Source organism: Heteronotia binoei, chromosome 21 (genome assembly GCF_032191835.1).
Source record: "Heteronotia binoei isolate CCM8104 ecotype False Entrance Well chromosome 21, APGP_CSIRO_Hbin_v1, whole genome shotgun sequence".
In the NCBI taxonomy this organism is placed as follows: domain Eukaryota; kingdom Metazoa; phylum Chordata; class Lepidosauria; order Squamata; family Gekkonidae; genus Heteronotia; species Heteronotia binoei.
This window is the reverse complement of record NC_083243.1, coordinates 31895218-32183575: the sequence shown is the minus strand read 5'-3', so window position 1 is coordinate 32183575 and position 288358 is coordinate 31895218. Positions and strand designations below refer to the sequence as shown.

Here is a 288358-nt window from a genome sequence, read left to right as displayed (position 1 = left end):
GCCACAGCAGCTCAGTTAGATGAATTAATTCTCCTGACCACAACACAAATGTTCCATCGCTGGCCATTGTGAAGCCTGTCAATATTTTTCTGTTGAGATGTCTGATTCCAGGGCACAAATCCATCATTAGAACAGAACCATCATTAAAAATAATGACAAGAAAAACAGTGATAACGAAAGGACAACTTTTTTGGCTAGGATGCGTAGACAACTGGACTGCTGGAATTCCGACTCTGTGGTCCAAGTTGGTGCAAGCCATTCTCCAGGAAACATTGGATACAACCTTCCTATAAATTAATGCAGTTTTGCAGGGTCTGTAAGACAGGGATGTTCTGCCAGGCCTATAATTGAGCAAGGCAAATAAATATAGAACACTCTGTGAGGGTTTTTATTAATGCATATAATACCAAAGCATTTTTATACTAAACAATATTCAATAGTATTCCCAAAAATTCTCTTTTACAAAAAATTGTACAATGTTCTCTCTTTGTTTGCAGAACTACACAAAGTCCAAGAAATTCCAAAATAGATATCATTGCTTCCCAAAACAGGTGTGGCTGCAAATGGACTGCGCTTCTGTCCTCTTTTCGGAGTTTCCTTCTTCAGGAACCTCACCAAAAGGGTAAATTATTTCAATTGGCTGTGCTCTTGTCTCCAATGGATCTGGCTCAATGCTCTTATTTGCCCTGGGCTTCTCTTGAAAGGGCTGACACCAAGCCTGGCCTCCTTTCTCTTTTATTCTCTATCCTTCATCTCTCCATCCCTCCAGGGGCAGGATACTCAGGGGTGGAATTCTAGCAGGAGCTCCTTTGCATATTAGGCCACACACCCCTGATGTAGTCAATCCTCCAAGAACTTGCAAGGCTCTTTTTTGTAAGCTCTTGGAGGATTGGCTACATCAGGGGTGTGTGGCCTAATATGCAAAGGAGCTCCTGCTAGAATTCCACCCCTGGGGATACTAATATTTTAGTTCCATTGCAATAGTCTAATCTAGATGAGTCCAGGGCAAGCACCACAGTAGTAAGATCTTTTTTGCCCAAGAAAGGCTGCAGCTGACTCACCAGCCAAAGCTTATGAGAAGTGTGGGGCCATCACTGCCTCCAGTTTATCCCACAGGATGTCCATGTTCCTAAGTGAGAAAACCTGCTCCTTTGGGGGGGGGGGGGGGTGTAACTCCATGCAGATGAGGTGACATCACAGTTCCTTCTACCCTCTAGTAACATCTCTCTCTTTTTTTGCCATCTTCTGGCCATGGAACAGGTGTCGCTGGGAGTGTGGAGGGAGGTATTTGTAATTTCCTGCATTGTGCAGGGAGTTAGACTAGATGACCATGGAGTTTCCTTCAGACTCTGTGATTCTATTATTCTGGGGGTGGTTTTTCAAGATTGAATTTTACCTTATTAGCCCTCATCCATTCCAAAACTGCTTCCAGACACCACTTCACAGATTCCAGTACACAAGGTCCTTGAGATGCAGCTGAGGATCATCTACATATTGGTGACAACCCAGCCCAAATCTCCAGAAGAGATGTTCTCTACGCAGATGTTAAAAAAGCATTTACTTCATTTGTACCCTGCCTTTCTCCTCAAAGAGGAGACAATTGACTTGGGGACCCATAGTGGGGACTTACAGTGTTTCCCCTCTCCTTCATTTTATCTACACAACAACTCTTTGCAGTAGCTTAGACTAAAAATGTATGACTAGCCCAAGGTCACCCAGCAAGCTTCAATGGCAGAGTGGTGATTCAAACCTTAGTTTCTGAGGGTGGGATCATACGAGAGATTTGGTGCACCAGTATCCCTACTCTGAATAAGCCATTTCTCTTTTATCCAGACAGCAGCATTCACACAGCCCTTGCCTTGGTGCCAGGAGAAGCACCGACTGTGTACCCACAAGGGGAGCATTCAGACTACTCATGCGGGTGCCAGGCGGGTGCACCGCACACCTGGTCATTCAGACAGCTGGGAAACCCACCCTACATATACTTCAGAGGTTTGCTACTGGGAAGTTTCCTGTAGCTATTGAATCCAGTCCCAGCCAATCCTAAAACAAGGTAGGTATGGATGGGACTCTGGGGGCAGATGTGCATGTGTGATTGTGCACATTAAATCTGTATGGGAGGCATGGCTAGGTTGGGCCAAATCTTTCGTGTGATCACACCCCTAGTCTAACCTTCTAGCTGTTACATAGCGCTGGCTTCTGGGGTAGGACTGCAACTCAAGACACCCTATCCGTTCTTCAGTCCCTAGTCCACTGCTATCTTGGATACCTTTTCTTAGATGCTTAGAGACTTCTGGGCTATAAAAGTGTAGGATATAATATAATACAAACTTGATGTTTATATTGGAATTAGAAGACCACTCCATGGTTCAACAGGTCCAAGCCTTCCTAACAGGTGCCCATCTTTGTCAAGAGATAAAAAATTATAAAGTGTAGAAACACACCTAAGACTAATGTGAATTTTGCTTTTCATACAGGCTTTTATCAGTAAATGTCACCTCAAGCCTCAACCTGGAAGATCTTAATTATCAAGTAAGAGATACAAGTATCTAACACTCCCTTAATGATTCTCTATTTATGGGTTTCTTCCTTAACAGCCTTTCAAATCTAGTTATCTCAAAGGTTCCCCACAGCCACTTGTAACCAGCTGGCATGAGGACGAGTGATCATCAGGAACCCTTGCCTCCATCTCTGCAATCGTCAACATCAAGCTTCACTCATAAATTGAGGCCTTCCAGCATATCCTCCTCGCAATATCCCACAGAGAGCAGGATCCTTCACCAGGCACCAGTAAGGGTTCTTCAGATGCACATTTAGTCAATGGCACTTTACATTGTGTCACTCAGGTAACTCGTTAGATAATAAAACCATGTCTGTTTCTGTGGCAGGGGATTTGATCATCAGTGTGCTGTTTACTTATTTCTAGTCAGGGGGCCATTTTGGTTTATCCAGTGACAGAGATCACCTGCTTGAGTTGGGAGGAGGCGGGAGAAAGAAGCAAATCTTCACATTCAGGCTTAATCATTATGATTCTTACTTTAAGAAGTAGGTGATGGATTAATCAAAAGATGAGTGGAGAGGCAGCTGTCTCTTAAAAGAAAAAAAAATGGTGTTGACAAATTTCCGTTTTAGCCTGTTTAGTGTTTTGTGTCAGCCTAAAAGCCTGATCATAAAAGCCATGGTGATATCTGTATTTTTTTAACCTCAGGACCAGGGCGCAAGCATAATTTCTCTCAGCCTAGTACAGATTTCTTAACATGGGCCCCCTTCCTGCCCTATGATCCCATCTCATAATAGGGTTGCCCTCTTCAAGCCCCGGCGGGGAACATTCACGCGCGTGCAGTGCACACACAACAAAATTACATCACTCAGAAGTGACATCATCAAAATGGTAGCATGCACACGGGCTGCTCTAGGCGTTTCCAGGAAAACTCTATGGTTTGCCAAGACACTCTAGCCATTTGGGAGGTTAAAACTCTATGGTACCTTTTGTACCATAGAGTTTTATCCCCCAAATGGCTAGAGTGTCCAGGAAAACCACAGAGTTTTCCCGAAAATGCCTAGAGCAGCCCCACATGCGCACCGCCATTTTGATGACATCACTTCCAGCATTGCAGGGGGAGGTTCCCCCCACCAGCCCAATGTGGGCCAGCGGGTTGGGAACCTCCAGGGCAGGGGATTCCACGCCTGGATCGGGGGCTTGGCAGCCCTATCTCATAAACACGAATCATCAGACCCAAGTCAATTGTACTCATTCTTCCTCTCCATGTTTGGGATTTCTACAGACACAGAATTTTTTTTTTTTGCTTTATTTACTTATTTATTTGATTTATATCATACTTTTCTTGCTAAAATACAGGGCAGATTATAGAATAGGCAAAAAAATGCAGTCTTACAGCAGAAGACATCAAGTGAACAATGCAACTGGAGTAGCATTAGAAGACAATCCAAACAACAAATTACCAGGCAGGTATAGTAGAATTACAAAGGCAGAAATAAATGCAATAAAACCAAGCTGATATCTAGAACAATCACCACAGTGGTCTACAATTCTATTCCATTGTCGGGATGGCCCCCTGGACTGTTCCAGTCTATGACTGTTCTAATCCCCTTAGAAAAATGCCATCCTGAACATTTCCATTTTTTACATTCTGTGGAATGACTGACACGTGGGAACCTTCCTGACCCCCTCAAGAAGAAGAGGAGCAGGCGGAGGAGGAGGAGTTGGATTTTATACCCCACCTTTCACTACCTGAAGGACTGTCAAAGCAGCTCATGATCTCCTTCCCTTCCTCTCCCCACATTAGACATCCTGTGAGGTAAGTGGGGCTGAGAGACCTCTGAGAGAAGTGTGACTGGCCCAAGATCACCTATCTAGTTTCATGTGGAGGAGAAGGGAATCAAAGCCAGTTCTCCAGATTAGAGTCCACTGCTCTTAACCACTACACTACACTGACTACATGTGAACCACCACAGGGAACATACTTTTAAGCAGTTGCTGATCTTACACACTTGCAGAGTGGTGTCTGTCTTCTGAAGGCTTTGCACAGATGAGCATAGCTTTCATGGAGGAACATAGCAAGAGAGGCAGTCCAAGGCCATTAAGAAGAAGACTGCAAATTTATACCCCACCTTTCTCTCTAAATCAGAGACTCAGAGCAGTTTACAATCTCCTATATCTTCTTCCCCCACAACAGACACCTTGTGAGGAAGGTGGGGCTGAGAGGGCTCTCACAGCAGCTGCCCTTTCAAGGACAATTCCTACAAGAGCTATGGCTGATCCAAGGCCATTCCAACAGGTGCAAATGGAGGAGTGGGGAATCAAACCCGGTTCTCCCAGATAAGAGTCTGCACACTTAACCACTACACCAAACTGGCTCTTAAGGGCTTAGTAGGTAGTGACTGGGACCTTAAATTGGACCTGGCAACCTCTAGGTAACCAATGCAATGCCTGCAGAATGGAGTGGGATACAGAGCCAGTATCTGCATACCCTAAGGTGGGGCAGCTGCCAGGGCCCAAGGTTCTGGCAGGGCCCACAGGGCCCATCCCTGCCCACATTCCTTCCCTGTCGCCCACCCAGGCACCCTCTTCCCACAAGCGCTACCCCATTGCCACCTCTGCCCTTGGCTGGCCATGCCACCCAGTGCTGTCAGGAAAGGGCCTGCAGGTCGTTACAGTAGTGGCCGCACTCCTGACTAGGGTTGCCAATCCCCAGGTGGGGGCAGGGGATTCCCCAGTTTGGAGGCCCTCCCCCCGCTTCAGGGTCGTCAGAAAGCGGGGGGAGGGGAGGGAAATGTCTGCTGGGAACTCTGTTATTCCCTATGGAGATTTATTCCCATAGAAAATAATGGAGAATTGATCTGCAGGTATCTGGAGCTCTGGGGGGGGGCTGTTTTTTGGGGTTGAGGCACCAAATTTTTAGTACAGCATCTAGTGCCTCTCCCCAAAATACCCTCCAAGTTTCAAAACAATTGGACCAGGGGATCCAATTCTATGAACCCCAAAAGAAGGTGCCCCTATCCTTCATTATTTCCTATGGAAGGAAGGCATTGAAAAGGTGTGCCGTCCCTTTAAATGTGATGGCCAGAACTCCCTTTGTAGTTCAATTATGCTTGTCACAGCCTTGATCTTGGCTCCACCCCTAATGTCTCCTGGCTCTACCCCCAAAGTCCCCAGATATTTCTTGAATTGGACTTGGCAACCCTACTCCTGACAGTCACACAGGTGGCGCTCCTAGCTGCCCGCACCAACCAGGGCTGTCACAGAACGGGCTTTGGCTGGTGCAGGTGGCTGTGACCAGTGTGGGAGGCTTGTGAGCAGGCAGGGCCCATGGGCATTTGGGCATGCAGATGATGAGTCAGGAAGGGAAGTTCAAGCAGAGGGTGATGGTGGGCAGAAGGGAGACGGTGGCCCCTGGGCACATTCCATGCATGGCCCTTCGAAACCTGGAACCAGCCATGGTTTGATATGCACATGCATTATGCTATATTCACCGCATACATCCAAAGCCAGGATCAAGGGTTGCTATACACAAATCTAGACACAGGAGATATGTGTCCAGCTCAGGGTTCCTCAGGTCTTCAGCAGGATGATACTGTTCTTCGGAAATACAGTCCAGGCTATTCATGTTTACACTTGACCTAGGGCTGCCAACCTCTGAATGGTGCAACCTGGAGAGGTCCATGGAATTAGAGACTTGCCAAAGAGATATAACTGTGGACGAATTATGAACACTGCAATAAGAATTAGTTCAATGTCTATTTAAAATCCAACATCAAATATATCTTTCTCAAAGTCCAATAACACAGTAAGGAATTGATTCATCAATATCTCAGTCCATATGGTCTTAGGGATACTTCAAAGATACTTCAAATTGGTGCTAATTTATTCTCTATTTAATTTCAATGAAGGCATGATTTAAAGTGCCGATTTAAAGTGTTTGTGCTTGTCCTATGAAATCCAATAAAGGTGCTCAAATAAGTCTTGTGTACATGTCCTTATTCCATCTTCAAATTAAAGCATGGAAATGTGGTATAGCCTCTAACAGGTACATCGACATGTATAGCTGTTTCCCATTCCTGCTTTTTCAAAGAGGCAGATTACAATCCAGTTCAGCCTCAACATGGACAGCATTTATCAACACAATTTTCTGGAGAAACTCCAGGTGCCTGGAAAGATAGGATTTCAACTGATCTCCAGGTGACAGAGATCAGTTCCCCCAGAGGAAATGGCTGCTTTGGAAGGTGGAGTCTATGGCATAATACCCCACTAAAGCCCCTCCCCCCTGCAAACCCCACCCTCCCCAGACTCCATCCCCCACACACATCTCCAGGAATTTCCCAGCCCAGAACTGGCAACCCTACACCAGTCTAAACACCAACACTCAGAGCTTTTTTTTTTTTAGCAGGAACTCCTTTGCATATTAGGCCACACCTCCCTGATGTAGCCAATCCTCCTGGAGCTTACAGTAGGCCCTGTACTAAGAGCCCTGTAAGCTCTTTGAGGATTGGCTACATCAGGGGCATGTGGCCTAATATGCAAAGGAGTTCCTACTACAAAAAAGCTTTGCCGACACTGCTGTCCTGCTCAGCTATACAGATTTCCACCTGTTAAGTTGTGGTTGAAAGTGAATTTTCCAGCACAGCAATGCCAGAGATAACAGCCACTAGTTCAACGTAAGAGTTAGGTGGCAAAAACTTAAAAACTTAGCTGAGAATAAATGCTAAAAGGAAATAAATTTGTGCACATGCACTCTCAGTCTGGTTGTCCTTTTCGGAGTTATTTATAATTCCCCCTCCTCTGCCTAACCCCACTTCTTATTTTTCCATCTGACACACAAATCCGTGCTTTAGAAAAACGACTTCAGATTGTTACAGGGCTTGGAGCTATGAGAACTGGGATGCAAAGTGTTCTATAAATGGCAGGAATACTGATTGCTGATATCATGTGTTAATTGGCAATATCTGTGTTCAGTAGGTTCCAGCAATATGTGTTATATCACATTAGCTAGCCACATGCCCATGATATCTGATATTAACTATTGGGGGGGGGGGGAGATCAGTGTGCCTAAGAAGGTAGCATTTGGACCTGGGAGATTTGTTTAATTAGCCTTTATAGACTGTCAAAATGTGGAGTATGAAACAGCCTCCATCCAATGTGACAGACTGTCAAAAACAGGCAAAGCAAAAATCTTCTCTCTTTCTCTCTCCCTCTTTTCCTTCAATAATATCCCCAGGAATCATTCTCTTTCAACAAAGCTTTAGATTCAACATCAGTCTCAAAGTTCTGATTTCAGGTTTGGCCCAGACCTGATGGAACACTCTAGAACCCTTATCAAAGCCTACCAATCACATTATCACTTCCTCCATATCTTCCCAATACATTCAGTTACCACTTTGTGTGAGTGTGTGCTTTGTATGCATGAACTGAAACTTTGATCAATCATGTAGTCAGGTTGTATGTACCTAGGGCAGGGGTGGGGAACGTCCATCCCAAGGGCCGTTTACAGCTCTTAAGACCACTTGATGTGGCCCTCAGGGATTGCTGGGCCAAGCTGAACCACATGGTGGCCTCCCTGGGGCCCAGCTGGCTGGTGAGGATCGTGAGGCACAGCCACATGGTGCAGCAACCTCCCCAGGGGCCAGCAGGCCAGCAGGGACCATGGGGCTCAGCCACACTGTGCAGCAACCTCCCTGGGGCCTGGCTGCCTGGCCAGGATTGCTGCGGGATCTGGAAAAGTCACTGTCACAGTTCAGGTAAGTTTCCCCCTCTTTTCTTTATTTCCCTTTCTTTCTATTTCTTCTCCCCATGTCTTTGTTTCCCTTAATTCCCCTTTCTATATTTCCATTTATTCCCATTTTATCCCATTTCTTTATTTCCCTTTATTCTCCTTTCTTCCCCCCCTTCCCCCTACAACCAGTTCAATTTGCACTTGATTATCCCAGATTGTGTGGCCTAATGTGCTAATAAGTGTCTGACCTAATCTGCTAATATTAGGGGATGTGGTTAATGCTAATGAGTTCCTGCTGGGCTTTTTCTACCAAAAAAAGCCCTGGATCTAGGCATTTGCCATGGGCAGTTGGTCAGGTGTGTTTGTGTGTGTGCCAAATTAGGCTCTCACCACATGACTTCAAATAGAAAAACAATTATTTGCATTAATTCTGCCGACGTGAATTGTTCTCCCTCAACGGAGCACTGTTTTTTAAGATGATAATTTTGTATGGCCCGCAAGTGATGTTATAAATATCCAAATGACCCTTGGAAGAAAAAAAGGCTCCCCACCCCTGACCTAGGGCTTTTTTATATAGAAAAAGCCCAGCAGAACTCATTTACATATTAGGCCACACCCCTGATGTCACCAGAAGTGGTGTCACCCATTCAGTAGGTTACTTTCTGCATATTGACCCAAACTGCACAGTGCCATCAGGTGCATTTCATGGATGTGTGTCCTCATGCAGCCCAATGAGAGACCTTGTTTCACCCCCACCCACCCATCCAAACACAGCCAGAGAGAGAGCCATGTGTGGCAGAGTGGGCAGCAGCAGGCCCAGCTTCTCCTGGGAGGGGGCTTTTGTGGGCTGCTCTGCGTCTCTCGCTCTCTTTGCAAGCCCGCTGGAGGCAGCAGAGAGGACGGAGCATGTGATGTGGGAGGGTGTGGCTGCCTAGTGCTTTTCCTCTACCGGATACTTTGGTTTTTTTGCCGGCACTCTGGCCAAGCCAGCCAAAATGGCATTCCTGTGAGTTCCTTTTAAAAAAATAAAGTCCTGTGTTCACCAGAGCTGTACATGGATGGTAAAATACATACCTTGCACCTGTTCATACAGCAATGAATTGGGAAGATCTGTGTCCACTTGGTAGACTCCATGTTTGTATGATTGTCACATCTGCACAGGCTTGGGTGGATCTTAATTGGAATCAGGTTCAGAACCAGATTGCTTTTTCTACTAATACAAGTAGTGCTTATAGTAATAGGGTTGCCAAGTCCAATTCAAGAAATATCTGGGGACTTTGGGGGTGGAGCCAGGAGACTTTGGGGGTGGAGCCAGGAGACATTGGGGGTGGGGCCAGGAGCAAGTTGTGACAAGCACAATTGAACTCCAAAGGGAGTTCTGGCCATCACGTTTCAAGGGACTGAACACCTTTTAAATGCCTTCCTTCCATAGGAAATAATGAAGGATAGGGGCACCTTCTTTTGGGGCATATAGAATTGGACCCCCTGGTCCAATCTTTTTGAAACTTGGAGGGTATTTTAAGGAGAGGCACCAGATGCTGCGCTGCAAATTTGGGGCCTCTACCTCAAAAAACAGCACCCGCAAAGCCCCAGATACTTGTGGATCCATTCTCCATTATTTCCTATGGGAATAGCTCTCCATAGGGAATAATAAAGTTCCCAGCAGATATTTCCCTCCCCTCCCCCCGCTTTCTGATGATCCTGAAGTGGGGGGAGGGCCTCCAAACCAGGGGATCCCCTGCCCCCACCTGGGGATTGGCAACCCTATTCATATCTATAACTTGTGAAGAGACAAACCAGCAGAAGTACAGCTGAGCATGCATTCCCAGCACAATCAGACCCTACAGAAGGAAAAAGGGCTCTCAGCAGCGGTCTCCAACAGACACATGCAGCTAGGAATCTGCATCCGAAGCACCCCACTTTCCCCGGTGCCCCTATCCTAGAAGCCTTCCAGGGTCAGCAGCCACTCACCCCCTCTCTGGAACGCAGGCAGCCTCTTCCGCACAAAGACAACCGCCAATAGCGGGCAACGACTCAAGCTCGCTCCACCGCCCTACGCCAAGTATTCCTCTGCTTGCTAAGCATTTTGGGAAATGTAGTTCGTAGTGGACTTCAAGCGTTCAGTGATCTGTTTGCTGTTCTCCACCTCCCCTCCCCCCGCTTTCCCTTTTATGGCCAGCGGGGGGAGGAGGCTCCAAATCGGGGGTCTCCAGGCCTAGCAGGGGATTTGGGAACCCTATATAGTAATAGGGTAGTATTACTCACTAATAAGAGCAGATAGGACTTGTAGTGTCATCTGAAGTAAACTCTTCTAATCTTATTAATTTTGATTCAATGGACTGAGAAGGGCATATCTGTGGTTAGGATGGCACTGCCAATGAAGTAACAGTATGCACTTCTTTCAGCCATTTGCCTGGTACCAAGCCTTTGCACTGAAGGCACCAGCTGAAAACATATTTCTTTGCCCAGTCTTACTGTTCCTGTTTGTGAATTCATATTCTCATTCTGCAGTCTGACATTTCATACCTTTGTTTTATACATGTTTTCTGTTTTTTCTCTCAATGTTTTATTAAACTGGTATAAGCTATATTAATATGCATTATCACTTATTGCTGGGTTTTATTGGTTCAGTTGACTATTGGGATGTCAATATTGGTTCAGATGGTTATTGAGAGCCAGTTTGGTGTAGTGCTTAAAGGTGCAGACTTTAATCTGAGACTGATTCTCCACTAGGCTTGTTTCAGTTCGGAGCTTTTTCCTCCGACGCTTCTGTACGATTTCACGCAAGCTGCCATGGGACTGCGACTTGCCCTGCCTCTTTCCTGTGGCAAGCAAGATCCTCTGAAAACCAGTTTCTTCTTGCCATGGGAAAGAGGAGAGGCAAGTCTCAGCCCTGCGGCAGCTTGTGCAAAATCGGACAGAAGCATCAGGGAGGAAAGAGCTCAGAGGCCGGAACAAACTTAGTGGGGAATCGGTCTGAGAGATCTTAATTCTCTGCTCTTCCACATGCAGCAGTTGGTGTGACCTTGGGTCAGTCACAAATGCTGTCAAAGCTTTCAGCCCCACCCACCGCACAGGGTGTCTATTGTGGGGAGAGGAAGGGAAAGATTGTAAGCCACTTTGGGACTCCAAGTGAAGGGCGGGGTATAAATCCAATCTCCTCTCCTTTTCTCCTTCTTCAATACATTTGTATTTTTCTACTCTACAGTTGTTTAAAAAATTGATTTGCTTTGTAAGCTGCCCCAAGAACCAGTTTTGGTTGAAGAGTTAATGGAGCAGCCTGATAACTGTTCTATTAATATCATTTTAGGCTGCTGAATGTTGTTTTCTCCTGTTTGTATGTCCTGCCTTGTTTTCATGCTGTTGGTTTTATGATTTTATTGTTTTTACCCTTGTGAGCAGCTTCAAGGTCTCCTGAGAGGTGAACTATAAATTTTCTCAACCAACAGAATACTTAAATAAATTATTTAAAAAAAAAAACATAAAGAAGTGGCTAGAGGCAGGAAACAATGAAATGGCATTCCCGTTGGATCCAGCAAACAAATTCACAAAAAAGTGTATAAATTCTCCAGCTGGATTTGGGAGGAGAAAGAATAGCGCACAACGCTACCTTATACAAAAGCAGACCCTTTTCCTTTTCTTCTCAAAGCATCAGTCCCCCCCCCCCACACACACACACACACACCATGAGTCTTAGGCTGTAACTGAGTGTCTCAACATTTGCTTGGCGAGCAGAAGGCCCCTGGTTCAATCCTTTCTATCTCCAGTGAAAAGGATCAGGTGATAGGTCAAGGCTTTTTTTGTAGCAGGAACTCCTTTGCATATTAGGCCACACACCCCTGATGTACCCAGTCCTCCTGGAGCTTACAGTAGGCCCTGTACTAAGAGCCCTGTAAGCTCTTGGAGGATTGGCTACATCAGGGGTGTGTGGCCTAATATGCAAAGGAGTTCCTGCTACAAAAAAAGCTCTGTCATAGGTAATATGAAAAGACCTCTAATTGGGACCCTGGATAGATGGTTTGATTCAGTACAAAGTAGATTCATGTGTTCATGTGTGTGACTTGGGGTGGCCATTTTTTCTTGGGAGATTCTCATCTAAGTGAGCTGTAAACACACACCCACACATATATGAAGCTCCTTTACACAGAGTGAGACTCTTGGTCTGTCAAGATCATTTTTGACTGACAATGGCTCTTCAGTACCTCAGGTAGAGATTGTACCATCATCGACCCAAGCCCTTTAATTGAAGATGCCAGGGTATGAACCTGGGAGCTTCTTCATGCAAAGCCACTGGCTCAGCCACTGAACCGCTTCCCCACCCTGAAAAGCCATGGTTGAATCATATTCCTCTAGCGGACGAACCATGACTGAGGCAAGAATTTGTTGCCAGCTTACACTTTCCTGTGTGAACTGATTGTAGAAAAGGAACATCCTTGAGGCATGTTATTTGCTGCCCTCCATACGCAGATGAAAACGAGAGTTGGGGCTGGGATATGTTAAATACTGTGCTGCCCTTGAGCCTAGCCCGCCGCATTTTGTACACAGCGATCTCTTCTCTGCATCCACAATTTACTCAAGCGCTTTCCTGGGTGTCAGGCAAGGAGACCTAGCCGGTGAAAACTGCTTAGTACCTGCTGAACATCCTCCAATTTTCCACTGTCTTTCAAATGTCTTTTGGTGTCAAAAGCAGACGCGTGAGGTTAAACCCTATCAAGCTCCGTGAGGGTATTAACATTTCATATAGCAGCTGTTTATTATGGGACTACAAAGGTGGGAGGGAAGAAAAGCAGCCAGAACCTTGTGCCTCGCCAGCAAGAGTTAAGGTTTTACTCTGCGCATAAGCCTTATTTGCATAAGGACATGCTGTAGAGAAAGAACTCATATAACTCCTCTTGTCACTCATCTTTCTATGGTTCAGCCCTCGCAGGTCTCTTTCTTTTCTTCCCTCCCAATGTTGTTCTCCACCTTCCATTCAGGGTTCTTCCAACCAACGCTAAGAGACGGTCCCCCCTGACTCAAGTGAAACTATAACTTCCGTGTCCCTCATCTCCGTTGTGATGCATGTTGCTTCCTTTGATTGTTGTCACATGAATTACCCTGTAAATCGTGTCGCTCTATAACCATTTCCAATTACACATCACTAATTCAGTTTTCCCCTCGCTTTCCCTTTATTTTAAACTGCGCCAAATTAATTGTGTCTATTATCACTTAAAAAGATATTCACTTCCGTCTGCCAAGCTCACCAAATGCCTTTTTGAAAGAAAAATAAAAAAGTTAGCTGGATAATGTCATCAACATCTTAAAGTGTATTTAATACTTTGGAAGGGGGGGCCGAGGGAGAGACAACAAAAGTCAAAATAATTAATTGCATGGCACAAATCTGTCTAATAAGGAGTTTGACTTTTCTAATAAGCTGATTTATTTGCTGCCTGATGGCTGCTGCACATCAGGGTCTATTGTACAACAACAGTATTAGAAAACATTATTAATAGTGGAACTGAAATCAAAGTTAGGATTGCTTAAATGCCGTTAAATGCCATTAACATCAGTAATACTAATAATACCAATACTAATAATAGAGCTATCCTAATCAGAGTCACAGCCCTTCTAAGCTCACTGACTTCAGTGAATTTCAAAACGTATAACTCTCCTCAGGATAGGCTTTTATATTTCAGAAAGCTCAAATCATCATATAGGTTGGTGTAATGGTTAACAACACAGACTCTAATCTGAGAGGACCGGATTTGATTCCCCATTTCTCCACATGCAACTGCTGGTGTGACCTTGGATCAGTCACAAGTTCACTCAAAGCTGTTCTCCCAAGAGCAGTTCCATCTCTGCCCAAAATGATGCCCTCTCTGGGTTCCACCACCCAATTCTTTAGGAATTTTCCAGCCCAGAACAGACTACGCTATCCAGCGTGTAGGTGTAAGGGTGCTGATTGGCTAGCAGTGTCTGGGTGAACCTTTAATGCTAGGTACACCTAGATGCTCAGCAACCACCTGCCTCCTTGGTGTTGTCAGAAGGTTGCTGATTGGTTACCAGTGGCTGGGTAGGTCTTTGAAGCAACATATCACTAGATATTCAGCAAACCCACAAGTACATGGTATTGTTGCAAGGCTGATTGGCTAGCAGTGGTTTTGTGGACCTTTGATGCTAAGGTACCCCAGTAGTATTGTATGGCTGTGAGAGTTGGACCATAAGGAAGGCCGAGCACAGAAGAATAGATGCTTTTGAGCTGTGGTGCTGGAGAAGAATCTTGAGAGTCCCTTGGACTGCAGGAAGATCAAATCAGACAGTCCTAAGGGAAATCAACCCTGACTGTTCCATGGAAGGTCAGATGCTGAAGCTGAAGCTCAAATACTTTGTCCACCAAATGAGAAGGGAGCACTCACTGGAGAAGATTCTGATGCTGGGAAGGCAGAAGGCAAAAGAAGAAGGGGACAGCAAAAGATAAAATGGCTGGACAGTGTTACTGGTGTAACTAACATGGATTTGAGCAGACGTTGGAGGATGGTGGAAGACAGGAGGGCCTGGCGTGACTTGGTCCATGGAGTCATTGAGTCGGACTTGACTGTGCGACTGAACAACAACAACCAGTAGGTACTCAGAAACCACATGCCTCCACCATATAGCTGATTGGCTAGAAGTGGCTGGGTGGGCCTTTGATGCAAAGTATCACTAGACATTCAGCTATCACTTGCCTCCATGGTGTTGATGAAAGGCAGTTGATTGGCCAGGAGTGGCCGTGTGGATCTTTGCTATTAGGTGCTGCTAGACACTCAGCAACCACATGCTTTCATAGAGTTGACACAACACAGCTGATTGGCTAACTGCAGCTGTAAGGAGCTTTGGCATCTGCTAGACACTCAGCAACCACATGCTTTCATAGAGTTGACACAACACAGCTGATTGGCTAGCAGCAGCTGTAAGGAGCTTTGGCATCACTAGACATTTGTCAATCAGGGAAAAAAAACTACAACCACCATGCAAACCATGTACAAATTAATACATTTTCATCATTATTCATATAATAGTCCATATAATAGTTCATCATTATTCAATAAATAGTCCATAAAATTAACCAAATTCTCATACAATTTACTGTGGGCATTTTCACCAGCTCTTTCCAGCACTCTTTGTCACAACTTCTGGGCAACTAAAGGGAACTGTAGATGTGTTATCGATGCAAGTGTCATGACATTTCAGTCCTCCCCACTTTCAGTTGGTGAGTGAAAAATGTTTGTCATAAGTTTGCAATGGTTTTAAGTGTATAACTGTCATACGATTCGTGACAAAGTGCTAGAAACAGCTGGTGAACAGCTGGTTGACTTGTGTATTTTAGATCATGCCCCTCCTCCTTTCTCTTTTTGGTTTATTACTAGACACAGCTCCCGTGATGTTGAGCTCCATGAGTGACCACCATGGAATCCTTTAGGCAGGACTTTTTTTTGTAGCAGGAACTCCTTTGCATATTAGGCCGCACACCCCTGATGTAGCCAATCTTCCAAGAGTTTACAGGGCTCTCAGTACAGGGCCTACCGTAAGCTCCAGGAGGACTGGCTACATCAGGAGCGTGTGGCCTAATATGCAAAGGAGTTCCTGCTACAAAAAAATACCCTGCTTTTAGGGTAGGCTTACCTCTTGAGCAGTATCTAGCATATCAGCACAACCTGATTGAAACTGGATTTGTAACAAATGGTCGTCCCTTTCCTTTTCAGATTATTATACTGCCAAAAGCTGAGATGAACAGAAGCAAAACCAAGCAGTTGTATCTGGACCACTTGATTTCGTCTCATGCTGCTCTGTAATCTCAGAACTGTAATGCATTAGGGACATGTTGGACCAGGCAATAATATATTGTTCGGCGCTTAACATTTATGAACAAAACAGTTACACTCAGAGTAGATGCACAGCTATGCTGTGAACAATAATAATATATTATTTCTCATTTTGTTTTTAATTAGGAAATGTATTTGTTGCGTTTATTTTTATGCGTTTGTGTATTTTTTTTATGGTCTAGCCTTTCACCAGGGGAAATCAAGCTCTCAAACAAAGACTGATCCTGCAGACTTCCTTATCGCGGACTGGGGATTGAGTTGTGGAAGCAAAGCTGTATCAGCCATGGGGTTGCATGTACATGTTTCTCATGCCACCAACTTTCTTGAGAACTAATATCTGTTCCCAGTCTATAAAGTACCACTGAGCTTGTGGAAAGTATTGTCAAGTTGCAGCTGATCTATGGAGACCCCATAGAGTTTTCAAGGCAAGAGATCGGCAGAGGTGGTTTGCCATTGCCTGCCTCTGCATAGCAATCCTGGACTTCCTTGGAGGCCTCTCATTCAAGGACTAACCAGGGCCAGCCCTGCTTAGCTTCTGTGGCCTGGCGGAGACTGACCAAGAGGGAGATCTTGGGGTCGTGGTAGATAACTCACTGAAAATGTCGAGACAGTGTGTGGTTGCAATAAAAAAGGCCAACGCCATGCTGGGAGTTATTAGGAAGGGAATTGAAAACAAATCACCCAGTATCATAATGCCCCTGTATAAATCGATGGTGCAGCCTCATTTGGAGTACTGTGTACAATTCTGGTCCCCGCACCTCAAAAAAGATATTATAACATTGGAAAAAGTGCAGAAAAGGGCAACTAGAATGATTAAAGGGTTGGAACACTTTCCCTATGAAGAAAGGTTAACATACTTGGGGCTCTTAAGCTTGGAGAAATGTCGACAGAAGGGTGACATGATAGAGGTTTACAAGATTATGCATGGGATAGAAACGGTAGAGAAAGAAGTACTTTTCTCGCAATACGAGAACTTGTGGACATTCAATGAAATTGCTGAACAGTTGGGTTACAATGGATAAAAGGAAGCACTTCTGCACCCAAAAGGTGATTAATACATGGAATTCACTGCCACAGGTGGCTGCAAGCATAGACAGCTTCAAGAGGGGATTGGACATATGGAGAAGAGGTCCATCAGTGGCTATTAGCCACAGGGTATAGATGGAACTCTCTGTCCAGGTCAGTGATGCTCTACATGCTTGGTGGGCACAGTGGGAGGGCTTCTAGTGTCCTGGCCCCACTGATGGACCTCCTGATGGCACCTGGGTTTTTTGGCCACTGTATGAAACAGGATGTTGGACTGGATCTGATCCAACATGACTTCTCTTATGTTCTTATCCAGGTCAAAAGAAGACACCTGTGCAATATCTGAATGTTGGTAATCGTATGGCTTAGGTTGCTTCAAGATGGAGTTCTTGCTTCATGTCCACATCCCTGTACCCTGTAAACAGCAGTAGCTGTGTTTTGGGCCTCTTCATGACCACCCACCAGGTTTCCTACAGCTTTGCTCTGGTAGTTTCCCAGGTCTGCTTTAGACCCTTCCTGAAAGATCATGGGGGTTCAGAAGAAGGATGGATGGGAAGGTGCAGAACTTCTCAGCTCCCCACCCACATCTGGTGCCACATTGCCCATTTCTCCATGAACCTGCCACCCCTGCTCCTGTGTCAGTCACCAGCTAGATTTTTGCCTTTTTCAAATGGTTAGTAATTATCAAGGATCATTTTGTAGAAAAATAGATGGCAGAGATCATTAGCATAACTCATTACCATATGCCGCTGCCCCCCCAGTCAAAAGCAACCCAATGCAAGAAAGGAGATCCCTGGGCAAGCAAGGCCTGCTTCGGCTTAGGGCTGCCAAGCCCCCAGGCCAAGCGGGGTTTCCCCCGCCCTGGAGGTTCCGAACCTGCCAGCTCACATTGGCCAGCAGGAGGAACCTCCCTTGACATCACCAGTGGCAACGCCACACGCCAGCCACTCTAGGCATTTCCGGGGAAACTCTATGGTTTTCCCAGACTCTCTAGCAATTTGGGAGGGACAACTCTATGGTACAATAGGAGGCTATGGGGGATTTGGCAACCCTACTTGGGCTGGCTAGAGATCCAGCCAGCCCAAGCAAGCCTCGCTTGCCTGAGTCTCTCCTGGGCCACCCCCCCCCCAAGTCAAAGGCCAGCAAGCAAGCCACCTGCCACCCAAAATCACATAAAAAGTGGAGAAAGGGTGGTGTGGACTTCTCCAGGGGTTAATGAGGGCTGCTGGGGGTGTGGCAAAGCTCCTGGTGGCTGGCTGGCTGCCCGCTCTCCTAATCCAGGGGTAGTCATGCAGCTGCACCTACTCTTCAATGGACAAGGTAAGTGGGGAGGAAGAGGGGGAACCGTCAGAAAGGTTCAGGAGCTGTGCTCCTATGAGCTCCTGCTGAATCTGAGGCCTGTTATTTATTTATTTATTTATTTATTTATTTATTTATTTATTTATTTATTTATTTATTTATTTATTTATTTTATTGTATGATTTATATCCCGCCCTTCCCAGCAAGTGGCTCAGGGCGGCTCACAACATAAAATCCCACATAAATAGGGTTTAAGCATTTAAACAGTTAAAATAATTAAAACATTAAGGACAGCAGAAGTCTAGTAAAACCACACTTATGCTATTATAGCATCCTAACACTATAACAATGTACTTATTATCTGTTTTTTAAATGGCAGCAAGCCTGTATTAACTCCATACAACCCAGAACCAAAACAGAACAGAACTTTATTAGAACATAACCAAGGCCCACTTTGGGACCTGCTGGGTCCTAACTAATCACAGACAGCAACCAACATCACCAGTGAAAAGCTGGCGATGCAAAGGTTTTTTACCTTAAGGGCTCATGTTGAAATTACTACACCATACAATAAGGGAATGTCAACAAATTCACAGCTGCCCACAATATAACAAAGCCTGTTAAAGGAAGGAGCAGGGATGGCACTTGCAAAGGGAAAGCATGGGGGAAAATTCCCATGTGGAGGTTCCACTACACCTATGAATGCCTTTGTATTCCCAGAACTGAGAGCAAAGTGGGGGATCTCCCACTGCAGAAGCCACTTCCGTCTTTATATAGCAGTTCAGAGTGTTCAAAACATAAAGTTTGTCTTCCTCATAATAATCCTTTCTGGAGTCGAGCACCTCTTATAATAATCGTTTCTGGAGTCGAGCACCACATTCATAATTTAAAATGAGAACTGTTGTGAGATGCATTTTTGTATTTACACAGTTTGTAGGACTCAGCAGGGCAACCAGCCAGGAAGACGCTGCCCAGGCAAGCTCGCAATTTGCTGGGTTGCTGGATTAACTGTGCCCTTGAGTTATCTCTGGAAGGTCACACATCATGTAAAATCAGCTACATTTTAAGTGTACATTCTGCCAGTTGACAGTCCACTAATGCACAGTCAGAATTTACTGGATTGAACTACAGCTCCCAGAAGGCAGCAGAAGAACACACAATATATTTACAATACAATTTAGAACACTTGCAACACAATCCTATGGAGGGGTATTCCAGTATAAGTCCTAGACTGATTCCTCACCAGCAGTTGCTTCTGCTTAGAATGATAGAATCATAGAGTTGGAAGGAACCTCCAGGTCATATAGTGCAACCCCCTGCACAATGCAGGAAACTCACAAATACCTCCCCCGAAATTCACAGGATCTTCATTGCTGTCAGATGGCCATCTAGCCTCTGTTTTAAAAGCCCACCACCTCCTGAGGAAGCCTGTTCCACTGAGGAACCACTCTAACAGTCAGGAAATTCTTCCTAATGTTGAGCCGGAAACTCTTGATTTAATTTCAACCCACTGGTTCTGGTCCTACTTTCTGGGGCCACAGAAAACAATTCCACACCATGCTTCATATGACAGCCCTTCAAGTACTTGAAGATGGTGATCATATCACCTGTCAGCCGCGTCCTCTCCAGGCTAAACAGCCCCTTCAACCTTTCCTCATAGGACTTGGTCTCCAGACCCCTCACCATCTTCGTCACCCTCCTCTGGACCCATTCCAGCTCAAGCGATTGATTCCCCAACAGCTACTGCTTGGGAACGTTCTGATCTGTGTCTATCTCCCATTCCCCTCTCAGCCACCTGATCTGGTCATCACATGGGGAATGGGAGGTAGATACGGATCAAAAGGCGCCCGCACAGCAACTGGTGGGGAATCAATCGCTTGAGCTGGCTCAAGCAGAAGCCCAGGGGTGGAGCAATGGCTGGTGAGGAATCAGTCGGTTTAGACTGGAGTCATTCCGCATAGGACTGCACTATTAATGGGCAGGAACATTTTCAGTGCTGGAAATCTGTCAGGCAAAACGAACACAGTTGGACTACTAAGGGGATGAAGAAGGAGGAGGAGAGATTGGATTTATACCCTGACCTTCACTACCCAAAGAAGTATCAGAGCAGCTTACAATATCCTTTCCCTTCCCCTCCCCACAACAGACGCCCTTTGAGGTAGGTGGGGCTGAAAGAGCTCAGAAAGAAACTGCTCTTGAGAGGAACATTTCTGTGAGAACTTGTGGCTGACCCAAGGCCACATCAGCAGGTGCATGTGGAGGAATGGGGAATCAAACCCGGTTCTCCCAGATAAGATTCTGCACACTTAACCTCTACATCGAACTGGCTCTCGTACAACTTCCCAACAAACCATACAGCTTCCCAGCAAACCACACAGCTTTCCAACAAACAGTATCCCAGGAAGAATGAAACCCTGTATAGCTGACTCACACCCTGAGCACTGATTAAATGCTTGAAGAGGGGGAGTGGGCATGAATGTCTCTCCCCTCACCACACATATTCATGCGTAATGCTGAACTGGAGTATCGGACCAACAAGGTTAGTATTGCCTACCCAGAAGACCACAAAAGAATTCAATACAACTTAGAACAATTCCGAGTGCTTGGTGAAAAGATTTTTTTGAGTGCTCCAGATACTGTTGCAGTCAAAGGGCTAAGTTACATGTTCTGATTTTTAAGAAGTTGGGTCCAGGTTCTCCAGGTTCCCAAGTTCGGCTGGGTTGCCTGGACCTAGCTAATGTTCCACATAGCCATTTTCTCTCATGAAAACTACCCTGGGGTAGAGTCAGGATGGAATTCTAGCAGGAGCTCCTTTGTATATTAAGCCACATACCCCTGATGTAGCCAATCCTCCAAGAGCTTACAAAAAAGAGCCTTGTAAGCTCTTGGAGGATTGGCTACATCAGGACTGTGTGGCCTAATATGCAAAAGAGCTCCTGCTAGAATTTCACCCCTGGTAAGAGTTATTTCCCTGTTTTTGCTGCTCCATGTGCACAGAATATTCCATGTGGAGCAGCAAAAATGGGGAAATAACTCCCCACCCAGTGTTGTTCCCATGCAGAAAAACTGCTTCAGGGGAGATGCAGGAGTCTTTCCTCCTACCACTGTGGCACTCTGTTTTGTTTTTTAAAAGCTATTCCTCAAAGCTGCTGTGCCGCCGTGGGGAACCCAAGCTGTGTCTGGAGAACAAAGCCCCAACTGGTTAAAACCCCAAATATCTAGTTTCCCCCCAAAGTTCAATTTGAACAGAAGAGTGTCTGCATATCACTTCTGCCAATGCATTTATCTCAGTAAGCCCTAATAACATTTTTATAAGGCAAGTCAGTATTAGGATCTCTATATTGTAGATGGGAAACTCAGCCTGGGAGAACAATAGCTTATCTAAAGGTGAGTTTACAGAAGAGATGATATTAAAACTGGGAGCTTCTGGGTTCATGGCTCAGATGTGCAGCCATACTTTCATTTAAGACCAAACGTAAAGTGTTGAGGTGAAATCTAACATGTGCAAGAGTACAGCTAACTTTTGCACTATAGACCAATGGAGCACACAATTGTTTAAGCCTCCTGTAGTGAATATATACAAAATGTATATGCATAATACCAAGCAATTAGACACCCCGGGTGAACTGGGCTGCCCCCTGCCTTTTCCAACAATGCCAGCGTTCAGATTGTTCCTGAAAGAACTCCGGGGAGCTGAATGCCAGTGCATATTGTTTTGCTGCTATAGATGAACAGCAAAGTGAATGGCAGTTCAAAAGCTTAAAGACACAGAGGGCCTTTTATCCCGGCAGATCCAAGGTCAGAGTTGGGCTTTGCAACCACTCTTGGAGTGACAAAAAGCCCACCCATGGCCTTTACACATTTGCATATGTAAATGCATGTTAACATGCATATAGAGGTTTCAGAGCTGTTCACTGCTTGCCATTGAAGCTAAGCTCAAAAGAAAAAAAAAATACACATTGCAAAAACAAATATGTATCTTTCTAGCAGACAGACTGGCGACTTAACTATCCAGGGCCAGCACCAGCATACTCTGAGGTGGGGCATCTGCTAGGGTTGCCAATCCCCATGTGGGGGCAGGGGATCCCCCGGTTTGGAGACCCTCCTCCCGCTTCAGGGTCGTCAGAAAGGAGAGGAGGGAAATGTTTGGTGTAGGGAGAGCCAGTTTGGTGTAGTGGTTAAGTGTGAGGACTCTTATCTGGGAGAACCAGGTTTGATTTCCCACTCCTCCACTTGCACCTGCTAGCATGGCCTTGGGTCAGCCATAGCTCTGGCAGAGGTTGTCCTTGAAAGGGCAGCTGCTGTGAGAGCCCTCTCCAGCCCCACCCACCTCACAGGGTGTCTGTTGTGGGGGAGGAAGGTAAAGGAGATTGTGAGCCACTCTGAGACTCTTCAGAGTGGAGGGCGAGATATAAATCCAATATCTTCTTCTGGGAACACTATTATTCCCTATGGAGATTTATTCCCATAGAAAATCATGGAGAATTGATCCGTGGGTATCTGGGGCTCTGCAGGGGCTGTTTTTTGGAATAGAGGCACCAAACTTTCTGTATAGCATCTAGTGCTTCTCCCCAAAATACCCCCCAAGTTTCAAAAAGATTGGACCGGGGGTCCACTTCTATGAGCCCCAAAAGGTGCCCCTATCCTTCATTATTTCCTATGGAAGGAAGGCATTTTAAAAGGTGTGCTGTCCCTTTAAATGTGATGGCCAGAACTCCCTTGGAGTTCAATTATGCTTGTCACAGCCTTGATCTTGGCTCTACCGCAAAGTCTCCTGGCTCCACCCCCAAAGTCCCCAGATATTTCTTGAATTGGACTTGGCAACCCTAGCATCTGCCAAGGCCCAGAGCTTCTTGCAGGGCTCATTGCCACCCTCTCCTGCCTGTGTGCTTGTCCACTTCCCTCCTGCACACTTGCAAACGCTCCCCCTCCCATGCTCCTGGTGACCCAGGCTGCCCAGCACTATCAGAGAAGAGTGGTGCTCCTGTCCTGATGGTCACAGCAGTGGTGCTCCCAGCCACACACACCGCCCTGTGCTGTTCAGGTGGCTGAGGCTGAGAGTGTGGGTGGTGGTGGGAGGGATCATGAGAAAGGAGGGGAAGGACATGCAGGCAGGCACAGGGCCCATGGTGAAAGCAGGAAGAAAATGATGATTAGGGGACCTAACCTGGTTGCAGTCAGAGGAGGGAAAACAGTGAACACCCTCTGAACAGTGGGCACCCTCTACCCTGGGCCCCTTAAAACCTGGAACTGACCCAATGAGAGATAGGGATAGATTGATTAGATTAGATTAGATTAGATTAGATTAGATTAGGACAGACAGACAGACAGATGATGATAGATAGATAGATAGATAGATAGATAGATAGATAGATAGATAGATAGATAGATAGATGATAGATAGATAGATAGATAGATAGATAGATAGATAGATAGATAGATAGATAGATAGATAGATAGATAGATAGATAGATAGATAGATAGATAGATAGATAGATAGATAGATAGATAATCAATATTAAAGGCAGGTCATTTTAAAAAACCATGGGAATAAAAACAGCCGGCTAAAAAATTCAGAAAACAGACTACAGGCTAGAAGCAGGTCACAAAATGCTAAAATTATAAGAACCTCCCTCCACTGTTAGTTAAACAGTCTGTGTAAAAAGAAATGTTTTGTCTTGGTGCCTAATAGTATTGTAAGACATCAGACAAGCTTCAGTGAAAGGGACATTCCAAAGATGGGATGCCACCACTAAAAATGCCCCGTTTCTTGTCATCAACCAGCTCATTTCTTCAGGCAGGGACACAGATAGCAAAGTGTTGTAGGCAGATCTGAATGGTGGGCTAGTTAGTTTTAGAGGATGCTACTGTGCACAGGGTCTTCAAGAAGAAAAAGAAGAAGATATTGGATTTATATCCCGCCCTCCACTCCGAAGAGTCTCAGAGCGGCTCACAATCTCCTTTACCTTCCTCCCCCACAACAAACACCCTGTGAGGTGGGTGGGGCTGGAGAGGGCTCTCACAGCAGCTGCCCTTTCAAGGACAACCTCTGCCAGAGCTATGGCTGACCCAAGGCCATGCTAGCAGGCGCAAGTGGAGGAGTGGGGAATCAAACCCGGTTCTCCCAGATAAGAGTCCTCACACTTAACCACTACACCAAACTGGCTCTTCAAGAGGCTATCCCAGAAAGCCTAAAGCGCAAGCAGGAGAGTAGGAGAGAAACAGCAGTGTTTTGCTTTCTGTTAACCTGAAGGAGTGATGGTTCTGTTCAAAACCGTTCAAATGAGGCCAGGACAATCCTGGGCTTCTGGAAAAGAAACAGGAAAACTTTCAGTTAAATATTGTTATTTTCTTTTCAAGCCAGGTTGTCTGCCCTGAAGTTTTCAGTGTTGTTAAAAATAAACCATTGTGCTAAGAAAGCTTGTTACTCCACTGTGAGATAGAAACAATGCCTCCTCTTCTCTATTTTAAGATGGGTACATTGCCAACTTCCAGGGGACAGGGAGTGTAGGCATTAATTCCCTCTGCCCAGCTGAGCAGTGGCAAACAACAGAGCTAGAGTATGATTGCCAGCTTCAGGTTAGGAAACACCTTGAGAACTGGGGAGGGGGGTTGGATCACGGAATTTGGGGAGGGGAGAGGCTTAAATCCTCCAAAGCAGGAAAACTGAGATCTCCAGCCCCTACCTGGAGGTTGGCAAACCTAAGAGAACCCCTGCCCCACCTGACACCACACCACCCCCTAACAGAAAACTGAAAACCTTAAAGGCAGGACATGCCCAAATAGCATCCCACAATGAAAATTTCCAGTTGTGGAAACAGAAGTGATATCATTACATCGTGATGGATTCTCTAGAAGATATTGGATTTGTATCCCGCCCTCCACTCCAAACAGTCTCAGAGCGGCTCACAATCTCCTTTACCTTCCTCCCCCACAACAGACACCCTGTGAGGTGGGTGGGGCTGGAGAGGGCTCTCCCAGCAGCTGCCCTTTCCAGGACAACCTCTGCCAGAGCTATGGCTGACCCAAGGCCATGCTAGCAGGTGCAAATGGAGGAGTGGGGAATCAAACCCGGTTCTCCCAGATAAGAGTCCGTACATTTAACCACTACACCAAACTGGCTCTCTAGGACTCACTGGAAACTCTAAGGTTTTTAACATCCACACCCTGGCCCAAAGAGGAGTTTCCCAATGACACTAGCCACACTCCATATTCTCCTCCCTTCCCGCTTCCAGAAATCTGTTTTGTTGGGAGTTTTTGGCCCTTAATGTCATTATTTGTCTTGCATTATTGTTATTAACTTTCTGTAGATCGTACAACTCTCTGCCTTTCAATTGCACTATTTCAGCTAAGCCTAGATCACTTGAAATTTAATAGTTCAACCTTGCTGTTTATATTTCTTTTAGAAAATGGCTGAACCCATTTAAAAGTTTATGACTCTCTTTACCGATCATAAACATTTCTAATGCCGCTCCCGCACTTCACATTTGGTTTAAACCACTTCAGTTTCAAAGTGATTAGAGGCTTGAAATGTGTAGTTTAAAATTTAAATTAACCAGCTTAAAATTACTAGAGCACTTCACACATCTTAAGCAAATAATTATAATTTTTTTTTAACAAACATCTCAGAAATCTCTGTATATATACATGTTTATTAACCATCTACTGGATAAAATACCCAGGAATGATATTCCAGTGCAGTGAAGGGTATTATCTGGTAGGAAAAAAGTTCCTGAAGTTCTATTAGGGCAAAGATCCCCCCCCCCAAAAAAAAAAATGCCAGTAGATATGCAAAGATGAGATGTTACAGTTGCATAATTACCATGCATGGTTTAAGCTTCCATATTAAGATATTAATTTAACCTTCAGACTGTCAGCCCCTTTCCTTTAAAGATGTGTGAAGATTAAAGCAACATGCATAAAGTTGCAAAAGGCCTGTGCATATGTTATGGTAAATGCATAGAGGGGAGACCAATGCCCATGGGCACTAACGGTAGCTCTACTCGTTCAGTTGAATGTTAGTCTATTCAGGCTTTAGCTATATACGTGCAGGGCTTTTCTTGCAACAGGAACTCCTTTGCATATTAGGCCACACACCCCTGATGTAACCAATCCTCCTGGAGCTTACAGGAGGCCCTGTACTAAGAGCCCTGTAAGCCCTTGGAGGATTGGCTACATCAGGGGGTGTGGCTTAATATGCAAAGGAGTTCCTGCTACAAAAAAAGCCCTGTCATAGGTAATATGAAAAGACCTCTAATTGGGACCCTGGATAGATGGTTTGATTCAGTACAAAGTAGATTCATGTGTTCATGTGTGTGACTTGGGGTGGCCATTTTTTCTTGGGAGATTCTCATCTATATCCTGCCCTCCACTCCAAATCTCAGAGTCTCAGAGCAGCTCACAATCTCCTTTATCTTCCTCCCCCACAACAGACACCCTGTGTGGTGAGTAGGGCTGAGAAAGCTCTCACAGCAGCTACCCTTTCAAGGACAACCTCTGCCAGACCTAAGGCTGACCCAAGGCCATTCCAGCAGGTGCATGTGGAGGAGTGGGGAATCAGATAAGAGGACTGGGTTCTCCCAGATAAGAGTCTGCACACTTAACCACCACACACCAAACTGGACCTCAGTTTGGTGTAGATAGATAGATAGGGCTCAGGGAGCTCTTTCGAGAACTGCTCTCGAGAGGAACAGCTCTGAGAGAACGTGTAACTGATCCAAGGTCACTCCAGCAGGTACCTGCGTAGGAGTGGGAAATCAAACCCAGTTCTCCCAGATTAGTGTCTGGGATCTAAACCACTACACCAAACTGGCCCTCAGTTTGAAACCCTACAAGGCTGCTATAAGCCTGCTGGGACTTGACAGCAATTTGTACCACCAGTGCTCAAAAATAGGCATAATATATTTCAAACAATCAGAAAAGAGCTAACTCTGAGGATAAGAAACATGCATTCAGAAATAAGCCTAGTGAGTCTCAAGGTTAATGGCATATCACTTGGCATTTTAATTTGTATAATTGCAGTTACAGCAATGGTTCATAATGCCATTGAAGAAATTATCCATTGCCCTGTTTTGTTTTGTTTTGTCTTTTTTTGCGGGGGGGAGGGGATGGAATTTCTACTGAGTCCTCATTCATACAGGGACATTAACATCACACTTTAACTGAGTGCCCTTCTAGGAAACCCAGTTCACCTGGGCTGGGTCACAGTGCTAAGGGCAACCTTGTCTTATATCATTCTGTGTTATGCCAGCATCACTCCTTTTTCTGAAACATTATTGCTACCCTGTTATCATTGCCTAGCAGAGAGATGTACCCTTCCTTGTTCCTAAATCACAGCTGAGGAACTTATCGACATGGACATTACAAATGGCACATATACCTCTGGGGTGCTTAATGTTCTTTTTCTACCAAGAAAAATAGCATATATACCTTTGGGATATTTAACTTTTTTTTTCTTTGCCACAAATAGTTATCTACACAGAGACATACAAACTGAAATCTGTGTATCCATTGAACCTAATGGTGCCCATTTTTCAGTTACAGCTCTCTGTTTTCTGCAGAGAAATGCAGGTTGTTGGGATGTACAAAGTTAGTATCTGATAGAGCAGTTTTCACAGCATGCCAGTCATATGCATGGGGCTGTCATACTGCCATCATTATTGGAAACACAATCTGACTAAGAGAGCACTGACAGATGAAAACCAATGCTGGAAGAAATGCAGTTACTCTTTAAGGTGCCATTGGACTCCTGTTGTATTTTGCTGCAATGGATGGCTACCTCTCTGGAATCTGAAGCCCACAAACTTGCTCCTTTATTTCTTTTGTATTTATTTACATTTTGCATCCTCAACCTCCAATCTGAAGAGTCGGAGAGCAGCATATTCAAAAACAGATATTCTGTAAATAATTTAATATATATAAATCCAACTAAATATAACCAAAAATTGGGGAGGGGGCAGAAATCATACATCCCTGGTCCTCTAATGGCTTCACCTGAGCTTGTCGGACCAAATCTGAACAATGCTTCTGAAAGACAAGGAGACATAGACTTCGATGACTGGATGTAATGTAATGAAATTCTGAATATTTTAGTGCATGGAGAGTGCGGTGTCACGTGACAACAGAAGTGTGCACATCGATGACAGCTCTTTTTTGCCATAAGGAAACGTGCGCGTTGAAAGCCTTTGACAGGGTGTCATCAGACCACATGGAGGAATGTCTGGTTCATGTGACCTGATCTTTCTCATACCAGAGACCCTCGCACACAGTACATACCTATGTCTGCCCATCAAAATCCCCGAGGTATTAACCTTATTGAACCATTGCCAGCTCTCTGACAGGAGCACTGTCTTAATGCCACTCTCCGTTCTGTTGACATTAATCTCGGTAGGGTTGAAATGCGGCTAATACTCACTTCCTAAGCGAGGTAACCCCTTCAAAGGCTGACACACACCACCTCACCATGTTCATCAAATATATAATCTTACTAAATGCTGTAATCTTAAATCCCAACCTAGAGTCACTACTAGCACTGCTTATATTATCTTCCTTTTAAAAAAAAATGAAGTTCATCTAAAAGTCTGCAGTGAGCCTCCTTAATAGTTCCAGACTTTAAAGATAACCCAACCTCAACTGAGGAAGGCCTTCAAGCTTTATAAGACTCCCCTGAATAAATTGCTCAGTTGGTACCATCTCCCGAATGCTGTGTGGTTAATTAATATTCATGTGTGTTCCACTACAAAGGTCAACCACATCTGAATTAGACCCTAGCATGACTTTCAGCTCTTATATGCCTGTCTTTCCAAGAGCCCCATTGAAACCTAGATGGAGTCCTTGCAGTTGTTAAAATCTCCAAGTTTTCCAAATAAAATAAAACGATAAGCAGTGCCAGGGGGAAGCAATATATGCTCAAGGGGGGGAATATATGTGTGCTATAGAGGGAATTTAGAGGCGATCTATCCAGTATAGGGAATTTATGAAAATGGCCTCTCACAGCTAGCGCGCTTCAATGACAACTCATTTTCTAGTGCCAATTAGAGGAACAGGATTAGAAGTGACTGTCAGTGTAATCCTAAAGAGTTACGCCCTTCTAAATCCATTGAGGTTGGTGTGTTTAGAAGGGTAAAACGCTGTTTAGGATTGCACTAGGCAATGCTTGCCCAGACTTCAGGCCAGCAAAAGCCAAGCTAAAGAAGTAATACTGTTAGTCTTTGAAGGACGAGAATACCAGTCACTCATGCCTTTCCTAACACATGCTGACATAGGGTAAAACTAATTATTGTCAATGTTTTCTCCCACTGATGCATTTGGTACATGAACTCATGAGCATATAAAGGCAACTGAAAATACATTTTTACAGTGCAGAAAATAATGGGCCTCCTTTGAATCAACATTTTATTAATAAAATCACAGCAGGAGCAGTTTCTTAATAGAGTATCATTCATGGGTGTGTGTGTTTTTTTTAGTATTAACTTGTTTCTGAAATCAACGGGTTAAAATGATCTACTTGTTCTTGGACTGCACCATGTCTGGCTGCCAGTGTGGTTGTGTGAACGCTTTCCCTGCCTAAAGAAAACAAAAGAAAATGTTCAGGTCATACAAACTGGGATGGCAGGAAGAAATCTCAAGTCCTCTTCAGACATGCAATTTTTTTTTCTAAATGCAAACAGATTTTTTAAAAACAAATAAAGCATTAGGTACACTCCCCCTCACCCACGTGCGTGCACACCCTTGCGGCCTGCAGAACTGCAGACTAGGGGAAAATGTATGAGAAGTTTTTAACTCTCTATTTTCTGCAGTAACAAGAGAAAAACCAAGTGATGTGTGTAGAATCATAGAGTTGGAAGGGACCTCTAGGGTCATCTAGTCCAGCCCCCTGCGCAATGCAGGAAACTCACAAATACCTCCCCCCCACACACACACACAGTGACACCTGCTCCATGTCCAAAAACCCTCCAGGATCCCTGGCCAAACTGGCCTGGAGAAAAATTGTTGCCTGATCCCAAACTGGCAAACATTTCCCTGGGCGCGTAAGAAGGGCCCATGAGAACTAAACACTGATGCAACCCTTCCTGCCCTCATGATCTGCCTAAGTTTACAGAATCAGCATTGCTGTTAGATGGCCATTTAGCCTCTGTTTAAAAACCTCCAAAGAAGGACAGCCCCTGCCCTTCTCAGAAAGCCTGTTCTACTGAGGAACCACTCTGTCAGGAAGTTTAACGTTTAGCCAAAAACTCTTCAGATTTAATTTCAACCTCTTGGTTCTGGTATGACCTTCTGAGGCCATAGAAAATAAATCTGCATTTATTTATCTATTTATTCAATCATTCTTGGTCCGCCTGTCTATGAAACAACCAGGACCCAGGGCAGATAACAAAATAAAACCATCTAAAGCCATGCCAGCATGTGGAGTGCTTATCCCCTGTAAATTTCCATCAATGTCATTCTAATCCAGTCAGTTTCTCCAGTCAGAAGGACACATCTTTTTCTTGTAATTTATCATTTCCATTCAGCACAGAATGGGGAGGGGGGCATGAAATCAGAATTAAAATGGATAACTAATCTGAGATCATGACTTTACCCAAATGATCCTGTGCTGACTGCAAAGTCACATGCCTACCAACATCCAGGGAAAGGGGAAGGATCACATTTCAGAGAGGTATTTGAGCTGATGCTTGTGCTAGCCCAGAAGAATTTTGAACTGTTTTTCTTGTTACACAGATCCTTCTTTGCAGGGCTTTTTTGTAGCAGGAACTCCTTTGCATATTAGGCCACACACCCCTGATGTAGCCAATCCTCCTGGAGCTTAGAGTAGGCCCTGTACACTCTTGGAGGATTGGCTGCATCAGGGATGTGTGGCTTAATATGCAAAGGATTCCTGCTACAAAAAAGCCCTGCTTCCTAGCCACTTACTGTATAACAAGACTTCTTGGAACTCCTGTTAGTTTCAAATAAATACAACCTGCTATGTGAGGATAGGGCCTGGTGTTATAGAGGGGGAAATCCAAAATAAATGTTGTGATTCTTTGGGTCCTCAGCTTGTTCTGTCACAGTGATCGCCTGTAATCTCATGTTGCAATTAAATTCCCAACTTTTGTCACCTGTATCTAGAGTTGCCAGCTCTGGCCTAAGAAATTCCTAGAGATTTGGAGATGGAATCTGAGAAGGGCAGAGTTTGAGGAGGTGAGGAAACTTAGTTGGGATATGATGCTGTAGAGTCTACTCTGCCATGTCCTCCAGGGGAATTGATCTCTGTAGCCCAGAGGCCAGTAGTTATTCCAGGAGAACACCAGGCCCTACAAGGCTGATGCCAACCCTAACTGTATCTGATGTCGAAAAGACTCCACAATGTGATTTTTGACTGGACATTTTCACAAAACTGGAGATCCTGTCCTCTGTACAGTAAATTCCCATCCCTGGGCAAGTTCTAACATAGTAAGTGATCAATTCTCCCACTGGTTTCCCATACACACAAACCCTTAGATTAGAATGAGATTGGTGGAAATTTATGGAGAAGCACTCCACAGATTTGCTGGCATGGGCCCAGAATTATGTCCCCTATGCAGGAACAACTTTAAATACCAAGTTCCCTTATTCTGTATTTCCATACGTGCCATAAAAAGGCAGGCTGTGAGGTAAAGAAAGCTGACACAAAGGGCTGCGTAGAAGGGGAGGTTATTTCCGCTGTGGATGCCTCCAAGATGTTTCATACAATCACATAATCAAGCAATAACTGTAATCATCACATAAAAGCCCTTACTTAAAGTAACATGGGAGGGGGGATTGCCACTCTTTGCCTCTATTAAAGCTGGCTCATTACAGATTACCTAATTCATATTAAGTATCTGGGGTCTATTAACATGAACACACATTTTGAATCCTAATTTCTAAATCAATTGGTTTCCAGTAAGGTTTAAGGGTTCTCCTTTGTGAGTTTCAGTTGATAGTTTGTCACTTGGGGTCCAGAACGAGGGAATGCCTCACCACTATTGCAGTAGGAGCTGTGTACCTATGTCCTATCTGAGACAATTCTTGTTACATTGACCTTGTCTTTTGACCCACCCGCACAAGCACACATAGTTTTGACTGGGATGTGTTCGTTTAACCAGCACTCTCAAAGGCTGTTACTGGGCCTCCCTAGTCGGGACCATATACAGCCGGGGCTGAGGAGACTGCACTGGCTGCCAATAGTATTCCGGATTCTCTACAAGGTGCTGTTTATTACCTTTAAAGCCTTATATGGCCAAGGACCTGCCTACCTTAGGGACCGTCTCTCCCCATATATTCCCCAGAGGGTACTTAGATCTGGATCGCACAACCTATTAGTAATCCCCAGACCAAGGGAGGTGAGATTGAAGGCTACTAGAGAAAGAGCTTTCTCTATTGTGGCCCCCCACTGGTGGAACCAACTCCCAGACGACGTAAGAGCCTTGAGGGACGTTGTCCAGTTCCGCAAGGCCTGCAAAACAACATTATTTCGAATGGCCTTCAACCAAAGTGTGTAGATGCCCGACATCACTGAAGAATGGCATGATGTTAGCACCAAACTGTTGTTTTAAAACTGTACTAATAATTTTAAATTGTAACCTGTTCTAACTTTTTAATTTGTGATTGTGATTTTTTTATTGTTTTACTGTTGACATTATGATGTTGTTAGCCGCCCTGAGCCTGCTTCGGTGGGGAGGGCGGGATATAAATGTGAAAAATAAATAAATAAAGTCTGGTCAGGCAAACAGTTGGAGGTACGTCACATTATTTAGAGGGTTCAAGATGGTTAAGAAATGTCTTGTCCTTGGACAACAAGGAAGTGTGGTGTGAGAACATTACATGTTTTAGCAGTTGGTATTCACAGCTGCAAGTTGTTCTGTGCTAAAATAGATGAGAAATTGTGTGCAACCAACCCATCCCTTTGTAAGGGAGCTTTTCTCTTACACCAATGCACCTTTTCCATCATTAGCTCAACTCTAAACCTTAGACTGTATTCCTGCTCATTGTATTTCTACATATGTTCCCTCTTTTATTTCATGTTGCTTATCGTTATTATTAATTTCTCGGTTGCTTTTTTTGTGCCAGTCACCCCTCTCTTGTTAGCATCAAATGTCTTTGCTAGTCAAATAATTTTATCTCACTCATTTTCTAATACCTCAGTATAGGGTTTAAGTGGGGAGGGGGGGACAACAAGAAGAAGCTGGATCTTCAGATAGCTTTTTTTATAATGGAGCATGAATGGCAAGTGTCATTTGAAGGGGAGGGGGAAATAAAGTTACCGGCACCTTTAATAAATTTAATCCACTTCTGATTACAGAGGAAGAAAGCTCTCTCTCTCTCTTTTTAATCTTGCAGGGATGGAATATTGCAATAACTGTTCCATCAGATTTTTTAAAATAAGATTTGCTAAAGGTCAGCGTATCTCTTGGTCACATATGCAGCAACATTGAAATTTCTTTGGCCAGGGAATAAAAAAGATTCTAATCATTAAAAATAAAAAGTGCGAGGGCATCTCAGAAGCCCACAGGTTCCCCCCCCCCCCTCAGAAAGAGGAGACATTTCGTTATCAGCTAGCAATCATAAGATTTTTAAGCAATATCTCTAATCTGCTTCTCCCCCCCCTTTCCCTCCCCTTTCCTTTTCACATCAAGGTCTTTTTATCTTTCAATTTTGCATCTAAAGATGAGGTGAATGCCATTAGCTCAATTCAACCTCAAGTGTAGTCAGATGTGCCTGTGATTTCTGAAAAGCACTGTCTAAGGTCACATTAAAATGTATAAGAGCTTTTTCTGTTCCTGAGATGGGGGCTTATTATCCATCCGTGGTGTAAGGAAGCAGTGGCAGTGGCTACAGACATGGGGGAAACAAAAGGTATGTCAGCGCCTGGGTAGGGGGGATTGTTAGGGAACTTCTGAGGTCTCCTTTCACTGTTCTCAGAAGCCCTGCTCAGAACAGTAAACTTTGGCATTCTTTAGGAGGGGGGGGGGGAGAGATCAGGTTAAGCCCTTCATTAAGCCACAGGTTTATTTATGCTTCCATTAAAAAATGTAAATGGAAGCAAGCATTGCTGCATTTTTAAACCAATCACGATTTGGGTAAACACCCTGAATTTTGGGAAAGAGTTTTGTACACATTAAGACAAACCAAAGCCTTCCCTTCTTTTTTCCTGTGTAGCTGTTTGACTGTCATGTCATAGGCAATCTGGAGAGTCACACTGGGGGATCAGCCAAAATATGTACTAACAAGAACACACTGATGTGATCATAATTTTGCCATCAGCAAACAATGAAACAGAGTTATGCTTAAGAATGTTCTTGCTTAGCTACAGGAGGACTAGATATAATGGAAAACATGAGGTTACAACCAAAACTCTCCCCTACTCCCTTGTAACATCCAGTAAAATTCACCCCATTAGATGGTATCACACTGTCATTTCCCCCCCTGCCCTCAACGATTGGCTGGATGAGAGAAACTATGACCAATACTCCCTTCTAAGCTGTGGAGCCATGTGAGTAAAAATTCTACTTTGTGAGCTACTGGCACTACAGTTGTGAGCGACTGTATAAATTAGTTTGCTCTGGAGCCATTTTTCCTGAGCTAAGACAAAAATCTGTGAGCCAGAGGCTAAAAAACTGTGAGCTAGCTCACACTAACTCAACTTAGAGGGAACATTGACTGACATGATGCTATCATATCATGCTCTGAATTTCCCTTGATATTCGAGGGGATCAGGATGGAACTGAATACAGAGCTTTCATTTTCAGTGGCAGCCCTGCATCTTCCATAACATGAATCCTATCTGAAGAGACAGGGCTGGTTCAAATACTCAGTGGACTGGCTAGGTTTGGGTCCAGCAGCAGCTCAGAGATGAATGAAATTTGAGGAGTGGGGTAGATGCTTCCAAGAGTCAAAATTAACCAAGAATCTGATATGCGCACCATAGAGTGCCAAGTCCCCCGCTTCCCATAGCGAGGGACTTTCGCTGGCACAATGACATCACCCAAAAGTGACATCATCAAAATGGTGGCACCCGTGTGGGGCCGCTCTAGGCGTTTCCAGGAAAACTCTATGGTTTTCCCAGATACTCTAGCCATTTGGGAGGTAAAAACACTATGGTACTATTGTACCATAGAGTTTTCCCTCCCAAATGGCTAGAGCATCCAGGAAAACCATAGAGTTTTCCTGGAAACGCCTAGAGCAGCCCCTCACAGGCGCCACCATTTTGATGACATCACTTCTGGGTGACATCACGCCAGCAATATAGGGGAAGGTTCCTCCTGCTGGTCCAATGTGGGCCGGCAGGTTGGGAACCTTACAGGCGGGGGATTCCCGGACTGGACCGGGGGCTTGGCAGCCCTAGCGCACTGCATCATGGAACACTTGTGACATAATACATTATATGAAGCATCTCTTTCCTGCTATCACCCTCCTTTTTTAAAAAAAGAAAGGATTGCACAACAGAGTTATGTGTATGGTGCCCACATCACACAATGTGTGCAGGAAATGTTCCAATATGCATACAGGATTCCCAGTTCAGTAACTTTGCAAGGGAGGCCACTATTTCCACCCTTGCTACCAGTTAAAGCTGGATACATATAGGCACATCTGAGAGTTATGATAGCCATGGTCAGAAAGAACTATTAAACCTGCATTCTTTGGATGTGTGTCCTTAAAAGTTTAAGATAGGCCTCACACTACCCAATTATTTTGCCACACATGGACCGACAACAGACAGCCAGTTGGGGTGGCTTGAAGCGAGAAATAGAGCACCCTGGAGCTTCCAAATGGCGCTTGGAAAAGGGGTGAGCTGTGGGTGCCCAGGGAGCATCTGGTTCACGCATCCAATCTGCAATTCCCTGGGTGCTCTCTGGGCACTTCCTGGCCTTCCAGACAGCCGGGCAGGCACCTCAGAGGTTCCCCAGCAAAAAAGCAGCACTTTCAAAGTGGTGCCTTTTCGAGCCAGCTCCCAGCAAGCCGGAGTGCCTTGGGTGCAGGATGGGGATGTGAGGCAGATTTGTGCGTGTGGATGTGCTTTTTTGGTCCACCTGCCTCCCTCTCCCTGGGTGGCTTTAAAAGCCCATCTGTTATCAGCCATGGTATCTGGAATAGTGTTGCCAAGTCCAATTCAAGAAATATCTGGGGACATTGGGGGTGGAGCCAGGAGACACTGGGGGGGGGGGAGCCAGGAGCAAAGTTGTAAAAAGCATAATTGAACTCCAAAGGAAGTTCTAGCCATCACATTTAAAGGGGCTGCACATGTTTTAAATGCTTCCTTCCATTGGAAATAATGACAGATAGGGACACGTTCTTTGGGGGCTCATGGAATTGGACCCCCTGTTCCAATCTTTTTGAAACTTGGTGGGTATTTTTGGGAGAGGCTATGCTGAAATTTTGGTGTCTCTACCTCAAAAAACAGCTCACTCAGATACCCGTGGATCAATTCTCCATTATACGCTATGGGAATCGGTCTCCATAGGGCAGGGGTGGCCAACCGTGGCTCTCCAGATGTTTTTTGCCTACAACTCCCATCAGCCCCAGCCAGCATGGCCAATGGCTGGGGCTGATGGGAGTTGTAGGCAATAAACATCTGGAGAGCTACCGTTGGCCACCCCTGCCATAGGGAATAATGGAGTGCCCAGCAGACATTCCCCCCACACACACACACATATGCTTTCTAATAACCCTGAAGTGAGGAGAAGGCCTCCAAACCAGGGGATCCCCTGCCCCCACCTGGGGATTGGCAGCCCTAATCTGGAATCCCTTATGATCAACCTGACCTGGCACGAGCACACGTTTATATGTTATAGTGAGCATGTATATACAAAATTTGATCTCTGTGAGAAATGCCATGAAGGCTGAAATACCTTTGGACCTGTTTTAACATGGTTCAGGGTTTCCAACCTAGATATATTGAAATATTGATCCTGTTTTATTGGTTTTTAACCTAGAGATATCAGAATGTATCAGAAGAAGAAGAAGAGATTGGATTTATATTTCGCCCTTTACTCCCCAAAGGAGTCTCAAAGTGGCTTACAATCTCATTTCCCTTTCCATTCCCACAGCAAACACCCTGTGAGGTAGGTGGGGCTGAGAGAGCTCTGACAGAAACTGCCCTTGAGCAGAACAGCTCTGAAAGAACTTGTATCTGGCCCAAGGTCACATCAGCAAGTACATATGGAGGAATGGGGAATCAAACCCAGATAAGAGTCCATACACTTAACCACTGCACTAAATTGGCTCTCAGATTACATAGATTCAGGAATTCTTAGATCAAATATTCACCACTTCAAGGGCAGATTGTGCCAATTTTTTAAAATTACAGTTTTAGTGAACTTTGTCATAAATACATATATTTTGGTTTAATTTATGTCCCTATTGTAGAAGAGGCAACAAAAATGCACTGCTTCCCTTTCAGAGCGTCAATGAACCTGCAACATGCTCTTTTAGAAAACACTGCAATAAGCCATGTTTGGGAAACTGTGTGCTCACATCAGGAAGAACCTACACAGTTAGAGTTGCCAGGTCTATGTTGGAAAATACCTGGAGACTTTAGGGATGGATCTGGGAGAGGGTGGGGTTTGGGGAGGGGAGGGGCCTCAGCATGGTACAATGCCATAGAGTCCACCCTTCCAAGCAGCCATTTTCTCCTGGGGAGCCGATTTCTGCCAGCTGGAGATCAGCTGTAAAAGCGGAAGATCTCCAGAACCCACCTGGAGCCTAGCAACCCTAAGACAATGTTCTGTGGGAGGAATTGTGGCTCAGTGGTAGAACATCTACTTTGCACGCAGAAGGTCCCTGGTTCAATTCCCAGCATCTTGGATCCAGGGCCAGCATGACCAAGTCGGCAAGGTAGGTGACCGCCTATAGCGCCATCTGGCAGCAGGGGCAGCTCCTGCATGCCTACCTTGCCTAGCAGGTGCGGCACATGTGTGCCTGACAAAAGGGGGAGACAAGTGCAGCAAGAAGCGGATGCAGTTTGCCAACTTGCTGGGGTTCTGCCTGGCCAGCATGAAGCACTTCACCATGGCCGAAGAGCCACAGGTGCCAGCAGCTGTGCTCTCCCATCTGCAAAGCTTCCCCATGCACCAGAGGGATCTGGAAGAGTTTAGTGCTGCCCTGGCAGGTCTGGGTGGCTGTGCAACGCCTCCCTTTGCGCAAACACTGCAGCTGCCTCTGGCCCGCCTTTTGGTGCTGCTTCGAGGCTGCTGGGAAGTGGCTGGATGCTGAATGGCTGTGGCAGGAGCACATGTGCCTAGAAGAGTTGGTGGGGATGGTGCTGGCTAGGGCACCCAAAGACGTGTGTGGTGTGATGAGGATGCTGGGCTGCCCCAGCATCATGCTATGGAGAGCCAAGCACACCTCCTTGGGGAGGTTGTTCCATAATTGTGGGCAGGACTCTTTTTGTAGCAGAAGCTCCTTTGCATGTTAGGCCACACACCCCTGATGTAGTCAATCCTGCAAGAGCTTACAGGGCTCTTAGTACAGAACCTACTGTAAGCTCCCAGAGCATTGGCTACAGCAGGGGGCGTGGCCTAATATGCAGAGGAGGTCCTGCTAGAAAAAGAGCCCTGATTGTGGGGCTACCACAGGAAAGGCCCTCTCTCGTGTACCCACCAAATGAACCTCTTTAATTGGTGGGACTTTGGCTTTATAGAAATGGGAAGGAAATACATTTTTGGTCAAGTGCAGGATAAGGCATTACAAAGTCAAATAATTAGAGAGATCTGTCTGCTGCCTACCCGACTGCAGTGAAGAATCTATCAGCTTACTATTCCAGCAACTCTTAAATGTGATGAAAAGCCATCGCAAAGAATATAAGTGATCAAACCATTGTTGTTTTTCACTTTAAAAATTTTTAACAATAAAGATTAAAGCTAATGCTGACCTTCAGACTGAAATGGTTTCCAAATAAGTCAGGGTGTTTTTTTTTTAAAGCACTTCAAATATTGGCTGGCTAACTTTAGTCTTGATTTCCCCTCCCCACCCCACTCCGAGAGAGCGCTGGGCAGAGGGATGTAACAGCTTTCAATCGGCTGTAGATTTCCCTTCAGGGCCAAGGGCATTGTTGAATTACAGAAGTCTGATGTCTTTAAGAGACTGCAGGCGTGCTCTTTCTACTATACAACTCTCAGCTGAACTCCCATGACCTAGCACAGAAGCTACACTCTCTTGGTGATCACACAGCCAAAGTTAGCAGCAGGCCTTTACTGCATAAAACAAAGGCACATTTTCTTAACTTTAACAGTTCTTTCCCTCACTCTAAAGAATGAATAAACCAAAAGATAGAAAGAGTGAGGTTTCCCCCTCCCCTCAGACAGGGCTATGATATATAAATTTTTAAAAGCAGTTCTGCTTTGGCAGTGCAGTTGAGGCGGCAGCTTTGGGTTATGGAGCATGCCCGGCTTCCACAGAAAGCAACAGTTCTTGCTGTATCCAGTAGCTTTTCAGTGTGGCACAGTGAAGTGGAGGCCCCAGACAGGGCAGGACCTGCCATTAGGCAAACTAGGCTATTGCCTAGGGTGCCAGCCTTTTGGGGGTTACAAATCAGACACCCCATGTGGCTCGGTGATGTTATCAGTGGGGGGGGGGTGCCAGAAGTTGGCCTTGCCTAGGGTGCCAGACTGTTCGGTGTCAGATAGTCTAGTGCTGGCCCTGGCCTCAGGCAGCAGATTTAGGGAAGTCTCGCCTCTGCCTTGCCTTGCTTCCACAACTGCTGTTGCCACATAAGAGAAGCCATGTTGGATCAGGCCAATTGCCCATCCAGTCCAACACTCTGTGTCACACAGTGGCCACTAGGCTTCCCAAACCCCCCGCCCTGCCAGGGGACCCCCGAATTGGCAGCCTCCTCCCCCGCTCTCCAAAAATCTGGAAGCGGGGGGGGGACACGGCACTGTGTCTCTTTCCCTGCCTGCCTGTTTCCCTCTCAGGCTTCAGGCTCCTCCCTTCCTCCGGGTCACAAAGACCCGCCCACCACCGGCCTGCTATTCGCTCCAGTACGGTCTCCCTTTGCGAGATGCGTGCTGGGACTCATAGTCCTTGCGTCCTCTCCGGCTGCCAGGTGGCGTCTCCTCGGGGAGTCTGGCCGGCGGGGGGGGGGGGGGGGGAAGCTCCACCCCCAGAGGATCATGTGCGTTTCTACCTCCGGAGGCTTCAGTCGCTGATTGAAAGGCTTCCTTTTGGGATGGTGTGTCTGTGTTACTTTGAAGAAGTTGGCAGCAACTCATGAGTAGAGAGGCCAATCCCCCTTCAGAGTCGCCAGAAATGGGGGGGGAGTCTGCTGAGCACTTCATTATTTTCTATGTGAACATTGATTCTCATAGGGTATAATGGGGAATTGATCTGGAGGTTTCGGGGGCTCTGAGGGAGCTGTTTTTTGAGGTAGAGGCACCAAATTTTCAGTATAGTATCCAGTGACTCTCCCCAAAGTATCCCCCAAGTTTCAAAACGCTTGGACCATGGGGTCCAATTCTATGAGCCCCAAAAGAAGGTGCCCCTATCCTTCGTTATTTCCTATGGAAGGAAGACATTTAAAAAGGTGTGCGGTCCCTTTAAATGTGATGGCCAGAACTCCCTTGGAGTTCAATTATGCTTGTCACACCCATGTTCCTCGCTCTGCCCCCAATGTCTCCTGGCTCCACCCCCAAAGTCCCCAGATATTTCTTGAATTGGACTTGGCAACCCTAGTGGCCACCAGTTATAGAGTTGCCAGTTCCAGGTTGGGAAATACCTGGAGAATTGGGGGTAGAGTCTGAGAAGCGTGGGATTTGGTGGAAGGGAGGAGCTTCAATGGGATATAACGCCCTAGACTATGGAGGTGGGAATAAATAAATGGCATATGAGTGAGAATTTGCAACATCAACAGAAATGACAAGTAGAGTATTAAACCCTGCTCCTTCCTTCTCCTTCCTTCCCTGTACTCAGCTTCTTGCAGCATTTTCCCTCCCAGCTCATCCAACCTTCAATACTCGCATCTGTTTCACAAAGCAGACAATAATACACATCCATACCTGCTGTCTCATCAGTTGGCAGTCCTAAAACAGCCCCTGGAACTGAGGCTGCTATGTGTAGTCTCTTCTAGAGCAAGTTTGGTGTATGTGCGCAGACTCTTATCTGGGAGAAGCGGGTTTGATTCCTCACTCCTCTACATACACCTGCTGGAGTGACCATGGGTCAGCCACAAGTTCTCTCAGAGTTGTTCTCTCAAGAGCAGGTCCTGTCAAAATTCTCTCAGCCCCACCTACCTCATAGGGTGTCTGTTGTGGGGAAAGGAAGGGAAAGGAGATTGTAAGCCACTCTGAGAATCCAAGTGAAGGACAGGGTATAAATCCAATCTCCTCCTCCCCCTCCTCCTGCTCTTCTCCGCCTTCTCCCTCTGCTTCACTCCAGACTAGGCTGTCAATAGCGATCCATTCTGGCCTTCATCTTTGTGTTCCTACTTGCGCTTGGCTCAGATGCGAAAGAGCGCGCTAAGGAGGTGGTCAAAGGTTTTAGAGCCAGGAGACCACTTAGTTAGCGTGAGCAGCCGGCATGCCAAATACATGATCTAAACACCTTTCCTGTTTGTCATTTATGTGCTTTTGAAGTATAATGAATTGTTCTGACTAGGCCTGCCAAATTCCTATATTCATAGAAAGCTGGCATTTCACAAATATCAAAGAGTATTGCGAGGCGAGCCAGGCTTCCAGAAATCCGGTTAGCATCCCTAGAGCTCACTGTTAAGTTGCGAGAAGAGCTAAATACCATTTTGATGTTGTAGGTGTGGGAAGAAGACCCATCCTGTTATCGTTTTTCAATAATGTTGCACTGCGCCGAGTCCACTCTTCCTTTCGTAGTCTACGTGTGCTGGCGGTTGGACTAAGTCCCACTTTCAGTCCCAAAGCAAGCGATGTTGGATTGTAAAAGCAGAGGGCCCTATCCTGAACCCAAACATGCTAGCATTAAAGTCCTCTGGGTAGCAAAGAACAGTTGCAAACTTTGTGCCCATTTTATATATTTACATTAGCTTGGATCCAAAGTTACTGGGAACACAGCAGAGTTCCTGGAAAAGATATTTGCTGCAACTTTCTCCCTGCAGCTCTCTGGTTCTTATATATAATGATCACTGTAGGTTCCACGTATGACCTGCTTGGGGTGGGGGGGGGGCCTTTGAGGAATAGTATGGGATAGTCCATAGGAGACTCCTACACCTGAACAGAAACCTGGCACACACAACTTTAGTAACTATAATATAGTGGGTTCCATGCAATGATGAGGCGAGGTGGTAGTGATCATAGCTCTTTTATTGAATACACCATAGTATAGGGTTGCCACTGAAGACTGGGCCAACAGGGTCAACTATATATACACACAAAGTTCCCGTGCTAGCGTGCTATTGGACCATTCAAACCAGCAGGGGGGCCGTGATTGGAGCAGGGCAGCAGGGATTTGGATCCTACTGCCCATTGTTCCTGAGCCCCCAAGCTCAGTCCTACAGGCTGCAATGAGTCAGGCAACAACTTCATATAATAGATACAATTCCAACCACATATACAACAGTAACCAACCCTTTTCTCATCATTTATCTCCAAGCCGGGAAACAAAACAACCCTCATGCTAAATTTCTGTTTCTCTCCTTGCTTGTAATGGTGGCGGTGGAAAGTGCTATCCAATCACAGCTGACTGACGTTGACCTTGTAGGGTTTTCAGGGCAAGAGACGATCAGAGGTGGTCTGCCATTATTTGCCTCTGGTGTTCCTTGGAGGTCTCCCATCCAAATTCTACCCAGGGCCAACTCTGCTTAGCTTCTGAAATCTAATGAGAGAAGGCTACCCTGGACTGTCCAGGTCAGGGCAGCTGCTAGTAACAGGTACTAGTAATACAGCTTGCTGTTCCCCACTTGTGTAATTTACAGATGACACCTTGGAATCAAGATTGTAGAAATACCATTTAATGGTGCAGTCCTAAACAGAATTAGGATCTTCTAAACCCTTTGAAGCCAGTGGGTTTAGAGGGAGCCAATTCTGCTAGGACTGTACTGTTAGATCTTCGAATGAAGTAAAAGGCATGTAGCCAAGGCGTTTTTTGTAGCAGGAGTTCCTTTGCATCTGAGGCCACACACCCCTGATGTAGCCAATCCTCCAAGAGCTTACAGCAGGCCCTGAACAAAGAACCCTGTAAGCTCTTCGAGGATTGGCTACATCAGGGGGTGTGGCCTAATATGCAAAGGTGTTCCTTCTACAAAAAAAGCCCTGCGTATAGCCATCACTCCTTCTGTCCAGTGCTGTTGTCCTTTTCCCACACTTCCTACACAGCATATATTGACTCCTCCTGCTCAAAGAACATGGGAGAAAGAGTCAGTGGAGGCATGGTTTCACTGGCAGGGCATCTGCGTTGCATGCAGAAGCTCCCAGGTTATTTCACTGGCATCTCCAACTAAAAGGACTAGGTAGGTGGTGATTTGAAAGAGCTCTTCCTGAGACCCTAAACAGTCCTTGCCTAGTCAGAGCAGACACTACTAATCTGGTTAGGCTAATGGTCAGACTCAGTACGAGGCAGTTTCATTCATGTATGGATGGCAGGATTAGGGCTTTTTTTCTTTGTAGCAGGAGCTCCTTTGCATTTTAGGCCATACACCCCTGATGTAGCCAATCTTCCAAGAGCTTGCGGGGCTCTTAGTACAGAACCTACGGTCAGCTCCAGGAGGATTGGCTACGTCAGAGGGGTGTGGCCTAATATGCGAATGAGTTCCTGCTACAAAAAAAGCCCTGGGCAGGATTAAGGAGAAAAGAGTCAACAGGAGTCGTCGCCACTGGCCGCTCTCTGCCTTCACCAGCAGATGTCAAGGTCTCTTGTCTCCATTTGGTAAGACGTCAAGCCTTGGCATTGCCTCTGATTCAGTGCCCTCATTCTCTTCTCTCCCACTGGATCTAAGTAGCTCCTTTAGGATTATTACTAATTTAGGGGGGAAATTCATGATTTTAAAATTCATGTATTTAGTTCAGTTTACATTATTAACCATCTGCCTTTCTGACCTAGACTCGGGGCAGATTACACAGAACAAGTCAATGCAATCAACATGGTGGGACAGCTAAAAGACAGTGCATTAGGATTCAAACTGTAGAAATCTGGAACCAACCAAAGGTTAAGCACAAAGATTATGTTGTAGGAACCAACTTACTGCAACAAATAATGCAAACTGTATGGTACAGCAGTATGGTCTACGGCCCCCAACCTTTTACTTCCAGCTTCTTTCAGAACCATTTGTTAGCAGTGCAGCCCTGTTTCCTCTGCAAATGCCCTCTTAAATCATTTAGGTTTGCGTAGTTTGCTGAGGAGCCCTGTGGCACAGAGTGGTAAAGCTGCGGTACTGCAGTCCAAGCCCTCTGCTCACGACCTGAGTTCAATCCCAGCAGAAGCTGGGTTCAGGTAGCCAGCTCAAGGTTGACTCAGGCTTCCATCCTTCCAAGGCTGATAAAATGAGCACCCAGCTCATTTTAGGGTAGGGTAGATGACTGGAGAAGGCAATGGCAAACCACCCTGTAAATAGTCTGCCATGAAAACGTCGTGATGCGACGTCACCCCAGAGTCGGAAACGACTAGTGCTTGCACAGGAGACTACCTTTACCTTTAGTTTGCTGAGAGCCAGGAGGGTGGAAGTCTTCCTGACCTCACATGCAGTCCACAACAGAGAATGCTCACAGACAGTTGTTGCTTTTGCTCATTGGCAGAGTGTCATCTTCAAAAGGCCCTGCTTCAACAAGCAAAGCTGTCATGGTGGCACATAAAGGGAAAAGCGGTTTTCATTTTTAAAATATCAGGATTCCCCAAGTGCTGAGTATTACTGTTCCCCACAGTTGCATCAAATAAGTGAATATTAGCCTGTTCAGTTTACTTTGTCCTGTTGGTCAATCATATAGCATCACTAAGCATTCAGTCACTCTGAGACTGAGTGAAAGGTGGGGTATAAATCCAGTTGCCTCCTGCTTTTCCTCCGTCTCCTCCTTCTCTTGAAAATAAAAGGCCTTCACTTTCGCCATGGTTTAGGCCTCTTTGCATTTGGGTGGTTCTCTTGCCTTGCAGTTGTCATTTAGCCTGCAGCACACACAGACACACAAAAAAGGAGAAAACAGAGGAGGCAGTTTGATGTAGTGGTTAAGTGTGTGAACTCTTTTCTGGGAGAACCGGGTTTGATTCCCCACTCCTCCACTTGCATCTGCTGGAATGGCCTTGGGTCAGCCATAGCTCTCACAGGAGTTGTCCTTGAAAGGGCGACTGCTGTGAGAGTCCTCTCAGCCCCACCCACCTCACAGGGTGTCTGTTGTGGGGGAGGAAGATAAAGGAGATTGTGAGCTGCTCTGAGACTCTGAGATTTGGAGTAGAGGGCAGGATATAAATCCAATATCTTCTTCTTCTTCTTCTATGACAGAGGTGATGTGGTTGTTCTGACCACTGCAGTGCTGTGGGGCAGCAACATGTTTTGCATCAGACAGCGTGGCACATCCAGCTGAAATCTGCTGATAATGATCCATGCGGCAACCGCAGAGTTCAACTGTACTGTTTTGTTTGCATTTTTCTATCATCTACTAATTAAATGATTTGACTTCACAGGTCAAGCGGATAGTCATTTTGGGTTGTAAATAAAAGGCCTTCACTTTCACCATCGTTTAGGTCTCTTTGCATTTGGGTGGTCCTCTTGCCTCGCGTTTGTCATATAGCCTGCAGCACACACAGACACACAAAAAAGGAGAAAACAGTTTTGTTATTGCTAGAGCAAACAAAAGACGCTAACCAACAAGGAGTGAGAATAATTGCAGAGTGGCAATTTGTATTCTATGGAACGAATTCCAGGATGATCCAGAAAACAGCCACATGTGAACAGGAGCGAGGGAGAGGAAAAGGCAGAAGGAAAGAGAGGGACACAGCTAACCCCATGGAATCTAGGAGGACAAAAAATTCCATTCTGGGCAGATAGCAGAATGATAGGTTCAGAGGAGGAGGAAGAGGAAGAAGGAGGAGGAGGAGGAGATTGGTGCCCCACCCTTTACTACCTGAAGGAGTGTCAGAGCAGCTTACAACCTCTTTTCATTCCCCTTCTCATAACAGACACCCTGTGAGGTAGGTGGAGGCTGAGAGAGCTCTTTTAAGAACTGCTCTTGAGAAGAACAGCTCTGAGAGAACTTGTGACTGACTCAAGGGCACATCAGCAGGTGCATGTGAAGAGTGGGGGATCAAACCAATTTCACCCAGATGAGAGTCCATGCACCTAACCTCTACACGACTAGATGGTGACAAGATAGAATGGCTATTCAGGGACATTGAATGCTTGGCAACCAGACTAAAGCAACCCCTCCTCCCCCTTCAGCCCATTCCAAGGAGAATGAATAGCCTTGCACATAATTGTCACAGAAATTGGGGAAGAAGAAAAAGAAAAATGTCTTTTATACACTATTTTTTTCAATCTTTAAGAGTCTGAAAGAGGTTAATAATCCCCTTTCCTTGCTCTCCCCACAACAGGCACCTTGTGAGATAGAGGAGCTGAGAGTGTTCTGAGAGAACAGTGACTCACCTAAGGTCACCCAGCAGGCTTCATGTGGAGGAGTAGTGAAGAATCTAATCCATTTCTCCAGATCCACTGCTCTTAAGAGTCCACTGCTCTTAAGCCAGTTTGGTGCAGTGGTTAAGTGTGTAGACTCTTATCTGGGAGGACCGGGTTTGATTCCCCACTCCTGTACCTGCTTATGTGACCTTGAGTCAGTCACAAGTTCTCACAGAGCTGTTCTGCTCAAGAGCAGTTCTGGGAGAGCTCTCTCAGCTCCACCTATCTCACAGGGTGTCTGTTGTGGGGAGGGGAAGGGAAAGGAGATTGTAAGCCACTCTGAGACTTCCTCAGGTAGTGAAGAGCAGGATAGAAATCTAATCTCCTTCTCCACCTCCTCCTCTTCTTCTTCTTCACCAGTACACCATAGATCTGGTAAGAAAGTTCCTTACAAGCTAATACATGGAGAGTATTTCACCCAGAATGCACTTCACAGTCACCCCAGTTCTCTGATGTTTCTCACTATCTGTTATCATCAGCTGAAGACCTGAATAACAGCTCCAGTAAAGCCCATTCTTCAAAATGTTCCCTTTGTGTTCTATTTTTCACTCTTGGGAGTCACATCCTCCCTTCAACTATGTACTCAATACATTCGGAGGAAGCTAAGTCATGCACAGTTTCCAAAACACATGTTCAAAATGGCGGAAGTGAGACTGTCTCTCACAACTATGTGTTCAGGAGAATAGATTATTTTCAGTGATCAAAATAAGTAAATCTATTGTTAGATCTTTCAATTCACATATCACATTTTATAGCCGAAGCCATATGTGTATAGCATCATTTGTTGCTGGCCTTCAGATAGATCAACCCTGTTTTGATTTTAGAATTCACGTAGCCAAACCTTTGCCTCTTCCTTACTCACTGCTTAGAGGTATTTTATAGACAGAAGCTGAGATTCACACACAGATAATATGAATGGGATTTTTTGACACTGGCAACTGTTCCTATGCACATGATGCAACTTATGGTTTTTCCTTCAGTATCTTAGTACTGCACTTTTTAATATCCAAAGCCAAACAACTATTAACCCAATAAAATTAACTTCTTGTTCCTGTGTTGTCTACACATATCTTAGATATCTTCATCATGTGACATACTAATTTGCCATTCAGCCTCTGTCTATAAATTTGAACGGTTATCTTCCATTTCTATTTATCTGAGGAAATGTGTGTGCACACAAAAACTCATACCTTGAATAAAACTTTGTTGGTCTTAAAGGTGCCACTGGACTCAAACTTTGTTCTTTTGCTTCAGACCAACATGGCTACCCAAATGAATCTTTAAAAAAAAACCTGAGGCATTATGGTTGAGGAAACATGAGAGTCATTCTACACCCAAGGGTCAAAGTTCATTCCTGTCACAACACCATCAACCTTACAATGAACTCATTCAAGTGGCAAAACGGGCTTTTTCAGCCCCATCATCTACCCATGCCTATTGCATCATACATTTACAATTTACTGGCAGTCCATAATTGTGTGCGTTTGTGTGTGTGTGTGTGTGAAACAGAGAGATTTGCCAACTCCATTTACAGTAGAGAATGACATACTGTTTTCCAAAGGTTTCCCCTAAAGGAGGACCATCAAGTTGCGAGAGACTCGAGAGACTTACAAATTAAAGCCAACTAGAGTGCTGCTTCCAAAAAGCTGAAATGATTAACACAGACCCTTCATAATATATTTATCATGAAGCTTTGTTCTGCCAACTCCAGCCATGGATTTGGAGCAACAGAACGTACACACATATCCATACCCCCTTTTCCTTCTTCGTTGTCATCCTCTCTACAAATTCTTGGACGTCCAGGATTTTTTTTTTAGCAGGAACGCAGTCCCGGCTGGCTTGGCATCAGGGGGGTGGTTTAATATGCAAATGAATTCCTGCTGGGCGTTTTCTAACAAAAAAGCCCTGTGCAAAACAATGGGGATGTCAGGGGGTGCAGTCTAATATGCAAATGAGTTCCGGCTGGGCTTTGTGGACATCTATGAAAAAAAGAGGTTGTACCACTTCTAACAAGACGGAAAGTTTTAAAAAACAATGGAAAGGATATGTGGGCCAGCGCATACAGGAAGGCCTTTTTTTTAGCTATTCAAATGACTCCTCTGCAAAAGTTGCAGTTTTTAGGAACTTGGAAAGACAGACCCGCGGTCCCCGTTGCTGTGACCTAAATAAATGCCTTTTAGTAATTATCATCTACAGGGTTTTGCCAGCCATCAACATTCTCAAATACTTCCAGAGGCAGAATACAGAAAGAATGAGAGCTGGAGGGGCGGGGAAGGAATGAAATGAAGAGGGCATTTCCTCTGCCTGCTCCATTCGAAATGCACAAATGAGGCTAAGCATATAGCCACAGATTTCAAAAAGTCAAAGCTCCATCATCAAGCTTGACATTCTGAAGTCACAGTTTGTGCCTGGCTGACTCATAGGCTGGCTACACATTCCATCCAACTTGTCAAAATTCGCCATGTGCAAACCAGGCTTTCTTTCTCCAGTCCTTGTTTAGAATGATGCCATCAATGTTTGCAATTACCATGCTGGAAACATGAACTTCAGCAGCTGATCATACTTGCCTGTAATCTGGGGTAAACATTACGGACTTGTGAGTTCTTGTCTGGCTCAGATCAGAAGGGAAGCCAAAGAACCCTTATCATGCAGTCTTTCCCCACTTACACTAGGGCAGGGTTTCCCAGACTTCCCCCCCCATACCCGTTTTTTTCCCTGTGGTCCGAGAGGAGGTCTGGGCGGAGGTTTTTCCCCCATAGTCCAAACATCAGAGAGGGACGCTGGAGGGCTTCTAGTCAGCGCACAGTCTCTGTATCACTCCCTGAGCGTCCTCTGGGTGGAGGATGCTCAGGGAACGATACAGAGACTGCGCACTGGCCAGAAGCTTTCCCAGGTCATTCTGATAAATAGATAGAGAGGGGAGGGGGCAGCCTGGCCGCCCATGGCAACCCGGCATAGAGGCTTGCATGCCCGGTACCGGGTTGCAACCCTGCAAATAGGAAACGCTGCACTAGGGTGATGGCAAGGTCTGCCCCTGGAGGTCTTAGCTCCCTTCCCTCTCTCTGGTATCTAGAATTTACAAAAGCAGCACCCCAAGAAAGTCCTTGAAATTCTCTTGGAATTATAACTGATCCCCAGGCAATAGGGTTGCCAAGTCTTTCTTGGCAATCAGTGGGGGTGGTGTGGGGACTTACCAGGAGAAAGTAAAAGGCCCAGGCCACATTGCTGACATCACATAGGAAGTGTTGTCATCATGCCAGTGACTTCTGGGTGATGCTCTGGTATTTGGGCAAAAACTGTGGTAAACTGACCAGTGTTACATGTATGATGATGTCACTTCCTGAGCAATGCCAGCAACGTAGCCTGGGCTTTCCTCTTTCTACTGGTAGGTCTCCCTGCTGGCAAGTGATCAGCAGCTGGGGGGCAGAGCCTGGAAGCAGGGGGACCGCAACCTCCACCAGGGAAACTGGCAACCCTATCAGGTAACAATTATCAGTCCCCCTGGAGGGACCATAGAGTCTGGAAGAAATTAGGGTTGCCAAGTCCAATTTAAGAAATATCTGGGGACTTTGGGGGTGGAGCCAGGAGACTTTGGGGGTGGAGCCAGGAGACATTGGGGCGGAGCCAAGAGCAAGGATGTGACAAGCATAATTGAACTTCAAGGGAGTTCTGGCCATCACATTTAAAGGGACTGCACAAATTTTTAAATGCCTTCCTTCCATAGGAAATAATGAAGGATAGGGGCACCTTCTTTTGGGGCTCATAGAATTGGACCCCCTAGTCCAATCTTTTTGAAACTTGGGAGGTACTTTGGGAAGAGGCACTAGATGCTATACTGAAAATTTGGTGCCTCTATCTCAAAAAACAGCCCCCCCAGAGCCCCCGATACCTGCGGATCAATTTCCCATCATTCCCTATGGAAATCGTTTGTGGAGGTGCATGATGGCTCTGGGGGTGGGGCTTCCCCCGCTGGCCAGCTGGCTGGGGGAGGGGGGAAGCCTATAAAACCGGGGGATCCCCCTGTGGGACCTGGGGATTGGGAAGCCTAGAAGAAATGGAAGCCCAAGACTGTCTGCACAGGGTAGACTTTACTGTATACCGTAGATACAAGGAGAATATGAGCCAAATGTAAAAACACTAAAAGCCAGAGACCATTTGGGGTGACATGCATGGCTCACTTTGCAGCAGGAGCTCTTTTGAATATTAGGCCACACACCTGTGATGTAGCCAATCCTCTAAGAGCTTACAAGGCTCTTCTTACAGGGCCTACTGTAAGCTCTTGGAGGATTGGCTACATCAGGGATGTGTGGCCTAATATGCAAAGGAGCTCCAGCTACAAAGTGAGCCCTGGTGACACGAAACAACTGTTGGCTGGGGTCCCTCCTATGGGTCTTATGATTGGATTTTGATCCTTGCTGCTGAGAAAACCCTAAAGGCAATTTTGAGAATTTTTTTTAGGTTGCTTGATACATGACAAGAAATTTAAATGGAGTTTTGGTGGAAGGAGGTGACTGTACAGAAAGGGAAGGAGTTGGAAGAACAGACCTTTAAACTGGATGTAGAATTTCAGAAGTGACAAAACCACAAACTCTGCCCTCCCTAGGCACTAAATCCACAAATCTCAAACAATTAAGCCAGACATGGCAACCCTTGGAATAAGGTAACCTAGAAGTCCTGGGGTCCCTGGGTCTACACTATAGAATACATCAGCAGCATCCAAGGTGCGAGGAATCCAGCATTCAGTTTGACCAGGGATCCTGGAGGTTTTTTGTCATCTTCTCGGCATGGAGCTAGAGGACACTGGGTGTGCAGGGGGAAGGTATTTGTGAATTTCCTGCATTGTGCAGGGGATTGGTCTAGATGACACTGGAGGTCCCTTCCAACTCTATGATTCTATGACCCTAAGACACTGAGCAAGAATCCCATGCAATGTACCTTTTAGAAAATGATCCGTTCAAAAAGCCAATATTATTTGGAAAAGAATAATAGCATTCCTAATTATTTCGGTGCTTCTTGGATATTCTATAGTACAAGTTGAGAATGAATATCCTCATTCACCACTGCCTTCTTCTTGAATTAGATCCACTGTTATAGTATGCCGAGACATCTGTATTAACTAGGATTTCATTGGTTCTTTTTTGCTACACTGTCAATACCATAGATCTTGACGATTTGCTGTCCTTTCCACAACCATTGCCAGGTGGTGTATGCTACACAATGCAGCACCTTGTACGTGTCAAAATGCAACCAGTTGATTCAGTGCAAACTTCTGGAATTTTCAAATAATGCATTTTAAATGCGTTGAATAATAGGTATCTATTTGCATACACCACAAAAACAAGACTTTGGGAGGAAGCAAAGCATGCTTTCTTTTGTTAGATTATGCTTGTGTATGTCACAGCAGGTGCCTTCTTAGAAAAGGCGTCACTTACATCATTGGGAAACAAAACAGACTTTTGGATCAAAGGACAGGGGCACCATTCAAGTCATTTGAGAAATAGGATTGCAATATTTATTTATTTTTTAAAAAAATGTTAATTGTTCCTGCTGTTACCAAGCAAGCACTCATGTAGACAAACATGAAGAATGACCATTGAGATTTTATGCTGAAAATATGGAAAGATGTTATGGTCTTTTGTATGGTCAATGACGTATGGCCGCGCAGAATGGACTACTTTTCTACCTATGTACTATTTCTTTTCAATACCCTTTTATCCCCTTTGGCCCTTATTTCTGCTTATATGAAAACGTAATAAAATTTAAAACTTAAAAAGAATGACCAAGGGAGCTGGTATGGTGTTGGCAGTGGTGGAAAATGCCATTAGGTTGCAACCAAACCGTGGATACCCTGTAGCTTTTACAATGAAAGAGATAAATAGAGGTGTTTTGCTATTGCCTGGCTCTGCACAGCCCTGTGCCTCATTACTGGTCTCCCATCCATGTACTACCCAGGAATGATTCCGCTTAGGCTTTCAAGATCTGGTGACATCAGGCTAGCCTAGGTCATCCAGATCAGGGCATATCTAGACTGATCACACACTAAATAATGCACTCTCAATCCACTTTCAGTGCACTTTCCAGCTGGATTTTGCCAGTTCACACAGTAAAATCTATCTGGAAAGTGCATTGAAAATGGATTGAAAGTGCATTGTTTCGTATGTGTGATCGCAGCCCTAGTGTGGATGAATATAAAGGATGAACAGACAACTAGGAATAGGGGGATACAAACGTTTTGACTGATTTATGGTTGTTCCAGATTAGTTGGGGAAGTGCCTTTTAAAAACATTTCTTAAAAAGGTTAATTATGTTTAGCTCAGCTTACAAAAATCACAGGCTGTAAGAGGCCATCTTAGAAAAATAATTTCCTCTTCACTCACAAATATGGACATCCAGGGCTTTTTTGTTTTTTGTAGCAGGACCTCCTTTGCATATTAGGCCACACAACCCTGATGTAGCAGCCAATCCTCCTGGAGCTTACAGTAGGCCCTGTACTAAGAGCTCTGTAAGCTCCAGGAGGATTGGCTACATCAGGGGTGTGTGGCCTAATATGCAAAGGAGTTCCTGCTACAAAAAAAAAAGTCCTGTGGATATGCCTTTTCTAAGATGACACCGGTTGGGAAATGTACATGCATCCTCTAATAAAACATGACACAAACACCCTCCCCTTCCAGAGTATCTTTTTGTATGTATAAATGTGCACATCATTAAAACCCAGATAAGTAACCTGCTACATCAGGGGTGTCGAACTCAATTGTTATGAGGACCAGATCTGACATAAATGAGAACTTGTTGGGACGGGCCATCTCGGGACGAGCCATGTGTGTACCTGTTTAAGATTAGGTAGCAGAGATATAAACTTTTTAAAGGATACAGACAAAACGACTAAAAATTTTTTTTAAAGCACTTAAAAATAAAACCTGCTTAAAACATTAGCACTTGTTGGTCTTAAAGATGCTTTCTTTGTATCTCTCCCATGGGATCCAGGGAACTGGGCAAAGGAAGCTCTGGCTCTTTCCTTCTCTCCCCAGGGGACCAGGAGGGGGAGGAGCTTCAGCCAATGGAGAAAACGGAGGTTTTGCTCTGTAGCTGCTGTGCGATTGAGCAAGCCTGGCAAAGCAAGCTGAGATGCAGAAGGAAGCAAGAGAGAGGAAGAAGGAAGCAGACAAGAGCCAGTTGCTCGGGGGCCTGATAGGAGCCTTCGGGGGCCTGATTCAACCCCTGTGCCGCATGTTTGACACCCCTGTGCTACAGCTTCTTTAAATGGGTAATAATCCTAAACAACAGTCTTTCCAATGACATTTCCCCCTCTTGGGAATGTTTCCAGTTTTCCTCACTGCTGCCATCGCCATCATTGGGTGAGTTATTCTTCCAATGGCTGATCTATGCAATGACTCTGATGGCTCAGAAGCAAAAAAAATCTGGTGTTGTTATAAATCTGTCTAAGGAAAAAAAAAACTGGGACAAGAAGAGGGATAAACATTTTTAATTATCCGATTAAATCCTATGTGACATTCCGCAGATAGTGAGTAAGAAAGCTTGCAATTAAGACAATGAAAGTGGTGTTAGGCCACAGTGCCCCGAGAGCGAATCATATTTGTAGGACAGGAATATCAAGGTTTCTAATGTCATCAAGCTCTATGAAGAAGCTTGGCACATCCTGATTCGTTCATGCCTAAATATTCCTTTAGAAATGTTAATTGGCATACTGAAGATTGAGACCAGGAACGCTTTGTAGATCAGGCATCAAAAGGGGGCAATTTGATTGTGGCCATTTAAATGTGGCGTCCTCTTCCACATCTATGTTTCACATTTTCTCAAAGGCTACCCGTACATCAAGTTTTTTTTTCTTTTCCTCCCCCCTTAATACTTCACGCAAGTTAAACCTGCATAAAACTTCCTCCTTATATTATTCTTCACGAAGTTACTCGCACAGAAGGGTTAATTGGAAGCTAACCAGTTGTATATTACAAACAAAATGTTGACAATAAAACAAGAGACAGAAGATCAATATGATGTCAGACAAATTAATTATCAATGGTGTACAGAGTTAAAAATAATGGAATGAGATCATCCACTTAGTACTTTTTGATGGACTGCATTTCTATGAGCCTGTCTTCAGTTTATGGCTTCCACGGCCTCTCTCTGAAACAAGAATACCAAGCTAGGGGATTTGACAACATCTCTCTCACAACTTTAGGTACAGAATGTTTCTTTTCAACATATGCATTCAGGTACGTCTTTCCCACGCAGCCAACCATTCCATATTTCTATAACCCCGGGTGGGGGGAGAAGTGCTCTTATTATTTTCTCTTCTCTCTCAAACACATGTAGCACTGGACTACTCTGCTCAGACACCAATGAAAAAGCATGAGATGAAGGAGGAGGGGTTGTGGCTCAGTGGTAGGGCATCTGATTGGCATGCAGAAAGTCCCAAGTTCAGTTCCCACCATCTCCAGTTCAAAGAATCAGGGAAAGCACTCCGCCTGAGACCCTGGAAAGCCGCTGCTACTCTGAGTAGACAATACTGCCCTTGATGGTCCAATGGTCTGATTCAGTATAAAGCAGTTTCATGGGTTCATTTGCAATATCAGGTGATTCATAGTGTACATTTTTAAATTTCTTCCAAGGATCTCAAGATGGCATGTGCAAATCTCCAGTAGTCTCAGGAAAGGCAGCATATACGTTTTCTAAACAAATCAGTCTCTCTTCCCAGCTTTATCCTCACAATAATCTTGTGATGAAGATCAGGATAAGAGGGTGCAGGGGTCGTTTTGTAGAAAAATAGGTGGTGGAGCTCATTAGCATAACTTATTAGCATATGCTGCCCACCCCCCCAGTCAAAAGGCCAGCAAAACACCTACTACCCAAAATCACATAAGAAGTGGAGAAAAGGTGGTGCGGGCTTCTCCAGGGATTAATGAGGGTTGCTGGATGTGTGGCAAAGCTCCTGGTGGCTGGCTGGCTCCCCACTCTCCTAATCCAGGGATTGTTATGCAGCTGCACCTACTATTCAATGGACAAGGTAAGTGGGGAGGAAGAAGAGGAAGCCTCAGAAAGGTTCAGGAGCTCTGCTCCTGTGAGCTCCTGCTGAATCTGAGGCTTGAGAGGGTGTGACTGATCCACAGTCATCCAGAGCTTTAGGGCAATGTGGAGATATTGACTTATTTCTATCGCCCATCTTTCTTGCTGAAACTCAAGGTGGATTACAGAATATAAAACAATGCAATCAGGCAGCATTTTAAAAAATGAACAATGCAACAGACTAGGATTACAGAACCCCAGATCCTAGCTAAGCCTCTAACCACTACACTGGCACAGCCTACTGAACTGGACTATCATTCTAGGTAGCTTCCTATCATCTGCTCAGACTGGTAGTGGCTCTCCAGAACCAAAAACTAAGGTTTCAGAGGCCTGCGAAATGAGAACATTAAACTGGAGATGGCAGGAACTGAACTTGAGGCCTTCTACATGAAGAACTTAGACTTTACCACTACCCTATGGCCCCTGTAAATTAGACTCCCCAGTGAGGCTTAATAATAACAACAGCAACAGATTGGATTTACACCCTGCTCTTCACTTGGAGTCGTAGAGTGGCTTACAATCTCCATTCCCTTCCTGTCCCCACAACAGACACTCTGTGAGGTAGCTGGGGCTGAGAGCTCTGATAGAAACTACTGTTGAAAGAACAGCTCTGACAGAGTTATGACTGACCCAAGATTACTCCAGCAGTTGCAAGTGGATGAGTGGGGAATCAAATCCAGTTCTCCCAGATAAGAGTGCATAGGACCCACTGCTGCTGACCTCTCCCCACCCTCCCACCCAACATGCCCTGTCCCTCCCTGTTTACTTTTGAGTGGTCTGCCACCCATGTGTCTAGCTGCACACACTGTCCAGTGCCATCAGGGAATGGGCTGTGAGCTTGGCAGATGGTTGTGGGCAGGGCAGCAGAAGGATGCACACACAGGAGGTGAGACACGTAGCTGTGTGGGTGGGAAGGGGATTCCTGAGAACTCTCTGCCCAGGGCCTTGCAAAATCTGAAACTGGTGCTGGTTGCCGGATTCTGAAGAATGACATGTTATGGCTAATTCCAATTTCAAAAAGAGAGCCAGTTTGGTGTAGTGGTTAAATGCGGACCCTTATCTGGGAGCACTGGGTTTGATTCCCCACTCCCCCACTAGCAGCTGCTGGAATAGCCTTGGGTCAGCCATAGCTCTTGCAGGAGTTGTCCTTGAAAGGGAGGCTTCTGTGATAATTCTCTCAGACCCAGCCACCTCACAGGGTGTCTGTTGTGGGGGAGGAAGGTAAAGGAAATTGTGAGTCACTCTGAGATTCTGGAGTGGAGGGCGGAATATAAATCCAATGTCGTCTTCTTCTGTCTTCTTCAAATCTGTGAATGAAGAACTCAAATACTGATAGAAACAGGAAAGAAGATTGATCAGGGGGTATATATATGAACACAAGATATGATAGAGCAAGATAAGAATGAAGATGTAAACCATATTCTTAAACCCAAGAAAGTGAGGCAGATTTCCATAGATCTATAGAAGGCTAAGAAAACAGACATCAGAAAAACAGCTTAAAATTAGTGGTCTTTTCATGGCAACGATCAAAAAACATTGATTTTTAAAAATAGACTACCAAGAAGAAATGAACACATCAGTTACCAACAGGATCCAGAGTTACGGGTCCAGAGGAGGGCAACGAAGATGGTGAGGAGTCTGGAGACCGAATCCTATAGGAAAGGTTGAAGGAGCTAGGGATGGGGATGTTTAGCCTGGAGAGGACGTGGTTGAGAGGTGATATAATCACCATCTTCAAGTACTTGAAGGGCTGTCATATAGAGGATGGTGTGGAATTGTTTTCTGTGGCCCCAGAAGGTAGAACCAGAACCAGTGGGTTGAAATTAAATCAAAAGAGTTTCCGGCTCAACATTAGGAAGAACTTCCTGACCATTAGAGCGATTCCTCTGTGGAACAGGCTTTCTCCAGAGGTGGTGGGCTCTCCTTCTTTGGAGGTTTTTAAACAGAGGCTAGATGGCCATCTGACAGCAATGAAGATCCTGTGAATTTAGGGAGAGGTGTTTGTGAGTTTCCTGCATTGTGCAGGGGGTTGCACTAGATGACCCTAGAGGTACCTTCCAACTCTATGATTCTAGGACAGCGCAAATGGTGAAGATTCGAAGTTCTATGGACTCTGAGCTCAGCAGGACAGACATGCACACCCCAGAAACTAGTACATAAAGCAACCCTGGTTATCAGTCACACCCCACCACCTAGTAGAAAAGTATTGTGACCTTCTGAAACTTCCTTTGTGACCTAAGAACTTTCTGACAGAGTGGTTTCTCAGTAGTACAGGCTTCCTCAGGAGGTGGTGGGCTCTGCTTCTTTGGAGGTTTTTAAAATAGAGACTGAATGGCCATCTGACAGCTATGCTGACTCTGTGAATTAGACAAATCAGGAGAAGGAAGGCAGGAAGGGTTGCATCAGTGCTTAGTCCTTGTGGTCCTTTCTTATGCACCCAGGGAAATGCTGTTTGCCACTTTGGTGTCAGGTAGCAATTTTTCTCCAGGCCAGGGATCCTGGAGGGTGGTGGGTTTTGTTTTTTGTGCCATCTTCTAGACATGGAGCAGGTGTCACTGGGTGTGTGTGTGGGGGGGGAGGTATTTGTGAGTTTCCTGCATTGTGCAAGGAAAAGGACTAGATGATCCTGGAGGTCCTTTCCAACTCTATGATTCTGTGACCTTGGACCTGTCACTTATTTTAACCTAACAAAGGTTAAAATGGAGGAGAGCAGTGTGAGCTACTTTGGTTCCCCACTGGGTAGAAGGGCAGGGTATGTGGTCTAGCCCTGTTGAAAACAGGATGCAGGACTAGATGGGTCTTTAGTCTGATCCAGCATGGCCAATCTCATGCACAGTTCTTGTTTGCTTTGTCTCTGCTATGTGCAATCTCGCACCCATTTGTCCGGCATTTGAAGACTGCTGTACAAACACTTCTCAGGGGTGAGCAGTTATTAAGAGATTTATGGGAGCACGCTACAGGAAACGTTGAAACGAGATGTAACTGACAAGCTTTTCTTCCCCCACTCTTTTGGGTTGGATATAAATGCATCCGATCATTAAGGTTGCGCCAGCGTCTCTGTGTTCCCTGGGTGCATGTTGGCACTCCAACGCTCAATCTGGGAACAAACATGCTTACATAATATGCATTAAAAACAAATAGTTTTGCCTCTTGAAAAAGAATAAATGAGATGGGGAAGAGGAGAGAGAATGTAATAATTTTGAAGTAGCTTCTTCTTGTTGTTGTTTGGCCATAAAAGAAAATCTGGTTATCTACCCAGGGCTGGCCAAAAGTCTGGCCGGAAGTGCCAGCTGGTGCAGAATGTTGCAACTCATCTTTCAACAGGACTTGGACATAGGAGCTTGGCTGAGCAAACACAATTCCATTCATGAAATCTGGCTTTCTTGCCTCCCCCTTCCCACTGCAAACCCATGTTCTGCTTCAGAAAGGCATAAGACCCTCCAGACTGGATTAGGAAACAGCAGGGAAAGAAGTGGGGAGCTGAGTGAGTAAAGGTGGAATTCACTACCTGAGGATGCAGCGATGGCCACAGGTTTGGACAGCTCTAAAAGGGGATTCCCTCTTAGAAATTCACACTTGACCCCTGCTTCAATCCCAGAAGATGTCCGGGGGGTGGGGTCCAGGATTCCTGGCAAATTGGCCTGGAGAAAAATTGCTGCCTGATCCCAAAGTGGAGAACAGCATTTTCCTAGGTGTGTAAGGAGGGCCTATGAGGATTGGGCACTGATACAACCCCTCTTGCCTTCCTTCCCATGATCTGCCTAAGTTTACAAAGTCAGCATTGCTGTCAGATGGCCATTTAGCTTTTGTTTAAAAACCTCCAATGAAGGAGAGCCCACCACCTCCTGAGAAAGCCTGTTCCACTAAGGAACCTCTCTAATTGTCAGGAAGTTCTTCCTAAAGTTTAGCCAAAAACTGTCCTGATTTCAACCTGTTGGTTCTGGTCCGACCTTTTGGAGCCACAGAAAACAACTCCACACCATCCTCTATATGACAGCCCTTCAGCTAGCTGAAGATGGTGATCATATCACCTCTCAGTTGTCTCTTCTCCAGGCAAAACATACCCAGTTTTCCGCATCGGACTTGGTTTCCAAACCCCTCACCATCTTAATTGCCCTCCTCCAGACATGTTCCAGCTTGTCTACGTCCTTTTTATATTGTGGTGGCCCAAACTGAACACAATACTCTAGGTGAGGTCTACCCAGAACAGAGTAAAGGGATACTATCACTTCACATGATGATCTGGACACTATACTTCTGTTGCTACAGCCCAAAACTCCAAAACAACGACGACAACCCCAGCAGCTTCCATAACTGAGTGGGGATTTGAACCTGGGTTTCCCAGATCCCAGTCTGAAATGCTAATAACTACACCACAGTGCCTTCCAATGCATCTGAAGTTGAATGCTCTAACAATGTCTTTAAAGATGACCCTTGTGGATGGGATTGATGGGTGAATGACACAATTCCTTCCCATGGAAACCTTATAGTTGCCCATGGAGCAGCAATATTAGCATGGGAAACACTCATTCATTTTCCAGGTCATGAAGATATTGCAGATATTACTGACATATGGGCTCAAGTCACATGAAAATCACATACTGCAATGCTACCAAGGAAATTCACACAATGGTCACTAAAGTCTTGTTTCGGAAGGTAGCCATATGTTTATGTTTAGATTCCCAGGCAACATACAGATTCTTTGGATGTGCACAAATTTAGGAGGACCATAAAGCTGGAAGGGGGCCTGTTTTATCTGGTCCTCTTTAAGCCAAGAGGGCAAGATGAAAGGTGAGGTATCATCATTTAAATAAATACATAAATAGATAACTTGTACATTTGCTCCCTGCCCCAGAATCATTCACCCAGATTATTTATCATGGTCTTTCACTGAGATAAGACAGGCAAACCAGCTCTGAAATATTTCTTGCCTTGAAAAGTCTAGCTCACCACATAGTGGTGTGGTGCATAACACTAACAGCTAGAACTTCTGCCTGCCAGACAATCTGAAGAACTCCTGGCTATATTGCACACACTGCCAGATGAGGACAACGACTATGAGCTAGGATGGGATATTCTCACATGAATACCTAAGTGCATGTATTCGAAAGCAAAACCACCTGTTAGAACATAATGTATTTTAAGTTGGCAGCATTATTCCATTACAAAATTAACCACTTAAGAATGTGTAAAAGCCTTATAACAATTATGTTAAACAAGTGAGGAATATGTACTGATATAAGGAGTAACAAAATACTCTTTATAAAATAGAATATATGGGCTAATAAAGTAACTACCAGACTTTTTTGGGGGGGGGGGGATCACTCCCTCCAAAAATATGGTCTAAAAGCTAGATGTGTTGCCTTTTTATACCCCCACCCAAAAAAGAAAAAAATAACATTCTGAATTAGATAAATGGACTTGATATTTGTTTCTTATATGTATTTTGGTACTTATTAAAAGCAGAGCCTGACCCTTTGCTGGTTTCAGTCAAGCAAAACGTCAAAAGTAACCCCCCCACCACCAAAAAAAATAGGCATTGGCGAGGTGAGAGGGGGGAAAGGAAGCTGCATTGAAGTGAAATGCTATGATCTAGCTCTGCCAATTCATGGCTTTGCGGCTTACTGCTTATCAGAGACAAAGGCAAAAAAACCCCAAAACAATGTTCATCCACTACTTCTGAGCATTTGAGCAAACATTTTTTTTTTTTTTTAATATTAGAAGCCGGATCCTCATGCAGTTGTTTCGGAAAGAGAAACATTCCTTGATGCCCTCTGATATACGGCAGATAGCTCTGGGATGTTTTGTGCATTCGAGTCGAGCTGTTTACCGGGGTCTGGAGTCCACAGGAACATGACATTGTAATCTTGGTCATGTTTTATTTATACGGAGCGGCACAGCCGATAGGGTGTGTTAACAAACAAAGATGATTGCTTTGGGGGCAGTCTCTCGTCCTGAGGTAATTAAGACAAAGTAGCTTCTCTGGCTGGGGGATACCCGCTGCAGACAACCTTATTCTTCCCTCCCTTGCCTCCTTTGCAAAATGATCCGCCTCAACCAGGCCAGGAGGGCTAAATCAAAACATGGTGGTATTTTATCCCTTTTTTGTTGCTGTTGTTAAAAAGTGCATCATTGAAGAGCAGAAGCATAAATTACACTTTCACAAATCCACATCGCCTTAAAAAGCCACTGGGTTGATAATGTCAGGCTCCAAGGTAGGGCTACATTTTCAGGGAGGAAAATAATTGAGTAAATGTAAATAAGAGTGTGAGAGGTGCAGTAGCCACAAATCCCCTCAATTAAAAACATTAACTAAAATCACAAACATCTCCACTGGGTAACAAACTAAAGTATTTGGGTTCTCTGAAGCCCATTTGCAAGCTTTCTGGTTAAGAAAGTTTCACAGAGAATGAGAGAGAACTTTAACTGCTTTGGGCAGAGTTGGTGTCAGCATACCTTGTGGTGGGGCAGCTGCATGCATGCTTCCTGCTGTGTGCACTGTCCAGTGTCACTGGGGAAAGGGCTGCAGGCAGCTGTAAGCAGGGACACTGGGCTCCTTGTTAGTAGGCAAGGGAAGGCCACACAAGCAGGAGGGATATAAGCAGGTGGGTGAGAGGGAAGGAGGGAGGGAGTGCCTGGTGATAGACCAAAGAGGGTTTGGGACCCTGAGAACTGTGTGGTGCCCTAAAAACTTGGAACCAGTCCTGGATTCCGGACTTGTAGGCAGATGATTATTTGTGCATATATTATTTGTGCATATATTGTATTGTATTCACCAGGCTTTCAACTGAGGCAGTGGGCGTCACTTGTTACCGGCCTCCCCTCCTCATTCCAGCCCAGTGCTACAAGACCTGCTGGACCTGGACAATAGGCCATGTCTGTGAGGCAGAATCTGACATCTTAGTCTTTGTAATTTTAGATTTTATACATTTTAAATTGGTCTTTTACTGTTTTTACTGTTGACTGTTTTTATGATGTAAGCCGCCCTGAGCCTGTTCTACGGGAAGGGCGGGCTAAAAAAAAATCTAAAAAAATAAATAAAATATTATGGATGAAGCTTTTGATGCTTCCCCCAAGTGGCTTCTAGGGAACCTGTCAGCCTCAGGACTGGACTATGTATTATGGGAGCTCTCAGTGACCTGCCTCTCCTCCAGGAGTGAGCTGGGAAATGAAAACAGCCCTAGAGGAAGTTGAGCTAAAGGGTTCCTGTTGTGCTACAAGTGAACACTGCAGGGACACTCAGTTCTGTGGGGCCAACAATGGGCATTAGCTCACTCAATTCATTCTTCCCCTAAACCGGATGCAGTGCAGGAAGCAGTTTGTGAACTACTGTAAGAATGGGCATGAATCGAACCATAAAGCAAAATTCATCACGAATTTTGCCCTGTTCATGGTTCATGAACCAAAGTTTGTCAAAGTATTGTCATGAACCTTGATGAACTTTTAAAGCAGTTGAAAGGCTGCACCCTGCCACTCAGCTGTTTTTCAGGCTTCCTGCAAATCCCATTGAAAGTGACTGTGGTCCCTTTCAACAGGATCTGCATGGTCACAAGCCACAAACCAGTTCAATTTGCGAACAAACCTCCATGAACTGACACAAACTGCATTTTTCCAGTTCATGTCTGTTCCTAGAGCTGACACTGCCTGTCCAGAGATGGCCCCAAATCTGGACTGCTCCCTGGATGATCCCTGCCCCCCCCCCCAGGATTTCCCTCTACTATTTGTAAAGATAAGTCCTGGGAGACCCCAGGACTCATCTTTATCAATGTAATTGGCCAATGATGGAAAGCAATGGGGGAGGATTGGCTGGAGGGCAGCTGGAACAAGGATGGTGGAAGGGGCTGAAATGGCCAGGATGCAGTTTGGGAGAGCAAGTCAGCACCTGAGAGGAAAAGGGTGGCAAGTATGGCAAGTGGAAGGTGGGAGGATACTAAGGAGGCCTACCACAGGACTGCTGGAGGCTGTGCTGTGCGGCAGGGAGAACCCACAGAGACAGAGGATTATAAAAGGAGGGGCTCTTTGACTGGCCAGGAAGGAATCCCAAAGAAGATACTCCAACCCTTTGGTCATTTCTGCTATCTTTTCTGATAGCTTCTGAGTGTGCAGTAGTGGTTTGAGGATTGGACCAGGCTCTGTAAGACCAAGGTTTAAATCTTCACTCAGCCATCAGCCTAGCAAAATTACCATGGGCCAGTACCTCTTTCTCATAAACATGGGGCAGGTGCCACACTGGGGAATGGTGCTCAAGAGAGCCATTGGTGGCATATCAGAGAACTGCATGTGACTCCTGAGCCACTGAACATCTCTGGAGTAAGGGAACTGATGCATGCCATAATGGCTGGAAGCAGAGGGATAACAGCCCCTCTATGGTATTTATCTTCAAGAAGAGTAAACAGTGGGATAACCCAGTTCTGACCCCTCATCTATGTCATTACTTGATCCATTCTGAAAAGCAGCACAGTGCAGTACTTGTACTGGGAGGAAAGGAAGGAAAGGTCCCTTGTGCAAGCACCAGTCGTTGCAGACTCTGGGGTGACATTGCTTTCACAACTTTTTCATGGCAGACTTTTTACGGGGTGGTTTGTCATTGTCTTCCCCAGTCATCTACACTTTCCCCCCAGCAAGCTAGGTACTCGTTTTACTGACCTCGGAAGGATGGAAGGCTGAGTCAACCTCGAGTTGGCTACCTGAAAACCCAGCTGCTGCCGGTGATTGAACTCAGGTCGTGAGCAGAGCTTAGGACTGCAGTACTGCAGCTTTAACACTCTGCACCACAGGACTCTCCTGTACTGGGAGACTCTGTTTTAAATCCCCACTCAGTCATGAATCTCACTGGATGATCTTGGACCAGTCACCCACTCTTAGCATAACCTATTCACCATGCTGCTGAAAGGATAACATCAGCAGAGAAGAGTTGTGTGACACCCTGGGCTTGTTGGAAGAAAGATGGGATTAAAATGTATTGATACATGGAATGTCTATGTGAGCCCAAGGCCAGGGGAAATGAATCCATATGTAATCCAGTTACTATGTCTTCAGTGCCAGGTACCAGGCAGATGTATTAGAATCTCAGCAGAACAATGACCTTTATTCCAATTACAACACATAAAACATAGCTGAAAGAAAGAGTTCCATACTTTCCCTAGTATGAACCATCAATAAGCTTTGGCTATTCAGATGTTAATTGGGTGTGCAATGGAAAAAGAGGGGTAATGCTGGAATTAATTCCCCCTTCACCCATGACAGCAGAGATGGGATTGCTATCCTCAAGAACAAGATGATAAAGAATCTTAAAGCATATCATTTTTCTTCCCACCAACTGGGGCTGAGATAATGGATTTGGAATTATTACCACAAATAGCTTGCAAAAAAAATCAGTATGGGGGGGGGGGGAGGTGTGAAAACGTAAGAGGTAGCAGGGTGAAAGTGATGGCTATTGCTTCCCGTAAAAGTCCTATAGGTCCACCAACAGCTACCGGGCCAAAGAACTAAAAGGAATATCTGCATCTACATGGGACTCACCATCAAGATGTTTTGGCTTCTGTGCTCTGTTTGTTGACTCCTGAGAGCAACTACTTGGCTACCAATTTGACTTTGTCCATATGCCAATTTCTGTTTCGGAAACAGCCAGATTGAGTAACAAGGCATGCATATGTGAGAGGGCGTGTTATGAGATTTGCTTGTGCATGATGGTTTAGAAATAGGTACCGAGATCTGCTTTTTAAAAGAACAGTGCAAATTCACATTTGAGCCTGATTTTCAAACTCACCCCATCATGAGGACATGAAACTTACTCAGAGTTCCTTGAAGAGATACATGCAATTACAGCCTAGTATTTGGGAATAGTTTCTGAAATGGGCAGTACAGCCCCTTCCAGGCAAGGCATCATCAGCACTCAATGGAACAAACTTACTAGGTGCAAGTTATCTTCTGTTGAGTCGGTTGATCTGTGGCAACCGATTGCACACGTAGTGGCAGCTGCACGTGATCTGCAAGTACAAGGTCTTACATTCAATCCCTGGCAGTTCCACTTAAAGGATCAAGTAGCACATGATGTGAAAGACCTCTCTCTGAGGTCCTGGAGAGACACTGTCCATCCATATAGTGAATACTGAGCTAGATAGATCTGTGGTCTGTGTCAGTACAGGGCAGCTTCATGTGTGTATTAATTATTTAAAATGGTCACTACACACGTGTGGGTTGATTGACTTAAAAAAAAAGTTTACAGCTACTGAAACCAAACTTAATTTGTTTTGCTGGTCTCTTGACAAATACACGGTGCTAGCATGTACAAAGTGGGACAATGGCTACATGATATTGATCTCTGCTTGGAATATAACATCAGCACATGAAGGTATTTCACTTGCAGCATTAAGACTGATGAATACAAGGTGCGGTGGTTCAGTGGCAATCTACCACTGTCTCCATTCATAACTCAACCCTGACCCAGATAGCCCAGGCAAACTCAATCTTGTCAAATCTAAGAAACGAAGCAGGGCCACCCCTGGCAAGTGCTTGGATGGGAGATCTCTGTGGAATACCAGGACTGGGAGGCAGAGGCAGATGTATTGTCACTTCTCTGTACATCCACCACGCCCCATTAGAGGTTGCCAGAAGTCACCATGACTTCCAGGCACACACACTCACATGCACGTGCACACAAAAAATACCCCTCATAAAGAAATAGCAAATCATATGAACTTGCACATTTCTGAAGTGAAAGAGCAATGACTGAGTTAGCATACCAAGCATATTGGCCCAAGGGTAGAAAGCAAGAGTTGGCCTAACAGATGACTTGAGCCAACTGCCAAGAAGCAAAAATGAATTTTCACTCCTGAATTGACTTAAGATTTTTAACTGTAGTTTAACATGCAGCAGGTCACTTTCAGCTTCACTTTCTACAAAACTTTGCTTGCTGTTTTCTACTTATCAAACTCATTAGGAGGCCAAGTGTTGTTTCTAGACAAAAGAGCCATCCGTGGTGAGAAAAAAAAAATCCATTGTGGGTTCCAAGCTTCTCTGAAATATCAAGCCCTGGTTTTCAAGCAATCTAACTCTGTAATGGTAGACCACATATTTTTAAGTCTTCCCCAGCTATGGGACAATGTGGTCTCAGACCCTTAGTTCACCCATACTGTCTCTCAACCTGACCAACACTAGTAAATCTTTTCCCCAGAATTTATTTCCACATCTGCTATAGGCAGCCCCCCGCCTTCCCTGACCCAACTTTCACCCTCCACAATTCACAGGGTTGCACCATTCAAGTTCCACTAGGTTGCTACTGGTCACTTACCATTGCTGAAACCAGTCAAGTGCATCTTGGGCCTTCTTGTGGTTGTTTTTATCCCACCTCTCTCTTCCTGAAACATGTTCACTATGAAAACACCTACTGTAGAGTGCTTCCCACATAATGGATGATTTTGTGTAACTGGTACCCCCAACTTTATTATATTCAAGGCAAGATAACTATTGGTGGCAGGAATGTGATGCATCAAGAACAGATTCCTCCATTATGATCCCCCTGCAGTGTCTTTGTGTTGCGCACCTGGACTTTTGGTTATGCCTGGCCCTCAGTCCACCATTTTGTGGCCTTGAATGCTCTGTCTGAGGAGATTCATGCCCCACAGGACTTGTTTGAATTCTGTATGGCAAGAAAGACTGAGTTATTCCACCAGGCATTCCACTAATGTTTTGGTGGACTCTTCCATTGATGCTGTTGGTTTTTTATACCAAAAGCATCAATTTGCTGGGTGCTCAGTTTTTAAATTGGATTTTATTTAAATTATGGTCTTATTATAGCTACTGTTACTGTCCTTATAGCTACAGCCCAGAAGGCAAAAAGCCTGGGAGTGATCCTGGATGGCTCACTTTCCATGGAGGCCCAGGTCACTGCAGTTGCCAAGTCAGCCTTTTATTACCGTCGGAAGATTAGGCAGCTGGCAACTTATCTTTCCCCTCGGGACTTAGCTACAGTGACCCATACAATGGTCACTTCCAGACTGGACTACTCTAACTTGCCCAACGTGGGCTTGCCCTTGGGGCTAATCCGGAAACTTCAGCTGGTGCAAAATGTAGCTGTGTGCCTGCTGATGGCATTGCCTGAATGGGTGTGTATTCAGCTGGAGTGTCACCATTTGCCCTGGCTACCCATTGAGTACTGAAATTTACTAAATAAACAAATACCGTAACTGTTATGTTGTTACCTACCCTGAGGCCATTTCTGGGAGAAGAGTAGGATAAAAATCTAACAAACAAATAAATAAAATACTAAATTCTATCCAGGATGCTCCAAGCAGTTATTGGGATAAAACAGGAGATCCCCATTGATGGTAAGCCTACATTTTATTCCATGGATGCATCATTGGATAGCTCATAATCATTATGCTATAGAAATCATTTTATCTGGATTGAGTTTGTCCACAAAGGGAATCCACGTGTGAATGCTTGCTGTAGAGGCATGATAGCATAATATCCAGTAAAGTGTGGGTGCAGCCCTTGTATGTAAAAGTAATGGTTGAGCAAGTTGGTTATGAGTCTAAAAGCCATGTGAAAGTTTGTCTAATGTTTAGTTTAATCAACCCTTGCTGTCTGTGAGCTCTGGTTCTACTTTTTGAACAGAAGTTTTCAAACATCCATGTGGGAATAGTGTCTGGTTTTAAACAGCCCTTAGCGCTTGTATGGAACAAGAAATTATTTCCCTAACTAGATTACCTAACTAGAGGCCTAACAGGGGCCAAACTAGAGGGACTTCTTTTTTCAATAAACAAAATGTCAGTCTTAAAATAATTCAAACTCCTCCTGGTTCCAAATAAGCAGTAAAAGACAAATCTTTGGAGATCAAGTCAAATGTCCAATTTATTAGTTTTTTAATATAACTTGAAACTGGAACAAACGTTGTTCTGAACGAGTGTACAAATGAAATGGTAGACACATGCTGAACTCAACAATGTGACAGTAAAGGGGGGGGGGGAAGAGGCCAAAAGTCTTGTACAGAGAATTAAAAGGAACAATAAATATCTCACTATGTGATATTGAAATGACCTCCCGCCATCTCAACATTTTTAATCCATAATAATAAAAAAGTGCTCCCTTTCCCTTTTTTTTTTAAAGTGGAGCACAAATACCAAGCAATAATAAATAGTTCCAAACTTGTAGTAAAAGACAAAACCTCCAAGTAAACAACGAAAGCTCGTACAATAAGTAATAGAAAAAGGTAATAAAAATAGTTTGCCTTGCCAGTACAAATGCAAACAACCAAAATCAATGTTACTTTTGCTTTGCAGTTCTAAAATACAAAGAGCACCATAAAATGAGTTTGCCTGTGAAAAACAGAACCTTGGACTGTATTGAGTCAGGACTAGGATGAAATGCTGAAGTGTGCAACTAGGTTTTATTTATTTTTTTTAAAATCTTACAACTTAAACAAAAGCGGAGGGAGAGGAATTAGAGTATCACTCCAGTAATGTTCCAAACATTTATTTTAACTACTGCAGGACGAGGATCTCTGGAATAACTGACTCAACACCATTCTATTTGCTGATCCTAGCACTGTAACAATCATCATGGCAGCAGAAATAACTATGGTACCTCTGCCATATTGTGCTTATGGCCTTGCAAAGCAGGATTCCTAAAAAGCAAGAAGAAAGGGAGGGTCATCACGGCTTCACTAAACACAGTGTTTGTACTTCAGAGTGACTTGTGTTGGTTTCTCGGCAATTAAAGTCAAGCCATGAGGCAGCGGCTGGTGGGCCAAACCAAAGTTTGCCGAGCACAGAAAGCGGCTCTGAGGCCTTCTTAAGCCAATTCACTGCGATATAAAATGTGAATCATTTTGTTGATTTGGTTTTGAATAAATGGGTAGCTAAAGAGGATCACAATCCTACAAATGAATTTACTCCAGGAATCTTCAGGATTTATGCCAGAATAAGGGAAAGCAGAATTTGCATGACATTGTGGAACACGCCAGAAGAAGGTGCTAACTTAGGTCTGCTGATGAGTACACACATCTGGATGCTAACATAACCTTATCCCAAATTGTGACATGCTCCTAGCACTGGGATGGTTCCATGGATTTGGCATAAACTGCCATTTGTCCACACAATGCATGATCACGCCTCATAGTTTCCCGCTTCTTTAAAATAATCAATAGTGCTTCACCACCACATTCCTGACTTTTCTCCTGCCTTGACCCTCTCCACCCCTCCCACCCCAAACAAACAAAAAACAAAGGGAGTACGGAAGGGTTAATTAGCTAAAAGGCACAGAATTTCATCCCAGTCCTTCAAATATTCAGAAATTTATGGAATGTACAATTCGGAGTCAACAGCAGCAAAGCAGACAGAAGAACACGGACTGGCAAAACCTGTACATGGTCCCATTCTGATGGGGGGGCGGGAATCATGGGATGCGCCTGGACCAATTTTTACTTCAAATCAATTTGCAGTCATACCAATAGTACCCTGCAGTTTCTCTCCCCCCCCCCCCACCACCACCAATGTTTTAAACTGCTTCATCTGAAGGGGAGCAGGGGGGAAAGTAGCAATGAATTCCAGCTAGAGCTCCAACCCTGCTTAAGCAAAGGAGTGTGATATGCTGTTCAACACCTTGCAGGACTCGGTACCCACAAGTGGTTGGCGCAGTGAAGGATGACAGTGTGAGTCACCAGTTTGGCGATGGTGGAAAGACTGAATTCACAAACTTCCACCCCTCAGTAGGTGGCCAGAGCTTTCAAAAGCAGTAGCACTGTGAATTTTGGGCACAAGGTGCGCAGCTTTCTGGATCAGGGCTAGGAAGCTTACATTTGCCGAGAAAAACCACCTCCCTGTCTCTATAAAGGGGCATTTGCGGAATGTCTAATGTCTTCACACACAACAAAAATTAATTTCATTGAACAATAACAGGCAACAGCCATCCATCCTAGTTCTACTACACCTGGGTAGGCCTTGATACAAGGGGTCCAGGCAGCTTCTAAGTCATTACTGCCCTGCAGGAACAGCACGTTTTTGTTTTGTAGGCCATTTCTGACAGAAAAAAAATATACACACACACAACTAAAATTGTGAACAAGAACCTCAAAACAAAAACAAAACCTGACAACCCCCCAAATAATAATTAAAAATCAATTATTGTTTTGTTTCTTTTACTCAAAGGTCGTCAAACAACCCATTTATTTTTTTTTTCGTCTTCTGTACAATAAGGTCTTGACATACAAATTATTTTTTTGCACTATTTTATCCTGCCAAATTAAAAAAATATATTATGGCAGCCTGTTTGTTTGTTTTTATTTTTATTTCCAAATTCACTAACAAAAAAGTACATTAAATCCCTTTAAAAGGACAAGCGTACAGTTAAAAAATTACAAGTTCCAGTAAAAATACAGCAAGTGCCTACATTATATGAATCAACCAATATCAATATCCATTCCAGAAGGAGGAGGGGGGGAGGGGGAGAGAGAGATAAAAATAGGTACAGGTCAGAAATGTGATTTTTTTTTTTAAATTCTGCAAAGCAATAACAATATTAAGCACTTTTTTTCTACATACTTTTTCTACATGGTGTAGCAGTCACCTTTGAATCCCCAAATACAAGTTTCTATACATTTTTTCTTGAAATAAAAATTCAACACCCAAGGCAGAAAAAAATTTACTAAAACTCAGACTTTACAGTTACAGTGACAAGAACAAATTTATAGACCCACCATTTAAATTTTACTGCAACATTTTCAAGGAAAAAAGAGAAAAAAGTTTTTTTTCTGGTTTTGTAAAATGCCCAGGCATTCTCCATTATTACAAATACTGGTCCACTTTTACAGTAATCAAGAAATTTTAATATATATAATATATACTAAAACCCCGTCACCAAAAGAAAACAATATACACATGGCCATTATGGCATTTTTAATAACCTATTAAGCAAACTTTGAGGGGGGGAAAAAAAGAGAAATTGCTCAAACACACAATACACACAATGTTTTACCCTTGTATGTATTCAATACTGTAAACGTATTTTAAGACAGAGTGCACTAAATTTAACTTTTAAAAAAATTAACCGTTGTTCCTGAATTTTTTTTCATTCAATGATAACCACTTGCAATTTTGTGTCATTTGAGTTTTAATTCAGCAGTAAATCATTTCCATTCCATTTCCTAAGCAGCGTTGTCCTGAAAAGAAAAAGAGAGGCTGAAAACAATTCAGCAAATGGACGTCCGAAGTTGTGCTGGATATACATCTTCATCTGATTGGGTCTTATGTCATTTTCATGTCCGCTATCTTCAACCAGGATTTTTTTAAAAAGTAAATGTGGCTCTTTTGTTTGTTTTTACTCTACAGAACATACTTTTCTTGTTCTACTTTTTAAAAGTCTTTTCATTTCACAAAAGTGTTTGCATTTGTCTCAAGAGACTCAAATAGGAAGATCAGTTTTCAAGGCACTCACATCAAATTGAATGGCAGTAGAAAAACTGTCCAATAAATTATTTTTTTTTCTTTATAGTGCCAGTATTGTGAATGCCACGCTTAGCAACACTGACACTTAATCTCAGATGTCCTCCTTAACCATTTTACCCACCTCTGGGCCAAGCAAAGACAACAAATGCTATAATTTCTTGTTCAGAAGCCACTAGTCTTAAATGCAAACAAAAACATTTTTTTTTAAAGTGCGGGTCAACAGAATCAAAATGTATCATTCTTAAATTGTCCTGACTTGATAGACTAAACTGGCAGTTCTCAAACCATGGCCTAGTAAAGATTTATCTAGAGGTCATGAAAAATACATATATTTGGGCTTCCCTAAGATCAACAAAGTTGCAAGAAAAGATGGGCAATTCAGACAGAGGGCACCTATTCTGCTCTGGCAGATTTAAAAAATGAAAAGGATCAGAGTCATATAGGCCCACAATCTGCTCTAAGTGCATGAGAGCTAAAGCCTTTAAAGAGCAAGGGTCCCATTGGTCCACAGCACTATCAAACACGCTGCAACAGAAATACTGAATTCAGAAGGCCCACTTGATTAATATACTCAGAAGTGGAAGAGAAGGTTCAGAGAGAGTTTGTGCCCGATTTTTGAATTACTGCCAGGAAGGGGAATAAGAGTTTCCAATGAAATCCACAAATCAAAATGTTCAACCGCTGAATCCCAAATTGGCCCCCGCTTTCACTTTCTAGAAACAGACCAAGATAGATAGCCGTGTTGGTCTGTTTGCAGCAGTGGAAAACAGTTAACAGCCCAGTAACGCCTCAAAGACTAACAAAATTTGTGGCAGGGTATGAGCTTTTGAGTCACTGCTCATTTCTTCAGGTATCTGAAGAAGTGAGCAGTGACTCACGAAAGCTTATAGCCTGCCACAAATCTTGTTAGTCTTTGAGGTGTTACTGGGCTGTTACTCTTTTCTATTTCTAGAAACAGCAGGAACGGAGGACATCACAAAAAGAGAAGGTCTAAGTGGCGAGGCAGCTGACACTAGAAAAATATTCATGTCCTTTCTAAGAACTGTCCATTCCTCTTTAGGGATGGCCACTTCACACTTTGAGGCATATGATTACCAGAGTGAGTTATCAGGATGAAATGACTTATTTGTTGTGAGAAGGTTCAGAATGCAGAAGGCTGCCAGGTAATTTTTAATAGAAGAAGCATGGGTGCTCTGGATTATTTTTTCATAAAATTCAAAAAGACTTTGAACATTCCCTGTGAAGGATGGTCTATTATGCTCTATGGGATGCAAGCCACTGTTGTATTTGATTCCATTTAACGTTAAGTAAGAGACATTCAGGAACCCTGAACAACAGTGGCTGGTGTTTAATTAGAACTGAGAATAAACATTTAAAAATAAAAATATGATTCCCAAAATACTAAATTCATAAACATGCAGGAGAAATTCAAAATTTCAGAATCTTTTCACTGTTTTTAATTAATGAAATCAATTTTACAGCCTGAATCTTTAGTAAGTTTTTGCAAAGAAGAAAAAAGAACGGGATATTCTCAGCCCCTCCCCTCCCCCAATGTCAGTTTTGAAACTCTGTTATAGGACTCAAATTCAGGAATTTCGAAAGCAGAGAGAATGTGCGCCTTATACAAAAGGAAAATTTTTATTTCACCGTGAAAATGCCTGAAAATATCTAGTCTAGCACACAGCCTAAGTATAACAGCTGTGAGCATCACTGTTTCTTTTTCTGGAGTACTATTTAAGTTATTGGTATGCATGGAAGTCTTAGCCTAAGGCCAGGTTCACAATTGTGAAGTAAGGAAACTGTACATTGGCTGCATTCAGACATCAGGCTAAACTATGGTTTGATCAAACACCAGTTTGATGCGATGTCTGGAAGCAGACAGTACGATAAACCAGGATTTGTTGGATGGTACCGAACTGAAATTTCAGTATAGGGTCTGTAGTTTTCCTAAATACAGGTTAACCTAACTGGTTTGCTGTGATGTCTGAATTCACTAACCAGTTTTAATGCAGAGATGGCGGTGTGAGGACAATATTCTTCTGGGATAGACAAACCTGGGTTGAGACACAAGCTAAGATTTGTACTTCTGTCTGATGAACTAACTCGAATTTGTTTCAGAAACCCCGATTTATTGTAATGCCTGAATACACCAGCACTGGTATCACCTATGTGACCTAATATGCAATCACACAGGAACACATGTTTTATCCTGTTCACATCCCTCAATTATAGAGCTAATATTCCTTGTAAGAATACTCTGAATGTTCAAGCTATGGTAGTCTCCTACCATCATGGTTGGACATGGATATTAAACCTTACCACAGCTGTGGCCAACCAGCTCAAGACAAATCACCAGCCATGGTTTCACAACACTCATGTTGTAGCCCCATTAAAGTGGTATAAACAGGTCTGCTTAGCCCTTGATAAACCATCATGTGTGGTTTCTGGACCGTGATCCATTTGTCGGTAGTAAGGCAACCATAGGTATGATATGTGTCCAGCGTCTCTTGTGCAGTGTTAAATAGAATGATAGCAACTACATGCTTGCACTAATACCTCTCTGTGACTGACTATTTCAAGACAAATGTAATTAACTCAGTGAGTAAAAATGTACAAGTGGATCACAAAACGGTACCTGTGGCTGGCTAATTGGTACCAAGAACAATGAAAGATAAGATTTCTCCTAGGCAGAGCTTTTTTTGTTGCAAGAACTCATTTGCATATTCGGCCCCACACCGCTGATGTAGCCAATTCTCCTGGAGATTACAGGGCTTTTCTTACAGGGCCTACTGTAAGCTCCAGGAGGATTGGCTACATCAGGGGTGTGTGGCCTAATATGCAAAGGAGTTCCTGCTTCAAAAAAAGCCCTGCTCCTAGGACTGCATTTGAAAGAATCTCACACAATAACAATATTTGGGAAGGGCAATATGAGCCTTAGGAAATACACAGTTGGCTCAGCTGACTTAGTCATCTGGGCCCATCTGTTCAGCAGATACTGCTGCAACTTATTTACTATCCATTTACAGCACACTATGGTGTGGATTGTGTGAGTCTACTGGGATGGCCTGGCACTGTATTGGGAATTGGCCTTGATAGCATTGTTCCCTTCCAGCCATGTTCTATAGTTCTGAACCACAATAACAATGTGCTGATGCAAAAACAGCCCAGGAAGTTTGATACCTTAAAAACCATCAAGGTTTTTATAAATTACTTGCCTGTTATTGCTGCAACACAACTATACCTGAGGGGTTCAGCTTGATAAAAATTTATGAATTATTATACTAGCTAACCACTTAGAATCCAACAAGGACACATGAAGTCATCTAAGGCCTTAGAATTTTGCAAAATGGCCATTCACAGGAATATTGGGAGTTTTAGGGCAGGGCTGCCAGTCCTCCTGCTATGGTGGGTGTCTTCCCATTTGTAGCCCCAAGTTGCCCATCATTAGTGGCAGTGGGAGAATTTAAAGAATGAAGCAAAAGAAAAACCCATCAGTGTCATCTGCACCATTGTATCACTTTTGAGAAAAACCTGGAAGTGTTACTGGGTATCGCTAGGAATCACTGAAAATTCTATGGTTTTACCACAGAGTTCCGAGTGATTCCTAAAGGTATCCTATATCACTTCTGGGCTTCACCAAAGAGTAATGATATGGTGCAGATTACATTAAGCCTCCCCCCCATGTTCCTGCCCCCCACCCTCCTCCATTCATCTTGTTGATTAACATAGGAAATACTTAGGTACATTTTGCCCAGTTTAATATGTGACCAGAGAGTCAACTTGTGACAGAATTAACATTTCTTACTATTGCCTAATCAGCTGATATGATATGAGGAAACCAATCTGGGATAACTAAACTGTCAAAATAATCCTTAAACCCTATTAAGCCCACAGAACAACAAAACTGTATGTATGTGTGCGTATAAACAGCCTTTTTACAGATAAGCTAACATCTAATTTATAACATCAGTTACTCTGATAAAGGGCATTGCTGCTCTTGCTCTGGGGTAGTCATAACAATTTCACATATCCAGGTAATCAACAGGTAACTGTAGTTTTGTATGCACTATGTTTTATGTGAACAAGTCCTCAAATAAGTTGATGAATGTGTGAAAAACATCAAGCAAAGCTTCATTTTAGTCATGTTTTCCAAAATTTGTGCATGCAGCTGTCAGGGCTCTCAAATAGTCTTAAGGATTTTTTTTTTTTTAAATGGCAGAAAGGTGAAAATACGCCACTAGTAACTGGAGCAACTTTCCTTACTAATCATGCACAACTTTTGCTATTGCTTTCATGGATGTAGCTGCCATCAGAAAATACCTGTGCCCAAGTCTTTTTAGCTCTCATAATATTGATTCTGAAAGTTTGCAACAACAACAAAAATCTCTTTAAAGGCCTCTGTTTTTAGTGGCAGCCTCAGTGCTACATATTAGATCCAAATTCAAAAGAAAGTGCTACGATGTTTAAGATTGTTATCCGCCATACTACTTCATCTTCTCTAATGTCCAAATGTTTCTCTCTCTCTCTTTTAAAAAAGGGACACCCCAAAAGGTTTATAATAAAAAAAAAAAACCAGAAAAAGTGAACAAAATCATTAATTAAAATGTTGGCTTCTTCACAAGAAATTACAGATGCTTAGCGTAAGATTCACCAAAGCAGCGGCCTTTTAAAATTATAATTTAAATTGATATGCATCTCCCCCTGTAATGCAAATAATCTCAGGTTACTACTGGGGAAAATTAGAATGGGATACGTAACAAAAATGTAAAAGGAAATCTAAAACAGAAAAAAAAATGTTTTTTAAAAAAATACCTGCACATGCCAAAAAAAAAATAATACAAAATAACCCAATAAATACAGAAATTATTGCACAGTTAAAAGGCTTCACAATTTTTACTGCCTTAACCAATCCTCGGGTTTACTAGAAGTTTGTAGACACAGGTTATATTTAAGTGCCAAATTCTGGCACCTGCCATATTTTATCCTAAGTTACGTTTATGGAGGCAAGTTAGGTCGGCTTTTCTCAGTTGGCAATAGTTAAACTGTACAACTTAAATGTTACCTAGACCCCTGATTTTTAACCCGGTGGGGGGCCTTAGCTTCTTTCTGCCTGCTCAATTTTGACATCATTTGTCAGCAAATGTTCGCCATGCCACTTTTTCATGTGTTTCTCCAGGGTGCTGTAAACACTGAAGGGCATCTGGCAAATGTCGCAGCGGTAGACCTCCTTCCCTATCTGGCCATGTGTTTTCATATGACGCGTCAGCTTACTGCTCTGGGCACATGCATAGTTGCAGAGCTCACATTTGTAAGGCCGCTCTCCCGTGTGGCTCCGGCGATGCACCGTTAAGTTGCTGCAATTCTTAAACACCTTGCCACAGTACTCGCACGTATCGCTCCGCCGCCCTTCCTTTGAACTGGGTCGACCGGGGCCAGGTCCGCTGATATGGGGCGTACTGCCACCGCTTGCCGTCCCGCTGCGCCCTGAGAGACCGCCATCCAGCATATCACCTGGTGGAGTGGAGAAACGCAGGCTTCCGTTTTCTGAGGAGTGCTCAGAAGAAGTAGCGAAGGGGGATTGTCGGGAGTCTGTGAATCCTAGAAACGGATCCTTCATGAAGTGCCTTGATGCTGCATATCCGACCAGCCACTGAGAGTAAACATTTTCAGAAGGTATTATTGTTGCTGGTGGTAAGTCCAAATCTTTTTCTATCTTTATTCTTTTTGATGAGTTGTTTAAACTGGGGCTTGTGATAGGGGTTGGCTTACGAGGGAACAGGCCTGGAAAGGGTTCACCAGGACCAAAGTTTCTTCCATTAACTGTCCCTTCCTCATTGCGGTCAAGTTCCCCCACTACTGAATCTTCATCACCAGTGTCTCTCTGACAAAGGTCTCGAGGGCAGAGGTCTCGTTGATCAGAAGACCTTTTCATGAAGCCACTTCTTTTCTGCTTTTCGGCCAGCATGTCATTGTATTGCTGGATGGTACCAAGGCTTACATTCTCTATCACTTTTCCCAGGACAAGGGACTTTTCATCTGGCAGTGATTTGGAGCCATTTTCTCGGTTACGACTTAGTTCTGAATCCATGCTGAAGCTTGACTCAGGCCTACTTTCGTTTTCCAGCTCCTCTTCCTCCTCCTCCTCCTCCTCCTCTTCTTCATTGTCATGCCCTAGGGAAGGATCACTCTCATTCCTGAAATCTGCCTCACTAGACTTTAGTCCTTCTCCAGTGAGCTCACTTGTGCCAGGCTCAGGGGAGCTTGTCGCAGAAAGTCCATCATCTGACCTCCCTGTCATAGACCCAGCTTTGTGCATATGTGTTTTCATATGGCGTTTTAACTTGCTGGCTTGGGAACAAGCATGGTCACAGAGCTGGCATTTATAGGGCTTCTCTCCTGTGTGACTGCGTCGGTGAACAATGAGATTGCTCTGGAACTTGAACGTTTTCCCACAAAATTCACAGGACTTACTTTTAGCCTGAGGCTGGGGAGGCGTAGTGCTGCTTGGGGGCATCGGTGGCAATGGTGGAGTGCTCAAAAAAGGTGATTTAGGGCTTGGCTGGAAAGGATTCAACAAGCGATGCATAGGGTTGTTGCGATTGGGAGAGACTGGTGGAGGGGTGGAGTTGTTCCCCGCCAGTTCTCGAAGCCTTCTAGAGAAATCCATCGCTGGCGACTCGATTGCCATGGGGTTTAAACGCATGACTCTGTCAAAGGCACTGGGATGCTGGGCAACTAACCCCATTTCTTCGGCACTAAGGCGATGTGGATCCAGATGATGACGAGGTGGAGGGCTAAAGAGGGGAGGTGTGTTGGGGAGCCGACCTTCACCAAAGCCAGGGTGTTCACGCAGGATGGGACCTGTCATTCGCAAGAGACTAAAAGGGTTGTTGTCGCCAAGGAAATTCATCAACGGGGACTGTGCAACAGTCTCGGGTCCCAGAGGAGGAGGGATGGTGATGCGTGGAGTAAGGGAGCTATTTGAAGGGCTTGTTTCCAAGTAGATGCGGAATCCATGTGTGTTCTGGGCATGCTGAAGCAAAAACCAAGCACTATTAAAAGGCTGCTTGCATGTTGTGCAAATATAGCTTGAAGGCTCATCTTTACCTAGAGGAAAAAATAACAGAAAGAGAAAAAGAGAGAACAGACTATCAGAAAAAAAAGTCACACATGAGAGTTTCTAAACACCATTTTTTGTTCCTACATGGTATTTCTGTGCTGTTTTTTAAAGTAATACAAACATAAAAAATCTTTTCCACCTATGCATAATCTGTTTGTGATACAGCAATCCAATCAATTATAGTTCACTGGAATCCAGCAAATCTACATTTACAGTTCTAACTTAGTTTCAAAATTATTTCTTCCAATCCCCACACAGCCATCAAACTTGGTCAGTCACTCTAATGTACATCATTGAGATGTTGTGAGGATAAAAGAAACAAGGAAAGAGGATCACTTTGGGGAAGGGTACGCAAAAATGTAACATCGAGACAGCTGAAAAAAACTGAAGACAATATTGAAGAAAATATGGAAACCACCACCAGCCTTTCTTGCAATAAATTATTTATTATTAAATAAAATTAACTTGAAGAGCATGGGCAAATTTAACCCAGCATTTCACTTTACTCTACTGGTCATCAACTGGTGAAAGCGAAGCATTAGAAATCCTACCTAAATAGGGGAAATGAAACCTAAAAAGAATTTGTTCTTCAGTTCTTTATCAGAAGCCCTGAATAAATTAGAAGATAGGTCTGTCCACGAAGCCATTAAAATAGATGAATTTTAACTTTGGTGTGTGTGTGTGGGGGGGGAACTATAGTGACTATCTATTAAGTGCCTGACACCCTTTAATAGAGAAATGTAAGTAAAGTTAGAACTTCTATTCTCTTTTTGTACTTCTCTGTTTCTCAATTTCTCTTCTCAGTTCTCTTTCAGATTTCTACAACAGCCAGGCACAGGCAAGGTGCAGCTACATTCATGATCTTACTAACTTTAAAAATTGACACAATGCAAACTTATTTAATCATCTTCTTTAATATGCATATAGTGTCACTATGAGCTTCAACACTGAAAAATCCCTAGGGGTTTGGGGAGGGGAGGGATTTCAGTGGGAGTCCACCCTCCAAAGCAGCTATTTTCTCCAGGAAATGATCTCTATAGTCTGGAAATTAGTTGTAATTCCAGGAGATTTCCAGGCCCCACCAGGAAGCTGGCAACATGTAGGTTAGCCCCCCCCCCACCAAAAAAGGTACAGTGATGAGCCACTTAGGTATCCATAATTATCAATGGACTATCACCGACTTAAGAGAAATATTCTCACAACATTAATGCATGTTGTGCAAGAATTCTCTCTCTTTGTGGAAGGGTAATCTTTATTTGTTCAATGATAATTATGGATATTTATTCCAAACCTATTGGAATATTACCCAGAGGAAAAGATGTAAGTAAAAATTTCCAGCAGCAATGGCTACCCCATTTATAGCCAGGTTCTACACATAAGGATCTGATTAGGACTGAGGCATCGGAGAGGAGAAGAATTCCTGTCAGTACGTGTGTATGTGTAATATTTTGAGGACAAATCAACAGCCAGTGATTCTGTTATTATTTTTAATAGTTAATATTTTTATTTCTTGAGAGTAAACATGACCAAAAAAAGTCTGGACCTTTAATAAAGTGACAGGTCACTGAGGCAAGCTAAAATATAGGGCATATTCTGTCAAAAAAATTTTAACAGTATGTTTTACCTCAGCTCACCCTCAAATGAACTTTCATAAAGTTCCTTCTGAAGTATGAACTAATAGCAAACTAGGAGCAAAATCTTACAAGGTCATACAGCTTAAAATTTAAGAGTACTCAGTACCCTTTACCACCTTTTTATCCAAACTTAATTTTTACAGTCATAGTTTGAATGTTGTATTTATGTTTTCCTTTATCATTCTCAAAAATTAGCTCACCTAATGAATGGATTTCCTACCCCACACCCCCACAAAACAACTTTTATATTTAAAAGGCTGCATCACACGTAAGTGTGAGAGTGTTACGGCTAGACTAAGACCATTGGAGGAAAATATTTCCTTTAAATGGTAGTTAGCTACCCATTAGCATTTGCATCATACAGCAGAGACATTTTATTTTTATTCTTTACTCCCCCAGAATTTCACCTCTGTGAAAGAATAAATCTTTTTCTCTCCTGCTTTCTGATTCCCTTTCAAAACCAGCTTATTAGGGTGTATTACTGGCACAAGATACTGATATGACAAGTTATCGGTCATAACAGTAGCGATTCTTTTCTCTTTTTGTTTTACTTCGCTTTCATGCCCCCAAACTCTTCTGTTTGGCAGCCCCCTGTTCACAATGGCAAAATTGTCTGCAGGCTACTCGGCTACGAAGGCTCTGACAGAATTGCTTATTTTTTCTTTTTCTTCTTTTTTCCCCCTCACTTCACTTTCACAGCCCTCAAAGGCTCTCCCTAGACTCTCCTTTATTTTTTTTAACTTTTAAATAAAAAATAAAATAAAATGTTCATTTCCATATTATCACTTCATGGTTATCTTGCCGTGAAGTTGCCCTGAGCAGTGTAGATGCTCACTTTTAAGAACAGAACAATGTCAAAAAGTCTTTGAAATTACACTCTGAACATTTTTTATATTCTAAAACTTGCTAGGTATTTTCAACATACCCAGGAATGGTCAGATGCTGCTATAAAGTTATCCCCATAGCTAATAATGCAAACCACCCATGCTCATAGTACCATCCTAAATGAAGTTACAACATCCTTTGAAGCCCACTGACTTCAATGGTCTTAGAAGGGTATAACACTGCTTCAGATGACACTGACAGTGTGGTACATGTGAATAAGAAAAATAAAGCATTCCTATTGTTACACTTCCTATGTTAAGTAAGCGAGAACTCCGAAATACAACAAAGTTCAAGAATCTAATCCTGTGGAAGATGAAGATCTGTTCACATCTAAGGGAACAGATCCTACAACACGCATTTGAGTCCCTTCCATTTTAGTGAACCTCCAACCAAATTTAACTACTCATATCTCCAACTCTGAGGACCTAGCTTTTTCACTGGAAGGGAGATATTTACCAAAAACTCCATCATGGTTTTCAGTGTGCGGCTATTTGTGTACACACACATTCCTTTCACAAATATCCATGTACTCAGCCGTTCAACTTATGGAGTATACAGGAGTACATTTCACAGCAGGCTCCAGAAATCCAACACAGCAGCAGCCATTTTTTTTCACATAAAGTACAAATATTTTAAAATCTTCTTTTTCAGGTCTGTGTTGGAAAATACCTGGAGACTTTGGCAGCAGATCTGGGAGAGGGCAGGGTTTGGGGAGGGGAGGGGCCTCAGCATGGTACAATGCCAAAGTCCACCCTTCAAAGCAGCCATTTTCTCCAGGGGAGCTGATCTCTGCCAGCTGGAGATAATTGTAAAAGTGGGAGATCTCCAGACCCCACCTGGAGGCTGGAAACCCTATGAGCAAGATTTGAGTCTTGTGGAAACCTTACGAACTAGCAAGATTTCCAGGTAATATATGAGTCCAGTAATACCCTAAAGACCAAGAAGATCTGCAGTATATAAGCTTTCCAGAGTCCAAGCTCCTTGACTAAAATGGCCACCCTGAAACAATTTTGCTATATGTTTTCACCCCTTGGCTCAATTTTTTTAAAAAATCTTTCTCCCAGTATTAAAAAGGTCCCCTGCAATTCAATGAATTGTCCCTAAATATTTTCCATTATCTGTAGCCCTGTTCCCATTTATTGCACCAGAATGGAAGCATTCAAAAAGGAAAGGTAAGTCTCTCCTCCGTTTCTGTAATGTGCAAACCTCCCTTTGCCTATAGTGGTAACCCTCTGTCTAAAATTACTTCTCTCCAATAATTAATTTTGCAGGTGCATTATCTTCTTTTATTAAATGTTTTATGGTTTATATGTTATTATTCTTATTCAGTTCTGGAACAGTAACCGTTGTTCTCAACCATATTACAGAATAAGCATAACCCAAATCTACTATATCCGCACAATCTGTAGATGCTGTGAACCATAGGAGAGAAGCATCAAATAGTGTTCCAAAGATTCAAAGAGACAGAAACATGCATAAGCACAGTGAGATTGGTCAAGGACTCTGCAATGGTCTTTTCTTCTAGGTGCTTAATTTATTACACCTCATAATATAATCATCATTATAATTAAGTGTTGTCAAATCACATCTGACTCATGGCAACCCCATGAAATTCCACCTCGTGGGGTTTTCTAGGCAAGACATGAGCAGTGGTGGTTTTCTTTATAGCAACCCTGGTCTTTCCTTGGTGGTTCCCATCCAAGTACTAACTATGGACACTCACTATGAAGGGAAGGAAAGTGATGAGCCAGGTCCCGCCCACACCCCCAAAGGACTCATCTGAAAACCCACATCAATAAAATGAGTATGTCCTCTACATACTCATCTTGCATTTAGACTGGCATACAGAGAGGGCCCTCATGAGTTGGGACTGTCACAGGGGACACAGTTGTTTATCCATAGTCTATTAGCAGGATCAGTCACTCCTACAGATTACCCTGCCCCAAGGCCTTTCCCACCCAACTTTTAGAACAGAACAGGCACTGGCAGCACTTAGAGTTCTATCAAATGGATATTGCTAGATTAAATAATGAGCCCTTGAGTATCCCACAGCTTAAACCAATGCAAGGAATTATAGGCTGTGCATTTGCTGAACCCAGCTGATTATTTGTAACCCCCCCCCCCCCAGAAATAAATTGTTCTCTCTCTTTCCCCTAAATGATGGACTACAGTGTGTTCAGAATGGGAATGTGTGTGTTTTAAAGTACAAAGCAAAGCATAGTTGAAGTTGGTACTCCCCTCCCCCACCATAACAGTTTCTCATTGAGACTTTGTCCTGGGTACAACACAGGACTCATTGTAGAAGGCAGGATACAATTCTACTCATCAGAGTTCCCACTCCAGTTAAATGTTGTCTTTCTTTTACTGAGGGGCTGATTCCTACTTTAGGCCCAGTTCTGTCTCTATGCTTCTCTCTGTGTACACCAAGTCCAGTCTATTTTATACAAATAAATACTTAATATAACACACATACATAAAACACTTTGAAACAACCAAATAAACCCCAAATACTTTTTGTGTGAACAGGTGATTTTCCTCATGCATACAGTTTCAGAACATACAGATATCATGGGCAGCACATGTTTCTGATACACTTGGTTGTAACTTCTTCAAAGGATTCAAATAATGTGCAATCACTAAGTGATATACAGAAGATTCCTTTTTCACTTTGGTATTAGAACAAGCCCTACTGAGCTTAGTCATATAAAACAAAGTGTTTTTCATTTTACCACAGCTAATTTCTTATATTTCCTAAAATTATTATTTTTTCCTCTTTCAAAGGAAGGATAGGGACTAACAGCCCCCACTGTCCTCAGAGCTATTAAAGGGATTACAAAAGCTTGTTTTTTAATGGCTTGTTTTTATACTGTGGTTTTTAATTGTAAGCCGCTTTGAGCAGGACTCCGATGAGGCAGCATAGACAGGGCTTTTTTGTAGCAGGAACTCCTTTGCATACTAGGCCACCACCCCCCCCCCCCCCGATGTAGCCAATCCTCCTGGAGCATACTTCAGGCCCTGTACTAAGAGCCCTGTAAACTCTTGGACAATTAACTAAATCAGGGGTGTGTGGTCTAATATGCAAAGGAGTTCCTGCTACAAAAAAAGCCCTGGCCATATAAATATTCCAAATAAATAGCACATGCACAATTAATTCTAATATGCATCAGCAATAAGAATTTCTCTTGAGATGAGGAGGAACCAGTAGCAACCTAGTTACAGGTATACATCTATTTGGGAATGGACCATCTTATCTTCCCCTCTTTCGTTCACCGGAGGCCACAGTAGGAGGCATATAACAAGAAACCATTATTTAGCTCTTTTACAAAACATTTGAGCTTCACTTTACAAAACTTCAACAAAGCCCAATAAAAACATTTGGAATTTTAATGCTGTTTCAGAGCCACTTTAGAAATTCAAGGAAATTGCATCTTGCAACATTGTAAAACGGGGGGGGGGGGGGGGGTTATGGTTATTATTAACATTCAGAAGCGGACATGTATTGGCTTCCTCCATAACCATCTCCAGTGCTTTTAAAAAAAAAATAATGAGCATTTAAATAATTGCTCCCACTTTTAAAAAATTGTAATACCTCCATTAATGGTAATATGGGTGATCAGTAAAACACACACACTCACACGTTTAATTGAATTATTATTGAATTAGAGTGCTTTAATATAATTGAAAGAATTGGTTTAACAAGTCTTTTGTAAGATTTAATCATAAGATCCATAGATGTTAAGAGAAAGGAATTAAAACATGAAGAGGTGAGGAACAACTAAGATAAATGGAGCATTGAACCAGAAATCCCTATAAAGTTTCTGGAAACTTCTGTTTAGTGAGAGACTGCAAAGTGGATGCTGCATATGCCCATATCAGACATTTTACAAACAGAAAGCACAATCCACAAACCAATCATCTTCTAAAATGGCAGAATCCAAATCTAATCAAGACTGAATGACACAACCATATTTATTTTCCAATAATTTAACTATGCCTTGATAACTAGATATTGCAGAATAATCACCAGGTTGCAACTTGGACATTTTATTCATTATTTAAAATCCACCACTGAAGTGGGAGGCAAAGAAGGCATGGCTTTTCTGCAGCATTCTTGTCTGTCCCTACTCTCTCCTATAGTAGCCACAAGATCCTCTATTATCAAACAGGTTTACCATTCCATACCTCACCAGGGAAATACCACTCATTTATGTTAATTTAACTTCGATCCCATGTCAAGCAACTCTTGCACATATTAAAAGCTGGGAGAAGGGTGGCTATTGGCTCATGATCCTAATAAAAATGGTAGCGTCAGAGTGGTGTTACAGTTACAGTAACTATCAGACTAGGCCTCAGTCTTGATCCAAGCTGAAATTCTGACTCAGCCATGAAGTTCACTGGGTGACACTTAGGGTTGCCAGGTCTAACTCAGAAAAAATTTGAGGAGGGCACTTTGAGAATGGAGCCAGACTTTCCCATTTCCTAAAATAAATAAATAAAAACACAGCAGTGCAGTTCCCCTGAATACAATTTTCATTTTCTTATCCCCCATCAGCTGCACTTCCACTAAATGAAAGTGAACACACACACAATCAAAGCAGCCAAAATAAACAGTTTGCAACTACACACTTTTGTGATCTCACTGGGGGCAATTTACTCATAGGAGTTGCTGGATGTAAACAACCATCAACAGAGGGACTGAACTGGCTTTGCTTCCTTTCTCACATGGTTCACACACTCACCAGAAGAGCCACATGGCTCTACTTGCTCATCCCGCCCGTCAGCTCTCTCCCATCTGAGATTTAAAGGCACACACACAATCCAAAACACAAGTAGTCTACAAGGTTCTTTTAAGCCTGCTGAGGTTTAAAGGGACATGGTGGCTGTTGAGGCAGGGCTTCCCACTCCACACCAGCCAACTGGTTGGTGGTGAGGAGGAACCTGTAAAACCTAGTGACACTGAGTCAGTCACTTTTTCTCAGTATAATCTTCTTTTCAACAACAATAGATAAGAGTCCAGTAGCACCCTAAAGACTAATAAATTTTGTGGCAGGTCAAGTACTTTCATGAGCCCCTGCTCACTTCTTCAGAAGATTATCTGAAGAGGTGAGCAGTGACTCATGAAAGCACATTATCACAAATTTTGTTAGACTTTAAGATGCTACTGGACTTTTTATTCTCTTCTACTGCTACAGTCAGACAAATGTGGCTACCCATCTTGATCTATTTGTAATGTTACTGTGAGGATAAACTGAGCAAATAGACATCATTTCCCACAAACGTGGTGCAATGTGGATTTCTAGGTCCCCCAAAACAGTAATGTGACATGTACAATAAAACAAGAGTACAAGAAATGAAATTTTTACTAATAGCCTAATCTTAGATGCTAGTCACACCAGCAAAAACTAGCTTACACAACCCATTCTGAGCTATTTGTATAACAAATACAGAGCATGCTGTGGTGTGCTTTTTTATACTCCTGAACATGGATTGTGGTGCACCGTTGTTTGGATGATATGGATTTGGGTGGAAGACTCAGGTGTGTAGGAACAGGTCAGACCAGATGATTTTCTGGCCCACTGCAGTCCTATGATTCAATGTATTTGGAACCGTTTCATAATGCACATAAACAAGCTATAACAAATATCTAGAAACAGATTGCTAGTAAAGCACTGGAACAAGCTTGTGCAACTTGTGACCCAGACCCACCATGCCAAAAGTAGCCCACTGATAATTTAGAGTGACACACAAACAAATTCAATAAACCTGAAGCAGCTAGGTCTGTAAGACTGAAGAACAGAACAAATGAAAAATGGGAGCAGGGGAAATGCTTAGGAGGAGCCAGGGCTTTTTTTTTTAGCAGGAACACACAGGAACGCAGCTCTGGCTGACTTGGCATTGGGGGTGTGGCCTACAAAAAAGCTCTGTGTGAAACAATTGTGATGTCAGGGGGTGTGGCCTAATATACAAATAAGTTCCTACTGGGCTTTTTCTACCCACCCACCCACCCCCCCAAAAAAACCCCTGAAAGAAGCCATGAGGTGTAACAGTGGTATAAATTCAGGGTAACTGAAAAATGGAGATCCTGAGACAGAAGAAACAATGAAAAGTGTGAGACTTTGGCTGGTCAGACACTGATGGAAACCATGCTAGACTACATGCATGTTTAGTTTGATCCATCAGGGATCTTCTAATATTTACACAGATTTGGAAGGCATGTGGGAAATGAAAGAATGCAGTAGGTATAAGTAAAAGAGAAGAATTCCACACAATGTCATGATTCAGTTACAATCGAAGCTTTGTGCGTTTGTACAACAGCACATGCAGCTTTCAAATAAAAGAAACAACACTGTCTACTTCGTTCTGGTGGAAAGCAACCCCATCAGTGGTTTTGTGGCTCTTCACTCACAATGATTGGTGGTTTTTTTTAATTTGTGTACCTAGGCAAATCATGGCTTGAACAGAACCGGTGCACTTTGGTATGACAGTCTCCAAAGTCCATTAATATCTTTCTTTTAGCTGACTTCAGTGGGAATTAATTCAACCAGCAACAGATATCCAGCCACATTACTGTCTTCTTCTCTGTTTTTCTTTTATGATTGCCAACTCCAGCTTGAGAAATTCTTGAAGATTTGGGGTAGAAATCTGAGGAGGGTGGTGTTTCGGAAAGGGTTGTCATGCCATAAAACTAGGCTTCCCAATCCCCAGGTCCCAGAGGGGGATCCCCCGGTTTTACAGGCTTCCCCCCTCCCCCAGCCAGCTGGCCAGAGGGGGAAGCCCCGCCCCCACAACCATCATGCACCTCCATGAACAATTCCCATAGGGAATGATGGGGAATTGATCCGCAGTTATCGGGGGCTCTGGGGGGGCTGTTTTTTGAGATAGAGGCACCAAATTTTCAGTATAGCATCTAGTGCCTTTCCCCAAAATACCTCCCAAGTTTCAAAAAGATTGGACCAGGGGGTCCAATTCTAGGAACCCCAAAAGAAGGTGCCCCTATCCTTCATTATTTCCTAAGGAAGGAAGGCATTTAAAAAGATGTGTAGTCCCTTTAAATGTGATGGCCAGAACTCCCTTGGAGTTCAATTATGCTTGTCACACCCTTGCTTTTAGCTCTGCCCCAATGTCTCCTGGCTCCACCCCCAAAGTCTCCTGGCTCCACCCCCAAAGTCCCCAGATATTTCTTGAATTGGACTTGGCAACCCTACATAAAACCTACCTTTCAAAGCTCAGCAGAAATGTTATGCCATAAAACCTACCTTACAAAACAAACATTTCCTCCAGAGAAATTGATCTCTGTTGTCTGAAAATCAACTATAATTCCCAGAGAACTCCAGGCCACACCTGGAAGTTGGAAACTGTACAACTTCCTTTCTTAGTGAACATTATAATCAAATTATTTACTCTACTCTGTTGAAACTGTTCAGATAAGCAACTTCCATACAGATGGGAGACATCTGCAGGTAACCATAATCAGGACAGTGAATGAGAATAAGGACACGAAAAGCTGGCTAATCATACCAAGTTATTGTCTCTGTCCTTGTCACCACTCATGTACCCTACAGGTGAACTCTGGAGGCAGAGGAGGTCCTAGTAAGGTTAAATTTCAAAGCCTGCAATTTTAGTTGCCCCATTTACAAAACTGTAAAAACAGGGCTTGGCTTTTCAGAGCCCTGAATACTGAGACACCTAAGATTGTTAAGCAAGTTTGGAAATGCACTTGCATTCTCATATCCTTTGAAGAGGAGGAAACTATGAATTCCATTTCATCTTCATAAATGCCTCTAATCCATATTAATCGCTAAAATCAACACCAGTTGTTCCATCAGAGAGAGAGGAGAAGGAAGAGGAGGAGGATGAGAGGAGGAACTGGATTTATACCCCGACTTTCACTCAGTCTCAGAGTGACTGAATGCTTTGTCATGCTATATGACTGACCAACAGGGCAAAGTAAACTGAACATGCTAATATCCACTTATTTGATGCAACTGCAGGGAACAGTAATACTCAGCACTAGAATAGTAATACTCAGCACTTGGGAAATCCTGATTTTTTTTTTTAAAGAAGTAGAAAGTTTCAGAGGAGCAAGGAAGGTCAAAATGTAATAAAACAATGAGTTAACTTTCCAGTTATCCTTTTGTTATCTAATAATTGTGACCAAATCCAGATAATTACTTCCCACCTAGATGGTTGTTGGTGATGGAAGGTGCCATCAAGTTGCAACTGACTTATAGTGACTTTGTAGGGTTTTCAAGGCAAGAGTTACTCAGAGGTGGTTTGTTGCCATGGCCTGACTCCATATCACAACCCTTGGTGGTAAAACGTAAAGGTAGTCCCCTGTGTAAGTACCAGTCGTTTTCGACTCTGGGGTGATGTTGCTTTCACAACGTCCTTGGTGGTCCCCCATCTAAATACTAACCAGGGCTAATCCTGCTTAGCTTCTAAGATCTGGCAAGACAGGGCTAGCATTCTAGGTATGAAAGCTATATTTTCAACCAACAGAAGACAGCTGGATAGATGAGCACTATAGAGCAGGAAGAATCATCAGGTCAGTTTAAAAAAAAATAGGCACATTAATATGAAGAGGGAAAAGATGTGCCCATTAGAGAAATGAAACGACCATAGGATGTACCTGCGGTATGGTGGCTTTATATACAGAACCACATTTATACCTTTGAGAAGGAACCCCATACTTCTCAAGGACATTTCAGGCTTCTTCTTTGCATAAGTCATTCAAATGCATTCAAAATAATGTCAGTCTTTGCTACAATATATGAAATAAGCCAGCAGCTTGCCTTTAAAATCTAGCTCCTATACAGTAGTTCGTTTGAAAGCTGCAAAAAGGTCCCCCCCCCCCAAAAAAAATCTTTCTTCTCTTCCCCCTACCCTTTTCTTTCCAGGCAGTTTTTTCTGAGATTCTGATCTTCCAGAAATGAACCACAATTCCAGGTTTCTATAGTTAGAGGAGAAAATGAAGGGGGGAATATTAAGAGAAATGTTTTGAATCATTGAATGGAGGAAAAATTCAGTGCCCATTTAATTTAAAAAAAAACTTATAAAAGGCATCTTATAGCAGGTTTTTCTCCTTGGCTTTTGTGCGCATGTGTTTATTTTAACAGAACATACTCCAGGGGATATTAGGTATCTATTCCCAGTTAGTAAAATGAGAATGGTTTTTGTTTATTTTAATTCATTACTTCTTTTAACAAGCACGAACTCACCACAACTGTTTCTTGAAATCCATGAAATCTCTATGTTGAAGCTGAAGTATTGTAAAGGCTGTAAATCTTGTTTTAATGGAATGTACATTTAGCTATGAGAAGATAATTGACATTATGGAGAGCCTGGATGCTGAATTATATAGGTTATCTAATACAAAGGGGACTCATTACAGAAGCACTACAAACAAGCAGTAATATATGTATATTGTTCAGAGTGGCGTTATAGCAAAAGTGTTCAGGTCCACAGGGATTTATAAAACACAGGAAAACAGCAGACATGCACTTGTAAATTTGTCTCATTTGTTTCTGAAGTTAAAGGTTATTCCCTTGATCTGAATTTGTAATAAAAACATGCTAGGCTAAGGTTTGTCGGGAATGTTTGAATATGTAAATGGTGTGCAATGATAGGAGATTATAGGTTAAAAAACTGGATCTTGAGAATCTGTCCAGGATTGCAGAGATCAGACTTTTCCCTCCCCCTCCCTTTAAAATAAATGCCCATTAAAAAAATATATGCTATCAGCAAGATTGCAATCAACTTTATTTGTAGGGAAGTTAGTCCTACCATTAAAACATACTAACCGAGTGTATTCTTTAAATGCTGTAGTGTTTTAGGTACTTATAAAATAAATCTCTTGAACATGCAGTTTACGGGGGTGGATTCTTAAGAACGCTGATTGTGACCATGCCGCCAATGAATTCTAGGCAGAATATTATTCATAAACATGATATAAATTTAATGACCTGAAAGAACTTTCATTTTAATGAACTAATCTATTTTACTTTAAACGAAGTATGCTCTGCTGCTGGTTTTCACTGAAAAAAATCTTTCCTATCACTTCCCCCTCCCAAATACAGAAATACAGCACTGAGAAGATGTTGTACTTTATGTGGCCGAAGATAAGGTTTTTCCTCTTTCTCTGAGCACCACAGTCTGCTCAGGTTAACCAACTGCAGTGTTAGAATAACTCCAGCCGACTTGTCACAGAGTACAAAAGTCATCGGCGACTGAATGTTCTTTTCTGCACCGCAATTAAGACGAATCAATACGACGTGCCACAAATGGTATTTTACTCTCAATAAGAACTTGGGCTGAGTTTATTCAGAATATTTTAGCGCTTCCCCGGGGGATTTTGGTCCGACGCAGATGGCAAATAAAGTACTCAGCCTAGGGCTAGAGCACATTATGCTAATTCTAATGTCAGATGTACTTTAATATACAGCTCTATTTAATCACCCCATTATTTCACATTTCCATATGAAAAAACCTGCGGCACTTCTGCAGAGCTTTCACTCTGCCACAAAGCCAAGCTTCCTTCAACTAGCTCTCTGTGAAATGGGGGGAGAGGGGGGGATGGAGAGAGGGGGAGAGGGAGGAGGAGAGAGAGAGAGAGAAAGAGAGAGAGACAGAAGCCTGGTCATTCTTGCCAGTCAAAACGTTACAGTTTCAAAGTTGCAGCGGTTCCTGCATTTAAAGTGGATCCCCTGATATAATTAGCAAAATCATTCCGCTTAGGATGCCGATGATACACACAACGTGAAGGAGGTACCGGAATTGAAATGCAAGCTAGCCCTCCCCCCTTTCTGTTCCATATGTGCATGTGCACACACACACACACATCAAAAACATATGCAAAGAAGGGGGAGGGAAAAATGCTGTCACAGTGCAGCGTAACCAATATTCACAACACTGTCACTAACAAAAACACCGAGGTTCTTGGCTTTGCAGATTCTGTTATCTGACATGACTGCCACAGTTGCCAACCTACAGATGCCTCAGAATAAAAACCTTCCTGCCCCCCCTCCCCTTTCCCTGGCTATATCAAACTGCTGTAATTAAAGTCAAAGCCTTCAGTAAAGATTATTAGTCTTTCTTCTTCCTACATCGCAGAATACTCTGAGAACCCTGTTGGTTTAAATGGGTTTATCCACGGCCTCGGTCAATTGGGAGCAGTGTAAAACGCCAAGTGATTCTCCATGTGCCCCCCCCCCCCTCCAGCCCTATATAATAACTATATAACTTGTTTGCATGCTAACCTAAGATGGCATATTCAAGATCACTTAATACGATTAACTGTTCCTTAACTACTCTGACATAATCATCACAAACAAGGTTGTTAGATGAGCCCCTCCCCCCCTTGAATGCACATGAATATTCTAATCTGCATTACTGATCTCAAATAGCGAACCACAAGATGCTACAAATTAGCACAGAACACAAGTGTGAATTTGTGCGTGTGACAAAACAATACATACACAGTGAAGTTCATCATGCTTAGGCTTGTATAAAAGAATGATGAGCTCTGTTACTCCACAGTCCTGCATGTACCCAATTTACTGTATTACATTTACAATGCAGAAAAACAATCAAGTATGGAGGAGATCTGGCCACAATTGGTATGTCTTCTACTTTCAACAATTCTGGCAGGTTACTGGCACTTCAATTATACTCAAGTAACCAGTACAGATTTCATTGGAACTTGCATCCAAGCCAGTATGCTTAGGCCTGCAGCCAGCGTGGGCTACATGACAGATTTGGGTTTGAATCAATACCACGTTGAAGTCCAGCTTCTGTCATGGTGTCATATCATTGCCTTAGGCAAGCCACTGGTCCCATTCAAACGCTGTACAAATCTTCCACACCAAGTGACCTGGCGCACACAGACGGCTGTAGGAACTAATATATGAACAGGTGCAACTGCACTAACAAGAGCGAGGCACATGTTTATCTTATAGACAATGGTTTAGATGACTTTATTTGGGCTGGGAAATAGTAAATGGCAGCACCGCCACCCTGCCTCTCTACCAATTGCCTGCTTCTGAGGACACTTTTTATAAGAGAAGCAGGCATCAGGCTAACTTTTCACAAAGGTGGCCTGTAATGTGCCGTTTGGGCCATACCTACCTACAGGGGTTTTTTCTAGAAAAAGCCCAGCAGGAATGCATTTACATATTAGGACACACACCCTGAAGAAGAAGAAGAAGATATTGGATTTATATCCTGCCCTCCACTCCGAAGAGTCTCAGAGCGGCTCACAATCTCCTTTACCTTCCTCCCCCACAACAGACACCCTGTGAGGTGGGTGGGGCTGGAGAGGGCTCTCCCAGCAGCTGCCCTTTCAAGGACAACCTCTGCCAGAGCTATGGCTGACCCAAGGCCATGCTAGCAGGTGCAAGCGGAGGAGTGGGGAATCAAACCCGGTTCTCCCAGATAAGAGTCCGTACACTTAACCACTACACCAAACTGGCTCTGATACCAAGCCAGCTGGAACTGCATTCCTTTTAAAAAAACCAAAACCCTGCCTACCTTACATTGTTGTTCTGAAGAACAATACAATAAAGTCTATAACTTTAAAGATACCATATAAACACTAAGTAGTAGTGGTACCTTTTGTAGAGTGGTACCAGTTGGCAGTTTCCCTTCTGAGTTTTGTAAAAAAGTCTAGCATATTCCTTGCAATAAATATTTCATAAAATAAAAACTGATGTATGAATTCTGAACAATTAGAGCCTTTCTTTCTTTCTCTGGTGATAGCTGGCTCCCAGAAGATAAAGGAGATTTGGGTCATGGAATGCAATTCACTGATGTGGACACATTTGACGTCCCATTGAGTCTCTCCGTATTTAGTTGTTGACATTAAAATCCACCCAAATACATGAATAAAAAAAGGAAAGGCCTATTTTCCCCTCTCTTCTCTCTGTCCTTCAACCTAACCTAATATTCATACCTTAAAATTGCTCAGTAATGCATGCAGCAGCCAGCACCTGGGGCCAGACCTCACCTGGTTCCATTGCCATGCATCAGTGTTTAAAGATGCAGATCTCTATTGCTGTGACACGACATGGCATATGTCACACAAATTTAATGGTCTAATATGAACATATTGGGTTGCAGTCCTCACATTTGAAGCAGAAGAGGTTATTCATCAAAGCAACCTCATGTTTTTTTTTAAAAAAAAAAAATTAAAAGACCAGGTTGCAAAGAGCTAAATTAGGCACACCCATGGGTTTGAGCATGCCTAGTGGGACCCATCATTTCTTGAAAGCAGTTGGCTGTGTAACATGGAGGGATGTTGTTTGAGAAAAGCAAAGCCAAAGCCCCCTGGGCCACATGGCATTAGTGGTGAGGTTTGCTGCATCCCAGCCAATCTATATTTTGCCTACTGCAACCTGGCTGAAATAGTATGGAACAGATCAAGAATTTCCTGCCAACTGCAAAGGACTATAAACCTTTTACGTTTAGCTTCCGTGCACCCAGTGCTTCATCCTGCAATGCTTTTCCTGCTGGTAATGTCACTTAAAAACCAATTTATGTGGCCATGGACACTACCGGAAATGTCTTTAAAGCCTTGTTTACTCAGCTTTTACTGATGTGTGCAAAAAAGCCTGGTTCTACACATGGCAGTAGTTGCACTCGGACAGCTGGACACAGATGGAGAGTTGAGGTATGTAGGAATTTCAAGGGTCTACCAAGGATCACAAATATGCACTGGTTAGCGGAAAGCTAACAAAAATACTTCTAACATTTTTTTCCCCCTTTACATATCTTTTTCCCTTCTCCTTTTGCAGTTCTGTATAATCTAAGAGTCTGCAAACTCCTTTACTGACGTGGTGGTGGTGGGAAGCACTGGCAGGTCGCAGTCAACTTAGGGCAACCCCCAGAGCTTTTAGGGTAGAAAAAGCCCAGCAGGGGACTCATTTGCATATTAGGCCACACCCCCTGATGCCAAGTCAACCAGAACTGCGTTCCTATGCATTCCTGCTAAAAAAAAAGCCCTGGTGACCCCATAGAGTTTTCAAGACAAGAGATGTTCAGAAATGGTTTGCCACTGACTGCCTCTGCGTAGCAACCCTGACTTCTTTGGTGGTCTCCCATCCAAATACCAGCCTGGACCGAACTCACTTAGCTTCCAAGATAAGGCCAGGCAGGGTCATTAAGGTCAAAGCTCACACACTGACCTGTTCACCAGTTCAATCTCTTGCTGTTCTTTAGGAACAAAACGGAAACAGCTGCTTGCACCAGTGTTTCCCCCCCCACTCCCAATTACTTTATCCAACAATGCACTGAGTTCTTAGCTTTATTTATTTTTTGAACATTCCCCTTCTGTACCTATTAAATAATGCCTTGTATAGTACATATTCTTCTCTTTGTGCTTACAGGTAGCCCCTGTGGATTGTTCTCAATGCAGATTACTGCTTATTGCCTCCTGTACCAATTTTAAATTGCATAATACATTTTTGACTATCTCTTTACTTCATTTGTACCCCATTTTTTGTCCCAGTGGGTACTCAGAGTAGTTTATAACATTCTCCCTTTCTCAGTTTTATCAACACAGCAACACTCTCAGGTTATACTATGTAACTGGCCTAACATCACCTAGACTTCCATGCCAAAATGGGGTCTCTTGCCTGGATACACCAGATCATACTCCAACACTCTAAATGCTAAACCATGCTGGCTCTTACATGACTAAAACAGTCCAGTGGGACTAGATATGACAACTTTACCAGTCTGCACTCAGTTTTTAAGTTCTAATAAATTTTAGACTTTCAGGAACAAGTTTCAACAGCAATTATGCCAATTTAGAACATCTCCAGATTAAAACATGATTCCAGGACTGTAAAAAATACTATATTGCCCAGGTGCAGGGTATGTTAGAAAACAGGGTTGCACTTACCTGTAACTGCTGTTTATCAATTGGTCTTCTGTGCAGGCACACGTGGGACTGTATGATTGCAGGCCAGCTGCTGAGAGGAGTTTCCAAGCTTTTCTGAAGAAGTTTCTAGGCTCTGGAATGCTCCCCCCCTCCACTCTGTCCAAATAGATCTCTTTTCCCGCCCAAAGGGACATGTGAGCACTCTTTCTCTCAATTCCTTTCACCACCATGAAGATCCTTCTGCACCTTGGCAGCCCACAGTGGGGAAATGAAGGAGGAATGTGTGCCTGCACAGAAGATGCCTAAAACCCTGTTGGAGGGAATTGCTAGCTATAGCCCTGTGCCTGGTAAGGCCTAAATAGACTGTCTGAAAAGATATTCTAACCACTAACACTCTAACTATTTGAAAAATCACATCACAGATACATCTGAGGGCAGTATTATATCTCAAGGTGGGAGGGATTTGAACGGATAAACCAGCCTGCAGGAGAGGATGCTGAATTGTTGTCTCACCTGCCCTGCCCCCTTTCTCCAGCTGTTTTTCTCTCATCCATGTTCTCACCAGAAAACAAGCTCTTCTGTGAAAATGTTTGAAGGGAGAGGTTGCAGGGAATTACATCATGAGAGGGAGACAGATTCAGCACCGTCAGTTCCTCAGTCAGTTCCTCAGTCACCAGTCTGCAGCTCCCAATCACTCCCTGTCATAATATGTATGGAGGAGGCCTCTTTGGAAAGATAGGAGTCTGCCCCAGTTACCTATAGCTCTCTTCCGAAACCCTTCTGTTAAGTATTTGGGCATAACTTCACTAAACATGTTGACTGAGAGAGAGAGAGAGAGAGAGAGAGAGAGAGATCTGCTGAAATTAGGCTTGGGGGATTTTGCTGTCTTCTCCAACTACGTTATTATATTCAGAGGAAAAAATAATACTCTCAGCAACTCTTTTCTTTCCCTTCATTTTAGATAAATGGACAGTGTTCCTAAGCCTCTCTTATTAAGTCGTCCTTGTATGAATAGTAGCTGAAACTAGCAAAACAGTGTATTTGTGTGTTTTTTAAAAAACCATACATTATTTATTCTGGAGAACAGAGGGAGAAAAAGTGGAATTCCAGACATTCTCCATCATTATGGAAATTATTCGAAAGCCAGAATGCCAACAGTTGCCTCTTAGAGTTAACGCAGATTTTATCAGACACTGAATCCTGTGAAAGAATATCCATACAGCAAAGAGGAAAAAACAGTCTGAGTAAGTATTGCCCCCCCCCTAAAAACCCCCATTAAAGTTGCAATACTGCCAACAATTGTTGAACAGGACTAAAACCACACTGAGTTCTAAGGGTCTGACCATTCTCTCTCTCTCTCTTTCACTCTGTATTGCACTCAAAGCAGAATTACGTATAATCTGAAATGGAAAATATTTTAAGAAAATGAGGGAGGAGGGGGAAAAAACTTATATGCCCCAGTGTTCCCTGGATGAAAAAGTAGGATAAAAATGAGATATGCAAATAGGTACATTTCATTGCAAATTACGTATCTCAAAATAGATGTTACCCATCAATAGATTTCCCAAAGATGAAAAGAGAGAAAGAAGGGAATCCCTTGCTCCTGAAGTGAAGCATTTTAAAATCGCCACACTATAGCAGGTGATAAAATGTATGTTGAGCAGGCTCCTTTATTTTAAAAGAAAAAAATTCTAAACTTTACTTCAGTATTACACAGATTAATCACCCCAAGTGAAGCATGATGAAAGAAAACAGTAAGCATCCCAAACCCTTGAAGAATGCACCTCCTGAAATTATTTTTAGAACAATTCCTGTAGTATTGCTTCAGAGTTGTAGAAACACTCCAAATCAGAAAGTCAATTTTTCCTCTATTTGCAGAAGTGTGCTGGTTTTCACTGGAAAGGCGCCTGTATTTTGTTTGGCTGTGGTTCACATACTGCCTAGGCAGGCTTCCCTTGGAGAGCTTACAGTGGATATTTGCTCTTGCATACAGTAGCACTCCCAGCCACTCATTTTCTAACAACATGAGAGAGAGACAGAGAGAGAGAGACAGAGAGAGAGAGACAGACAGACAGACAGACAGACAGAAAGACAGACACAGACAGACACAAAAATATAGACTTTCTTTGAGCATCATTTCCTACAGTGTCAAAAGAAGGGCAAAGCCGGGGAAAGTCTACCTTATCAAACAGAGCTCTAAATGAATATTTAAAGCTCTTTGAAGATCTATTTATTAAAATGAAGGGCCTAAGAAAAAGGGAAACTCAAAATTAGCTGAGTTGCTAGAACCAAAGATGCTAAGTGTCAGCAAGGAGTGAGCAATCCTTCCCCAAATATTTCATAGCACTTTTCACTACCCCCAGTTACTGAGATCCAATCAAGATCTAAGGCTAATCATATATCTGGTATCAAAATGGTAGCCACGCATCTAAGTGCCTCCCCCTGACTTCTAGTAATCCAGACTTCATGATGGTTCCCTGCTCCCAAACCACAACATTGGTTGTTACCAGAAACATAAAGAAATGTCTAGTATTACAGTACTTGGGTAATACCAGACATTAGCTAGCACCAGTGGGTATGTCCACATGCTATAGAACCCTGGTGGCAAACTCAGAGCCCTCTCTGTGGGCACGCATGCTCCCTTGCCCCCCCCCTCGCCCCCCCATGCATGACACTCTGGAGTCATATCTCATTGAAGCTCCTCCTCTCCCCAAACTCAAGCTCCTTCCCCCAAATCTCCAGGTATTTCCCAACCCAAACCTGGCAACCCTAACTGGGCTTCCTTCAGAGAGACAACGGGCACTCCAACCTTTTTGAGCTCATGGGCACCTTTGGAATTCTGACGTGGGGGGGTGCAACCACAATGCAGCCTTCAAGCACAACATACAGATGAAAATTCCTTGCAGGTGTTTCTGCAGTTTTAGGGACAGGGTTAGATGGGACCTACTAGGGCAGGGGTGACCAAACTTGCTTAACATAAGAGCCACATAGAATAAATGTCAGATGTGTGAGAGCCACCAGACATGAACGTCAGATGTCTGAGAGGTGGAAAGAAAGCAACTTGAACTTTAAATGAATTCTCCAAGCCACTGGATGGCTTGGCTTGAAGTTGTTTAAAAAGACAAATGCTTTCTCTGGTGGGGGCTTCAAAAGCCACACAATGTGTGTAAAAGAGCCACATGTGGCTCCTGAGCCACAGTTTGGCCACCCCTGCACTAGAGAGATGGGTATAAGGCAGCTTCACGTTTTCATGTGGCCAAGACCTGGTTGCGTGTCATATTTCAAAACTGTTGTGTCCAAGCCAAAGGGAAGAAGAGAGCATCGGTGTGTGGGGATGGGGGGGGGGAGGAGAGGAGAGGTCAGGACCTTGAATCAAGCACTTTTTCTGAAGGGATGTGGGTTTATTACAGGAAATGCTGGATCCCACTAATCTGGCAGAAACAGCGGCCAGGATCATCTCTGGTTTAGGAATGGAAAGGGAGGAACTGCAGGCTTCCTTGCTTTCAAATACGATGCTTCTGATAGCAGTATCTGAGCAGAGCCCTTTCAAGCTACAGGGACCATAAGGCAAATTGTTGATAAGCTGTTTTTGAACTGTTACATTGCTGTTCTGGTTTCTCAGAGCATCCCTGACAAGTATTTGTCCCCAGCCGCTGCTTAAAGACTGCCAGTTAGGGTGTTGATTGCACTGTTGAACAACTCTTACTGTTAAAAAGTTTTTCCTATGCCAGTCCTCTCCTCTGCTGCCAGCAGGAACAGCTCCCTGCCCTCATCTAAGTGGCAGCCCTTCTAATACTTCAAAAGAACAATCATGTCTCCCCCCTCAATCTCCTCTTCTCCAGACTTAATATCCCCAAGTCCCTTAGCCTTTCCTCATTGGACTTGCTCTCCATGGTTTCTTGGAAGTAATCTACAGTGAGCACTGTGGCACCTACTCTCTCCACATGCACAGGATTGCAGTTTTAGTTTAAAGAAAGAAGAAGATATTGGATTTATATCCCGCCCTTCACTCTAAATCTCAGGGTCTCAGAGCAGCTCACAATCTCCTTTATCTTCCTCCCGCACAACAGACACTCTGTGAGGTAGGTGGGGCTGAGAGAAGCTCTCCCAGAAGCTGCCCTTTCAAGCTCTGTGATAGCTATGGTTGACCCAAGGCCATTCCAGTAGCTGAAAGTGGAGGAGTGGGGATCAAACCCGGTTCTCCCAGATAAGAGTCCACGCATTTAACCTCTACACCAAACTGGCCCTACTTTCTCAGATCAGACTTTCTAGTTAATACAATTCAGACTATCCCTGAAGTTTCCAAGGGTTGCCATGCTGGTCCATAGTAGAACAACTAGATTTGAGCCCAGAAGCACCTTAGATACCAACAACATTCAGGGGAGGGGGCACAAGCTTTTCAGCATTAGAGCTCACTTGATTAGATAAAAGGAGCTTTGACTCTCAAAAATCTTGTTCTCTAAGGTGCTGCTGGACTCAGATTTAGCCATGTAAATCAGTGGACTCCTTTCATCAACTTAATTTGTTAACTAATATCATGTATCCCCTGCCTTCCTCCCCCAAAAGGACACTGAAGTGGTTTGACACACTCTCCCCTTCTCTTTTATCCTCACAACGAACCTATGAGGCGGGTTAACTCAGAGTATATTACTGGTCCAAGGTTTCCCAGCAAGCTGCCAGGGCAGAGTGAGCATATGAATCAGGACCTCCCAGATCTGTTTTGGACATCCTAACCACCAGCTCCTACTAAACACACTATATTTTAATGTATTCTTTTTCCCTAATGGCAAGCTAGAATGATGTTTATAATGTATGTTACATGTTCAAAAGTAAATTAGGTGGACAGAAACACCTCTGGGAAAGGCATGTTCTCAGTTTAACCCAGACTTGCAAGCAACAGTGCAATGAACAGCCTCCATTTATTGCCTTATGACACTCTCACCATCATTCTCCCATTCTGACATGTTACTATTTTGTAGGTTTCCTAAGCAAATACTAGCCAGACCAAATGTTCTTTCAGTTTGTTAATTTCACCATGAGTTGTTTTTTTCTAAACTAAAACCTCAGCATTCAGGTTAAATTGCCGTGTTGGCAATTTGCGATAAATAAGTGGATTTTGGGTTGCAGTTTGGGCACTCGGTCTCTAAAAGGTTCGCCATCACTGCTATAGAAGTAAGGTTCACAGACCATAATCATTCTCCTCTTTATCAGGAAGCTAACTGGGTGACTGGACTGAGGTTAAACTGGGGTGTGTTGATTACCCACCATGAACTCCCTGAAGAACATTTGGGTTAAAAAAAGGGTGAAAGAAATACAGTAAATGCCAAACCCACTGCATGATGTATACTGATGAATTTTGCCCATGACCAAAACTATTGTACCCACAAACACAAAACCCATTTAGTGAAGGTTAGAGAAGGCACACAACTCCTGATGTCAGATTTGACAGTGCGGATACAGCTTTCACTTTCTCTTTGAGGAGGGGGGGGGAAGGAGGATTGGTTTTATACCCTGCCAGGGTTTTTTTTGTAACAGGAACACCTTTGCATATTAGGTTACACTCCCCTGATGTAGCCAATCCTCCAAGAGCTTACAGTAGGCCCTGTAAGAAGAGCCCTGTAAGCTCTTGGAGCATTGGCTATATCAAAGGTGTGTGGCCTAATATGAAAAAGAGTTCCTGCTACAAAAAAGGCCCTGTATCCTGCCCTTCACTACCTGAAAGAGTCTCAGAGCAGCTTCTAATCACATTCCCTTTCTCTCCCCACAAGAGACACCCTGTGAGATAGGTGGGGCTGAGAAAACTTTGAGAGCTGTGACTGACCCAAGGTCACCCAGATGGCTTCAGTAGCCATAATATTGGAAACATGGGCAGTAAGTATGTTAGCCACTCTCTATTATTATTATTATTATTATTATTAGTAGTAGTAGTAGTAGTAGTAGTAATAGTAAATAGTGGAGAAGTGGTAATAATAGTAGCAGCAGCACCAGTACTAGTAGTAAAGAACCCCCAACATCTAGCAGGTGCATGAGGGATGATTAAGTAAACACGAACTCTCCCAAAAGGCTTGGAATACAAAGCAGTGGTTTTTAATTTGTGAGCTGCAACCCTCAAGTGCCTCACGAGCCACTAGAGCAGCCATTTGTTTGGCTGCTTTTTGGAAGTACCTGAGATGTTGAGGATAAAGGTATCATGCTCTCTGCCACGAGTTGTATGCATGTTAAGAGGTGCAGCAAGGTGAGCTCACTCAGTGGTTGAGAGGATTCTTCCAAGGCTCTAACCCATGGCTTTGCTACACCTTCTGATACTTGGCATCCTAAAACCATAAAGACATATCTGTGGTCCCTGTGGTATTCCCCACCACCATCAGCTGCCCATCATATACCTCTCTCATCCTTCCCCCAGCAAGCATGGGAAGCATCTTCCTTGCCCTCCTTTTTATCCTGACAACAACTCTTGTATCTGACAAAGAGAGCTTTGACTCTCGAAAGCTGAAATCTTGTTGGTCTTTCAGGTGCTACTGTGTGGCGGAGTAAACCAAGAGGGGTTAATTGGCCCAAGGTGACCTTAGTGAGCTTCATGTCTGAACCCATGTCTCCCACAAGTCCTAGTCTAACGATTACACTAGACTGGCTCTCTCCTAATAATGGGTAGCAGCGATCACAGCATTGTGTCACTGGGAAACAGGATAATTTGTACTAGACATTCCAGAGGACAGACCTCCACAATGGGCTTCTCCCCTTTGAGGGACAAAGTCTGGAAAGCTCTTCCCTCCCAAAAAAATTCTAATGTCTATTATCTGCTCTAAGTATCAATGTTACTTTTTCCAGCACACATATAAACACTTAAGTTTTTGAGCATTACTTTCTCCCCGCCCCCAAGTTTTCCCCTTCACACCTCACTTGTACGCTTTGCTCTTTAATTCTCTCTGTACTTTTTTCTTTCCCTTGTTTACAAAGGTTTCATTATGTTTTCAACTAATCAGGAAGGCCTGCTAATACACAATTAACATATGATTATGAAAAAAAACAGCTTCCAGAAGAAGAAGTAATTAAGTACAGAACACTTTTCAATAAGTGCTCACTTTAACCCATTGTCAGAACACCGTCTAGGTTAGTCCACAATGGAGGGAACAGATGCCAAGGGCAAAATGTTAAAAGCAAATAAAAAGGACATTATTTTCTTTGGGAAAAATAATCATCAGCTCTACAAAAACCCAACAGAGGAACAACAGATTTCAGTTGTTTCTCTTATGACCTCCTGCTCTTTCCCCCCTTTTGCTTTTCTGAAGTGTTCTTTTTCATATTTTCTTTTGTAAAGGCATTATTCATTCTACCCTCACAGCAGGGCTAAATGGGTGAATTGTCGTCAAAATGTAAAGGTGTAATAAATGATTCATGGGATGCTCCCGCTCATCCACTCACAGTGAATCAGGGGAACTTTGGCCCACGGAAGATGAGATTACGGCCACTGTACACTGTGAGCTCAAATGTGGTTTTCCCGTTAGGTGGATAGGAAGCGGCTTACGTTCATCTTTTGCTTTCTGCAGCTGACAATGGGGAATTGGTTGTCCACACACTCCTGTGGAGTTATGGTCCATGAATCCGAACTGTGGGTCTTGAGGTGGCACAATGGCTGCAAGGTGCAGGAAAGTTAATTGGCATGTACCAACCCTTCCGTCCCTCTGACTGAAAGATATTTCTATGGGTAGAAAATGGGATGGCGTTCTCCATCAATTTTCCCTATCTTTTGCCTGCTTACTGATGAAGTGTGCATGCACACAAAAGCTTATACCCAGAATTAAACTTTTGGGTCTTAAAGATGCCACTGCTACGTTATTCTTCAGAGTCTCCTGGCTTCTTCCACCCAAAAAAGACACAAAATCTGGGAGGAGACAATGGGTTGCTACAGGAGAGAGAAGCTGGAAAGTCCTACTCTATGAAGTCTATGGATGGCTGGATTCATATCACTGACTGTTGGCTTTATATAATTATTATTGACCACTATCAGCTGACCAAGCAGGAAAAAATAATAATCCTGGTAGTCAGGGGTAGTTTTGTAGAAAAATAGGTGGTGGAGCTCATCCAAAAATTGTTATGCAGCTGCACCTACTATTCAATGGACAAGGTTGGGAGAAGGAGGGGGAACTATTAGAAAGGTTCAGGAGCTGTGCTCCTTTGAGTTCCTGCTGAATTCAAGGCCTGCTGATAGTACTTTCCCTGTGGCCAGCTCTGCCTACATGTTGTCACATGATCTTTAAAAACTCATTAGCTGATAGTAATTTGTCTTATGCTGTATTATAGCAACCATCCGCAGCACTGGTAACAGTGAAAAGGTTGCTTGCTAACCTTGCTTTCTTCTAGAGTTCAAAATCCATCTGTCTACAGTGTCTTCATCCCACAGGTTGAGGACACATCCCACAGACACAGGTTGGCAGCCTGGAGCTATTTTCTCTCTCTTTCTTTAAAAAAAAAACCCTCAGTGTTTCATCTAAATAGGTTTGGCCATTTTGGATCTAGCAGTTGTCAAAACACATCCAAGTGCACCCCATGTTCTTGATGCTTCCTGCCAACCTTCTATGGCAAAACTGGCTCCCGTTGGGCGAAAAATACAGATTCTTCTCGATGGCTGCCCTTGAAGGGGAATCTTACAGTGGGAGAGGGCACTTCTCTTTTCCGTCCAAGTTTAAACACGTTTCAAATTAAACAAGACAAGCACCGTTGTACAGGAAATCAGACAGTAAGAAGAATTGTTGCGTCATTGCCAAGGTGCTAGGGCTTCCCTGAGAAAGATGCGATCTGAAAGGCACACAGCGCTGCAGAATTGCTGGGCCCAAACTGGGCTGAAGCTTCTCCCCAAGGAGACCAGAATGATCCCACAATTCACCTTCATATGTTAATTCATGTAAATGTATGCAATCATATAATGGCTCATCCCTTAGCAGAGAAGCTAAGCTTTTTTAAAAAAGTGGTCAGGCTAGTTTAAAGCTGGCCAGTTGACAATACTAATCACAACCAAGCACATACAGCAGGCGGTTCATTTCCTTAATTTTATATTCCAAACTGTGCATCACATTGCAGAGAATTTTTTTTCCCCCAACCACTCCAAATCCCATTAGTTTCATTGGCAGTTTAGGTAATACGATTTGCATGGTGAAAATTCCATTTATATTAGATTGGGTCCAAAGGACTTGAAGGACTGATACTATTGTCAGCAGAAGGGGGGGGGATCTGGAGGGATGGTTCCTACAGAACGGTCTCATTCATTCCCTCTTACAAAGCTGGTAAGAGTTATACAGCCAAATCCTAAATTCTTACCAAGGGCCAGATCAGAATCACAGGAATTAATCTTCTACTCAAGGACTGAATCCATGATGCATCCTCAGGCCGATTACAGTGGAAATTGCAGGAGCAAGTTCCACACAAGTGAAGCAATGCTGGTAGACGGAGCCAGACTGATATTCTTTTTCAATGTAATGACCTGGGAGGTCTTACTGAATAATATGATTTCTGTCCCCCATCCCACAAGTAAGAAAAGATGGTGAATCAGAAAATAAAGCCAAAAATACAGAAACAGTTGTAGTTTTCTTTTTTGCCGTTAAAAAAAAATGTTAAAGCCTACTTAAAATAGTGTCTATTTCAAAAATGAGAAATAATTGGGGTTGTCACATTTACTATGGACAGGCCTCAGATTCAGTGGGAGCTCACAGGAGCACAGCTCCTGCACCTTTCTGAAAGTTCCTCCTCCTCCTTCTGAGAGTTCCACCTCCTTGTCCATTGAATAGTATGTGCAGCTGCATAACAATCCCTGGATGAGCTCCACCACCTATTTTTCTACAAAATGACCTCTGACTATGAGCAATATAATATGCTGCCAGATTAAAAAAAAAAAACCCAAAAAAACTCTGGAGCACCATGAAGAGAGTGGCCAGCTCTGGTTTGGGAAATACCTGGAGATTTTGGAGGTAGAGTTTGTGGAATGTGAGCCTTGGGGAGGAGCTTCAATGAGGTATAATTCTACAGAGTTTATCTTCTAGAGCAGTCCAGTCATTTTCTCTCGCTGAACTGATCTCTGTCATCTGGAGATCAGTTGTAATAGTGGGAGATCTCCAGACACTATCTGGAGGTTGGCAACCCTATGCAGCCAAAGGCATCATAGGTTCAATCCCATTGATCTCTTTCCTATACAAAATAATAGGCCTTTAAAAAAATTCCCCAGAAAAAAATGAACCAGTTAGTTCTAATTTAAGGCACTGATTTTCTAATGTAGAAAGGGATCTTTCTCTCCATCCATCATCCCATCCCACTGCATCCCATCCCATCCCATCCCTCCCTCCCTCCCTCCATCCAAGGTTAAACTTCTTTAAAAAGAGCAAATAAAAGTAAAACTGAAAACCTAACGTGCATCATTTGCAAATATTCTGATTTGATCTTTCCCCTCAAACAAATTGTAACTTATTAAATAACGAATTCTGTTGTGACATACATGTAAACCAACAAACTTATTATCTGGCAACTTGGTATTCAACTGATTTAACACAGACGTTTAAAAAGCAAGTACTGGAACTAACCCCGAAAAGCTTAGGTAAAACCTTGGTAACAGGTCAACTTAAAGAATGAACTGAACTACTTCAACCTGCAGGTGAGGGATTATATTTTCAAAGGGGTTTTTTTTACAACAACAACAACAACAATAAGGCATGGCAAAACTCTTTTCTTATGTGCAGATATTGTTCGCAGGAAGTTTTAATCAGGGAGGAAACTTTCAACAAAATGACTCCCCACCAGCAGTTTGAAGTGCTACAGCCATTCTGCCAACCTCATTCACTGAGAACTTTTTCACACAGCCTATGTATTCTGGTACGGAAGCTGGTCAGTTACTGAACAGTAACGGGTTTCTGCTGGCATTTCAGACAGACCCGACTCAGTAACTGGCTGCTACTGGAATATTGTCACCTTTCACACAGTCCCACAGCTGTCCCGGTAGTGAGGCATGCCTGAGTCGTTACTAACAAAGAGCAGCTTCTTCCAGTTTTCAACCCCTCGATATGGGGCGCTGTGTGAAATGTCCAGTATCTAATCCGGGAGCAGTTTTCGCGCCCTTTTTTGCCCGCTGGTGCGCAATCTCCAGCTTTTTTGGGGGGGGGGGACATCGGGCTAAGATTGCTGTAGCGCTATAGCGATGTATCACAACAGCATCACCATAGGGATGCCTGGGTTCCATTAAGATGCCAGAGATTGCCGCCGCTGAAACTTGGTAACTTATCTCAATGGAGCCTAGCCATCTCTATGGTGGTGATGTTATGATACGTCGCTATAGCGCTATAGTGATCTTTGCCCGAGGTTCCCCCCAAAAAAGCTGGAGACCACGCGCCAGCAGGCGAAAACAGCTGGCGCTGGTGGAAGCGAGATAAAAGCAGAACAGTGTGAAATGGCTTGCTTCAATCATGGAACCCTACCGGGAAAAAAACCATGTGTCTGAAAACTCCCATCCCTGCCTCGGATTACTGCAAAGCGGCACAATACCGACTCCCTTCCGGTTTCCACCAGTAAGTGTGAAAAGGCCCTGAGTGTGTAGCTCAAGCCTCAGGCCTGGACTCTAAGAATGAGTTCTGTGAGAACTAGATAGTCTCTGCCTTGCAGTGCACTTCCCCTTCCTCTAAAACTTCTATCTGCATAAGATCTATGGTTTTCAACGGGCACCTGCACAAATGGAATTTTTTGCAGAAGAGCATTCTGCAGCACAGACTGCACAAATCTCATTCACAGGATCCAAACCTATTGTCTCCATCCTCCAAGGAAAGTAATCCATCCATCAGGATATTACAAGATCGAGAGATTATAAAGAGGACAAGGTCAAAATTTGTTACAATTCCTGTACTCTGGACAGCCTTCGATATACATGACCCAAATACTGTAGCTGTAAGTGATATCTGTTGCCTTCACACTGCAGAAGACTGAGCTAGGCTCCAGGGTGCTTGGAGATGCAAAAGAACTATCTAAATTTGAAAATAATACCACACATGGGGCAAAGGTAAACTGATGACTGAGACAGCTCTCTTAAGCAATGAGGTTTTATTTTGCCGCTGTCCCACATGCAGGCCAGTTTCAAAAACTGGGCAGAGAAACTCGGTAATTTTCTGTGGGGAACAACCCTTTTATTTCCATGGTTGGCAACTTGAGGAATGGCTGCCGTTCAGCAGAGTGCTTGTCTAATTCTAAAGCACAAGAGGCCTTCCTTGTTGGAATGAGAACAGAGCAGGAATCATACACGTTTTCATGTACGTTGGTGTTGGGGGGGGGGGGGAACCAGACTGAATTTCTCAAAGGTATATGAGAACTGTGAATACCTGATTGGAAGCAGAACAACAGTACATCAGGCATCGGAGATGGGTCTGAGAAAGCACAAACCTGGCCAAGTCTTTGAGGAGAACATGCCGTTTGCCAAGATCTTCTCATTTCTACTCTGCTGAGTCCCATGTGCCACTCCACACAGCAAAGAGAATCCCATCTATTGCTACTACCTTACAGCTATGAAAGTGTGAAGTAAGGACAGAAACTTTTAAAATACACACATGGGCAAACAGCCAGCAGCTTATTATACACCACAACCAGATATAACGCCTAAGCAGACATAGTTGCTTAACGTATTTTTTTAAAAGTAGCTTGTCTCCATCCCAATCCATCCATTTTTGTTTTAAGAGCTGCTGCTGCTGACAGGTGCTGAAGTTAACAAGCAGGAGCTAGTTACAACCAATATTCCCTCTAAGCTGTGGAATCTTGTGAGCCAAAATTCTATTTCGTGAGCTACTGGCATTAAAGTTGTGAGCTAGTGCATAAATTTGCTTCCTCTGGGGCCACTCTTCCTAAGCTGACACAAAATGTCTGAGCTGGAGTCTAACAAACTGTGAGCTAGCTCACACTAACTCAGCTTAGAGGGAACACTGGTTACAACCTCTTGTACCTGTATCATAGCAGTTGTCCCAGATAAATATCTTGCAAGAAGCGGGGAAACAATTAAAAACAACCTGGAAGGTTATAAATGACTGAACAGCTGAAGAAGAGAATTCTGGGCCGCTGCCTCCATCTTCATTTATGCCAAGAATATATATAAATCTGAGCCTTGCGAGAGGGCAGCTGGACAGTAGGGTTGTCCACAGTAATATGAATGGGAATTAGATATGATCGAACAGGCTCATTGCATTTTCAACAGCGCATCCAATCTTCTCCCCAGCCCCCCACCCTTTTTCTAATGGAATACATGACAAGTGATACTGTAACCAAGCAACAGGACAGATGAAGGGTTTCAAAGTTCCATCACACGGTCACATTCCTGCTGATCATTTAGGTAAGCAGGATCCAACCAAGGAAGAGCTTAACATCCATTTTCCAATGCACCCATGTACTCCTCCTCAACCACCAGTTTTCCCACGCAGTGCCGGAATTCAGAGACCACCAAAATTCTTCCCTGCTTCAAATTAAGTTTCATTTTGGCACATAATTTCACCTTTTCAGTGACATATACAGGTACTTGGTTTCTATTGCGGCTGACATTGGCTGTTAAGTTTTCTGGCACCTACTTCAGTCAAAGCTTTTAAACTTGAATCTTACCCAGCCACCCTATTAAACATCTTCCCGAAATGCTGCGGCTTCTAAAAAATCTTTCTGAATCATTGATGTTTGTAAGTCCTTTTGGACTGTTGCTGCGTATTAGACTATGCTTTAATTTTCTTTTTCTCACAGCTATTCTTTCTTTGGTTCTTTTTTAAATTGCTTCTTTTACGCACTCAAGGTTTGCTGCTCTTTTATTAATGTTATGGATGATAATTTTGTGTTTTGATATTGTTTAGTAATAGTTTTTAATTGAACCCTACTATCAAGGTGCTCACGTTTTTGCTAAAAGCTTTCATCCTATATGCTGTTTGGTTTCTTAGCAATTGTGTGAATTATGGTCTTTTACTTTTATGTGACTTTTGTACTTATGATATTAATTTGACGTGGTTTGTTTAATGCTGTTTTAATGTTGTAAGCCACCCTGAGCCTGCTTGCAGGATAGGGTAGGGTATAAATTGACAAATTAAATTAGATTAAATTAAACCTTGTAAGATTTTCAAGAGCCTTTGGCAGGCTAGAAATAATTTCAATCAACCTATCAATATATAGTCAAAGCAGTCACATATCAGCAAATAACTCTACCCATCCCTCCTCCATCTCTTTCTCAAATACATAGAAAAAACTTCAACCCCAGCCCACCCACCAGAATGCCCGACTCCTAGCAACATCCTTCATATATCTTCTTATATGTACCACACTCCAAAAATAGAGTGATGTTCTAATCATTTTGTAAATGAGTAACCAATCCCATTTCAATTGACAGGAATTTCACCTGGTTTGTGGTAGCTACATTGATGACAATGCCTTCCTTCAAAACATTCTGAAGTACCAAAACTTTTCCTTATAACATTTGTGAATTACCAAAACCAAAGCAATGTACAGGTTATTTTAATTGTCCGTATAACCACTCTTTTAAATTAAGATTATAGTGTACCCCCTTTTCAAGGGTTCAAACTTCATTTAGACACATACATCTGCCCACCAGAGAGGGCCATTTTGGTTGCAGAGGCCAAATAAAAAATCACAATGGTGGTAGAAACATGGTTGTAAACAAGCTGCCATTTTATGGTACTTCAGAATCCGCTGGCTGAGATGGGACCTCTCATGTCACAGACTGGTAAGCTTAAACGGCTAATTGTGCCTCCCGTATCTAAAGCTGAAACCACCCATCCTGAGACTTTAGATTTCCCATAGATATTTAAAACATAGATGAGAAATACAGTGATATCCCTATTCCGCCTCAGTTTATTATTGCCACCTCAAATATCAGCCTATTTTTGCCCAAGTTTTATAATATTTCTTAAAGATGCTCACATTTTGGCAAAATCTAAAAGGAGAAAGAGTGCTTTGGCTACTAGGGAAGATACCAAGAAAGCCTTTCTAGGTGGCTTGTTATTTTTCTATTCTAACTCAATGTATAGTCTGTACTAAAAAACAGTAATACAGCATTCGTATTACTGAAAGGATACTTGCCCTTCTCAGGGATGGGAGAATGAATTCCAATCCGGCCTTAGTTAGATCAGTGCTGATTTACCACCTGGTATTTCTTACTATTTCATGCTTAGCCATTTGCTTTTCTTCTTGCCAATTCCACCTCAGGCGCTCCCAGGTGTTGATTTCTTTTCAGTGCCATTTCATAAGCAGAGTCATTGATTAGTATGATGAACATGCCAAGGGAGTTTAATAACAGCAACACCTACAGCAGTGCACCTTAACACACTTCAATAATGTTGCGGAACACACAGAGTGTACATGTATGGGGTGCCAGCCTGGGGAAGTGGCTGAGGAGGGGGAAACAGCCCCATAACCCAGGTCAAACTACACTTGCCCCCCCAACTGGGCCTCCATCGGTTTGCATAGACCAATGACCTCCCTTGGTTTCCATTAACGCAATCTGTACTGGAGAAGTCAGGAAGCTGTTCCTACATAGCAATGTAGTCTTATGGCAAGTACAGCACTGCACCAACCCCTTTGCCAAATACTGGATGCCACTTCAGCAGTCACAGATCACAGGCATTTACACTACAGCTATGGTTGCCAAACTCCAGGTGTTGGGTGGAGATCTCCTGGGATTAGAAGTGTTTTCCAGGTGACAGAGATCAGTTCACCTGGAGAAAATGGCTGCTTTGGAAGGTGGACTCTGTGGCATACCCTACAGAAGTTCCTCTTCTCCCCAAACCCTCCCCCCTCCAGGCTTCATCCCCTCAAATCTCCCCTCCCCTTCCCAAACCTTGCCATCCTAAAGACCCACCCCCCAAAAAAATCTCCAGATATTTCCCAACACAGAGCTGGCAACCTGACTATAGCCACAAAACTATGGGATCAAGCTGCTCGTTTTAGTTTAGTTTTCAACATAGTTCAAGGGGGGTTGGACCCACGGATGTGTTTCACTAGGGTGGGCGGGGGTATTTTGTGGTGTCTTGGGAAGACTCAGGTAGGGTTGCCAAGTCCAATTAAAGAAAAATCTGGGGACTTTGGGGGTGGAGCCAGGAGACTTTGGGGGTGGAGCCAGGAGACATTGGGGGTGGAGCCAAGAACAAGGATGTGACAAGCATAATTGAACTCCAAGGGAGTTCTTGCCATCACATTTAAAGAGACAGCACACCTTTTAAAATGCCTTTCTTCCATAGGAAATAATTAAGGATAGGGGCACCATATTTTGGGGCTCATAGAATTGGACCCTCTGGTCCAATCGTTTTGAAACTTGGGGGGTTTTTTGGGGAGAGGCACTAGATGCTATACTAAAAATTTGGTGCCTCTACCTCAAAAAATAGCCCCCCAGAGCCCCCAATATCCACAGATCAATTTCCTATTATTCCCTATGGGAATCATTCTCCACAGGGAATAATAGAGTGCCTCGTAGACATTTCCCTCCCCCCCCCACGCTTTCTAAAGGGGGGGAGGGCCTCCAAACTAGGGAATCCCCTGCCCCCTCCCTCTCTCACACACACACACTTACCAGATCTTCCTCTGGACAACTCTACTTCCTGTGAAAACGAAAGCAAAGAAAGGGAGGGGCCGTTCTCAAAAGCCCTTCCTGCTTCCGGCTTCCTGCCCAGCCTTAAAGGGGCAGACATTTTGCAAACGGCTCAGGAGCTCTACATGAAGCCTAAAGGTATGTTCTCCCCCCCCCTCCACCCCCCACCCCCGCTTCCAGAGTTTTGAAAAGCGGGAGGTGAGGCTGTGAAACCAGAAGTCTCCCGCCAGAGCGGGAGATTTGGGAAGCCTAGACTCAGGGGTGGGAGGAATTGCCTCCACTAGCACAACAGATCTGCTGGACCCAACTCTATTATGGTATCTAAAATTAATGCAAATACTGAAGTTCCAGAACTGGTTTTATCAGCTCTGTTTTCAGCACAGGACGAATTTTAATTGCAAAGGGACTGATCACTATCTCCAAACAAAGAGCCTAAAATCTCCAGGATTTTGAAATATCTGCCAGTGAGATGGGAGAGTCGGAGGCAAGCATACAGAAAAAGATGGATTGATAATCTGAAGAGTTCATTCTAATCACAGTCTAAATTGGAATGTCAGAGGCTAAATCATTCCATGTGTGCATACTCTCTCTTGCTCTTAAAAAAAGAGAGAGAGAGAGCAACATCTGCTTGCCTTTTGGAATTCTGAATTAGAAGCATGCAGCCTCTGCCCGTATGACTGCTGCAAGAGAAACTGGATTCAGCAACTGCCAAGTCAGAACCAGTATATTTATATTGATATCTATCCTCAAAGTTAAATCCCTCTCCCTAACCCCCGCAAAAAAAGCAGGAAAACACAGAATTCTATCTCATGCGCTGAAACTCCCTAACTGTAAGCACGTCTTACCTCACTTCCGAAAAGTGCTCAGACTGGGAGCTAAATTACACCACCAGTAATTCATGAATATATACCTGTATTATACAATAACCGTAATTGCTTGTAATTAACATGGATATTCCTTGGGGCACTTTCCTAATATTAGTTAGGATTATCATGCCTGCGGGTGATGAAGACATGCCTGGGGGAGTTTCAAAAAGCTTATCACCTTAAAAAAAAAAAACTAGCAAGCAGCCCAGATTTCTCATCTCAGTTGCGCCTTGTCAGGGAGGCTATGGCAAGGCTCATTTTCGAACATTTATTTCATTGCATTCATTCACATGTGCAGCTTAGCCTATTTTAAAGGTTTGGGGCAGGCTACAAAGCACCCAGAAAATGTTGTATTAAAGCACAAGTACAATAAGTTGGACTAAAACAGCTTCCTAGACATAGGTGCTTGTGTATATACTAGGGTTGCTTTGGGGGTGAATTCGTGAGTGTGGGGGGGTTGGGGAAGGGAGGAGCCTCAGTATGGTACAATGCCAGAGAGTCCACCCTTCAAAGCAGCCATTTTCTCAAGGGGAGCTGATCTTTGCCAGCTGAAGATCAGTTGTAGAAGTGGGAGATCTCCAGGCCCCAGCTGGAGACTGGCAACCCTAGTATACACACATACACATCCCTCGACCAGCACATCAGACAGGCCTTATTTACCTGGGGAATATTCAAAGGGAGAAAATCCCATGAATGGGGCTTCCCAGTCACCAAGAACGCTCTCGCTGCCTGAACCTAGCATAAAGGTTACAGGGGGGAGCTATCTGTTTGCTGTATGTATTATTCTACAGTCACTGCATTTTCTGCTGATGCAACACCATTTTTTTCCTGCACTGGATTTGCATTCAATATCATGTTTTATATTCTGGGCTTGTTTCTGATTTCTGTAATCCTGGCCAGATGTCTCATTTGATTGCTTGCAATGATTTATGCAGTGTAATACGCCTGGATTCTCCATGAGAAAGACAGATTATAAATACAGCTGAATAAATAAACAGGAGCTTCAAAAGCAGTCTCTATCCTGCTATAAGAACCCTCTTCTTTAATTAATTTAATTTTGGTACATTATATTGCAAGCACATAGGAGGGAGTGCATCTTTTCTCTTTAACATGAAAAGGCTTCCCTTGGTCAGTGCTGGTTGTTTTTTTTGTCTCCGGCATAAAAATATCTAGCCTACTGCTACCATGCAGCAATGAGTCCCACAGACTGAGTTGTCCAGATCACCTCCAATTTTGTTTTATGTGTTAATTCAGCCAAGGGCTCAACAACCTTACCTTGACTTTGTATTGTGTTGTTTGTTTTTGAATGCTGCACTCAATACTGCTCTCTTTCTTGCATGCATGCTCTTGCACCAAGCAATCCCCGTGAACAACAACAAAAAAATCTGTTGTGTCACCTTATAAGTAGGCAGCAATCATAAGGAAATATTGCTACTGTGGATCAATATGTACTGTGCCAACTTAGTCAGGGTATATTAGCAAAAAGCATTTCCAATGAACAAACCCTTGTGGTGAGCAAAGGCGGGGGTTTACCTGTAAGTTAATTAACACAAACATTTCATGTGAATCTACCCTTCTGCCCTGCTCTATAATTGATGAGGCTACAGCGAAAGTAAAGTAGTGTTCTGTATGATTCCCGGTGACCTTTGAGGATCTATTCTCCTAGAGCGGCTGACGTTTCTGAATGTGAAAGAGCCTGCTTTAATAAACATGGCACATCCTAGCTTTGAATCTCTGCTACTAGCCTGTCCTCTGTTTTGCTGGTATGTTTCCTGTTCAATTTGCAAACAGCTATGTCTCCCGGAGTGTACTATGATAGCCGGGATATGCTGCATATTGAACGCCACTGGCCCATCAATTTAGCATGACACAAATTTGCCCAGTGGAATGATGTTTTGCACTGGGCTATTGTCCACAAACCATTATTTGTCGAAAACCAAACAAAAGGGGAAGAGCGTCTGCCGGTCCTCTTACACGAGACTTCCCCGCTTCCTGAAAATGTGAGATAATGAATAAAAATGTTCATTACAGAATTATTCACTTTTCTCCATGATTCACGTCCCGGTAATTACCATGACCAGTCTAATAAAAACTGCTACAAAACGAAGGTCAACTAGCAGTTAGAAGTGTTCATTTTCATTTCAATGTATTCATCTCTGGCTCCTAATGGCCTCATTTTCTCCTATGCTCTTTAATAAATACCACTGAATTACAGGTTAAATAGCTAAATTAAATTATTGCAATTACAGCGCGCAGAGCGCTGAAGCTGGTTTACCTTTCCCAGTTCAATTAGAGGGGAAGTTTCAATGGCCCGAGAATCCTGATTGCTGTCAATACACTGAATCGTTTGAAATTCACAGTTAAATGGCCAAATACTTGGCTATATCCCCACCACCACCTTCTTCCAGAGGACGGACCGCAATACTTGCAAAGTCAGGTTCAATGAAACAAAATGGCATGGCTGGTGGACCTCTTGATGGTACTTAGGTTTTGGCCATTGTGTGACACGGAAGTGTTGAACTAGACAGGCCACTGGCCTGATTCAACATGGCTTCTCTTATGTTCTTTATGATTCACCATCATCACTATATTCTGCAAAACACAACCCAGCCACGTTAGAGCTCTGGCTGCAAGATAATAACAATATAGAAAGTGTGTCATTCTAGCACTTTGCACAGGATTTCTTTATTATTTTCTGAAGCTCAGAATGTATTTCCCCAGATCTTTTTCCACTGGGAGCTTTGATGGAGCTGTGTAAGAATAAAGGCTACTTCATTTGGTCCAGTAGTAAGGACAGTCTGTATGCACACCTGAAGTTGTGTGTGCAAGTCTTTTGCCAGCACTGAGCATATCCCTTCCTCATAGAAACCCATACTGACAATGCAATCCTAAACATAGGGGGGGTGGGGGGGTTAGTTCAATGGATTTAGCAATGTGTAACTCTGATCACAATTTTGCCCTGAGAGCTTCATGATGGCTGGGATTGTGGCCAGTGATTTTGCCTCCTCCGTAAAACAGAAACCAAGTTTCAACAGAAAGCTAGATTCAAAGTTGCCAGTTCCAGGTTGAGAAACTCCTGGATATTCAACAGGGTATAATACTATAGAGTCCATCCTCCAAAGCAGCCATTTTCTTCCAGGGGGAACTGACCTCTGTTGTATGGAGATCATCGGTGATACTGGCAGAGCTCCAGGCCTCACTGGAGTTGCCTGCCCTAGACCTATTTATATGGTTTATGCTTTATTGCCTATTTGGATGAAAAAGTTCTAACAATAATGGCAATTTTATTGTATCTTATTGTTAATATTTCGAGGGTGCATGTCATCTGGACAAAATGTTGGGAAAACTTTATGCCAACAATGCATAGAGAAAACAGAATATTATTTTATAAAACAGTTCAGGAGGGGGACAAACAGGAAAGAAAAAGACCGTATGCGTAGGATTTGTCTTGTTTGAGTGATGATAAAATAAAATGTAGTTTGTGCAAGCTAGCATGATGCCCATGGTAAAAGTAAGCTGGGAAAGTGGGGAACTCTATTCACTGAGTAATAAAGCTGATTGGCAATGGGCTTGCCATTGTCCCTCAGCCTCATATCTACATCTCAGGGTTGTTGCATCCCATTTATGAATGCACCCAGAGCTTTTCTTGAAGCAGGAACTCCTTTTCATATTAGACCACACACCCCTGATATAGCCAATCCTCCTGGAGCTTACTGCAGGCCCTGTACTAAAAGCCCTGTAAGCTCTTGGAGGATTGGCTACATCAGGGGTGTGTGGCCTAATATGAAAAGGAGTTCCTGCTACAAAAAAAAAAAAAGCCCTGAATGCACCACTTGGAGGAAAGGTGGGATAAGGCCTTGAACTTTTAACACCAACTTTATAGCGTATTTCATTCTGAAATTCGATATTCATTTTAAGCTACACCATCTACGGTTTTATGCCCTGAATGAGTCTTTAACACTAGGTTTTCATTAACACATTTTCATTTGCGGGGATTTTTACAATGTTTATTGAGTAAGCCACTGCGGGTATGTTCCCACGAGGCACAGCATACTTTTAAAATAAATAAATAAATAAAATATTAGGAAGGAATGCATCAAAGCTAAAATATAACCTGGCTCTGCAAATGGGAAAAAAAAATGTTAGAACGCAACCAATCTAACCAACAGCAAAAAGGAGAACGGGGAGAAATGCCTTGAACCAGCTTCGGGATAGCACAGTAGAAAAGAGAGAGGCCTAATCCTTTGGAAAGTGAGAGGAAAGAATGGTTTAATAAATCTGAAGGCTTAACCTGCCATCAGCCCACAATTATTTTACATGGGCAAATTAAAGATGTTCTTCATTATTTAAATATATTCCAGCATTTGTTTACACTGCCCCCCTCCACCAGCTTAATTATTTAGCATCCTCTTATAAGAATGAATAACTTAATAATAAAGGCTGCGGAAGAGAACTTGGTTCTTTTTCCCCCAAGGTTCGCTTCCAAAAGATCCCGTAGAAATTCAGCTACATTTGTTGTGGAACAGCTCCCCCTGACTACCTCATTCCTCTGTCTGTAAAATAGAACACAACACATAGTGGAATGCTGAGAGGGGAGGGGGGGAGATTCTTTTGTAATGTTGTCACAGCCACACACAAACACCACTATGTTATTAATAGCAACACACACACACACACACATACAGGTCCCTTTTTCTTCCAGAAATATACCTGGATGATTCTGCTGTCTCAGCTGTTCCTTCTGTCTTCATCTATAACCACCCGAAAGGGACAAGCCGGCTCCAAATCAAACACGGAAGTTAATTGCTTTGCCAGTGTTCTTACGTTGGGCAAACGACGCACTGGGCTCTTGGAAAATTATGGGTTACTTTGCACACCACATTTTTACCTGCCTGATGTTTACATGTGTGGCATGTTAGAAAGTAATGTGCAACACCTGTTTGCAAATGCTTGCATTGGACAGGTACGCTTGCCAGGGATCCATGATTCATGCTGAAATTCCTGACGTTCTTTAGCAAGCAACTAACACAAGATGCTCGGAGTCTGTCAATGGAGCCCCCTGCAATTCTTTTTCTCTAAAAATCAGAAACACAGGAGCCCAGTCTAACTGCGACTGCAGCAGAAGAAAATTAGAGGTCTGATCCTTTCCCCCTGCACAGTTTCTAACCGGGAATGGCATATTGGAGCTGCTATTTCCCTGCTGACAATATGTTCTTTGCACCTATGTAACGGGTTGCCCTATAAGAAATGGCAGGACTTGGCTATTGTACAAGAGTAAGGCTCTTTTTGCTCCAAGTTTGAAACTCGCTTTAGATCATTTTACATACCGTATTTGCCGGCGTATAAGACGACTGGGCGTATAAGACGACCCCCCAACATTTCCACTCAAAATATAGAGTTTGTTATATACTCGCCGTTTAAGACTACCCCCTCTTCCGCACACCTTCCACACACTTTCTCCTCTTTGTTCCTGCCTCATCTAGCGCTGGGTGGCAGAGCTTGCAGAGTAGTCTATCTCTAGACCAAATAAGCGTGGCCCTTTTAAGAGGGATGATTTCTTGCCCCCTGAGCTCCCACCCTTAGCCTTCACTGGAGAGGAAGAGTGGCAGAATATGGCAGCTGAGTAGGGAGAAAGTGTTTTGGGAGTTGTACTAGTGCATAATATAAACACAGAAAGCAAGTCCCCACCTGAAGCAATCTTATAGTTAGAACTTCAATAGTACAGAAACAACAGAAGAAGAGGAGGGAGAGTTTAACAAGGAGGAAAGGAAGTTCAAACACAGGCATATTCAGGTAAAATAAACTAAAGTCTCTTGGCCAGTGTGGTATAGTGGTTGCTGGACTAGAATCTGGAAGACTTGAGTTCAAATCCCCAATCTTTCAGGAATTTAATTTGGTGGTGTTGGGCCACTTTTTCTGTCTCTCCCTCTCTCGTTGTTACCCGGCCGGGTCAGAGAAGGATGCCTGCACACGCACGCAAGAGCACCCACAGGCTCGCGCGCTTCAAAGACAGCCCCGCCCCCAACCCCGGAAAGCAGCATGTGCGGAGAGGAGCCACTGGTTTTCGTGAGGCTTTTTTCCCTTTTTAAAAATGCCAGCTGGGAGGCCGCTCATCGCTTTAGATGCGTCAGCTTCTCTCCCCACCAGCCAGCAGGCCAAAGGATGCAGGGAGTCAAGGTGCAAATAAAAAGGGGGGGGGGAGGAGCCATCTTTGCAATATTTTTTTAAAGTAGAAATCCTCCCTGCCCTGGATAATATCTTTTTACTGCGTTTTCCCATCCTCCATCTCTGGGGCAAAATTGGAAGCTGGAGAAATGGGAGACTATCTGCAATAAGGGCATTTACAGCCGAAGCGATACAGGGGAGGGAAGGGGGGGAATGATCGTTGGTGGAAACTGGGGGTGGGGGGAGCACATCTCTGCCTGCGTGCAGCTACAGTCACAGACAAACACACCCGGCCAGCAGATCTCTTGCCTCTCCCCCTCCCCGTACAAACAGAGAACGACAGACGGAGCCTGTAAGCAAATGCAAGTCTGGTTTGCCCACCAGCAAGAAAAGGGAGAAAGGCTCGAAGAGCATCCACGGCCCCTTTCTCCTGCTGAATGAAAACTGCCCCCTTATTCTCCCCCGAAGCGAGAGCTGCAAGGCAGCGAATCCCTAGGAACAGGAGACAGAAGGTCACTAAATACCGTAATGTATAGGTGGTTGCTTTGGGTTTTCGTTTCAAGGCTGCAAAGACAGCAGCCAGAGAGCGAGCAACCACAGAACTCAGAAAGGGCTTACTTCCAAGTAAGCATGCAAAGGATCGGGCTTGCACAGCACCTTTTCCCTCCACAGCAAAAGACAGCCTCTCGCCCCGTGACCCGTTCCTTGTGCTTTGGATCTACCGTATTTCCCCGAAAATAAGACCTACCCAAAAAATAAGCCCATCACAAATGCATAGAAATCCTGCTAGGGCTTATTTTTTGGGAAGGTCTTATTTTCGGGGAAATACGGTATCCCAACTGAAGTGCACCCGGCGTACAAGACGACCCCCCCACTTGGAGGCATGTTTTTCTGGGCAAAAAAGTCGTCTTATACGCCAGCAAATACGGTAAATGGAATCAGAAGCAATTTGAACTTAGCCCCATTTCACCGTCTCTGGACTCAAGAAGGCACTCAGTGGCATGACACTTTACCCCACTGAGGTCAACATGGTTCAGAATCCTTGGCCCAGCATGCTGTGGCGATTAAGATAAATGATTATTAAAGATCATTTCACACAACCCAAGGTGACCCAAGCTGAGTCTTTTGGTGGATATCTGGCATATTGAATGTTCCAATATATGTTCAGCCCAAAGTTCACCACAGAAATCCTTCCAGCATGACGTGAGCTGGACATACTTCAGTGTGTTAACAGGAAAAGTCAACAAGCCTTTAAATAATTTTTTTTTAAATGGCTAAGACTGCCTTGTCTACAACTCAAAAGGTTGTCTCAGTTTGAATCAGGCCCAGAATGATCAAGGGGAAAAGTGATTTTTTCCCCCTCAGAGGGTTTATCACAATGTCCTTTCAAAATTCCAACACCAGCTATTTGAAAATCACAAGATATACGGGACCATGGCAATCACAAATGAAAGTAATTCTCTGCTCACTATTATAATATATCTTTCCTGCCCAACAACCCACAGTGGTTAGTATCGTACATCAAGAGTAGCTGATCTGCTAGTCTGATGCTGTCACAGCGATCTTATGTAAAACGGAGACTCGTTCCTGCCAAGTGGCCTTCCCAGACCTGTGTACGCACATCCCACTGTGGAAAACAGTAACAAATCTGCCCTTGAGCCAGACACGGTCTAGACTTGTCCATTTGTACTCTCCCAAACTGACTCCCTATTCATTCCCCCCCACCACCATCTTGTCATAAAACACACCTGTTTATGAGCTTGGTGCAAAAAAAGCATGCTAGGGGAGAGACAGAGAGAAAGCAAGGGGGGGAGGACAGGTAAAATTTAGGCACAATTTATTACTTGTGTTTTTTTTCTCAGCGTTGTATCATCTGAGAGCAAGGGTCTCTATCTTGGTCACAGCAGCACTCTGCAGATTAACAAACGGTTTGAGCCTCCTGCACGTGTAATTAAAACAGAATAAAAATTTACCAAGCTGGCAGAGACCACTCTTCTTCCAAGCAAAGATCCAAGTGGATCAACAGAAGAAGGGAGAGAATTGGATCACGTGGATCTTATGCTCCTGGAATGCAAGACGCGCTACAGAAAGAATGGAATTGCTCCATCAGTTCCCTGCACTATCAATCAACATATGGAGTGCTCATACCTGCTTAGGTTAAATCGGGATCTGGAAGAGGAAAGGCACGCCAGTACTTGTCTACTGCCCCAATCTAGATATATATGAAATCTAAGTTGCCAGGTGGGTGGGTCAGCTCACACCTACTGGAGCAATTTCCCTAGGGAAATTAGCGCTTGGAAAATGGGCATCCATATGCACTTTCCGTCACACCCTTGGCCACATGTGAAGGACTCATCCACACAATTGTTTGTATACTTTATATGCATGCACTCAAAGTGCTAGGGTGTTCTGGATGCAGCACTCCGAATTATGGTCCAAAGGTGACACTGTGACAAACACATGGTTGTCATGTTTGTGTATAGTTCTTCCCTGTTCCCTCATGTCTAGTACAATTTACCATCATCCTGTTGTTTTCCACCACAGGAGCCAATGATGAGCACTACATGAGCACCATGAAGCTAACCTTGGTCCATCCAGGTCAGTATTGTCTACTCGGACTGGCAGCAGTTCTCCAGGAAGAAGTCTTTCACATCGCCTACTGCCTCTTAACTGGGGATGCCAGGGATTGAAACTGGGTTTTTTGGCATAAAAAGCAAATGCTCTGCCATGCAGAGAACTGCAGAACATTGCAATGTTGGAGCACAACTAAATTTTCCTAGATATACACTTTCCATTTTGAGAAGCATCCATTCAGTTATCATTATATCTATTTTGACCCACTGTTTTCACCAAGGAATAAACCTAACATTCTTGATAGATTCTGCCAACCCCCCCCCCCCTTTTCACAGAACTAAATAAGAGCCAAACTAGATGTGATAGCATCCTCACAGCTACCAGCATCTTAAAGTCATTTAAAAATTTCATGACCCAATTCTGATCGAGCCCGTAGCACAGTGCTCTTGTCCCTCCACCATGCCTTGTAAAGTACTGAAATGGGGAGGGGGGGAGGGTTGGAGCAGCCACTTTGACACTTGACTGGAGGCCCACTGTACTGTAATGTCTTTTAAATGGTGGCAGCGTCCTCGTAGCAGCCACAAGAATGCCGAGTGTAGCCCTCAGGCAGGGACTGACCATGGGACTTCCAGGGTGGAAAGCACGTGCTCTGCCACTCCTGAATTGTGCAAGCTGAAGACTTTTTTTGTGTTTCATCTGGTGTCCCCTCCTTCCTGCCCTATGTTTTGTTGGGGAGGGGTGTATTTTATTGTACTGTACATGTATTTTAGCTTGGTTTTAAGCATTTTAGTGATGTGTTTTGTTTTAATGGTTTTTAAGATGTGTTTTTATTAGGCATATTTGTCATCTGTTAACTGCCTTGATCAGGGCAGAAAGGTGGGCTATAGATTTTACAAGCAAATAAATAATAACTTGGAGAGTGGGCAATTGGGTCCTCTTTGGGAGTTGCACACACAGCTTTCAAAGGGTAGGAAACAAACTTCTTTAAACTTTATAGGGCTTTTTTGTAGCAGGAACTCCTTTGCATATTAGGCCACACACCCCTGATGTAGCCAATCCTCCAAGAGCTTACACTAGGCCTTGTACAAAGAGCCCTGTAAGCTCTGGGAGGATTGGCTACCTCAGGGGGGTGGGGCCTAATATGCAAAGGAGTTCCTGCTACAAAAAAAGCCCTGAACTTTATGGAACAGAACAACTGGTTCTGGGCAATTCTCCCTTTACTGAATATGCGGCAGGAGGGGTTACATGCTGGAGGAACAGCTAAGAACAGTTTCCCTCTTTATTGTCTAAACCTTTCACACGGGGTTTTTTAAATAGTTTAGCTCTAAAAATGCAAGTGATGACCTGCTGCTTTGGCAGGTGGCATATACATGTTCCCGAGTTATTTAAACATGTATGTATGGGCAAGGCCAAAGGAAGAAAAGCACTTTGCAACTGTCTCGATACTGCTGTTCATCTGGAACAGTTGGTCTTGCTATTCCACACGATGAACAGACGATGCAGAGAGCGGCTACTGTCAGTCCTCCCCACCAATCCCAAAAATCTTGAGATGGAACAAGGCAGGAGACACCCTTGCCTCCTGAAAAGCAGCAAGGGAGGGGGAGAGAGAGTGCCCGATAGGATTTAGATTTATCTGGCTCAATTGCCAAGCAGACCTGACAGGCTTTAGTTGACCGTCAAACTCTTGCGAACCTAGCAGCGGACTTCGCTTCGAACACACCGTTGTGATCTGAATCCTGCAGGGTTTGAACAGCTCTGGCCAAAAGTGCAGCCATGGAAGGCAGATGAGAGCGCGTTCTGTGAAAACTGACAAAGCAAGTTACATCTCAGCAACAGCCAAGTGTCACTCACTATCCAAGGTAGGCTTCTTCTATTTTCCTCCCAGGTCTACGAGGCCATCTTTCCCAGCTTAGGGCTCAATGACTCCTTTTCACATTGGACTCTGGACTTTCACATTCTATTTGGGTATCTAGCTGGAACATGCGAAATATCAGGCTGCAGTGACTGCAGTATAACGACTTTGTTCCATCAAATTAATAACAGTTTCAGGACATTTCTTTCACGCAACCTTATATGCATTTCTATTTTTTGCCAAATCCTATTGCATACACACACACCCCAAACTCCTATGGCCAGAAAATATCCCCCTGTTCAACTTACAAACCATTCAAGCGTCTACATTTTGGTAACAATGTATGAGAAAACTTTCATTCTCAAATTCCTGTTCTATAATGAGATGTGCTTTATTTGCATTTATTTAAAGAGGGGATATAACTCAATGGTGCCCTTACCTGGATAGCTCAGGCTAGCTGACCTTTTGTCAGATCTCAGAAGCTAGGCAGGGTTGAATCTGGCCAGTATTTGGATGGGAGTCCTCCAAGGAATACCAGGGTCATGACATGGAGGAGGCAATGTCAAACCAACTCTGAACATCTCTTGCCTTAAAAACTCCACAGAGCCACCACAAGTCAGCTGTGACTTGATGGTACTTTCTGACATAACTAAGTGGTGGAGCATGAACTTTGCATACAAGAGCTTCAGTCTCCAGCATATCTAGCTGGGTAGGAGGTGATGAGAAAGACCTCTTTCTGGGGCATCAAAGAGTCCCTTGTAGACAGGACTTTTTTTGTAGCAGGAACTCCTTTGCATATTAGACCACACACCCCTGATGTAGCCAATCCTCCAAGAGCATACAGGGCCTACTGTACGCTCTTGGAGGACTGGCTACATCAGGAGTGTGTTGCCTAATATGCAAAGGAGTTCCTGCTACAAAAAAAAAAAGCCCTGCTTGTAGTCATGGCAGGCCATAGTGGGCTAGATGGCCCAACGGTCTGATTCCATGTAAGGCAGCTCCCCATGTCTGAAGAATTCAGCCTCATTCAGAAAGGAAACAAAACTTTTTGATGGCTAATCCCACACCCTTCATTCATTCTGAAAGAAAACTATACAAAAACCAGTCTTACCTTACGTGATTAGGAAACCCAGGCAAAATATTAAAACTGAATCGCTCCCTCCTGTATTCAAAAACCATTTCTTACTTTTCTATTTCAGCCCTTTGGCTTGGCATTTGTCCTACAGGGCTCTCCTTCAGCCCACTGGGCATGATACAGGTTAGTGCATATTGTTTTATTCGGTCCCCACCTTGCAGTCTCAAATGGCAAAGTCCAGCAAAAGATACACACCATGTGAACCTGCTAGTTGAGCAGCAGTGCTGCCAGATGTCCAAGAATATGAGAATGTTTATTTATTTTATTTATTTATTTATTACTTTATATTTATATCCCGCCCTCTCCGCAAGCGGACTCAGGGCGGCTTACAATATCATAAAAACAATCAATTTCATAAAACATATAAAACCATAATACATTTATCAAGTTAAAAACTATTACAATATCTCAGTCTAGTCTGGCGGTATTAGGTTCTGACTATGACCACCAGCTTCTGTAGGATGTCCGGTGGCAGCCCATTTTCAGTCAACCAGAAAAGCCTGCCTGAACAGTTCGGTCTTACAGGCACTGCGGAACGCCGACAAATCCCGCAGGGCCCTTATAGCTTCTGGGAGGGTGTTCCAGAGTTCTGGTGCTGCCACCGAGAAGGCCCTAGATCTTGTTGCGGATAACCTGGCTTCTTTTGGGCCAGGGGCGGACAGCAGATTTTTTGTCCCTGATCGCAGTGCTCTCTGGGGAATATATGGGGAAAGGCGGTCCCGTAGATAGGCAGGTCCCTGACCATAAAGGGCTTTAAAGGTTAATACCAACACCTTGAAGCGAACTCGGAACACAACAGGCAACCAGTGCAGCTCTCTCAGCACTGGCCGAATGTGCTCCCGTCGTGGTAGCCCCATTAACAGCCGTGCCGCAGCGTTCTGCACTAGTTGTAGTCTCCGGGTTAGCGTCAGGGGTAGCCCCATGTAGAGAGCATTACAGTGATCTATTCTTGAGGTGACCGTAGCATGGATTACCGTCGCTAGGTCGCTGCGGTCCAGGTAAGGGGCCAGCTGCCGTGCTTGCCGAAGATGGAAAAAGGCAGATCTAACAGTGGCTGCCACCTGAGCCTCCATTGTAAGGGAGGACTCAAGGAGCACGCCTAAGCTCTTGACCTTGGGGACCGGTATTAGTGGCACCCCGTCAAGGGCCGGCAGCTGGATCTCTCTCCCCGGACCGCCCCGACCCAGGTAGAGAACCTCCGTCTTCGTCGGATTCAATTTCAGCCGACTCAGTTTGAGCCAGAAGGCCACGGCTTGTAGTGCCAGGTCTAGATTTTCCGGGGTACAGTCAGACTGGCCACCCATCATTAGGTAGAGCTGGGTGTCATCCGCATATTGATGGCAACCCAGTCCATACCTCCTGACTATCTGGGCAAGGGGGCGCATATAGATATTAAATAACATCGGGGATAGGACCGCTCCCTGCGGCACCCCGCAACTAAGGGGGTGCCTCTGGGATGCTTCCTCCCCTATCACCACCCTTTGTCCCCGATCTTGGAGAAAGGAAGTCAGCCACTGCAAGGCAGATCCCTGTATCCCCACATCGGTAAGGCGGTCAGTCAGTAGCTGATGGTCAACCGTGTCAAAAGCGGCTGACAGATCTAGTAACAACAGCACTGCAGAACCGCCCTGATCCAGATGTCGCATAAGATCATCCATGAGGGCGACCAGAACTGTCTCCGTCCCGTGGCCTGGCCGAAAGCCGGACTGGAATGGATCCAGTGCGGAAGTGTCCTCCAGGAATCCCTGCAGCTGAGTCGCCACCGCCCGCTCTATGACCTTACCCAGGAAGGGAAGGTTTGACACCGGCCGATAGTTCGCCAATGTGGCCGGGTCTGCTGATGGTTTTTTTAAGAGGGGACGGACCACTGCCTCTTTAAGAGGTGTGGGAAAGATCCCTTCAATCAGGGACCTATTGATGATATCCTGTAGTGGTTCACGTAGCCACGTTTGGCTGGCCTTTATAAGCCAAGACGGGCACGGATCTAACCTACAGGTCGTAGGGCGTACAGCTGCAAGGGTCCTGTCGACTTCCTCCAGACTGAGTGGACTGAAAGAATCCAGAATTGAACCAGAAGACGTGCTCGGTGCCCCAAGTTCATCTACTGTATTAATTATGGCGGGTAGGTCGTGTCGGAGTGACGAGACCTTATCTGCGAAATAGCTCGCAAAAGCCTCACAGCCTATTTCCAATTCTCTACTATTTTGTTTGCCCTGCGGCAGTTCTGTTAATGACCGAATTATACTAAACAATTGTGCTGGGCGCGAGGTCGCAGATGCGATTCTGGATGCAAAGTATTCCTTCTTTGCAGTCCGAATAGCCATCTCATAGGCCCTCATAAATGACCTATATGATGTTCTCGTAGCTTCGTCACGAGCGTGACGCCATTGTCTCTCTAGTCGTCTTAATCGTCGTTTCATCGATCGCATCTCCGGGGTATACCACGGGGCGGATCGTGATCGAGGATGAAGAGGACGTCTGGGAGCGATTTCGTCGATGGCCTCGGAGAACCGGTTGTTCCAGGTCTCCACCAGCCCATCCAACGAGTCGCCGGTAGGCCAAGGGTCCCGCATAGCCATCTGAAGCCGCAATGGGTCCATCTGACTACGCGGGCGAGCCCAAATCTGCTCACCGCCTAAACGGGACAGAGGTGGTATGTCCACACGGGCCTTCAGGACCTGGTGGTCAGACCATGGCACTGCCTCAGCAGATATCTGACCCATTGTTACTCCCGCCGCGAAGATCAGGTCTAGTGTGTGCCCAGCCTGGTGTGTGGGCGCTGTTACATATTGGGAAAGTCCCAGTGCTGCCATGGAAAGCACTAGGTCCGTCGCACGAGTGGAAGCTGCGTCCTCGGCATGGACATTGAAGTCACCCAGGACTATAAGTCGGGGATGCTCCAATGCCCAGCCTGTTACAGCCTCCATCAAGGACGGCAGGGCACTGGCTGGTGCGTTAGGCGGACGGTACACCAGCCAGATTGCCAAACTCTCCCCAACGTCCCACTCCAGGCCCACACACTCCACGCCCTTGATCTCTGGCGGCGGAAGCGTCCTGAAGGAGCAATCCTCCCGCATGTTCTTTTAAGGCAGGTGAGAAGCAGAGGTGGCTTGCCCCATTGCATTCCTCTGAAGAGTCTTCCTCGGCAGTCTCCTTTCACGCTACTGACCATTGCATTCACTCTGACCTACATCAGTAGAAAAAGGATAACAGACTTCCTTCCCTTTCTATTCTTTTTCAGTACTGTTTATTTGGCATGAGGAAAAAAAGGGAGGGGGCTGACCTGACAGTGTGGTTTAGTAGTAAAGAGCGGGGGCTTCTAATCTGGAGAACAGGATTTGATTTGCTGCTTTTCCTCATGCAGTCTGCTGAATTGTCTTGGGCCAGTCACCATTCTCTCAGAACTCTCTCAGCCCCACTGACCTCACAAGGTGCCTGTTGTGGGGGTGAGGAAAGGAATGTGATTGTAAGCTGCTCTGAGACTCATTAAAGTAGAGAGAAGAGGGATATAAAAACCTACTCTTCTTCAAATGCAGAATCATGGGTTTTGAGGCACAGAGAAGCACTACCACGTAACCCCATGCTTAGTGACAAGCCTCGAAAAGTACTGTCCGACACCTAGGTGGTGGCTCTAGCTATACGATTGACTGCAATTAATCAGCTCTTCCCAGTTGTTCAAAAAAATCCCCACTCTACTGATCACCAGCAAAGGTTCATGTGTAACGGATAACAAAATAAATGCACCTGCAGCTTCACGGGGACAGCTGTTATTAAGTTATTTTTTTTCTTTCCACAGCAATTGTAGGCTCAGTCTCCACCCCCCCTTGAACTAAAAGCCTTTGCCATTGTGTCAACTGTGCCATTAAGTCAACAGCCCTCAAGTCAACTGGGTCAGAATTACATTCTCCTGGCCTGTGTTTTGTTTGATACCATGATTTTTCTTTTTTTAAAAAGGAAACAGATCGCTTAAAAAAAAAAAAACCTATCAGAGAGATGAGGTAACTTCTCCCTGGAACAGCACTGTCCCTGACAGAAAGGGAATAACAGGATCCTGAAGAAGAATGCTGAACAATATCACAAAGCAGTAAACCTGGCTTCAAGAAAGGGTGGCAACTAATGGCAGCTGTAAAGAGGGTTGGAACAACAGTGCTGTTGAACTTCCAGCTCAGGAAGGCTATCCTTAGGGCCAAGGGTGCAAGAGAAAGTGACGGAGAAGTTAGAGAACTGAAGTAACAGCAGAAACAGCTGGCTTGCCAAGAGCAAAATTAGGGGGAAGCATGACTGGTAGAGGTACTAACTGGTTAACAAATTAAGAGCTTTTAACACAATGACACATAATGCTTCTTCTGTCTGACTTTATGAACCTCCTTCTTCAAGACATATTCTAAATTCTCTTCGGCTATAACTTTCTGCAAAGTATAAATGTGCTCTGAGCTGTTTTTTGTGATGGCTGTTGCTTCTTGATAAACGCGCAGCAAGAAGTTAGCCAAAGGTCCTGGGCAGCTATTCCATATTTTTTAGGAGTGAATGCCCATGGAGAAGCACACTCTGTATTTATGAAAAAGGCAAAAGGCATTCACACATTTTGTTTGTTTTAAAAATCAGCATAAAGTAGCCGTGACTGGGGTTGGCAGGCACCTATAGGTAAGAAAACATTCCTCTTTTTATCCTTATGCAGTGGTTAAGGTTTCTTTCCCTCAAAAAAGCGAAAGGAAAGCTTGAGGCTGCCTGAACTATTATTAACACTCAGGGGTGACATCTCTGGGTTGAGAAATTGGGGGTGAAGGTAGGGAGGGTGGAATTTGTGGAGGTGCTTCAGCAAGTTATAATGCAGTAACTGTTCACCTTCTAAAGCAGCCATTTTCTCCACAGGAACTGATCTCTGTTGTCTCAGTTCCAGGAGATCTTTGGCCACCCCCTGGAGATTGGCAACCCTAGTAACACTGCATATACAAAATAGATCAGCCAATAAAATCAGCAGGACACAGACTCCTGAATACCCTTTTTTTCCTTTCTCAATATCAAAAGCGCATTTAAACTACCAACAATATCACAACAATCTGAACTCAGCAAATATTTGGAATGTAGTTAATCAAATGTAAATGCCAGCAATCCTGATGTACAGTCAGTCAGCTGCTGGAATTTTCAGTTACTATTTTTTCCATGGTTTTCCTGTCAGAACTATCGTTGCCTCTACTTGTGATTTGGAACTGCAAGACACTCTGGATGTGGAACCAGAATGTGAAACACAGGCCAAAAAACACCAACCTTGTACTTCACACGCTATCCCGTTTTTCTGTGCCTTATCACTCAGTGACTTGCAATAGAGGATGTAAACTACCTCTATCAAAAAGTGCTGAGTTTGAAGTCACAAACAGGTAATGCAAAAATCCTCTCTACGGTAATTGGCCTAAGAAGATTGTTTGACACTTGCAAGTCATCACCTCGCTATCATCAGATAAACTTGCATATGTGAACACAAAAATTTGCACAAAGGAAAACAGGCCCACTGTTCTTCTCGATCTGGTAGTCTGAATTCCCCCTTCCACTTTCGGGAATCACAACATCTCCTCTCCAAAGAGAACAGTTGCAAACAACAAATGCCCGCTATCGTTTATCTGCTCTCATCATTAGTCCTAATAAAGGCATCACAGTAGCTGCAGAACAAGTGCTGGGTGCCTGGCAGTGTGTGTTCTTCCAGCTGTTTTTTGCATGAGGTTGTGTAGCTTTAAATAAGAGAAATCTGCCTACCTAGCATGTCAGTGGCTTGCCAATTCCAGATAATCACCAAGTTATTTACTTCCAGCTTATTAAGCCAAAGCTGCCACTAGCCATTGGCAGGTTCTTCTGTTTATACCTTCAAGGATCCCTTCAAAGGACTGATGCAGGCCTTTTTAAAAAAAAGACATTTATCTCAAATTAATGGGAAATGGGAAAGGAATTATTGTGCCACCCCAATGATGTACTGGAGGGGGGGGGGGGGCGCTATCCGCAATTGCACAATTTGTGTCACCTCTGCTACATATCCAAGTTCCAAAAGAAGAAAATTGCTTAAGAGAAGCACAAGGTTTGGGAGATAAGTTCTAATCGACCCACCTCTGCTGCATTTCCCTCATCTACAATATTTCACAGGGTACAGTGCTTTCACTGGGGGATAGACATCGAAGGACCAAACTTGGTGCGATGATGGCCACAGCCCCAACCCACAACCACCAATCCCTGTGAGCCTGCAGCATGGCAGAAACAGGCAATTTTTGTTCCCTCCCCATGCCTTTTAAAGTGCCAAAATGGCTTTAGAGGGGTTGTTTTGGCATTTTAGACTGTGAAGGGGAGGAAAGAATCATCAAATCATAGAGTTGGAAGGGATCCCCCAGGGTCATCTAGTCCAACCCGCTGCACAATGCAGGAAATTCACAAATACCTCCCCCTAAATTCACAGATCAGCATTGCTGTCAGATGGCTATCTAGCCTCTGTTTAAAAACTTCTAAGGAAGGAGAGCCCATCACCTCCTAAGGAAGCATGTTTCACTGAAGAACAGAGGATTGCTGTTGCCGCTGCACTGTGGACCCAATCAGGATAGGGTTTTCATAGCAAATATTCAAATGGCTAAATTCCCCTCTAAATTGACATCAGTGGCCACGAGTTTGCCCATGGTTGCCATCACATCTTATTTGGCATGGGGTGGGGAGGTACAGCAACTACCAAAAGCCCACTCTGCTATAATTCAAAGCCAAGCTGAGAACAGGAGAAATGTTTCTAGATTATTCACCATAACTCTCTTCTTTTACCCTCTATATTTCTTACAATAGCAACATTATTAATGCTAGACAAACATATAGGGCGTTTTCGCACTGACCTTTTACTGGCGCGACCACCCTCCTCACGCCGGCGGTTCTGCAGGGATTTCGCACCAGAAGCGCCGGCGCAGCCAAAAGAGCCGGCAACTTCCGTCGTGGAGCCAGCTCAAACGTTTTCCTGCTTCTTGGCGGTTTCCGTTTGAGCTGGCTCCGCGACGGAAGTTGCCGGCTCTTTTGGCTGCGCCGGCGCTTCTGGTGCGAAATCCCTGCAGATCCGCCGGCGTGAGGAGGGTGGTCGCGCCAGTAAAAGGTCAGTGCGAAATCAGCCATATATTATCTAAATATATTATCTGGTGTGTATATATATATATATATATATACCAATTGGAAACAAAGGGATTTGCACCTCAGCTATACATATCTAATGCACATACCCCTTTCATCGTTTGTGACAGCTGATACCAAGAATAGTAGAAATAATGACCCTAACCAGGGACCTCAGTAAGTGTTCCAGAGAAAGAATCTCATATAATCCGGAGGAGACGTCATAGTTCTCTCACCCCAGTCACCCCTAAATAGTTTGATTAGAAACCAAGCATGAGCCCTTGGTCTGAAATCAAACTGAGCTTTTTCACTTCCCATGCTGAGCCTGAAAGCTTGTTTTTTCAACATTACTCGCTTAAGCATTCTTCAAAGTCCCCCCAAGCAATGTTACTAGATACACCCTAGAAAGATTTCAACTCAGGTATCAACAACTCCCACCCACTGGATGCAATGACATCATGCTAAAGCGAAGGATTTTCCTTCATCTTGGTTATAAAAGGCGAAGGCGGCTAGTCTGATCTTGTTTCCTGTTCCATGGTCTGTCTCTCAAGGATGCAGAATGTTCCTTCCTTTTTAACCTGCTCTCAGACCCCCAAACATGTCCCTCAAACCAATAATCAAAACCTCAAACAATAAAAAAAATTCTACTGCATACATCAGAGAGCCAATTTTGGGGGGATGTACAATTAAAATTTATTCTTGACTTTTGAAAATAGCACTTTCAATATTCGTATTGTTGGATTATTTAATAAAAAAAAAACCCTAGCAAGGGAGATTTTACTATTCAAACTTTCATTCAGAAACATCTACGGTTTTCAAAATCATTTCATCAGCTTTAATATATTCTTTGACCCTGGCATTTGCAAGGTCCACCCCCCCCCCCCATTTTAACATCTCTTTGTTTAAAGCAGAACACTCAGTATGGAACCACATTGATTTCAATGAGCTAAGATTGGAATGGCTTCCTAGAGTTGCACGATTAAGCCGTGTCCCTTGAGTAATAATATGATTTGCATGTTTCAGGTCCTAACCACAAGGATGGGGATCCCCATCGTGAGTGCAAGCTGTGGACCACCTGATTCAAGAGTCAGGAGTATTTAATCAGGTAGCTACACTTGCCTTCTTTGTGACTGCCATGACTTGCAAAGCAATACTACAAATGCCTTGCAGAAGCTGAAAACTGAAACACGCTACAAGCCATCAGGGATGTTGATTAGTTGCATATAGACATGCTATGTGGTATGGACAATCCACAGGGCAAGCTACTTTATATGTCAGGACTGCTGCACTGAGTAACTGGCATTGCAGGGATTGTTTAATCCAACCTCCAGGTGTTGGCTCATGTACAGAACAGCCCTAAGAAAGGATGCATGGTACTCTTAACAGTAATGGAAAATGTTGTCAAATCAGTTGACTTATGATGACTCCCCTCCCAAAGGGTTTTCAAGGCAACAAATGAACAGAGGTGGTTTGCTAATGCCTGCTCTATGTTAGCAACCCTTGACTTCCTTGGTAGTCTCCCATCCAAGTATTAACCAGGGCTGACACTGCCTAGCTTCTGAGGTGTGGTGAGATAGGGCTAGCTTGGATCACCTAGGTACTGTTTCGCTTACGATGTGTCCCTACCCATGGCCAATGGGTCATCTGAACACCACAGGAAGAAGCTGCAATTTTCCATGCATCTAGCTCAAAATTATGCAATAGTTAGAAGGTTTATGTGGCTTCAGCCAAATGAATGAAGATATGACCATTTCATCAAGACAGGCATCATATACCATGCAAGAGGGACAGATAGACCCTAAGGAAACAGGAACTTTCCCAACAGGCAAGTCCACGCCTTGTGATTTGCTTAAGACCAGAGTTGTATTGCCTGGAAAAAGATATCTAGGATGGTATGAAAGGGTTTTCAGAAATTTCTTCTTCCATTTTATCAGTTCTGGGATCTGCCAGGCACCAATATCAGGGTCACTATCAAATTATATTTCTCTGTGTCATATTCAAAGGTCACTTCTCTGTCCTCAGCCTGTTTGACCTATCCGCTATTTGACTATAAGCTTCTGCTTGGCTCCCTTCCTTTTTACTTCCAAGTTTTCTGTCCTCAACTGGTTCTCTTCCTGACTGTTCAATATCCTTAATTCAGCATTACAGGGATGACACTTGGCTCTACTTCTCTGGTTCAAAACTTTCTTCCAAACATTAAATCCTGCCTCTCCATTTGCCTAACTTTTCCCCTTTGATATCTCATCACCAAATTATTACTATTGTTGTTGTTATATTTATAAATTACCTTCCCCTGGAGGGCTCAGGACAGTGTTACAGATAAAATCAATAGGCATCATCTGGATCTTCGATGGCATGTACTGTTATTTCTCTTCCTCCATAGGGGGTGACTGTAGGCCAGATATGGTGAAGGCTGTTGCTGTCCTCAACCATAGCCCTGGTGGAACATCTCTGTCATACACACCCTGAAGAACTGAACTAGGTTCACCAGCTGAGATCCACATAGCTGGAGCCGGGGTTGAGAAAGCCCTGGTTGTCTGAGAATAGTCAGACATCTTTTGGGCCAGGGATCACCAGCATGATTCACTATGTCCAAGACTGAGTTTATCTTTTCTCCCAAGCCTACTCTTCTCCTTGTATGCTCTCCTTGTATGCTCCTTGTATGCTCTCCATAAACCTCTCCATAAACCTGAGTTTATCTTTTCTCCCAAGCCTACTCTTCTCCTTGTATGCTCTCCTTGTATGCTCTCCATAAACCTGAGTTTATCTTTTCTCCCAAGCCTACTCTTCTCCTTGTATGCTCTCCATAAACCTCACCATCCACCTTGCAGAGCAGGCAAGAATGCTTTACCTTTGACTCGTCTTTCTTTTATTCTCCATATTTCTCCTTTGTTTTAGTCCCCATATTTGAGCATCAGCAAAATAAGGCGGTCATCTTTCAGCTTGCCTATTGCAACCTCCTCCTGCTTCATCTTGGTTCTTCTCTTTCTCATCTGCCAACAAAAATCACTCCTCTTGTTATTCTGACCCCTTTACAGACACCCTCTTTAGGGATTCTACACCAAAAAAGAGAGGGCATTTGGCTTGAGAATCCTGAACAAGCATCCTGGGAAGGTTCCTGAAAAGGCCTCGGGCAAGTTCCTGGACAAAGGGCATAATAATATTCTAAATAAATTAAACAAATGGTGCTAGATAAATACTGTTTCTTGGGCCAGACTCAACGACCCCATCCATATAGCCAAAAAACAAGCAACCAACGTAACTCGCAGTACAATCTAACACAGAGTTACTCCAGTCTAAACCCACTCAAATCGGACTGCAGTAATTCGGCACTGGATTGCACAGTCTATGACTGAACTCTAGAACAGCAGATCCTTGCAGATAAACGTTGGCAATAAATCCAGGGGTTATTTTTTTTTCTAAGGCCATTCACAGCTTAAAAAAAATGCTGAGCTCAGCATTACCTGCTCATGTATATTCCACAAACACTGAGAATAAGAACTTTAAAAAGAGAGAGCGAAAGAAACACTGGATGATAATATCATTAATTGTTGTCTTGGCTCTTTGTCAGTGTGCGTATGAACAGTATCTGGCACCAAATATCTATCTATTGACAGATAGCTATATCTCAGCAGCCTGAGCTGTCAGCCACTGCTGATGAGGTCTGGAAGACACTTTCATCAAAGTAACATCTGTTTTCAATTTTCATTTATAGATGTGGAAACTCTTCAGCTGGACATTAATCATTCCCAACAGCAGCAATTAGATATGTGAGACATATCAGAACAAATCAAATTAGCCCTTATTTTTTTCCTTTTAAGAAAAAAACCAGGAAGTAATGGGAGGGAAACATATGGTTTTCATGTGTGTAACAGCACTTTTTAAAAAGAAAATTCAACTTCCATGGCATTAAAACTTTTAGAAAATGCTTTCAAACACTCAACCTTCCTCATCAGAGAGAAGAGGGGGGGGTTTCTATTGCAGAATGCCTAACGGGCTGCTGTTTAGAAATGAGCTCTAATTAAATGGATTAACACAAATGTACTGTTTTCCTTCAAAAGAAATTCCAGGAATGCTCCTCTGTGCTTGTATGACTCATAGTTTTTAACTCTGGGACACAATTTCCACTTTGGAGGAATCTGGACTAGGGTAAATCCTTGCCTTAAAAAAAAAAAGGTGCTTTTTTGCTAGCAAAACAAAATCTCCCTCCCTCTTGCTGCATGTGGTTAAAAGAATGGAGCCAGAATTTAGGAGAATCTGGATTGGCTTAATTTCAGGCAACGGATAGAGTGAATGCTGGCAGGAGGAAAAGAGCGCTCCTTTAAACTAAAGAGGAAAGAACCAATTGGGAAAGCACTTTATAATGAACTCCTGCACGAAAAGTACATTTCGACTAATGTTGTGTTGGTTTTTCTTGCCTTGCCACGGCCAGCTACTGTCAACAAATAACATGGCAGCTGCGGGAAGGAGGTTCAGAGAGGGTTGCCGTTCTGCGACGCTACGAAATCAGAGGTTTAATTTTGATTGATTTCATTGAAAGCCGAATGATGGTGGAGTCATTGAAATGCCAGGCACAGTGTCATTTCCATCAAGAGGGAATTCAAGGACTGAAGGAAGCTAGGAAGATTTAAAAAAAAAATGTAAAGCAAAACATTATAGGAGGCGCACACAAAGAAAACACACACCTGCATTTAATATTAAACTACTGTTTTCACCCAACATCACCTGAACTTCCATGAACTGTAATAACATGCATGCATCATAGGGAAGATTGCAGCTATTTAACTAAATCAATATTAAAATGAATGATAGGAGAGTAATAGCGGGAGGTGAAAAGACCTTGATGGTAGAGGCCAGAACCTGTGGATCTTACTCATGAGAGTAGTAGCATTAAAAATAGCGTGACTCATACATAATGCAAAGCAGAAAAGCCCTCTTCAACCCACCCACAAGGGCATGTTTCAAACACCCGGTGCTGCTGCTGCTTTGAAAGTTCTCAGCAAGGAAACCCAGATGTCTGGAATATGCTATCCAGACACCAAACCAACAGGCTGCCAATGGTCAGACAGATCTTCTCTTATTCTGTATAAGAAGTTTATTGACGCCAATTATTTGCCCTTAGGAGAGTGACAATATTTCAGCTTGATCCCTATGTCTTTGAATGCCTCAGGATTGGCCTTTCAGCTAGGCTTGCCAGTCCCCAGGTCAGATCCCCCCGGTGGGGGGTCCCCTGGTTTTGCATGCTCCTTCTCACCGCCAGCCAGCTGATTGGCAGGGGAAAGTCCCGCCCCAACAGCCACCATGTGCCTTTAAACAATGGCAGAAGACGCTAGCAACTCTTTGTGTTTTGGAATATATGTGTGCCTTTAAATCTTAGCAGAGGGCAAGGCGAGCAGGCAGAGCCATCAGTATGTGAAGTTGTGAGAAAGGCAGAGAGCACAGTCCCTCTGTTTTGCATTTGCTTAAGAAGTCATTTCTATAGTAAGATGGACAGCGAAGAAATAGCTAGAACCTGATTATGGGATGGAGGAAAACTCCACCCCCTAGTTTGCTCTCCTTAAGAACATAAGAACATAAGAGAAGCCATGTTGGATCAGGCCAACGGCCCATCAAGTCCAACACTGTGTCACACAGTGGCAAAAATTTTTATATACACACATACACTGTGGCTAATAGCCACTGATGGACCTGTGCTCCATATATTTATCTAAACCCTTCTTGAAGGTGGCTATACTTGTGGCCGCCTCCTGTGGCAGTGAATTCCACATGTTAATCACCCTTTGAGTGAAGAAGTACTTCCTTTTATCCGTTTTAACCTTTCTGCTCAGCAATTTCATCGAATGCCCACGAGTTCTTGTATTGTGAGAAAGGGAGAAAAGTACCTCTTTCTCTACTTTCTCCATCCCATGCATTATCTTGTAAACCTCTATCATGTCACTCCGCAGTCGACGTTTCTCCAAGCTAAAGAGTCCCAAGCGTTTCAACCTTTCTTCATAGGGAAAGTGCTCCAGCTCCTTTCCTGTTCCTGTCTAAGAAGTTGGCTGAAATACAGCAGATGGTTACATTCAGCAACTCCCATGAGTAAATTGCCCCAGTGAGATCACAAAAGTGTGGGCTTGCAAACTCTGTTTATTTTGGGGGACTTCCAGGATCGGAAAATGGCGAGCTGAGCTGCTTTCCTTAACGGGGGCAGGCTGGCACTTCTGTTCGGGGTAGTAAAAGGCAAACTAATGCCTTCTGCCTACTTTTCTCAGCTAGAGAATCGTCCAAGATATGCACAGATACTTTGAGGAGACTTACCTTGGCTGAAAGGGAGTCCCGGAGGGGGCTCTTTTGAGGTTTTGAGGGATCTCCAGAGAGAAGTTGCATACTCATCATCTGCAGAAGTTTCCAGAGTCATTTATTTGACTTAAGCTCGACAGGATCCAAATCTTCTTTTACAACTTTAAACATCTAATCTACAAAAGACTGGTGTCGACTTGGATAAACTACAAAAAAAAAGTATCGATTGCTATCTGTTCACTCCAGGACTATTTAAAGCTAAACAAAACAAAATTAAAAGGTGGGAGTTGGATATAATGAAAGCTTCAGAGGAGAAGAAAAGGGGCTAAATTTGAACTTTGTAAATCTAAGAGACAGTGCTAAAAGGAGAAAGGAATTTATTGTTTAGTCTATCTGCAGTCGAGGAAGTTGCCCCATTGTCATAGATCTGCAGCACTCACAGTCAACACAGGAAGTACGTCAGACATCGTGAGATTTCTCTACCAGTGAAACGAGACATGGTGGCAGGAAAAGCAGGAAGTACCAGAGGAGGAAGAAGGAAGTAGAAGAAGTAAACAGCCTACTCTAAGATTATAATATCAGTGAGAAACATCGGCGGCCATTGCTGGGAGGATAAACTTTTAACAACGTTTTTAAAGTGTCTGGGACAATAAAAATTGGTGGAATTAATTGAATCGGCAATTTTAAAATAAGGACTATTGGACAGTGGTGAAGAAGATTTGAATTGGATAAAGGGGGAAAAAAGAAAAATTTCTAAAGGGAAGCAAAAGTCGTGACCGCCATTTTGGGGGAAATGAAAACTTTAAATATTAATATCTGAGCCTGGGAGGCTCAGTGGACGGTGAAATTGGGTTCATTGGAAAGGGCAAGCTTCACTCTATTAAACCTGATGGTCCACATTTAATTTGGTGAGATAAAAGTTTTTGATCTTTTTTACATGTCAAATCCAAAGCAAATCCGTACTAGGTCTTCTTCAAAGGAGAAAATGCAAACCCAGCTAGATGCAATGGAGGCCAGGATAATGAAAGGGGTGAAAGAAATGATAACTGCCTCCAAAAAAGAAATAAGAAAGGATATTGAGGACTCAAAAAAAGAATTAAAAAAAGAAATAGAGAATCTCAGAAATGAGACTGCAGTAATAATAAAAAAAAGTACAAGAGGTGGAAGAGAGAGTGAAAACACATGATTCCACCTTGTTAAAATTACAAGAAAAGGTGATAATACATGACTGTAAGCTGATGGAGACACAGATTCGTTTGAGAGGTGTACCAGAGGATGAAGAATCTGATCTGAAAGCCTATATAATAAAAATAATTGCAGAGTTTTTGGAGGAAGATTCTGAAGGGAATAGAAATATGTATGATTATATGTATAGGGTGAATTCACTCTATGCGAAAAAGAATAATCTGCCAATCTAGTGATTAGATTTATGACAAAAGAAATGGTGGGAAAAATCATAAACAAAAATTTTGAAAAGACATTGATAGTGGGAGGTAGTAGAATAAGACTTATGAAAGAGTTGCCAAGACAAGTGTTAACTGACAGGAATGCATACAAAAAACTGACAGAAAAAATACGTGACAATGGAACAAGATATAGATGGATAATACCTAAAGGTCTGAGCTTTGAACTTCAAGGGAAAAGGACTACAATTACAAGCACACAGGAACTGCGTAGATTTTATGGAGAAAATAAAGAATTTGCACCATGATGGATTATAAATTGATATCTTGGAATGTAAATGGACTAAATTCACCACAAAAAAGGGCAATATTTCAATGGATAAAAAAACAAAATTGTAATATAGTTTGTTTACAATAAGTGCACATTAGACAAAAGGATTATAATTTTTTATGGAATAAGCAATTGGGACTAGAATTTTGTACATTGGCTGAACAAAAGAAGAGAGGAGTAATTTTTTTATATTAAAAAAGAATTAGACCTGAAATTGGTTTTTAAAGATAAAGATGGAAGATATATAGCGGTGGAAATTATATTGAATGCTAAAAAAACTTTATTGTTGGGACTTTATGCTCCAAATGGTGCAAAGGACATTTTCTTTAAACATATTATGCAACATTTGGATGAAGTGACATATGAGCAAATTTTGTTGATGGGGGATTTTAATGGAACAATTCAGAACACAATTGATAGATCTGGGAAGAAAAAAAGTGATAAAGAAGGGAAATTGCCAAAATCCTTTTTTGAGCTGGTTAAGCAAGAAAATTTGGAGGATATATGGAGAAAGTTCAATCCTGAAATAAGGGACTATACCTTTTTTTCAGCTAGACATAACTCTTTTTCTAGAATTGACATGTTGTGGGGTACCAAAGATTTGGGACTTATAACAAAGAAGATAGAGATTTTACCCAAAATAGGAGCTGATCATAACCCAATAATGTGGATTATAAAATTGTCTAAAAAATTGAGAAGATGGAGGTTAAATGAAGATTTACTGCAAATAAAGAAATAATGTCATCTCTTGAAGAGGAAACTAAAGCTTACTTACAACACAATGATAGAGAAGATATAGAATTTCAGACGGTATGGGATGCCTACAAGGCAGTAATGAGAGGACTATGAATAACATTGAATAACAAAGATAAGTGAGCAAAAGATAAACAGATATTGGACATTCAAAATGAAATTAAGAAAAAAGGTGAAGTAAGAAAAAGGCCAGGAGAAAAGAAAATTATAAGGGAGATTACAATATTACAAACACAAATGAGACATTTGTTAAATAAGGAAATGGAATGGAATTTGAAAAAATTACAACAGAAATCTTTTGAGGGAGCAAATAAACCTGGAAAGTATTTGGCCTGGCAACTGAAGAAAAAGAAAGTAAAATTATTAATAAAATTGTGGCTGATGGAAAAGAGATGGTAGATCAAGAAGGAATAAAGAGAGAATTTTTTAAGTATTATGCTTAAAAAGAAGAGATGGAAGCGTATTTGCAAAAGATCAAAATAGCACCCTTAACTGAATATATGGAAAAAGTTTTGAATGATCCAATTGAATTAATAGAAATAGAAGCAGCGATTAATGCGATGAACGTCGGAAAAGCACCTGGACCAGATGGATATACGGCAAAAAATTTTAAAATTTTTAAAGAAGAATTAGTACCAAAACTTCAAAAATTAATGAATACGATAAGATTAAATGAGAAAATACCTAATTAATGGAAAGAAGCTGTAATTTCGTTGATTCTGAAGGAAGAGAGAGATGTTACAAATGTAAAGAATTATAGACCAATTTCATTATTAAATAATGATTATAAGATCTATACAAGAATCCTGGCAGAATGGCTTAAACAATATCTAATAAATTTCATAAAGGAAGACCAAGCGGGTTTTCTCCCCAAAAGGCAAATAAGAGACAATATTAGAACTGTTGTAAATATTGTAGAATATTATGAAAGACATCCAGAGAAGGAAGTTGCATTATTCTTTGCAGATGCAGAGAAAGCTTTTGATAATTTGAACTGGGACTTTATGTTTGCAGTAATGGAAAAAATAAAGTTGGGGGGAAACTTTATAAGAATGATAAAGGCAATATATACTGAACAACGTGCAAGGTTATGTATAAATGCAGATCTTACAGATGAAATGATAATTAGTAAAGGTACAAGACAAGGTTTCCGCTTTCACCATTGTTGTTTATAATGACTCTTGAAATCTTATTGATGCAAATACAAGATGATGAAGAAATAGAAGGAATGAGAATTAAAGGATTTGTTTATAAATACAGAGCATTTGCAGACGATATAATGTTTATAAACGAAAATCCTACACAAGTAACACCTTTGTTGTTGGCTAAGATACAAAATTTCGGAGAATTGGCGGGATTTTATGTGAATAAAGAAAAATCAAAACTTTTATGTAAAAATATGCAAGTGAATAAACAAAAGGAGCTGCAGAGACTAACAGGATATGAAGTTACTTCTAAAGTAAAATATTTGGGTGTGGAAATAACAATGAAGAATATTGATTTGTTTAAAAATAACTATTAAAAGTTATGGCGTAAAATGAATGAAGAAATTATAAAGTGGAACAAGCTTAATTTGTCATTGCTTGGAAGAATAGCTGCAATTAAGATGAACATTTTGCCGAGAATAATATATTTATTCCAAACTATTCCGATTGTGAAAGACAGCAAACAGTTTAATAAATGGCAAAGGAAGATTTCAGAATTTGTATGGGCTGGAAAGAAACCAAGAATCAAAATCAAAGTTTTAATATACGCTAAAGAAAGAGGATTCCAATTACCAGATTTAAGACTATATCATGAAGCAGTTTGTTTAGTGTGGATAAAAGATTGGATGACGCTATTGAATAAAAAACTTTTAATGTTGGAAGGTTATGGAAATAAATTCGGCTGGCACGCTTATATGTACTATGGGAAGAAAAATATGGATGGTCTTTTCTCTCACCATTACATAAGAAATAATTTGTTAAGTGGATGAAATATATGAAATATGGTGATGAGAGAAAACCACTATGGATAGCGCCAGCAGAAGTAATAACAGCTGTTTCAGGAGAGGGAAACATACAATCAACTATTAAAAACACAAAGCGGTAAAATAGAGTTGAAAACTGCTGAGGAATTGAACTATAAATATGATTGGTTTCAAATGCAACAAATAAAGAGTTTGGTGGAAAGTGATCTCAAAACTGATGGAATATGATGAGAACAAACAGAAATGGAAAAAGTTCTGCTTGGAGATAATGAAAAATTAATCTTGAAAATTTATGTTACTTTTAAAATGGTCTACGGAAGATGAAGTAGTGAAATCACAAATGATTAAGTGGGCAATTAATGTAAATAAAGAAATACAGATGGATACATGGGAATATTTGTGGAAGAACTCTGAAACTCTCAACATGTCAGAGTATCAAAGAGAACTGTTTTAAGATGATGTACAGATGGTATATGACTCCTAAAAAGTTGGCAAAGATGAACAATAAGATGTCAGATAGATGTTGGTAATGTAAAAAACATGAAGGTTCTTTCTACCATATGTGGTGGACTTGTGAAAGAGCAAAGAATTATTGGCAGATGATTCAACAAGAGATATCTAAGATCTTGGGATATGAATTTAATAAAGTTGCAAAGACTTTTCTGTTGGGATTACAAAAGGAAAAATTTCCAAAAGAAGATAGAACTTTAATCTGGTACTTGCTCTCAGCTGCTAGGACATTGTATGCGCAGCTGTGGAAGCAAGAAAAAATACCAGAGAAATGGGATTGGATTATAAAAGTTATGACATGGAGTGAAATGGACAAGTTAACAAGAACCTTAAGAGACTATGATTTGGAAGTATTTAAGATGGAGTGGGAAAAGTTCAGAAGTAATGTAGAAAAAGAGTGGAAAATAAAAGGACATTGGACAATTTTTGATAATGACTAAGTATAAGGGGGAGGAGGATTTTAATTTTGGTTCTTAATAATTAAGGGTAACTTTAACATTAATATTTTAAGTTTAGTACACCAGTGGGGGTCAAGTAATGGGGGGAGAGGTGGGTAGAAAGTAATATATGGGATAGAGGGGGAAAGTAGTTACTAATGATGTAAGAAACTGACTAAGCTACCACATGTTACTAATAAAATTGTTTGAAACCAAACTCTGTTTATTTTGGATGCTTTGTGAGTATTTGTGTGTACCCCTTAAAAAAGCCATACTTGGAAATGCTTCCAAAGCCTGACAAGGGGACACGTGGGGGTATGACAAATTTTACTTTCATTTAGTGGAAGTGCAGCTGCCAGCTGTAGGCAAAAAAAGATGAGGAAATGAAGACTGTATTCAGGGGAACTGCACTGCTGTATTTTCATTTGTTTATTTAGGGAATGAGAAAGTCTCCTGGCTCCACCCCCAAAGTCCACAGATATTTCCTGAGTCAGACCTGGCAATCCTACTTTCACCAGCTAAAGCAACAAGATTTTTACTTTATCTATATGTGCTTTTTACCCTGACCTGAATGGACCAGGTTAGTCTGATCTCATCAGATTTTGTAAACTAAGGAGGCTTGGCTCTGATCAATATTTGGATGGGAAACCGCCAAGGAATACCAGAGTTATGATGTGGCGCCCAGCAATGGCAAACCTCCTTTGAACACCTTTTGAAAACCCTATGGGGTTGCCATAAGTCAGCTGTGATGACAAACACTTTCTACCACCACTCACATGCATGATGGGGTTGTTAGCATGTTGAACTAAGATCTGGGACACTACTCACTCTGCCATGGAAGACTATTGAGTGACCTTGAGCCAATGACATACACTCACAACCTAACTTACCTTACTGAATTGTCATTGGGATAACATAGATATGGGAAGAATGATGCTGTGAATGCCTTTGGTTCCCCATTGGGAGTAAAGCAGGATACAGCTATATAAATAAATACAGTATGAAGTGAAAATGAGGTGCCCGAATGTCGAGGTGAATGGGCTGGACTATTTCAGAATGTGGGGGGGGGGGGGGTTTCTTGCTGTATACGAATAATTTTCTGTAAGTTGAAAACTAGCATAATATGCAAAGAACTAGGCTAGAGCATTAAGGGGAGGCATGGTGGCTCAGTGGTAGAGCATCTGCTTGGTAAGCAGAAGGTCCCAGATTCAATCCCTGGCATCTCCAACTAAAAAGGGTCCAGGCAAAGAGGTGTGAAAAACCTCAGCTTGAGACCCTGGAGAGCCGCTGCCAGTCTGAGTAGACAATACTGACTTTGATGGACCAAAGGTCTGATGCAATAGAAGGCAGCTTCATATGTATGTTCATATGTATGTTTGTATCCTCATGGATAAACATTAAAATGTGACCTTCAAAATTCTCCCAGTTCTTTCTATTGCATGTGCACAACAAGTTTTAACTAACAGTCCTCTCCCCACTATACACCGGTTAGCCTCCTCCCCTAATTGGAGGTAGTGGACTCTTAACTTTATTCCTAGGCATCTACGATAGTATTTTTCAAACTTCTTACATTCAAGAAAACCTTTTCAAGCTGATTTGTCTTGTTGCATATAATTCAGAACCGCACTCTAGTGCATAGTCTTGGATCTTGACCATTTGCCATCCCTAAGAATCATCCTTTATGAAACGAGACTTTGGGAGAACTCATCCTATATGTTCTACACTTTTGTATTTTAGACGAATACTGGAAAACTTTCTTTCACAGTAGCTCTTCTGCCATTACCCAGCATCTGACTGAAGAACACCTGATAATTTTCCAACTGATTCCAGAGTTCCTGAGAAGACAACCTGAAAACCACTGGAAGAGAAACACCCCCTTTATGCAAGATGATGCCACACTTAGAGAAATTTCTCAAAGTAAGCCTACAATGCATGTGGCACAAACCATCTTAGAAGTCCCCACCTTCCACTGCTGCAAACCCCTCGGCAAACCTGGGGTGAGGGGCACCATGTTGCCATGATTTGAATAAAATTTGACCCAGAATACACCACCCTTAACTTGTGCCCTCATGATCAGGTCACCAGTTTTGCAAAGCTGAATGCAGCGATTCAACTGCAAGATTCTCTCTCACACAACAAGCAACCAACTGCACAAAAGCGTCTGCAGAACACTCAAGTTAAGCCTATTGTGAGTCACCAAAGATAGAAAATTTCATAACTGAAGAGCCACTACAAAGAATGCTATTGTATACAGCTTTACTGTCAGGACTTGTTATTGCAGAGGAGGCGCTGACACCACCACCACCACCACCACCCCATTGCAACTTTACAGAGAAAAGTCAGAACTTTTTGCCCAAGAATCAAAATGAAGGCCAAACACTGGACCCCTGGTTGAGTCTGTTCCTGATGGCTCACTCATGAGAAAGGTAGCTATCAAGGGGAACTCCATGTTACACAGATGACAGTAGTCTATCATTAATGTTACAAATATATGATAGCATCAGCAATAGCAATGTAGATATGGGTGGGTTCCCAAGTAAACCACAAAGGTTTTGGCAGCTCTGCCATCATCAGAATTGCAGAGAATGCCTTTGCGGGTGTCTTACAAAGCAGAGACTTACCCAATCTGGTTATTCCTCAGCAAAGAAAGAAGTTATTCCAGTCATCTATTATTTCATGCAAGTATTTCAGTATTTTTATTTAATATTTAATAAATGTGACTTGTGGGAGGGGGAAAAAAAAGATATGACTCTGCTCTTAATTCTTAATTTCATCTGTTCCATCAGCCAAGAGAAATGCACTAATTTATAACTTGAAAGGAGCCTGGAGATATTGTCACCCACTATTCATCCAAATTTGTCACTAGCATCCCATTAAAGCCGTAATTATTTTTTAATTAAAACTAAGGAAACTGGCATGCATGTACCTACTTTATACATCTGTTATGGGTTAAAATAGCTATTTTTTTTTTAAAAAAAATGTTTTTTAGACCGCAGTCTTTTGTGGCCACAGTCCATGCCAAAGAAAACGCAAGCTTGCTTATTTTCTCTGTGGGGTGCAACAGCGCCTGTGTATGCCTGAACAGATTCGACTGGCCGTGAAAAGAATTCTAAATAAAACACAAACATGGAATTTGGCAACGCCACAGAAGCGAGCTTAAACTAATTCCAGCATGCGAACGACTCACACAGCAAGTCTGGCTCCACTATAAATGAAACCAGGCTCTGTAAAATATCCAGTAAAGTTTGAGGGATCAGATTTAAAAGGACAGTGCCCTTATTTTTTCTCCTTTAAAAAAAAAAGATACTGGATCTTGCTATAATAGCTTGTACTGGCACAACAAATGTGCGTATATGTGTGTGCGCTGGAGAACCACGCTGCCAGTCAGCCAAACACTTCCACTCCCCCACCATCACTCCTTCTATACAATCAAAATCAAACCAATTTTGTTCAGAGGCTTGACAAGTATTGAAGCGAAACATAATGTACACATTTTATTGGAAATAGCCAAAACAGCCTGAATGAGGGGACATTCTTCTAAGGTGAAAAAAAAAAAAGAGTGACTGGGTGGTGGACGCCAAACTGTTTCAGGCTTCTTTTTCAGACAAGGCCACAAACAGCTGGAGCAGGCAGGAAGTCCTGGACTAGGCCCTTTGGCAGTTAATTGCTAAGGGACTGTGCAGAAAGAGGCCTCTGGCGAGGCATCCTTGTTAGTGTTGCCAGCTTCCAGTTGGGGCCTGGAGCTCTCCCAGAATTAGAGATGATCTCCAGGCTACAGAGATCAGTTCCCCTGAAGAAACTGGCAGGTTCTGATGGCAAAATCTATGACATACCATGGATTGTAGGTGAAATGCCCCACCAAATTCCACCCACCACAAGCATCACCATCCTTTCCCAGACTGGAGTTGGCAGGACTAGTTTCTCCCCATAGAACGGTGGTTTGATTTATTCTGAGCACAGAGGTGAGGAGTTAATGTTTTCCACCATACCATTTTCCCTTTCCCCCATCTTCAGTCATCTCCCCATTGAGGTCATATTCTTCAACAGACACTGAGTTCACATGGGGCACAGAATGGGCTGGTTGGGCCTCATCATTGTCCCACATGACCTGAGAGTATACCTAAGAACAAACCAAATGTTTTACAGCATTTGCACTCTTCAGAAGAAAGCTGTCCTTCAGGTTACTGATCTTCTTGTTGTAAACTCTTTTAGTCAGAGTCCAAAGGCTTTTTGGAACACATTTTCAACATGTGTGTTGGAACTGCAAGCTTTTGTGTGTGTGTGTGTGTAGTTGCCTGTTGCAAGCACCAGTCGTTTCCAGCTCTGGGGTGATGTCACATCAAAACGTTTTCATGGCAGACTTTTTTACAGGGTGGTATGGCATTGCCTTTCCCAGTCATCTACACTTTGCCCCCAGCAAGCCGGGTACTCATTTTACCAACCTCAGAAGGATGGAAGCTGAGTCAACCTCGAGCCAGCTAGCTGAACCTAGCTTCTGCCAGGATCGAACTCAGGTCGTGAGCAGAGCTTGGACTGCAGTACTGCAGCTTACCACTCTGCACCACGGGGCTCTATGTATACTGTGTTCTATAGTCAATGCATGCACATATATTGACAGTGTTGACCAAGAGATGCTCATTGATCCTGAAGTACCATGACTCTTCAATAAGATACTAAAAGCAAGGCAAATCAGAGTTTGCAAAATGGGGAGCATCTCTGGCAAGCAAACACACACAAAAGCACAATGTAAAGCCTCAGGACTTTACATTGACTCTGGAAGTCTAGCAGTGGGTAGCTTACTCTTTGTACCACTAAGGTGAACCTTGCCAAAGAAGATGGTCTGCCTAGTCTCTGTTGTGTTGCAGTGCCACCACCGCCGATGGCGAGAAGCAGTAACACAGATACCATTCCACAAGGCAAAGGATGCATAGGATTCCAGTAGGGCCTATAAACCCACTGCTTTAACATGGCTTCTCAATCTGAGCAACTCAGTGTTTAAAATACAAATTTAGTTTTCAGATATGCCTGCCCCTGTGTATCTTTTTCACTCTCTGACCATTTCTCAGTTCACATAAAAACCATCAGCTTTCATAAAGCTGGGCTGGCACTAAAAATCAGCACAAACTGATGGATAACTGTTGTAACACTGAGCCTTTTGACTACAGGTGAGGACAACCCAAGTAAATAAATCTCTATTTTAAAAAGCTATTTAGAACCCATAGGGTTTTCATAATAGGGCAGTAGGTTTTCTTCTTATGCTGTAAAGCACCATAAATACGACAATAAACTACACAATCATTCAAAAGCAAAACCAGTGGCTCCAATTATTATTAGATAGTCAACTGCTTCCAATATCAAAGGTGGGAGACACACAAAATTGTTCGGCATAATGAATATTTAAATAGATCCAAGTGGGCAGCTGTGTTGGTCTGAAGCAAACTAAAATGATGTTTATAATGTATAGATTGATGTTGAGAAGTAAATTAGGTGGACTACAACTAGGAAATACATGTCCTTTTGTGATTTACCCAGACTTTCAGAAACACCAATCGGAAGGCAACTTTTATTACCTTTTATGGCTATCCAGACCAAATGGCATTCTAAATTGTCACACTGTTCCACCATGTGATCCCAGCCAGTTTGCCCTCTTAATTAACAAACTACATGTGTTTCAGCCCACTGTACCTGATCCCCTTGTCCGAAGAAGTGTGTTTTTAGCACATGAAAGCTTACGTTCTGAATAAAACTCGGTTGGTCTTAAAGGTACCACCTGACTCCTGCTTTGTTCAATTTTTAAATGTTTTTCAATCTTGTCTATTTTTAGATAAGCCTCATAGATTGGAAATTATACTATGTCATCTCTGTCACATAGCATTATCTATGCTTGTGTGTGTGTATACAAAGTGCCGTCAAAATCGCAGTCAACTTCTGGTGACCCTGAAGGGTTTTCAAGGAAAGAGACTAACAGGGTTTGTTTGCCATTGCCTGCCTCTGCATATCAATCCTGGAATTCCTTGGAACCTAAGTCTAAATCCTGATAAAGTGTTTCATAACAAGGGGAACGTAAGAGCAATGAACTGCTAGCCAATGACCCTGAAAAACCTCAAGGAAGCTGCATCTAAAGTATGACTGCCAACCCTGAAAGTAAGAAATGCTGGATCAAACCAGGGAGGAAAAGAACTGGTTTGCCAGAAAATATATAGTTTATTGTAGTAGAGAAAGTTTACAGTTTATTACAGTAAAAAAAAGCTTATACTAGGAAAATCTTATAAAATCTGGTAATACCAGTTAGCCGCAGCATGAGTCTATTTACACTTTACGCAAACATTTTGGAAGCTGCACGCGCTGAATCCTGCAGGTCCTTTTCACACACCGCTCTGCTGCAAACTTAGGGGGAGGGTCCTGCTGACAAATATACCGCACGACATGGAACATCTGCAGGCATTGTGATGAAAAAAGAAGCGTCAAAAATGGCATCAGGCATTGGCTGACTACCAACAAGGGGCGTGGAGATTTTTTAAAAAATGGGGAGAAGGGAGTGAAGTACGGTAGGAGTGGGAAGGAACAAAACTGGAAGAAGGGCAGAAGGGAATTCCAAGGACTTTTGCAGGGAAAGGAATCAGGAAGCCAGAGCAAGCTCAGGGGTGGAAGCAGAAACACAGGTGAAAAAACTGGGATCTGCAAAGGAGGAAGCAGGGCTTTACTGGTAGAAAAAGCCCAGCAGGAACTCATTGCATATTAGGCCACACCTCCTGAAACCAGCTGGAACTGCGTTCCCATGCAGTCCTGCTCAAAAATAGTCCTGGGAGGAAGGAAAGCAAACACAGGATGGGAGTGGGGACAAACGGGATTTCCACATCCCTCCCCTGCAAGCCCTCCTGTTGTATCATCCTAAAATTCTAAGCAGACCTATTCTTTATGTCTAGGACCGACTCCAAATTTCTCCCATTTGGGAACTTGTCAGGGGCAGATTTGAACGACTGCCACACTCTAAAGGTCTGTTTATACATTGGGTTTTCTCTTAATCCATATGGGTTTTAATGACTTTGTTGCTTTCAACAGAAATATATAAATAAACAAATATCATATGAAGACAGCACTGATTCTAACCTTCAGATGCTCTAGCTGTGACACTCGGGAAAATGAACAGAATTTTACGTGCCTAAAGTAGTCTCTGTCCTATGCAATATCGGGAAATCTGGCCAAAGACTATTTGGGGGGAGGGAAACAGTTTGGAATTTAAGTTGTTTGTTGAAGTTATTTATTTTTAATTACAGCATTTATGCCCAGCCTTTCCATTTAAAATTAAATAACCCATGCATCTTGAAATCCATAAGACACAGTTACAAATAGTCAGCAGTGTTAAAACCAGGGCCATATTTAAGTTTTTTTTTTTTTTAAGAATTCTGGAATAAAAAGCTCTCTAGCTGACACCAGAAGGAACTGTCTGTAGCGTGGGGGACAACAAGTTCCAAAGAGCAGATGCAGTATCGAGAACACCATCCTCTAGGTTCCCTTCCCACTAATCAGATTTCTGTGTGTGACCAGTAAGGCTGCCAATCCCCAGGTGGGGACAGGGGATCCCCCAGTTTGGAGGCCCTCCCCTGGCTTCAGGGTCATCAGAAAGCAGGGGTGGGGGGAAGGAACTGTCTGCAGGGCACTCTATTATTCTCTATGGAAACCGATTCCCATAGTGTATAATGGAGAATTGAGAAGAAGAAGACTGTAAATTTATACCCTGCCCTTCTCTCTGAATCAGAGACTCAGAGCAGTTTACAATCTCCTTTAGCTTCTCCCCATAAAACAGACACCCTGTGAGGTCGGTGGGGCTGAGAAAGCTCTCACAGCAGCTGCCCTTTCAAGGACAACCTCTGCCAGAGCTATGGCTGACCCAAGGCCATTCCAGCAGGTGCAAGTGGAAGAGTGGGGAATCAAACCCGGTTCTCCCAGATAAGAGTTTGCACACTTAACCACTACACCAAACTAGCTCTCGGGTATCTGGGTATATGCAGGTATCTGGGGGGATTGTATTTTGAGACAGAGGCACCAAATTTGCAGAATAGCATCCAATGCCTCTTCTCAAAAGACCATCCAAATTTTAAAAAGATTGGACCAGGGGGTCCAATTCTATGAGCCCAAAATGAAGGTGCCCCTATCCTTCATTATTTCCAATGGAGGGAAGGCACACAAATCCTTTAACCCTTTGGAGTTCAATGATGTTTGTCACAACCTTGCTTCTGGCTCCACCCCCAATGTCTCCTGGCTCCACCCTCAAAGTCCCCAGATATTTCTTGAATTGGACTTGGCAACCCTAGTGACCAGCCAAGGCCTGAAGTCTGCCTCTTCCAGAAAAGACTGCAACTATTGAGGTAGGAAAGCACGCACTCCTGACCTTCTCTGTCACCCAGGCATCTAGGGTTCAGCGAAAGGGTAGCCAGCTTTGTGTTGGGAAATATCTGAATATTTTGAGGGTGGAGCCTGAGGAGGGCGGAGTTTGGAGAGGGGAGGGACTTCAATGGGGTATAATGCCATACAGCCCATCATCTAAAGCAGTCATTTTCTCCAGGTGAACTGATCTCTGTCACCTGGAGGTCAGTAATAATCCCAGGAGATCTCCAGTCACCAACTGGAGGTTAGCATCTCTAAATTCAGTGAGGCAGCCAAGAGCACACTCAAATTGTGAGCTTGCTCCTTCTTCCTAAGGAGCACAATCTTACCCGCTGCAAACTGAACGCCTACTCCCGGATTAGCTTTCAGGGAAGACACATCCCTTGTTTTAAAACTGTCACAAGCAAATAAAACCTTGTTAGGTGAATTGGCAGTGGGCACCTTTTCATAAAGGATTTGAGTTAATTAATCCACCTAGACCTATTCTTTATTTTTTTTTCCAATCCCACTCACATTTCTAACCATGCTGTATTGTAATTTATGTCTTTATTAAAAAAGACACAGTCACTTCTTCTTATGCTAGAATACACAAAATGAAGGCCTTTTAGAAATGAGTATGTTGTGAGCAGGCTTCTGCTTATACACTACACCCTTTCCCTCTAAAACACAATAATTTGTAGCTTGGAACATATGATCGTGTCCCAGCATAATGCTTTCATAGGTATTCTGATTACTGGTATGACATGTAGTTATGCACAAATGCTGGATATAACAAAATTAGGGCTTGTACCCAAATCTATGCTCTCACCATTTTGTGAACTTTTAGTCTCATTTAAAAACATTTTTAAACATTAATTTAAGGCTTGTGCACCTCCTGCAAAGCATGCACATCCAAGCAGATTGTTTCTGACTAGCACTTGGTTTTGATTTTTGTGCGTTCCTTCCCATCTTTCCCTTGTAAATAAAAAAGTGCCATATAAACAGATTAATAGAAAAGAATGAATATAACTCCAAGTAGCAATACATAAGGGCCTTTGGATATCCTGCCAGGTGTGGATATGGTAAACTTCATACACGGCCGTTCTCAATAGGCCTTCATAATTAAAAACATGCATGGTTCAAAGGACTAAAATCCCATCATGCATTGTTCTGGGCAGAATATTACACATGATAGCATTAATTTTCCCTCCTCCTATCCAGAACAAACAATGTTAAACTTACATTATGCTCTTAAGGCTAGAATTCTAAGTTTGCTCACTTGGAAGAACATCAGGTTAAAAATAAGACAGGACTGGTTCACTAGTATCTTTCTTGATTTTGCTACACTTGAGCACCGTACTTTTGATAACATGTGGATAGACGGTCTCTATTTAAAAAGCACTGGGTCTGAGGTAAGAGTGAAAGTGCTATCAGTAGAATAAGACAGCCCAGTCATGTATTATAACTGATGAACACCCCTATGCAAATCAGCTTTTACTTTCAACTCAGCAGGGCTTGTTTTGTAGCAGGAACTCCTTTGCATATTAGGCCACAAACCCCTGATGTAACCAATCTTCCAAGAGCTTACAGGGCTCTTAGTACAGGAGCCTACTGTACACTCCAGGAGGATTGGCTACATCAGGGGTGTGTGGCCTAATATGTAAAGGAGCTCCTGCTACAAAAAAAGCCCTGCAACTAAGCATATCGAGGTCTAACCCTGACCAGGGCAGAGACCATAACTCAGTGGTAGAAAACATCTGCTTTGCATGCAAAAGATCCCAGGTTCAATCCCTGACATGTCAAGCTTAAAAGATCAGGGAGCAGGAAATGTGAAAGACCTTGATCTGAGACCCTGGAGATCAACTGCCAGTCACAGTAGACAACACTGACCTTGGCAGACCAAGGCAACTTCATGTGTTCACAAGTGCAGAAAGTGGTTGCAATCCTAAGCACACTTACTAGAAGGTAAGCTCCACTGAGGTCAATTGGACAGTTCTTGGAAAACATGGTAATGATTGCACAGACCTTTTCCTTACTAAGACTCAGGAACAGTGGCTCCGGCATCTCAGATACGAACAATATAACACAGAGTTGAAGGGAAGACAGAATATATCAAGAAGAAAGTTCAGGGTTCCCAGGTTCCCTCTGGCCGCTAATGGTGTTGGGAAATTCCTGGAGCCTGAGAAGGACAGGGACCCTAGTGGGGTACAATGCCAAAGAGTCCACTCTCTAAACTGACCATTTTCTTCATAGGAACTGATCTCTGAAGTCTGAAAATGAGCTGTCATTCTGGGGGTCCCACCTGGAGGCTGGCATCCTTAAGACAGAGACTGTGATTCGATGAACCGATACTGGGTTTGCACATGGCAAATCAAGTTGTGAGGGAAAATTCTAAGAATATGAAAGCCTGTTGTACAAATGAGAAGTTCTGGGAAACAGTAATGTCAAGTGTTTCAAATTAGGCCAGCGCAACTTGAGACAAACCAAGCCAAACACAAGCCACCAGCCATGGACTGTGGCTTGCCAGGTACCTGACAATCCCTCAGTTTCTTGTGAGGTCCCAAAAAAGGATACAAACAAAAACAGGCCAGATCGAGTCATCCTAAGCTGTGAAGGTGTGTTCTATCTTAAAATAAAGATATCTGAGCACAAACTAGCAAGAATAGTAGGAAACAAGGACATGGATGAAAATTCAAGTGAAAAAAACCCCATACATTCAGGATGAGGGAAGATAACCAGCCTGACACTAAGAGCACAGCATCTAATAACCTTTCTTGCCACAAATATAAAAGATGAGCCCAGGATCTCAGAACTGCCAGAACAAAACATGAGACTTCCTAATGGCTCAACTGCAGAAAGCCAAATTCGCAATATGCTATGTAAACTCAGCTTTCTTCTAGACAGAGACCCAGACCTATTGCTATGCAGAAGGATAATAAGTTTTAAAGTGTAGTTTTTGGGAATTTTTCCAAATGCCCTTGTCATGTCAAATACTCATACCTACATTAACCTCCCTCCACAAGCCCAAAACGGCTGACTTCTGCAAGCAGAATTCATAAAAAATGTAAGACTTTCCTTGGGACAGATCTGGACTTGTTCTCTTCCCCGTAGACAACTCACTGATTACTTCTTTCATTGCCCACCTCTCATGCATGCCTTCCCCCTAGCCTAAATCCAAGGCCTAGGATGCTGAACACACATGTATTAAAAGGAGCGAAGGGAGGAGATTTTTTTAAAAAAGGATTGCCCACGTTTTAACATACCAAATAATCAAATACTAAAACTGGAACAAAGCAATGACAACGAAGAAAAATGAAGATTATGATCCATTCTACTTAACAAAAAGATAACATTGCAATATTAAAAATGTACAGACACAAAAGAACCCACTGTGGTGCCTATCAACTAAGATTTTGTTTTCCTTCGTTGGATGTAATATTAGGCAACTAAATGAGTGGTTTTTCAAACATCTGGCCTTAAGGGAACCAATTCATCTTCTGTTTGCCTGTCCAAGATTGCCTGAGTACCAACCACAAAATCTTTACATTTTATTGAAGATACTGGCTTAGGCTGCTACCATACGCAGTGCACCCACAAATGCGCCCAGTGCTCTCTGGGCAGCTGGCAGATCCTTATGGAGAGCCAGTTTGGTGTAATGGTTAAGTGTGTGGACTCTTATCTGGGAGAACCGGGTTTGATTCCCCACTCCTCCACTTGTAGCTGATGGAACGGCCTTGGGTCAGCCATAGCTCTGGCAGAGGTTGTCCTTGAAAGGGCAGCTGCTGTGAGAGCCCTCTTAGCCCCACCCACCTCACAAGGTGTCTGTTGTGGGGGAGGAAGGTAAAGGAGATTGTGAGCCACTCTGAGACTCTTCAGAGTGGAGGGCGGGCTATAAATCCAATATCTTCTTTTTAACAGTGGCCAAGATATTATTCAGGCTCTCATATACCATTTCCCAAGAAACACTGCAAACCTTGTGGGAAACCCCCAGGATTTGAAACACTATCAAATGAAACAATTAAAGCCGTTTTGTGGTGTTTTTTTTTTTAAAGAATAGAAAGTCATCCTTATTCAGTTATTTTTCATGTCGGGTGAAAGATAAAGCTGCATCAGCTGGACTGTGGACAGTCAGTACATAGAAATCTGCTGTGCCTTTCTGTTTCTGATGGATATGGTCCTGTGAAAATATGGATCCCATCAAAATATCCAACTAATTTACCTTCCTGGTTTATGAGGCAATGAGGATTATTTGTTTTAGGAGACAATAAAGTAACATGAGGAATGACTAAAGTTGCAATCCTAGGTAGACTTTCCTGAAGGCAATCCCACTAAATACGATGGAAATTACTTTTGAGTAAACACACATAGGATTGTGCTCCAGCAAAAGTGCTCAAGTGCGTCTTTTCACCCCATTCACCCCCTGGTCACTAAATCACAAGCAGGCAACCCAGATCACATGAACTGTTCCATGCTCCTCCCTCCCTCTCTCAAGCTCACATGTTCTTTCTGCCTCATTTTCTCAGTCAGCCATAATGTTACACTTTGTCATGATGCCTGAAGCTGCATAACCACAGTTACTACATATAACCACAGGGAAATTGATATCTAATGGTGCTTTTACTTTCTGGTTTGAGAACAAACTATGGTTTGTAGCAATGATGGTTAAGGCTGGTTCAGGCACTATGTTAAACCACAGTTACTGCAAAAATAGTTGGTCATAATACTGCCACTTGAACATCCCTTACTGCATAGTAATGAATACTACAGCCCCTTTACATACATAAAGAACAAACATATATACGTATATATCTACGTATACACACAAGAGATTTGGCCCAACCTAGCCATGCCTCCCCTCCGGATTTAATGTGCGTGATCACATGCACACGTCTGCCCTGAGTTCCTCCCATACCTACCTTGTCTAAGGACAGGCTGGGGCCGGATTAACTAGTTACCAGGAAGTTCCTCTAAAACATATGCAGGACACATTTTCCAGCTGTCTGAATGGCTGGGCACACGCTGCACCCACCCCGCACCTGCCTGGCATGCACAAGAACAGTATGAATGCTCTTCTTGTGCATTTGCCACCCATGCCTCTCCAGGCAGCAGGATGAGGACTGTGTGAATGCCACAGCACAGATCAAAGAGAAAATGCGGCGCCAAATCTCTTGTGTGATCTCAACATTTTAAAAGCCCTGCTGGGTTAGATCAGTGGTTCCATCTACAACAGGACAGGGAGGCCAAGGTTTTCCCCAGTGGTGCCTCCTGGCACTGGTATTCAGAAGTTTGCTTCCTCTGTACATGGAAGTTCGCTTTACTCACTATGGCTGGTAGCCATTAATTGAGCAATCCTCCATGAATCTGTCTAACCCCCTTTTTAAAGTCATCACAGTCATCGCTATGTCCACTGCCAGTGAATTCCACAATTTAATTACTTGTTGAGCAAAAAAAAGTATCTCCTTTTCTCTGTCCTGAATTGACTGCAGTTCAATAGAAGCTTGACACTCACAGCAGCAAAAACCTGTAAAAACAAAAATTACCACTCTATACGTGAACACATGAAGTTGCCTTGGTCTCTCACTGTCAATATTGTCTACTCAGACTGGCAGCGGCTCTCCAGGGCCTCAGGCTCAGGTCTTTCACATCACCTCCTACCTGATCCTTTTAACTGGAGATGCCAGGGATTGAACCCAGGACCTTCTGCATGCCAAGCAGACGCTCTGCCAGTGAGCCACCCATCTCTAACACATATTCATAGGAACATGTTAAGTATCACTATGGTTGTAGGCAGGGAAATGAGGAGGCTACAGCACCGGCTACAGGATTACAACATTTCCAGTAAAAATCCAGAAGTGACCTAAATTACCTCTAGGAATTGTTGAAAACGCGATGGTAAAAGCTAGTGCTACTCTATGCCACTTCTAGAGTTTGACCAGAACTGATGCAACACCAACGCTGTCTTTAAAAAAATAACCTACAGGGCAATAGGAGCTGGAGGTGGGGGATCCCTACCTTTCCACCAGGGGCTTGGCAGCTACTCTGCTGGAAGAATTTATTTCAGGCAACAATCTCCCCCCACAAACGCACCTTCTTCCTAAAATTTGGTCCAAAAGGACCATCCCTTTGTGCACTACAGTCCTAGGCTGCCACTTCATGATAAAAACTAGCTGGTATGCAAAGGATATAGGACAGGCAACATATCCAAAGATCTAACACAGCTTAGGGCAAAACCTCTTTCTCAAATAACAAGGAACGCTCCATCCTACACATGCCTAGTGAGGTGATGCAAACAAATGGATTGGCATACGTTATGCACAATTGAATGGAATTTTTATTGCGGCAATAAGAGAACAGTTGCAAACACCCAGTTATTATATGCACATGTATAAAAACCCCAGTGCTAACCATTTGCGCTGAGCACAAGGCCAGCAAATGCACACGGGCCCTGTGTCCCCTAATTTGGCGGTTCATTTCCTAGCAGATTATTGCTTTGCACAAGCCTTCCTCCTCTCTGTTATTTCTAATCTTTTTTTTTTTTTATGAAGTGTTTGCAAAGAGACATTCAGCTGACTGGCAGCATTTAGCAAAATTGAGGAGTTGTAGGAGTAAGTTAGCGTGGCTGATTTTACAACACAAATCATCCATGGTGGTTTACCCTGTTGCTAAGGTGATGCTGCCGCAAAAGATGGAAATTCCTGCTTGATTTCTGCATAAGGAAGCACAGCCTGTTTACCTAAAAACTTGACTGCTCCTGCTACCAAATGGAAAATATGCTTCGGACCATTGGTTTTTCTGTATACTTTACAGCCTGAACCCAAACAGAACCTAAAAAGATCCCCACTTAGACCCAAATTACAGATGATGACACTGGCTACTAATCCTTTTCTTGAAAAGTGGGTCTTGCCCCCATTGCATGTAATGCAAGGGAGTCTAATGCCTTATGCATAGGGTTGCCAACTCCAAGTTAGGAAATTCGTGGAGATTTAGGGGCTGTGTCTGGGGATAGCAAAGTCTATGCAGGGAAGTGAACTTAGGAAAGGTTCACTGTCATTCTAAGACTTCCATTTATCCTTGAATTCCTTGACTCTACAGCAGGGGTGTCAAACATGCGGCCCGGATCCAGAGGGTTCCTATCAGACCCGTGAGCGAGTCTTTCTTCTCCCTCTCTCATTTCCTTCTATGTCACAGCTTGCTTTGCCAGGCTTGCTCAATCACACAGGAGCTACAGAGCAAAGCCTCTATTTTCTCCATTGACTGAAGTTCTTCACTTGGGGAAATGGGGGAGGGCGAGTTTGCTTTGCCAGGCTGTCTCAATCACACAGCAGAGCTATTGAGCCAAGCCTTTTTTCCTTCCATTGGCTGAGGCTCCATCCCCTCCTCATCCCCTGGTGAGGGAGGGAACGAGCCAGAGCTTCCTTTGCCCAGTGCCCTCGATCACACAGGAGATATACAAAATCTTTAATTGTGTTTGTCTGTGTCCTTTATAAAGTTTTTATTTCCACTACCTAGCATTAAATTTTGACACATATGGGCCAGCCCAACAAGTTCTCATTTATGTCAGATCCAGCCCTCATAACAAATAAGTTCGACACTACCACTGCCATAGCTACAAAGTTCGACACCACTGCCATCTCCAGGGGAACTGATTACTGTGATTTCAAGAGAATCCCAGGCCATACCTGAAGGTTGGTAAGCCTACTATGACAGCACCCAACTCACGGTCCCACTGGATTGCTTTTATGTGCTGTTGATGGCTACCCCAGACCCTCTTTCTTCTCAGTAGTTCCTTTTAAAACTTTTTACCTCAGGAATATATAACTCAAGGGGTGGGTAAGAAATGGATTTCTCTGTACAAGTCTCTTCGGGGTTGTTGTTTTTTTTGCTTCCTGATGGATGTATGGTTCAATTCGTAGGGGACCACAGCAGCTTTGACAGTTTTCCCAAATTATAGGCACCAGAGAACTTTAACGTAAACCACAGATATTTATTTCAACACAAAGACTTAAACTGGGGATATGGGTGATATATACACGGGCTATAAAGTATCTCACTTAGTTAACAAGTTGCTCAGTCACTTCAGGCTTTATAATATCTTTCTTTTTCTTAGGTCTCTCAGGTTCCTCTATAATACACTCTCCACCACTAGTATAGGCTGGCCTCTTGGGTATGATGTGCCAAGTCTCTCTAGTTGACTGGAGCCTCTACTCCCAGCCCTTCAGACTCTTAGACCCACATCTGTTCCCTCAACAACCTCTCTAGATCTTAAGAGATGTAAGTGTCTGTGACCTTTCCGGTCTTCACGGTGACTCTTCCTTTTAGTCACACACAGCCCCTTGCTGTGTTTATAGAGCTAGCAGTCAGCTTTTCTTCTCTCCTCAGCCACTGTCTCAGATCTCTCAAAGACCAACTCTCTCAGATTCAGTCAGGGACCAACTCACTCAGACTCTGACAGGCACTAACTGACTCCCTCAGCCGTTAGCTGACAATCTCTCACTCTCTGAGTTCCGAGCACTCTGGCCCCCACCCTCAGGTCACCTGACGCAGGCTCTGTGCGTCTTCAGTTTTCTTTGGTTTTCTGTTAACCCATACCTTACTGTCACACCTACCTATGTAGACTGGGTCTTATGTCCAGTTCACACATGCAGGAGAATGAAGCAGCACAAGCATGATGTGAAAGAATTTTGAAATACTCCCCTGTGTTAAAAACTCTATGCAAACGCTGATGTATGAACAAGGACCAAGTGCAGAAGGGCTGGGAATTCCAAAGACCTACATACCAGGGGGCAAAATTCAAGTCCAGTAGCACCCTGAAGACCAACAAGATTTTCAGGGTATATGCTTTTGTGTGAGTCAAAGCTCACTTCATTAGATAGCTTCCCCTATCAAGCCACCTGGAGCAGGGCCTTTTAAGCAGTGGCCACAGGACCATCCAAAAGATATGACTGTGTACTTGCCAGTCTGGTGTTGGGGAGATTGTGGTGCCTCTTTATTTAAGAAAGGCTTGGAATGAGGGTTGCCAGCCTCTAGGTAGGTGCTGGAGTCCTCCTGAAATTACAGCTGATCTCTAGACTACACAAATTGCTTATTATTTATTGATTTAAAATAAAGGGCTGCTTTGGAAGGTGGGCTGCATGGCACTATGTCCTATGAATGTCCCTTCCTTCCCAAACCCCACTCTCCCATTCTCCACCCTCAAATCCTCAGGTATTTTCAGACCCAGGTTTGGCACCCCTACTTGGGACACTAAGCACTTCTGATTCTTTATGGGTGATAACAGACAGGCAGTTAGGGGTTACTCAGAGATGCCTCAGAAACCGACCCAAATAATCCTTGCAAATGTGAACATCTGCCACCTGGCCCCATCCCATACTCACCCCGTCCTCTGGCAGCCTCAGAGTGGTTCACAAGCTACCACTGTCGAAATGGTAGCAAATTTTTGAGCCACACACCAGTTGCCTCTTCGCTGTCTGGATGGAGAAGTGCACAAGCGAGGCGCCTTGGCAATGTGAAACCACCAAGCCGCCCTAAGCCATTTCCATTTTTAAAAAAAACTACCCAGAGCACTTGAGCGCTGACTCGTTGGGGGGAGAAAAAGAACAGTCTGAGGCACACACACCCAATCCGATTGCGCCAAGCAGCCTCGCAGACAGGATGGGGCCACCTCACCAGGGAGCATGTGGATAGTTTGAGACAGTTCTCTTCAGCCAGCCCGATTTGGGATGCCTCCAATCCGCCCCTAAATGCCCGTCCCTTATCACCCTATGCGTCCTTCTTTGAGATGCAGGTAGCTAAGAATAGTTTTATTGCTGTTGTTGGGATGCAGAATTTATTTCAAAGCAAGTCTAAGCTTTTTCCAAGTATGCCATCATGGAGAGAGTTGCCTGACATTCACATATTAGTTAGAATATCATGGGGGTTTCCCCCCCTTTTTGGGAAATTTTTTTTTGGGGGGAGGTCATATTCCTATGTTTATGGAATTGTATTTTACTGTTTTAGTGTTTGTAGTGTTGGATTTTGCATCCAGAGAAGCTTGGGAAAGGGCAGGGTAAAAAATGTTTAAAAGGGACTGAATCATAAATACTGAAGCGCTGAGCAAGCAGAGTTGTCTAGTTCACACAACCTTTTTTTAAACAGTTGCACTGAATATTACCAGGAGTGCTTTCTCCCTTTTGTACTTTTGTGACAGGAAAAACAACACCTGGCAAAAATTCTGGTCTCAGGGCAGAGGAATTATCTCAGGGCTTGGACTTGACAGCCATCAACAGGAGCTGTGCTAAACTCCTCCAAAGGTTCACTTTTTTTTTTTTTTGTGGCCTCCTTAAAAACCTTGGCCTGCACTTTCAGCCCAAGTAGAAAGGGAAGAAAACAAATAGATTTGTTTATGATTTGGTTAATTATCAGTGCAAAAGACTTCGGCCTCTTTCCAGTTCTTCGGCCTTCTGTCTTCCAAATTAGCAGCACTCCCAAATATGAAGGGAAGGAAATTTGGCGTTTATTTTGAGTGTAACCGACCAAAAGCCACAAGAAAAGAAGAAGGCTTGTATTATTTTTGAACAATTTTCCTGGAAGGAAACCAGGGTCTCCCCCCACCCCTTTGTTTTCTTTTAGATTTGCATCCGAATTTGTCTTCTCCCAGAGGTTCCCCCCACTTGATATTTATAAGCTGTGACTGACTTTTAATACAGAGTGGTCAGAAGGAGGGAAAAAATTAACTTTCTTTCGAGTCCAACAATATTCTGCTGAGAATTTTTTTTTCCAGAGCCAACTCATCTCTTAGCAGACTCTCCACTAGGAAGAAAAGAATCATCTTATTTATTTGTTAAACATGTACTTTGTCCTTTTTCTGAGGACTCTGAGGGCCTCCTTTTAGCTTCAGCACAAACTGAGGGTCAGGGTTGCCAAGTCCAATTCAAGAAATATCTGGGGACTTTGGGGGTGGAGCTAGGAGCAAGGTTGTGACAAGCATGACTGAACTCCAAAGGGAGTTCTGGTCATCACATTTACAGGGACCACACACCTTCTAAATGCCTTCCCTCCATTGGACATAACAAAGGATAGGGGCACCTTCTTTGGGGGCTCATAGAATTGGACCCCCTGGTCCAATCCTTTTAAAACTTGGAGGGTATTTGCGGGAGAGGCACTGGATACTGTGCTGAAAATTTGCTGCCTCTGCCTCAAAAAATACCCCTCCCCAGAGCACCAGATACCTGCAGATCAATTATCCATTATACCCTATGGGAATCAGTCTTCAAAGGGAATAATGGAGTGCCCAGCAGAAATCCCCCCCCCCTTTTCCAGTGCCCAGAAGTGGGAGGAGGGCCTCCAAACCAGAGGATCCCCTGCCCCCACCCCCCCCGCCAGGATTGGTGACCCTACGGAGGGAAGACTAGCATATGCCAAGGTCATCCAGTGAATTTACAACTGGAGAAAGAGCAAGGATTTCAACTTGCTTTTCCCTCATCCAAGCCCCATGCTGCACTGGCTCAAACTATTATTAATCTTTTAAAAAAAAAATCTGCCCTCTCCTGCAGCTTACACATTGTTCGAAGGCCCAGGATATGATAGCTGACGACAACCAGCGCTTCCTCTTCCACACCTTTTTAAAAATGCAAAAATCCAGCCTTCTCTTTTAATATTTCTGATGTTGGCGACCGGTGTCGGCTCTCCCCATACAGTAACTGCTTTAAGGCGCTGCATAGAGCACCACATTAAAAATTAATTACACATGCTATTTTATTGATAGTGCATAATGTAATGAGCACCAGCTGTGCTAAACATCCAAACTCCTTTTTAAGATAGCTATAAAAAAGAGAGAGAGAAAGAAAGAAAGAAACTACACTTCCAAATGTTTCTCCTGTCACAGAAAGGAGGAAAAAAATACACACACACACCAACATCTTGTATGGATTTGAAACAGAATTCTTTGATTTAGCTCTACATTCAGAGCGTTTGAAGAGTTCAGGCAGTGGAGGCTCTATGTTTAGAATCAAATCCAGTTCAGTCTCTTAACCATTGCAGCCATTGTCTCGGCTGTGTCCTCGGTTACCTTGGATCCTTTTGTGTGTAGATTGTATAATAGTACTTTCCACCTGATGATGTTGCAATTAACGCACAAGCAAGCATACACACACACACACAAAATACAAGGGCTGGATATCTGGAAGTTGCAAACCTGTACTTTTCAAACATTTTCAACACTGTTACCCCCCTGCTGATTCTTAACTTTTGATGATAAGGTTTTTACTGCTGCTACATCTATTTACATGTCTTTCTAGAACAATAGCAACACTTAAACTTAAATTAACAGCACCAGAGGCACTGTGAGAGAAGGAAGCCCACCTCCCAATGAATTCTGGCTTTCTGCCTGCTTCTCTGCAATACCATAATTTGCATTTCACTTACGTATAAAATACAATGTCCAAAATATTTTTTTTTAAAGTTTGCACCTATCCACATCTACTTTTGAGTTTGGTGAGGGCATAAACTGGATCGACAGAAAGAAGATGGTTTGTGAATCATGTCTGTAGCTTTGGGAAGGTATTTCCACAGAAGCGCAAATTTAGGCACAAATTCCTTTTCTTCCACATGCCATAAATATTTCATTCAGATCAATAAATATACGCAGCAATGGCTAATAGGGCTTCTTCTGCCCAAGCACAAACTTTAGTAAATCCTCACTCTGGTAAAAGCAATGTTTTCACCATCCGTGGAAAAGCTAACTGTTTATATGCCGCAGCAGTATGTCAGTAGTTCTTTACCTGATACATGGACAGCTTCTTAGCATCCTTCTCACTCAACGTGTGCATGCGGGGTGGGAGGGGACATTGCGAGAATGTGTTTAGAACCCAATTTTGCTGTCTGCTTTACTCTGCATTCCAACCCTTCTGGCCACTGTACAGAAATGGCATCATATCTGCACTGTTCTCCTTGATTATTATGAAGCTTCTTTTTTCTTTCTTTTTTTTTAACAGGATGAGTTTGCATTCTTCCCTCTGATTACTGTTTTGTTTTCCCATTGATCCTCCAGTTTTAATAAAATCCAGTCTGGAAATGAAACAAAAGCTTGCTTCTTGTTTGAGTATGAAATGTGCAGAACACATACCATATCATTAACATAAACGTTTCTGAAATAATGCTGCTTTCTAGACAGACTGTATTAATTGCATCAAGCTCTCTCTCTCTCTCTCTCATTTTTTTCCTCCAGCAAGGGTGGTCTGATCTAGAGGTTCTCATTGGCTGCTAGTTTATAAAACTAACACAGAAAAAAAATGAATGCATGAGTATAATTGAAGGGGGAGAGGAGAATACACACAGAGAGACACCAGTTATTTTACTTACAGGTACCTCCCAACCACCACCTTGTTTGTATGCTTTCCTTTAACCATGCCAAGAAATCCCCAAACTAGTTAAACTATGCAGTAAACAGAAGCAAAGCAAATGAATGTGAATGGTACAAGATCACTCAGTGATTTTTCAGAATGCCTTAACAATGAATGCCAACCGAGCTCCTTGCGTTAAGGAGACACTGTTTCACACTCTCAGAGCTAGGGCCGGCCCCGTGTTTTTCTCCGTGTTGGACCTTGAACTTCACAGCCTTGACCATTAATCAAGACTGTCAATGCTCACTTGCTTCTTTTTAAATATGCATAATTCCTTCCCATTTTTAAAAAATCTATCTGTGATAAGTGGGAAAGATTCCATTTCACCGCTTGGCAAAAAAAAATGTATGTACATCAGACAGAATTAATTATTTTTCTACATGTGTAGCTGACACGAGGCTCAGAAAGCCTTGGAAAAGGTCTGTATTTATCAGTGAAATCTTGTTCACAATGAAAAGCAGAAAGAAAGGGCATGATCCACAGCCCCACAAAAGCAAAGCCTGCTTGTTCTTTCTTATAAAGGAAAAATTTCAACTTGCATAATAGTGCTCTGCCTCCTTGCCATTTACTAAGTTCTCCCCTCTCTTAGAATAAGGGATCAGAAACTAGAGGAGCCCAGGGCCAAATCTGGCCCCCAGAATGATGCCACCTGGAATCCGGTTGACAGCACAAAGACAAGAGAGTTCTCTCATTAGGTAAGAGTATCTGAATTTTCTTATTCTCTTTCTTCCTTACCCCCCACTCTTTTTGTATCAGACTGTAAGCCATTGGTTTAAATTATGCCAGAATGAATGAACTGGAAGACAGGCAATTAATTCATTAAAATGCAATTAATTCATTAAAAGCATAAAGAGATGGGAGGCCGCTTGTAGAACCAAGGGCAGACAGGAGGCCATGCAGAAGACTGCAGGCGCCTCATCCTACCACCATTTTCCACTCCCTTCCCAAAGTGATCTTCCATGAAAACATGGTTGCACACTATGATCATAGAAAAGTATGGAACCAAAACTAGATTACTGGAAGAACCAGACTCAGCCAACAAAGGGGCCCTGCACTGCAAGATCTTACAAGTTTTCAGTACTAGAACTCTCTATTTTGCCAGTTGGAACAATTATCTGAATTAGCATTTAGTAGCTCCACATTCATGTATATCCATAAGGGATGGCCTATTTATCACAATGGAAGGAGATGGTCTGTACATGCAGAAAAAGGCACAACAGATGTGATCTGCCATTGAAATAAATGGAATGGCCCCAGTGGACAGAAAATGCCCCGTTTTCAAAAACTTCTGCGATATTATAGCATTATGCCACAAGCTTTTGGAGACTGGGCATCTTCTTCAGAGTTTTTAATATAAGAATCTCAACAATAATTTTGATGGGGGGGAAACAGAGACCTCAAAGGAAAACATCAGGTTTAAGTGAGTCTCAGGAAGAAAGTAGAGATAGGTTAACTAATGGTGTCACTGGTAGATCCAGTGGTGGTTATTATGCACGTAGGCCATCAAGCAGATATAGACATAGAAGGTTATAACTCTGCTTGGGGTTGTGCACTGCCCAGCTACATGTACGTGGCAACATTTCAGCTTGTGAAAAATATACAGTTGTGAACTGTGATGATAAGCTATCATGGCAGTCAGTACATCAGGTCTTTTGGCTGTGAACAGAAAATGCCATACCAAAACAGTAACAGGAGACAAATATAGATACAGATATAGAGTTCAATGCCTTAATCTGGATAGTCCAGGCTAGCCTGGTCTCATCAGATCTTGGAAGCTAAATCAGGGTTGTCCCTGGTTATTATTTAAATGGAAGACCACCAAGGAATACTAGGGTCATGGTGCATACCCACATGAAGGCAAGCCACCTCTGAACATCTTGTTGCCTTGAAAACTCTACAAGATCACCATAAATCAGCTGTGACGATGGTCAGAAAGAAAAAAAATCTCAGTGGCATATGGTATATATGAAAGACTCAAACATGCACAGGCAACAAGGAATGCAGAATGTCCACTACAAAACTGCTCAAGGTTCAGATTGCTTCAGTTGTGAAGACCATGCCAGTTTTGAACACTCTCTCCGTAAGAGCTTCTTTCCTCTACAAATTCCCCAATCTGTGTATGTCCCAAGAGCACTGTGAGGTTTTACTGGTTTGGATTTTAGGTTAAACTTTTAAATTTTTTAATTATATCTTATTTGTAATTTGCCCATTTCATATTTAAGAAACAGCATGGTCTAGTGGTGAAAGCGTTGGACAAGATGCTGAGAGACCCATGACCGACTGTCATGGACACTTGCTAGGACATCATGGGGCAGTTACTCTCTCTTAGCCTAACCACCTCACAGGGTTGTCATGAGGATAAAATGAAGAAGGGGTGAATGTTGTAAGGCACTTTGGTTCCCAATTGGGAAGGAAGAAGCATGCAAAATAAAAGAGTCTCCCTTACTCCAGTGTGTGCTAAATGGGGGGGTTTAAAAAAATTATTAATCTGGGACTGCATGTGTATGTGTGTGTGTGTGTGTGTGTGTGTGTGTGAAACTTTGAGATGAGGATGAAAGGCAAATTAATTTTTACAAATGGTAACCCAAAATTGTTATTTTATTCCTTTCAATTTGGAGTGCAAATCTGAATGCTGAAGGTACGTTGCCGGTATCCAGGTGGGGCCTGGCGATCTCCCACTTTTACAACTAATCTCCAGTTGGCAGAGATCAGCTCCCCTGGAGAAAATGGCTGCTTGGAAGGGTGGACTCTCTGGCATTGTACCATGCTGGGGCCCCTCCCCTCCTTGCCAGGTATTTTCCAACACAGACCTGGCAACCCTACTTCAGACTGAAAAGTGGTTGAAAAAATAATGTCCATTTCCATAAAATGAGTACAACTCTGCAAAGAAAGAAATAATTATAGAAAACAAATGTGATTTGAAATAATTCTAAGCATGTTTAGAAAACTGAGAAGTTACCCAGTATAGGAAGTGTAAAGAGTAATGAATAAGGCAATGGTTAAGATTCAGAATTCCTTGGTGTTTTAAAAAATGCAGGTTGAGGTTTGGTGAAAGGATTACTAAATTCGTTCAGCAAACTTTCTAGTACTAGCACAGACCTGCTAGGCGATTCTTAATCTTACTGCATTCAATATTAAAATTATGACATATTCCATTCAAAGAGAAGCTACTTCCAATTTTAATTCTCCACAAAAATATGGGCTCAGAGGACCCACCTTCACTATACTTGCGCTTGCAATATTTCCTAATTTCTTCTGTTCTGTGGGCTGAAGGAAACAGAACGGGGTTAAGCGCCTCCTCTCCAAGGGAGAGAAAATGTTTCTTTAAAGCAAAACCTGACCAACTAATGTCACAAACACTTAGCATGTGCTTTGATATAACCTGTTCTCTAAGTGCTGTAGACTGCAGCAAACACTACAGGAAGCCATGATGGCATGTCTAACCTCCAACACAGAACTGGCACCGTTTGTTCGGCAAATAGGTAAGTCCAAAGGCCTAACAGCATATGACGATAAATTGGGAAGGAAGAAGCATGGAAAATACAAGAGCCTCCCTTACTCCAGTGTGTGCTAAAGCGAGTTACTCATTCCTTATCTATTCAAAGTTTTATTCTTTCCATTAGTGGCATATGTTTGTCTTAGAAGGGGTGAGCAAACACAGTGGCGCTTCCCTGATATACGTTCCACATGGACGACACTCCTGTCTATAATACACCAAATAAATGCTCTTGACGTGACTATCGGTCGGGTAACGTTACTAAAATAACCACAGGGCGCTTGGTTTGTTCACAGAAGAGAGAGGCTTTCCAAATAATACTTGATTCGCTTCACCTCTCATTCCACAGCTCTGCCATTAAAGTCACCATCCTCATCATTCACCATATACATAACCTGTGCACTTGCACTACATTTATTTGTTTATTTCCTGCTTTTCTCCACAGCTGGGCTTAGAACATCTTTCTCTCCTCCTCCATCCTCCCACAACATCAACCCTCTGATGTACACCAGGCTGGGTTTGCGACAGGCCCAAGATTGCCCAGCGAGCTTCCATGGTAGAAGTGGGGATTTGAACCCTGGGCTCACAAGTTCCTAGCCCAACCCTCTATCAACTACGCCACGTTGCCTCGGATAAAAGCCTTCCCCTGCTGTACTATGGGATCCTTTACACTGCAATGGACTTAACCTGTTATCTGTTCTATCATGAAGCTAGGAATGTTCCCTTTCTCCTGCTATGGCTTTGTGGTGCAGTTCTGTCACATGTCATTATATGCACTGCAGGCGATATCGACGAGTAGGCATCACTTAACCAAGTGGATGGTGGTGGGGGTTCCCCTTCATTTTTTTTTTTTTACATCAAGTAGATGAAACTCATACACTCATCCTTCATAGGATAGTGCTGTAGTAATGAACACACCGCTTGTTGGAAGAACAGGCTCTTCCTATGAACAAAATATCTCCTGGGAAGATATAGCAAAACAAAAGTGCAACCCCCCAGGGAAGAAGCCTGGGCCGCCTGCAGTGGCTGAGTAATAACTGTGTAGTTATTGCACCACATGAAGTGTCTTATAATAGGACCGAAACTCCTGAAACCTACATTTTCATTTGGCAGAAGTCTGTGAATTTGTTTATGCTCTCCTTTTCGTTTAAGCTTACGTACTTCTATTACTAGCCAACCTCTCACTCATTTCTCCCTCTTTGTCCTCCTCTATCTTTCTTCTATCTTTTCCCTCAACAACTTTGTCTTTTCTTTGTGCTTCTCATATATTTCTCAGCCACACTCAAGGAAATCTATAGGTCATGTTACGCTTGCCACTTGTTCCTTATTTCAAGGAACAGTTCTTTATATTGTATTGATAGGAAAATTCACGTAAAAGTAAGATGCGCCAGTCGCTACCAAAAAAGCAACGTTAATTTGTTACAAGAACAGCGTATTCTAATAAAGCACCATTTATGTTCTGATACATGTCATACATCATTTTCTTACAAGGTCTTCCTAATTTTTTAGTTCTTCACAGGTGGCAGCCCTGGTTAAAATAGCTGTATGGGATGCAATTTTATTCTCATTTATATCTTGAATGTTTGTAAAAGAGAGAGATAGCAGAAATCTGATTATCTGGAAAGGTTCTGGTTACAGTAGTTTCGAATATTGGTATTAAACTACAGGAAAAACTGTGGGGTACTATATCCCTGAATTTTCAACGGAACCATCTCATAAAGATATTGCACTTTACTCCCATGTTTGGACCATACAGAGTACAGTACTTAAAGGGTTGATCTAGTGGCAGGGGTGGAATTCTAGCAGGAGTGCCTTTGCATATTAGGCCACACACCCTTGATGTAGCCAATCCTCCAAGAGTTTACAAAAAAGAGCCTTGTAAGCTCTTGGAGGGTTGGCTACATCAGGGGTATGTGGCCTAATATGCAAAGGAGCTCCTGCCAGAATTCCACTCCTGCCTAGCAGTAACTTTCCCTCAAGAAGAACTAAGTACACCTCAACTGCCTTTCTGTCACCTATTGGACTTAGGCTGAACGTTGTATGCCATTCGTGGCTTATTCTTTCAGTGGCTTTTGACACGTATCATGTGTTCTCAGTGGAGACTGGTTTCTTTACATTGTTTCCCATACAAAGCATTGAAGAAACAAAAATGGATGGAAGGAATTAACAAGAAGCGTTGTTTTTTTAATAGCAGTGGAGGGAAAGTGTATGGACCGCAAGTATGCCATATGCCTACAAGATCTAAAGAAAGACCTCTGTATAAACCATTAGGCAAGGAAGGCCTCAGATGTTAAAAGTTATCCAATTAAGCTTAAACAGCCCAGAGAAATCAAGGCTTGATATCAGGATATCACATAAATGTGAGGATTCTCAGACATGCCTTCAGGAAAACAGAACAACAGCAACTGGTGGCATCATCTGAGGCCAGCTAGGCCTCCCTCCACCCCCCAAAAAAGGAAGAGGAGACCAATCTCCATTCCCTCCTTGGAGATGGCAAGGAATTTTTACCAGTGCTTTGGCTGTTCCCGAATGGCAATGACGCTTCCACAATAAAGAGAGCACTGTGTTGGCAGCTGACCTTCAGATAGTGACAATAAAATATTTCTATTACCTGACAACTGACAATGACATCCATATGTGCCTGACGTCTCAGTCTGAGACCCGCCAACTGAGACTGCGCGCGCACCACAGCAGGGCAGGCTAAGGCAAGGCGGGATTGAGGTCAGAGCACGGAGAGGTGGCGGTGCGATCACTGATGTGTGAGGGTGGGAGGAGGCAGTTATGGAGGCCGCCGGCAGCTTTGCAGGCCTGGACGGCCCTGAGGAAAAAACAATAGAGAAATCTGTCAGTGGCACCTAGGTCTGAAGGGAAAGGTGAAAAACAGGAGCAATGTACAACTGCCGGGCCTTATTCACAGCTCACAAATTCACGGGTCTGATGTCAGAAGAATTGAGGTGGCCCATATTTGGGGGATATTCTGAACATTTTATTTAGTACCTCTCATTGTGTTTCTATTACCACTTATGATCCTATTTAAAAGAAGAGGAGGAGGAGGCTTTTATACCCCACTTTTCTCTACCTTAATGAATCTAAGGGTGGCTTAAAATTTCCTTCCCTTCCTCTCCCCACAACAGGCACCTTATGGGGCAAGTGGGGCTGAGAGAGTTCTGAGAGAACTGCAAGCTTCATGTGGAGGAGTGGGGAATCAAACCTAGTTCTCCCATTACAGTTCATTGCTCTTCACCACTACACCACATTTTATTGGGTGGGATACTTTCACATGCACCCATGCCTTCTGGATGGAACAGGGTACAGATCTAACTTAACAAAGGAATCAATTATCTTTACTTTTATTATCCTTATTTCTTATACCCTCTTGTACTTCTCCAGTCATTTTTATAAGCCTACTTCCTTATCAGGCTATGTCTGAATATGCAGTCACCTGGTTCATGCCTTTTTATACAACGATTATATTTTGGGATCTTTCTCTATGGTTAATAGAAAACTTGTTACAGACAGAGTATTATTAGCAGAGTATTGTACATCCAGACAAACTTCCTGCCTTCTGTTTCAGAAATGTGCGTTTCAATTCTGGAAGCATCATCCAGCAGCACAAAATGTGCTTTCAAAAAAAGCACAGGTTGTTTTGTAGAACTGTCGTTCCTACTTTTGCTGTTCTCTCAATGCTGAGTACCGAAATAATTGTGCAAGGAAAGAGATCGTTTTAGGAGCTAGTGGTCTATGATCATAAAAGTCTCATGATGGGGTTCTCCTCCTGCCCCATTAATACAGCAAATAATTAAGGCTGCCATAATATGCCAGGTTAGAAAGTGACTACCCTCCATCTAATAAAACAGTATAAAAATTATGCCACAATAAGCCAGGTGAGAGTCCCAACATTTTCCTCTGTCTTTTCCTTCTTCTATAAAGTGGTATAGCTACTTGGGCAAGCCACTTTCTGGAAGCTCCAACAGGAAAGGGCTGGAGATGGCCAATGAGAGCGGTTATTTTAGATGCGGTGCAGAGGAAAACCAGAGGAGACTGTCAAGAACCTGGGATACATTCTCAGGAACCGGACTGACGAGGGAGGGGGGTGGATTATTGTTTTATGGCTGTCCTAATGCAGCTGGTCAACAGAGAACTGGAGATGCCTTGCCAAGCTGCCACTGAACGGGGCTCGGCACATCAGCGAAGGCAAAGTGCAGCAACTGTCAGCTCAAGCAGCTTCGGTAAAGTGCCAGAAATCAAGCTCCCAAATAAAGCATTCACAGGCCGCTGTGGCTGCCTTTGCCACTTGAGCTATAGCCAGATATGCATTTTGCATGCTCCGCTTTTATGTAGTCTGTTTCTCCGTACTGAACCTACAAAGAATAGAGCAACCCCGCCCCCCCGCCAATAATTGGAAGGGGAAAAAATAGATATTGTATTCCTCCAACTGTATTATTCATTCTTTAAACGCATCTAGAAATCATCTGTTATTTAAAACAGTATTTAGTCTCTGCTCCTGCTCTGTTGGAAGCATTTTCTCTCTTGCTCTCTTGGCAGTAGTCAGAATGTAGTGCTATGACTTAAGCAATTAAATAAAAGCATAAAAATATGTACACAGACACACGTCGTATGAAGTTAACCTTCCGTCAGAGCTAATCGGAACTCAGCCCGGCTGCTGTATATCCTGATTTTCAATCACTACAGCTTCCGTTACATCTTTATTTAAAGCCCGTGTTTACCTGAAGCCTTTGAATTAGAGTAGTTAACAATCAAAAGGAGCTTGTGTCATAAATTTACAAGTCTCATGGGTGAGGGTGTTTATTTTATTGAGATTTCCATTCTAGTTCGTTCACAGAGCTCAGAGAGAGCAACAATTAAATAAAAAATGTATATGAGATGAACAGATAAGATGTCTAGCAACACTATAGTTAAAGTGAATGAACATTTAGCTCCAGCAACCAAGGGATGAAATAAAGTATGTCTGTATACCAGGATAACCCAGAAAGCATCTAGTCCTTCGATTTTTAGGGAAGAGGGATTCTAGAACAGCACAATCCTAACAATGACTTTCCAGGGGCTAAGTCCCACTGACCCGTGACCTGGATGGCCCAGGCTAGTCCAATCTTGGCAGATTTTGGAATTTATGAAGTGTTGGCCCTGATTAGTACTTGGATGAGAGACCACCATGGAAGTCCAGGGTCACTTTGCAGAGGCAGACCACCTCTGTTTGTCTCTTGACCTATGAGTTGTCTGCAGATTGAAGGCACTTCACACACACACATCAGCCCCACTGCATAGACCAGAGCAGAATTCTAAGAACAGCTTCTTAAGACTGCTGTCTACATTTTCCACGAGCTACTGTAATCTGAGTTTGACAAAGAGCAGGATTCAACCACGGGTGGAAAAGGAAGCAAGGGGTCTTCTTTGACCTTTGAAAAGGTTATGCTGAGGATCATGGACAGTCACGTGGGGTTGGGGGCTGAAGTAAGAAGGATAATTGAGTGAGACTGAGAAAGCAAACTCACTGGATCCAGCTTACAGTGTTGCCAAGTAAAAATGGGGGGGGGGGCTATATGGGATGTTGGAGGGCGATTGTAGAATCATTTAGAAACACAGCCATATCGCTGTAGCCACAGCACAGTACTTTTTTTCTGACAAGTTTTCTGCACAGACAAGGTTTCTGTACTATAATTCACCATCAATTTTTTCCATCATACTGCCCAAAAAACACCCTCTGGGCAAAGACTAGTTTTTGAACGATAACAACTCTTTGCGAAGATACAAGAACACAAACACCAGTAACAAAAGATAAAAAAAAAAAAAAAAACCCTTCTCCCTGCATTTCAAAGCAGTACCTATTTTTCTAATGCATCCTATTCATCTTGAGTGTCCCAGTTCAAAAGCTACAGTCAGCATGTTGAATTGACAGCTACACATGTGAATCCAATAGGGGTACTTCATTCTTGGCAGAAGATCCAGTGCTCCAGTCTACTCGGACTGTGTGTGATTTTGTCATTTATCTTAAATGGCTAAGAGACTAGGAGGGCAAAACATTTGTGTGAAGCTGTTGCCAAGACCACAAGTGAAGGGGTCTAAATCTCCAGTGTCGTTCCAAAGCATCAAGGAAAAAAAAATGTGTGCATTTATGAGAAGCGGCTTCTTCTATAAACAAGAAAAATATTGCTGCACTTGGGGGGATTTTTTCCCCCCTTTCACAACTTTTTGATCTCACTTTGAATTTGCTGGTAACAACCCCACTAAGAGGGACTATATCTACATTGCAAACCAGAGATGACTTTTTTGGGCACTATGTTAATGAAAACAGATGGTAGGCACTTGATGTCTGAAGAGACAGAAACAACTTCACCTGTAGTTTGAAAAGAGAAGCAATAATATCAGGACTTTTCCCAGAGTTGAAGAGGACCATTGGATGATCCATCCGGGACTAACCTTGGTTCTAGACAACCAAAGGCCACTGCACAAGGGAGCAATTCAACAGTAATATTTAGGAAAATCCCTATATAAATAATGCCAAAAGAACTTCATATGTTTCATATGCCCACTAATAGTGCTTTTTTTTTGTAGAAAAATCCCTGCAGGAGCTCATTTGCATATTAGGCCACACCACCAGGTCTGGGAGCATGTGGCCGCCACATGGTGAGCTGGGCTAGCCGGAGCCCTGGCCAGCCTAGGTGAAGCTCCACTCCTGTGGGCTCCGGCAGGGGAAAAAAAACCCTACCCATTTACAGCAGTAGTATTGTGGAGTGGTTCAAGAAGGCACTTTTTATAAACCACTCCCTGCATAACAGTAACTTGTGCCTTAGACAGTTCCTAATTCTAGTCCTACAAGCATTGTTTACTTGCTTTCTTATGCTGTGCTTTATATTTTGTAATTCACTTTGGTTCTCAACAAGAAGCGCAGGCCATAAAGTAAAGGAGATGGCAACAGGCACTGGATCAATAGTCTTCAGCAGAACCCTAGAAGGGAGACCAATTATTATGATGTCCAAATGTCACACATCTGTTCTATATGCAAGGGGCTGACTGATAGTGCCTTGCCTGAAAAGTCCACATCAGTGAAGTCCTGCGTGAGATGAGATTTTTACTTCCAGTTCATAGCTCAGTCTCCTTCCTAGCCACAAGGCAACATGAGATGAGGGGCCATGGCTCAGTGGTAGAGGATCTGCTTGGCATGCAGAAGGTCCCAGGTTCAATCCCTGGAATCTCCAGTTAAGAGAAACCAGGCAGTAGGTGATGTGACAGACCTCTGTCTGAGACCCTGGAGAGCTACTTCCAGTCTGAGTAGATGATACTGACCTAGATGGGGCAATGGCCTGATTCAGTAGAAGGCAGCTTCATGTATATTCATGTATGAGATAACCCCCAGAGCTAAAATCAAATTCCCTTCAGGCATGCTGCAACAGAAAGTGGGAAAGCAGAACCACAACCCATTCAAGTTTCGGATTTCCCCACTCCTTTGTAGTAAAGGACTAGGGAGAACAAAAGGCCTACAGGCCCCAACTCGTAATACAGCCTCTTCTGACCAAGGGCTGTGCAGTCTGTCTCCAACAAACCACACCTCTATTAAAAATGAGGGTGGTAGATATCTTCTTTATTGAGTCACAACCCTTAGGCTTTTGAGTGGATGCCAACCTGACCCAGAGAGTATCACAGGCAAGGCAGGGCCTCCCTATATTAGACCCAAGCGATACCTAGAGAAAAAGACGAAGAGTACTCTAACAGGAGATTAGAACACCAAATGAAGGCACACAATCTGCAGAGTCCAACATTCTGGCCAATCTGTATGGTCCATGAGCACCAAAATTCTTTTCATTTCAAGACTAATGGTTGCCAGCCTCTAGGTGGAGATCTCCTAGAATTCCACCTAATCTCCATATGGCAGAGATCAGTTCTCCTGGAGAAAATGGCTGCTTTCGAGAGTGGGCTCTATGGCATTATACCATGATTAGGTCTCTCCCCATTTCCAGACCCTGCCTCCTCAGGCCCCATCAGGAATTTCCTCATCCCTGAGTTTGCAATAGGGTTGCCAGGTCCAACTCAATAAATAATCTGGGGGCTTTGGGTGTAGAGCCAGGAGCAAGACTGTGACAAGCACAACTGAACCTGTTCCGGCCACATTTAAAGGGACCTTACGCCTTTTAAATGCCTTCCCTCCATTTGGAAATACTGGAGGATGGGGCACTTTCTTTGGGGGCTCACAGAATTGGACCCCCTGGTCCAATCTTTTTGAAACTTGGGGGAGTGTTTTGAGGAGGCACTAGATGCTATGCTGAAAATCTGGTGCCTCTACTTCAAAAAACAGCCCTCCCCCCAAGGCCCCAATAACCAAGGATCAATTCTCCATTATACCTTATGGGAACTGGTCTCCACAGGGTATAATGGAGTGCCCAGCAGACATTTCCCTCCCCCACCCCTGCTTTCTGATGACTCTGAAATGGGAGGAAAGCCTCCAAAAGTGGAGGATCTCCTGGCCCCATTTGCAGTACATGCAGACAATTTCTGGTTAATATGCAGTATTTCCAAAGGACCTACCATGACAAGTCCAGTTATGTCTTCAGCAACTACAGACCAAAACAACAGAGCGCTTTTTTTTGTAATTCCTCTCCAGTAAAACCAATTAACTGATTTGCAATTTGTTTCTTTCGGTGGTTTGTTTTTTTATCAGACTTGAGCAATCCAGTAAACAAAGAACTGGAAAGCTCTTATTAGGTAAAAGGATAAAGGAAAGAGTGTAGGAAACAGAGGCTCCATATTTGTCTTTTCATTGGAAAAAATCCAGCAGCAATCGGCAGTCCAACACTTACGAATATTACATTTATGCCCCTGATGTACTGTCCCCAGACAAATGTTCAAGTTTATGCAGTATTTTTATGCAAGCATCAGCACAAAGATGGGGTGGGAACGAGGGAAAGAAGTTGGCATATTTTAATTGGACATCAATAAGGACCATTTATTTGAAAACCCGTACAGTTGCATTCTTGTGATGACACAGCTTTAAAAGACTTCAGAGTTTATCACACTACATCTCTCTTGATTTGGAATAGACTTATTATATAAGGGAATGGGAGAAGTGAGGGAGTAGGTTGGTGGAAGCTTACTTTTTTGTCTCTTACATTATATGCTAATAAATTCTCTTTCTTGGTACATTTTCTTGCGTTTCTGCATTGTGAGTTACAAAACAACACCATCTCAACTTCAGGGGATTAAAATACACACAATCCAAACAAACCCTGTTGAGATGTTCTGAGAGGACAACTAGTTTCAATTACATTTGCACCAGTGCATTTCCTGGAAAATGTGATCCCAGAACTAGTTGTAGTGCTACACTCTGTATGGCACTGTCACACAAACCAGGTTGAATTCCTGGAGTTTTTAATTTGACCCTCATCTCCCACCACCACCAAGAAGTGCATTCTAATCCAAACTGCATCTGGAAAAATCCTGGGGCTCAATTCTGATTTTGCATTATTACACCACTACAATGCAGACTGTAGATTATCTTGATCACTGCTGTCATATGCTCCTAGCTGAAAAGCAAAGACTTTATAATTTTTTCTACAAAAACTGCAGGTTTTTTCTCATGTGTCAGTTTTAAAAGGGGGGCAAAATAAGGAGCTACTTACCAGTCCAAAAATCCAAACTGCACACACTAATAAAAGTTACAACCAAGATGAACAAACATCATTTACTAATTAAACACACAGAAAGCAAAAGCTTCTAACAGTTTACCTGGAATTTATCATGAATCTAACAGTCAATCAATCCTATCTCAAATGAAATGACATTTGCTTCAATGCTGTTTTGTAAAAAGTCTTCCAGTCCTAAATTGAGAATCTTCTGCAGACACTGTCATCCCTATTCTGTATAGACATAGTGCAACAGAGAATAAAATCTACCAGTTCAATAGACTACTGTCTATGTAAAATGGTCAACAACAACAAAAAAATAGAATTTGGTTGGCCCACTACTTTCACAACCAGTACAATAGGAAAGCTAGCTTTTAATGCTTAATTTCAGTCAGGTGGTTTAATTTTAATCTTTTCCAGAGAGATGCAAGACTTGGAATTGGAATCTCCCATAACAGGAGTTACCTACTATTCTTCTAAATGCCCCCCGTTTTCATGGAAGAATGCCAATGTGTGTCTTACATTTAAGGCTTCTTTTCAACATGTAATTTAATACTTGGATTTTCCATTTGGGAAAATAGCCGATCTCTCTCTCACACACACACACACACACACACACACACACTCATTCACACACACACACAAAAACAGTGTTGAACTTTATTGTATCTTCAGCCATCATACTAAATCTGAAACCAGTTCCCAACAAAGTCAATTGGAATTTTAACACCAGAATTATTTCTATTAATTATCTGTATTTTTTCCCACTTTTAGCAACCTGATATGAATGAATATAAAACAAACAGCCCTGGATTAAATATCTTTTCTGCAGATGGGCACTAAGACTTCAGGACTGTAGACACTGATAAATACCAAACACATCTAAGAATTATTTTTGTACTTCCTCGCTCCCTATATTATCCCTCCCTCCAAAAAAGAGCAAAGAGAAACAAACCACAGAGCGTCACTGAAATTTAAAACATTACAAAACAAAGCCATATTTCAGGTATGGTCTTCATTTCGTTTCATTTGCATCTAGGAAACAAAGAAAACAGTGCTAATGCACAACCATACCCACTTCTTTTTTAAAAGGAAAACCTTTTAGCATTTTAGTATTCACTGTGGGACATTTACACTTCATATGATGGTTCTTATTAAGGTATTTCTGATGTTCAGAGTGCCCAGCTAACAAAAGCCGCATTTTTCTTCCTTGCTTAAACCTTGTGCAAGAGGATTTACAATTCTCGCGAAAACCATACAAGCTATACACTATTCCCCCTCTACTGATGAAGAAATGCAGGCTGCCTCGCATCTTATGGCAATAACATGTACATACTTGCAAATGATGGGTCTCTGCAGCAATCTCCATAATGCTGTGTGAGCCCATTCTCACCTTTTTTAACCTTATATGAGCCAAAGAGATCCACAATAACCCCGGGCCCCACAACATGCATATAGTATAGGCATACTGTTAAAAAGTGATAAGTGTGGAGGGGTTTTTTGTGGGGTGGCAGAAATAAAGGTTCAAAGCAGGTTACAAGTGTGCATCCGCTTACCCACAGTAACATATAATGAGGCCTTGGGAGTGTGTTCACATTGAGACTCAAATCACTTTTGAACCTCCCTCTGCTCTATTTATTTTAATGTATGACCCACAGAAAATGCAGAAGGGGGGGAACAAGAAAAGGGAATTTGCAGGGCTTTTCTGTAGAAAAAGCCCAGAGGAACTTATTTGCATATTAGGCCACACCCCCTGACAACCAGCCAGTCAGAAATGTGTTCCTATGAGCTCCTGCTCAAAAAAAGCCCTCAAAATTTCTTATGTGAACTAGCCTTCTAGATGATGCATATTTCCCATTTCCACTGCACTCTGAAACACTAGCTGCTCTACACATCTTGTGTGTGCAAATGCCCTAAGCACTACATGAAAACAGAAAGCCCAAGCTACACAAGGAATACCCATGGCATTCATAGACCCATGTCGATGGAGAGCTGGTCAGACAGCATGTGAAATTTCTGAAGCCTTTATAAACCGCAATGACAATATCTGCCATTGCAAGACAGAGCTCTGTGTAGTCTGTTATTCATAGCATTGGGGGGGGGGGTTTACATTGGCCTTGTAGCATGTCTACATAGGTGACTCGCACAATGAGACAATCCTTTTGCTAAACTCTCAAAGAAATGGTGTGAAGCCTTTCCAAAAAAGAGGTTGACTCACTTCCTTTTCCTGTAACAATTGTTAAAAAAGAATTGTGGAACCATCTTTCTGTGTCACATTGCAGCTTCTCAGCTGTGATCCAATGCTTTCCCTGTATCCCATATCAAAACCCAACACATAATAGGTACATGTGTATTTTTTAAAAAATCCCAAAAAGCAGAAAACAACAGTTTGAACATTTGTAAAATACACATAGTACTATGAGAAAAAAAAACCTCAGATACATGCACACAAACATTGCATACACCAAGGTACACACAAGAAACTGCACACACACAATGCAAAAACCAAAAAAGACATTTGGCCTTTTTCGTGAATACCCAAGATCATGATTGATTTTGACTACTCTCTTCAAGTTAAAGGTAGCTTTAAACTTGCTTGCTTTTTTTTTTTTTTGCAAGCATGGATTCCTTCTGAATTGATACATTTCTTTATAGTTAGGATTCCTACTGATATTGCATAAATGAGTCATAGATCAAGAAAAAGAATAGTGAGAGCAAGAAGAGGAGAGAATTTGAGACTGAGGGACACTGGAACAGAAACTTGACAATCCCCTTACTCCCTCTCCCCCTCCTCCGCACCCCCCCCCCACACCAAGACATTAATTCTCACAAGTCGGAGAAAATTACTATGCATGAATGCAAAAAGCATGATCAGGAGTAATTAACATGGCTTCATATGCAAATTTTATTAATGCAGAAGTACAAAGTCATTATGCAAATGAAACTTACGTCAACTCTCTTGACAAATATTCATCTCTGCAGCTCAAGTTTCTCTCTTTTCTAAAAAAAAAATTGCACTTTCGATTTTTAAAAAAATAAAATCAGAAGGGGGGAAAAGTGGACAAGTATTTGACAAGTTTGCCAAGTTTTTTTTTAACCAGAGAAATTTATCCTTGCATTGTTGATTTTGGGGGGGGGGGGGATGTTGTTGGCAGGTACACGACAGCTCATAGAGAAGGGGGGGGGGAAAGAAAGCTACCAGCAGCAGGCAGCCAATCAAAACGCCAGCGGCAGTAACGAGGGCGATTGATGACTGTTTGGCTTTACTGTGCAGGGTAATGAACTAGAATCCAGTCTGAGGAGGGAAAAAAATATGAATATTCATGAAGCTGTGCTCCTGCCTTTGATGATTAAAGAAATTTTTAATATTCAAATAAGCGCTTGCCAAGTGATTAACAAAGAACAAGCACGCAGGAATATGGAAATGGAGCTGCAGAAGATTTGGGAGACCATGCAGCAAAGTCGGCACCAAAATTTTACGAACGAGATCGGCAGATAACTCAATGGAAACAGGACCATTTTTTAATAAAATACAATTTTAAAAAATCATTAGTTCAATATTTTTATCCCCTGCTTTGTTTTCTTAAAACTGGAGGGCGGGGAAGGGGGCCTATATGGATAGCAAGATCTGGATCAGAGAAAGGGGAATTATAATTAAATACACTGTTTGCTCACAGACTAAAAGCCCATTCCTTCACAAAGCCTAGCCTGAAAAGAGGATTGGGGTGGGTTTTTTTAATTATTATTTTCTGGTTAGAAAGTGATAGAGCTACAAAAGAATAATTCTGCTGGAAGACTCGGGTACATTGCTTTCCCTAATGTGATCCTGAAAGGTGTTAATTGCATCAGGGAAGGTGTAGAGAACTACTTCTGCATAACTGCAACCCCAAGAAGCAGACCTGGGAAACTGCTTCACGGTGACTACTGATCTGTCTTTGTACTCCGAATGGAATAACTATCCAGACTCCCGGGCAGAACAGATTGTTTTTTTGCGACCCTGATTCCTGGGAGATCCCTTTGGTGGAGAAGCCAGGGACAAATATGGCACCTCCCGCATGGGCTCTACAACTGGGCCAATTCCTCTGGTAATCGCTGGCATCTCTGACAAAGGGGAGCGTTGACTCTCAAAAGCTTAGATACCAAAAATCTTGTTGGTCTCTAAGGTGCTATCAGAGTCAAATCTTGCTCTTCTGCTACAGCCCAGCACAGCTACCCTATGAAATGATCTTGTCGGCATCTCTGGTTGCTGAGCTAATGTAATAGTACCCTGTTTCCCCGAAAATAAGACCTACCCGAAAAATAAGCCCTAGCAGGATTTCTATGCATTTGTTAAATATAAGCCCTACCCCGATAATAAGACCTAGTGATGGGTGTGGCTATGCAGTGTATCTGCATAGCCACGCCATGCACTTCGGCGCGGAGCGGTAAGGAAGACTGAAATACCTTTTATCTGCTACAACTCCTTTCTCCGAGCCATTCGCACTTGTGCGGGTGCGCGAGTGGCAACCACATCACTTTCTCCTAGCCGTTTGTGCATGCGCAGATGCGCGTGTGATAACCGCGGTTGCCAGCATCCTATTGCGCACATGCGAACGGCTAGGGGAAAGGAGTTCACACATCACTAGCACCAGCCCCACTGTATTTGAATAAATGTAGATTGTTGTATTATACTTAATAAAAATAAGACATCCCCTGAAAATAAGCCCTAGTGTGTCTTCTTGAGAAAAAATAAATATAAGACAGTGTCTTATTTTCGGGGAAATACGGTAGATGGGAAAGACCTGTGACCCTGGACAGCCAGCACCAGTCAGAGGAGACAATGCTGACCATGGGTGAGAATCAGCAGGGCTTTTATTGTAGAAACTCATTTGCATATTAGGCCCTATCCCCTGATGCTACCATTGTTTTGCACAGGGCTTTTATTGTAGAAAGAGTCCAGCAGGAATTCATTTGCATATTAGGCCCCACCCCTGATGTCACCATTGTTTTGCACAGGGCTTTTATTGTAGAAAGAGCCCAGGCGGAACTCATTTGCATATTAGGCTACACCCCTGGTGTCACCAGTTTGGAACAGGGCTTTTATTGCAGAAAAGGCCCAGCGAACTCATTTGCATATTAGGCCCCACCCCCTTATGTTACCATTGTTTTGCACAGGGCTTTTACTGCATATTAGGCTACACCCCCTGACACCTAGCCAGCCGGAACTGCGTTCCTGCTCAAAAAGAAAAAGTAGAAAGAAAATCAGTATAAGGCAGATTCATGTGTTCTATCTTAAAGGGGGGGCATGCCTCAATGATAAAGAGTATTCAGTTGCATGGAGATGATCCCAGGTTCAGTACCTGGCACGTCCAGTTAAAAGGATCAAGTAGTAAGTGGTGGGTCTAAGGCCCTGGAGACCAACTAAGGCCCCCTGTCTAAAGCTCTGGAGAGCAGCTGTTGGTCTGAGAAGACAATAATGGCCAACAATCTAATTCAGGATGAGGCGGTGTCATGAATTCACATGAGATGCATGATGAACTACATGTTCTAAATAAACTGATACTCTGGTCAATCACAAACCTCTGAATAACAGTCTAGATTATACACTATTTTATAATTTTTTTTTACTGTGCAATTAACTGCATGTGTGCAAAACACCTTCAAGGCAACGTGCATACGTGTAGAGTCTCCTCTGTGTAGCATGCACCAAATAAATGCAATTCAACAACCCAAATTCTGCTCCCAAAAGACTCCGAATTCTTCAAACTGTATAGATGATCCAGTTTTTCACTCTGGCATCATTTCTATGAGTTTGCTAATTCCAGCTTTGCTAGATGTGGGGGAAAGCAACAAGCTATGCCATCCACTCAAGATGCAACACCAATCATTGGAGAAATTCAATGGCAGAACACATGTTTGGCTTACAAAAGATCACAACATGCAATCTGCAGCATGAATCTCTGTTTAGCTGGATCTCAAAGCAAGCCCGCCACAAAGATATTAGCTGAATGGGGGTAAAAACTTTGTATCAATAGAAGTTTTTGTTGGAGTTTTGTACTTCACAGACATAAGCCATCTGTTTGTGACTACAACAAAAGGGGAGAAGCCACTTCAGTCCCCCTCCATACTTGCACACTGTTTTCACATCCTCAGAATGCCCCACGAGCTGCTATTGGCTATAGGGTTACCAGCCTCCAGGTAGGATATGGAGATCACCCAGAATTACAACTGGTCTACAGACTACAGACATCAGTTCCCTCTGGAGAAAATGGCTGCTTTGAAGGATGGACTCTATGGCAGGGGTGGCCAACGGTAGCTCTCCAGATGTTTTTTGCCTACAACTCCCATCAGCCCCAGCCAGCATGGCCAATGGCTGGGGCTGATGGGAGTTGTAGGCAAAAACATCTGGATAGCTACCATTGGCCACCCCTGCTCTATGGCATTATATCCCACAAAGGCCCCTCCCCTCCCCAAACCCCACCCTCCTCAAGCTTCACCCTCAAAACTCCAGGAACTTCCCAATCCAGCGCTGGTAACCCTGATCGACTCATTTGCAAAAACTGCACATGAAGAAGAAGAATTGCAGATTTATACCCCCCCCCCTTCTCTCTGAATCAGAGACTCAGAGCAGCTTACAATCTCCTATATCTTCTCCCCCCACAACAGACACCCTGTGAGGTGGGTAGGGCTGAGAGGGCTCTCACAGGCAGCTGCCCTTTCAAGGACAACCTCTGCCAGAGTTATGGCTAACCCAAGGCCATTCCAGCAGGTGCAAGTGGAGGAGTGGGGAATCAAACCCAGTTCTTTCAGAGTCCACGCACTTAACCACTACACCAAACTGGCTCTCTTGTCATGGCTCTCTCGTGTCATGGAAGTAACATGTTTTTAAGAGACGGTCCAATTGTTTCATTCAGTATGACGTTCAGCTAACTCAGGCACATACATGCAGGATAGAAAGGGTGTGGTGGATCCTCTCCCATGGAGGTTTCACATCTTCCCCCAATCCTGTCTCTCCTGCTCCACACAGAATATGGTCATATAAGGCAGTTTTCCTGGCTTATTCTAGGGGAGGCAGAGAGGACCTGCCAATCAATGATCCAACATGGCTTCTCTTATTTTCTTATGTGTTCTACTTGTAACCAACATCTAAATGCAACTGCAAGTAAGAAAGATGTTCTCCTTCTGAAGCAGTTTTCTGTACAATCTTAACCAACAACAATAAAAAGCCCTATTAGTTTTACATAATGTCTGATACATTCAGGCTCTCACAACTGAACAACTTCACTAAAGATTCATACTGAAGCACGTAATAACGGCATTAACTGCCAAATGGTTCTGCAGTGCAAATACATCTAATTAGCAGCTGACGACATCTACTTTTTGGCAATTTTGAATGAGATAAATCGAGTTCCTATACCTTGCCTGGCTGAATGCTCTTTGGCACTCCAGAGATGAGGAACAACATTTTGATCTTTTATATGCACAAGAGGGGGAAAATACTTATCAGATTTAGGGATTAGATTCCAATGCAAAATGTACCTAACTCACAACTAGGAGAAGCCTCTAATATTCCACGTTTGAAATCTTTGCAAGTTTACATGGTGGAACCCTATATTTCAAACTCCGCTTAGTTGTTCAGATGTTGCTTTGAAAAATGTATCCTCTTGGTAATTTGCAAAAGGACACCTTGACAACAAAGCCAACAATGGCCAGAAAACAAAAAACAGAAATCAAAGATTTCAGGTTTTCACGGCTTGTAACATCATTAGGGTTTGTAGAATCTGGGGCTTGGGGGGGGGGGATGTTTTTTGAGGTATAGGCACCAAATTTCAGTATAGCATCCACTGCCTCTCCTCAAAATATGCCACAAGTTTCAAAAAGATTGGACCAGGGGGTCCAGTTCTATGAGCCCCTATCCTTCATTATTTCTTATGGAAGGAAGGCATTTAAAAGGTGTGTAGTCCCCTTAAATGCGATGGCCAGAACTTCCTTTGGAGTTCGATTATGCTTGTCACACCCTTGCTCCTGGCTCCACCCCCATTGTCTCCTGGCTGCACCCCAAAGTCCCCAGATATTTCTTGAATTTGACTTGGCAACCCTACCCTTGGGCTTGGATCCTATGAATGAGTTCCATGTGTTCTACCACAACATGTTCTTCCTCTTACAGTGCCACTAGGGATGCCAGCCTCCAGGTAGGGCCTGGGGATCTCCTAGAATTACAGCTCATCTCAGGGTTCCAAAGATCAGTTCCCCTGGAGAAAATGGGCGCTTTGGAGGGTGGATTCAGGTCTTGTCCTGCCCAGGTTCCACCTCCAATTCTACAGGAATTTCCCAACCTGGCTTGCTGCACCATCTTCCACTAAAACTTCTGCTTGCACAAGATCACTGGGTCTCAGTGGGACATTGCACAAATGAGTGCTTTAGCAAAGGAAGAGCTTTCCATGGCAGAGACTATCTAGCACACATGGAACTCATTTATTACAGGGTTACTAGGCCTGGCCTGGCACTCTGTGGGAGACTGGGAGATGGGGCAGCTGGGCTTTCCTCAGAATTGCAGTCCTTTCTAGAAACTGTGATTCCTAGAGAGGTGTAATGTCACTTCCTGGTTTTCCAGCATGTGACATCATGCCATCACTGACAGCCCCCAGAAGGTACATGGTAACCAGTGTTCCCTCTAAGGTGAGTTAGCGTGAGCTAGCTCACAGATTTTTAGTCTCCAGCTCACGCATTTTTGTCTTAGCTCAGGAAGGATGATCCCAGAGCACACTAATTTATACAGTAGCTCACAACTTTAATGCCAGTAGCTCATAGCTTTAATACCAGTAGCTCACAAAAGTGGATTTTTTGCTCACAAGACTCTGCAGCTTAGAGGGAACGTTGATGGTAACCTTATGTTTGTAGGATCCAAGCCAAAATCTACACCTCTTGCTTCAACAATAAGATAAATTAATCCTGAAGGTGCTGCAAAGATCAAGCCTTCCCCCCCACAAAAGATACTACATTAATCATACTCTATATACAAACTGTAAAAGGAGACACACAGAGACACAACAGCCTCCATTCTTCTGCTGATCCTATATTAACACAGTTCTTGCACAGTATCACTTCACACATCCATTTTTCAAAAATCTCTACACATAAAAGCCTAGTGGGTCATAGAAAAGGACCCTAGCTTATTCTTCTTTCTAGCATATGAGATTGTTATATAAAGGGTTTTGGGGGGGCAGGGGGAGGGGGACCATCATGCATGCAAACTCCCATATATGTGCCCCCCCCTCCATCCAAGAATATTTTTGGCATTTGAATCATAGGGTGCTATCACACTGAGTAACTGACACAATATTATCTCGGCTCCAAAAAAGCCGCTTGAGTTTGGTCCATTTCTGGGCAATCAGACAGCCACCACTGAAGCAACAGGATCACGACAGAGGTCTGTGGTTGGCCATTCACACTGCTAGCGTGCCTCAACCATGGATCCGCCATGAAAATGGATGTGTTTTTTTTTTAAAAAGTCCCCTGGTGTGTGCGCTCAAGCATTCAAGTGCTCCTCAGAGCAGGGTTTGGGGGGGGGGGGACCCTGAACACACCGAAAACGGCTTGGCGTAATCACACTGCTCTTTTGCTTATAAGTTACGCCTGGGCATTCAGACAGTATGCTGATGTGCTCTAAGACTTCCATAAACTAAACCCAAACTCATTGGCTTAACTACAGAATGGATTGGGTTTTCCACTTTTTGCCTGATCCCCAATCAAACAGAACGGAATCTTTCATCTGTTCCACTTAACCATTTAACTCCAAAGTCTGTTAAGTAAGTAACAACTCACAGCAAAGTCTTTGGAACAATTATGCTGTATTCTATGAATGCCCATTTCTATAAGAGAGGGAGATTCCTACAGTTGTTTCTTTTAAAGAGACCTCTCTGGGCTCATTACCAGCCGATAATCATCTTTCAGTGGGTTCAAGGAGCTGTGCTTTCTAGAGCACAGAATCAATTTGGGAAGCATTAGGATTATGTTTTGTTAAAGGAAATCAGCTTCTCCACTTAAGCACCCCCAAACTATGCAGGGAAAATTCTCATTGCCCACCGGCAGGGAGATACTGAGTGCTAATTCATTAATAATAATTGATACCAATGAGTTTTTCATTTCTCTAATGCATTTCATTCAAAGATGCTGAAGTACTATATAAGTCTAAATGAACTTAGCTTTAAAACACCCGTGTGAGGTTACTAAATGAAGCTGTTTTGAGCACGCAAACAATTTCTCGGCATGAACCTTCTTATGTGAACCAGTGGGGTGTTGTAGTGGTTAGCGGTTTATTTATTTACTCAGATATTCATCCCCCATTTTTCTCCCCAATTGGGAGAAAGGGGCTTACAACATCACTCTCCCCTCCCCTACTTTATCCTCGTAACAATTGTGTGAGTAGGGGAGTTTTAGGGGAGGGGGGGCTGACTCAAGGTCACTCAGCGAACTTCCATGGCAGAGTGTAGATTGAAAACCTGGGGCTTCCAGATTCTAGCTTGACATCTTAACTACAACTCTATGCTGGAGCTGGGAGTGGATAAACTATGGTTTAAATTCAACTTAGCTACGATGCTCATATCTCCTGACCTGGATGGACCAGGCTAGCCTGATCTTGCCAGATTTCAGAAGCTAAGCAGGGTCAGCCTGGTTAGTACTTGGGAGGAAGACCATCAGGGAAGTCCATGGTTGCAGTGCAGAGATGGGTAAATCACCTCTCTTCATCTCTTGCCTTGAAAACTGTATGTGGTTGCCATAAGTCAGCTGAGACTTAACAACAGTTTCCACCTCCACCATGAAACTCATTGGGTGACCTTGGGCCATTCCCATCTCTCAACCTAACTGAACTCCCTGCAACATTATGAGGATGATTAGAGGATTGGAGACTAAGGGTGCGGTCACACTCACCATTAAATCCATCTGCAACACGCCTGTATTATAATCCGCACAACCAATTTTCCGATCAGACAACAGCCAGGCTCCCGTTCTATCCCATGTGGGTCCCGTCGCTGGTCGATCAGATTGCTCTACCGGACCACGTTTCATGAGACGTCAATCTGCATTAGTGCAGGCGCAGTGATGCCCACTATCTGCAGCGCGTCGCTTTTAAATGGGTCAGATCACTAAAGTTTTGCTAGTCTGTTGGCACTACTTTTCCACCACGAGCACTACGCGTGCAGAAAAGAACCCAGGAATTCAAATCAGTTCACATCTAGTTCACATGTACTTTCAAAAGTGATTTTTGTTTCTGGACATAAGGGCGGGTAAACGATTTATCGAGCCAACATTTGCTCGCTCATTCACTGGCGCAGTGATATCACTTGCAGGGGCTTTGGGAGGGAAGCGGTGGTGCGCTTCCGACGAGTTGCCAATGATGGAGCGTTCAAACAGAGAAACTCCGCTCAGGAACCATCAGAAGGATTTTGTTCCTGATTTAAAGCAGTATCAAATTAGTCCGCGCCCCAGTCGTCTCAACGTGGGACTTGAATGAGCTAACCACCATTCGCAGATGCTGACGTTTGGACAACCACTTAAAATCCAACATGCTTCCGGACTCCACTCATGCTCGTAGCGGGATTTTATGAACGTCTGACCTCACCCTAAGCCTTACAAAGAAAGGTTGCAGGAATTGGGAATGTTCAGTCTAGGAAGAGAAGGGTTGATGGGGTATATAATTATTCTGTTTTACTGTTCAAATAGCATCGAGACTTTGGCACAATTACTATTTTGCAGAACGGCATGCCGTTGAGTTATGATGACACGACCAAGGTCACCCAAAGGGCTTTGCTACCAATGTTCCAACATAGTGTCATCTATTCCACCCTTTGCTGTGGAAAATACACTGCCCCTGTGATGGTGAGCAGGCTAAAAAGGCCCTGAACTAACCCCATCGCCAAAAGGTAAAAGAGCAACTGAACTATATAGAAATAAATTCAGGTGGGTAGCCATGTTGCTCTGAAGCAGCAAACCAAAGCTGGTGTCCAGTGGCACCGTTAAGACCAAAAAAGTATTATTCTGTATATGCACCTGAAAGCTTGTACCCAAAATAAAACTTAGTGGTCTTAAAGGTGCCACTGGATTCAAACTTTGTTCTGAGCTGTAAAAAGTGATGACACCCTAAAGTTCCAGAAAAGGGGATGAGTTCATCTATGGCAGACGCAAGAAACAAGAATCTTGTGACCCCTTAAAGGCTAACATAGTGGCAAGCACCAGGACCATTTTTGTAGAAAAAGCCCAGCAGGAACTCACTTGCATATTAGGCTACATCCCGTGATGCCAAGCTAGCCAGAACTGCGTTCCTGTGCATTACTGCTTAAAAAAAACTCCTGGGCAGCACAATCCTATGCAGAGTTACTTCAGTGTAAGCCCAGTAGAATCAGTACCCTGGAGTAACCCTGCAAAAGACTGTACTGTTATTTTTAGTGAAAAATTTTGCATTTGTTAAAAAAGCTTTATTTCATAAAATTAATGAGCAACATAATGAGTGGGTACAATGCTAGTCAAATTGAGCCGTTTCAAAGTTGCAATTAACTTCTGTTCAAATGATTATTGCCAAGTAGTATAACCATCTTTCACATACCTACAAGGTTTAAAGTATATTAAAGTGTACCTTTCTGATTTTTCTTCTTAATCCAATTTTTCAGTTTTGAACTCTGGTTTTGGCTTTTTGAAAAACTTGTGAGATAATTACAGGACACATGGAACTATTTCTGGATCCGTTTATGAAATGTAAGTTACATAAGCATGCAAAATCAGATTTCAATTGATTTAGGGTATCGGAAAATTCTTTAAATGACTTTCTGGATTCAAAATTCCCCAGAAAGCACTTGCCTGCCTCAACTGCCTAAGCAGAAGTATGCTGCAGAAAAATCACAGGCATTACTGTGTGCAGGAATTTGTACATGAGTCAGCAAACCAATGCTGTGGCTAAATACTTAACTTCAGGGAATCCTTTCCAAATCATCATCTGCTGAGGAATTCCTTTGCAGCTGTCATGGAATCCTGGTGTACTGTAAAGGATTCTGGCACTACTTCTAGGATTCACAGCCAGCCCAATACTCTTAGAAAACAATCCTAAACAGGTCTAACTCAAAATCCTGCCCAGCTTTATTCAATAGAGATTATTACCAGGAACATGATCTTATAGGGTTGCCAAGCCTGTGGGAGGGGTCATGGCTCAGTGGCAGATGATCTGCTTTACGTGCACAGGGTCCGAGGTTCAACCCCCAGTTAAAAAGATCCAATAGCAGGTGATGCTAAAGACTTCAGCCTGAGACTCTGGAGAGCCAGTCTGGGTGGAGAGTACTGACCTTGATGGACCTAGGGTCTGATTCAGTATAAGGCAGCTTCATTTCCTCAAACACAGCCATTTGGGTAGCTTACTAAGCCAGTGCTAATACACCAAGGGTTATTTCTAAGACTTCCGAGTTAATATCACTGCTGTGCTCAGCCTTCATGGGGAAATCCTTTTGAAAACTGTCTCCAGTTCCAACATAACATCAAAAATGGTTGCTTGCCAGTTTTAGCCACTGGTACCAGAAGCACCTGGGGGCAAGTCGCTTGTGATTACTGAGCACATTCTATAGTAATTGAGCATGCTCAGCGCCGGTTAGTTGCAAAACCTGACAAACAGCTGTTTGCGTTGCTATTCTGGCCAACACCATTCAAGATGTATGTACAATGGATAAAAAGAATTTGAAATAGAACAATGAAGTGATAAAGCAGGTGCTGAAGGATGTGGGAAAAAATGGGATATACTCAGCCTACATTGAAGAAGATATAAGGAAGAGGTGGTGGGAGTGTTACTTAAACATGAGTGATCATCTGATTAAGTACAGAATTGACCGGGCATATGTTGCCAGAGTTGATGTAATGATTACAGTGTTGGGACTTTGATCATGGACATTCAGGTTAAAGCCCCCCCGCCTCAATAAAGCTCAGTGGCTGACTTTAGCCAACCAGTGACTTTGGGGAGGATAAAATCACGGCAGAGGAAGACTATGGATTATGCCTGCCACCGTGAGCTTCTTCAAGGACGAGCAGGACAAAAAGATATGAAATGAAATAAGCAAAGAATTTAGAGGCATGTCAGAGAAAAGTACAGAAATAAACAGTAAATATTATTACAAATCTCTTAAGAGTCATAAGCTCAGAAGAAACCGTAGTTCAGCTGCCTACTTTAAAGGAGGGCATTTTACATCTTATGCCCAGGCAACCCCATAAACATTTGCGCAGTACTGATTTTTATGGCTTATGAACTGCGTCAAACAGAATTTTCTGAGTGGAGAAATGGTACTGAAATGGTTAAAGTAAATGAACAAACCACCATATTCACATTGTACAGGAAAAGAAGCCATGGTTTTTTAAATCACATGGGCCAAGATTTAAGTGACATATTAAAGAATACTTATCAACCAAGCAGTAAAACTGCCTTTGGTTGGTTTAGAATCAACTTCTGATGCTGTTTTCTGGAAAAGGTCGGAAAGCTATGTGAACTTGGGTATAACTGCTTTAAAGAAGCTACTTAGACTAAAGTTATAGTAAATTAATAACTAGATACACTTTGAACTAAAAGAGACCGTGGCCATTAATGACTTTATATGGCTAATGACCACTGACATGGTATCTGATCTTTTGTCCATAGCAAATGGCTCTGATTATCTTACTATTTATATGTACTTATTATTTCAAAAACTCTTGACTAGCCTTATTAAGAAATATCCAGTTTATGATTAAAACAGCAATATAAGAACTCAAAACATCAACAGAAAACAAACCCTTAAATGCAGCCTGAACCCTTTTCTAAAAAACCTAAAAATTGAGGAGTTTTAGCCATCAGAGCATCACTGTAAAGACAGAAAAGCCTTCTTAACCTAACAAGAAAAGAGAGCAAATGTGATTGTTGCTGTGGGTTTGACAGACACATACTAACACATTTCTATCTAGATGTCTACGCACAACCAAAGAAGAATTTCAGAACCACAGGGGGTACCTGTCTCATTTGAAAAAAGGTAATTTCTAGTTTTATATTCCATGTGTTATCTTGTTGACATCAAGCTTTACAATTTTCTATTGACAGCATTTGTTTCCTTAGCCAAGATACAGGAAAGTGTGTGATGTTGGTTACTCAGACCCCAAGCAGATGGATGGATGGGAAGATAAAAACACTAGGAAAACAAAAGAACTGTGCTGTCAGAGGTCAAAGAACAGACTAGGATTTAGCCTGGAAAAGGATACATCCCATTCATTTTTATAATTCTGATAAAATAAATTCCTCTAGGTTTCTGTTTTGCTTTGGTGTTGAGGAAAATTATATATATACGCTTGGACTATATATATGCTTTATGTCACAATGTACAAAACAGAGAGAAAGGGAGAGTCTTTCTATGGCCTCTTGTGTTGCAAGCCAAGTTTCTAAAATGTTACAAATCTTTTTTTGTTGTTGTTCTGTTAAGAAAGAAAACTGAACAGGGTTATAATTAGTTTCAACAAAGTGGCCCCTTTAACCTTAATTTTGAGGTGGTAGATGGCATTTCAATGTAAGCATAGTGGATTTTCTCTGAAAGATGAACAGGATCCGATTGCAAAAATCATCACTAGCTTTCCAATTTAGCATTCTAAACAGCTTCCTTAGTTGTTCTTTCTCCCTAACAGAATTCAATCCCCTTTTCAGACTTTTTAACGAGTGATAAGAGGAAAATGTGCAGGCATATTAGAATTTGTAATAAAAAAACAGTAGCACTTCAAATTACTAATTTAATAAAGATTGTTATAATACGTTACACCAGGCTAGTTATTCCTTATGATTCAATATTCAAGTAACTGGATTTAGCAGAGGTTTAGTTTCTACTGAGGGTTATACCACTACTTAATGTAATTAAACAAACTGGCAGGGAAAACCTCCATGGATATGCAGTTTTTATCGCAAAGTATTCCCACCAGAAATTTGGGGGAATCATAACATATAAACTTTGATTTTTGTCTTAATTTCTTCGCCGCAAAATCCTGCTATGAAATTCATTGAGTATTTTCAGGGCTTAGTAAAGGGAAAAGGAGGAATTCATTTGGCCTTGGGAAGACACCAAGGGTAGTTGCAATAAATGATCATCAATAGCAAACAACTGGCTCATTAAAAACATATGTACAAGGCCTAAATAAAGAGGTTCAGGGAGGAGGGACTTTTTATATTTTCACTACTAGGAACCTTGAGGCCTAGAAAGACATTTTTCTTCTCCATCTTTGGATCATTCTTTCTTGTCTCTAGGAACACATGAACTCATGAGCCATTCGTCCATTGAGGTCAGTACTGTCCGTTCAGCAGCTCTCCAGTATCTTGAAGTTTAAGATCTTTCCCATTTCCTACTATCTGATCTTACTGAAGCTTGTGGGAATATCATCAAGCACAAATATATGCACCCACTGATAGCTGTTGGTCCATGAGACAGACAGTGAAGGAGAACAAGCAACATCAGAATATAAACACAGGAAGGCTCCAACAAATCACCCTACAAAAGTATCTAGAGATTATACATTATAGCATTATTGTATTCCTGGGCAATTATTATAAAAGTTGGAAGCCATCTATAGGCTCTCTTATATCTTACAAAAGTCTTACATTCAAATCTCATTGCAGGGTGTCAACATGAAAGTATACCAAATGGGAGTGCTGCTGCTTATATACATTTTGGGAGAAGCTATAGTTAGTCACTGCTTCCCAACTGTGTATGTACAACCCAAATCCCATGTGTTAGACTGTACGCATGACTAACTAATCACATCCATTCCCATAAGGAAAACTATTTCATGAAAAAAAAAACCAAACCCACCCATAAATCTAATAATTTTGGAAAATTAACTCTTATGAAGCTTTCTCTTTCTCCAATTGCAGGTACCGATAAATAAGCAACTGCAATATTAAAATACCCCAATTTTTAGAAAGCAAAAATTAGCTCTGGAGTCAGAATCTGGAAAATATAGCATGATGATCTTTATTCTAACTGATTCCAGGAACTAGAACTTGCAGTAAAGGATGAATCTGTCTAGGTGTAGACATAAAGCCCCACCTGAATATCCAGATCCAGAAAAGTTACTAAATACCATTACATGCATACTAGTTCTTCCTCATTCACAGGTTTCAAACTGATCCTCCAACAGTCCGTTTAGATGTTGGGTGGTGAAAAGTAGAAGGACAGTTTCCTTTGCCTACCCAAAATGGCTATGCTGGTTATCAGGGGATCCACATGTCCAAAAGCCATGTTTGACAGGGATGTAGGAACAAAGAAAATTGGGGAAGATTGAGCAAAAAAAACCACCCCAGGTAGATCCAATCCAATAGTGTCATAGTGTCATAATGTCAAAATCAGATGTCATAATGTCAAAATCAGGCTGCTATATGTGGAACTGAGAGCAACCAGTTTACAACCTAAGCCACTTAACCTGACCAATAGAGCAAAGCAACAGAATTTTTTTTTTTTTTAAAAAAAAAACTTTTTACTGAGATTTTCATATACAGAAATAAAATTAAAGAAGAAAAATACAGAAGAAAGAGAAGAAAAAGAAAGGAAACAAAGCAAGGGGCTCTCAATTGAAGGCTGGCAGTTTCCTCATAATCGCTACCTGCACTTCCTCACCTGGGCCTCACACATGCAAAGCGCAAGCCTACCAGTGAGCAAAGTCCACCTACTGAAAAATCCCTTTCTTTGCAATTTGTGGAGGAACAGAACTGTAATCATATTGCACACAGCTACCCCCTAGGGCTAGATAACCTTGGTAATTATGTCACTCCCTGCAAGTCTATGAAGCTGTCAAGAACCTGATTGCGGAACAGGCCCCACCCAAGCCCCAAAGTAAAAGGGTACCACAAAGAGTGTTGAAATCAACTCAGAGGACTCAGAGACATGTACAACTTTACAGTTCTAACCATTTTACACGTTCAAAACTGTAAGCGTTCACACAAGAGTTGTCAACTCCTAGAAATACAAAAAGAATGGGCGGGTGAATCTAATTATGAATATTTTTAAAGGGATAAACCACTCTGATTATGGGAAAGAACAAGTAACACGTAAGTTAGGGCAAAAGGCATCACACAAAATGTTTGTCAAAAAAAAGAGAATGATTTATGAGAAACTTACTTTCACAGAACAAAACGCAGACAGAGTCACAGTTAGGACAAGACACAAGGAAAGGCACATTCTCCACTTCTCTGGGAGAAAGGAAGATGGAGAGGAAATAAAAATATCTTTGGTTATTATTGCCTCTATCGAGTCCTACAATTGACACAAACACAATCATTAAGGGGGGGGGGGGTGCCATCTATCTTCTAATCGTCTTCCACTGGTCTAACCAAATATATCGTTACTTTTTTCCATTTTAGAGATTTTTAAGGCCTTCACTTCTATGTCCTTATTCCTTTTGTTAATAATGGGGGGAGATACCTTTCAGTATCGCTGGGAAAAAAGGCAATGAGTTTTCCAATCCAGCGGCTTAGTTGGCAGAAGGAGCTGCTGGTTGGCATAATCTACTTGCTTGACAAAAGTACTATTTCTGGGCACACGGTCAAAAACAGGTAGGAAGCAAACACTGAGAAATAAGGAAGTTAAAAACAGCCAACAGACCCCCTCCTCCACTGTGAAGAACACCCAACAGTAAATATGATTTATTTAGCCGTGTTCCTGGTACCTCCTTCTGCACTAGACTGCAGAAATCTGCTTGCGTTTAGCAAAGGAGCGTAGTAGGGAGAACAAGGGAAGAGCTGGGCTTTTCAGGTTTTTTAACCAGGTGACTTTTTTCTCTCTGAAGTGCTCAGCCACGCAATTTTACTGCACACAAGAATTTTTCATACACCCCTCTCCCTCCAAAAAAATACATTCCTGTGTCAGGAGAAAAGTGGCAATAATGTGCTGTTAATTAACAAGCTGCCAGCTAATAAAAGAGGAAGGTCCCAATTCATGCCAACAATGTTTATATGGGTATCGTGTGTGTGTGGGGGGGGAGGTTTCTCCCTCCTCTCACTTGCCACCCCTCTCCAGCCATGAACACACAAACACACACATTTCTCAATACACACACCCTTCCCCCCCCCCCCCAATGGAGTTATGGGCATGTCATTCAATTCAAGCGCTGTAGCTTTTAGTCTAATTCTGTGGGGTAGAAGGGAGAAAATAAGTGCCTACGAACAGTGCAAAATATCCCAGTTTTGCTTTGTCCTCAGCAAAGCTCAATGTCTGGTCACATGATTGCAAGTGAAATTTACTTAGATCTTTATTCAATTAGGGAGCTAGCAGCCATCTTCTGGCAGCAAGCCCAAAAACTGCAACAAAGGCGTGGCGCTGAGAAGTGGCACCCACTCCCCATATAAATGTAACTAGTGGAATAACGGCACGACTCCCATGGCTGGAGCAGGGGAAATGACACATACTTCAGCATGCACGTGCTCCCCCCCCCCCCCTCTCAGATTGCTCCAGCCTCAAAACAGCAAACTGAAAACAGAGCAAAAGTCTATTTGGGGTCTTTCTTTTTTGTTTGTTTGGGGGATTTAAAAAAAATGCTGCCACCAGAATAGCATGCTGGAATCAGGGTGAAAACAAGTGGCTGCCAGATGCCAAAATGTAACCCAAGGTGGGGGGGGGGGGTGTCTAGTACACTGGCTCAACTGCTAGCCGAAACTAGGAATTTAACAGCACCTGCCAAAGTGGTACAGTCGGCACAACAGATCTGTGTGCACTCCTGCACAACCCTCCCCCCCCTTTTTTTTTTGGTCTGATGTGCCTTCAAAAACTGGTTTAATAGGACTGTCAGCCTCCAGGTGGGGCCTGGAGATCTCCCACTTTTACAACTGATCTGCAGCTGACAGAGATCAGGTCTCTGGGAGAAAATGGCTTTTTTGAAGGGTGGGCTCTATAGCATTGTATCATGCTATTGTAACCCTGCCCTCTCCCAGATCCATCCCCATGTCCCCAGATATTTTCCAACCCAGACCTGGCAACCCTAGTATTAAATGTCACAACTAACAATGAAGGGACCCTTGGGCATATGATTCCACAGTTGCAGTGCAGCCCTTTGTGAACTATAATGAGAAGAGCAATACTCTATCTCACTTATATACTAAAGGTACAACCACTGATGTACCAGGAATACCCTGGCAATCTATGTCATACAAAGTAGGTGCACGCTCTCTTTCTCTCTCCCCTCGATACAGGCATAAATTTCATAGAATCACAGAGTTGGAAGGGACCTCCAGGGTCATTTCTCTAAGGTTATATCTTCTTCTATAGAATCCATCATTTTCCCCCAAAAAACTTGTCCTCTATGCTAGGGTTGCTAACTCCAGCTTGGGAAATTCCTGGAGATTTGGGGGTGATACTGGAGAAAGGTGGAGTTTCAGGAGGGAACTTAGAGACCAAGATGCTATAAAGCCCACCCTCCAAAACAGGGAAACAGACCTCTACAGTCTAGAGATCAGGTGTAATTATAGGAGAGATCCAGGTCCTACCTGGGGGTCAATAGCCCTAACTCTACTCCTATTTCACAAACTTTGGTCATGCTACTATAGAGGAGATGCTTCCCAATTACAGTCCACAGATCTTCCTCCTTGCCACATGCTTACTCAAGACATTTCCTCAATTCATCTGTCTCTTCTTTATTCTAGTCCTTATCATCCCTCCATTCACTCTAGTTTATCCACACCAGGTTTAAGCGTTTCTGGTCAACAATCTTTCCGAAAGTTTGACAGCCTTTCAATGCAAACTTGAAGGAATGTGCATTAGCCAAACACATCTACCTAACCCTGCTGAAAGTCACATCTCTGAGCAGGCAATGTTTTTTTTAACTCTACAGAAACATGTTTCCCCTTTGCAATGTGACTTTAGAAGAAGAATTGCAGATTTGTATCCCGGCCTTCTCTCTGAATCAGAGACTCAGAGCAGCTTACAATCTCCTTTATCTTCTCCCCCCACAATAGGCACCCTGTGAAGTGGGTGGGGCTGAGAGGGCTCTCACAGCAGCTGCCCTTTCAAGAACAACCTCTGCTAGAGCTATGACTGACCCAAGGCCATTCCAGCAGGTGCAAGTGGAGGAGTGGGGAATCAAACCCAGTTCTCCCAGATAAAAGTCCACGCACTTAACCACTACACCAAACAGGCTCTCTCTTTAAAAGAGACAGAGCACCCTTCTCTTGCAAGGGTTACAAAAACAAGTACGGCGGTAGGAGAATGCCATCCCTGTGCACAATCTTGAATTGCTGTACCATTGCTAACCACAAACAATAAAGGAAGAACTTTATGGAAGCTTTATGGAAGATCCTGTGAATTTAGGGGGAGGTATTTGTGAGTTTCCTGCATTGTGCAGGGGGTTGGACCAGATGACCCTGGAGGTCCCTTCAAACTCTATAATTCTATGATCAAGCAGGGGTGTCAAACATGTGGCCCGAGGGTCAAATCAGGCCCCCGGGCAACTGGCTCTTGTCTGCTTCCTTCTCCCTCACTTCTTTCTGCATCTCAGCTTGCTTTACAAGGCTTACACAGGAGCTACAGAGCAAAACCTTGATTTTCTCCATTGGCTGAGGCTCCTCCCCTTCCTGATCCCCTGGAGAAAGAGGGAAACAGCCAGAGCTTCCTTTGCCCAGTTCCCTGGATCCCATGGGAGAAATACAAATAAAACACCTTAAGATCAACGTGCTAATGTTTTAAGCATGTTTTAAGTTTTTTTTTTTAAACTCTACTCCTGTTTGTGTCTTTTAAAAGTTTATTCTGCTATCTAATCTTAAATAGATACACACATGGCCCGGCCCAACACAGCCCAGCCCAGCCCAACAAGGTCTCATTTATGTCATATCCAGTCCTCAAAACGAATGAGTTCGACACCCCTGCATTAGAAGATAAAGATATACATCCCATTAAAAGAAAGAAAGGCCCACCTGAGAACTGAAAGGTTGGGCTAGAGTCCAACAATGCTCGAAGCCATTCTGAGACTAATTTGTTTTTGTTTTTTAAGCTTCTATTTTTGTTGAAATTTTATCACAATTTTAAATAAACATACAATATAAGTATTATTTTTTTTGGGGGGGGGGTTCTCTCTTTGTGTGTGGTCTTATACCATATTCTTTCACTAATTCTGTGTAGGAAATAATTGGGAACCAGTTTTTTTTTTTAAAAAAAAAACCTCAATCAGATTTTCAATATTTTGCAGTTGCATCAGGATCTTGTAACTTCATTTAAAAATGCCACCTCTGAACAGGTAAAATGCATCTCATTGGGTGGGGAAAGCATGCAACAGATGGACTGTGACTTCACAACAGGGGACAGATATATGTGTCACACAAGCTGTGAAGTCAGAAGGATGGGAAAAACTGCACTGACTTATCGAAAAATGTACCTCTGTACACACCTTAAGGCACGCTTGCTAATGAAGCATCTGCAATGTTACCTCATTCTCTTCCAACAGGACAGCCCAGGGCTAGGGAGAGGTTAGCAAGTACAAAAAGGAGCAGCAGTGGTTTGGTGGCTAGCAGGTAGCTAAAGGTGTTTTACGGCACTGCTAATGTGAACCTTAAATTTTCTACAAGAACTGTTATGGTGTGAAAAATACTGGGTTCATCCTATGTCCCATGAGCACAAAGGAAGAAAAAGAAGAGGAGGAGGAGGAGGAGAAGGAGGAGGAGGAGGAGGAAGAAGAGGAGTTGGTATATAGTTCAGAATCTCAGAGTGGCTTACAATCTCCTTCCCTTCCTCTCCCCACAACTGACAGTTGGGGCTGAGAGAGCTCTGAGAGAACTGTTCAGAGAACAGCTCTGAGAGGTCATTCAGCTGGCTGCATGTGAAGAAGTGGAGAAACAAACCCAGTTCTCCAGATTGCAGTCTTCGCCACTCTTAGTCACTACACTGGTGTACATTTCCCACCTTCCTCTGTCCACTGCAACCTGCTGGCTACCCTGAAATGGATTCTCAGGAACATGTAGGTGGGGGAGGCCTCCAGGGGAAGAAGAATCCACTCTATGTAAAACCTATGTACAAACCAAAGGGTTTAGCCTATTATATGATATGAAAATGCATCACTTCTAGATCCTATGGGGCAGAAGAAGCAGTTATTTCACACAGATGCAAAATTTAATTATACAACTATAAAGGTTTTCATACAGCCAGAGTCCAAAACTATAGCATTAAGTAAGTTACAGTTAATCCAGCCCTGACATGGGATGATGCCACAACAGCCAAACGTAGCATAATTACCATCATCTAAGCAGGCAATAACAGGGATCTCAGATGACGTGGTCGTCAGGGCACTGTTTCCCATTCCTTCCTGATTATGGTCCCATTTTTCCCCCAAAAGAGTTGATCTGTTATTTTATTTTGGGGGGTTTTGCTTTTGTATAGCACAGAAGAGCAAACTTCGGGGTGTGTGGATGGTCTTCGCACCATTATTTCAATATATTCTCCTGACAATATACATTTGTTAGAAACAGGGTCAATAGTGGTTCTCCAACAGGTAAATATTGTCACTGCAGGTAAATATTGTTAGCCTTACAACACAGGGACATCATGGCCTACTGACAAATGTTTCTTGGGTCCCAAAGGAATATTGGGAGCCCAAAGTGAGCCAGTAAAACAAGATGGGGGGGGGGAGCATTGTAATCTTAGAAGTTCAGTGTCAAAGGTAAATACAGTTCCACCATTATTGTAACATTTGATTGTGTATGTAAAAGGGGGGGGGAAGGTAACGTATCTCTCCCCTAAGACCGTTCTTCACTGGACCTGTTCATCTCACTCTTCCATCATAGCCTAATACTATGCATGGTTTTCCAGTATGGTGCAGTGGTTAAGTGCGCGGACTCTTATCTGGGAGAACCAGGTTTGATTTCCCACTCCTCCACTTGCAGCTGCTGGAATGGCCTTGGGTCAGCCAATAGCCCTGGCAGAACTATCCTTGAAAGGGCAGCTTCTGTGAGAGCACTCTCAGCCCCACCTACCTCACAGGGTGTCTGTTGTGGGGGAGGAAGGTAAAGGAGATTGTAAGTCGCTCTGAGACGCTGAGATTCAGAGTGAAGGGTAGGGTAGGGTATAAATCCATAATCATCTTTTTTGCTTTCTCGTTCCCTCAGATCACACTACAATGAAGATGTAACCGGGTAGATTCAGCCAAGCAACAAATGAACTTCTGAAGAAGGATGCAAGGAACCACCTGAAAGTATGACACTGCTTATCACAGCTGAGAAAGCACAATTTGCCTATGGCTGCCCAGCAAGATCATAACTAAGGGCAAGATTTGAATCTGAGATTTCCTAGCTTACCCCTACCTCAATGGATACACCAGCTCTCATGTCTCTGTAGCTGGCATCTTGCCTCAGTTTCTCCATTCCTGCTGGCTGAGTCTAGGTTTCTTCAACAACGCCCAGCTTCTCCAGACAGTCATTTTGCTGCCTGGGGCCAAACCCTGTGTTTCACAGGCAGACAACTGCAGGGGTGAATAAGCAGATAATTGGACATAATATTGCACAAACCTATTCCTAACATCATTATCATGATTACTACGTAGCTTATCTTTTTACACAGATATGTTCTTCAATGCAAACTCTTGGCCAACTTAATCAAGTCAAAACAAGGGAGCCTAGAGATGCACCCAAAAAAGGAACGTCCTTCTGGGAGTAATCCCGGAGGGTAATGCTCCCACTTATTTAAAAAGGAAAATTCTTGGCTGTTGATATTTTTTACTGCTAGAAGTAATTTACTACTGCAGCATCAAAGCTAGGCATTTTATAAGATGTATTTAAATTAAATAATTCAGCAAGAAGGCAGGGACTGTGACACTTAAATTCTTGGACAGTCACCAATCGAAAGTAATTCAATAATAATTTTTTAAAAGGTGTCACCTTGCTGGTGTGGTGCCTCTTTTGTTTTTGCACACAGATGTCAAACTCCCGTTCCTGCTTCTCACCCTTTTTCCCATCAAAGGTCTACAAGCCTTTCAGATCAATGAGGCAGTCACTGGAAATAGGTTTATTTATTTATTCTTCGCATTTATATCCCGCCCTCCCCGCCTCATCAATTCCCCCGAAAGACAGTTCATGCTATCTTCATGATTAAGACAAGAAATAGTTCTGATTTTTAAAAACCCAACTTTCATGAAGCCATAATTGATTTAGAATGCATCCATCCTTGCAGGGAAGTATCTTAATTTAAAACATAAGTCAGTTTTTTCAAGCTGGTTTAACCATCACAGCTCCTTGACAAGGAGCTCCCACTGGCAATTATAATTCTGTGGTTAGGGATCTAACTATCAAAGGACATTAATAACTTCTTTTTCATAGAATCATAGAGTTGGAAGGGACCTCTAGGGTCATCTAGTGCAACCCCCTGAACAATGCAGGACATTCACAAATACCTGCCCCCCCCCACACACACACATATCCTGTGACACCTGGTCCATGCCCAGAAGATGGAAAAAACCCTCCACGATCCTTGGCCAAACTGGCCTGGAGAAAAATTACTTCCTGACCCCAAAGTGGCAAACACCATTTCCCTGGACGTGTAAGAAGGGTCCCCAAGAACAAAGCACTGATGCAACCCTTCCTGCCCTCCTTCCCTTAATCTGCCTAAATTCACAGAATCAGCATTGCTGTCAGATGGCCATCTAGCCTCTGTTTAAAAACCTCCAAAGGTGGAAGTCTGTTCCAATGAGGAACTACTGTTAGGAAGTTCTTCCTAATGTTTAGCTGAAAACACTTTTGATTTAATTTCAACCCATTGGTTCTGGTCCAACCTTCTGGGGCAAGCTTTCAGGAGCAGCCATAGTAGTTATTTCAGGGAAAGCCATGATAGTTAAACCAGCTTCAAACTGGTTTAAGTATATGGTATAGATTTGCTCATAGTCACTCCAATCCAGAAATCCACTAAAGCAATTCACTCATCCATTCCCACTGCAGAACAATGGAAGGACTTGGCTACAATGGATCCCAATCAGGGTCAGAGGGGTAAATTACTTGAAAGGTTTATAGCTTTGCTCCACTGACAGTTCTAAGGGTTGGGACAAGAGCTGTTAACAAATGCCAGTCAGCTGGGTGCAGGGGATTTCCTGGGAAAATACTGTCTGGCAAGTCAGCAGGTAATTTTGTTTGACTGAATCAAAGCCAGTAACTTTCCTCAGTGCCACCCACTGCGATTTGTGCATTTGAAAGAAGCTGAACATAGTTCTTCCAAATCCAGCCTAAATATTATAAATCTTGAGCCCCACAGACCAATGTGACGCGGCCATGTATTTATAAACTATTGCTGGCTTCTGGATGTTACCAGTTCTCAGCATCAGTCCTCCAACCCAAAAAAATGGGTAATATAATGTGATTAAAGTACAAATGAAAGTTTAATAATATCAGCACATGCTGTGATCCTAAGCAGAGTTATAACCTTCTAAGTCTACAGAAATCAAGTGAGCTGAGAAAGGCACAGTATTTACTCAAGACTAGTATTTTTTCACAGGCATGCCATCAAAAGGGAGGGGGGTTGCTTATATTTACATATAAGCAGGAGTGGAATTCTAGCAGGAGCTCCTTTGCATATTAGGCCACACACCCCTGATGTAGCCAATCCTCCAAGAGCTTACAAAAAAGAGCCTTGTAAGCTCTTGGAGGATTGGCTACATCAGGGGGTGTGGCCTAATATGCAAAGGAGCTCCTGCTAGAATTCCACCCCTGCATATAAGTTACAGTTATGCCCAATAACAATTAATGAGTACATGTACATAACATTTCAAAGAGGCATCTCACATTCAGGGTTGTCTTCCTTTTAACTAAATACTGGTTTAGGATTGCCCGTTAGGCACTTTTTCAGCTCCTCCACCCACAGAGCCAACTGGCAGCTGTGGGTGGGGGCAGCTTTGCCTCCCCAGAAAGAGAGGAGGCTGTGATGTACGACACTCAGCATCATAACTCCATGCTGGGTTGGGGTGGAGCCAGCGGCTATTTTAAGCATGGCTCCACCCTACCCAGCCTCTTGATGACATGCTCAGACATGCTCAGCAGCAGAGGGGACCAGATGCTGGTTGAAGGAGGCAGAAACATGTGCAGAGGACAGGTCAAGACCTGTCCTTCAGTGGGGACAAGCAGAGCTCTGGCTCACGTCATGTCCACATAATGCTGGTGGGTTTCCCCAGGCAATAACGGAGTTGCAACCTCAACAGTGTTCCAGTGGTGAGCAAGCGGAGCAACGGTTCACACTATGTCCATATGATGGCAGCAGCTTTTCCTAGGTGGTAACAGGGTAGTGGCCTGTGCCTTGTTCCAGTGGCAGCCGGGAAGGAATTGGGCCACAGGCTATATCACAGCTTGAGGGAGCAATTGTCATTGGTGGGCTAAGATGTGGATGGGTGGCCCTCAAATCTGCCACCTCATCCTGTGAGGTGGGGGAGTGCTTTGACACCTACCGATTGCAGATGGGTCAATGGGGGGATGGGATACTCCAACCCATGGGGGCTGGCATATGACGCGGTGCCCATGAAGGCTTTGCTTTTGGGGATCAGCCATGCCTTTGGGTGGCTATCTATCTGCTGCCATGAGGGACAAGGTTTGTATGGGGAATACGTGGATATGTTCACCCTGCTGTTCAGTGAGTTGGAGAAGAAGGATAAGGAGGATCTCAAGGAGAGGCTGAAAAGACGTCAGGTGGATAGGTCATGGGCCAATTGGTTGCCAAGGTTCTTAATTTACACCAGAGCAGTGGTCCAGTCATAGCCTTGAAGGGCTCTTTCCCTGTTCCAGTATCAGAACATAATTTTTTGGAGGTACTCACATTTTGTGGGCTCAGCATGGCTTCAGTATGATGAGTTTTGCATGCAAGCGACTACGAATCCCTCCCTGCAGTGAGACTAGATTCATCCACAACTGAAGATGCAGGTGATGTCACCGGCGAGGCCCAATGCAGACAACAGGTCTGATAGTGGGCATGTTGTGCACTGGGTACTGAGCAGTGCAGGCTCCAGTGCCCAGGCAGGGTAAGCAGTTCAACAACACCTGCTCTGCTGGGAGTCTGGCTCTCAGGGGGCAAGTTTTGGCACGAGTGTCCCTTTTGGGAGGCCCATGCATTCACGGTGTGCTCAAGAGGAAAGTCTTGTACGGTTCAAGGCACCTCGAGCGGGACAAGCGATTAGTGGGCAGATGGGGCAACCCTCCTTCTGAAAAAGGGGCCCAGTCCAATTAAGCTGGCCATGCTGGAGCACTGGTTGCACCTGTATCCACAGGAATTGGGAAAATCTGGCGGAGGGTTTTGCTTATTGTTTTTGTACTACTTTTTGGAGCGTGAAGTGGCTCTACTGGGCTGATAACCTTTGAGCAGTCAAACAGATCGAATGGGCGGTAAGGAAAAAAACTGAGAAGGAATGCAGGGAGGGGAGGGTTTGGGGCCCCTTCTCCTTGTCGTTAGTGCCTAATTTAAGGGTGTCCCCATTGGGGGTGGTGCCCAACCTCAATCACCATTTGTCTTACCCAAGGGGGGACTTGGTGAACAACGCGATACCTAAGCACCTGTGCTCAGTTCAGTTTTGCATTTGAAGAACAGTTTTATATGGACAGGGCTCGGCCCATGGGCTCAGCCCATATCATGTGTGGCCTTTGAGCGGTTTAGTACCCTCCTGGAGTGGGCCCCATATTACCAGAAGGGCCTGGCCAGCACAGCCCACTTTTTCGACAATTATCTGTTTGTGGGCCTGTGAGGTATGGGGCAGTGTGCGAAGCTGATTGACCGTTCTGTCTCTTTAGTCAAAGAGTTGGGGTCTCTCTGGCCACAGAGAAAACTGAGGGACTGGGGACTGCACTGACCTTCCTGTTGGTAGAACTGGAAACGAGCTGACAAATGTCCAAGCTAGCAGAGGACAGGGTGCAGGATTTACAGGCTAGGCTCACCGCCTTTCAGGGCAAGAGAAAGGCTACTTTACTGGAACGGCAGCACTGGGTCGGCCACTCAAGAGTGTACCCTTGCCACATAAGTTGTAAATGGTTAATAAAGTGGTACTGAATTAAGCCCAGTCTGATGTCTGCCTCTTTCTTCCAATTGGTGGTGGGGAGGGGGGAGATGATCAAACACAAACTGAGTTGCCTATGATATTTCCACGACCATCTTGGCATTTTTGCCCCTTGCATATTAAAAGTTCATCTTGAGCCCTCTAAAGACCAGTGTTCTCAAACGTACCCTTGCAAAGAGCATACTGAGTATCGGTTCTTCACTATGTTCCAGTAACATGATCTTACCTCTGCTGAGAAAATAAGTGGGCAACTTACTGGACCAAAGTTGGAATATCAAAATCTGTGTCTCACAGAATGAATGTGGTTGTCAGGAAAAAGTAATTAAAAAGTAACTTGAAATTTATTCATGTGCACTTGAGAAGGCATAAGTTTGCATTGGCTCAGCGTTGCGTTTTTCCTCTTCCCTCCCGTTAAAAAAAATTAATACCATAAACATTAATGAAACACTATTTTCTGCCTTTTAGACTTGAACAATTATGAGTACAGTTTTGTGATCTTTAGCCATATTTACTGACATTCAAAGGCAGATTCTATCTTGTTAGATTGTTGTAAATGGGACCCCAGGGATTCCACACACACAGGCTTCCGCAGATGTGAAAGCTTTTTTTTTTTTTTAGATGCTCTTCTTTCAAGCTTAAAATACGTTTTGAGTTTTCAGTGTGAAAATAACACACAGTAACTTTTAAAAAATCAAATTCCTTTTACCAGATTATTACAGCCACAGGGAACAATCTGCCAGAATCTTCAACTAAACAAATTTCACAATGTTCCTGTGTCTCCCATTCAACTTAATGGAGTTTGTGGAGGCAACGTCCTTAAAAGATTGTGGCCATAAACAGAACATTTTGGTTTCTCCAACTGATTTGTGTGCCTGTGCACCCCCCAAAAATTATGAGACTCATGAAGAAAAGAGCAGGGATTACAAATCATTCTTGTTTGTTTAAAAAAAAGAAAAAGGAACAAAACTCCCTTGTTCTCATTATGTTTAAAACAGATTGTCTAGTCCAGACCTGTTTCTATATACCACAAAACATCAACATGCTTCCTACTATACTAGAATGGGTTCATTTCAAAAGGTAAACTCTGGATGCGTTACAGGCAAACAGGGATTTTTCCCCCCCTGGAATAACTTTGGAGAAATGTCTGAACAAGCTCTGTGGTAAGGGCATATATGTTGCTTTACTTTTCTGGCTCCTGAAGTACTGTTTAAGTAACTATTTAAAAGATGAGAAGGGGGGGGGGAGTTGTGGTGAGGAGGGAAAGGATCACAGACCCACAACAAAGAGAGTATTTACATGCATTTTTATATCTGGTTAATATAAAAGAAATATGGTAATGAAAAACAGCTCCAAATTTTCAAGCCATTTGTCTTGATCATTAGTTTTCCTGAGAATCGTTTGAAGAGGTTAATTTCGTCACCATTTTATAAATCCTGGGAATTTTTTAAATAACTCATCATTTCTCCCCGAGGTGCTTTAACAACCCAATGTACTTTCCTTTTTCTAATACTATCACTTAAATTTGGGATGGGCGACTTTGTTCAGCATCAGTTCAAAAACACACTGTGAGTCAGATGACCTTAACTGAGCGGCCTGGCTAGAAACCTAATCCTACGGGTGCCTGCAGGGGTCTTTTGCTGAACCAACATTAGATATGGTACAAGCTAGTCAACTTTGTATGTGAACCAAGCATTGTCAAAAATAATAATTCCCAGTCATTTTCAGGAAGGCTTCTCTATCCAATATATACTTTGTTTCAGTAGTCTGTTTGCTAATCAGCTTTCGTTTTAATTGTTTAGCTATATTTAGATATCTAGACAGCCTAAAACCACCATCTGGAGCCTATTCGTGGCATTTGAATACCAGAAAACTATAGTTTTCACACATGCTACAGTCTTCCCAACTTGATTAATCCAGTAGATTTTGATGAATCGTGGATCTTGACACATGTTGAATTGTCTAGAGATCACAGCTCACCACGTCCTTATTCAGCTTACTGAAAGAATAAACTTGAGCTGACGTTGCTAAGGCAGATGGAAGAAGGTACAGATCTGTTGTGTTGGAAGTTTTATTTTCACATGTGAAACTGCCGAACAGCTGTTCAAAAAAAAAAAATCTGCATTTAGATGTCACAAACAAACTCCAGCTTGTTTGAGATGAGGACAAACTCATACATTTCCTTCCTGGTTCCTCCTTCACATGCACAGCAGAAGTGTACACGGGTGTGGTACAGTGGTCAGAGAATCAGACTAGGAACTTGGAAACTCAGGTCTGACTACCCACTCGCCCATGGGAACTTCCTGGGTGACTTTGGTCCAGTCACATATTCCCAACCTAACCTACCTCACAGGGTTGTTGGGATGACAAACAGAGAATGATGTACAGCCACTTTGGGTCCTTATTGGGTAGAAAGTTGGGATATAAATGAAGTAGGTAAAAAACTACTTCATTTTTGTTGTTATGAAATATAACCAGAGTGCTTACGCAAACTGGTGTGTGCGATCCAGAGAGGAACCCCCATCTTACCTCAGCAATGTCATCCGTCACATGAGAGACTTACAAGTAGGGTTGCCAACTCCAGGATGGGAAATTCCTGGATTTTGGAGATGGAGCCTGGGGAGGAAGCTCTATGAGGTATAATGCCATAGAGTCCACCATTTTCTCCAGGGGAACTGATCTCTGTCATCTGGAGATCACTTGTAATTCTGGGAAATTTCTAGGCCCCGCCTGGATGCTGGCAATCCTATTTACAAGCCGAAGAAGTGACTAAGGTAACCATTCATGACATTTTGTTGAAATATCCTACATTAGAAAAAATTCACTGATTTCAAAGTCACAGGTCCAGTTTCAAGAAGTTTCAAGCAGCAGAACTATCTGGATTTTTTTCTGCTTTTCATGCAGATTACTTTGAAGTGTAACTCTACCTTATATTCAAGGGCATCACTCATTTGCATAAATTCAAGGTGAATCTGAGGTGACTGCTCAACTACCTCAAAACAAAGCCCTTGTCAGGTGTCTGTCAAAAGTATAGCCCTGTGTGTTCAAGTTACAGGGCAGAGAACAGTGCTTCAATGTCTAACTTGCCCTTCTCCACCCATTGCTTCTCAAGCATAGGCTGAAAAGAGCAGGGCTTCTCAGTGGCATGTCTGAAAGTGCTTATTTTGTCCCACCAATCACTCTGAGTAAACTCTGAGCCTTCAGGAGAAGAAAAAGGGAGGGGGGGGAGACCCAAACACAGCAGCCGAGGCGAAGAATTTACTGAAAGACTTCAGCCCTCAAGTGGCTGAAAAGGGTAAGAAAAAGAAAGGGTTGCATGTTAAAGAGAGAGAAAAGGAAATAAGAAAAATAGAAGCAGCAGCTGAAGGAGGGTTTTTTTTGCTTATTAGGAAAAGAGACTAGACAGAGGTGACCAAACCAGCTGAACTGCTCGCAGCATTAATCAGTAACAAAGAGGCCAGGGCTGCCGGCAGGCTGCAGCCCTTGAACCTGGACTCTGCTCTATAAATTGCAACTTGGAAATGGCTCTCTCTTTTTTGCTGGAAAGACAGGTTGGCAACTGGCCAAGTCTAGCTACCACGACCGCTGGAAAAGCGGAGGAGGAGGAGGGGGAGAGAAAGAAAGAAGGGGGGAAGGAAAGGAAACCATCCTATTCAGGAAACTTCCCCTCAGTTTCAAGATGCTGTTTTGTTTTTAACGAGCTAATAACAGGTCTCTCCAGAAAACAACGGTTTGGGGGGGGGCAGGTGAAAATTAATTGGACAGGGGAGCGAGGGGGGGGGGGGAATGTGTGTGTGTGTGTGTGGAAAGCGACGCCAACAAAAAATGAAACAATTCAAGGGCTGTTTTTATTCCCCCGACGACCCATGAGACGTCCATGAGCCTGGACTTTGTCTGCACGCAGAAGAAGCAGCAGCCCCTTGCATCTAGGATTTCAGGCCCCACCTCCGGCCGAGAGTTCAAGCAGACACGTTTATGGCATCAGCCTCCAGGGCAACATTAAAAATAATAATAAAGGTATTTTGGAGGAGAAAAAAAAGAGCAAAGCATGTTCAAGCCACATCCCTCTTTCCTCGATTCCTGTCATCCCCACTCTTTTCCATGGTCACTTAAAAATAGAAATCAGCGTGGCGTCAAATCCAGAGTAGTTATCACTTCATAAAGTATATGTTTTTTTAAAAAGAAAGAAAGTGGAAATAAATCTCTGTCTACCTCTGTCTAGTGAGGTCATTTTATTTAGAAGTTCTGGGAATGCTATTAATAGAAGGGGAATATGGTCACAATCTAATAGCAATACACACAAACATCCCTCAAGAATCAAGAGTTCTGTGGCGCTTCAAAAAGTCTAGTTCATGCATTTGCACCTTCATCAGTCTCTGTGGGGTGGAACACTGTGATCCATCAAGCAACTGGTTTCACATATAGGAGTGTTCCCACAATTCACATGATCACTATCCTTGGAATGAAATGTCCATGCTGCGTGCCATAGAAGGAAAGGATTCACTGCATTTTTCCAACCATGCAAAAGCCCAACCAAATGTATGAATTTGGGCTCTGAAATTTCATAGGCTACAGTCCACCTGAGGCTCAGAGTTACATGAACAAGCTTCATGGTCAAAAGTGCTCTCATACACTTCCTGGTTCTCAGCAAACCACTGTCTTTTTCATTTGCTATTTCTTCCAAAACAGCAAATCATGGATTGAGGTTCTCCTCTAGACCAGAACTGCAACTCTCAATAAATTATTCTAGCTCAGAGGGCAACCACTTGATCAGTGGCTTGGATCCAGTGCAGCTTTCTCACCCCACCCCTTCAATGACAGCCCCAAATGTCCCCCCTGCCCCCAAGTTTCATTTTTGGCTGCTGCCAGAAAAGTAACTGAGAAAGTTACGTGATGTGGATGGAAGTCCTCCACTGCATCCAAGTCACAGCTGATGGCATAAATAACACAGCAAACTATGGCTTGCTGGCCATCAGAAAATACACAAAGACATGAGAGAACTGGAACAGAGAGCATGCAAGGCCTCGGTTTAGCATTACGCCTCAACTGTCTCACAGTGAAGCCACATTTCTAATACACATAAAATATGCCACATTTCTAAGACCCATAAAATGTTTTCAGTTCTTGGCCAAGACATTTTAGAGTCTCCAAAAACAGCAAAATGGTTCGTCTTTCCCCCTGGCCCCAATCAAACCTACTCTGATGCTTGTGTTAAAAAAAGAACAAATCAACCAACTGATAAGCAGCTACCTTCCTGTGGCATCTGAACAAGTCACCTCAGTTCCTCAAAGCAAGCCTCACACTTTTATCAATGTATGGTCAAACAGAACATGCCTGCATTACCAATGAATGTTTAAACCACCTACCAGGTAGCTAGGGCTTTGGCGTATCTTTACAACTGGATAGGGTATAAAGTGGCCCTAAAAACAGGGTTTCCAACTTTTTAAAGCGGTCTCCCAGCTGTCCTTTTAGTATCAGTTTAATCTGTAGCAAATGTCCAGTGATGTTATTTATCTCCATGCCACGAAACGTCTCACGTGTCCATTTCCACACATTAAGCCCCTTTTTAAAGGGGCAGGGACTTTTTCTCCTGATCAGCTGGTTACCCTCCCTAAAAGGCTTCTGGGAGGAGTTATCCTAAGAGGGGCCGAGATAACTACTAATCTTCTTTTTTAAAGTACTCTAAAATTATTCATGTTGCTTATCCGTCTAAGCATCGTTGTTTGCCCAGCACTTTTTCAGCATGCACGGGTGCTTTGCAGATCTTTACCTCACCTTCTTGAACAACCACAGAGTTTTGTTTTGTTTTTTAGAATAAGAACTGAAAAGGAGTGTGCTGAAGGAAGACAGTGTGTAGCGGGTAAAAAGGAGGTGGGAGGGAGCTGGGGGGGGGGGGGAGTGAAGGCAGCGCATCTATTCAAGGACCAGGCGAGCTGACCAAGGTCAGCTGGGGAGACATGGCCCTCACAGCAGCTGCGCAATTATGCCTAAATTATGCATGGCACTGAAATTCCAAAGATCAAGCCTGGTAAACCCAGGCAGGGAGACACAGGCTTGTGGAATACCAGAAAAGGAGATGCTGAATGGTTTTAATTGCTCGGCGATTTTCTAAAGGCTAGATTAAGACGCTCTCCAGTTAAAGGGCCTGATGTGCCATACAATTTAGCCGGCATAAATGCAAATAAAAGATCCTAATGAGAAAGATGTTGAAGCGGTGGCCATTATCAAAAGGTTAAAGAAAAATACAAAACAAAACTAAACAAAAAAAACATGCCATGCCACAAATCTAGAGAATGAAAGTCCCCCCCCATTCTTTTTTTAACATATAAAACAGGCAAGCAAACTCAAGCCTAATTAACTTATTTAGCCCCCCCTTCAAAAAAGCAAAAGGTGTACCCTGTTTGCTAAAATTAACATATACACAACAGGCACACATCTTGAATGGGTAAAAACTATCTTTAATCAGACTTTCCTGAGTTAGGAAACATTTTTGTCCCCCTCCTTCCCTATGCATCAAAGTAATAAACACATTTTGAGTTATTAACAAATATAAAATAGCACGGCTGAAGTGACTGGAGCAAATGTTCATTGGTTAAGATCCTTTTTTAAAAAAAAATCGCTAAGGCATGAATGAAAAGGAAAGGGGGGGGGGGAATGGAAGGCAAAGGGAACCCAGCTGCTATACACAACACACACACACACACACTGATTTGCCCAACTTGTTGATAAAAGAAATCCACCTTCCCGCTCCGTCACCATCGGCTGCCCTTAGTTCTCCAGCAGGGCTTCAGAGCGCCAACAACCCCGCCGCAGCCGCTGCCTGTGCCGCTGTTACAGGCATTTATTCCAGTTAAGGGGTTAACGATTCGTTTCCACTGCTTCTCTCGAGAAAACCTACAATGAAAACATTGGCACACGAAAGCACTCTGACTGCCAGAATGCCACAGCGCGAGTGAAAAGTCCGTTTTGTTTTCATTACATTGCTGGGATTTCCGGCTTAGCTCCTTAGCTTAGATACTAAATCCCAAGATATTCCACCCACTTTTTTTTTTAAAGACTTTTTTTTTCTCCGTTTCTGGATGCATGCAACCCATTTCACCGATCTTCTTTTGGGTCATTTGTTTTTCCTTTTTTTAAAAAAAAGAGGTAAAAGACAGAGAGGGAAATGTTTCTGAAAATGATGTTTTGGGTTAAATAGGCAGACACAGTCTCTCAAGCTGCAGAGATCTGATATTTCTATTCAATTGCAGTGTGGCTCTGTTAAGAAATACAGTTTCACCGACACTTGTCGGGGGAGGGGGTGGCTCCCCCATTCTTATTTGTTCCCCTTTCCAACTCTTGCTTTGCAACCATCTTCTCCATACCCCCACCCACCCCCAGAGGTAACATCAAAAATCCAAGATGAGCCTCTGCCCTTCTGAATTATGTAATATGAGCTTTGAGCCTTCCTTATGCAAAATCATCTGCATGTATGTATAAAGGAACCAATTCAAGCGATGACAGAAAACTGTTTCAATGTCAGTAACCTCTCAGAAGAAAAGGTGGGGGACAATGCTGTCTCATAGTGTATGCGGGCAACATCAGCTCCTCCAGCACGGGTTCAAATGCAGGCCGAGAAATCAAAGTCATGGTCGGAAAGCTGTGTTACAACAGCCTCTCCTTCCTCCTGCCACGGCAAAGGGGTGGGGAGAGGGAAGAGGCAGAGTATTCTGTCCCCTTTATTTATTTATATAGGATAAAGCCAAGTCAGAGTGACTTTTATTGATCAGGCACCGGTCCCCAGCTGTCAAATCATTTGTAGTTGCAAGCTTGGCTTTTCTGATGGAAGGGGGAGGGGACCGCGACTGTCCTTTTCAACAGCTTTCCCATGCAACCTCAAATTCCCCAGCAAAACGCGTATGACTTGTCTCTTACAATCAATACTCCACTAACTGTAAAAAGTAGCCAGTATTTCTTTCTCCTTTTCGTTAAAACTTACATTCTAACAAATGCCAGAGCGTCTTTTCCTCTCCCTTTTTTATTTTTAATCACAGTCCGCTTCATGACTTTTTGTTTACAGCTTATTTGTAAGAGCACCAAGGAATAGTTAAGCAGATTTGCCCTGTGCTTATTTTTGCTGCTGTGTTTGTGTCAAAAGGGGGGGGGGGAATCAACCTGTCAATATTTGTAATTACAGCACAGACTTTCATATACACAGACATGAAATGAAATTTCAGAAAAGATTGCAGAAAAGGTTAGGAATCAGAGTCAAAAGTTTGGGGTGTAGTTTACACATTGGGTACCAATTCAGTTTACTTTGTTTTCCCCACAAGGCTTCCTACCAAATTAAATCTCCCTCTCCCCATGCATAGAAAAGTAACATGTCAGGGAGATTAGGCTGAATATATTCTGCTGATAAACTAGCTCTTTCTAGGCAGGGAGATCTTTTCATGGGTAGCACACAAACGTACAACTCAACCCACACATACGCTCATACTTGCAATCTAAAGTAATATGATCCAGAAAAAGCTCTATGACTTCATCCTAGTCTATGGGATCACAGGTTCTAAAGACCTGTGAAGTATCCAAGGGTAATCTAGGACAGCCCCTTTCAATAAAACAGGGTATAATACACATTAAACTCTTATGATTAACCCATTCCATCACCCTAACTGTAATCTGAATGGTGAATGACCATGAATGCCTCTCACCATGTGACCCCTCATGCCAGTGCCAAGGGGCGTGAACATTAACAGTGTAGTCCTAAACACAGTTACACTCTCTGAAGCCCATGGAATCCAATGGACTAGAAGAGTGCAACTTTGTTTAGGATTGCACTGTAAGACAGCCTTTTTTGCCTGGCCTATGCATACCCTCCTTGTGTAAGGCCAAAATAACTGTGAACAGGAGTGTCTTTCCAATCACAGCAAAGTTTTGTAAGACCTTCATAGCATAGTAGGGGGCAGGGCTGGATCTAGGGGGGGCAGAGTGGGGTACTTGCCCCAGGCGCTAACAGAGGGGGGGGCGCCGGATTGAGTATGGAGTCCATTGTATTCTATAGGACCGTAAGATAGAATGGCCCATAAGGGGGTGCCATTTTTAAATTTTGCACACACACACCCAAAAAAACCCATGTAGATCTGGTCCTGGTAGGGGGCTGGATTGAGACTAGTTGTTTTCACAGGCACAAGGACTTCTACCCACGGAGCACAAATGACCCCAAAATCCTACTCCTGGGACCTTCTGGATTCCCCCCAAGAATATGATTTCGGGGTCTTTGAGGCTGCTGAAGAGAGGGGGAGGTGGGAAGTTTGCATTTCACAAGCAGAAGTCCCTGCATCCATGGAAGCATCGAGCCTGGATCCAAACGTAGGTCAGAAACTCAGTTATAACCCCCCACCATACCTTTTAATGACTGCATGCAGTTCCTATGCTGCCCAAAATTTCTCAGGGTCTGTTTAATCATTTGTGAACTTTGTAGAACAGGACATCCCCATTTTCCTTCCCACTGTAGCCCAAGCCCCCCAAAATTTGTATCTAGGGGATCAGCAGACCTTCAGGGACATCACCTGGGACAGAGTAAGAGGGGAGGAGAAATTGATAGCAATTGCTACCCTGTCTTCTGAAGACACAAGTATCATTAAGTCCTCAGAACACCATGGCTGGATACATGCTATTTTATTGCCGATGACCACTGAGCATCTCAGGCTCTGATTGCTATTTTTAAAATGTTTTATTATGTTTTTGACTGGTTGGATCCAAAGTTCAGTTTTCATTACCAGAACGCACTTCTGTCAGTGGAACGGAACTTTTCTGCCTCTCTTCTATCACTGCAGCTCCATTATTCTGAGTTTAGCAGATTTTAAAACAGGGGTGTCAAATATGCGGCCCAGGAGCTGAATCAGGCCCCCAAAGCAACTATCATCTGCTTCCTTCTCCCTCTTGCTTCCTTCTGCATAAAAGCTTCCTTTGGAACGCTTGCTCAATTGCACAGAAGCTACAGAGCACAGTGTCTATTTTTTCCATTGGCTGAGGCTTCTCCCTTGCAGAGGAAGGGGGGTAGAGCAGCTTGCTTTACCAGGCTCTCTCAATTGCACAGCAGAGCTACTGAGTCAAGCCTCTCTTCCTTCTATTGGCTGAGGCTCCCCCCATTCTTGATCCCCTGGGGAAGGAAAGAGCCAGAGCTTCCTTTGCCCAGTTCCCTGAATCCCATGAGAGAGATACAAAGCATCTTTAAAACCAACGAGTGCTAATGTTTTAAGCACGTTTTATTTTAAGCTTTTAAAAAATCTTTTGTTTGTCTATGTCCTTTATAAAGTGTATATCTTTGCCACCTGGCATTACATTTTACGACATACATGGCCCAGCCCAACAAGGTCTCATTCATTTCAGATCTGGCCCTCATAACATATGAGTTTGACACTCCTGTTTTAAAGGATGAGAGGACAAAGAAAAGTTCCATTCTGCTAATGGCAGTGATGTCTATCAACATAAAATTTGGTTGGGATGTCTTCAGGTAAGTGTGATTTGAATACTGGGAAAGCAGCATATAAATATTTTAAACAACTGACAAAATGAAAATATCTGTTGATATCTATGGAGTACCACTGCAGAAGCCAAACAAATCTTTTTAACGTAATTGTACACCTTCTATTCATACCTATCTGTTTCAAAAATATACAACAGCAAGGGTTTTTTTGAACAGGAACGCAGTTTCGGCTGGCTTGGTGTCAGGGTGTGTGGCCGAATATGCAAATGAGTTCCTGCTTGACCTTTTCCTACAAAAAAGCTCTGTTCAAAACAATGGTGCCATCACGGGTGTGTGGCCTAATATGCAAATAAGTTCCTGCTGGGCTTTTTCCTACCAAAAAAGCCCTGTACAAGACTTTAGCATAATCATACATGTTACAAAGGTGTTACAAAGGAGCCATCTTACTGCCTACAGCCCGAAATCAAAATTTGCAGCATCAAACACCTAAGTACTCATTTCTCCATCGTTAAATTATGTGTCATTTGTCTAAAAGGGAAACCACCAGACAAACTCCATTTTCCTCTTCCTTGAGCAGTAGATTAAAGGGCTCGAAGGCCCAATTCTAATCCTCAGGCTGGGAGGACCTCAGTTCTGTCTAGTTCACTTGCAATACCATCTGTCTAGTGCAGCAAAACAAAAGTCCGGTAACACTATGAAGTCAACATGATCTCCAGGGTATAAGCTTTAGAGACTTGGCTCCCTTTGTCAGATAGCTATGACTATTGAAAGCTTCTACCCTGGAAATCTTGTTGGTCTCAGCCCCACCTACCTCACAGGGTGTCTGTTGGGGGGAGGAGGTAAAGGAGATTGTGACCGCTCTGAGACTGTGAGATTCAGCGTCTATGGTGGGATAGAAATCCAATATCATCATCATCGGGACTATCCTGGAAAGACTGCTTGGAGGATTTATACAACCTCTCATCACCTATTTCAGCTGCACTCATGACCAATGTTCCCTGTAAGCTGCATAGTCATGTGAGCAAAAATTCTACTTTGTGAACTACTGGCATTAAAGTTGTGAGCTACTGCATAAATTATTGTGCTCAGGGGTCATCCATCCTGAGCTAGGACAAAAAATGTGTGAGCTGGAGGCTAAAAATCTGTGAGCTAGCTCACGCTAACTCAGCTTAGAAGGAACACTGCTCATGACACTGCCCTACCAAAGCTCTAGACTAATAGTTCTGGAATGTAATCACTACCATTTCAACACTAGCCAATCTCCATATAGCCAAGCATCTTCCACTTGCACTGCCATGACCCTGGGACCCACACAAATCGACAAAATTCTTCCATGGCATTAGAACATCCCAAGCACTGTCTGCGTTGCAGGATCCATTTGACTGACCACCTATAGCCAAATAGGGCTGTGCCCCACAAATTAAGAGTCAGTCTGTCCATGATGTTACGCAGCGTTTTTTTTTTTTTTTTGTAGCAGGAATCCCTTTGCATTATTACAGGGCCTACTGTATGCTTTTGGAGGACTGGCTACATCAAGGGTGTTGGCCCAATATGCAAAGGAGTTCTTCCTACAGAAAAAGCCCTGATGTTATGAGACAGTTCCCACCAAATTATGAAGTTCCTGCTGGGAACTTTTCAGCTTGCCTCCTGTTGCAACACTCTACAACTGCATCCACACAAGGTTGGGTATTGCTCTACCATTACAATAGAGCCATCATTGGCCTTTGGATTTTCCTGCATGGCCAAGCCAACAACCCAACATCCTCCCATATGTGGATGCAACGTCTTTCAAAAAATGGTGGTAGATTAAAGCAAGACCAGTAAATGCAGTCACCTTTTGTCATGGCTGAATTAAAGGCCAGAACCAAGTCCTTCCTGGAACCATAAAGTTTAAATACCTGTGAAGTCTCATTAGGTAGAAAGTAAATGCCAACATTATTAATCTAGTTACCAGCAGAACCAAATTAAAACAAATGCTAGCAAATCCTACCTAAGTTTCACATACCCGATTGATCAAGTCTGTCACACTGGCATCCTTCCAGCAGCCCAACAACCCAAAACTTCCCAGGCTATGCCCTGAGCAAAGTACCACTTGCAAATCTTCCAGAGGTGAAAGGGCAGAAACACTGAAGCCTCCGATATCATCCAACATTGGAAGCTAAGCAGGGTCAGCCCTGGTTAGTAGAGGGATAGGAGGTCACTACAGAGCGGTTCCTCAGTGGAACAGGCTTCCTCGGAAGGTGGTGGGCTCTCCGCCTTTGGAGGTTTTTAAATGGAGGGTAGATGGCCATCTGACAGCAATGCTGATTCTGTGAATTAGGCAGATCATGAGGAGAGCAGGAAGAGTTGCATCAGTGCTGAGTTCTTGTGGCTCCTTCTTACACACCCAGGGAAATGCTGATTGACACTTGAGGGTCAGTTAGCATCTTTTCTGCAGGCCATATTGGCAAGGAATCCTGGAAGTTTTTGCCATCTTCTGGGCATGGAGTATGGGTCACTGGGGATGTGTGGGGAGAGGTATTTGTGAATTTCCTACATTGTGCAGGGGGTTGAACTAGATGACCCTGGAGATCCCTTCCAACTCTATGATTCTATGATTCTGCAAACTAAAAAGTAAAGTGCACTGGGATGTGGTGGGGGGATAATTTTTTTCCACTTTGGAATAAGATGAATGCCAAAATGATTAAGATGCAACACTGAAAACAGAAAGTACCAAAGGAAGTTAAAACAGTAATGACCAACAGCACACAGCAGCTCTTGAAGCACTGGAATATTCATCTTCCATGAGGTATTAGCGAGAGAGAGAAAGGCAGGCAACATCTCCTTCTGCCCAAGCATTCCATGTGGCTAAGTCAACGTGCTATTGCCACGGCTGCTAATGCTTGTACAGAGCTAAGAAGAAAATCATGGGGGAACTATATGAAAACATAATAGATGTATATATATGAAGAAAATCATGGGACCAGTGCTTCGTCTCCTCACAGCACATTGTGTCAAAAGCACTCACGCATCATACGAATAGGCTGTTCTACTATTATGATATCGTTATACAGAGAACCAGCTTCCCCCATCAACACGTGTTATCCCCACACACACCCCTTTCTCACCAGTCCAGATATCAAGGAAAGTTTTCTGGCACAAACTGGGAGATGAAAGTGTGTCTTTATAAAATGGAAACCACAGCTACAAATCCTGATGAAAGAAAAGGCACTGGGTGTGAAGTGAAAAGTGTGAAGCAAGTTATCCAGCCAAGATGTCTCCGTGAAGAAGCTGTGGATACAGAGGGGTATTATTTTAGGAGGTTGTCATATGGTCACATGGAGAAGGCCACCAAGTAATATGCTGGAGAACAGGAGTGCATCCTACACATGGAAACCAGCACAAAATGGATCCGAAGATGAAAAAGGGGTGCATACAGATATACTGGGGAGCTGCCAATCCATGCTACGGACAGCACACCTCAAAACAAAGTAGAGAACCTGGTTTGCCCCCAATTTGATTATTACAAAAATACTGTACATCTTAACCAGAAATGATGAGTGTGCCATCCCAGTGTGCTCACTATTCAAATTATAAATGTTGGGATATATTCCAAGGCTACATCTACACATTACTGGATATCTCCAGCACAGACAATGCAATCCTCTTGAACATATGAACCCCTGAAGCTGCCGCCTTATACTCAAATCAGACCACTCACCAAGCAAGATCAGTATTGACTATTCAACCACCTGTGGCCCTCCAGATAGAGGTCTTTCAAAGTAATTAAGGGAGCCAGTTCGGTGTAGTGGTTAAGTGTACGGACTGTAATCTGGGAGAACTGGGTTTGATTTCTCCTTCTCCACATGCACCTGCTGGGTGACCTTGGGTTAGCCACTGTTCTCACAGAGCTGTTTTCTCAAGAGCAGTTCTCTGAGAGCTCTCTCAGCCCCACCTACCTCACAGGGTGTCTTTTGTGGGGAAAGAAAGGGAGGGAGATTGTAAGCCTCTCTGAGATTTCATAATAAGGGCAGGGTTTAAACCCAATTTCCTCTTCTTCTTTCACAGTGTCTACTAATCTTCTTAACTGGAGATGTCAGGAACTGAACCTGGCACCTTCTACATGCCAAGCAGATGTTCTACCACTACGCCATGGCATTGTTATAGTGCAGCAATAGCCAACATATGGATGCAGTCCAGCTCTCGGTAACACTATTTGTGCCATAGGTGAAGAGTTTCAGAGTCCCATGGAGGCATTCTCTGCATTTTGGAACTTCAAAAACTATACTTGATTAATAGCAATTGAAGCCTACTGACATCTACAGAAGGCAACGTCAATGGGGCCACGAAGTGTGGGCATTAATGCAGCGGATCAATTCTTTAAAAAATCATCCCTGACATACTTTGCATGCAAGCTTAGAACATGGCCCATTTTAATTGCCTATTCCAAAATAGTGACTTAATCCTGCTGCAAACTGCAGAAAAAGAAAATAATGAAAGATGAATATAGCGGCGGGGTTTTTTTAATTCTCAAGCAAAAAATGCAAACAGAGCCTATGCACTCATGTGTCACCTTTTTTTCACCTGCTTCCGATGACATGGTAATGAGTAATACTTGTTCTAATAAACTTTTAAGTGGATGACATATTCTGGAATGCTCTGATTATACAGCAGCTACTCAGTGCACACAGCCAGTGAACTGACCAGATATACAAGCAGAGGGGACAGATAAAGGCACACTGAGGCCCTAAGCTACATCAAGCTTAAGAATCAAGGTAGCATGAGACCCCCACCCTGAAAGGTAGGTTAAGCATTGGGGGGGGGGGTTAAAAAACATTTATAGGCCCTTCATAGTCTCAGTCTTTAATGGCAGCTTGCTAAATTTGCATATAAATCTGGCTCCCGGCACTGTCTCTGAAACATAGCGGGTGACCCACTCCTCTGACCCAAAAGGCGCCTCTAGGGGGGTTTTTTGTAGCAGGAGCTCCGTTGCATATAAGGCTACACCCCGCCCCCAAATGTAACCAATCCTCCAAGAGCTTACAGGACTCTGCTTACAGGGCCTACTGTAAGTTCTTGGAGGATTGGCTACATCAGGGGTATGTTGCCTAATATGCAAAGAGTTCCTGCTACTAAAAAAGTCCTGGGCGCCTCTCATTTCAATGGGGTTTGATAAAACAAGTGTCTGCTGGCACCTTAGCAGTTAGCAACATTCATTTCAACATGAGCTTTCCTGAGTCACAGCTGACTTCTTCAGGTATCCAAGGAAGTGAACTGTGTGACTCACAAAAGCTCATATGGAAATGAATGTAGTTAAGCCTTTCAGGATTTCATTTTATTTTGTTATTAAGACTAACAGAGCTACTCCCGTGCAATCATCAATGGGGCTTGCAGGGAAGATAAGCCTAGGCCAACTGTGCCTATTGTAACTCGGCTCTCCTTGAGGAAAGAGGACTGCTACCCCCTTTTCCAGAGGAAGATTGGGGTAACTTCCAAGCATGGACAATTTCACTTAGAAGAAGAAGATATTGGATTTATAGCCCAACCTATACTCTGAATCTCAGAGTCTCAGATCTACTTTCAATCTCCTTTACCTTCATCCCCAACAACAGACACCCTGTGAGGTAGGTGGGGCTGAGAGAGAATCTTACAGCAGCTGCCCTTTCAAGGACAATTCCAAGAGCTATTCCAAGGCCATTCCAGCAACTGCAAGTGGAGGAGTGGGGAATCAAATGCAGTTCTCCCAGATAAGAGTCCACACACTTAACCACTACACCAAACAGGAGGTTACAAGAGTGATCCTAAGCAGGTTTACACAGAATCCTACTCTGGTCTGTTTAATGGGGCTTAGTCCCCAGAAAGTGCTGCTATGATTGCGCTGTGTATCACCTTCCTGTGGATGGTAGACTTTGCACAGTGATCATAAATCTGTTGGGTGCGTGTGGGAGAAACACACCACTAGCAATGGACACTCAACTCTAAGGGCACGGAGGAACATCATAAAAGGAGGTATTTTATCTTGCAACTTTCATCACACTCGGATACCAGTCCAAGGACCTGCTTCTGCAACAAGGGTCACTGCTTTGCTTTCATTTCTCTGCTCCTCCCGCCCTCTCTCCCTCTCTCTGTCCATTTATGGGTATATATATGAGAGCTGGTGTAGCAGAGCAGCTAAGCAACAGTGCTAGGAAACAGGATGTCAGCCAGTTTGAAACCTCGAGTCAGCCATAAGCTCATTTACACATCCTTCAGGGACTGACTGTTTCTCACCTTTGCTCTGGAACTCCTTGAAGTGATGATTCTTAATGATGACCACACGTCCCTGAGGAAGGGGGATGACCTACACATTTCAGGGGGCATTCGGAACTTCTGGGGACACAGGCAGGGCCTTTGATATCCCCTTCACCAGACCCACACCTGTTTCTCAGAGTCAGTGGAGCAATGTTGTTTTGTACTGGTTACACCACCCTGAGAATATCACTTATTTATTACGTGTATGTTACTACTTCTTCACAGGAGCTCGGAGCAGCATACCAGGCTCTCCTTTCATCTATTTTATTCTAACAACCCTGACATGGTTAAGCTGAAAGAAAGTTACTAGCCCTAGGGTTGTTAGGACCCCCTGGCCGCCAGTAGGGGTTGAGGGGAGGGGAGAGAGGCTTTTCAGATCCAGGATGGGAAATTCCTGGAAATTTGGGGATGAATGCTGGGGTGGACAGGGACCTCAGTGCAGGAAGTCCACTCACCGAAACATCCGTTTTCTCCAAGGGAATTGATCTTGGTTGCCTGGAGATGGGCTGGAGAAGAGCCCTTCCCAACAAGGTTTTCATGGCAGAGTGGGCATGTGAAGCTGGGGCACCCAGACCCTAATCTGGAACACTAACCACTATGTCAATCCCAATCTCAATACCAGATGGTGGGATCTCCTAATCCTTCAAAACAGTGGTGCACAGCAGGAAGCAATCAAACCCAATCTTAAGGAGTCAGCTGATGGCCACCAGACACAACAGTCTCACTCAGGAGTCATTTTGTAGAAAAAGAGGTGCCGGAGCCCATTAGCACAACTTATTTGCATAACGTATTTGCATATGCCACACACTCCTGACATCACCAGAAAGTGTATTAAATTACATCAGTTCAGCATCTATCTTAAAATGCATCTTGAAATATAATTGACTTCATAAAACCTTACTCCCATCATACTTTTTAAATTATTCTCTTATGTGGCCACAGTGGCATGATGAAGATTTCTATCTATCTGCTTGATGTGTTTTGGTTATTTCTCCATTTTTTGTGGGGAAAAATATTAGAAAGTGTGTCAAATCTTAAAGGTTAACAAAATTCTCACAGGGGGTTTGAACAACAGAGCCCAGAAGCAAGTATTTGGGGGAGGGAGGGAGGGAGGGAGGGAGGGAGGGAAGGAAGGAAGGAAGGAAGGAAGGAAGGAAGGAAGGAAGGAAGGAAGGAAGGAAGGAAGGAAGGAAGGAAGGAAGGAAGGAAGGAAGGAAGGAAGGAAGGAAGGAAGGAAGGAAGGAAGGAAAATAAAATGTAGAGGTTCCAGAGCTCCACTCCTGTGAGTTCCTGCCCAGAATGAGGCCTAATTTCATTGAAAGGACCTTTGAGATCACATGCCATAAATATACCTATACAAAGCTGGCTTGTTTGAAGTGCTGTTTTTTTGTCTTTATAACTTGGGAGCAGGATCTGATGATAATCTTATCTACTTGATGGGTGGTAGTGGATTAAAGATTAAGAACCACTGTCCTAAATGAATAGTCTGAGGGGGCCCTAAAGGAAAACAGGCTCGCCAAAGGATTTCCATTGGAACAACTCTAGCTAAAGCACTGCTCCAGGGATAAAGGCTCGTGGGTCACTATGGAGTACAAAATCTGGCACACAAGTTGCCAGTTCTTATCATGCAAATATTACCATCATTTGAAAGCAATGCAGAATTACAATTCCACAAAATAATTTCCAAACGTGAGAAAAGAAAGCTTTTCAATGGCTCAGCCAGCCAATGTGGTGTAGTGGTTAGAAAGTCCAACCAGGGCAACCCAGGTTTGAATCCCTACTCTACCATAGAAGCTTCCTGGGTGACCTTCGGCCAATCTTGGGCTCTTGGTCTAACCTACATCTTGCAGGATCATTGTGAGGATAAAATGGAGGAGAAGTGAAGTGTAAGTTGTCTGGGATCCCCATTAAGGGGAAACAGCAGTGTATAAAAGCAGTAAATAAAAAAGAAATGGAACTTTTTGTGCCTGGTATCCGTGCCGCCTGAAATCTTCCCTACAGCTACAACAGTAGCAACTGGCTTAAAACATTTCCTGAGTGTAAGTGCCTTATTCTCTGGGCACCACTTTTATCTAAACTTTTTCTGCCACTTATACTGAAGGGCAGCTGGTTTGGGTTTGGGAATAAGGGCATTTTTTTTGTAGCAGGAACTCCTTTGTATATTAGGCTACACCCCCTGATGTAGCCAATCCTCCAAGAGCTTACAGGGCTCTTAGTACAGGGCCTACCGTAAGCTCCAGGAGGATTGGCTTCATCAGGGGTGTGTGGCCTAATATGCAAAGGAGTTCCTGCTACAAAAAAAGCCCTGCCCTTGCCCAATGCCAGCCACTTTCTTAGTGTCAGTTTGGTGCTCTTTCAACCACCTGTTCCTATCCTGCCTAATTTCACAGGCAACCAAACATGGGTTCTTTCTGTTGCACTGAACAACCCGCCTGTCCCTGCCTCTTTCCCTTCTCCCACTTAAGATGCCACAGTGGCTGATCTGATTCCTAGTGTTAATATGGGGTGCCCGCCACCCAGATCTATAATGGTACATAGTGTAAGTGAATGTCTCGGGGTAGGCAGCAATAATAATCGGCTGTCACGATGCGAAGAAAGGATAATCCATGCCACTGAGTCAGCAATCACTCACCACAACACACATGGATTTTAACTAATCTTAATTTGGAGGAAAAATAACAATTCTAAATATAACAAACAGCTTCTTTTCACAGCAAACCTGCGGCAGTGTTTATCTCTAGCCTCCAGCACATGCGAGTTATTTCGTTTCTCTCCCTGGCAGTTTTACCATTTAAAAGGCCAAAATGAACATTTCATGGAGCAGGGGTTGCCATTTAATTCTGTTTGACAGGAAGTCACACTCACACCCTTCCCTTACACACACACATGCACGCACACACAAGCACCCCTTTCCAGCTCCACTATGTATATCAAGTTCAGGTACCTAAAGCACAGAATGCTGTTTTGGTGGTTACAACTGAATAGATGTCAGCTTCAAATAGTATCTTCTGCAACCTGTGTGGCAATTAAGACAGCTGCCTAATGAATTTCCACTACTGCTTTGGTCATAACATTTGAGATCTGTAAATGTGGCTTGCAGGGCTTTTCTGGTAGAAAATGCCCAACAGCAACTCATTTGCATATTAGGCTACACCCCCTGACATCACCATTGTTTCACACAGGGCTTTTTTGGTAGAAAAAGCCAGGCAGGAACCTATTTGCATATTAGGCCACACACCCTGTTGTCAAGCCAGCCGGAACTGCGTTCCTGTCCATTCCTGCTCAAAGAAAGCCCTGGTGGCCTGGCTGTTTTGTTGCTATTACTGCTGCTTAGCATTCATACAGCATCCACAGAGCACCAGGAGTTGTACAAAAGTGAACGCTTGAAACTGCCTTACACTGACTCAGACCACTGGTTCATTAAGGTCAGTACCATCTTCTCAAACTGGCAGAAGCTCTCCAGAGCCTCAGGCAGAGGTCTTTTCCAACACCTGTTACATGGTCCTTTCTACAAGAGATGCTGGGGACTGAACCTGAGACCTTCTGCTGGTGCTCTATCACTGAGCCACAGTCAAGTAACATAATACTAACTCTCAGGTCTTAAAGGATAAGGCTCCAAAAATGCATTCTCTAAGGAACCACACTGTGGATAGGAGAATCACATTTCTGAACATTACCCTGTACTGAAATCACCTTGTCCTAACAGGCCAGGGACTATAGTCCTTTTCCTTGGTAGGTATGGCATTTTGAATAGAATCATAGAATTGGAAATGAACTCCAAGGTCATCTAGTCCAAGCTCCTACATAATTCAGGAACTTCACAAATACCTCCCCCCCCCACACACACACATTTCGATTTTGATTTATATCCCCAGTGAGACTTGCTCCATGCCCAGAAGATGGCAAAAACCTCCACGATCCCTTGCCAAAGTGGCCTGGAGAAGACCATATGAGGTTGAGACTTATGAGGGAACATCCTCCATCTGTTATCTGAAACACGCAGCCTCCCCACACACACACACACACCTTTGCTGTGGGAATAAAATGGAGGAGGGGACCATTTATGTTGCCCTGAGCTCCTCAGAAGGGAGGGGAAATATATAACTGACAGACATAAATACTATACCTCTGAACAACTACACCACAGGATGGTATGTAATGGTTCTAAGTCAGAAGATGATGGAGTAGAAGACAGGGAGGGGCAGAAGAAAAGACTAGATAAATGTCACTTTACTACTGGCAGATTGTTTATACGGTTTTGTAGCACTAGTAATATTAACATTATTAATATAATGCTATTAAGTTACACTATGTTACATTACATTATAAAAACATTTATACCACACTTTTCCCTCTAGCTCAAGGCAGTTTACAATACCTAATTCAAGTAACAATAAAATCACATTTCATTCCAACCTAATAAATTATATTAATATTGAAATATTACTAGGCATACATATGGCACATCAGAACGGGCCAAGAACTTCACCGGCATTAGACTGCTAATGCAACAGCCACCTAAGGAGCCACCTAGGCTATCATCACTACAAGGCCAGTGGAAGCCGAGGCTGAAATAATTTTGGCTTACCTAAAACCAGTTTATGAACTTGCGGCTGAACTGAGATTTGAACCAGAGAATTCCTACCTCACATTTTAGCCACTTCGCACTCTCAGCTGCTATACTGCAGCAGGCCAACACATTAGAGGGACCACAAGGAGACCATTTCAAATCATTCCCCAGAACAGCTATTACCCTGTGGTGATGAAGCACACCACACATGAGAGAAAGATTTCACCACTCCCTCCTCTAAAATGTGCTGAGGAAGAGAGGGAACTCATATGTCCTAAACACCACTTTAAAATTCATGTGGCAACCATGGCATATGTTCTGAGCGTAAGTGAGGCCTTGCAGTCTGGAAAAGGCTCTGAGGCCTTGCAGTCTGGAAAAGGCTCTGAGGGGGCAAAGAAGAGGCTCAGAGGAAGATATGTGACTGAATAGAAAGTAATGGAAAGGATATGGGCACACAAAGCAGCATCAGAGAAGACATCAATTATCTAGCTACATCACAAACAGATTTCAGAAATATAGCTACCATAAGATTTCTGAGAATCTGAGGGTGCTAAAAATTGTTATGTACCCCATACTCCTTCACTTCCAGAACACATACTGGATTCAATGGTGCTGGATGCTATGCTACTGTAAATCATCCACATCCTGAATTGTCATGTACAGAAACAGGAAATATATTGTCCAATAATATGTAGGGTTGGACCCCAAAATGAAAGTAAACTGGTACAGGTTTGGTAGAGTGTCAGCAAGAAAGTGGACATTTTCTTCCATTTTTGCTCTGAGCGCCCCAAAAAGCTACAGCACCAGTAAGAAATTTAAGTTATTTTCACCCTTGTTCCTAACATACAGATCTCAGGGAGAGATAATGGCCCATTAAAGTCTGTAACATAAATGTGGTCCAAAACTGAAGGAAAGAGAAAAAATGGCCAGTAGTAGATGAGCGTCCTAATTTGAGAAAAATCAAGCAGGGCAGACAATGGACGACAAAACAAAAAATGCAGTCAGGGATAAAGCAGTAGGAAGCCTCTGCTGAAAAGACTAGATGCTGAACATCCATGTGGAAGGCAAAAAGGAGATAGTGTAGAACTTCAAAGAGAGAAGTGATCAAAGCAACACACACACACAAAGGTCCAAGGGAACAAGGGAGACTGTACAAGGATCAGAGAAACACTTTCTGGAAGTTAAAGTTGTGAAAGGGAAAAGGTCACAACATAAAATGCACTGAAAATCAGCTTATATGTATTTCAACACAACAGAGTTTCCAGTCATAGCTGACATCCTGGCAGAATTTGGGGGTGCAGTCAAGCTCTTAGCATTGGGCCAACGCACAATGTTACCAGAAGTGACACTGTTGTGTCACAGTGATGCTGTAGATTCACCCTGAACTCTATATTAGATCATAGAGTTTTGGGGTGAATCCTACAGCACTGCCCCAATGTGATGACATTATTTCCAGTTTTGTGCCACGGAATGTTTGGCCTTCTGGGTGATGGAGGGGTTTTCACCTCACTGAGTCACTCTCAACACACACTCCCCCACAATACAAGCTTGAAGCCTATACACAACTTCATACTAATTCTTGCCTACAGAACAACACACTGTGGCTCAGTGGCAGAGTATTCACCTTGCATACACAAGTCCTCACATCCAATCCATGGCAGCTTTAAGTTTTACAGGATTTCGGGAACAGAGTATTAAAAGAAACTCAACCTGAGATCCTGTATACCTACCAGAGGGTGGGGGTTTTTTGCCATCTTCTGGATGTGGAACTGGTGTCACTGAGATTATGGGGAGCAGGTACTTGTGAATTCCCTGCACTGTGCAGGAGATTGGACTAGATGACCCTGGAGGTCCCTTCCAATTCTTTGATTCTACTGCTAGTCAAAGCAGACAACACCGAGTCTATAGTCTGACTTAGCTTCATGGGGTCTGAAATTCTCAGATCAAAATGACAGAATTTTGTCATCAGAAAATATTGAGACTGTCCTGATTCATGGATTTGACTCTTAGGCACAAATCTCCTGAAAATACTAGGAAACAAGATAAAATAAGTGCTGCTTCTCAGAATCACAGTGAATAAGAGGCATAAGGGAATACAGCCATAGAGTTATAAAGGTCAGGAGCCATAACACACCCCCACATCCCATAATGTATCATATCAATGCACAGAGCCACTGACAAATAGCACAGCACAACTATTGCTGGTACAATCTCCCATTTGAGCAGCTAGAGTTGCAGTGACTACTTCCCATTGCATGCCACCAGTTTTATACAAAATACAAACAACTTCCTTCTGCTTTCTGAATCTTCAAAGGGGCTAGCTAACAAAGGCTTCCATGTTTTTAAAAAATGAAAGAACCAAAACTGTAGATGGCTGTTAACATATAACTGAAATTAATGCCCAACTGTAAGTAAAATGAAATACAAAGGGAGGGGGAAACAAATTCCAGATAATCATAACTTCCATTTTCACACAATGATAGCATCTTTTGCCAGATACAAATGGTGTCAAGGAAGAAGATGATGATATTGAATTTATATCATGCCCTTCACTCTGAATCTCAGAGTCTCATAGCAGCTCATAATCTCCTTTATCTTCCTCCCCCACAACAAACACCCTGTGAGATAGGTGGGGTGGAGAGAGCTCTCACAGAAGCTGCCCTTTCAAGGACAGCTCTGCGAGAGCTATGGTAGACCCAAGGCCATTCCAGCAGCTGCAAGTGGAAGAGCAGGTTCTCCCAGATAAGAGTCCGCGCACTTAACCACTACACCAAACTGACTCTCGACATGAATGGGCAACTACCCATTCTTCCATAGATCCCACTCACCAATGATCACACAACTCAGTCATTGATTTAAAAAAAAAAATGCAGGAACGTGGAACTTTCAGAAACCCCAGGGAAAAGTTAGGTGAAGGGAATAACAGCACAGGTGACAGACGGGGGGGGGGGGGGGGGGAGGGTAAGCTTTGGAGCATTCAAGGAATCTTCCCTGCCTTGGCCAGCTCATGGCTGACTGGTCGCAGAAGACCATCCCTATATAGTTAAAGACCATCCCTGCACAGAAAACTACCTATATGTCCTGAAGGATCCTGGGACATAGTTTTGGAAGGAGCTAGCCATGCTATCAGAAAAAAAGGTAGGGCTGCTGCTCAAATGTAGACCATCTGTATCTCCAGTTAAAAGGATAAGATAGCCAGTGGCATGAAAGACCTAATCCTGAGACCCTGGAGAGCAGCTGCCAGTCAGAGCAGACAACACCGGCCTTGATGGACCAATCTGACAAGGCAGCCTCATTCGGGATAAGGACATTTGCATGTATCAGTTCAGATTTGGTGTATGAAGAAGAAGAGAAGTTTTTTATAACCCATTTTTCTCTACCTTCACGAGTCTCAAAACAGCTTACAATCACATTTCCTTCCCCTCCTCACAACAGAACCTTCTGAGGTGGGTGGGGCTGAGAGAGTTCTGAGGGAACCGCGACTGACCTAAGGTTACCTACCAGGATTCATGTGGAGGAGTGGGGAATCAAACCCAGAATTAGACTCCACCACTCTTAACCATTACACCACACTGGTTTCTGTGACAGGTGCCCCTTGAATTCTACTTCACCTAGGATGTCCAAGATGGTTCTGCTCCCCGCTTTCCTTGCCTTCTTAAATGCTCAGCCTTGCATGATCCAAGAGAACAGAGCCAGAGCATCAGCATCTCGGCCAGGTTCTGTGTGTGACCTACTACAACTACAAACTAGCAGGAGAGCTACAGTATCATGACAGGACAGAAAGGTGTGCAAATCATCCCAAATGAAAAAGGAGGTCTCTCAGAACGGAGTGAAAATGAAATACCCAGAGGCTTCTCTGAGGGCAACTGAATATTTCCAGGGGGCAGGATCAGAAACCGGGTGATTTCTCTCACCACTGCTTCTTGACAATGTAAAGGCTCAAGTATCTTTGAACAGCTTGCTCTACAAATGAATTGACACATTTTATTTTACAGTAAAATAAGTGAAAGTTATCTGCGTTTCCTTTACTGTTAATCTACACACAAAGAAATAATAAACAGAGCTTGTCTACAAAAAAATGCAACGGCGGCAGTCCTCAGAATTCAATTAAGCTAAAATAATTAATGCTTCCGCCATATTAAATTACTTTTATACATTTGAGCCACTGAAGGTTTGTTTCAACCCCCCCTTTATTCTTTAATCTTTATTTCTCTTCCTTTTTTTCCTGTTCATTTTCTTTTTTACAAAAAAAAATGGATTCAAAGTGCTGGGGAAGGAAGGAAAAGAGGTTGATTGTGCGGGGGGGCAGCAAGGGGAGGAATAAAATAAAAAGATGAGTACGGTTTGCAGTTCAAATGTAACAGCCTCCTTTTAGCTGACATAGCATGTTGGCTGTTTTGTGCCTTTGATTAAAATAACATTTTAAATGCTTTGAACAAACATATCTTCCCTCCATTTCTTCTAAAGGATTATTTTACATATTTCTTGGTGGAATAAAGAAATTTTCATTCCTCCTGTCGCAGCGCCGAGGAGAAGAGGAAAAAAACTAAGAACATCTTTCGTCACATAGAAAGCGAAAATATTGTATGCTGTTGCATTATTACAAAAAAAGAGAGAGAGAGGAGGAGGTGGGAGGATGGGGGGGGGGGAGAAAGCTGCCTTAGAGATTAAGTTTCCCTTTTATGAAATCGTATTTAGACTCTTTTTTTAACAAATCTAACAACAATGCTCTACAGCCTCTCACTGGGAAATACCTTTAATGTTAAATACAGATTCTGATTTTCTTGGCTAATGCAGAAAGCCTTTCTATTGAAATATAAATAAGGGGCTTGGTATATCCCACTAAAGCCTTTGTGAATGACTTCTGTGGGTTTTTTTTTTCATGGCTACCCTCCATGGCTGTAATATGAAGCTTTTATCCTACTATTGAAAACTATCCTCTGCTATTTAAACAAAGAAAGAAAGAAATATAGTGGGGGGGAAGGAATGGGTTAGTGGGGAGGCAGTCAAAACTCAACAGTAAGTAGAGGGACACTATAACCCCTTTTATCTAAAAGGTCAATCTCTAATTTGAGAAAGTGTTATTACTACCATATTTACCGGGGCACTCCTAGCCCAAATCAGGAGGGAAATACCATTCAAATGCTGTCCCCCCCCACCTTTTTTTTTTCTTTTGCAGATTCAAAATCTCTCCAACTCATTTCTTCTATTTGATCTTCATTTTTGCATAGAAAAAGATTAAGAGCTCTGGCCTGTCTGTCTTCCTTTTTTCTGACTATTATGATGGTTGCTATTATCCGTGCCTTATGCAGGAATATGGGCTTGGTTTTGTTTTTTTAAAAAGTAGTTTTGTGAGGCCAGAAATTAAAAGAAACGAGAAACCACCTAAATACATTGCCCAGGTGAGGATGGAGAGGGGACAGGAAGGAGCATATTGGAAGGTCACAATTTTGCTGTCCACCTGTTTCTCATGGTTGGGATGATAAACGCATGCAGATGGAAGGTGGTATGTTGCAAGCAGGGCTTTTTTTGAGCAGGAATGCACAGGAACGGTTCCAGCTGGCTTGGTGTCAGAGGATGTGGCCTAATATGTAAATGAATTCCTGCTGGACTTATTCTATAAAAAGTTCTGTGTGAAACAATGGTGACATCAGGGGTGTAGCCTAATATGCAAATAAGTTCCTGCTGGGCTTTTTCTACAAAAAAAGCCCTGGTTGCAAGAATTCACAGTGTTGTTGTGGTTAGTGTCAGATTGAAACCAGACTAGAGTTAAGGCTGCCATGATTCTCACCATGGCAGCACAGATTTGTCCATTGTCGTCAGAGCAGCATAGGGATGGCTAGGTCTCCCACCAATAGCCTTGTTTACTTCCCACCACTCCAAATGACAGGATAAAACACGGTGTGAAAGTTGCAACAATATAGGGGGGGAAATCACTGTGTCTCAAAGAGAATTGTTGTACACACTGTACTTTTCTAATAACAAAACTGTTACATTTAAATTACGTGTGTGATGACACTAAATGATATTCAGAAGATAGATAATCAGCAGGCTACAAAATCCAGAAAAGCTTCACAGGTATACAAAACAGATCCGAGTCTTGAGTATTCAACTCAACATTACAAAATTGCTAAATTACAAAAAGTGCAATTAATGGCATGTAAAATCTTTTTAATCCTTTTGTTTGGGTCTTTTCCAGCTCTGTAAGAAAACATTGAAGGCTGTGTTCCTCTGTTATGCTGTAGAGCGGTGATTCTCGAGACTGAAATTTGGGTGAGTAGAACTTCTTCGTTTGAGAAACTATGTGTGGATAGTAATGGAAATGGTTTTTAAAAACATTTCTGGTATTTTTGTCTATAGATCGATAGGCCTTGAAAATTTGTATGTATCATCTTGTTGTTATGGCTGACTATAGTCTTTAGTGACACAGGCACTGGTGAGTTTATTATTATTGGACTCATTGGTTTATAAATATTGTAAAAATTTAAGATTTCACTTATAACATTACACGTGTTATATGTGCATTGTAGACAATATGTAAGAAACAGAAGAAGACTCATTTTGTTATGAGAACCAAAGAAGACTCGTTTTGAAACAGGAAGGACACCAGGCACCTGTTTTCAACTTATCAAGTCAATGACATTGGACTTTGTATTTTTGCAATGTACAGTTGAATACTCAGATTTGGATATCTTTTGTATACCTGAAGCTTTTCTGAACTGTGCAACTGCTAATAGTGTGTACTGTATCTTCTATGTATTCTTCAGTGTTATCACACACACACTGTTCTTTAAATGTAACAGTTTTATTATTAGAAAAAGTACACGTACAAGAATTTTCTTTGAGACACACTGTGATTTTTTTCTATATTGTTGCAACTACTCCAAGTGACAGCAACAAATAACTTTTAAAAAAAGCAACATACTACATCATAATGTCACTCAGAAGTGAGGTAGTGGAGGAGCAGATGACGTCGCATCCCCCAAACACATTGGCAAAACGATAACATTACTTTCTGGGAAAACCTGGAGGCTACATCACGCCTCTCTAGGAATCATCAAAAGCTCTATGGTAAACTGCATTAAAAAAGCAAGTTTTGCTCTCACATCAAGTCTCCAAGTGCGGCATTTTACCTTTATGCCACAGGAATGAATGGTAAACATTCATTAAGCCAGCAGAAAGTATACTGAAGGAACAGAATTAAGATGAGAGGCTAAACCTGTATCATATTTTTGGTGACCACAATCAATAAGAAAAGCCTGTTCCTATCTTGCATAGCCCCTATTCCAGGTGCTGTTCCTGGGCATGCTGGAAACGGGTTTGACAGATGCAGGGATATGAGATGGAACAAGGCAAGTGGGTGTGACTTCTCTGAAACACAGACCAGATCTGGAAAAGGAGGACTTGTTCCATTGTGAGTCCCATATCTCCTGCAACATACTGGAAGCCGAATCCCAGCACACTGCAAGAATATTCAGAAATCACAATCTCCACGTCTCCATCATGTGACAACTGCAAACATGACATCATGGCTAGATTAAGGGGGGAGGAGTTAAGGTCTTGTTCAGAACTAGGCATGCATTGCATTGATTAAAAACCCAAGGTCTCTATCGCAGTATTCGAAAGTATGTATCAATTTACTTGTGTACATCTTTGGGGATCTGCTTATAGTGCATAATATATTCTGCTTCTCCTACTCACTGGAAGAGACAAAAAGAACTGCAGACCTTTCCCCTTATCATCTTCCTCGGGAAATCATGCTCCATCCAATCTCAGTCTTCTGAGATCCCACCTAGCCTTCAACAAGCATCCCTCCCTTCTAAAAGGCTGGGACAAGGTCCAAAACCTGACTTAGTGGCATGTGGGAACGAAAGCTGTAGTCCCCAAAGTAATTATGCAACCATAATAACCCTGCAACTGATGGAGTAACTTTTGTCTGGTGCCTTAGGATTTGAAGATGGTAGCCTAAAGGGCAGATGCACAAAACCGCTTCTCCCACTGCAAGGATTTTTTATAAACCACAGAGCTGTGAAAATGCTCAATGCAGCTTGGCAAATAGCTCAGCAAATAACCTGAACTGCAATGCAACCCTCAAGCCTGCAAAATCTGCACAGGTTACTAATGAAACCTCATACTGAACCATACATAGGATCACCATCAAGAGATCACAGCAAAAATTCATTTGGCAGAAGAAAATGTGCCTATGTAAGTCATGTAACTACAACTTATTATGTTTTACTGTCCCACAAACTACATTAAAGAGACTACTGACTAGCCAATGTTCTAAGTCTAATACAACAACTTTCATATCCATATATATCAAGCACAGCTCTTTTTCTAGCAGGAGCTCCTCTGCATATTAGGCCACACCCCCTGATGTAGCCAATCCTCCTGGAGCTTACAGTAGGCCCTGTACTAAGAGCCCTCTAAGCTCTTGGAGGATTGGCTACATCAGGGGGACATGGCCTAATATGAAGAGGAGCTCCTGCTAGAAAAAGAGCCCAAAGGTCTTCCTTTCAAGAAACATAACCCCAAACCCTCTACCCACGCCTTCCTTTTCCTTTCAATCACGATAATTATACTGATTTGAAAACTTTTATGTCCAAAACGGAAACAGCCAAGCTTAACATACAAAAAGTATGCCAGGTTCCAACCCAACGTCTTCCTCAATACAAATTATTTTTGTACTGAAGATCCAACTGGGTCTTCTGTGAAAAGATCTGCATGCAAGAACAGAAAAGAATCGGTGTATGCTTCTCTTAAGTTTTTCCAACAAAAACTATCTGGGTTTTCTGCCCAATAAGTTTTCCACTTGGTGTATCTCATCCACAAGAGACATTCCAAAAGGATGCCTGTGGAGGAAACATGTTTCAGCAAAGGAGAACAGAGTAATCCAAATTCTGAACTAAAGAACTTCAAGTCAGAATATAGATCCAGGTGGGCAGCCACGTTGGTCTGAAGCAGTAGAACAAAGTAGGAGTCAAGTGCGCCTTTAAGACCAATAATAACGTTATTCAGAACGTTCTGAATAAAGCTTTGTTGGTCTTAAAGTCAGAATATAGTACACAAATGTGCATAATGCTTTATTTGCACAATTTATTTTGATTTGTTTGTGTCTCAGCACAGAGTGGCTGAAAGCCACAAGTGCAATGAGAAAATCAGAAGAGGCAGATGGGTGGGAGATGAGCTACACTCTTAGGCCTTTCCTTTGGGAGCATGCACAGTGATGCTCAAATGGGTACCCGTAGGCATCATGGTACCCGCCAATGTGTTTTGTGGTACCCAGTTGCTTCTTCCTAAAAACACCTCTTCCCCAAAACAAATAACCAGTCCTGATACCCTTCACCTCAATGGAGAACTACATGCTTCAGAAAAATACAGGAAGTATCATCTTTGGGTCTGTAGGGAAAGGCAATTCACAAATAGCTGCGGCCATCAAAGATTAACACTTTGCTTGGACCCTCCCAGCCTTTAATAACTGTCCCCCACGGCATCCATTTTGTGACCGGCCCCATCTCTCATGGTAGCCTTATCTTAGTGATGCCTCCTACCTTTTTCTCACAATTCCAGAAGTCCCCACTTGCTCATGAAGGTTTGGGACTCCTGCACTACCAATTCTCTCCTTTTATAGCAGTAACTTCCTTCACATGCTGATATCCTCAAAAGCCAATGTGTAAAGCAAGAACTTTCCTTCAGAGTGGCTAATCTACGTGCATACAGTCCCCTTCCATAACACCCCTGTAACGAGACCACTGGTGATCTGCTGAGTACATGCTGAAAGTTCCCCCAGGGCAGCTTTAACCTACACATCCAATTTCGCCAAGATGTCCAAGAGCTTTAGGAATGAAAACATAGTTTACTTGTCAAATGCTGGCCTCAGACTGGCAAGCATGCCTTTTTCCCCTCGATACTTGCAGAAACTACTTTCTAAGGTGACCATTTCTATGGTGACCTCCTTTTCTCACTCTATATTTAAGAACATTTAGGGTCACAGAAGGTCAGAAACTGCAGTTGCCACTCACTGGCAGACAAAAGGAAATATGTCTTTACTCAGTACATAATTATACTGTGGAATTCACTACCAGGGGATGTGATGATAGCCATGAGTATAGATAGCTGCAAAAACAGAACTGGAAAGATCCATGGAGGAAGGGTCCATCAATAGCTATTAGCCATAGTTACTAAGGAGAATCTCCATGTTCAGGGTTAGTAAATCTCTGAGTATCAGTGCTAGGAGGCAACTTCACAAGAAGGACTTGGACCACTGGCCCTCAAGAGCAACCAACTGGATGTTAGACTAAATGGACCACTGAATGTTAGACTAAATGGACCACTGGTCTGATTCAGCAGGACTCTTATATTCTTAGCTAGTGAGAAGGATTAGGTCTGAGCAAGATGACGAGCCACACATCTTCTAAAAATATATCAGTTCAGTTTTGTACTGCTCTATCTACAATGCACACCCAAACCAGTTTTGAAAACCAACTTAGCAGAACTCTGACAATAACTGATCCCTGAAGGTGCTAAGAATCCTTTCTCCAGAGAACTACAGCGCCCAAGATTCAAAGCTGAACCTGTTTTACTTTTGTGATCTCCACACATTCTTTTCACTTCTTCCCTTTCAAGTCTTACTCCCACTGAACCTAACCACACTTTCATCTGATTACTGTATGCAAGATGTTTGTTTGCATTATCTTCCCTGCTGTTATCAGGTAGACAAAGTAAATGCATCTAAATTAATGGTCAAGATGAGATACCTCAAGATTTGGGTAAGATTTGTCTTCTTACCTAATCCAGACATGAGTCTGCTTCGGCACTGTGGGCTGGCTTTTACCCTGAGGGAAAAACCTGGGCGATGATTAGTCTGTGGGAAAAGCTGCTTCAACTATTTTTATCACATTTTCTGGCTAAAGCCTAGAAAAGGGAAATGAAATACTGTCCCTTCCCCAGGAGCTCTACAGATAGGCAATTCAAAGAAAATTTGGCCTACATCTGGCCTCCTGATTTGCCTACAAATGTGAGGGTTGAAAGTGAGGAGCCAGCAATTTGTGTTCTTGCAGGCCAGACTATAATAGTCTGTGTCAACTCATACACCTGACAGACATCAATAGAGACTAAGGTAAAATGAACAATCTAGATGGTTCACATTGCAGAGTAATTACAGGACAAGCAGCCATTTCTTCCAGGAGAAAGACCAGTGTGTTTTGGGGGGGGATATTCTTCTACAAAATGCTATCCTCCCAAAGAAGCATCACACTGGCAAAATAGGTACATGAACCAGCTGATGGATGTGCCCATACTCTAGTGGTTTCCCTCAGAACAGTCAGATCTTCAAAGGCTGCTCATTAGCCCAAGGAACTAAACCTTCCATAGAAGAGAACCAACTGAGGCCACAAAGCAATAGATTTCCTCACAGCTCCCTCAAGTTTCAGCCACATGATTTCCCACCAGCACCAGCACAGTCCTTAATAAAGGACTGTGTTCTCAGGTCTTTCAAGAAGTGTCTTTCCCAGTTTTAAAAGAAGAAGAGACAGATAGACGGACGGACGGACGGACAGACAGACAGACAGATGGGCCATCCCAGCAGTTGACAACACAAAACATGCTGTACCTGCAAGGTTCTCCTGCTTAGGGCAAATTCCTTTTGTAGGTGTGAGAAGACGGTCTTCTTCATCGGGTGTGACTTGGATCCCGATTTCCACTGGCTCTGACACTTTCCTGAGCTCGGCGCGCGACGAAGGGGGAGGACTGCTCTTATCCAGGTTCTTTTCATAGCAGATGCCACCCGTGCCGTTGCACTGCTTCTTCTTGTGCTCTATAAAAACCAAGATGTCTCCCAGGGGGAAGTTCATCTGACACTGTCCACAGGTTAATAAGTCGGGGTCTGCTCCGCCCACCGCAATGCCGAGGCCGACTGGCTCCCCGAGCGCTAGGCTCTCTTCCTCATGGCTGATGACCGCTTCCACATGGACAGCCTCTGCTTTATGAGGATAAGCCAAATAAAAGGTGAGGGTCGGGGAGAAGGGGTGGGAAGGAGAAAGGAAAAAAACAGGGGAAAGAATTGAGAGCAATTTGTTTAAAGATTTATATGACCTGAATGAGAACAGGAATTTTATTTTTTTAAAAAAAATTTTAAAAAACCCTGATAATATCTACTCTGTTCCCCTCACTCCCTCGTCTCCACAAATGATTTAAATACATTTTGCAACTCAAATAGGTTGCAAAACAAAATAGGTAGATCTGATGTGGCTTTCCTGTCTGAACCTTCCATCTACCCCACAGCAATGCATACATAAGTAGTAAAGACCTGTTATGGGTGCCTTGAGAACTGTAACTGGTATGATCTGGTGGACAGGAAAATAGACAGGAAGAACAGTTCAAGGTTCAAGTCCTAACAGTTTAGAGCCATGTACCCTATTGCGCGACTCCTACTCACTCATTCTTAGCTATAGTTCCTTCAGCTATAAAACTGAAACAACACTGATCTACTTGATAAGAGTGTTGTAGGGATACATGAGGATTTTTAGTGCATTTTGCACATTTAAAAAAATTACAGAAAGTACAGAAACCACCTTGGGGATTCCTGGAACAAATCACTTTGCAACACCTCCCCCCCCCACACACACACAACCTCCATTTTACAACTGACAGCACAATCCAACACAGAGTCCCGTCTTTCTAAAGCAACTGAAATCAGAGAACTTAGAAGGCCATTAACTCTGCTTAGGTCTGCAGTGTAAGTCTTGTTCCATCTATTATCCTTTTATAGTTTGTCCCATCTTCCTGTTTCTGTTGTCCCTCCCTCCTTCCCACCAACTCCAAAATGTATATTATATTGGACACGCTCCCACTGCTGCTACCACCCATTCAAGGTCTGTACTAGAGAGCCAGTTTGGTATAGTGGTTAAGTGCGTGGACTCTTATCTGGGAGAACCAGGTTTGATTCCCCACTCCTCCACTTGCACCTACTGGAATGGCCTTGGGTTGGCCATAGCTATCTCAGAGGTTGTCCTTGAAAGGACAGCTGTTGTGAGAGCCCTCTCAGCCCCACCCACCTCACAGGGCATCTGTTGTGGGGGGAGAAGATATAGGAGATTGTAAGCCGCTCTGAGTCTCTGATTCAGAGAGAAGGGCAGGGTATAAATCTGCAGTTCTGCTGCTTCTACTAGCAGGGGTGTGGCCAAAGCAGAATAGCTAGGATCAGCCTCCTAGAGACAGCTTCAGGGCTGAAAGAAAAGGGATTGGGGCCGGACACCCCAAAGCATTTGGTGAGAAGTAAACACCTGTTCAAAAGACCAGGGCAGGAAAGGCAACCTTTGAGCAGGATATTCATCTGCATAGGCCTCAATGAAAGATACAAGCCAAAGGCTTCTCTGAAGCTGAACAAATCCTGTTCATTTACAACTTTGAGGCAGGCTGCTGCTATCTTTAGGCCTGGACTCATTGGACATGCAGGCCTCATTCAAAAGGCGGTTTGGCCTGAACTTCTAGAGAAAGTTCAGTTTGGCCTGCATTTCCAGTGTGAACAAAGAAGGCCATATTGCTTTTCTGGCTGTCTGGGCCTGCCTGCCTTTCTTCACAGGAGACAATCCCAGGGAGAGAATCGTTCATCACTGCTGCCTACACAGATGAACCTGTGTTGCGGAAAGGTGGAGGGAAAGTCTCCAGCTGCTAGGCTCCCCGTTTAGGGCATGGCCAGCTTCGGGAATGAGAACCCAACCAAGTTACCAGGGTAGGCAATTTCCAGGCAGGTGTTGGCTGGATTCACCTTAGGTGGGAAGAGACACTCTTTTTTGTCCCTGCTTTCCCCTCAAATCACATATACACAAACACAAAAATATGCCTGCCGGAACTAGTAGTCTTACAGCCTGGATGACCAAGAAAGAAACCTGCCACTCACTATCGGCGGCAAAGAGTGGCCATTTCAATGTACACCAACCCGAATACTGTCTCATCTAATAGCTGGGATGAAAATACATCTATCAAACTCTGATAGGCTCTAGCTAACCCGAATATGTCAGCGGGTTTTTAATATTATAAGCACAAAGTTGTGTTATATTGCCGTGTAATATGCAGTCCACTAGTACCTTACAGTCAAGCATATACACAGGTTTCCACAGCTACTTTTACGGGGAGAAGGTGCATGGTCTCTGGAGGTCAGTTACCACAAACAAGCAAACACACACATACATACAAGGGATGATTATGCATATCCAAAAACCTCATCCAACTGCAGAAACTTGTTTCACCATCAGTTTCCATTCTCCACACTGGGCTATAAAAACGAATTTTTAAGGTGCTAAATTCTGTCTGGACTGCAGCCTAAATTTTCAGTTCTGCACATAATTAGGTGTGATTTTCAAGAAAATATGTCTGCAAGCCTAGTTGGGAGTTAGTTTATACTTCCGTATAAACATGAGACAATCAAGCAGTTAGGACTGCAGGTAACATCTTTTTCAAGTGTAACAGCAACATGTAGGCAGCTACTAAGCATTTTTCTATTAGGCAGCAGTTTTGCTGTGTCACACGCACTTGTCTTCCCCTCCCCCCAGTATCTGCTGAACCCAAAACAGCAACAGTCTCTCAAGCACCTTTTTAAAAATCTTCTTTTCAGTTAATCTGCAGGCAACCCTGATGGGTCTGGAAAAAGTTAACTTGAACGAACAGTTGGGAAGAGCAAGGACATTTAATCAACCAAAAGCAAAAATTAACAAAAATGCAAACAATATTGCAAATTAAACATTTTAAACAATTAAGCCCAACTGTATTCGGCAAACCTATAGCCCAACCCTGTGCATAAGTCGAGGAATAAGTCCCACTGAATTCAACAGAACATAAATATGACAGCTTCCATTTCTTAGTCTCATCAAATTATCTTGAGATGATGCACTGCTAGCAATACTGTTAATTTTCAGATCAAAATTCTCGAAAGGTTTTTGTGAGGCTTAAAAATTAGGTAGAGCCCCAATTACCTACATGGTCTGGAGGGACCCCCAGAATGACTGTATGTTTGCTCTGAAAGAAGGCTATGTGATCCTTCTTGGTCAATTTGAACAAAGAGAAATTTGGGGAAACGCACGTTCATGTAACATACAAATGCAAAATATCCAACTTATTCACAGGATGCCATGCAATGAACTTTTTTTTGGGGGGGGGATTTATTTCCACTGCAGCATAACTGAGAAGCCATGCAAAACCCAGTATTCAATAAGGCAAAATTCCCATTGGCTGACAGAGTTTTGCTGTGAACAATTTTTTTTATCATTTGGCCTGATCAATACACAGAGAACTATCAGCATGTAAATAAAAGAGATGAAGTTTTATCAGGCAAAGGGAACAGGCAAGCTCTGAGGGGCAAAAAAACAGCACATGGAAACACTGGCACCGGTGATTCGTTTCCGAATTTCCTGGAGACCGAAAAGCAGCAGGACAAAACAAAACACTTGTCATAATTCTGAATTGCCATTGCTGAAGAAAACACAGGAATTTGGCCCTAATATTTAAAAAGAACGGCAGGCACTGACATTATTTTTAAAGAGGGAAAGCTCCTATCTTACTAGGAAGTCAATTCCACAGTTTCAGCCAGAGAAACAGTTAGAGGTCGAAACATACCCAGCTTCCCTTTCCAAAAGAAAGTGTTAATTGGTACATGAATCATACATATCATAATCTGCATCACTGCCCACTAAGCGTATGCATTACACACACACACATTACATACGTGTGTGTGTGTGTGAAGTATCAGATCTTGGCGCTTGTTACATTCACAGCGGTTCACATTACGGCCCACGCCATCGCCCCTTACAATCCAGAGGTGTACAAACCTAAAGAATAGAAGACACACTTATACAAAGGCTTTTGAGTTTCCTGCACTAGCTTGCAGCCAAATTAATCCACTAGGTAACTCAACTCCAGGCATAATGCACGGTGTGCGAAACCCATTAATTACTTTCCCCCCCAATCCCTTCCTCTAAGTTTACTTTAAAAGCAGTCGGTAGACAATGCGACGTAATTAATTTACCAATTTATTTTATGAAAAGACGCTTTGCCATCGTGAAAATGTAATCATAACCCTGGCGCTGAGCGGGAAGTGAGTGGATTTCTGTGCGAATGGTTTGTCACAATGCAAAAGGTAATTATTTAGTGCTTCTGTTCCCTTTAATGATCTAACATTGAGCAATACTGTTTATATTGAAGAGAGCTTGCACCTTTAATTACCAATTACATATACATAATTTTAGAGCCAAAAGGGAAAGGGAGAAAAAATACCAGAGTGCCATGAAAAGACTCCTTTAGACATCGTGCACACTGATTCTCGAAAAGAATCCCTTTTAGGTGGAAGCAGACTGTCAAAATATTAAAACACACACACACTAGAAGAGATAAGGTAAGGAACTGCAAGGAGTAAAGTCAGCAGCACAGCTGAACTGAGCCAAGGTACAGGCAAGGAACACAACAGAGAGCCTGCGGGAGCCAGGGGGCATGCAAGAAGAAATCCAAAAATGCCTCTTAGCCAATTCCTGTAACCATCCCACCCCGCATTGCAGTTAGATATTCATATCGAATTACAGTGGCTTGATTACAGTATATATATTGACAATTTCAGAGATATTTTTAAATTTATTATTTTTCAAAATTATTTTTTCTGTACAGGGAAAGAAACTGAGAGGAAGAGCAAAACAACCCTCCAAAACCCTGCAACCCTTGCTAAGCTTTTAGACCCTCTCTGTGTAGAAACTCCACAATCTTCTTCAGCTGTCAGCAACTGAATTGTTCCAAATTTTCTTTTCATTTCTTTAGCTAATCATTTAAGTAGCCTTGGAAGGATTATTTTATACACACACACTTTTCTACCCCCCCCCCCCAAAAAAAAGATTCCCTTCCGTATTTTGCAAGACAGTTCAGGAATCAAGAGTTCTTAAGCTCTCCAGTAGCTTCCCTCCACCCTTTATCTACCCAGCTTGGCATCTCGTACTGCGATGGTCTCACTCCCGTTTGACCGTAATTAGTTAAGTCTGTCTGTGCCCATTCAAATGGAATCCTCTCCTCCCCCTCTGCCCCCACCCAAGCAGTCTGCAATGGCATTTTTTTAAAATAACATCTGGTATCCTTTTCATTCTTTGGCAGTCTTCGCATTTGACGAAATCAGCTTTACATTTTCTCCCCGCACAAAACCCTCTCAAATGGTCGCGGCTGTTTTCTAAAGAATCCTCTCCCTTCCAGAAAAAGTTTTTTTGAAGTTATTTTAATTATTTTTAGTTTAATAACCCCTTTTAAAAAAAACGGGCTGATAAATAAGTTATAAATAAATAATGTCAGCAGCATAAATTGATCTGTAGCTACGGTCTATAACCTGCGGACTCCAGAGTGTGCCTATTGACTTCGATAGCATCGCTCTAGAATGAACGGGTTTTGGAAGATGTATCTCCACATCAACAAGTCACCTGGCCTTATAAAGGACCATCTATTTTTTTGGGGAGGGGGGGGAGTATACATGCTCTTAGGTAAATACTTGTGCCCTTACACCCAGATGCAAATTTCCATTTGTTAACCCTTTCATATCCCTTCTGTCCAGTCACCCAAAAAATGAAACTTTCAGATTCAGAACTCAGACACAAAAATATATAAGAACATATGAAGCATACTGACTGAGGCCACTTGTCCTTTAAGGGCATGACTGTCTTTTCTGAGTAACAATGGCTATCCAGGATATCAGGCAGAGAATGTCTTTTTCCAACAACTGCTACCAGAGATCCTTTTAACCAGCGATGCCAAGAATTGAACCTGGAGTATTCTGCACATGCTCTTGTTTTTAGCTACAGCCTGATGAGCAGAACAAAAACTGGCAGGGACTTATGAAAACTCATTGATCTGTGCCCAAAACCATAAGTCTGCACTGAAATCAAGACATCATGCTTGGGGACAAATACACAAAGCTTAGTACAATTTCCAGCAGACTGAACTCACTGGGTTTAGGTCTAACTTCTTTCGACTACGTTCATAATTCAAAGGTATCACTGAGATTTAAAACTATGCTCTTATCTGAAGAAAGAACAAAAGAGTGATTTCAGATTTTCCTTCACAAATGTTAAGACAGCTTGTTTTGGCTTCCCAGAATCAACTAAAATCAAGTGCAGTGTACATGTACATAACCCCTAAGGTATTTCAAGCGAAGACTAGCTATTTGGAGGTCCCTGACCCAGAAGACCCTACATGCCCACCTAACATTCACATACAGAGAAACGGAATACTTCCACTGTGCAAGTTCTATTGTTTTAAAAACTATTTAATAGAAAACCATATAATTGGATTTCAAAACATCTTGTAGCTCCTATGGCCCAGTCTGACATGAAAAAAGTGGTCCTGGAGGAAATCCGGGTAGCATTCCTATTGCACTGGGGTTCCAGAGCCTATAGACAAAGCCTTGCCCTCTTCCCTAAAGTAATTCCTCACAAACTCAATGGCCAGCTCTGACACAATGAAGTATTAAAAGTGTGCCTTCTGTTTCAACAGACTGGAAGAGGATGCAGTTCAAAAGGTTAATCATCACAGCATTCTTCATTACAGGTTGCGAAAACTGGTAACGCTAACTCCCCTACTTTTAGGATGGTGACATATATGTAATTAGGATGAGGTAAGAGGACAAGGATCATAAGCGGCCAGCTTGCAACTTAACATGTTTTCAGGGGGGTAGCTGTATTAGTCTATAGCAGCAGAACGAAATTCAAGTCCAGTCACACTTTAAAAGACCAACAGAATTTTCCAGGGTATAACCTTATACCCTGGGAAATCTTGTTAGTCCTTAAGGTGCTAGTGGGGGAACATGCCATCAAGCTGCCCAGTGGCAGATTGGCCAGGGTGTCAGCTTGCCCAATGGCAGGTGGGCCTTGTGGGCCCTCTTAAAACATTAGGCAATATGTTTAAAATGTTAATGACCTTTTAGTAGCTTGAAAACATAATAGAAGTTCCAATGTTATTATTGTAATGCGACTAAAATGTACATAGTAATACTATTTAATAGTTTTATTAAATACTATTTTACTATTTTATTTCTTATAAAAATTTAAAAAAAAATGATAGCCTTATAGTTGTGGGTGGGCCCCCTTTGTCTCCTAGCAACCAATATTTTTAGACGCAGCCCGTCACTGAAGTTGCCCCCCACTTATGGTGTCCCTGTAGGTTTTTTCAAGACAAGGGATGTTCAGAGGTGATTTGCCATTGCCTCTCTCTGCATAGCAGTGGTCTACCATCTAAGTACCAGCTAGGGCCAACCCTGCTTACCAGATTGGGCTAGCCTGGACTATCCAGGTCAGGGCAAGCAGCTACCGTACTCAAATTTTGTTCTCTTAGCACAGTTTCAGTCTCTTTCGCAGGAAACACACTGGTTTAGAGAGGCCACCCACCATGGCTCAAGAAGACTTGGGTAGCAATGGAAATATTTCTATCTAGCTTCTACAGACTTTGAGTCAAGCTCCTTGGGAGCATTTCAGATACAACACAGGAGCAAACCCAGCTGTGCCTCCAAGCATACGCTTAACAGGGAAGGACAGTGGCTCAGTGGTAGAGCATCTGCTTGGTAAGCAGAAGGTCCCAGGTTCAATCCCTGGCATCTCCCAACTAAAAAGGGTCCAGGCAAATGTCATGAAAAATCTCAGCTTGAGACCCTGGAGAGCCACTGCCAGTCTGAGTAGACAATACTGACTTTGATGGACCGAGGGTCTGATTCAGTATAAGGCAGCTCCATAGGGAGCTGCAGCTGATCACAGGTCCCTGACAAACATATCTCTACAGTGCATGTATTCATTGCTTTTATATTTTCAGGAGCATCCCTCAGAACTTTGATATATGAACCAAGGCCACATTTAGGTTCAAACATTGAAGCAATATTAATGTAGTAGAAATTTAAAATGGGGGGAAACAAATTATCCCTTCTCCCATTTCTAGCTTTATCACTAGAAACAATGGGAAGGGAGAGAAAATTTAATTTTTTAAAAGAAGGGGTGGAGACAATGTGTTGTTTTGGGAGGGCAATGTTTTGCAGCTTCCTTACCTAGGCCCAAGTTCTGCACGGCATTAAAAGCTTGCAAGAGACAGACGCTGATAAGAATGCTGCCGCTACGGTTATGCACAGAGGCACTAGCGGGTGCTGCCATCGTCATGGGTACTGTAAGGTTGGTTACCATGTAAATCTCTTCGCAGACCCAGATGAGCAGGCTGCAGATTAACAGGATCTGACTGCGTTTTGTAATGATGAACTGATGAATCATGCAGCAGTTGCCAGCTGCACCCCTCTACTGGGAAATCCTAACTTCAAAAGGTATATTAGACAGTCTCCCGCTCTGCCCTACACAAGGGTCTCCCTGTACACTCAGGATCTCCCAGATGCTATGCCCAGAATTCTCCACTGCGGTTATGCAAAGAGACTAAAAGCCCTCCACAGAAAAGTTTTACTCTGGCACTCTCTTGGGGAGGAGGGAAGACGCTGCCAAATCTTTTCAAATGGTGTCTTCCATGAGAAGGGGCATCACACCTACCACAACCACTCTCTTTAAAATAACACTGCCAAACCTAAGGTATCAGCTACATAGTGACCATGCTGAAGTTATCACAACACCGAACATGGAAAGCTTTGATCTGTCAACTGTCCTGCCTGTACTAATATTCAGCCTGAAAATTCATCTCATATGGCGAAGTTTCACATTTAAAGATTTCGTTATGTCTGAACTTCACAACATGATATATGTCATTTTTCCCCCAGTGTGTATGCCCCCCAAATGTTGGGTTTTGGTTTGGGGGGTTGTTTTGTTTGTTTAGTAAACATTTTGCTCTGCTGATATGGACAATTTCCATAAATTGAAAAGAAAAGACAGAAATGTTACCCACAAACAGCACTGTACAGATCCAGGCTAAGATATAATGGTCAAATTGTTTAATGCCAACCATGATAAGAATGTGCAAAACAGAACTGGTGTCTGAGCACACTCCTGCAGACCAGACCGTCCGACAGAGAAGAGCTCAAAGAGCATTTTTCCTATAAGAATCTTAAACTGCTTAAAAACAGTCACTCAATAGTTAAAGGCAAACAAGAATCTTTCCTTGAACAACAGGAGAGAAGTTGTAGAAGACTTGCCTTTAAATAAAATAAGTAAGTTACTAGACAAATTATTGACAACTGGCAGACACCTATCTGACTGTAGCCTATTTCTGTGGGCTTGTAGCTTTGTGGACTAAAAGTGGTAACACTAAAGCAAACACAAAGCAGATCCTGGTGAGAATGCACCATCAAGCTTCATTTCAACATTCCATCTTTCATTAAACTGCATTCACAAGTGCCACCAATCTGAGCAAGAAAGAGACTCAAATGTGCTTCTCATTGTCATGTATGAAGCAGCAAGGAAGGGAGACAGTAGTTTGGTCTCCAATCTTCATTTATCCTTTTGGTCTTGCCCACTAAAGTTGTGCCACGCAGGTGCCAATCATTTTAAGCTATGGAAGTGGCTATGGAATAAGACAGGCAATATTTTTGGCACAGTCCCTACTTTGAGACTAAGCTGATTTGTAAAGATCAGATTTCAGATGTTAATGACTTCTAATTACGGAAGAAAGCTGATGGACCGACCAGGTTTTTTTTTAAGGGACTACCTTCCTTTTTAGATTGGAAAGCAATTGCAAGAACTGCACATTCCAACACTCCTCTGCAAACCTGTAAGCCTGGCACCTAGACTCAATGGGGGGCGGGGGAGGGAAGAACCATAATCCTATCACACAGCTAAATGTAAGGTGTTTAAAAATAAAAAAACAAAACGTTTTAAAAAAAAAACATGAAGAGAAATGTGTCAACAGGAAGTTTTTAAAAATACCCAACATGCTCCAAAATGAGTTTTAAAATGAGATCGAACGCCCAGCAGACCAAGTGATGGTCTTAATTCTGAGAGCTGGTCATCTATGGCCTCTAGTAAACCCAAGATTACCCCAGCTCTGGTTCCCTAAATCTCCAGTCTGAGACCTGTCTCTGCCCTTATTTAATTCAAAATCTACAGAACGTGCAGTGTAAACGGAACAAGAGTGATGTATGTTTTGCTAAATAAAGTAGTTGCTTAGGATGGGGGGGGGGGGGAGAGAGAGAGAGAGAGAGAGAGAAAAGGAAGGAGGAAAAGATTTATGGCAACAGAGAGGCTAAAATGTATAGGTTCTCGTATAGAGCACGAAAGTCATAAATCTTCACAGATAAATACGGGATTCAGATGATGTGATACAAAAGCTTCCTTTGTTCCTGTGTGAATACATTTGTTTTAGTTAAAACCAAACAGAGAAAGTGGGGAGGGAGGATGGATGCCCCAATAGGAAGAGGAATACGCATAAAGTGAGTAGAATGTCTATGTTGTTGTGCCGGGACAAGCTGTGTATGGATTATAGATTCTCAACAATATACAAACAAAAAAAAATAACCTAAGAAATTCAAATGAGAAGAATCAATGCATTTGATTTCTCACTGCGGACTGAAGCACAGGTGGAATAATTTTGTCAAATGTCTGTTTCAAAAGCGGGATTCAGGGAGGTTGTAAATCACCACTGTTCCTCACACCTCAATTCTCCCGGGCTGTTTTTCAAGTCCCACAGAAAGCCCTGGGTGTTCCGCCACTCAATAGATTGTCGGTTCATTCCAGCACCGTAAAGAAAGCGGAGGTGACTTCCTGCATTCGAGCCCCTCTGTATTTATTCCTTCTGCATCATCTCACATACTGCTACACACACACACACACACAGCCTTTGACACAGCCCCCAAAAGCAGCTTTTCTGCCCCCCAGGCCCCAAATTATTAGCTCCTTCGCATAAAAAGGAAATGGATTCTTTGCACCAAAGTCTGCCGTATGTAAAATAATTTTATAAAAACTCAAGCCAGTCCCTCGGAACGCCGTATCATTAATCAACTCCCCAATCTGGTGTCACTTGTGCCAGAAAATGATATCTTTGAATATCACTGCTGCCACTGCCCTCTCCCTCCACAGCCAGTGCATGTATGTGCAGGGGGAAGTTTGTCCTTCTTTCATTCGTTTTCAAAAACAAGGCAGCTTTAGATGTTTAAATATATATATATATATATATATTCCCTGGTAGAAGAACAGGAGAGGAGGGAGGGGAGAAGAGAAAAATGCCCTGCTTCTAAAGAGCCCCCTCCTGAATAAAGGGTTTGATAGCTTTTTTAAAAAAATTGATACCTTCAACAGGAGGGAAGCAAATCTAACCAATGAGGCTGAGATATTACAACTTACTGTGAATACACACCCGCCTTCAAGGCTGATGGAGGAGAGGGAACGCTTAGGGATTGCATGAGGACATTTTATGAAAGTAAATACACAAACAAAAAAAGAGGAAGGTGTTACTATAACCGCTGCTGGATAAATCGCACGTTTATCAGTAAGTTGCCCACTCTGTCTGAGTTCTAAGGGGGGGGGGGGTTCTCCCCACCCACCCCAGCTTGTTACAAAGAGGCACATAAGTGTATGCATACTTTTCAAGAGCCCATGCGCTTCACTCCCACCAAAGTCCTGGATCCCACATAACTGGATGTAGGAGTGCCCCCCTAAGGGAAGCATCCACCAGGGAAGTTATCCTGGGAGAAGCCTATCCCCAGGTCTTTGCATTTGGATATGACGCTGCTGAGCAGCTTTTATCACTATTCTGGCCTCCTTAGACTCGAAGATATGTCATCACGAAGACATCCCCTACAACAAGTCCCTTCTTATTTTTCTAGACTTATTTGTCTCTTTAATTGCAGCTATAAACGCAATTTTTAAAAAAGGTCAATGTCTAAAAACCACAAAGGGATTCTTCAAGCAATAAGACGGGGGGGGGGGAGAAGAAAGATCATTTCAGAAAGAAAGCAGAGATCCATTTGTATATACAAACGTCATAAGAGATATGAAATGTAGAATGATTCCTTCTCAGTAATTGCTTGTTTTATTTATTTTATATACATACATATGTATGCATGTATATGCAAGTCTTTTTGTGGTGGTACTTATGAGTACCGAATACAGGTACCTGGGGTAGGGGCTCTCCCAAGTCCGGAAAAGGAAACTGGTGGAAATCAGTGCCACTTCATATATGAATAAAGGTAAAGGTACCCCTGTGCAAGCACCAGTCGTTTCCGACTCTGGGGTGATGTTGCTTTCACAACGTTTTCACGGCAGACTTTTTACGGGGTGGTTTGCCATTGCCTTCCCCAGTCATCTACACTTTCCCCCCCAGCAAGCTGGGTACTCATGATGAATACCCTATTATTATTATTATTTTACCAAGAAAAAGTACTGCATATGTGTATATATAGTTTTCACATGCTAGGACTGAAGTAAGCTGACGAACTAAGATTGAGGTGCTTTACAACAAAGGAGTTTCCCAAAATTCAGGTGGGGGAAGTATTGTAAACTTCGGACTGGTTCAACCTTTTGAGTTTGCCTACCTTCTCCACTTCCAACAAGCTGGACGCAGAGACTGAACAAAGAGGAAGAATCATCAGATAAATTGCAGGCTCTGTCTAGTTGCAAGTGAAGTCATTCCCTATAGTGGGTGACAGGCCTTCTCTTTTGTCTGACCTCATTTATTTCTCTTTCAAGTTCCAGTGCAGTCCTCTACCCTGTCAGGGGAGAACTTCCACCCACAGACTATGCCCTAAAAGAGAACATCAGGAGAAGAGTTAACAGTGCCATAACCTGACAAACTTCTTAATAAACGTTCGATCCTGGCATTCTCGTGGAAGCCAGGCCCTTCTCTGTATAGCCTGTTCAATACTACACTTTTAGACTCAGAAGAGTTTGCACTTAACAAGCCACAGGGAGCATTTAGAGAGGGAATTTTGTTTTCATCGAACACAAACTTTTTTTGTACACAGAAGAAATAGACGCCTATTTCTTTCCTAGAAGAGAACATCTATGTTCAGTTATTATTCTAATATGATACAAGGTTTAAAGAAAGGCCACTTGTCCCAAATCTGATTCAAACACGCCACGTGGATTTCTGACCTTCACAGCAAAGAGCAGCTGTATTCGCATACCTCTACCATGTACCCCTACATGTACCTTTACCGCTCAAACTCATCCAACATCTATTTTTATCTCTTACAGTACACTCATCTAAATATGAAGTCATAGTAAAAAAAAAAAGTGTATGTGGCTGTGTCAATTTGCACACAAATTTCCAAAGATCTTGAGATATTTATATATATATTCATTACTATAGATTATATTTGTATTGAGCAACTGTGAAATTCACACACATAGCAAAATCTGTGTGCAGCAATTTTGACAACTCGCCATTTAATGTATAGCTTTTGAAGAATGGAGTTTGATCACTCCATCTCTACTGTTTGCAACATACATCGTATGCAGATATACACAAATATCCACTCAAAACGGGAAGGAGGGGGAGCGTACAGCTAGATGTTCACACCATGCTTTGTTAAGGGTTTAGATTGGCTGGCCTTTTCTTACCGGTTCACAAGATTTGTATTTTATATCTTCCGATGTAAGAATCTTGCAAGCACAGCATGGAAAAAGAAGCAAATTAAAGATGGTATCCATCTACATTTTCCTACTTGGGCACAAGCTACCCTGTGCTCACAGCAATACAGAGATTCTGAACTAAGGAAGCAAACAGAAGCCATTGGCAGTGAGGATCACCGTTAAAAACTAATTTTAATTAAAGGTATCTATCTTTGCCGATGCCACTTAATCAGTCATAATTTGCTTAGAAAATAGATTTATCTAACTTGCAATCTCCCTCATCTTGTACCATATAGATCTCAGCATGAAAATCGATACCACAACTTTACACCTAAAGAACATTTTGCAGCAATGGAAACTGACTGGCCTCTACCTATCTAGCTTATTTCCTCTTCTCATGGGTGCTGGGAAACCTGACTCTTCTATGAGACAGGCTATGAGCGCCCCCTAGCCGTCACAGAGAACCATTGGAGGCACCACAAGGCACAAACATGACTTGCAATTCAGCTGAAAGCCTTGCAAAGTTTATTTTGGAAAGTATCTGGCATCAACAAACAAGGGGGCACAGGGCAATCAAGGTAGGAAGTGGGGGGGGTTCAAAAAATGGGGGAGAAGCATTGTGCAAAATGTTTTAAGCCAACAGGGCCAGCTTCAAGCACATTTCACTTTGATAAGAGAGGTAGGATAGGTGTCAACAGTGTTACCTCTAATTTGGCCTTTTACCTGGACCACATTCATTCCTATCATCCTCCTCCTTGCCTGCCTTACAAGACGGCCCTTTGTTCAACAACAGCCCTCCAATACACTTGACGTGAGACACAGGCTCCTGCCAAGACTTGCCATTAAAGCACAACCGCAATGCAAAATAAAACACCCCCCCCCCCAAAAAAAGGAAGAAGCAAGCTTTTTAAGCCATGCTTACCAAAATGCTTCAGCAAGCTTGACAAAATAAGCTCCTCTGTGTTTGCCTACCACAGAAAGAGCAAAGCTGTTCCAGGATCTCCCCTCGGTTTGCAGAGCTGTTTCTCTTACCCTGAGCAAATCAACTCAAAACAAGCACTTCTAAGAGTGGACAGAAGGCTTGGAAGTGTCCAAAAAGGAAAAGGGGGGCACAGATCCAGGTTTAATTCTCCACTGTTAAGCTAAAAAATTCATGTGCCTGGCTTTTTCGGAAGAAGATCCAGGGCAGAATGCAATCTTTTCATAGCACTTCAGGAATGCAACACCTGCTGCATACACCAGCAGGTAGACCCCCAAACACAAGCTCCCCCCCCCCATTCTTTACTTATACATCTACATTCAGTATCCAAACCTATATGTTGCAACTATGCCTTTTAGTTTCCTCAGTTGCCTCTTAATGGCAGAGAATCTCCCTATTAAAAGGCGTATATATTTATAGAGGTGTTTCTCAATATGCAATTATCACAACACATCGTGGATCGACAGAGTCGGATCTGGAAGCTTTGCCTATCACCTGTTGGGCAGGGATCTGAGTGTTATTGCAGGGTAGTGGAGTGCCCAAGACTGTCTGATGGTTTTCTTAACGGCTCCCTCCCCATGAAGTTTCTTCAGGTGGACTCAAGCCTTCTTCTGAATAAAGGTGATTTTGCCAGCTCCCTTAACTGCATTCAAATAAGCCTTTTCCCTCTAAAATGCTGAAGGGGTGCTCAAACCTCCCTGTTTCTAGCTGGAAAGACACAAACTATTAAACTACAAAATAAAAAATAAAACCTGTCATGGGAATCAAACCAGCGTTGCCTTCTTCCATACGGGGTGAGGCCCTGCAACATCTAGGTCTGCTTTTCACACACCGATTTCATTTTCACTTTCTAAACGTTACACGATTTTGCTGTTTTTTCCACAGCAACTCATCACGGGAGACAAACTTAAGCATTCGTCAGCTTCTTGTCTTTTACAAACTGGGTTTGATTCATTACAGGGGGGTGGTGGATGGGAGCTATAGAAGCCAGAGGACTGCACTACGAAATTTAAGAAATTCCATTTTTAAAGTCTACTGTAAAATCAGAAAGCATCCCAGGAAGACAGTAAGAAAAAAAAAATCCTGAGTTGTTTCCTGAACTAAATCTGGATTGCACCCTCAAGCACGCAATTCCATGCTTGCTTACAAGGAAGTAAATCTCAGCTAACTCAGTGGGACTTACTTCTGAGCTCTCGGGCAAAGGATCAGGTTGAGCCTCCCCTCCTTTTTGCTTGTTCACTACTCAGGATCAGGCCTCTTTTCACCATCAACCCCAGAGCCTTGAAATCCAATAAATTCCAAGGGAGAGGGCTCAATTCTCCTCCCTGAGCCCCCACACCACTTAACCATGGCCCCTGAAATGCCAGGCGATTCTCCTGACAAGTGCCTCACAATGAAGCATCAAACGAGCTCAAAGAGCTCAGGAAAAAACAACAGCAAATTCATTCAAGAAAAAAAGGGAGGGATAGGTGGGTGGGTGTAATATGGTGAATGGCAGGAGAGAGGTTTCCCATTTCATATTTATGGGGATCCTTCTGCTCTGTGCTTCTCCTGGAAAAACTTCTCAAGGGTCTCTCTGCTTCCTTCCTTTTCTCTCTCTCTCTCTCTCTCTCTCTTTCTTTCTTGTTCGAATGGGCTCCTCTGTTGAAAATTTATTGCTCCTTGCCTGGAAAGTGGTCCAACTTACTACTGCCTGGTGAAAATCCTCTCTCCCTGGTTGCCCCCCCCCCATGCTCAAAACCTGGATATATTGCATGTCTGGGTGCCTGTACTTTGCACAAGACACGCATCCCCCATTTGATGCCCACCACCGCCTCCCCAGATCATCTCCCCCCCCCCCCCGCAGCTCAAGAGTACGCCTCTCCCCAAAAGAAAGAGAAATGGGAGAAAGTGTGGGAAGAGACACTACAAAGCAGGCAACCCAACACTCTGGGCCAGCCACCCAATTCAGAGAGCTCCTCAGATCCTTGGGGTGCCCCTTCCATTACACCCAAGGGCCCCATAGCTGGGGGGGTTCACCCCCATGTCTAGTCATAGACCTCGCTTGTTTTCACCTGATCAGCAGCCCTACCTGCCTTGCCTGATGCTAAAAGGATGACCTGAAACCTAATTTGCAAGCATGTTTCTGTCTACCACCCTCATACTAAAGAACCTTCCTCACCTCCCCCCCCCTTCTTCTCCAGAGCCCCATCATCTCAAAAGCCAAACTCTCTTTGATAAAAAAGTAGGGAAGAAAGACCTATATGAAATAACCCCTCCACAACCCCCCTCCCTAAAAGACAAGATGATGTACAAACTGGCAGGCTTTTCTAGGCTATATATATTATTATTATTACTATTGCAGCGAACCCCAAAGATGTTCAGTTTGAAATTGCTTTTAATCCACTTGCGTCGGTGGTCTCAGGAGCTGCCAGTTTCCAAAGCGGCTGCTCCAAATCAATTAAAAAGCCAGCCACCAAATGTATCTTCATTGGTGCTGTAGCCCGTGATGGTTAATGGGGGGGGGGGGGGGGATGAGAGAAGAAAGGAGAGAAAAGAAGAAATAACAATAAAGTAGCCAGGGAGGAGAGCAGAGGAACAGTGGCAAGTCAAGCCCCCACCCCAGCCCCTTGGAGCGCCTGCCCTCGCCCATCAATACAATTCCAATGAATTCTTTTAAAAAAAAATAATAACATTTTTATCAGCTGTAACAAAGGGCACGGCAAAGAGAAAGAGAGAAAGCGCTGTCACCCAATGCTGCTCTGGCAGATGGCTGCTGGGTTTTCCGAGGGGGGGAGGGGAGCTTTTGATACTCCTTCCCCATATATATATATATAATTTAAATTTTATATATGTAGCCTAATTTCTCTCGCACATCCTCTCCGATTCGGCCCCCTTCTCTCTCTCTCTCGTTGCCCCCTCCTTTTCTCTGCCTGTCTTGCTCCACGCTCAAGGGCAGTTTTGCAAAGAAAAAAAAAAGCCTCGGTGTTTTCAATAGGGGCTGTTCTTTTTTTTTCTTTTTTCGCGTTTTGCATGGGTTTGTTTGGGCTTACAATACCTTTCGGCTTTCCCCCTCTTTCTTCTCCCCCCCCCCCCCCGCAAACTCTCCAATTTTCACCATCCCCATCTCGGATGTTTCCCCTTGTTTTAATCCAACTCCCCCCCTTTTTTTCAGGGGGGGGGGGTTCGCCTCCTTCTGCAGCTATCTGGGCAAGCAAATCGCAAAATCTTCCTGCAATCTTTAGGACATCGCAGAGGTGCAAGATTTCCTATTGCATTACAGCGTTGGGGACAGCCAACTGCAAGAAAGTGAACTCAAGGGCTGCGGCTCTGCTTTTAGAGCTAGAGAGATATATACCTATGCAAAGAGGAAAAAGCAGGAGGTTTTGCAAGAGCGAGCTGCAACTACTGCCAACTCCCTCTTCCAGAGCTCCTAGGCGAGCAACTCCTTGGGTCTCCCCACTCCCCACCCCTTCGGCTCCTCTGCTTGGCCTCGTCTCGCTTGCGGCTCTCCCACTATTAAAGCGCTTTTACCCAGGACTTCCTTCCAGGGACGATAAAGATCCCATCACCTTCTTCCGACCAAAGCAGCGCCTTTGGCCAGAACTTTGGTCCGCTTTGCAAAGTGCGCGCTCTTCGGCCGTGCAAAAGGAGAGAGGGGGGCCGATCTGCCTCAACAAGACCTTTCCCCTACACATTTTATTACAAATCCCCCCCTCCGCGCCTAGCACCCCTTTATTTCGAGGATGCCAAGACTGCCAGTCACACACACAGCCAGACCTGGTGGAAGGGGAGGGGGGGGGGGAAGGTCGTGGAAAAGAAGGCTCCAGCCTGGCCGGCTACCTGTGCATTGACATCGCAACCCACCCACCCCCCACACGCCCGGCCTCTGTTAGTGAGCTCGCCTGCCCTGATCAACGTGGGGGGGGGGGGGGGAAATCAGCCTCGGCCGCTGCGTCTCCTCCACCGCCCCCCAGCCACAGACAAGCGCGCGCGCTCCCCGTGCGCCTTCGGCGCGCCCCACTCCTCCTCCGCTTCCCCACTCCTTCTGTGCAGCTCCCCACGCCAGCCTCGCCGCTCCAGCCCGGCCCAGGCGTCCTTTCTCCATGTGGTTCCCATTAGGCTCCCCCCCCCCCCAACCTCCAGCCACCTTTCTTTCCCCGGCGGCGGCTGCTCCTGCCGCCGTCGCTCCCGAGCTCTCCTGCTCTCGGCCAACTTTGGACCGGCCTTTTCCAACCACCCAGGGCTGTCTCGCTCGCTCGCTGCCTCCCTCCTTTCCAATGGCCCTTTCTTTGCAAACCGGCTTCGCCGCGTCCACCGCTCCCTCCAACGCTCGCCTGCAAAAATTCGCCTCGAAACTTTGCATTTTCCCCCCCCACCGCCACCCCCTTCTCGCTCCCCCCACTCTCCTCCTCGTCTCTCTCCCCCCGTCCTCGCAGCCAGCCAGCCAGCCACACACACCCACCGCCACCCTCCCTCCTTTCTAACTCTGAAAGACCCTTCGTTTCAGTTATTTCCCCCCCCCCTCCAAAATCTCTCCTGGTCAATTTCACAGCACACCGAGGAAGGCACCAACCCAGGTTCTCTCCTCTTTTCTTCCACGTGCCCCCCTCCCCACTGCCCAGCCACACGGTTTCCCTTCCGACCCGGCTTGTTGGGGAGTTGCAACTTACGCGTGATAATTTCCCTTTGCGACAAGTGCTGCGGATTCCCCTGCTTGCGACGGGACATTGCCCTGGCATTTACTTGGTCATCTCCCGGAGAGCTGGACTCGGGTAGGGGGGTGAGGTTGGAGGAGAGGGGAGCGATCTTCTTCCTCTTCTTCTTCCTCCTCTTCTCTTATTTTTTCTTCTTCTTGACTGATCTTGCAAAAAAAAAAAGAACTTGCAAAAAAAAAAAGGAATAAACTCTTTGCTGTTTTTTCTTCTCCTTTGAGGACTTCAAGATGAGATTCTGCCTTCAATTAAAAATAATCATCGCAGGAGGAGGGGGGGCTGGTTTTATTTTCGCAAAACTGTCTCTCTCTTTTTCTTCCCTCCTCTGTCCACCGCTTCCAGGTCTTTTTCTTCAACTTCAGGAGAGGAGGAGGGTTTCTCTTTCCCCCCCCTCCGTACCCCACTAAGCACTGACACTTTTTATTTTTCCAAAGTGCTTCGCAAAAAAAAAAAGCGAGTTTTTTTTTAAAAAAAAAGCAAAGTGCACTTCTTCCACCAGGAGGGTTCTCTTAAAAAAAAATGGATTATAACACACAAGCGCTTGCCCAAAAGTAAGGAAAAAATGGGGTTTGCCACACGCAGAGAGAAAAGAATGCAGAGAGGAAAAAAAATTACCCTTTGCTGGGTTAATTGGATTTTTTTTAGGGGTAGCCCAAACTGTGTCTCCTCATCGCCAGTTCAAGTGCCACTGGATTGGTTGCTTTTTTTGTTGCTGTTTTTGCTTTTCTTTTTTTTTCCTTTTGCTATATATAATTTTTTTTTTTGCTTGACTTTGCTCGCCCCCCACTTTGCCACAGGCTTTCCCCCCCACTCGGCTTGGCACAGGGTCTCTCGCTTTAGCAAAGAAGCCCCCCCAGTGCTTCTGGGTGAGCGCTGGCTATTACTAGGAGATATATTGCAGTGTGAAGATGGCGGAGTCCTGGTTCCCTGGGAGCGCTCTGTCTCTCTATGGCTGGGGCTGCCTCCGTACAATGGGATAAAAATTCAAGTTCAAGTGCGGACGTGACGTTTAATCTGCACTAGAGACAAAAAAGACCTAGAGAGTAGGAGCACTGGGGGCGACTAGCGGTGGCTTTTTAACATTGTACCCGGCAAGAGAACAAGAAGAAGACGGAGAAGGAGAAGGGGGGGAGAGAAAAGAAAAGAAAAACCACCCTCCAACACACTCCCAGCACACGCGCGGCTCCGACTGCTTCGCCCGGGCTGCCTTCTGCTGAAAGCCAGCCAAAAAGAAATTAACCAGGATTCAGAAAGGGGGGGGGGGGGGAGGCCAAAAAGCAAGCCGGAAAGGGGGGGCGAAGCCCTCCCCCCAACCCATCCCAGGAAAGGTCTTGGAGGGGAGGGCACCCCTTCCCCGCCCACTGGAAGGACGTCGTGGGGGTGGGGGGAGGCGCGGGAGGAAAGGTAAGAGGGTTTGGTTAAGCCGGGCGGGCTGGCGCCAGGGAGGCAAGAGAAAGGAGGGGGGAAGAGTTGGAGAGGTGGGTAGGATCGACTCAACCCGGGGATGCTGAGGTGGCCGCCCAGGAGACGCGGGATCCCTCTCCCCTCGCTCTCGATCCACCTGGTCCGAGATCTCCCCGGGCGGCTCTTGACGACGCTGGGATCCATTCGCTGCCCCTTTTACAATTAAGCTCTTTCTCTCTGCTCTCTGGCTCTTCCCTGCACGCGAGCGGCGGCGGCGGCGGCGGCAGCAGCCCGGCTCCGCGGCAGAAACACCTTCGCGGTGCATTTCCAAGCGTTTTTACAGTAACAAATATCTGCGTGGGGGAAGAGATGTTTCTCTTCTCTCTTCCAACGCCCCCCCCCCCCCCAACCACACACCCGTTTGTCTCTCGCTCGCTCTCTCCCTTCCTTAATCTGAATTGCGATTGCAGTGGGAACCACAAAGACATACACTCTCCCCCCCCCCTTCCCTCTCTCGCTCGCTCTCAGGCGCCTAGCCACCTAACGTGGATACGGATCCCCGCGAAAATTCGTGGGAACCCTTAACGCGCTGCAAACTTGGTGGGGACCCGAGAAAGCCGGGCTGGCTGGTCAAGATGCGACCTAGTTGGGGGCGAGGGGGGGGGGCGGCGTTGAGCCTGAAGGGGCTGCTTCCGCGATACAGAAGTTTTCTTTTCCAAATAGGGAGGGGGGAAGAGAAGCCCGCTCAGCACCAGTTCTGGAAAAGAAACGCAGCTTGAGCGATCTCTCCATAAAGGTTATCCAAAGATCTCTCCGCTTTCGCTCCGGCTTAAGTAGCGCCCAGCAACCTTCAATCTCAGTTATTACTGTAAATTTGGTGTCGCCTAAACTAGACGCGGAAGAAACGGCGGGAAGGATTCGACCTTTTGCCCTTCTTGAACCCCCGCGATTTACTGAAAGATGATTCGAACCCTGTCCCAGGATCAATGATTTGCATGAAGGGGAGGGGGGAGGTAGATAACTTTAAAAGAAACAGGCACATAAGAAGCCAGGTTCAGGCGGGTCTGAAGCAGCAGAACAAAGTTGGAGGCCAGGGACACCTTTAAGACCAAAAAAGTTTTATTCTAGTTTATAAGCTTTCATGTTACAAGCACACTTCTTTTTGGGTCGTCATGGCAGCGAGGCGTGACTCTGGAAGTCAGTTGGGCGGCTACTCCTATTGAGAGCTGGCCTACTCTCGAGCAGAGTCGGACCGACACTTTTGGAAACCGGCGCGTGCGAGCAGGGCACACAGCCGTGGCGGCTACTGCTTTGAGATGCGCAGTCCAAGGGTGCGCCTCGTACGCTCCAAGACTGGTGTCCACGCCCGCCCCCTCCCTCTCCTAGTGGGATGACCGAGGAATCTAGTGGGACCCTGTTCTCCAGTGAGTAAAGGGTTTAAGGACTGGATGCTTCTAGCTGGGGCCAACGCTGGAATGGTTCATAAATCGTGGAAGGTCGTGATAACTGGCAAATTATCCTGGAACACTTAGATCCACCAGGCTTTGCCATAAATCTCGCAGTGTAGGGCCCAGACTTCGTGCATTAGAAAAGGTGGAAGGAAGAACCCCCTCCCCACCCCTATGATGGAAAGGACCATCAAGTCGCAGCAGCAGACCTATGGTTTAATGTTTTCAAAACAAGAGGCGTTGGGAGGTGGTTTACTATTCCCTACCTCTGGACTTCCTTGGAGGTCTCCCATCCAAACACTAACCAGGGCCGGCCCTGCTTAGCTTCCAAGATCAGGCCAATCTGGGAGTAGGAAGAGCTTAACCCCTCCGGTTGGTTCCTTCCAGGGACTGGGCCATCGGATCAGCTAATGGCTGCGCCCTTGTCGCGGTCTCCCCACCAGATCTTCCACACGTGCGACTTTCGGCGGCGCGCATGCGCCGAGCTTTTGACTCTACCTTGGAGCGCCTTGATCTGTGAAGGCGGAAGGCCCAGGAGAGGAAGCAGTTCTTCTACGATCCGCACCTTCATCCGTGTCTCTTGCAGTGTGGAGCAGGAAGAAGTTGGGGGCTCTTTGGAAAGGAAATTCACCCTCCCCCCCCCCCCAAAAAAATATAGATCACTCTCGATTTTCCATTGTGGGCTACACGCATGTGATCTGCATTCATACGTTCAGTTACAGCTCTGCATGGCATGCCCAAATCCAGCTGCATGGATTTCGGTGGGAGTGCGATCCTAATCTGAATTACTCTCATGCGTTTAGACGGGACTACGTCTGTATGGGATTGCCCTGTTTTAACACGTCGAAATCTTCGCTCCTTTGCAGTGAACGGGATTTGCAGAGTGTCTCACCCAGCAGCAAGGTTGGCCGGGTTTAAACACAACCTCTCTTTTCTTAATCTACTTTTTTTCAAATCAGGTTTCTAACTTCTACTCTTCCCAGCAGCGTCCTGCATCCGCAGCGCCACCTCCCAACCTCCCTTCTTTGGTTTCACCACCTCATCCTGCCACCGTCCGTCGACTGGACTGGGCTTGGGCCGGGTCCTTCCAGGGCAGGAGAGACGACCCCCCTCCCCCCCGTGGGGCAGGTGGGAGCGGGGGCCGCGAAGGCTGAGTGGATTTCTCATTAGCGGACGCCGAGCCAAAGTTTCCCGGGCCCTTTTTCCCGAAGACCTGACCCGGCCCTCCCGGTTCCCTTAACAAAGGGCGTCAGAGAGAGCGAAGTCGTTCACGCCTCTAAAACCTCTTTCCCTGCGCTTGCTAGCCTTTTGCCGGGCCTTTGCAGGTTTCTACAAAGGGAAATTAGCATCCCTCTTTGGCCGTAGGAAGTCCGGGAACAGGCGAGAAACACACGACTTGCTTTGCTGCGCAAAAGTTGCACAAAGTCATAGCAAAGAAGAGAGGGGGAAGAGGAGGAGGGTCTTTCAAAGCATTCACGGCCAGGTTTTGCTTTGAGTGGGGAACTTTAGGAGCCCTCCCTTCTGAGACTCTGTCCCTTCCCCCTCAAAAAAAAAATCTCATTCCTCGTGCCGGAGATTCCTGCCTCCTCTCTTTTTTTTCTTTCTTTCCCCCTTTGCATCGGCGACACCAAGAGTCACGCCAGCCCCACCTGGTGTCAGGATGATGGATACCGGAGGTGGGGGCGAGGGGGTCAAGGTGGCTTTTCCAAACTGCAGTGTAGCCGAAAGGGCCGCGAAAGGTAGAACAACCATCGAAGGAATTCGGGAAAGCAAATCCGGAGGAGGTTGGGTGTCACGTGTGAAACAGAAATCCCGGAGGCTTCCTTTCTTTTTTGACGCTTTCATTTAGCTGAGAATGTTCCTTAGCTCCGGTTTGGTTGTTCGACTCTTCCTGATATTAGGACAGCTGCCAATCATCTCTAAACTCAAGCTCACCTGGTTTTCTCAGCCTTTTTAAGGGTCAGGGTCTGCCTGTGACTACAAGCCTAGGCAAGTATAGCTGGGCGTGAGTCCTGGTTCCTCCATGGCAGGAAGTGGCATAATTCAGTGTTATTCCAGCATAAATTGATGCTAGAATAAAGTATTGGCCGTCTTCAGGGTGCAGCAAGACTCCTGGTTATTTGGGGACTACAGACCACGAAAGAATAAAATAATAAAGGATTTAAAAAAAAAAATGATGTTCCTCTTTCGGGTGCCAAAGGCGTTCAATTGCAGCTAGCAGGACCTCTGGTGGGGTTGGGAGTGATTCTGCAATATTCCTTGAAGTAAGCAGGGCTTTTTAAAGCAGGAACGCAGTTCCGGCTGGCTTGGTGTCAGAGGGGTGGCCGAATATGCAAATAACTTGCTGCACTTTTTCTACAAAAAGAGCCCTTTGCAAAACAATGGTGACATCAGGGGTGTGGTAACATATGTAAATGAGTTCCTGCTGGGCTTTTTCTACAATAAAAGCCTTGGAAGCAACATACCTTCTCTAGGCAGAGTGGGCCTTAAAAGGTTCCCAAGGGAATCGGGGCTGACCATATTCCTCGGAGGGCAAGAAAGCAGCGCTTTCTCTCCTCCTGAATCCCCCTCTGAAGTCAGGATGAGAGGGGGACAAAAACCAAGCCATCTTTCCCGCTCTCCCGAGTGTGGGGTGGTGGTGGTGTGTGTTTGCAAGGATCGGCTCTGCGCAGTCGCCAAAGTTCACCTCTGCACCCACTGGGCCCATCCTTGCAAATGATCTTCACACCCCGCCTTCCTTATCAGGGACTCCCTAGGCCATCCTGTTTACCTACCCCCTGGCGGTGGGCATTCACAACCCCATGAGAACAGACCAGGCCCTCGTCGTTCCACGAGGAGAAAGGCTGGTCTAGATCAGGAGGGCTTTTAGGCGTTGCGCGGGTCTCCAAAAGGCCTTTCTCCTCCGATACGTCGCCAGCGGGAGGACTGGAAGGAGGGGGCGTCGAAAGGGGGAAAGGGTAGGGGGAGAAAATGCCCCAGCGATGCCCGCGTCTCCTCTCCGTCTCCCTCCCTCCCTCCCCTGTCTGGCACTTGTGATCATTAGCACTCGCGGCAGCCGCTAATGTCTTGTCGCACAGCTCCCCCTTTAGTCTCTCCGCGCTCCTCCGTCTCGCGTTCAAAGCCAGATCAATAGCCAGCGCGGGCTAACCTTGACCTCCCCGCTCGACCCCGCCGCCATCTGCAGCTGGCCCCACTGTTTTGTTTTCCCACTCCGTCGATACATCCCCCCTCCCTCCCCCCCCCCGCCGCCGCCGCCGGGAGACAAACACAAGAAGGGGGGAAGCGGCTGGATCTCGAAGAAACTCGCTCCCTCTGCACCTTTCCTAAAAAGCAAACCTCCACGCCGCCAGTCAGAAGGCTCAGGGGGTGGGAGGGGGTGCTAGAGAAGATCTCTCTCCACACTGATCTCCATATTGCGGGGGGGATAATTGCTCTGTCTAAGTTTCTTCTCTTTCCCCTCCCCCCACCGCCCCCTCCTTCCCCGTTTGAGCTGCAACAATCTATTCAAAGCGTGGGATGGATGTCAGTTGCATGCGAAAGCGACAGGCGAGTTTCACGTGTGCCCGTCGGCTTTCAAGAGAGATGTCAAAGATACTGGGGCCAAAAAAACACACACAAAACCCTCTCCTAAAAGGCGGATCGATAAATAGCCGTCTTGCATCAGACGTGCAATTTTTAAGAACAGAAAAGGCGACGATTTCTTTCTTAGATTTAGCCACGTCCACTTGTGGGGGGGGGGGGCGGGGAGCCTGCTGGTGTCTCTAATGCGGATTGGGACGCTTGTTCGTCGTGTGTTGTGACCGAGCGACTTTGGATTCAAAGAGTTTTTCCCTTCCCTTTAACTTTTGCTGGATAGCGCTTTCCTGGCTCCAAGCGCAAGCGTGGGGAACGTGGAAGTAAATCCCATTGAAATCTATTGGGCTTCCCTGTTCTGTAAACATGGTAAAGAAAACCGAGCTGCAGTCCAGCCCAGGCACCGGGAAATCTACCATTGATCACAATGGCATTTACCAGCAAGAGGAGGAGGGCTAATTAGATCATTTCAAAGTCCCCCCCCCATCAAAACCATTCCCACCCACCCCACATCGCTTTGAACCGATCGAAGTATCAGGTTATCTCAAATGTCTGTTTAAAAATGGACTGCCAAAGATTGCTATATGAGAATGCTCTCTTCATTAACCGGTCAAAAGTATTGTGGTGTGTGTGGATATTTTCGACACCGCCCCCCATTGCTTCGAGTGAGGACCGTCATAATCCAAAACTCAGCGCTTAACTCGGAAAGAAGTCTGCTGGTGGTTTGTTGAGACTTGCTCGCAAGTAAGAAGCGTGCACACAGCTGCAAAGTCGGATGTCGCCAAATCTTTTTAATAGGTCATTGCCCACCCCCCACCCAACCCATAGCGCATGCAAGGTTTAGATTTCCTCGATGCAAGAAGGGCGCTTGGGAAGGGGGGTGCGTTTGAGACCCGCGAGGCTGCGGACCAATCGCCTTCTCGCGGGAAGCCAAATGTCATGGAATAGAAGAGCAGCCCAAAAGTGCGGCGTGTCCCGCGCCGTAGTTTTTGTACAGCGCGGGATTGAGTTTTTCTTGTGCTCGCAAAGCTCACGTGGTGTGGAGTTTCAACAAAAAAGTTTGTGACGCTGGAATTGTTTTTTAAATAAATAAACAAACGTTGCTTTTTTCATCTTGGCAACTATATTCCCTCGCCGCTGTTCAGGCGATCAGACTGTTAGCCCAAATCACATGTGTAAAGATTTTTTTTTTAATCCATTCGGACTCCAGCTTTCTACGGAAGGAAACTTTTCGAGGGGTTTCCTGGCTCCTCCTCCTCCTCTCTCTCCCCCCCGTTCAGCCTGGTGAGACTTACTTGTGAGTAAATGTGCATAGGTTCGGGCTGCAGTTCCCTTGCGGGGAAAACGCACGCATACAATTAGATCTGCAAAACTCAAGGTTTTCGGGCTACGAGCTTTGGAGAGTCAACATTTTCTTCGCCGAGCACATGTGAAGGCCCCCTTCTTTGCAGTGGAACTCTCTCTCTCTCTCTCTCTTTACGCTTTGGTGGGTGGGGAGGGGAGGAATGCACGGGGAACCCGAAGCCGACGGGAGCCGCTCCACCTTGCGAGGAGAAGAGGAAGCACAGGCCTCAAAGACTGCACGATAAATTAGCGCCCGTTGATAGCTATCTGCCTGCAGAGCGTGCAGTGCGCGCGCCTCTTTCCTCGGACTGGTGCGCCTTGGATTTTAAAGATCGAGATTCCAGATTCCACCCCTATCCCTCCATTATAACCCCTTTCGGATCTGTTCCCTGCAAGGAGTTGACCCCTTACAAAATTCAGCGGCACGTTTATTGTTTTAATTAAGTATCAAAGCCTCCTTCCACCACACCCCTGCCCAGCACTATAAGGTTGTTTGGGTGGAACCCTTCGTAGCTCCCGGAAGAAAACTCCGGGCGTGGGTTTCAAATCCTGGTTCCCCGCCTCCCAGCCCAGACGCCAGCCCTCGCAGGCGCACTACCGCTACTTCTAAGCGCCGTCCGGCGTAGTTCTTACAACAACCCTGCTAGCAGGCCACGAGTCTGGTCCCCATTGCTTGCAAGTTGCATCTAACAAATGGAGGCTGAAAGATCAAGAATAGCCGAGGAGCGAGCATTGCTAAAGTTGGGACTTGAACCCAGGACGGATTCCTGCGTTCTAGCCACTGCCCGTCGGTGTCCCGCGGATGGTGAGAAACTGTGATGGAAGGCTTTCTGAGATCTTTGCGCTAGAAATGCTCTGACGACTTCATTTCGAAGCAATCCCGCTAGCTTCAGTTTAGCTGCTTGCTTTTGAATCGGGGTCCTTGTCCCATGGATTTCAAGGTCGATGCCTCTGCAGAAATGGCTCAGGGGGCGCAGGGTCACTTGTTTGAAGGGATCGGGCTGTGAATTCCAAGGACAACCCCCCCCCCCCCCAATAAAGAAACGGGGCAGGGAGAGGGCAGATTAGAGTGTCTATTTGATAGTCTACTATTAGATCCCCAACAAGAAGGTTTTAACGGCCTATTCCAATACAGTCACCCAATCTGTGTTAAACTCCGCTTGAAGATTCCAGAAATACTTTCTTTTTAGCCTTCTAGTACACACGCAGTTTATGATATCGCTTCTCCACTTCGGACTTTCTAAATCAAGCTAACAACAGAAGAAAAGGCCATGATGTGATAACTTTTTATTCACACCAGCAAAAAATAAGTTTCTGCGGGGAGGCCCCCCTTCTTATTTTCCCTGCTCAGAAGGTTGTAGGGTTGCCAATCTCAAGCTGGGGGCAGGGGATCCCCTGGTAAGGAGGCCCTCCCCTCCCTTCAGGGTTATCAGAAAGTGGGGAGGGTTTGAATGTTTGCTGGGCACTCCATTATATCCTAAAATCAGTCCCTATACCCACGGGTATCTGGGGCTCTGGGAAGGCTGTTTTTTGAGGTCGAGGCACCAAATTTTCAGTGTAGCATCTGGTGCCTCTCTTCAAATCTTCTCCCCAAGTTTCAACAAGATTGGACCAAGGGGTCCAATTCTATGAGCCCTACATGAAGGGCTTATTTCCAGTGAAGGGAAGGCGTTCGAAAGGAGTGCAGTCTCTTTAAATTTAATGACCAGAACTCCCTTAAGAGTTAATCGTGCTTGTCACAATCTTGCTCCATGTTCCACCCCCAAAGTCCCCTGGCTCCACCCCCAAAGTCTCCAGATATTTCCTGAGTCAGACCTGGCAACCCTAGGTTGCAGTCCTAAACAAACTGTCTTGGAAGCTTGTGTTAAATCTAAAGGACATATCTCAAAATAATGTAACAGATAATGCTGCAAAACAGACCCGGAAAGACTCACATATTTTGAAAGATATGTAACTCTACAGACAGAGCTACCATATTTTGAAAAGCAAAAAAGAGAACATATTTCTTGACCGACTACTTCGAACAAGTGATCACTATGACAAATCTCATTTTAAATACCCTTACTATTTAATCTGAGATAACTGCTACTAACTGGGAATATTCTTAACCTTCTGGTACAAAAAGAGGACATTTTTATCCATTTTTAAAAAGAACCCAAAAGAGAGCAGACCGCAAATAAAGAGGACAACTGGTAAGTAACCCTACTATGGAACAACCTTATGTCACTTTTATACTGGAGCCCCCCAAAGAATCCTGGTAACTGTAGTTTGTTAGTGAGCAGTGGCATTTCCTGCTCTCTTTCTCTCCCCCCTCCCTCAAACTACAGTTCCCAGGATTCACTGGAGAGGGCAGGGCCAGCCTAAAGATTTGGGGCCCTGCTTCCATTCAATATAGGAATGAGTCTGGTGAAAATATATATTAGGGCCCTGGCTTACTCTGCTAGCCACTTCCACAGGTCACTGCTCTTGCGGTATTATTTTGTAGGTTATCTCCCCCTGTAGATTCTGTCTAATGCAAAAGCAGTTTATGGCTCGTTTTTCTCCTCTAATGGTAAGTATTTTAAAGATATTTCTTTTGAAACGAAGTAACTATTCTTTAAAAGAAATCTTATAACATACAGGGCTGGGATTTTAATTAGTTTTATTAAGAAATCAGCAAGTTGTACCAGCATACTCTTCCTCAAGCAGATTTTTGGGACACTATTACAAATGTATGACCAACTAAGGCAGGTCTGCATCTTACCAGCTTTAGTTTTTCACAGAATAAGAAGTGTTTGTCAGACATTTTCAGCTAATACAACACTTACTCCTCCCATTACTATTTCTTTGCAAATCTTGCAACATATAGTCTAAAGCTTCTTAAGCCCTGACCCCGTACTATGACCCCGTACTATGGTCTACACTCTTGTAAAATCTCTGTTCCTTGACCAATATTGCAGGTTGGTTGATCAGTAATTGACATATTTAATAGTAATCTGCAGCTGTGGGAAAAGGGGCATTCCTTTATTTTTTGTTGTCTTTCCATTTGAACAGCCCAACTTCTTCGCCATCTGTGAAGCTGTAGCTGAGGCTTCACTTCAGTATGCAGCAAGACTTCGATCTCAGGAATCTGTAAAAACAGTTATAAACGTATCAATGGCTACCAGGATAACCATTAAATACAGAAGTGAACAATCACAGAGAAATGAGAGGTTTTTGAAGTGTAGCTCAGAGAAGTTGTCTAGTTAACCACCCTCGGTTTGTAAAGGAAACAGTATTATCCAGTTTCTAATGCATTCTCCTTCCCAGCATGTAGTGAGTAAACTGTCACTTTCATTGCAAATAACAGAGGGATATTCTGAAAATACCCAGGGCCAATTCCCTTCATCTTTGGCTCTGCAATTTTGAAGCCAGTGGCTAATTCTGAAACTCCCTAGCTCTATTTTCTGATGAGTTATGCCTGCCAACAGACTGTCACTTCCACTGTAAATAACACTAGAGGAGGGGTCTGGAGATAATCTGAGCCAGGATATTCCTATCCCCTTAATTTTTGGCATCACAACTCCTATCATCCTGAGGTTAGTGGCCAGTTTTCAAACACATTGTTTTATTTTCTGATGAGTTATGCCTGACACAAACAGAGACCCTTAGCTTTCAGCAAAATTCTCATGGAGGTTTGAACAGTGGAGTTCAGAAACAAGTATTGGGGTGGGGGGTAAGAAAGAAAGCACAACTAAATTTAGTGGTTCCCAGGGCTTTTTTTTTTTTTTTTTTTTTAGAATTTAGAGGTTCTGGAGCTCTGCTCCTGTGAGCTCCTGCCCAAAATGAGGCCTGACAGACACTTTAAAAGTGCCAGAAAACAGTTTCTTGAAATGAGCCTGGTGCTTTCTAAGGCAACTCTCTGCTCCTGGAATTTCAGTACATAATTTGGGCCAGTGTTCCTCAGAGTGAACTTTATTTATCTGACCAGTAAGTAAGTAGAAAGAGTCCCCACATACCAGGAGTTAAGGGAGCCACAGCATACCTACAGTATGTAAGAAAAACCCTGCCAGAGGGACAGTGGCTCAGTGGTAGAGCATCTGCTTGGTACGCAGAAGATCCCAGGTTCAATCCCTGGCATCTCCCAACTAAAAAGGGTCCAGGCAAATAGGCGTGAAAAACCTCAGCTTGAGAACCTGGAGAGCTGCTGCCAGTCTGAGTAGACAATACTGACTTTGATGGATCGAGGGTCTGATTCAGTAGAAGGCAGCTTCATATGTTCAGATCAGACTAGTGGTCCATCCAGTCCAGCATCTTCTTACGCAGTGGCCAACCAGTTCCTCCAGAGGGCCAACAACGGGGCATAACGGCCAAGACTGTCACCTCCTGGCTCTGATATTCAGAGGTTTAGGGCCTCTGAACATGAAAGTTCCCTTCAGTCACCTTGGCTAGTAGGCACTGATAGACCTACCCGCCCCCCATGAATCTGTCTACTCCTCTTTCAAAGCTTTTATTCCTGTGGCCATTACTATCCTCTGGCAGCAGATTTCACATGTTAATCACTCTGTGATTAAAATTGCTTTATGAGTGTAAGAGCCCAGGTTGGTCAGACCAGTGGTCCATCTGGTTTTTCATCCTGGCTCACACAGTAGCCAACTGTTTACTCTGGAGGACCAAAAACAGTCCATAGATGTGAAGGCCTTCCCCTGGTGTTGCCTCCTGGTATTGATATTCTGAAGTCCGCTGCCACTGCTTGTTGAGGCTCCCTTTACTCACTGACTAGTAGACACTGACAGACCCATCCTCTATGAATGTATCTGCCTGCATTTAAGCCTCTATTAAAGAGACTGGAAGACATTCCCTTTTCTCCAGGTTGTTGCTGGCTCTACTTTCAAGAGGTTGTTTCAATAAGCCATTTCTCAGAGCCAGTGTTGTGCAGTGATTACAGCATCTGGCTAGGTTCTGGGAAGCCAGTTTTCAAATCCCCACTCTGCCACGAAAGCTTGTTGGGGATGAACTTGGGCTGGTCATTCTGAACCTCACCTGCGTCACAATCACAGAGTTAATGTTGGGAGAGTAAAATGAAGGAGGGGAGAATGATGTGATATGTTGCTTTGGGGCCATGCTGAAAAGAAAAGTGGGGTGTATAAATATCAAAATAAATAATTTCTTGGCAACTGTTGAGGCCCTCTCACCTGTTTTTTCTTGCTTTGGGGGTGTTGTCCTTTTTAAAGTTCTTTGTTTGGGATAACCAGATGCAAAAAAAAGAGGTCTTTAATTGTTGTGTAGAAAAAGACATTTCTGCAAATGCAGCTTTCCTCATCTCTGTCTCAGAAACCCTCTTTGATTCCACTCTGACCCTTGTCTGCTTTTCTTCCTTTTGTCATATGACTGCAGAAGAGTTGTATTCTTTTTTTAAAAATCAGCACCTTTTTGGGTCCTGGCGATGTCAGAGGGGCCAACTGACCAGGACCCCCACCCGCACCTTACTGCTGTGTCTGAACAACAGCAAGATCTGAGGAAACATCCAGGGAAAGTGCTGCAGTGAGGAGATTTCTTTTAGCCTCCTTTGATGGTTTCTGGGCAAAATAAAAGTGTTTGTTTCTCTTGTGCTTTTTAATAACTTGTAGTGTATTAATCTTGCTGATGGTTTAATTTGTTAGCATTGAACTTGTCAGCATGTGTGTGTGTGTGGTTTTATTCTCCTTGATGTATTTTAAAATCTGTTGTAAGCTTGAAATCCATGGCTTGAAAGGTGGGATATAAATATTTTACATAGAAATGGAAATGTTACCAGTTAAGCTGCTGCTACAGGCAGAAGAGCAAGGGACAGTGCGAAAAGTTGGCAAACGAAGACAGTGTATGGACTAGGACAGGGGTGTCAAACATGCAGCCCTGGGGCCAAATCAGGCCCCCAAGCAACTGGCTGTCATTTGCTTCCTTCTCCCTCTCTCTTGTTCCCTTTCTGCATCGCATCTTGCTTTGCCAGGTTTGCTCAATCGCACAAGAGCTACAGAACCAAACTTCTATTTTCTCCATTGGCTGAGGCTCCTCCTTTGGGGAGGAAGGAGGGAAGGCAGAGTTTGCTTTGCTAGGCTCTCTCAATCACACAGGAGAGCTACTGAGCCAAGTCTCTCTTCCTTCTATTGGCGACCCTCCTGGTCGCCTGGGGAAGGAATGAAAGAGCCAGGGCTTCCTTTGCCCAGTTCTCTGGATCCTATGGGAGAGATACAAAGAAAGCACCATTAAGACCAATGACTGCTAATGTTTTAAGCATGTTTCAGTTTAAGTTCTTTTTATTTAAAAAAATCTTTGTGTTTTTATCCTTTAGAAAGTTTCTATCTCTGCTTCCTAATCTTAAATAGGAGCACACATGGCCCAGTCCGACATGACCCAGCCCATCATAAATGTCAAATCTGGCCCTCAAAACAAATGAGTTTGACACCCCTGGACTAGGAGAACTATAAAGCAGCTATCATCTTGCAGAAGAGTAAGCCCCAGTGAATTCAGTGGAACTTATTTCTGAGCAAGCCATGCTTGCAGAGGTGAGATAGGTGGCAACCAGAGACAGGGCTTGGTCAGTGGTGGCACTACCGTTTTGGAATGTACCTTTGGTGCCTACCTTCCCATGTCAGAATATTTCTTTTCCCTCAAGTTTTTAAGTGGCGATGGAGTCCATCTCTTTTATCGGGCTGCCAAATTGTCTAGAAAGATGTCCTACCCCTTTAAAAAGGTAAAGGTAGTCCCCTGTGCAAGCACCAGTTGTTTTCGACTCTGGAGTGACATTGCTTTTACATTTTCATGGCAGACTTTTTATGGGGTGGTTTGCCATTGCCTTCCTCAGTCATCTACACTTTCCCCCCATTAAGCTGGGTACTCATTTTACCGACCTTGGAAGGATGGACGGCTGAGTCAACCTGGAGCCAGCTACCTGAACCAGCTTCTGCTGGGATCAAACTCAGGTCGTGAGCAGAGGGCTCCGACTGCAGTACTGCAGCTTTACCACTCTGCGCCATGGGGTTCTTTAACATAGGCTTAATAGGTTGTTTGTCTACCTCAAGCCATAAAATGCTTATTTTTGCCTATTTCTATACATTAAGTCTCTGTCAAAGCGACAGGACATTTTTCTCCAGGTTCAGTTCCATTTCCCCTAGTGAAAAATGGTCTGTGGGTTTTTCTTTTCAGGTAAAAGAATTGTTCTTGCAGTTAAACTAAATGACATGGTGGTGGGGAAGGGAGAGACCAGGGGCATTTTCACACGTGTTAAATAATGCAGTTTCAGTCCACTTCAGCAACTGTTTGCAAACGGATCTTGCCGTTTCACACAAACTCATTCCCCACTAACCTTGCCCCCCAGTCTCATGCTCCTCTTCTCCGTGGGGCTTCCGTCCGATTTTCCACGAGCTGCCCCGGGGCTGCAATTCGCTCCACCTCTTTTGGACGGCAGCGCTGTGGAGAAGAGGAGCGCGAGACCAGATCAAGGCTAGTGGGGAATCAGTTACAGAAAAATCCAGTTGTAAAGTGCATTGAAAGCAGATTGAAAGTGTGTTATTTAGTATGTGTGAAAACGCTTCAGATGTTGGGGTTCGATTGTATGAAGTCCAGTTTCTGAATGGAAAGGTCTTCTGCCCTAATCCCTGTTTTGCAAGATTTCTCTGGCTCATTGGTGAACAAACTGCACTCTCCACTCGCTCAGGAGTGGAATTGTCTTAATTTGGAGCTCAAGTCCAAATAAAGATGATTCCAACACAGTCTGGCCCCTGATCGCTAAAGCACACTCTTTAAACAAGACAGGCTGGTGGGATTTAATACAAACAAATGTTGAACTAAACTGCATTTAGATTCATTGAAAACATTTGCCGTTACATTATCCCTGCCAACCAAGATGAAATGCCAAACCTACTGAGGGTACCTAGTCAGGGAGCGATTATTGTGGATAGAACATTAAGTGCAGTTTATTGTTTGTGAGGAATCGGCAGTGGAGGTTGCTAAGGACGTGGCCTGAATGAGTTTAACAAAGCGAATATTATTATTTGTGTCTTTTGGGGAACCAATGATTATTAATCTGTTGTATGGCGCTTTAATTGGGCAAAATGATTCAACAAAACTTATTTGTCTCATTCATGTGCCCGAATGCCTCTGAGGCCCAGTTTATTGAGAACTGAGGCAGCGAATGCAACATGAGTAGATCTGCCAGCTCGCCAGGAGAAAAGGGTCCTATCCCTTGAATAGAAACTTAGTGTGTAGAAACGGACAGCTGAAGTTTTACATGGCCTGGAGGCAAACCAACATCTATAGGAGTGTCAGATCTCTGCCCCAGGCTCTGGACTCTTGTTGCTCATTGGTGGATGCCACCATGACAACGCTGTAACATTGCCCCGCTCCCTCCCCCCAGAGCTTGTATTCAATGCCTATGAACATTGAGGGGGGAATTTAGTCATTGTAGCTAATAGTGACAACCGATACTCCCTCTAAACTGTGGAGTCTCATGAGCAAAAATTCTACTTCGTGAGCTACTGGCATTAAAATTGTGAGCTACTGCATGAATTAGTTTGCTCTGCAGCCATTTTACCTGGACTCAAAAATGTATGAGCTGGGGGCTAAAAAACTGCCAGCTAGCTCACACTAACTCAGCTTAGAGGGAGCACTGGTGACAAGTGGGGACCTGTAATAAACTTGCAAGAGTGGATTTGGGATATTCTTAGAGCCCTAACCTGTGAACCGCCCTGAGCCTGCCTTTGGTGGGAAGGGCGGGATATAAATTAAATTAAATAAATAAAATATCACTTTCTAGTATGTACCCAGAAGTGGTGTTGCTGCCTTCCTATGGATCACACCATAACACCATGTCCCACATCCCAAAAGCTTCCAGGGGCTGCCAGCAGATGGCAGTGTTTTGTTGTATGCTATGCTATTGATGTACCACCCTGAGCCCTCTGGGGGAGGGCAGTTTATAAATTAAACAAATAATAACGCTAAATATCACCTGATAATAACCTCCCGTTACCTGGATAGCCCAGGCTAGCCCAGGGTCACCCTTGGCCAGTATTTGGATGGGAGACCACCAAGGAGCATCAGGGTTGGGATGTGGACGCACGTAAGGGCAAACCTCCTCTGAACTTGAAAATAAAGTTGGAAAGTGCATTGGAAGTGGATTGAAAGTGCATTATTTAGTGTGGTGATCACAGCCATAGAATCAAATAGTCAGCAATACTCTCTCTAAGCTGTAGAGTCTTGTGAGCAAAAATTCTACTTTGTGAGCTAATGGTATTAAAGTTGTGAGTTCATGGCATTAAAGTTGTGAGCTAGTGCATAAATTAGTTTGCTCTGGGCCATTTTCCCTGAGCTAAAACAAAAATGTGTGAGCTGGATGCTAAAAAACTGTGAGCTAGTTTACACTAACTCAGGTTGGAAGGAACACTGGTCATGCCTCCTCAGCCTACTTTACCTCATAAAGTCATTGTGAAGATTCCATGGAAGTGAAGATTAACATGTTGGAAGAGTAAGATAAATATGTCATAGTCATAGTTGGAGAATGAGCAGTGAAACTACACCCAGAAGGAAACCTCACTTTATACAATGGAGCTTGGTTCCTGGGAAATGTGCATGGGAATGCCACCTAGGCCTCCGACTTCGACAACGCAGAATTCTGAACACATGTCTATACAGCCAGGAGTGGCTCTTTCTCTATGCCAGGTTTCAGGTACTTAACATACAACTGTAAAAACACATACAGGAACTTTGCCAGAAAAAAAAACAACCAGCTGCAGCTCCGCCCTTAACCTTAACCCCGCTGCCATAAAAGTCTGTGCCTGCTGTGTTTTTCTCCCTCCACGACAGAACACCAAAAGTGCGCACCTATTTGGTTTTCTTCATCACAAGGGTTTTGGTTAGGAAGATAATGCGAGCAACTAATAACCCTTCCGCACAATGAGGATAAATGTATTTGGTGGTAGCTGCTGCAAAACGGAGGCCTAGATGACCGGTGTGGATCTTGATTTGCCTCTCCTAACCTCGGGTTGCCAGCAGTGTTCCCTCTAAGCTGAGTTAGTGTGAATTAGCTCACAGATTTTTAGCCTCTAACTCACACGTTTTTGTCTTAGCTCTGGAAAATGGCCCCGGAACACATCATTTATGCAGTAGCTCACAACTTTAATGCCAGTAGCTCACAAAGTAGAATTTTTGCTCACAAGACTCTGTAGCTTAGAGGGAACATTGGTTGCCAGGTCTGTGTTGGAAAATACCTGGTGACTTTGGGGGGTGGATCCAGCAGAGGGCAGGGTTTGGGGAAGTGAGGGGCCTCAGCCTGGTACAATTCATAGAATCCACCTTTCAAAGCACCCATTTTCTCCAAGGGAACTGATCTCTGCCAGCTGGAGATCAGTTGCAAAAGTGGGGGATCTCCAGGCCTCATCTGGAGGCTGGCAACCCTGCCCTGACCTGCCATTCGAACATGGATCTTATAATTAAAGACCTAGGGTTTCCGGCTAGCCTGGAGAAAAAAAGATTTAATAAAGGCTTTTTTCAGTTGTTTTTGCTATCAAGTAGTAGTAGTAGTAGAAGAAGATGATATTGGATTTATATCCTGCTCTATACTCTGAATCTCAGAGCAGTCACAATCTCCTTTACCTTCTTCCCCTCCACAACAGACACCTTTTCAAGGACAACTCCTGTGAGAGCTATGGCTGACCCAAGGCCATTCCAGCAGCTGCAAGTGGAGGAGTGGGGAATCAAACCTGGTTCTCCCAGATAAGAGTCCGCACACTTAACCACTACACCAAACTGGCTCTCATGGCAGACGTATGGTGACACCATAGGGTTTTCAAGTTCAGAGGAGGTTTGCCCTTACGTGCGTCCTTCCCACCCAACCACCAACCTGCCTTTGTCTTCACCTCTGTCTTCAGCTTGCCATCTCCCCCCAGTGTCATGGGTGCTGGGGGCCCTGCAGAAGAAGCCGAGCCTGCAGAAGAAACGGTGCCCCTGCCCCCTGCTGGAGAAGATCCAAGCTCCCCTGCCTCACCCTCTCGGGTGGCTCGTGAGCATGACTGCCTTCGTCAGGACCTCAGGGATCGGAGGAGGGCGGCACGCTCACGAGCAAGACGCTCCCTGAGCCCTGAGTTTTGAAAGGATTCTGGCCCTTCTAGGAGTGAGGGTGCTTGAGTCTCAGCAGGATCCTGGCTGCCCTCTGAGTCAGCAATTAGCCCAAATGGGCAACAGACAGCAGAGGGCTATATAGCTGTGGGCTTTGAGAGAAGGCTTTGTGGAAGCAACTAGTCACTTACCTGACGTTCTAGCATCCACTTCGGCTTCTGACTTTGGCTTCTGGACCCCCTGACTTCGGCTTCTGAACCTCTGACCTACGATACCTGGACTGTGATTCGGTTTTGGCGCTTTGGACCCTCCTTGCTACCCAGCTACAGACCTTGGACTGCCCCTGGACTTTGCCTGGCCTGGCCCCAGCCCGTGACACCCAGCAGCCTCTTCCTAGGAAAACTATGTTCTTTCTCCTCAGCGGGGAAACAAAGCAGTTTCCATTATTCACCTCTCCTCTTTTTTACTTTTGCAACAACTCTGTGAGGCAAGTTTGGCTCCAAGTATGTGCCTGGTCCATAATCACCCTGGGAACTTCCATGACAAGATGGAGATTTGAACCTGGGTCTCCCAGACCCTACTCTGAAGCTCTAACCACTACACCACACTGGCTTTCATAGGGTGGTTGCTGTTAGACAGTAGCAAGCATACAGGCCTCACCGAGTCATGTAAGTCGGGTGGTTATCAAGTCACCCAAAGAATGCTGCCAGGCCTAGGGTTGCCAGCCTGCAGGTGGGATCTGCAGATCTCCCAGAATTCCAATTTAACTCCAGATGACAGAAATCTTCCCCTGGAGAAAATGTCTGGTTTGGAAGGTGGACTATGGTATTATATCTGGCTGAGGCCTTTCCCGTCCCCATATCCCTCCTCAGACATCAGCACAAAATCTCCAGGAATTTCCCAACTTGGAGCTGACAACCCTAGTCAGACCTGGCCCTAACAAGTCCCTCAAAGGCCAAAGTAGGCCTGGAAAGGACCCTGCCTCCTCCCACTGACGTTTCCTGACAGAACCCAGCCTAGTTACCTAGTAACAGCCACTGAGGGAGTGTGTTGTTCTCCTTTTATAATTTTTGGATTTTTAAAACTGCCAGGGGATTTTTTTAATTTCACATTTTTCTGCAAACCTAGGGCCCTTTTCAGTCTGTTCACAGCTCTAGTCACCAGATTTAAGTATCTAAAGATATCCCAACTTTGCTATTTGAATAAAAGATAGACCTTTCCTTAATTAATTGTTCTATTACCTTTTAAAACCAGCCAAGCTGGTTGCCATTGCTATATCCTGTGGCAGCCAGTTCTACAAATTAATTACACCTTTCTTCAAACTATCCCTCATGACCCCAAAATCTCTTTTCTGCTCCATCACCACAAGTTCAGACAACCCCCACCCCGAGTATATTTAAAGTTTAGGCTTGCTGGCCTCAAAGTGCATCAGCTTACCCTTAACTTGCACTGATCTTCATTCCAGCACCGCCAACCCACTCAATTTGCAAAGATCCTTTGGGAGATCTTCACAATCACTGGCCACTTTGCTGCTCACCCTTGATTGTAGATCAGTTATGAACAAATTAAATAGCATAGCACTGTTCCAAATAGCAATCCCTGTGGGACCTCAGTGCTTACTTTCTCCATTGCGAGTCCTGTCTGTTTACTTCCACTTACTGCTCTTTGCTGTTTAACCAGTTTCTAAACCGTAAGAGGAGCTATCCTCTCTTATCCCATAAGTTAAATTTACCTTTGGCAAGAGTCTTTGTCAGTAGCTTATTATATAATATCTTGGGATCATCATTATCAAAGTGTAAGTTAACCTTCCCAAAGAGTGCCAAAATGCAAGCAAAACAAGACTTCACTTTACAAAACTATGCAGATTCTTCCTGGGGAGGGTTTGTTCCGTTAGGTAAGAAAGTCAACATGGTGTATGCTAGACTCGGATCTAGAATCATAGAGCTGGAAGGGACATCTAGTCCAACCCCTACACAATGCAGGGACTTCACAAATAGCTCCCCCACACACATGCATCCCCAATGACCCCTGCACCATGCCCAGAAGATGGCAAAAACCTCCAGGATCCCTTGCCAAACTGGCCTGGAGAAAATTGCAGACTGACCCCAAAGTGGCAATCAGCATTTCCCTGGACATGTAAGAAGGGGGCACAAGAACTAAGCACTGATGCAACCTTTCCTGCCCTCCTTCTCATGATCTACCTAATTCACAGAATCAGCCTTGCTATCGAATGACAGAATCTAGCCTCTGTTTAAAAACCTCCAAGGAAGGAGAAGCCACCACTTCCCTATGAAGGTTGTTCCATTCCACTGAGGAACCACTGTAACTGTCAGTAAGTTTTCCCTAATGTTTAGCCAGCAACTAGAGAAGGAACCTAGTAAAATCACCCTTAAACAATAGAATTTTGCCCCAAAACCAGAATGTCACACACACCCCAAAGTTACCAATGTGCCTGTGTCACTTCCACTTGACGTCAGTGCATTGCACACATCGTTGATGTTTAGGAGGGTGGATGAGAATTTCCTTCCACCAGCCAGCTAGCCACTGGCAGACAACAGCCCACAAAGTATGAGTTCCCCTCTTGGGGAAGAGTAACCCTACTGGTTCCAGAGGTAATGATTGCTGTGGCTTAACTTTAGTCACATGGAGAAGATCCTTGTGCTGTGGTGAGGAATGCCTGTGCCTTTTCTATCCTAGCTTCTCTCCTCTTTCTTCAAACACAGCGAGTCCCTAGGTACCTTTCTTAATGTTGCTTCCTGCTTGTGATCTGTGGGTCAAGGCCATAATTATAGATCAGTTGTTTGGCTCACCTCAGCTGACACTTTGAAATGTAATTTAGGATGATTAGGCAACCTCAGAGCTCGCTGGACCAGGGGGCCGCTCAGGCTGTGGTAAAATTAAAAAAAAAAGTCCACACGGCTGCAACAGCCTTTTCTGAGCCAGCCAACTGTTCCACCTGGACCCCACTACAAATTATTGTTTTCAATTACCACCTGTGTACTCTTTCCCATGCAACTTATTGATGTCGAATTACAGCAACACTGGTATAAATAAGTTATGCCGCGCTTGTAAAATGGAAGAAAATTTTGTTGTAGCAATTACGTTTCGGCAAGATGACAAAATAAATTTCCAGTGCTGCGCTTGCAACAACTTGGGGAATTTAAACCTCATAATTTCCATTCATTTTGGATAATTTGGAGTAATTTCTATATGTAATAACTTTGTAATGAAAAACGCAGCAGTGCTGAAGTGATTTCAGCTCTGCTCTTTTGTTTCCATCGGCTGGCCGAGGCTCCCGTGGCATAATGCGGGGCTGAGGCAAAAAAAAGAATAAAATAAATAATAATGATAATATTTCCCTTTCGTATAGGTTGAGTAATTCTTTCAGCAAAATCACAAACTAATACCAAGACTAAATCTCTGTCCATGAAATGAAAAATAAATTGAGTTAAAGAAAGTGAAAGAGTATCAAAGGCCTTGGATGTTTTATTGCGGCTTTATTGAATTGCAGCATCTCTATGTTCTATCACATGTCCCCAGGGGTTACTGTTCCAAGCAAGGGCATGGAGATGCAGTCGCATATGTCCTTAGTTCAAAACCAAAGATGGCTGAACTAAATCTCTCTGGGAAATTCTGTTTCATACTAATTTTTTAAAAAAAAAAACAAAAAACAAGAGTTTCAAGAAAGCTGTGGTGAAAAAAATTATCTGGTTTATGAAGGGCAAGCCTTTTTGTAGAAAGAGATGAGCAGGAACTCATTTACATATTAGGCCACAACCCTGACATCACCGTTATTTCACACAGGGCTTTTTTGCGGGAAAAACTCAGCAGGGACTCATTTGCATATTAGGCCACACCCCCTGATGTCAAGTCAGCCAGAACTGCATTCCTCTGTGTTCTTGCTCGAAAAAAGTCCTGATCAAGGGTGACTTTTTTTGAAAAAATTAGATCCATAAAGAAATGCTTCATTTGCAGGGAGCGGTTGGTTAAGCATTTATATCCTGTTTCTTAGTGGATTCCTCTCAAGGAGGCCTACACCGAAATCAAGGTCAGAAATTAAGCCCATCTTCTTGTTGTTTCAGGGAGTGCTTACTGGTCTCAGACAAGGGGTGATCTTAGCCAATGGACAACTGGGGCAGCTGCCCTGGGCCCTCTCCTGGGGGTGGGATGGCCCAAAGCCCCATGCTCCTGATGCAGGGTGGGGTGAACAAGAGCTATTTGTGCTTGCCCTGTCTACAGCTCAGGCATAATGTTTAGACCATTTTTGTGTACAGAGTGCCCATTTCAGGCTAAAGATATAGAAAACAGCAGTACTTGGGATGTGTTCAAGCTACACTAAATAATGTGTTTCGCAAGTGGATTTTTGCTATTCTTACACAGTAAAAATCCAGTTGCAAAATGCATTATTTTGTGTAGTGTGAATGCACCTTTGGTGTAAAGTTTGAACTAACCTTCTATTTTACCAGCATAGGCCAAGTTGTAAAGTCTGTTTCCCATCTCAGAGCTGTTTAGAATTACCAGGTCCTACCCGGCTGCCTGCGGAGGAAGCCTCTCCCCCCAAGAGTTTTTATGGTGCCATAGACTTTTGGGAGGTGGGGATCCCCCACCAGCCAGCTCTGTGCTGGTGGGTTGGAGGCCCCCAAACTGGGGGAAAACCCGCCCTCAGTAGGAGGCTGGGAACCCTAGAGCTGTTCCAGGCAGATTAATATTCCAACAGTTTCTCCAGATTTGGTGAAGTGAAACTTAACATCATATTGGCATCAAAACCTCCTGGCCAGTGAGAGTCAGTGATAGCAGAGAACTAAACAGCCCAGTCGGAAAGATGTCCCTCTGACAGCAAAGGAAATTACTGCTCAGTCAGTATGCTTCTGGCCACAGTCAAAAGCAGCTCTGGTACTGATGCTGCTACTCTGCTGTTGTTGCCTAAATGACTGCACACCATAGAAGGAGCGGTAACAAGGATGCAAAAGTAATGGCCTCCAAAGCAATACTAGACTCAACATCAGATGTTCCTGCAGGACCTCACTGGAAGGGATGTATAGATGTCACAGACAGACAGCAGAACAACATGTGGAGGTGACAGTGGCTCAGTGGTAGAGCATCTGTTTGGTAAGCAGAAGGTCCCAGATTCAATCCCCAGCATCTCCAGCTAAAAAGGGTCCAGGCAAGTAGGCATGAAAAACCTCAGCTTGGAGAGCCGCTGCCAGTCTGAGTAGACAATATTGACTTTGATAGACCAAGGGTCTGATTCAGTAGAAGGCAGCTTCATATGTGAAAAGGAGGAGGGAGAGAGAGAGCCAGAGGCCACAGAAAGAAGCTCCTACTTAAAGTGGCCTGTGCAACCTCTGTCCCTGCCAAGAATTAAAGACCTTGGAAGGGAATTACAGGGAAAATTTCAGGGAAATCCCTGTAAGAAGAGCCCCAGAAGCTCTTGGAGGATTAGCTACAACAGGGGAGTGTAGACTAATATGCAAAGGAGTTCCTGCTACAAAAAAAGCCCTGTGCAACAATAATGTGCTTCTTCCATTTAACCCCTCTGCTCAGCATTACCTAGTAAGTACTGTGCATGAAGACTTAATACAATGAAATAATTATTAAGCAAATTTTTGGCAGTCAGAGAAAGGACAGTAATTCAAAGGACCCCACATGACGTCTTCTCGCCTTCTCAGCAAATGTTGTTCAGCATCAGGAGTTTTGCCCTCTGTGTCTTGACAGTTTTTCAAATCTAGCACTTGAAAAAGTTCTGAAGAAGTGAGCAAGGCCTCACAACTACCCTGCCACAAATTTTGTTAATCTTTAAGGTGCTCTTGGACTCTTGCTCTTTTCTACTACTACGGACAGACGAATACAGCTGCCCATCTTGATCTAGCAGTTTAGTTTTTTCCTCCATAGAATGAACAACAGCCAGGACTTTTTTTGAGCAGGAATGCAGTTCCAGCTAGCTTAGGGGGTGCGGCCTAATATCAGTTCCGGATCTACATGTTTTTTGAGGGGGGGGGGGAATTAAAAAATGACGCCCCCTTATGGGCCATTCTATCTTATGGTCCCATAGAATACAATGGACTCCATAATCAATATGGCACCCCCCCCCCGTCGGCACTCGGGGCAAGCACCCCCCTCTGCCCCCCCTAGATCCGACCCTGCCTAATATGCTAATAAGTTCCTGCTCAGCTTTTCTATTAAAAAGCCCTGTGTGAAACAATGGCAATGTCGGGTGTGGCCTAATATGCAAATGAGCTCCCGCTGGGTTTTTTCTATAAAAAAAGCCCTGACAGCAGCCATTGAGAGATGAAGGCGGGGCAGGGAGGGTTTTACACAAGGATTTCAGTTTCTCAAGAGAAACAAGATTGTCCCTCCACTCCCAGGCCTGACAATTAGGGACTGTTTCTAATCCCATTGATGATAAAGGGAATCGAGGCTGCTCTCAGTTACCCAATCTCATCCTTTTATATTTATAACCCGCCATGGTAACACCAGTGAGGAAAACCTACAAACTGGTGGGGATGTGTGCAGGGGTGGAATTCTAGCAGGAGCTCCTTTGCATATTAGGCTACACACCCCTGATGTAGCCAATCCTTCAAGAGCTTACAAAAAAGTCTCAAAATCGAAATAGAAAGTTATTGACATTAGAAGGACATGGAAATGTCTTTGGATGGCATGCTTACATGTACTATGGGAAAAATAAGATGAATGGTTTCTTCTCACATCACTATATCAGAGGCAATTTGTTAAATACCTGGTCAAAATGTAAAAGATATGGTGATGAGAGGAAACCACTTTGGATCATACCAACAGAAGTAATAAAATTGTATTCGGACACTAAAGAAGAGAAGTGGTTAACATATAAACAACTTTTAAAGATCCAAGGAAAAAAGGTAGAATTAAAAACAACTGAAGAAATACAATATAAATATAATTGGTTTCAATTGCAACAAATAAAGAGCTTGCTTGAACAAGACATTAAGAACTATGGAATAAAACAAGAACAAACAAAACTGGAGAGAATGCTATTTGGAGAAAATGAAAAGCTGATCTCAAGGACATATAAACTATTATTGAAATGGTCTACGGAAGATGAAGTAGTTAAATCACAAATGATAAAATGGGCGATAAATATAAATAAGGAAGTACAGATGGAGGCTTGGGAATACCTATGGAAGAACTCTATGAAAATTTCTACGTTATAACATTAAAGAAAATTGCTTTTAAATGCTATATAGGTGGTACATGACACCTAAGAAATTGGCAAAAATGAACAATCAGTTGTCGGATAGATGTTGGAAATGTAAATGTCATGAAGGATCTTTTTACCATATGTGGTGGACTTGTGAAAAGGCAAAATAATTCTGGCAAATGATTCAGCAGGAGATCTCGAAAGTTTTGGGATACAATACTAAGAAGACACCAGATATTTTCCTGTTGGGATTACAAAGGGAAAAATTTCAAAAGCAAGATAGAACAATAACTTGGTATATGCTTTCAGCTGCACGGACATTATATGCGCAAATGTGGAAACAAGACATAATACCAGAAGTATGGGAATGGACTCTGAAAGTCATGCATTGGAATAAAATGGACAAACGTACAAGAATCTTAAAAGAACAAGATTTAGAGAAATTTAAAAACGACTGGGGAAAGTTTCAAAAATACATTGAAAAACAATGGAAAGTTAAAGGACATTTGGTGATCTTTGACAATGGTCAATTTTTAAAGAAACGATATATGGATTACAGTTTAAAACTGTGGAACTGACTTTGTGGCAGCAGCAGCCTTTTTTAAAAAAAAGTCTGGTCCATCAGCTTCTCCTTTTGTAATTTCTAAATAATAATGGGCGGTGGTTGGACTCAGGCCTCAAAGCACTGACATCTCCACCTCCCCTCTCTCCAGCCAAGTGGTCAGCAGTGACTCACTAAATTTTTAAAGCAGTGCCTGGCTGTGGTTTTTTTCTCTCCAGCAAACTCCTTGACAACTGATAAAGGGGTGGGGAGGACACTAATATGTAGAAAGATGAAGAATGCAGGCGCAGCATTCGAAATAAACCCTAACCGACTCGATACCAGTGAAAATCAAAAGTAAGTTGTGTATGCAGAATGGACCTTAGTCGAAGTACTAACCCCGGGCTGATCCTGCCTAGCTTCCAAGATAGAACAAGGTCAGGATAGAACAAGATAGAACAAGGCCATCCACATCAGGG

At 43.6% G+C, this 288358-nt stretch overlaps 1 protein-coding gene and 1 long non-coding RNA gene across 6 annotated transcripts; both read right to left on the bottom strand.

Annotated features, from left to right (window-relative positions):
* Positions 1-71308: 71308 nt before the first annotated feature.
* BCL11B (BCL11 transcription factor B) lies at positions 71309-261531 on the bottom strand. 5 transcript variants are annotated; one of them, XM_060263073.1, is made up of 5 exons: positions 261305-261531; positions 241783-242151; positions 172839-173045; positions 77789-79591; positions 71309-72198 (listed from the first exon to the last, which is right to left on the bottom strand). In XM_060263073.1, coding segments are annotated over exons 1-5 (2439 nt in total). In that variant the 5' UTR covers positions 261363-261531; the 3' UTR covers positions 71309-72196. The 5 variants fall into 5 exon arrangements, with proteins under 5 accessions (XP_060119056.1, XP_060119053.1, XP_060119054.1 ...); XM_060263070.1 differs by lacking the exon at positions 71309-72198 and having other exon boundaries at positions 76818-79591; XM_060263071.1 differs by lacking the exon at positions 71309-72198 and having other exon boundaries at positions 76818-79591; positions 241783-242148.
* Positions 210153-214407, bottom strand: LOC132590154 (uncharacterized). Its single transcript, XR_009556644.1, has 2 exons — positions 214230-214407; positions 210153-210963 (listed from the first exon to the last, which is right to left on the bottom strand). It is a non-coding gene; the product is annotated as an uncharacterized LOC132590154 (long non-coding RNA).
* Positions 261532-288358: the final 26827 nt, after the last annotated feature.

Coding starts and splice junctions, on each gene's coding strand:
- BCL11B (XM_060263070.1), bottom strand. CDS start 261,362: ATGTCCCGTCGCAAGCAGGGGAATCCGCAGCACTTGTCGCAAAGGGAA. Junction 242,152..261,304: donor GCAAAGGGAAATTATCACGC/GTAAGTTGCAAC, acceptor ATCCTCATAAAG/CAGAGGCTGTCCATGTGGAA. Junction 173,046..241,782: donor TAAGCAGGAGAACCTTGCAG/GTACAGCATGTT, acceptor TTTTTTCCTCAG/GGCCGTCCAGGCCTGCAAAG.